The sequence below is a fragment of the Pygocentrus nattereri genome, chromosome 10, assembly GCF_015220715.1.
Source record: "Pygocentrus nattereri isolate fPygNat1 chromosome 10, fPygNat1.pri, whole genome shotgun sequence".
Lineage (NCBI taxonomy): Eukaryota > Metazoa > Chordata > Actinopteri > Characiformes > Serrasalmidae > Pygocentrus > Pygocentrus nattereri.
In genome coordinates, this window is record NC_051220.1 from 25,147,497 (window position 1) to 25,405,505 (window position 258,009).

A 258,009-nucleotide genomic window follows, 5' to 3' on the forward strand; every position below is an offset into this window, starting at 1 on the left:
ATTGCATTCAGAAGTTGCCTGATGACTGCTAATGACTCAAAAGGGTCCACCTGTGTGTAATCTAATCTCAGTACAAATACAGCTGCTCCGTGACGGCCTCAGATGTTGGTTAAGAGAATATTGGGGAGCAAACAGCATCATGAAGTCCAAAGAACACACCAGACAGGTTAGGAATATGGTTTTGGAGAAGTTTAAAGCAGGCTTAGGTTATAAAAAGATTTCCCAAGCTTTGAACATCTCACGGAGCACTGTTCAATCCATCATCCGGAAATGGAAAGAGTATGGCACCACAGTAAACCTGCCAAGACAAGGCCGTCCACCTAAACTTACAGGCCGAACAAGGAGATCACTGATCAGAGAGGCAGCCAAGAGGCCCATGGTGACTCTGGATGAAATGCAGAGAGCCACAGCTCAGGTGGGGGAAACTGTCCACAGGACAACAATTAGTCGTGCACTACACAAATGTGGTCTTTATGGAAAAGTGGCAAGGAGAAAGCCATTGTTAAAAGAAAACCATAAGAAGTCCCGTTTGCAGTTTGCCAGAAGCCATGTTGAGGACACAGCAAACATGTGGAAGAAGGTGCTTTGGTCAGACGAGACCAAAATAGAACTTTTTGGCCACAATGCAAAACGCTATGCGTGGCGGAGAAATAACACTGCACATCACTCTGAAAACACCATCCCCACTGTCAAATATGGTGGTGGCAGCATCATGCTCTGGGGGTGCTTCTCTTCAGCAGGGACCGGGAAGTTGGTCAAAGTTGATGGGAAGATGGATGGAGCCAAATACAGGGCAATCTTGGAAGAAAACCTGTTGGAGTCAGCAAAAGATTTGAGACTGGGGCGGAGGTTCACCTTCCAGCAGGACAACGACCCTAAACATAAAGCCAGAGCTACAATGGAGTGGTTTAAAAAAAAGAATATTCATGTGTTAGAATGGCCCAGTCAGAGTCCAGACCTAAACCCAATTGAGAATTTGTGGCAAGATCTCAAAACTGCTGTTCACAAACGCTCTCCATCCAATCTGACTGAGCTTGAGCTGTTTTGGGCAATGGGCAAGAATTTCAGTCACTAGATGTGCAAAGCTGGTGGAGACATACCCTAAAAGACTTGCAGCTGTAATTGCAGCAAAAGGTGGCTCCACAAAGTATTGACTCAGGGGGGCTGAATACTTTTGCACGTCGCACTTATTAGTTTTTTATTTGTAAAAAATGTTTTGATTCATGTATAATTTTCTTTGCACTTCACAATTGTATACCACTTTGTGTTGGTCTTTCACATTAAATTCCAGTGAAATATATTTATGTTTGTGGTTGTAATGTGACAAAATATGGAAAAGTTCAAGGGGTATGAATACTTTTGCAACCCACTGTATATATATATATACACACACACACACAAACATATTAAGTGACCATCAAAAGTTTGGGGATGCCTAGCTTTTCAAAATCTTTTGTGGTGCAATTGATCAGTTTGCAATAACTTATTAAAATCAGGAATAATCCAACCCCATTTTGCAAAAAGGTTGCTGTGAAATGGAAGGTTTACAAGACAGTGGTGCGTCCTGCTATGATGTATGGTTTGGCTCTGTCTAAAAGACAGGAGGCTGAGCTGGAGGTGGCGGAGATGAAGATGCTGAGATTTTCGTTGGGAGTGACAAGGATGGACAAGATTAGAAATGAGCAGATCAGAGGGACAGTGAAGGTGGAGCAGTTTGGAGATAAAGCCAGAGAGGCCAGGTTGAGATGGTTTGGACATGTGTTGAGGAGGAATAGTGGATATATTGGTCAAAGAATGTTGGAGATGGAGCTGCCGGGTAGAAGGAGAAGAGGTAGACCTCAGAGAAGGTTTATGGATGTAGTGAAGGTGGACATGGAGATGGTTGGTGTGAAAGTAGAGGAGGCAGTAGATAGGGCAAGATGGAGGCAGATGATCCGCTGTGGCGACCCCTAAAGGGAGCAGCCGAAAGAAGAAGAAGTTGCTGTGTAAAATTAAATTAAAACTGAATTAAATAATGTGCAAATCATTTAAACCTATATTTAATTTAAGTTAATAGTAGAAACACAACATATCAAATGTTGAAACTGAGACATTTTATTGTTTTTGAAAAATACATGAATTTGATGTCAGCAACACATTTCAAAAAAGTTGGGACGGGGGCATGTTTACCACTGTGTTGCATCACCTCTTCTTTTAACAACACTCTGTAAGCATTTGGGAACTGAGTAGGCTAACTGCTGTAGTTTTAAAAGTGAAATGTTTTCCTGTTTATGCTTGATATAGTATTTCAGCTGCTCAACAGTTCAGGGTCGCTTCATCATGCGCCAAATGTTTTCAGCAGTGACAGGTCTGGACTGCAGGCAATCTTTTACTACAGAGCCATGCTGTTGTAATAATAAGCAAGACCTTCCCTGAAAAAGACATTGTCTACATGGCAGCATATGATGCCAGAAATCTCATTCAGCATCACTGGTCCTCTCAGAGATGCACAAGTTACCCATCCTATGTAACCCATGTGCACAAATCTACCCCATACCATAATGGATACTGGCTTTTTACCTGTGCGCTGATGACAAGCTGTACGATCTTTAGCCCGGAAGATGCAGCGTCTGTGATTTTCAAACAGAATTTCTAATTTTGATTCTGACCCCTGGAGAGTTTTCCACTTCACCTCAGTTCATTTTAAATGAGCCTCAATCCATCTTAAACTTCGCCTCAGTCCATCTTAAATGATGGACCCAGAGAAGGCAGCGTTGTTTGTGGATCTGTTTATATATGATTTCTTCTTTGCATGGTGGATTTTTAACTTGCATTTATAGATGTAGCGATGAACTGTGTTCAAAATGGTTTTTGGAACTGTTTCTGAACCCATGCAGTGATCAGAATCAGATCTGTTTGTAATGCAGTGCTGCCTGAGGGCCCAAAGATCATGGGCAGCTAATATTGGTTTTTGGCCTTGTCCTCTACATACAGATATTTTTCTGGATTCTCTGAATCTTTTAATTACATTATGTGCTTTTTAATGATTTTAATGTTTTTGCAATTTTATGTTGAGAAATGTTATTCTTGAATTGTTGCACTATCCTTTCACTGAGTGGTGATCCCCTCCTCATCTTCTGAAAGCTTCTCTGGGATGCCCCTTGTATACTCAGTCATGGTACTGACCTGTTGCCAATTAACCAAATGTTTTTGTTTTTTTTTAACATTACACAACTTTACTAGTCTTTTGTTGCCCTGTCCCAATTTTGTTGAAATGTGTTGTTAGCATCAAATTTAAAAGCAGGTTTTGCCTTACAAATGATTTGCCTGTTAAATCTTCCAAATGTTTGTCAAAAGCACATATTTAAAAAAAAATCTGCCTCTGCATTCACTGCATGACTAAAACAGCTCTTCTACACAGTGGTAAAATTGTCACTGCCATGATTTAATACATTGCGCATGTCATACAATTCTCAAACCACCAGGATGCGCTTAGTGAATTGAGCAGTATTTTACAATATTGCATGGCTTTCAAGCACATGAAACGAAACAGAAGTTCAGCTCATCAAACCAGCTGAAAATGAACATGCGTTACGTTTTCCTTCATTTCTGATAGATTATGTTGACATAATGTTTTATTGTCTTAAAATAATTACTTAATAACTATGAAATAATTATGGTTGTGTCTTAATGTATTATTAATTTGACATACTAATTCAAAATCTCAAGAAAATAAGTAATTATTTCAACCTAAGGAGTCACAATTTGAACCTTAAACACAAGGATAAAAGCTTTCAACACTCATATGTTAATGAAGTTGCTCCTGTGTTCATTTGCATGGAAAGTCTTACTAGATAATCTGCTATCGGTAATTAATGTCACTCTTAGTAAATATAACAGGATAGTAACAGAGAGAAAAGTAAGAGGGGTAAAAAAAAAGAGGGGTGTCCCCAAATTTTTGATGGACAGCATATCTCCAAACTGAAGGTGGTCTACCACATTTCAGAGTCAGCTTTCAGTAAGACTGAAATGCTCAACTGACTTTAGCCCAGTTTCCCAAAAGCACCTTAGCATTAAGATCATCTTAACTGGTAGAGGGGGTGCTCACTGTGATGCTCACTATACCATATAAGAATCATCTTACTGCTGAGATGCTGTTACGAAAAAAGGCCTTTAATGATATGAGTGCACCAGTGTTGTTGGGTCTGACAGCAGCATGCTCCTCACCGCATAAACAAACATATTTGATTCTTATACCAGCTGCTTGCTCACTGTCAGCAAACGTCTTCCTCTTTGGTTTTCATGCTCTCTTCCGTTCCCTCCTCGCTTTGCCCGCTGTCTTCCCTGCTTCCTTCCCTGCAACAGTTGCAGTTTATTATACCTTCTATCCATACAATCACTACATCTTAAGTGCACAGGCTTATATTCTCTCAGCATCTCCAAGCATAATATAACACGTCATTCTATATGAAAGTATAGCATATGGCTCGTTCAGTTTCCAATTGAGGAGTCATATTTAACTTTAATGTGTATATTATGGATCATTAAAGAAGGACTAAAATTATACCACCCCCTGAAACCCCAATAAGTATTTAACATGCTGCTTCACTGTTAACCCAGTGTATGATGATGTGGCACTGTTATAATAACATTCCACTTATAGAATAGGTCAGCTTCAAAAAAAAGCACAAATGTAGACCTTTGAAAAGTGAACACAAAGTAAATAGTATTTATGTGTAGTAAGTGCAAGTCACTAGAAGTAACGCTAGGGCAGTTATTTATTTATTTAATTAATTATTTATTTATGTAAATGTACAAATGTGCACTGTCCGTAAAGCAAATATGTGCATACCTTTGCTGAATGTCAGTTTCAGAGCTGTGTTGTTCACCATCGCTGTCAGAGTCTGTATCCTTATTTTTTGATGTCTGGCTTTCATCATTTGCTCCCTTGGATCTTACGAAGTTTTCGTCCAATCCTGCTTGCTCTAGGGTGGTTCTGTATCTGCGCTCTGCATCGCTCTTTGCATTTTTCTATAAGAAAGAATATAAAAATTAAAATTAAACTGGAAAGGAAACACTGAAGAATGGAAGTATGGTTGCAGGCTCTGGCTGGTTGGAAAAGTCAGAGACCAGCCGTTTATATTTATTTATATTAATTTCCAGTCAAAACAGCCATTAATTACAAGTTATTCATTCAAGTTATTTTCAGCACCAGGAAAAGGCTGAAAACATATATTTAGCTATAAATTGCACCAAAGCTTCAACAATATCATATAATATTTCTTTGCTTACATTCATCAGAAAAAAGGGAAAGTATTCAGGGGTCCAAGAATCTGTGTGTTCAGAAACCACAACAGGGGAACATGTATAAATTTCTCCCTCAGTGATTAACATTATTACGGAAAATATTACGGATGCCCATGTTGTTATCGAAGTCAAAACAGACCATAATGAAAGAAAGCTGTAGTGCACTTCAGTGGAACTCGTATTAACAGAGTACATGTTTGCAGATCTAATATTAATAATCAGCTCCACCAGTTCAACAGTTAAATTTGTTGTTGTTGTTAGGTAGGAAGCCAGTAGTTTTTTTTCAGAGGCCCTTTGCATTGACCTGCCTTTATTACAGTCGCTTTCAGTTTTTCAAAGAAATCTGCAAGGAAATCTGCAAGTTCAGTATTAGATGCTGGTTACATTTTCTGTTTCACACAATCTAAGTTATACCAAACACAGTCAGTGACATATTGTCAGTCCACTGTTCTGAGAACACCAGCAGCATCCAGCAGATAAGTATCTCTTGATCTTCTCAGCAGTGTGCTTGGAGTTGCTATCTTGCTGTAGAATGAAGGGCACTATATAATGTATTAAAACTTGTTTGAACTTATCAGCATTCATGATGTCTTCACTCAAAAACAAGTCACTAAATCCAGATATTGTTACACATCCCCTAACATGCACTGATCCTCCACTTGCTCACTGATGGCCTAAAGAGTTTTTCCTTGCTTCAATGGCATACATGCTGCCTTCTCAAAGATCTCAGTAAAAGTTCTTGACACCCACACTTCCTTTCAAACTCATAGTGTTGTCTTCCCACACCTGTGTGTCACGATTGGCTCCTCCCACTCCATGTGCTTTTTGTTTTGGTCTTTTATGTGCTTTGTTTTGGTTCATGCCCCTTGTTTTGTGACTCCGCCCCTGATTGTTTTCACCTGTCCCTCGTCTTCCCGGTGTCATATTTAAGCCCTGTGTTTGCCCTTTGTTTTGACTGGTCTTTGTTTGAATTTCTGTCCGTGTTGTTTGTGTTATATGCTGTGTTGGTTGTACTGGTGTTTGTTTGATTCTGGTTTATGTCATGTCTGCCCCCCGTTCAGTCCATGTTGGCTCCCTGACCCTGGACCGTTTTGACCGTGACCCTGTATTTGCCCATAATAAATCTTGTTTATCTCCGCATATGCGTCCGCCTCCTACACTGTGAATTTTTTTCAAATCTGAAGCACAAATGGTGGAGCTTGATTTTCTCCCATCTTTCAAAGCTTATAAAAGCTTATAAATAATATATATATATATATATATATATATATATATATATATAAGATAAATGTCTATGTGCTGATAACAAATTTGAAATTTCTCAAACTTTTCTTAGAAGTTCCATTTTCTCTGTATGATATAATAATTTTTTGAAATCCAGTTTTGGAAATTTTCTTTTGAATTTTCCCCAAGTTGCAAGTTGATTATTTTGTGTATTTTTTTATTTTATAGACTTTTTGAAGGGAAACAATGTCAGACTCTGTTGGAACATCTTTTTCTTTAAGAGGACACAGCCATAACTCACTGGATTTAAGATCTGAATGATGGAAAAGTTCAAATTGAAGTAGCATGCACAAAAATAAAGAGTGTAAATGAAAAACACATTAAACACTGGTTTAATATTATATTCAGTGTTGGAGACTGTTGTGTAATTTTCTGTTAAATGTATGTTTTCATATATTTTCGAAAGGCTATATTTAAGAATTAAAAGCATATTGTGATGACAATGAAATTACAAAAAGGCTGCACTACCTGTGAGACCTGTTCGAAGAGGTACGGGCGGGCTGTGACTCGAGCTTTCATCTCCCTAAGTTCCCTTTTATAATCTTTCACCCTTTCTTGATCAGCGTGTCTGCAGTGATAAGAAAAAATAATGAATTCAGACGAGATACTGATGTCATAAAACCATGACGTGTCATGGTTGTTCCTTAAGGTCAGAAGAAGAGTGCCTGCCTGTGCTGCTTGAGTTTCTCCTGATAGACTTCTTTCAGACTCTTATGTGGGTCCATGGCCTTGGCCCGTGCTGCCACTGCTCTACTCATGGCTTGAGAATTCATTTGGTGTTGTTTCATCCACTCAGCATTTTCCTGCTCCTTACTGTCCCGCAGCTCCAGAGACTTCCTGCGTAGTGTGGGAAAAAATTGAGAACAAAAAGAAAAAATCAGGAATCATTTTCTCGGAAAGTTCCACTTTCCTTTAAGCCTCAGGTCTTTTAAGACCTAAGCCTAAACGTGTCCGCCAGGCTGGGTATAGCTTTAATATAACTTACAGTAAAATATATCATACTCTTTTATATAACATTTATGCGTCCTTTATTATGCCTTAGTAAGGACTATAAAGTTAGCTGGCAACAAACATAATTAAACCAAGAACTACTAATTAAGCTGATGCTTGTTACTACATTATTACATAGTACCTAGGAGGAGTTAAGCATTTTTCAATGTGTGTACTGGTTTAAAATGCACTTTACTTTAGATGACACTTTGCTGTGTGAGGGAGAAAAAAACTAAGAAATATATAAAGAGTATAATATATATTATATAATATAGTATAATATAGAGTATAATAATAATAATATGTATTGGCTTTCTAGAGCTTCCAGCTCACCTTATTGCCATGGACCTTTTTCTTGCAGCATCCGTTATGTAAGTTGGAAGAGTATCCATGGATAATGATGTCAAGCCACCAAATGAATTGCTTCTCTTCAAACTGCTCTTGCTTGTAGAGCTCTAATGATAGGAAAGTGAAAACTTACAGTACACACGTCTGAGGAATTTTAAAAGACTTCAAAGAAGACCTCAAATAGCAATTTAATTTTATTTTATTTGACCTAAAACCTCAAATAAGAATTTAATGCTAAATTTACAAAACAAAAAAAGCAATGAAAGTGAAACCAACCAGCGGTTGGTCTGTGCTGCTTCTGCTCTGACGTGGCTGCAGAGTAGATGTGCGCAGTTTGAATGGTTGGCAGAGGGTAACTTCTCTCTTTTCTGCCGTTTCCATCAGCTTTCTCTGGAAGGCCTGGTACAGCTTATCAAAGTCTGGGACCTGAGCATTGATCACTGGTTGGAAGGATGACCTCTGCTCTAAAAAGCCAAGTACTCTGCTCTTGGTCCTCTGGGCAGTGCGTGTCTGCTGGCCATCAGCTCTGGGCGCCTGGCTCTGGATGGGGGCTGAAGAGGCCCTGAGGGTCTCCTGAGCCCTCGCTTGAATGCGGATCTTCCTCTTCTGCTCCTCCTCTGTGACATTAATTGAGGATTAGAAGTTCTGAAGGTAAAGCTTTGCAATAAATGAGCTTTATTTTACCTTAAATGCTGTTGATCTGCCAGGACAGGTTAGCAAAATTCAGGCTTTATTATATATGTCATTTAGTGTCAGAAATCATATAAAAATCCAATTTGAGATTACAGCTGTATGCAAAGGTTTGGGCACCACTTTATCTTTATTTTTGAAGTGATGAAGTAAACACAACCACTGCAGCAAACGACTTTATAAATGGCTTACAGATCACAATTTTAATGGTCCAAAATGTCATTATGAAGCATATTAAGAAACTGGAAGTGTGGAGGTTAAGTCAAAACAACAAAAAGGTCAAGGCAAAGCTCTCAGATGGAACTGCTTGTATGCTGGCCAAAAAGACAAAGCAAAAACCCCCAAATGACAGCAAAGAATCTGCAGGAAGGTTTATGTGAGTCAGAAGTGGTAGGAATGGTGGTGCTCTGTTGTACTGTGCCGTGCATTTTGCACAAACATAATTTTGCATGGAAAAGTTTTCATAAGGAAACCTTATATGCAACCTCATCACAAATGTCATTATGTGCACAAAGTGTGCAAAACAACATCTAGATATGCCAGAGATGTTATGGAAGCAAGTGATGTGGACTGGTGAAGCAAAAACAGAATGCTTTGGCTACAATCACTAAAGTTATGTTTAGGGAAAAAGGAAGCAGCATTTGATGAAAAGAACCCAATGTCAAGTGTTAAGTGGGCAGATCTATTGTGCTTTGTGTTGTGTGGCAGCCAGTGGCACAGGAAACACTGCACAAGTAAGGGAAGAATTAATTCCACTAAATATCGGCGTTAGATATCTGTTGGCTGTCCAAACTGTTACACAATACAATTGCTTTTTATTTCTTATGTTGATCAAATTTAAACTAAATCATAAAAAAAATCATTTAAATGGCCAAGGCTACCCAAACATTTGCATACACTTGTACATAACACCTCAACACACAAATGACTGATGATTTATGCAGTTTGCACAGTGCTAATTGGTGGAGTAAAGTTGTGCATTACTTATTAGCTACATTATACTCATGGCTGTGGAAGCTAACGTCAGACACCAAATATGCTATAGCTGATGGTCTACAAGGTAAAGGGAAACTGTGTGAATTTGATCTTCATTGAACTATTCCTTTAAAAAAGGAGGCTGATTACTACTTACAGAAAAATTAATAGGAAGCATAGACTAACAGTTTTACAGCTGACTTACTTCTTACAAATCTTTTGCTTATAAGCTCTGGCTACAAATAATAATAAATAGGCTACAGATGTGGCAAAAGTGCTGACTCTTAATCTGTGGTGATAAAATTGTATGAGGAGGACCTTTTAAATGTTCAGAGATGGCTGGATCTGTTACTGCCTTGGGTATAGCTTTCCTCCTTCCAGCAAACTTGCTGTTTTCACACTGTTTATCAGTGGCTTTCTCCTGCTTTGGCCTCTCTTTCATCCGCTCTCTCTGGTGGAAAGTAAAGGGTCTCTGCATGGATAAGAGGAACTCTTTCCTCTGCTGTCGTCCCTCCTGCCTCATCCGTTTCTGCTCACTGACAATATTATCATAAAGGGACATGAAGACATGCTCAGGAACAGGTGCTACACGGAACTGTTTCTGACACTCGGCCCAGTCTATTTCCTCTTTGTCAAATATGGCTTGCTGGGACTCTTTGACCTGGAGAAGAGCTTGCCACTGGCTCCCACGTGTCTGGGGCATAACTGGATCGAAAGACTTCCCCAGGTTCATCTTGGTACTTAGGTCAGGTGTGGAGGAAGATCTCTTTGGTCTATTAAACCTTTAGGTTCAGAGAGACAACATCATTACCACATAATAAGCACAATCTGAACTTTCAGTGGCATGTTTAAAAGGTACTGTGGGGTCCAGAAGTCTGAAATCACTAGTGAAAGAATGTTTTGCATTTGTTTCTAATTTAGTACAATACTTTCCTTTACAGTGCTGTGTTACCAGCCAAAAGACTGAGTGAAAAATAATGCATTTTGAGAATTTCTTAATATTTGTTATGTCATCCTTTTGCTTTAATGAGTGTGCACTCAAGCTGGCGTACAGTCAAATTTGAGAAAAAGTCTCTGATGAGTAGATTAAATCCACATGAGAGTCATCTGAACTTGTGCTTCAATGAAACGAATAAGACAAAAAAATCGGACCTTTTTCTACAAACGCATAAACACGTCACGGTCAATGTCACAAATTTAATTTGTCGCAACACTTTTTTGTTTTAAATTTTTTCATAGCTTTCTGTTATTTATTGCTATAGCTTTCTGTTATTTATTTCCAGGTTTAAAGAGTACATATCCTAAATTTTGCTTGCTATTATTTTCTTTTCCCAGGGTCCAATGTGGCACTGTGGTTTTATGCACCAAAGATAGTCATAATTCATATTTACATGACCATGTGCCAACCTATCTTTATCCCTTACAAATAAATAGGCTGTTTTTATTAATGTACTTGCAAAGTAATATATGTCAGTGTGCTCTGTTCTGATTGGCTGCCTCACTTTAAAAGTTGGCTGAAACAGTCCTTATAACTTTGGTGTGAGTGGACAGTGCTAAACTGCTGTAGGCTGGACAGATTGGACAGATGTAAATGTTTTTCATGACATTACAGAAACAATGAATTTAAAACAGGCTGATTTTGCAGCTGTTTCAGTTTATGGACTGTATGGACTGAGGAGTAAATGGAATGTTTTTCAACTTTAGCCGTGTTTATGCACTATGTCAAACTCAGATTATTTTTTTAATAAAAAAATCCAGATTTTCAGTGTAGTCTTAGACTTTGGACCTCCCAACTTTTATCCCGCGCTGATTCAGTATTAGTCAAATGTTTAGATGCATAAGGGAGATGCGTCTCCCTTATTAGTTATCAGGATGTTCCATCAGGTGAGTCGAAACTTTTGACTAGTATTGTATCTGTAAGAAGTGTGTCTTATAACAAGTGAACTTACATGTAGGTACCTCCTCTGTTTTTAACACTGTTCCCATCACTACTGGGAGGTTCTTGTGGTCCACTGGTCTTACGTGAAGTGTCTCTGTTTTCAGACAGCAGCGAATTCTGTAGTATTCTACTTTCCAGACCTGCCTGGTGCTGCAGCTCAATCTGCTGGAGCTGCTGCCGGTGTGTAGCTTTCAGGAATTCTAAATGCTGCTCCAGAAATATCTCAGAACTCTCCCTGTTTTCTGAAAGGGAATGTAGCTTCTCTGAAATTCCCATCATCCCTCGCTGAGCAATGCTCTTTTCAGACATTGAATCTTCTACGGGCAGGAAAGCCTGGAAAGAGTAGCAATTTAACTTACATTAGAAAAAGATTAGTAGAGAGTAGCAAATTTAACTTTAGTCACTTATATTTTTGAGAAATACCGTTTGTCATGATATATATATATATATATATATATATATATATATATATACACACACACACACACACACACACACACACACACACCATGAGTTCTATATAAAACAATTTCATGCTTAAATGGGGAAATGGTTCTTCAGATTAAATAAATGTGTTGTATATGAACCTTTCATTCTATATAGAACCACTTCCAAAAAAGTTCATCATAGAACCATATACTACACATTATTCATTGATCTGAAAAATGAAAAGCATAAAATGGTTCTAACCATTCCTTTTACTAAAGAACCCTTGAAGAACCATCTTTTGTAAGATTGTAGCACTGGTGTTTCTTGGGGTATGCTATAAGTGAACAGCGCCTGTTGCATTGGAAAGTGGTGGGTTGTCGTTGCTATGGCAACCGTAACGCCGAACCCACAACACGCCATTATTTTGGTGGAAATCTCGTAAAAGCAAATGTTTCTATCACCCATGAGACATGCAGGTGTACGCTTAAAGTGGCTGTCCGTAAATGTTAACTTACACTGGGCTATTCAGAAATATTAGTCAATTTGCCTCCAAGTTAACGCAGCTTACAATTCTGTCCAGCGATTTACTCAGGCTCCTCATCGGCTCCTCATCTGATTCATAGTGCGGCCAACATGATGCGGTCACGGACGCACACAGACATAATCCGATGATAGCGTTTTACTTTTCATTTCCCCGGAACGGTCGCCAGACGTGGACATGATCTCCAGCGCACGAATCCCCACCCACCAGCGCCCGGGGACGCGCAAATATGATGGGCTTTAACATTCGGAAACTGTGGGAAAACGGTTATTGTTCGGTTATTATTAAAAAATTACCCTGAAACAATGACATGGAACAATTTATCCTTTCATACTCAACATCTTATTTTTAGAAAGGTATCTTTCCTCTTTCAAATGCCTTCCTGTAATTCCCCTCCAGGGCAATAGATGGCGAAATCTAATACGTCAGCACTTTATTGTGTACATCGTAGGAGCTCTAACATGCTAAAGGATCTTAGTAACTTCACCGTTTTCTTATGAAATCCAAATATAGTTACAAGTAAATATCTTAAATATAGAAAGCTGGTAGCTTTAAAACGAAATTGGTTTTGGAAAGTCCTTTAACAAGACAGGAAGTCGATTGATTGTTGAGGACTTACGCAGCAGCAGCTGCATCAACACGGCCAGAGGAGAAAGCGAACTAGTCCTGATGTCGAATAAGAGGACAGACTGAAGGAGAACTGCTCTGAGTTTGTGCTGTAGCGTACTTTTTACGAGCAGAGCGCACTCGCCTCGTCCTCTGCTAAGTAACAATGTTCACTTTAAGGAGAATTAGTCTGGCGGTGGCAGTTGGGCGGCCGTGCGTTAATGTTACTGTTAGGAGCGTGAACGGAGCCAGATTAGGAAACTTCACTAGAGGCTTCTCGTCCACCGAGTCCGAAGAGGAATCGGGCAAAGCCCAAAATGATGTATACGACATAATAATATCCGGCGGAGGCATGGTGGGGACCGCTATGGCATGCTCTCTTGGTGAGTGTCGCCCAGTCTCAACAGTATTGACGAAGCTTGCTTCCTATTCTCCAGCTACTGTTTCGAGTTTTCCCGTTCCACCTTAAATTCTACATTCTGGCGCGTGCGGTGGCGCCTCAAGCATTAAACTGCACCATTTAAGATGGAACGAGAAAATTCGAACAAGAAGCTGGAAGATGGGAAGAAAACTTCAGCTTCGTAGTTACATTCATTCAGCTTACCATCCAGACAGCCGGTTTACGTCCCTTCCCTTCTGTGTTTTGCGTACAAAGCTTCGACTTCGTGCGAGTTAAGAATCTCCCACGATTTGCCTAAGTACAGCGTTGTCAACTCCCTAGCCATAACGTTAATTTCCCCCCTCACTTTTCTCTGACCCCAGCCTTCTCCACATGAAGGCGAAGCGCTTATTTTGTTTGATGGAAGTATTTAGTTAGGCAGCGAATAACTGCCCTCACCAGTTAAGGCTGCAATTGCGGTTTCAGTGAAACACACACTCCCGGGTCTAAGGGTGCAAACGTGCCCAAGGTGCAATTAAAATGCACATCTTATGAAAACGGGAATTTTCATGCAAGAGGGAAAATGCTCTGACTTTGTCAGGCCACTTGAAATAGCCTCCTCGCCAATTTAGCATGTCTGTTTTTGTTTCTACAGGCTTTGATCCAAATTTGCAAAGCAAAAAGATTCTTCTGCTGGAAGCTGGTCCCAAGAAAGAGATGGACAAGGCACCTGAGGTGTACAGCACAAGGGTCAGCTCTATCAGCCCTGGCTCAGCAACACTCCTGAGCGGTACATTGCATCACATTGGAATTCACATGTAATCCTCAATTAATGTAGTGATCATGTTTCACTGACTGTCAAACATTTGATTCATTTGGATACATACAGTCGTAATGCCCAAATGTGCATTAAAACAAATTATGCTTTTGATCTCAGCTGCATAGTGAAGTGCATAACAGGTGTGTTAGACTTTGATAAAGTTCTGTTGCATACATACAGCAAAACCACTATATAAAAAGCCTCCAAACAACAGAAGTAGAACAATGAGCAGGAGTGTTATTAGCGTAAGTGGGGCTGGGTAATATGACAATGTACAGTTATTTTGTGATATATCATAATACAATACAGTGTACTTTTCACTGACCAACTGTGTGTTTGATTACGAAGAGAGCAAAATTAGTCTGGATTTAGCGCAACACTCTTTGACAGATATTGAACAAAATTACTGTATTCACAGTTTTTGATAGCATTTATTAAAAAATGTAGCACAACTGTTTCTTTTTTGTTCCATCTGATCAGATTTCTGAAAAAATAAATATTGTAATGTTGTGTATCATGAAAATTTCTTGAAGAATCACAATATATTTTTGTCATGTAGCCTACCTCTAACCATAAGTGAGTACAATTACTCTGGTAGCCTAAGCTGTGTACTGTTTAAAAAGGTCAGTCCACCCTTTTTTAATTTAATTTAGAAAGATGAGTTTTTACAATCTAAGTTCAAAGTGCATCAAAAGATTTAGAGAAAGTGGAGCTCCTAAAAAAAACGTGCAAGACCTTGTAGAGCACCATCAGATAAACCGCACTTAAAGCTTTCATCTTTGATAGGTGGGAGAAAATCAAGTTCCTCTCTTGAGCAGGAGTTAAGCTGCTGGTGGATTCTGATCAATTAATTGACTTCAACAGAGTTCAAATATAAGCAACACTGAATGTGTTTGGAATTACTCGCATTGTGAGAAGCAGAAAATGCAAATAACATCTAAGCCTGAACTTTGGAAATAGAAAAATATCCTTGCAGATTTCTTTGGAAAACTGAAAGCAGATCTAATGAAAAGAATAGAAGCTGCCATAATGGCAAAGAATGGACACCCTAATATACAATTGTGATAAATTGTACTTTATCTTAAAGTCTGAGAAAGTAGTAACTTGTACATAGTGGCTGTTTTGACAGGATATTAAATAAATTACTTTTGCACAGTACTGTATATAGATTGATATTTTTGTACTTACATTTTGTAAGCTTTGGAAAATGGGAGATACACATTTCCGTGAACAGAGGCAAAAAATAGTCTGTTCTAGTCTAAGATGTGATGTATTCTTTTACAGTGAGTCAGTTAAGTCATTCTAGATTGCATGCAGCTTCCCATGTGTCATGCTGTAAAGGAATGAACGGCTGAGTGTATGATGAACCATACAAGGCTTTATTTAAAACAACATTCTGGTGAATTGAGGGGCATTATCCAATCTGTTTGTACCCGGCGGGGAAAAGTACATCTAGTCCAATGATTGCAAAACTCTTAGAGGGGACACTCCCTGTCATTAAGCCTATTTGCAGCGATGCTTGTGTATAGAAGATCCACCAGGAAGTAGGTCAGTGAATGACCCACTGGCTCTCTCTGGCACACGGGCATAGCAAAAATTTAGAGGCATGACTGTTGTCCCTATTCATTTCCTTCCATCATTGTATTCATTTAACTCGAACTGTTTGGTGCAATTTGAGGGAAATATACATTATGTGGGCAATCTTGATGGTTCAGTTTTGTCTAAACAAAGACTGGTTTATCAGACCTTTGCCATAAAACTGGAGACAAAGTGCACAATACAAATGTTAAAAATGCCTTTGAAAATGTATGTTAAAGTGCATCATAAATATATATTTTAATCACATGTAAATAATTGGCCTCATAATTTCAAATGTCATTTAGCCCTGTTTTATTAGATATCCTATAACATAATCATTAATTAATTTGGCCTTAAGTCCCCTGCTTACCCAGAATCTGATCATTTATGCTGTATTAAAATATTGTTACAACTGCTTAACTTGCAGTTAATGGATATGCCAACTGTGTGTGCATGAGAGTCAGCAGTGGCAAAGCCTGATTAATCTGCTAATCCATTTGAATTCTCTCTCATACAATGACTCGGCTATCTTTTTATATCACAGGTCTTGGCGCTTGGGATCATATCATCAATTTGAGATGCAAATCCTACCAAAAAATGCAGGTTAGTATACAATAACTGACATCTCTGTAAATAAAGTTATCATTAGGGAAGTAGTGCAATTGTGTATATTACTAAAAGCTTATTTTTCATAGATTGAAGGGAAAAAGCCTTTCTTGTCTATCCTGGGTGGGTCAGAAGTGAAGTTTTCTTTCTATTCCAACATTGTAACAAGCCACATGACCATGTAGTTCGCCAGTAATATGGAACTGAGGGGCCAAACATAAAGATGGTCTTCCTGTACCTTTAAAATAGAACAATGTAAGGCTTAATTAAAAGACAGAGAGATACCAATAAAAAAAAAACATGTAATTAGAAAAATAAAGAGGCTAAATAAGTTTCAATGTTTCAAATTTAAACTCCCACATACACAAAAGTATGGCACAGGAAGTTTTCTGTGGTCAGTGAAGCCATCAAGTAAAACAAAAAAAGTCATATTTTGCTCAGTTCATTGTGCTGGTCCTCAAAACATAAATAGCCAGCTAGCAATTAATGCCTTAGACTTCAGCATTCAGAACATGAGCAGTCCATTTGGAAAGCAAAAGCCCCAAACGCAGAGTCAACAGACCTGTTTGTGATTACTGCATTTAGTATTTATATATTAGAATCTGGTTTAATGTGTTGCTATAAATTGCCATAGCAGATTGAAATAAGAGCCTAGTTTCCTGTCTTCTAATTAGGCAGAATTGTGGGGAAAACGGGGGTTGGAGATAAAAGCTTCAGATGTCAGTAGCAAAGGACCCTTAGTTTCTACACTGTGGTAGAAATGTGGGTCCACCTTGTAAGATGTGGCTATTTTTTGGCCAAAAAGCCATCTTGTGGTTTCTGGTCAAGTCAAGGGATGTCATCAGAGCTTGCCGTATGGAGACATCCCTCACCCGCTGTACCTTTTCTGTACCCCTTAACTTCTTTCTTTTTTTGTGTTGTGTATGTTTTTATGTTCAAACAAGGGAAGGAATTGCAATGGATTGAGGTCAGCCTACAAGGTTCCCTCTCATTCTTCCATTAAGACTTGGTGGTTAGAGGCAAAACACCAAAATGGGTTTGGGAAATGCCACGTACCAAAAGAGTATATTTTAAAAGTTTGAAGGTTTCCTATAGAGGTATCGGCTTGCCTTCTCTTTCCAAAGCGGTCTGTACCTTGTCAAGTATCACTGGAGCAAAAGTAGACATGTAAAAAGGCTCATTTTTGGTAATGGCCATTTTAATTTGGGCGTGACTAAAAGTACATAGCAACATGAAACTTATCAACAGTGGTGTTTTTCCTATGTGTAAAATTGTAATTCTGGGTTTGGCCACGTTTTAAATCTTCCACCCAACCATGTATCAGAAAGTGCAAACCCACCACTGTTAGTGGTTTTAGTATGGGCATATCCCAAAGTGCTTTTTGACCAGAAAGATAAAATGCCTTTGCATTGTGTTGCCCAGGGACTAAATTGCTTGTCACCTTAGTAACGAGTCAGTTGATGTCTTAAGAAAAACAGCTGTGTCAACATGTAAGTCATGCTGTCGTGTTAAAGTAAATCTAATATTTTACAGGCTGAAAAGCAGTCCACCCTAAAAAAACTGGCCCTCAAACACTGCAAAACACACTGAGAAGAAAATTTAGCGTGACAGTAATGTTCACATTTATTATTTTACTGACTTTAAATGCAGGCGTAAATCTACATAAAGAATGGTATTTCATATTTCTACGTTGCCTCAGAGAGTTTAAGTCAACCATGCAACCCCAAGGGGTGTTGGTGGCCTTTGCTGAACCCAGATTGATGCTTGGTTGGCCAAACGTTAGGCCTTTGCCGAATATCTTTGATGTGTTCTAGTTCGTATTTTGTGCTCTCTTGGAAGTCCAGAAATAGGAGCTGAGTAGTGCATTTAAGGATAGAGTTGTGAACCACAGCAGTAATTGGCCCTTTCCTTTAGGTTTGGGATGCCTGTTCAGATGCCCTGATTACGTTTGATAAGGAGAATCTGCAGGACGAGATGGCGTATGTCGTAGAGAACGATGTCATCGTGGCCGCTCTGACTAAACAGCTGCAGACGCTCTCTGGTAACTGGCTCTTTTTGAACTTTGATTAATTATCAAGTTATTTATGTGTTTGCTTTTTGGGATCCTAGATTTACATCATACACAGTTCAGATGTGGGTTTTGATTAGAGTGAAAAACCGAACCAAGAGATTAAAACTCATGTTCTCTCAACATCATTTACAAAATAAGTAAACATTGGTTTTCTACAACTTAAATACTGCAGGTTGTGTCTCCTGCTACTGTGCGACCTTCGGTTTTCCATTAACAGCACCCTACTATTCACTATTTATTGCTGTTTTTCTTCTACTCTTGAGAGCTTCCTATGGTGCTTAATGGGCTGCTCCTGCTGGGCCTGTAGACTGGAGCCTGGAGTGGACCCAGTTGGTTCTACAGCTGTCCTGGCACATGATGTCACCACAAGCTGTTTGTTTCTGTCCTGTTGCTTTTGTTTATTTGTACTTTTTCCTTTTGAACCTTTTTTTTTTTTTTTTTTTAAGACCCAGCATCTTTTGATGAGCCCATGTTTTCCCTGCTATTTCAATCATGCAGCACATTTCTGCTGGTGGGAATTAGTGTTTCCATGACTTTCTGGTGCCATGTGTAGACACGTGCAGTGGTCTATTGACCCATTTGAAAACCACACTTTTGCAATGGAGCATCTCACAAACTCTGGACACCAAAGTGCTGACAGCATTTAGCTATAACAAATTGTTGTTATAATTAACTTCTCTCAAGATGCCTCTGCAAACGTAGTCTTGTCTTTTTAAAAACATTTTTTTTTAAACAGCAACAAAAAAAAAGAAATCCTCTTACACTCAGTAGATGTGGCAGCACGTGTGGATTCATGTGCGAGTTTAGCTTTCTTTTTCTCTTGTTTTCCGGTAGTTTTGTCGTTCTGCTTCTGTTGTTGCAGCAGAGCTACACTGACATTTCCAGCTGGGTTTTGGCTTTGGAATCAGAAGTAGCCAGTATTTGTCACTTTGTGTACAAGCAGTAATGTTCAGTTTTGTGGACAGAATGGTCTCCAGATGAGGGCATAATTCTGACTCCTTTCATGTGGTGGATTGCTGACCACTAGTGATTGTAAGAGAAGTGGATTTGTTTCTTAATTTTGTTTTCTCTGTAATATGGGTAATTGTTAGCTGCTTGAGTGTATTTTATGATCTGTTTGTAGATAAACAGTATTAGTCAGTGAAATGTGGCTTTCAAGGCTCATTACAAGGATCGTCAGTGTGACTTTAGCCCTGCCAATGAAAGGGAAGCCAGTAGTGTTTTATGGGGTGGTGTACTGATTCTCTTTATGACTTCCAAACCATGTTTTCCTTTTTCTGCTAGTTTGATCCCCCAGATCTCTTAAGAGGAAAGAAAGAAAATTTTGACAAGTGTCTGTTTAAAGCAACAGTTCCTTGACTAATCAGATTTATTTGATTTATCCTTTACAGCAGATCAGCAGTCACTCAGCTAGTCTGAAATTTGCTTCATTAGCTTTGCACTGGAGCTAAAAGGCTAAGAAATAATGGAAGATTATGACCACTTGCATCATACCTGAATCATCACACACTTGTCTCCAACAATGCCAAATTGTAATCTAGCATAGTGGTTTGTGTCACTGTCGTAGCGGTCATTGTCAAACCTGAATTTTGTCTGAACTTCTGTCCATTTTTGGTACTCATTCTGTTTCATAGCAGCAAAACTCAGAAAATACTAGAGTAGTGAAATCTACCCAGTTTATCTGCTGTGGTGGTTTTTTTCCCCTTGAATTATGGTAATGGGTGGGTAATTTTCAAGCTTTTTAACCATAGTTAAGTAGGCTAGCTGCACAACCCCCCCCACCCCACCCCACAGCATGGACTAAACATTCTGCCCTTCTGAAGTACAATAAAAACATCAGTATGTGCATCTCTACTTTGTATGATGCTTATTGGTGATTATAATCTTCCATTACTTGTTTGCAGTGCTGAAATAGATAAAAGCCTCTATTATTTATTAGGTACAGTATCCTCATAGCTCCAATTTCTATTACAAATTGTGTGAATGTTTTTTTTTTTGTCAAGGTATCACATTTAAACTTGGAGGTTAAGGGTCAGATTTTGTCACTCAATTTATGAATTTCAAGTTCTTAACTTTTTTTAACCCTGGATATTTCCTCCTTTCATGTTTTGTCCAGAACAAGTTGAAGTGCATTACAGAACAAGAGTGGTAAAGTACACCTGGCCCAGGCCTTACCAAGTTTCTGACTCCATTCCTTGGGTGAAAGTGACTTTAGCCAGTGGACAGACTTTGCATACCAAGCTGCTGGTGAGAGGAATGTAGTGGGTGTGTGGTTTACTCAGCTTTGTTCATATAAGAAACTTTTTGAGAGGGCAGTATGCTACTGTATTTACTCCCTGCTCTTATAGATTGGGGCTGATGGACCCAACTCCATGGTGCGGAAGGAGGCAGGGATCCCCACTGTCAAGTGGAATTATGACCAGTCTGCTGTAGTAGCGGTTCTGCATTTATCTGAGGTATGGTGAGAGCTTTACTGGCACAACATGCCACCATTTACTGTGTGTATGGTCATTGGCATGCAATCTGAGAGCTTTTGATAATCTTAAAGTATTTAAGTTAACCCTACTTTCCTCTTTTGACTTGTGTTTCTCGCATGTACAGCCCACTGAGAACAACGTGGCATGGCAGAGGTTCCTCCCAAAAGGACCTATCGCAATGCTCCCGGTAAGCTGCCACTGACTGTACAAGAAGGTGGATTGGTACTTGAGGTCAGGCAGTTGCATTTCAGACTATACCCTGTTGATGAGCATCATACAAACTGGATCATTACAGTTGTACTTTATCATTACAGTTTTCAAGTTGCTAAGTAATCTCAAATATACTTGATTTGTTTCTGACACTGTATAATATACTGACAGTCTATTAAAATGTACAAAAGTGTACAAACATGTGCAACATTCTGAATCATGTCCTTACTATTATACTATTATAGCATTATGCCCTATAAGGCATAATGCTAAACTTGTAGCTGTAATCTTTCTTTACATTAGCATTGTCACTTCTGTGAAAAACTAAATAATTCTTGGCTGACAGAATAATTTTGGAGTTATAGGAGAATTGTTTGACTTTAAAGTACCTGAATAGAAACAGCATGTATTCATAAATTTCATTCGTGTGCATGCGCGTGTGTGTGCGTGCGCGTGTGTGTGTGGTGATTAGTTGTCAGACACAGAGAGCTCCCTGGTCTGGTCCACCAGCCACCAGCATGCAGAAGAACTCCTGCAAATGGATGAGGAGAGCTTTGTGGATGCCATCAACTCTGCGTTTGTAAGTCATTGCAGCAGATCCTTATATCACAGACAACTGTACTCCAGTAGAATGCTATTTTGCATTAGTGTTCAGAGCTCAACTCTCCACCTACACTGCATGTGAAATAAAATCTAGCTTTTCAGAAGGTTTTTAATGTAAGTGGGAATGCTACCTTTGTCAGTTTGAAATAACATATCACAAATAACTTGGTCAGACTTTCTAATCTGTTTAGTCTAATGAAGGAAGCATGAAAGATACGGCAGCCATATTAAGCCCAGGGCGCAACAGAAACTGCTCCTATAGATTGAACTTTGGGCATTATTTAGTGAAATGATCACATTTGGTATCTGCTAACTAACTCTTCACACACAATGTCACTAGGCTAATACTGTTAGCCAAGATGAAAACAGACACACAGCATTTGTCTGTTCTGAGTTCAACAAAGTTTGTGTCATTTCCAACACCAAAACCGAAGTCACACAGTGTTTGATTGACCTTTCCCAGAAAATGTTTAACAATAGTTCTGGCTTGGCCACTCTTCGTCAGGGCTTAACGCCTTTGACCTGGCCCTCACACAGATACACCTCACATGGTTTTATATGTTGAAGTCCAAAAAAACCTTCCCTGTTCTCAAGCTGGCTATTTTTACTGAGGCCTCTGGTCACAGGCCTGCGTATTTGAGTCATGCTGGTCTTCATGACTGGTTTGCTAATTAAACCCATGTCTTGCCAGTGTTGTTCATTATTGCATGGAATATTTTTTCTTCAGACCAAACATAGTCAAATTTGCGGCCTGGTCAGCAACTTAATTAGTTGAACTTGTAGAATAAAGATATCACACTTGTGAATGTGCAGGGTTTAGTCACACGTTTTGTTGCCCCTTGCTGTACAGGATTCCTCAATATTCATGCAATATTCCTGAAAATTACTCATCAGGCAAAAAACACAAACATTCTCCTTTTAACCTAAGATTTTTGAGAGACTGCTCGCTGCTGGAGATGCAGATTGAATAAATGGTTTTCTACTACCAAGTCCAAGCCCGTGCATCACTGCCAAAATGACTTTATTCCTCAAAAGAATTTAGTTATCAAGGGAAAACAACCCCTGTGGTTACATAGATGCTCATAAGTTGCTGGTTGTACTGTCCAAGTATTTGCCCTTGATGACTGTGCTGAAGATTATCCAGTTGGACTTTTGTCTCTTTATTGTAATCTATGCTCCTCCAGTTCGTCAGCCAGTTTAATTTTTCCTGTTTTCGACAGTGGAGTAATGAGAACCAGTCTGATCTGATAGAGGCTGCCGGTTCTCTGTTCCGCACTGCCCTGTCCGTCCTCATGCCCAATGGTACATCCACCCGCCAGCTTCCGCCCAGCGTGGCAGGCATTGGTCCAAAGAGCCGGGTCATGTTCCCTCTGGGCATGGGCCATGCCTCTGAGTACATCCGCCACAGAGTGGCCCTCATTGGGTATGTATATCTGTGGCCTTTGTGGGCAGTAGTTGGTGGTTTTGCAAACTATGTGGATTTTTTTTCTTTTTTTGTGGAAACTTGTTTGTGTAAGCCCTTTGTTGCCTAGCTGGTTAGAGTTATAGCTAAATCATTCAAATTCATAATTTGTGTATTTTTTGATTGTTATTCTTTCTGTATTGAAATGATAGGGTGTAGTTCAATGTGTCACAGTGACTACAAGGTTTATTCCTAACCTTGACTTGTTCCTTCATCTTTCAGAGATGCTGCACATAGAGTGCATCCTTTAGCAGGCCAAGGTGCCAATCTAGGTTTTGGGGATGTGGCCTGTCTGACACAGGTGCTAAGTCAAGCAGCATTTAATGGGAAAGACCTTGGTGAGTGTACCAACATGAACTGCCAGGCCATATAAAAATATCAGACTTTGTACACTTATTTTCTTGTTTGCTTAGATATTCATAGGCTGAAATATAGTGTTTTCATTTAATAAACCTAAGCAAATAGTAGTGTCAGAGCTGTCATTGCCATTAGAAATGCATATGGTGAGCAGTTTCCTAGTGTATTGCTTCAGAGCTTCTACAGCAAAGGTCTTTAGTTCTTGACTTTGAATTCAAATTCCAGTCCTGGATTTTTGTGTTTATTGGAAGTTATGACACTAATCATTTGTAGTTATGAACAGCTCAGTTAACCGCTGTGAAATATTAGGACCGGAGATTAGATTCAAGGTCTGCTACCCTACACTGAACTTTTTTGTTCTATCTCAAAAAAATATAGACTGTGTACTGTCTGGTGGTCACAGAGAACTGGATTGAAAAACATTGACTTGGTGCATTGGGGACAAGCAGAAAAATCATAGTAGGAACTTTCCAATAACTCAGTCACGTTGCATGTGCATGATAAGAAATACTATGGCCTTGGCTGGTCTGTGGTTGGAATTTCCACTCGTCTGTTACTGAATGAGATTTAATATTAGACTTCATACCTGAGGCCACACTTGAAGATCAGAATGTCCCATGATGTAAGGTCTTTTCCATTTCTCAAACCACAAACAATTCTATAGAGCTTTTTAATATACAGAAGCATCTGTAAACGTACTTTATTATTTTATGTTTTTGATTCACATCACTGCCAGGAACACTGTGTGTATTACTTCCCACCACAAATGGAAATCTTGATATCAGCAGTCTTTTGAGGTTAAATGGCATACGATTACCAAGTATGGATGAACAGGCAATTTTTTTGTACAAGAGAAACAAAGACACTCTAAGGTCTTTGTGTTGCTTACCATGCTGTACATTCGATTTAAAAAAGCCTATGCTGTGGCACTTTGACATTTGACTTCCAGGCGCCATGCAGCACCTGCTGGAATATGAGACTGAGCGGCAGCGGCACAATCTGCCCATGATGGCTGCCATCGACCTCATGAAGAGGCTGTACTCCACCAATGCTGCCCCCATGGTGCTGCTGAGAACCTTAGGCCTGCAAGCTACCAATGCACTACCACCCCTCAAAGTAAGACACTTTTGCCATGTCTGTATCTTGTGCAAGTAACCATTTCCTTCTACTTACTCAAAATGTTTTAATATTTTTTATTTTAAATCCAATGCTCATTTCCCTATTGATGGCAGTCCTTGGTTAGGAAGACATTTTGGGATCCTTTCTGTGATCTTTTTTTTACTGCATTAACAAAATTCTGTCTCTTTTCATCATCTTGTTATCCTCTGTCACCTGGGACTTTCTTTTCATCTCTTTCCAATTCCCTTTGAGCCTCCTTTCACTTTACTTACATTTGCTCCCTCTTTTGACTTTGGCTCCTCTGGTGTCTCCTTGCTCTCTAACCCCCCCCCTCTTCTTGTCCTTTGATTACATGCCTTTATATGCAGAGCTGTGTCTGTAATTTACATGGTCAGGAGCTACTACTACAGCTAAGTTTAGCCCCAAATTTACTGTTACTGAAACTGTGTGGGTGGAGTTGCAAGGCTGCACACAAGCAGTGTTGGCTTGTGTTTTCACACTCCTTTTATTACAGGCCGCTGAACCGGTTTCATTCCTTTTACTAAGTGATCTTGACCAACAAGACCATAACTTGTTGTGAGGGATTCTCCTGGGAGGCTATGAGATTATCTCTCATATAATACTAGATGCTAAATCCTGAGTTATGCCAGTTGAATGTAGGTTACGGCAAGGAGAATATGTACTTTTACCTCCTGGATCAAAAGAGAGAATAAGCATTCCTTGCAGTTTTGTGAATCATATGTGTAGTACAGCTTAGGAAAGTGCTGACCGAAGATTAATTATATGTTTTCTCCCTTGTGTCCACAGGAGCAGATCATTGCATATGCCAGCAAGTAAAAAACATTTTGCATACAGGCAGTTGTGTATTGAGTCTACAATATGGCATAGCGATTTTTTTTTTTTTCCCCGTCAATGTAAAAGTGTAAATTAATAAATTATATTTTAATTCCTAATGTGTTTGTGCTTGAGTCATTTAATTCTGCTTTCCATTTCCATTCAAGACTTCCTGTGGTAGAGCACTAGGACCAAGGATATTGCAAGTTGAGTGTTGGAACAACTGGATCCAAATTAACAGGTCGTCTTCTGCCCTTGTGTATTTAAGCAGCTCATTGAGACTTGCAGAGATGTGCAGTTCTAAGAGGACTTGGTTTGTAAACTCATTTTCTAGCTCTAAACAAGCTCAAAATCCTGTGACTTCATCTAACAAACCAATTATCCATAAGTGTGGGATACAGTTATTCCCAACTGCAGTATGCTTTTGTATACAGTTTTTCTTAGCAGTTTGCCTGGGGCCTAGATGTGACAAACACAAAAAGTGGAAGCCCAGTATTTCCAAGATACAGTATCCTAAGCTCTTTCAAGATGATTTTTAGAATCTAAATATCTGTACACTGCTTAACTCTTTTTCAAAAATTGTAACTGTTCATATTAAACTATGGAATATTTTGAAGAAGAAAAGATGAATTAGCAGTGGCCCCAAAACATAGCCTTGATGCACCTCATACCAAACTATTCTTTTACAGATCATGGATAGTTAGCGGGTGAATTAACTCTATAATCTTGCAATTGGTGCTCATATGAAATAACTACTCATCATGAATATTTTCACAATATTCTATTAAAACACAATTCCATGTAACAATTCCATGAGATTTGATCTTATGACTATGTTCACAAGGAATTTGCTGCAATGAGAGTTGACTTTTTTTATTGACATGATGCATGTACATATTTCATAAGCAGCATTGAGACTGAAGCATATTTATAGCATTTGCTGTCTTTTGATCAGTAAAAGACTAAAGCATTACAAAGCTTTTTTCAAAAAGCAACAAAGAAAAGCAGTACATCATGGTATTATACAGTTGTATCAAAAACATCACTACTGATTGTTGATATATACAGTAACTATAGGCAGTTTGTAGAAATGGTCATGATGGATACAAGTAAAAGGACTGAACTATTAGGCATTTGACATATCCATATATAATAAATATTTATACAATAATTCACAAACAGCACTTATAGTAAGAGCAAAATACTTTAAACAAATGTTCCCATGGAGGTGTTTAGGTTATCTGAAGGGGATGTCCTGTAATGTGACTAATGTAATATAAAGCAAACAGTGTAATAATATTGCTGGTCAACTCTGTAGTTATGGTAAAAACCTGAGTAATTATGAATAGGATAAATCAGCAATGCTTTTACAATTTTGTTTTCTCAAAATCTTACTTCTGTGTCCAAAATGCCTGCAGCATTCTAGAATTCCAGTTGTAGCACCATGTTCCAGTCCAACATTCGAACAGCAAAGATTCTCAACATACATACAGACATAAATACACACATACAGAAATACAACAGCATTCATGTACTCAGTTGAGTGATAAGGGAGTGTTTCACACAGCAGGATTTCTCAGTTTAACCTGATAACTTAAACCCAAAGTCAAGTCTGTCCAAAAAGAAAATAGGTGAACGACATTGTAATTGGACAACCCTCAATTTTGGGCTTAAGTTATCTGGCTAACTAAGAAATCCTGCTTAAGGAATATCCCCAAGATGTTTTACTCCTGTATCTATCTTTACCTGTTTCCACCCATTTCATTCCTGCTTGTTGAGAATAAGAACATTTCTAACATGTAAGTTGTATCAACACTAGATTGGCTGTAGAATTACTAGCAAAGTGTTATGTGCTAGACTGAAGCTAAAAAAATGTATATAGTCATTTTCATAACTTGGATCGATTTACTTCTTGGTACTAGTTTCTGTGTAAATACAGAACTACCAAGTACTAACATAGACACAGTATAGTAACTGATAATGCAAAATTTGCAAGGGGCTCCAAATCTTTCCCTTAAATGAAACTTTTTACCCCCCCATTGCAAATATCCCACTGCATAATTCTGCACCACAGCACAAGCCGAAGTCCTTGAAAAGCTGTGAATAGTTGCATTAAACCAAACTACACATCACAAACTCAAAGACTGCCAAAATAGACAGGCAGCGCCTCAGGTGAGACGAAAGCAGAAAAAAATGTAAACGTTCAAGTTACAAAAATAAACTAATCATGGGTTAAACATACAGTAGAAATAGCAGGTTGGCCTGGCCATCTTTACAAAAATATAGTGATTTCTTTGTGGACAGTTCTCCGGGTGTTTGCATGGCAGTGAGGGAGGAAGGCATGGTGTTTGGATGCTGTAGTGCAAGGCTGGTTCAAACTTGGTGAGGAGTGTTTAAGGGGTGTAGGCGAGGCTCCCCACTCTGACCCTGTGTTTTCCCCGCCAGGTGGCACCCGTACGTCTGCAGGCCTTAGTGAATGTTCAGGTTGTGGAAAAAATCGAAAGTGGCCCCTAAGGCCCAACTCGTTTCAACGTTGTTCACCTTTTTAGTAAGCTGTGGGAGAGAAACAGATAGATTATACATAATTATCATCATGGTCCCTAAATTAGCTTATCTTACTGCCATTGAAAGCCACAAATAGATATCCACTGAATGTAATTCTACCAAACAATGTTAATTTGGACAACTCGCTACTCATAACTACATAGAACATCACCCTCTGATTTAATGTAATCCTTCCCAGAAAAAGAAGGCTGTAGTGTCATCACAGAGGAAATACCCACCTGCAGAACAGTGCTGTCCTTGAAACCAAATCCCTCTTTCAGAAGGCAGGTGATGTAGGTCATGTCCATACACAAGAAAGGACTGATGGGACGGTATTTGGTCATCTTATTGCAAACTTGAAAAAAGACACATTGACAAATGAATAAGATTTCATTTCTATTTTAAAACTGTAGGTCAGTTTTTAACTGGAAAGTGAATTACAGGATTCTGGGAAGAATTACGTAAAACACTTGAGAGACCAATGCAGATCAGTCTGTCATGTCATTGTGAAGCGAAGCTCCACACATTGTTTTTGAGATCTTTATTTAGCTGACTGTGTTAAAGAATTGTTTCATACCCTAGCTTACGCATGTTATAACATTGTGTCAAGCCTCAAAATATCAAGCTGTGCCAGGTTGTCAAGTCTTCTCGTATGGGGTGTGCCGTGAAATCTTAGCTCCTCTTGTTAGATATCAGGCAACGAGTGTATCACAGCCAAAGAAAACGGTTTGTTGCCAAGGATGCCCTGAGTGCCAAAAGTGGCTGATCGAGACCATGCGACAGTGTTCACACTACACAAATAAAAGCCTTTCATAAGACACCAACTCATTCCTCCTCATGATAAATCTAGCGCTTCACTGCCATTTATTATTTGACGTGATCTGGCTAATGAGCCAAAGATGATGAATCAATCTCAGGTGTCAGGCTCTGTTTTGGAACACTGCGCTGCATGTAATGGTCAAGTACATGTAATGGCAGCTGCATGTGCACCCAGGTCAACATTATCTCAGAAATTGCATAACTCAGCTATATTCAGAAAGTGCCAAGGTAGCAGACTGAGGAGATGCAGAGGCAGTAGAACACACAGAGTCAGGTATTTGTGTGGGAGAGGAACAGGGTGTGTTTATGTGGTGGCGGAGCTGTCATTTTGTGAAGGCTGTGCGATTGTCGGGAGCCTCGAATGCAAATAAGCACAGAGAGTTTATGTTTGTACAGTGTGTGCGGCAAAGACTTTGACCTGCATGGACGTAAGAGTGACGGAAAACATCCAAAGTCTGGAGTCTTACCTTCCTTGGCTCTCTTCTTGAAATCTCTGACCTCCACAACACCGCCTCGGGAGCCATCTGAAAGAAAGACGGTACATTTTTTAATTATCTTAATAAAATTCCCATCGTCTGCAAATAAACAGTGTGAAGATAGTCTAAATAAATAAATATATATATATATATATATATATTTAGACTTTTTTTTTTTATTTTAATATAACCAGTATTTCCTACCAATAAGGCCGGATTCCACAGCTCTGTCATAGTAGTAGGAGAAGGCATAGAAGACACTGTTTCCCTTCACTTCAAAGGGCTGGTGGATGATTCCTTTCACCACCCGCATCACCTCATGATAGCACAGCTTGTACCCTGCATAACCTGTGGATGCAGGATCTAATGAGATTTGAGGTACTTCTACAGAGTTCTTTTCACAAGACGTGTGATGCAGTGCTTTCAAGTCCTTTTAAGACTTTTTAAATCATTTTGGTGATTTTTGTAAAGTATGTTCTTAAGATGCAGTGCACAAATTACCTCTCATAGGCTGCCACAGGGCATAGTTCCAGGTTCAAAATGGTTTTGTTTACTCTCATTCATTTGTTACTGTGTGATTTATGAATACTTATTATAATATATGCACTGAAATTACTTTGCATGCAATTATTATTTAGGTATCTTGATAGCTAGTATTCTGGTTGTACTTGCAAAGGACTTGAAATATATTTTTTCAAAATATGGATATCCTTTGTTATATATTTAAATATATTCTTGACATAAAAAATGAACACTGTTTCAAATAATATATACATATATTCTCATACACTGATGTGTATGTGCATGTACTGGCATATGTTTAAACGGCACATTTAAGTAAATTTAGCACATTTTAAAACATGTATTGCACACATATTTTGATATATATTTTTCTTCCATGTACAAAAACACATTGTTACCCACAACATTCAAATGAGCTTACAGCGGGTGGCTTATCATCACATGTTCTTTTCCTATCTTATTTTATGCCCCATGGAAGCCTGTGGGAGGTCATTTGGAGGGTTTTCTTGTTTCAGAGGCATGCATTTCAGATGAAAACCACAAAAACCTCTGAAACCTAGAAAAAAGGTTTTGAGGAAAAAAGTTGGACTGTTCCTTTAAGAGTTCACCACAAACACTAAAGGGGAGAGGTTTCCCCTCATGAAGCTCCAAATAGACTGCTTTTGCACATACTGAAATGAGCTGGCTGTATGGTCACATCTAGCAGCAGGAAACCATGTACTGGCCATGACTACACCTTAGCGGAGCACCCGTCTGCTGGCCATTCCCCACTAAGATTAAGCTGCTAACTATGCAAAAAGAGTAATATCCCAAGCCTGTGACTAAACCAGTATCTTTCAGCTACACGACTGCGGTAAGGGAGTGCTATATCATTTGAGGACTCAACTAACAATTTTCCCTTCACTTAAATACAATGTTTACAGTATTATTATTGTTCAAACGCCTGCTGAGAGGTGGACAATTACATGAAACTGGTAAGGCACTGCAAAGCTGCTTGGCTCCACAATTCCACAATGACGCCCTCACTAAAGCACTGTCAAATTAATGTCTTAAAGTCAGTTTAACTCAGCCTTGAGTTGCTCATTTCATGTAACTTTGGAACATCGCTGTGTAATCCCTTTAGTCTTTTAAAATTATTACCACATTAGATGCCTGAGCACCTAAGCTTTGACATTTATTTATATTTTTGTTGTGGAAATTGCAATCCACAATAATCTCTTACCATCTGGGATTCCGCTGACTTTGTAAGTGAGCCCACCAAAGGTCCAATCCTCTCTGAACTTCTTTGGTAAACAGGAACTTGTGAAAACCTTCCAGTCAAGACCTGGAGGAGAAGGGGCAGGGTTTTAACCCACAGAGAACTTTGGAAAGATGACTTGAATGCAAATAGATAAACTATCTAAAAAAAAACAAACAACTGAAGAAGCATTACCATCTGCACCAAGTGCGCCAAGAGTTGCCAGTCGGGCTGCTATGAGTCCATTTCCAAGGTAACTACATAAAGAAAGGAGGTTTAAAAATAGGTATTTCAGAAAAATGAGCTAGCTTAGAATATAAACATGTACAAAAGGGTTTAGAAAGATACCTGTGGGTGTAAAGTTCATAAGTGCTGTTGAACATGTCGATACGAGCGATGTAGCTAGGAGGAGCAGATATCACTGTTTTCTGCAAAGAGAAAAAAGAATAAATTAGGATAAACTATTTTCTTTGTTCTAGTAATTTTTCTCTGCTATAATAAAGTTATTGACTGTAGACCTACTTTAGATTTTGGGAGGAATGTGATTTGAGTTGAACCTCCACCGAGATCCAGGATACCCACGGTTCTTCTGGTTTTAGCATACAAGTGACCTGTAAGACAAAAGTACAGCAAAATTGTATAAAGATTGAAATTGAAATACTTTAAGTTTACCACACCACTGTATGCAGAATTACAGTCTGTTATGACCAACAGATAATGTTCCTGTTTAATTAAAGAAATAGCTCGATCAAACATGCTACCACAGCTTACAAAGAAGTCAGTACCCCATAATTAGCTTGATGTTATTTGCAGAATGTTGGCTGGCAGCTATTTGCTTTCACTGTTAGCAACATTAGCATTATTTTGTTGGACTCCTTATCTAAACATTCAAGAGTTCATTCTGGTCATAAGAAGCAATAATTCAGTTCAGAGTAGCTTTCTTGGCAGGTTTTAAATACAATGTTTGTGATGAATGATAAAGTATATCTCGATCGCGGTGCCCAAACCTGGTCCTGGAGATCTAGCACCCTGGAGGGCTCAGATCCAACACGCCTGGTTATAATATTCAGATATCTCTGAAGGACCTAGAGCAGGTGTGTTAGAATAGCATTGGAGCTAAACTCTGCAGGGTGGTAGATGTCCAGAACCATGATTGGGAACTCCTGATCTAGATCATATTTGTAGAGGTCATCAACCCTCTTTCTGGAGACCTACTTTCCCACAGATTTTAGTTCCAACCTGTGTATAAAATGCTGACCCCACGTTACCAAACACTACTGCTTTTGATCCAGCCAAGCACTTCTGAAGAAGAACTGAATAGAAAAGGAAGAAAGATCTCCAGAACCAGGGTTGGTGACCACTGTTGTAGAGGCTTTCAGCATGTGGTTTTCTGTCAGCCACAGAAGAGGCAAAGCCTTTTGTTTAGGCATTTTGTAAATAAATTACATCTGTTCTGAGGCAGTCTTCTCTAAAGTGAGATTTATAAAAGGCCAGTGGAGCCTGTCAGAGGCAGACGGTGTGGGCTGAGTCATGGGCCGCAAGGCCCCACACTAACCATCAACCGATACCATGACTGACACCACTTTAGCAAATAATGAGCAATACTTAACCTGTCAAGAAGTTCACTGTAACCCAAGCCAGCACCCCTGTTGAGAGAAAGAGGGAAATGGTGAAGTCATAAGACTGAGGAACTATATAAAATTTTGAATTAAGGCAACTGGTGGCAGGAAGACATGTCAAATGAGATAGTTGCACATTTAATTTGTTGATTAGTAGATGACTGACCAAGTTCAACCTCCTCCTCAACTTCTAACATGAGCTTCATAGTAGAATCTAGTCTGTGACGTCTGTAGTTGTCATATTTGTAGACGACTAATGCTGAATCGACCAAACTTATGCCTAGAGAGATATCTGAGTAATCTTCTTGTGATGAGTACTGATTTCAAGATAGCTGTTATCAACAGCAGCTGTTGCTTCCATATTATCAAGATATGAATATTGATGCTGGCAGCCTACACCCTACTTTGGTATATGTGACCACTGCTGAGTCATTTCTATAACTGCCACCTGTTATTAGTGGTTTCAGGCTCTGCCAGAGAGTTCAGACTGTTGTGAGTACATGCACTGCATGTTTCTTCATTAAAGTCAGATCTCATTTCATAATAAAAGTGTCCAGATTTCAGGGCCATCAGGGACCAGCCCAGGTAATCAGACATGTCTGAGATGTGATATTACTCACAGCTCATAAAAGCAGGTAATGACTTGTACATCTGAGCTTGCAATGAAAAAATATGTCAACCCAAATGAGAAAAAGGATGTGGAGGATTGTTTAATAGTACAGAGTCACATGTGGGAGGATGACGAAACTGTTTCATTAAGATTTTCCTGGTTAAACAAAATGGCAGCTTTCAAAGTTCAAGTTACCTTATGGGCATTAAAATACCTTAATTTTAGAGGTTAAACTTACCTTCATTTGTGCCATTCATGAGTGAGACACTGTTGTTTGGTACAAAGAAAGGAGATTCGTCAAATACGTCTTTGACCTGTGGGTTCAAGCATAAATTTAAGACTTGGGTCACAATAACTGCAACAGAATGAAACCTTGAGTCTTTATGATGTATTTCAATATGTTTTGTATATTGGAATATGTAATGGGAAAACATAACCCTCAAGCTAAACCAATCCCTTTTATCTGGAGTCTGAGGGAAGTACACTGAATCAATCTTGGGCAAAGTCGTCTGTAGCTGGGGGAGTTTGAAACCACATCTGTGGTTGCTGTGGTGGCGAAAAATACAATTCATAAGCCAGCCAGGCCCCCTCTTCTCCAGACAGCCTTAAAACAGCTGCTTTTTATGCAATAGCAGCTTCTCTTTTTTCTCTTCTTCTCTCTTTCTTTTCCTCTCATCTTGCACAAAACGTGGTTAACATCTCCCTGTCTTTTGGCGGAACATTCGATTTCTCCGCCAAACTGTCTGAGGTATGGAGGAATGGAGAAAAAGAGCAAGGGAGTGAGAAAGAGAGCTTTGCCTCACCTCATCCAGCAGGGCTTTGGCTTTCTCCTCAGGCAGCAGCCGCAGGCCAGCAGTGGCTTTCAGTACCACGGGAGTCTGTCGCCACTCCTCCTTGGGTACCGTTTTTTTGGCCACCTTCAGAAGCTGCCTAATGGTGTCTCCACCCTGAAGAACATAGCGTTTACCAATATCATCCCACTTGAATACATGCAGAGGTAAAGTCTAAACTGGTGAACAGGACCAGTAATAAACAGGTGAATGTCAACAGTTACAAATAAAGGACTCAATAAAAAGAATTTCTGACTGCATTTACAAACACTGCATTGAGGACACAAAGAACTAATCCAGCAGTTGCACTATTTGTTTACAGCAGGTCAACTCATGTTTTTACGTGGTCAGTGGGAAATTGGAAAAGTACATATGCTACTATGAAAATAAATGTGTGGTCACAGAATGAAATGATGCATTGCTGGACAGTCTGGAATTCAGATTCCATAGCAGGAGCACATGAGTGCTGACAATTTTATCATTAAGTGGAAACAACCAAATAATTACAAGGTTCCTCTTGTCTGCACATTGTGGAAAATATCATAGCTATTAGGATGTAGTAGCAAAAATAGTGTCCCAAAGAATGAGATGAGAACATTACAGGCTTACCACTTCAGGCTTATCGGCATATGCAGATAGTCCAGGCTTCACTGCATGGTACATCTCATTGTCAAGCACTGGCAGTCCAGCTGTGGAGATACACACATAAATTTCAGGTGAAACAACTGGAGACATCTGTCAAAAGAAGGTGCACATTAGTTATGGACTGTGTACAGCTCATCTCCTTTCTCCAGCCCTTATGAGACTATTGTGCCTGTGCTTAGATGCTTGGCCATTGTGGACAGACCACAAACAGCGACCACCAAGATTTTTCCAGACAGGCAAATTAGCAGTTTCTTCGGACTCAGAGTTTACATCATCGGCTGATGCCATGTCTCCACGTGATGGAAGGGTTAAGAAACGATTACTACATTATCAGTCCAAACCCACTAATCTTTGGTTGCACTGGCTGCAACGTCTCAAAAGTGCAAACCACTGCATATCTTTCTCACTTCCTCCTCTCTCTTTCTCTCTCCACATGGAGCTTTCTGTTTGTCTTAGCACCAAAGAGCGAATGAGGCTGCAGTAAACCCAGACGCTGCAAGGAGACAGCACTTGCTTAGAGACAGAGAGTAGGAGAGACAGAGGGAGTGAGAGAGAGAGAGGAGTCAGCTGAGTCTACAAGGCGGGACTCCACAGGATCATTCTGAGTTCATGCTGCAATGCTGTGTCCTGACAATGGATGTTACTTAGGACTGGAAAACAGAGCAGCTGGAGCAAGAAACATTTAAATCCATGGCTAAAGAGACTATTATCTGAGATCTACACCCAATTATGGTCAGTAAAGGACATACTCATTGGAGGCACAATACAGAGAACACAGGATCAGAGAAAGAACTCACCTGGGTCCTTCTGAATGAACTTGTAGATGTGGATGCGAGTGCCCGTGCTGCCAGCATCGAACATGATCCCATAGAAGATGCGGCTGAAATTGTGCAGACGTGGCGGCACAACCTCAACAGGCGGCTCTGTGGGTACCACCTGGGGAAGCTGGTTGTCCATGTTGCTGGCACGGTGGCTGTACGTGCGATGGCGGAGGTTGTACACGTGGTGGCTGTAGTATGTAGCATCTGCTAGGAAGAACCCAGCCAAAAGCCACACTGACACCACCGACAGGAGCAACAACTGCTGTGGCATGGTTTCACAAGCCGGCACAGTCAGCAGCTGGAGTTTCTTTAAAAGTTTGAATGGAGGAAAGTGTGTTGGATGATTTTTGCTTGCTTTTGTGGAGAAGAAGGCTGAGGAGCGTGCAGATGCAGATGAAGTTCAGCAAAAGAGGTGAGAAGCAGGAGAAGAGGATGTGGAGAGAAGCAGCAAAGAGACAGAGAGAAAGAGACAGAGAGAGAGAGTGAAGATAGAGACACACTCAGGACTGGACGGTCATCGGTTAACAGTATATAAAGACATAAGGGCTTGGCAGGGGGCCATGCCAAGCAAGGCCGTCCACCAATCCTGAGCCTCTCCATCTCAGGTCCCCTAGGAGCCATCCCCCAATCATCCCTTCCCCTCCCTAACCAAAGAATGGGTCTGGAATACCTGCTAAACAGCACAATTTCTTTCTACTCAATTATTGGCAATGGGCAATAGCTCCTACCAACCCACAGCACCTTCATCTGAAGTTGCTTAAAAGCTTAGAAAGACTCCTAAAAAAGAAAAAGGAGTGTATATTAAGACTTCAAAACAGAGTGGAGAACCAAAACTAGGAGCATTGCTCTTAAAATACACTTTATGAGTATACTTAATTAAAACTTGCGCTCTTACTTGCTACTTGCAGTCAGTTTTGTTACTTAAACACTGTTTTCTCTCTTGACAACCGTTTCACCATCCAGATGCAAACTCTTAATTCATTTAAGTCAGCTTCCTTCCCCAACAACTGCAGAGATATCATGAATCAGTTACTGAAAACTCTAAATTAAAGTGCTCTGGTGTTGCATTACACATACGCATAGTGACAGCTAATTGAGACATAGCTAATTTGAGTTTATTATTCATCTCATAACTTCTAAATGTGGGCTTTTTCCTTTCTCTTTTGTTTTAGAAAGGAGAGCAAAGAAACATAGACATTATCTAATTTATTGTGTGACTTTGTGGTGAGGGTATAAAACTGCACTACTATCATTAAAACTAGGGCTCTGAAAGTGCTTAAGCAAAAACGACTGGACACAGACATGGCTGTGAGTAATTGTGGGATGTGGGGGTTACTTGTGTTTTCTCATTTACCACCTGACATCTTGCAGACCCTTCTATTGCATGTCTGCGTCAGTGTTACTGCCTGTATTCAAAAAGACCTTCTTCTGATACTGCACTAAGAGAATGTGAGGACAAATTTCAAGAATTGTACTATTGCCTTAGAGTAAATGGCCGAAAAATGCTTAATAAAAACTCAAATGCATAAAGTGCCTTCTACACAGAAGCGAGTGTGTGTGTGGCTTGGAACTGGCAACAGAAAGCATGTGAAAAATCATCTACAGCCCACTCATCTCAATGACCACAAGATTTTCAGCTAGAGGAGAAAATATCCTCAGGCTGACATAAAGAGAAAGCATGAGAACTATGAGCGGTTACGCTCTCCTTCTTAAGTAGGTGTTTGGCCGAGGGGGGAAAAACGGTTTTAACCATCTTTTTGGTTCTCATTGCTGTGTCTTCATTTGCTTTGAGGCATAAGCGTGCCAGGAACTGTGATGTGGTGCTGCAGGCAAGAAGACCTTAAGTGAACCGTACAGTTTAGCGTGGGGTTTTCTCCACCCTGTTAACGTGAAATCCCCCCAACACACATATACGCACTCCTAAATGAATTGTTTTGTGTTACTCTGTAGCATTTAGCTGGGTGACCGCAACTTACATCCTATTTTCTTTTCTTGCAACAAATGAACGTGGTTCACCACACAGTGTGGCTTCAGAGTGGAACCGCTACTGCCCTGTGTGAGAGGGAACTGAGGAGAGGAGAGATGGAATGGGTTGAGGAGGATCTCAGGCTGGAGCTTTAGCGTGGAGGGCAGGAAGGAGGGCCATGGAGAGGGCAGAAGAGGGAGGGAGGGAGAGCTGGAGGGACTCAGGGAGAGGTGGAGTTTAGGGTGGAGTTTGGCACAGTATGTGCTCCCATCATGCCATTCCAGTCCCGGGCCACTCGACTGAGCAAAGCAACTGTTCCAACACTGTAATTTGGACCTAAAAATATTACACTTTCTTTCCTCTTTCACTGCTTTTTCAAATTCTGTGGTACCCCATTATGGTCTTTTCTCCCTTGCCAAGCATGCATGTGCTGGACCTCTTATTGACTTTTGACAATTTAAGAGGACACTCCTGCTCATGCCATGATAAGAAGTTGTCAAGAGTTAAGAGTACAAGTTAATCATTTTTCAGGATTAGATAAGTTTATAAGGGAAAATAAAAGGAAAATAAAAGAAAAAGCAGGAATTTCCAAGACTAAAGTTTAAAAGATTCTTAAAAGATTCTGAAAAACTGGGACTCCTAACGGCCACACAAGACTTGGCAGACCAGCAAACCTGTCTCTATCAGATAAACACTACATAAAGCTTTTATCTTTGAGAGAGAGGAGAAAATCAAGTTCCATTCTTGTTTCATACCTGGAAAAATCCACAGGTGCTCCTGTCCATCCTTCAGGACAACACTATGGGTCTGAAAAGATAAGCAGCTCTTAAGAAGCTGTTACTGAAGAAAGCAAGAGCATTTGCAAAACCAAACAAAGAGACTGCTGGTGTTCTTAGAAAAATAAACTGATCACCCCCAAAGTCCAGATCTCAACATCACTGAATATATTTGGGATTGAGCAGAAAATGCAATCAACTTCTAAAACTGAACTTTGGAGGTGTGGAAAAACATCTCCATAGTAAAACAAAAGAAGCAAATATTATTTTTGGCGAATAATTCCTTTAAAAGTTGGCTGGCTGCCATTTGAGTGTCATGAAAACTTATGACCATCTCCTGTCAGTTCATATGGTTCCCTACAGATTCCCTTGCAGTCTGCATCAAGCTGCTTCACAGTATATGATATAAGACCATGTGCTGATGAGTTTTGGCAGTAGTTGCTTGCCCTGTTTTTCTCATACAGATGAAGCACACACATAATTATGTGTACACATAACTGCAGAAAATTACTGACAAAGCATTCTGTACATCCACAGATGCTCACAATACATCATAAATTGTGTTTACAGCATGAAGCAAAGCAATTACAGTACATTATCTAACTGATGTGATGAAAAACGAGCTGGGATGATGGAATCAAAGCCTGACAAGCTAAAAAGCCATTTAGGCATTCTGAACTGACAGATGTTTTGCCGCAGAGGAACAATGACAATTTGGATGAATTTGTTGCCCCACCATGATGATCAGCATCCTGTAATCCACATTACAGTGAAAATAAGCACTCTGAAAACAATGGAATACGACTTCAGCATATAAAAAATAGGAACAATAAGAAACAAAATAAAGTTTGCCTGGTCATAAAAGGAAAACTGATCTGTTCGTTTGTGCAAAAGCAGTGATTAAGCAATGAATTTGTCATGACTCAGTGTTCAAATTGCTTGAGCTATTTCAACATGCGCCACTAAAGTTAGTAAATTAGGCCCTTTATGTCTTTTTATCCTCTACAAATTATGCATGGTGTATATTACCAAATTACTCCACTAATGGTTGCAAGTTCTTGCAGAATGAGCTTACAAGTATATCACATTTTGTTTGAAGGCATCTGTCTTCTATGTAATCAAGGAATGATTAAAGCTATCTTTTTTGGGCCTTTTTCGTGACAAGTGCATATCATTTTCAAACACCTGTGACAAAGCATTGCAACATCATCGTGCATTGTTACACATTGCATTTACAGCATATAGCAGACGCTCTTATCCAGAGCAACTTACAAGAAGTGCTTTGTCTACCTAGAGAAAGTATTTTTGCTAGTTACCAATAGGTTAGAGAGAAAGCTAATCCTGAGCTCAGATACTGCTAAAAACAGAAAGACACTTTTGATAGTAAGAGAAAAAGGAACAGAGCTGAACACAGAACAGTGAAATACAATACATAAGTGCAATACAATACATTACAATCAATACTTAATTCAGTGCTCATTCAAGTGCTGTGTAAAGAGATGTGTCTTCAGTCTGCGTTTGAAGATAGCGAGAGACTCTGCTGTATGGACAACCAGTGGGAGTTCATTTCACCACCTGGGTGTCAGTATGGAGAACAGTCTTGATGCTTGTCTTCGGTGTGCCTTGAAGGATGGCAGGTCAAGCCGAGCTGTACTCAAAGCTCGAAGGGCTCGTGGTACAGTTTGAGATTTTACCATTGCCATCAAGTAGGTAGGGGCTGGTCCATTTTTGGCTTTGTAGGCATAAGGGTTTTAAATCTGATGCATGCAGCTACAGGAAGTCAGTGAAGGGAGCACAGCAGTGGGGTGACATGGCTGAACGTGGGGAGATCGAAGACGAGCGGCTTTACTGATTCATATTGCACAGGAGTCTTCCAACATAAGGTGTTCTCCCTGTTTTGTAAGCTGATCCCTTCAGAGCCAGAAACCGATTATAAATATACTACACAGTCCACCGCAGGAATGCCATGTTTGTGGGTGTCCTGCCCAACAACTCCCATTGAAGAGGCCAAAACCTTGTAATTACAATTTCAGTGATAATGACAGCTTGAAAATGTTCACGGTTATTTCTATAGTCAGAAAGGGGCTGGGGGATGGGATGCTTTCGCCTGTCTCAGCAATTAGCTTTAAATTTAGTTGCTTTTATGTGCTAGAGCTTCAGCCCCTATACGTTTACAGTAGCTCCACCCTAAAGTTTTCCCATATGCAGCTCTGGTGATTTTTATGCTTGCAGAATGTTCTGTTCTTCCAGTTACATCAGAAATGAGTGCTCGTAGAGAAATTAGTAGTTTGGAGGCCGGGAACTGGCTTGGGAGCAGGCATGCAATGCCAGGGTGGTGCAGCTGGATGGATTCAAAATGATGTTCTGCGCTAAGTTTACATTGTTTTTCAGAGGGCTTGGCTTTCTGAGAATGCTAAGTCAACTGCAATTTTGTTTAACTTCTGCGGCTAGTCCGCAGCTTATGTAATCTTTAGTTATAGTTACATCTTGCACGACGTCTGAATCTGTCAATCATCTAAGCCAAGTTCCCCTCAGGGCAACAATGGGAGAAGTGCCCAGCCTTCCTTCCCTTGGTTCTTTTTCAAATACTCACACTAGCAATGGTAAAATTGTTAAAAAAATCTTCCAGAGGGGATGTGATTCAAATGACTGGGTGGGTTGGGTAAGGGTAAAAGTACTCTTGATATGTCCAAGGCAACTTGGTGGGTAAACCTCAACGATGGATGGAATTAATGTATCACAGACATCTTAGGTGATATTGCATCACATTAATTCACAATGGACAAGGAGATGGACAAGGAGACTGGCAGTCTCACAAGGGGATGATTTTTGGCTTTTTTTTTCTTTCTTTTTTTTACTTGGTGGGATGGTATGTACATGCATGGCCCCTCATATGAAGCCCTGGCCACTGGTGAGCAACTGCCACATGGACCAAGAAAACAAAAGAATAAGACGTGGCTGCTACTAGTTAAGACAATGACTAAACTCAGATGCACTATGATTAGCCAAGATGAGAAAGTTGATCCCTGTTCACTGAAAATTTGTATTGCATGGTTTTATTACTTTGTTTCAGTACATTGTCTGCTGGCACCCAATAGAAATGTAAGCACTACCTAGGAATAAATTCTATTTGCTGAATGAACATGAGTAAATCACCACTGATGAAAAGGGATCAAACTGAAAAAAAAGCGGATCCGTGCAGGAAAGAATGGAGTGCCCGCCTCCTACCGTCTCTATAGTAACAGTGGTACACAACATGTCAGAGAACCTGCGAAAAAGCGCCAGTCCACACTATTCATTGTTTTCTTAATATTTCAACCAAGAAGTATGCCGAAGAAAAAGGGAAAGAAGGGGAAAAAAGCGAAAGGGTAAGCAAGAATGTAGTGTTTATTAATGGTCACATGTGTGTGAGCGAACGATATCAAGGCGCTACAGACATGCAAGCTAACGTTTACTATTACGGAACGCGTTGCTAGGCAGCTGTGTGTTCAGTACACGTCAGTACACAGAAACGTTATCTAACATTAACTGTTAATAAATAAGACCTCTAACGATAGCTATACCGTTTATTAATTATATTGTCATTTATTAATATTTCCATCAAAACCGGTCGCAATCACGCATATTAGTTACTGTGATTAAACATCAAATCCGTGGAAATATTAACCGTATCTACAACGTGATATTGGAGCATAGGGACTGGCGTAGGGATGCTAAGGCGTAGCAGGTCAGGGAACTTTCTGAACAAGTTAGCGAAAGTGTTATTTTGCCACATTTTAACAACATATTTAAATACTCAGGTGAATATCAAACATGAATTTAGCGTTATAAATTGCAACATGTTTAATGTTTAGTCATTAATCTTAGTTTACTACGTTAGCTAGCTAGCTAAGTTACCTTACCGGACGGCGCTGTGTACCCTCAGTAGTGTTTTTCTGAAGCAGCCTCATTCACTGCGCAAATGGGTCAAGTCATTTTAAAGGAGTAGCTACAAAGAAGAAAAATAATTGCGTTTAACAAGGAAAACTGTAGCTTTTTTTGACGTGAATATACGAAATACTAACGGAACATACTTTTTAATATTTCTTTCAAAGTGTTAGCCTAAATATTTCCAAAAAAAGGCATGGTAGATTTCACCAACCAATCAACCAATCGTTACAGCTTGGGTTATTTCTACAATATCCATTTAAAGGTGTAGTGTGGAAGATTTAGGGGGATGTATTAGCAGAAATAGAATATATTATGCAAAACATTAGTGTATATCCATCCATTTTCTAAGCCGCTTCTCCGTCAGGGTCGCAGGGGGATGCTGGAGCCTATCCCAGCAGTCTTCGGGCGGAAGGCAGGATACACCCTGGACAGGTCGCCAGTCCATCGCAGGGCAGACAGACAGACACTCACACCTAGGGGCAATTTAGCATGTCCAATTGGCCTGACTGCATGTCTTTGGACTGTGGGAGGAAACCGGAGAACCTGGAGGAAACCCACGCAGACACAGGGAGAACATGCAAACTCCACACAGAGAGGACCCTGGTCACCCGGCCAGGGAATCGAACCCAGGCCCTCCTCGCTGTGAGGCAACAGCGCTACCCACCACACCACCGTGCCACCCTTCATATCTACATATTGAGCTGTTCTGTCACTACCCAATTTAAACCAGAAACCTGATTTGGACTACACATGTGCAGCAGCAGTATGTCAATTCTACTATCATTCTGGTTGATGTACACTTTCACACATGCGAACTCCAAAAACGGGTTTCCGGTTTAAACTGGGTAGTGACAGGGTTCTCTTCCAACGTAGGCTGCCATGTCATGCTGCCATGTTTCTATGGTTGCTCAGAATGGGCAAACCAACTGCTGGCTTTAGAGAGTCATGAAAAGGCAAGGGATGGTGAATCCTTGTCATCAAAGAAGCTAAAACATGATGGTCACCATAGGTTTTAATGCACACTTGGAAAAGAAAGGGTGAGAGAAGGGTACTCAGTTGGTTGCAGTCTACAACCTCACCGCTAGATGAGGAATCACTCATCTAAATCTTACTCACTGCATTTCTAAGTGTGGAAAGTGACAATTAGTGGAAAAAGTGACAAACAGTAATTTGTTGATTAGTGTAGTTAACTAGTTATGTATCTAGCAATATATCTGACTCTGTTGTCTTTTACATTTGCGTTTCCCAGTTTAGCTACAAACACCTTTTGACAACTAAACATATGTCTCTTCTTTATCTAGAAAGGGACAGAAAGAAGGCAAACATGAGTTGAAATTAGACAAAGAGTCTGATGTGGAGAGGGCTAAAGCCAATGCAGCTCTGTGGGAGGCCAGACTGGAGGTGACGGAAGGTTCACGGGTGGAATATCGTGAAGCTGCTCGCAGACTAGCCAGGGCCAACGAAGAGCTCACAAATCAGCAGTATAGATCTGAGAAGGACACAATTGATATAATTGCTTTCCTGAAGAAGAAAGACCTCGAAAAAGAAGCAAAGGTTGGCCTATATTTGATTTCTTGAATGAACACATACATACACCTTGGTTTGGCAATCCATGATGCAGCTTTTGCTCATCAGATAGCAGATGTGCGCCAACATGTCATAGCAGCATGCCATTCTAATCTGTTTGTGGTGTTTATTGCCTTCTTTGTTTCCACAGATTGTTGCCCTGGAAGAACAGCTAAAAGAGCAGAAGTCAAAAGCCTTACAAGAAAAAGAGCTTGTAGTAAGTGCCCACAGTCCTGAGCGCTGCCAAGCTATTCCCCCAGGGAAACAGTATTTGTGTGCTTAGCCATTGGATATAAACATACAAACCATGTTCCAAGAACAGGGGCTGGCTACACAGATCATTGCAAGCAGATCAAAATTTGGCACAAGACATTTTTACATGACCAAAAGTGCCAGCTCCATGAATTTCTTGTAGATAGCTTCCTGCTAATCATAGTATTTCATATATCACAGCCTATTTATTGTGCTGTCTGTTGGGTGGCTGCCTGGCACCTACAGTAAACCTAGAATCTCCAAGAATGTGTAATATTGCTCCCAACAAACAATATTCACTTCTAATTACACACATGCTTACTTAGTGCATTTATAGTGTAAAAAAACAAAGTAAGCATAAAACTTTATAACAGAGCCCCAACATTTGCAGTCGTGTAATCCCATTCTGTGGTGCCAAAAACTCTGTAATTAAAATCTGTGTTCTCCTGGAATGCTTCAGCCAGTTTCAATATGTGCCAAGTTATTCATCCTCACGTGTCTTATGGTTTCTTGGTAGCAAATTACAAATGTCACTTCAACATTATTATTATGAAAAGCTTTATATAAGCCCAATTCCTGAACATGAATGCATTGCAGGGATTTTTATGTAATTCCAAATGGTAGCTAACCATCAGACCACTTGCAATGGCAGCAGTCTTTCTGAAAAGTTAGAAAATGTGCTGCTTTGGTCAACAGCTGTTTTCCATTTAACATCTCTTACTTCATGCTGGTAAAAATGGGTCCCAATAAGCGTTGGCTAACAACAAAAAAAACCCTTGGTCTGGACAAACTTAAAACATCCCCTTTTTAGACACTCATGGCAATGTCACATTTGCCCATGTAGCATTATTCTGGAAAATACATTGTTGTGGTGAACTCAGATGCAATTTCAAGGCCAACCCCACTTGGACTGTGTAATGTGATAAAACACTTCATCTTGAAAAAGGACTTAGCTAATGGAAACCCTCTAAAGCAGTCACAGAGTTGAAAAAAAGAAAGAAAGAAAAAAACAGTGGGCGCCTGCTTTTGTTGCTTCTTTTGTTAAATAAATGGTCTGACATGTGACTGAGCTGTGGGAGAAAGTCAGTCAGCCAAAGTATTATTTCATCAAGTCTTTTCCAGCTCTAGCCTTGTGCCCTTGCCACTTTCTGACAGCAATTAAAAAAATGCCATTTAAGCAAAGGAAGAAAGAACAAAATGCAGCTGGACCTGCACAGTAAATCTCATTTGAACCAATATTACAAGTCAGACCTTTATAACTCTCTAATTGCAAAAAAGTTGGGATTTAGATTATTAGACCTTAAAACTGTGATACCAAAGTTAATGAATGGTAGTCACGCTTGTCCTGTGACAATTATGGTTTTCAAATTTGTAAGTATGTATATGATTCAGAATTTGTGAAAGAATGCATTAGAATATTGCTAGTAAACTGTCATCATAAAATGCCTAGTTTTATAAATGCCTTTTAGTATTACAAAGAAACATACCATTGCAAATATATCATTTCATTTGTAATCCCTTACAGTAATGCTAGTTTTAAGGAATTTAGCCATCATTCTCTAGACATTTTGTAACTGGATCAAACAGTCAAACACTGAATTATAGCGTTTGTATGGACTGCTCTTTCAGTTGTTTTGACTTGTTTTTACATTGTTGTGTTCAGCTGCATTCTGTTTCAGTGCTCATTCTGCTCTGGAGATTATTTGGAATAATAATGTGTTTGTAAATACAAGTTTATATGTAAGTGTAGAGCTGTCACTGTTGTTTGTATTAGTAATCAAGTAACCTACTGTTTTTTGATGATTAATCCTGTTATCTATGTGTAAAAGTTGGCTAAACTCAACAGTAACATACTATACAGAGTCTTTCCAAGATTCCACAATGCTTTGCTTAAAACAGTCAGTAGGGTCCAAATGTATGAGACCACATTGTAAACCTGTGTTTTCATTTAACGTAGAATTAAACAACAGCAACAAAAATTTAAATAAAGAAAATGTATGAAAATTAAATTAAAATAATAGCCAGCATTCTGCTATTTCTATTTCTATGTTGTGATCCAAATTTAAGTAAATTTGTGATAGTGACCATGTTGAGGCCTTTGTACAGAGATGTAAAAATTTTTTTCTTATTTCTTCTGTTCGTTTTGACACAACTCTCAGGTGGATTTCGAGTTAGTCACCAGGGGCTTCTACAGAAACTTGTGAAGCTTGAGTGCACATTGCCATTAATTCAAATTGTTACAAATTGTTACAAATAGTTACACTGCTAAAATTCTTTTTAAAAATTATATTAAATTAGAAAGGAATGCAAGATAGAAAGATTTACACTTAGGGGTTTAGACCTTTGGACCTCAGTGTATAAAGGAAAAGAAATAATCATAGAAATATGTACACACCAATCAGGTTCTGTTTCCTTCTGTTAGAAAAACCAGTAGGACAATAAAAACTGCATTGTCAGGGTATCTGCTAGTTTGAGAATTTAAGATATTTTGAGAAGTATTTAATGCTGCTGATTATTTAATTTTGCCATGAACTTTCCATGTCCCCAATATCAATATATATACAGCGGTGTTTAGTGTAGAAATCTTCAAATGACATGTAACCTGATTAGCACCCCTGTGATCTAATTCATTTTTGCTTGTGCTTCTAAGGGAATTTTAATGTGATGTTGAGCAGCAGTGATGTACATTTACTTCCAACACAGGGTTTAGAACTACTCAAGCAAACTCTACTTAAACAAGAACATTTGAACCATTTGAAACCTGTAATGGACATTTAAGTGACATATTCTTTGTCAGAGTTGCATGTCTGTGTGACAGGTCAGGGGTGGAAGTGGCAGCTCTTGTGACCATCCACTACACTGTCATCTTACCCAGCAATTTTATTGGCAACTGGCACTTCACTGTCACTGGCAATTCTCTTAGTGACTGGTGCTTCACTGGCAGTTTCATTAGTGACTCGCACTTCACAGCATTTTTATTAACAATTGGCCCTTCACGGGGACTTTCAGTGATGGCCGCTATGGCTCTAGCATCTATATGTGCTGCTGCTACCTAAAGGAGCCATAGCAGATGTCTGTTTCACTACATCTGTTTGTTAAATTTATTTTATGTACATATTCTATAATATATTTTTTAAATTATGATTTGGCTGAAAGTAAAGTTCATCTAACTGACATGCACTGTTGTATTTGTTAGTTGTTACTGCTATTTATATTTGGCACAGTAAGTAGGCTTTTGAGGTTTTATTTCATTTTTAGCAGATTATCAAGCATGATTGTTTATTTGATTGTTTATGAAGTGCTTCTGCTTTAACAGGTGATGAGAAAATTAATTTGTTTCTAGCATGTTCACAGAACTGCCCTATCTGCCAAAAACACCCCAAGACTAGTGTGGTTGTGGTGGCAGCCACTTCACCCAGCACATTTAGAGATAGCATCAACTATATCCAGGATATTAACAGTATCGCTCCAAAGTTTAGAATCATTGTTCAAAAGTTTGGATTAAACGTTTTTAATAGTATAAAATCAGCTGGTGTACAATTATTCTATTATGTTAGTCCTTTGAAACTTCAGAGCTCATAGACAAAAAGCCCAATTTTACCTGAATGGTGAAATGTTATTGGACTTCTGTGCTAGTCATGGATTGACAAGAATGTTCATATGTGTACTTGGTATCAGAGCTCCTTAGGTCAGAGGTAAATGATCGACATTGCCATTTAATCTTACTTGGGACCAAATGTTCTGGACACTTGGGTCAAGAGAACTCCTGAGCTGTCATCCGATCACCACTACTGTGGGTCATTTGGCTTCTATATACCAGGAGTGAGAGCGGTGTCCATATACTCCTCTATGTCTCCACTCCTGTTTGTAATATGCATAGTCAGGATGTCAAGGCATAGCCAAGGCAGGAAGGCATGCCCCAGGTTGAGGAGTTTAAGTTTCTTGGGGTGTTGTTCACAAATGATGGGAAGAGGGATTGTGAGATCAGCCACAGGCTGGGAAAGGTGGCAGCTGTAATGCAGTTACTGTGGACTGTAATTGTGAAGAGGGAGCTGAGAAATAAGGCAAAGCTCTCTGTTTACTGATTGGTCTACATCATGGATACAAGCTGCAAAATGAGCATTCTTCGCAGGGTGGTGAGCTACATCCTACTTGACAGGGTGAGGAGCTCAGTCATCCTTGAGGAGTTCAAAGTGGAGCCGCTAGCCCTCCACATTGAGAGAAACCAGTGCCACTTGGCTCCCTAACACGTTTAGGAAGCTTCAAGTATGTTTTTATTAACTAATGCACTACTTAATGCTACTTAATAAACCCTGATGAGCTGATTTAAACTTAGATCTCCAGGACTGGAATTATTATGGAGTTATTCAGACCTCCAGGACTGGAATTATTGTGACAGATAAAGTACTGTGACAAGTGAAGAAGCAATGAGGCTCGGTGAAAAAGACACAATTATATTACTTGCAAATGACAATAAGCACATTGTAAACAAGCTGGTGTCTGTTGAATAGTCTTGTCCAGTGGCTCTCAGCTCCAGTCCTGGAGACCAACTGTCCTTGCTATGTAGTTTCAATAATCACCTGCTCCAACAAACCTGATTGGGCCATTGGTTAATTATCAAGCTCTTCATTAGCAGGATCACTTGAAAATGTAGGTCCCTAGTAGGCCTGGGTGATAGGGTGATCTAATCAGATATTGTCAATGATGGACAAGTAACCCTATGGTGATGTGTAATCTCAGCAACACAGGTTTGAGTTAATTTATCTCAGAGCAAATTAGTCTATGGCTTGCACTTCTTTATATTACCATAGCAAGAAATATTGCTACCAAGAATATGCCGGGTGAATCGGCCGCTGCTTCTAAATGTGCCAGATGAAGTGGTTGCTACTTCTAAATGTGATAAAGTGGCTACTGCTTTCAAATGCGCTGAATAAAGTGGCTGCTGCTTCTGAAATGTGCTGGGTGAAGTGGCTGCTGCTCTTAAATGTGTTTGGGGTAGTGTCTGCTCTTTCTTCATTACATTTCCATGGCTTGGAATCACATGTGATATTACACTGTTCAATAAGGGTATAAAGTGGCTGGTCCTGCCTCACAAGAGCTGCCATTTCAGTGTCACCTGGCACGCAGAGATCCAAACCCCTCTCCATGTTTTTTGCTTTGTATGTTCCATTTAACAGTGAATTCTTTAGTAAAGCCTAAGTTGAATCTTATTGAAGGAGTCTGTTAGACTCTTAACTGTCTGGCAAGCTGTTCAGCCTTAGTGTAGTTAAATAAAATATTTTAATTCATATACATTTTACTTGGTATACATACTATTTATATCCACAAACATTTAGTTTAACTTTATATAACAGACTTGCATGCATTTGTTAGATCTTCCTAGTGTGGGTTTCTTCTCTTTCAGTGGTGTACACAAAAGCGATTTGAGTGCTAAAAGCTCCCAGAAGAAGAAGGTCCTGATTGCTGAACGTGGCTGTCCTGTTTATCACTAAAATTGCAGACTAATCAGAGTAGATATATTGGGAATGTGTATTTTAAAATGATCCTTTTTTATTCAACTAACTTATTTTAATCATGTAATCGCGGCAGCCTTATAGGCTTATAGGCTTTATATTTCACAAAGAAATGCTGTAACAAATTAGAAAATGTTAGTTTAATGACAAAATAAATAAATGTTGATTGTGAGGTAGACTGAAATGTTTTCAGGGCAGAATAAATACAAAATTGGATTATATGGTCAAGACAGGAAGTCACACTGATGTTTTGTACCACCTGGCCATTTTACTGTTATGATGAACTGTCACTGTCAGCTCTGCTGCAAGTTCTAAATTTGGTATTACATACCTGGCAAGGTCTTTTGTATGTTGAGCAATACTGAAATCGAAGCTCTGTGTGACCAGTATGCAGTCTATACAAGACAAGAGGCACAAGGTCAGACTTCTGTTTCATAACAGTTGGCTTGGAAAGTTATAATGCCTGGATACAGTGGTCTCTATATAGCTCCAGTTGCTGGTATTTTTCTGGTGGCCAGCCATGAGTGCTTTACTTCGGTCTGCATGGAAAGGCCATAGGCCATACAAACTTTGTAATTCTTACCCCAGTGGTTGTAGGCCCTCCCAGAGTGATCCTGCATGTAGAAGTAATTTCTCAGAAATGCCTGCCCTCCCTCTATTCCTAGTCCTTCAACTGCCACTTTTTCAGAAAGGAAAAGGGCAAAAAAAAAAAGAACACGGCCGTCCCTATTATCATGAGTGCTGGGCTGCCGACCATTTATTTTGGTTGCTTGGCTGTTGCAGGTTGCGGAGTATATGCAGAAGATTGATGAGCTGGAGGAGAAGTTTAAGAAGAGGTCCAATGATTTCCGCATGATTCAAGGGGAACTGAAGAACATCAAGGAGTTCCACAAGAAGAAGGCCCAGATGGAACATGAGCTGAGCACTGTACATTAAAACAGATTATACAATTCAAGAGTATAGTTTCAAATAACTTTTTAAACAAATAGATGAAAACATTTTTAAGACTATGTGGCAAATGAGGGACATAACCACCATGATAACAGCATCAACAATAACAACACCTTCTTTTTTCTGTGGTCTGTGGTTGACAAAATAGATCTCTAGAGGAGTGGTTGTCAAACCAGTCCACATTTTTGTTCAGTCCCAACTCCCAACACTTAGAGACAGAGCAAAAATGATGGACCGTCTGCTGCTGTTGTTCTTGTCACCCAGAGACATTAAAAGCATGATATTTTTGTTAAAGAAAAGAAACTTTGAAATGTAAGCTTTTAATGTTTCTATGTTACAATACCAACGTGAATGCTGACCAATCAGGATCAGCTTTCCATGATAAGACATGTAAAATCTTAGTGATGTGGGACATAATGGCAGTAGTAGGAGTAGGGGTGACTTTGATGTGTCCGATAGCAAGTGTTGATTCCCTTTTCCAGATTAAAGAAAGTATGTACATTGCTGACCGTGAACACAAGGACAGTCTTGCAAGAATGGAGCACAAATTCTTCAGTGAGAAGGTATGCATATTTTTGTTACACAATCTTGATAAAATACAGGTATTGGTACATGCTGCTATTGTGATATGCTTTGATCAGTGTATCAGTAGTCGTGGTTAAAAATTTACCTACGTTTTTGACCAAAATCATTTACTTTGTTAATCATGATTCACCAGAACACCCATAGAAAAGAATTTAAGAATTTAATTGGTCAGGATGCTTGTAGAACAAAGTAAAACACTGTGATTATTAAAACTGTGTGACTGTGAGGACTCATTAGCATCTTGCGAACTTCTCTACTATCAGTATTGCAAAGGCCAATGCTGCAGGTTATATTTTGCTGTTCTAATGCATATGAAACAAGTGAAAAAAATTCTCAGTGTCTGCTTTGTGAAATGAAAACTGACTGCAAAGAAAGAAACATGTTTGAAAATAGTAGTACACTGCAACAGTCACTTGTGTATCCTCCTCTGTCCAGGTACGTTTAGAAAAGGAAGCGGAGCAGAGAATTGCTCAGCTAGCAGAGAAAGCCCACAATGAAGCTATTGTGTGAGTGTCTTTTCTGTCCATCTTTCCCTTCTTGCCTCCTTCCAATTACAGGCTAATTTTACTCTTCAAACTGCACCGTCACACAGCAAAGGAAAATAAATAACTTTTGTAGAAAAACAAGGTTATTATCGTGACCACACTACATTTTTCTTTCTGGAGATAGTATACATCACCTAAGCCAATGATTATATCCTCAACAGAGGAGATTACTCTGCAAACAGTGTGTATGAAAGTGTTCATGTCTGAACATGTGTGTGTATATGTACAAGGCCATTTTTCATGGCCACAGCAAAAGCTGTATGTTAGTTTTGCTTGATTACTTTACCAAAGCCAGTGTAGCAAACCTTCTAATATCTCACTTCTTGATGTGGCACTTTGGTGGTAAGTCTCTCTTTGCCAGGGAGTTGCCATTTTAGAGTGTTTCCACAGGACAATCCTCCACCTGCTCCCCAGACCAAGCACTTGTGGTCAGCCTAATTCAATTATATGAGTCACAGCTAAGTGGAATGAAAATGAGGCCAATCCCTCAGAATTGTACTCTGGAATTTTAGGGCAATTAGAGGGAGTTTCAGCCATACTGTACATCAGCTGATTGCTCTTTTGACACCTTTTTGGTATCTTAGTCCCTTTAGGCTGATGGTATTCTGAGTATCTTTATTAGGACTTTATTAATAGAGTATATTTATTAGGGAACTTTTTTTGCTTCTGTTTGTTGTCAGATTCACTGTGTGTGAGGCACATTGATTTAGGACTCATAAATGTGTACATAAAACATACAGCAATGTTTGCTAGCTGCTAAAGAACATAGCAATTTAGCAGTTAGTACTTAGTTAGCACCATGCCTTATATTGTTGCTTAAGTTATCCAGAGGTTTCCTGCTTTCTGTCCTGGTCCATTCCAACAGGCAGATGGATGATGCTTCCCGTTCCGTGTTCAAGGAGAATGTGCGTTTGAATGAGGCACTGGGGTACCATCTGAAAGAGGTGGAGGACCTGAGGAAGACCAATGAGGCCCTAGCAAAAGAGAACACCTCCCTTACCCTGCATAAGGTACCATCATTATGGATATGTGCTTCTCTCACTCTACAACTGTACAAACGACTACACTCTCTTCCCTTTTTCTTAATAAGGCATGCAATATTGACATGCAATAAATATTTAGCCCCCTAACTTAAACATCCTTCCAACAAAGATCAAGAGATGCTATTGGAATAAGACAGTGCTTTGACAAACAAGTAGCCCCATATGTAGGGGTTCCACTAGCATGGCCTCTCAATGACAGCTCTGTGCAAAAGCTCTAATGCCAGACCACCATCTTCTTATTTTTGGATAATTGGGTTATTTGACAGCTTATGAGGACTGGAGACTTTCCCAGTGTCCTAGGAGCATAAATGTCCTCAAAACGTTATTAAGGCAACAACTATATTTAGTGGTGCACAAATGACTGAAGTCATGAATTGAGGAGCTCCAAAAGGCAGTATTACTAACAGTTTGAGCAGACATAGGGAAATCCTCCCTGAGCCAAAAATGACATACAAGAGAGACAAAAAGAAGCCACCTTTAGAAATAATAAGTAAGTAAATGAAATTCATAGCCATTTTGTTATTCTGGTAGTTCCTGATCTCTGGTGGGTGTGCTGGGAATGGTATTTCCCCCCCTCTGGTGTTTATTTGCATTGGCCTGTGTGTGTTTGTGTTCACTTGTGGCAGCTCTTTCTCCTCACCTCCACTCTGGGAGCCAGTCTCCTGTCTCTCTCTCTGTGGCCTGGCATGCTGCATACTTTCCATCACTCCCCCTCCCTTTCTGTCTCTCTCTGTCCTCTCCCGTTGTCCACTGTGGCCTGTTGCTGACATATGCAATTGATGGGACTCCTGCATTGGGCACTGCATGGCACACATGCGCACATGCATGCTTGATTTCACAATTGTATGCCAACCCCAGTCACTAGACGTGTAGAAATACCTTGTGGACATGAGTACACATTACTGTGAATCAAGTCGGTGGGGGAAGAAGTGGAAGTCATAAAAGAATAGGGTATAAATTTTAGTAACTGGAGTGACCCAGACGCTGATATTATGCAATTATGTAATGGCCATCCATTCCAGTGTCCGCTGACTCACTGCCCCCACAGGAGATGAGTGAGCTGATGATGAAAGAGAATGTAGCCCAGCTGGCGGCGCAGCGAAGCGAGATCGCTGAGCTCAGGGCCAAAGTTGCCACACTGGAGCAGGCCCTAAGCATCATGGCAGGCGAGTTTGAGCGGGAGAAGGCAGCTGTGCGGGAACGTGCCGTGGTCAGTACTCAGACCAGCAGCGTGGAGCTGGAGAAGCTCCAGAAGCTGCTGTCCATGCGCGAGCATGAGATGAGCCGAGTGAAGCGGCTGGCGCATAGAATTGTGGAGCAGCGCACCCAGCTTGAACTTTTCTTCCATGAGGCTCTGGCTCAGGTCAAGCAGGAGATCACAGCCAGCCAACTCCAGTACAGGTAGACCCAGCAAATACATGCTATAAAATGGGGACAACTGCATTTCTCAAGCAGGGTTGAAGACCTGAAAATTAACTTAGAGTTAATGACATGAAGCATGATCTGTTGTAGTTAATTATGATTAATCATAGGTACCATTTATTTTATGTAAGGCAGACAGGCAGATATTTAGCAAAATTTAATCAAAGAAATTGTTTTAAAGTATGTAATCAAACCTAATTTGATTTCTAAAAAGGCAAGAGTGAAATAATTATTTAGGCACTTCATATAATTATCATGAGTCATTGCTTGCTTTTAACCCATTTGTAATTGCATTTGCTTACTGAAATAATGCATAAAGACAGAAAGCAATGGAGGCATATCGCAGACGAATGAGCGAAGCACGGACAGGGAGGACAGAGTACCCCCGCATACGCACCTTCAACAAGGCTCCCTACAGCACCAACAATGTTTACACTGACCTGGAAGAGGCTGAGAAGTGGTGAGTCAAAACAGGCCACTACTTGAAGTGTTAGCGTGCCTATGGTCCACACTAATCCCTTATCCACAGCAGGGTTAGTCAGGGCTAGAGTTTGCTCAATATTTGCTCCAATTGGGTTTCCCCAAAAAGCTTTTAATCACAGTATATATATCCTCTATCGCATCAGCTTAGTCATGGAATGGTACTCTGACAGTGAATGAATAGTGCTATCAGAGCCATATACTTAGTACACTATATGGCCAAAAGTATGTGGACACCCCTTCTAATTATTAAGTTCAGGCGTTTTAGCCATGTATAAAAATCAAGAACATAACCAGGCAGTCTTTATAAACAAACATTTGCAGTACAATTGATTGGCTCAGTGATTTTAAACGTGGCACTGTCACAGGATTCCACCTTTCTCATTAGTGACTTTGTAGCCATGGAGCAGAAGACCAGGCAAACACACAGAACAGGATCACTGAGTGCTGAAGCAAGTAGTCCTCAATCGTCAGTCCTCTGTTGCATCATTCACTACAGAGTTGCAAACTGCCTCTGGAAGCAACATGAACACAAGTGCACCGCACTGAACTGCATGTCCGGAATTTCATGAAATGGGTTTTTATTGCTGAGCAGCTGCACACAAGCCTAAAATTGCACCCTATGCGCAAGGCCAAGCGTGGGCTCGAACGGTGTAAAGCACAACACCACCGATCTGTGAAGCAGTGGAAACTAATTGTCTGGAGTAATGGATCGGTACCCTGACAGTCTGATGGCTGAATTTGGATTTGGTGCATGCCAGAGAATGCTACTTAATGGAATGCATAGTGCCAACAGTAAAGTTTATTGGAGGAGGGATAACAGGGTGGGGGCTTTTTCACGGTTTGGGCTTGGCCCCTTAGTTCCAGTGAAGGGAAGTGTTAATGCTACAGCATACACAGACATTTTAGACAAATTATATGCTTCAAACTTTGTCACTACAGCATGACTGAGCTGTAGTGCATAAAAGCGAGGTCCATAAAGACCTGTTTTGATGAGTTTGGTGTGGAGGAACTCCAGTGGCCTGCATAAAAGGTCCTCTTTCATTTAACCTAACTTAAACTTCATTAAACATCTTTGGGATAAGGCTAGAGAAATACCTTACGCAAGGACGCGAATGGAGATGCAGTAAGCTACGTAGACCGGGTTTCGCACATTATTGTGTTCAAAAATGAGTCACAATGCAATTCTTAACACAATACAAGCGCAGGCTACCTTCTAAGCATTATAGCAAGGGGCACTATTGTGGCAGCCCAGCCTGGTTGAGTGGCCTTGCACTGCCAGTGTGCTTTCTCAACTGCCACAGCAGATGAGCAGTTGAGTCTCACGCAAGCCATGCATTTCTCCAATTTTATCACAAGGAAGGGAGTTCCTATCACTGTATATTGCCATCATATCATGAACTTTTTAACTTTTTGTTGTATCACAATGAACATATGATAACATAGCACTGTTTAGCACATATTCTTGTGCTGGAGCTGAATATCACATGGCTCCCTGTTCCCTGCACTACGTAGGAATAAATACTAGATCCTGCACACCAACAGTACATAACATAGCTAAAAAATAATCATTTGGGATTCAGCCACATCCATACTTGACAAATACTGGACTACTTGGCTGTAGAGGCTAGAATTTCTAAACTTCAATAACTAGCTCTCTGTTTAGGCAGTACAAAGTCATTTGGGATTCTGCCTGGGTTTGACACCACTTCTGAAAAAAACACAGACATTTGAAACATGCAAGCCATCAGTTATCATTGTTTAAACTTTTATATTGTTTACAGTTAATCATATCACAAGTAATTTAAGCCTGCAATGGAGTTGTTTAGGTTGTTGGCTCTTGCAGCCTGTCAACTAGCAGACTAGCCTGCTTCAGGTAAAAAAAACTAAACAAAAAAAAGTTGTAAGAAGCCCCTCAGTTAAAAAAACCCCCACAAAAAACAGGTTCTTACTTCATCAATATACTCTGTGCTCCATGCAGGCAGCATTACAGTCAAAGATTAATCCATTAACAGCACAAAGATCATAGCCCAGTAATACAGAGTTCAGTTGCTGTGAGGTGTTCATAGGGGTGCATATGAGGTGTATTTTACAGTGGCTTTGAACATGGCTCAGACAGTCAGATTTCAGGACCGAAATCATCCGTTAAATTAAATACATCATCACTTTTCCATTCCAACAGAACAGCCACTCTCTCTTTTACTGTCCACTTTTAGCTGTTGTGGCTGTTGGAATAGTATATCCTGTTCTTGAGTGCTGAGTGTTTTAACTGTCATAGTAATGTAGGAATGCACAGTGAATTTGTACAGAAATGCTGTGTATTTGAAATGTGCTGGCTAGGCGTTGTCATTTGCATTCGCATACTTGCATCGAGTATATTTCTGGCCTAAATTGCAATGTCGATTGTGAGCCAGGCCTTCTCGTCCACCATCAGTGCCTGACCTCACAAAAGCTCCTTTGACTAAATGGGCACAAATTCCCACAGACATACAGCACTCCAAAATCTTGTGGAAAGCCTTCCCAACAGAGTGGAAACTGTTATACCCGTAAAGTGGGAGGACACTCTGGAGTTAATGCCCATGGTTTTGGAATGGGCTGTCCAACAAGCTATATATGTGACGGTCACATGTCCACATACGTTTGGCCATGTAGTGTACATTAAAGTTGCCCAGTAGAGAGGCCTACATTACTGATATTATACTAATGAAACGACAAGGGATACACTTGTTCAAATCACTACAGTGATCAGCTTTCAATACAATGCATTTTAGGAACAACCTGCAGAGCTCTAAAGTGGACATCTCAGAGCTGACCTGGGAGCAGAAGGAGCGAGTACTGAGACTGCTTTTTGCAAAAATGAATGGCTTAAAAATAAGGTAAGGAGCTATGAGTGTTTGCCATTTTGTTAAACATAAGCTTTCAAGTCAGATGCATTATAATGTTGGATGAATGAACTGCAGTACTGTTTGGGGGATAAAATGATAGTTACAACAAAGATTTTTATAAACCAGCCACTGGAAAGGTATGGGGGCCATACTGTAGATTGAAATGAGTAATTCAGCACATTCTATGTTATCACAGCACTGCTAAAAAGCTTAAATCCTAAAAATGCTGTCCTGTACATATGTTGTGAGTAGAGGACAGTTAAGCTAGCAGTAATTAACCACAATCTTAGTGGCAATCATCATACAACTACTCACAAATGTCTAAGCTGTCTGCACCATGGTGGTAAAATACAGTACATGGTGAACTTTCCATTCACAACCCATTTCCCCACAATATTATACCTTTAAATGCACCCATGTGCATCCAAGTCCTTCTATTCCTCTTCCATTTCAATTTATGACCTAATACCACTAATGTAGAATTACTGTCAACATACTCCTCAGAATAAAAAAAAAATCATCCACATCAAGTCTGTTATTCTCTCATACAATCTGTTATTTCTTATGTTTCACACTAAAGTCTGGGCAAAAAAAATCTGACGTTAGAGTTATATGTTTGGAACAGCGACCCAGCAATGTTGGGGTAGTGGACAGAGGGAGAGCCAAGACTAAAGGTAAAAATAGGGGCGCTGTAGCCACAGGAGCATGACCACGGCGAGGACCAGCTGGCTGCAGAGTTAGAGCCTGCTGCCTGCCTTCACGTGCAACAAGCAGTTTGTTTAAAGCAGTTGTGGTTCTACTGAAGCAGCTGGAAAACATCTCTTTACCAAGAAGAGGAGAGAGAGATGCAAAGCAGGGAGCAGGCAGCAGGGGGATGGGTGAATAAATGGATCGAAAGATGGACGACTTGCTGAAGAGAAGTGATTATTCATGTAGACTGTATTAAGAAGTGTGTGTAATCATGTGCCCCTGACATCAGCACATTAGCTTGGTGGTTTAAGGTTGGATATAGAACAAGAACATCAGAGTATCCTTGCATGGCCAAATATAACTTGGCTGTAATTTAACAGGTGTCTATTAGTTCCTTACATCAAATATAGTTGATGAGCCAAAACATGTTGACTTAAGTTTGCTTTTTTAGTTCCAAGAGCTACAATAATAAAAGCTCCATCAGTTAGCACAGTGCAAACTACCTGGCTAAATTATCACGTGCTTGCATCAATTTGTGGTGAAGGGGAATTCCACTCCTGCTTAATTCAGTCATTGAGAAAGAGCCAAAATCAGTAGTTTGATGTGAAATAGTTAATTGCAGAGAAACATAGGAATGTCCTGCACATTTAAAACCATGTAACCATTTTATGTCAGCTTTCTGTGAGGGATCTTTTAGAGGCGTTAAATACTTCAGAGGCCTGCTTCCTATCACCACCATTATAAGGAATTCTGACTTAGTGTCTCAATCATTTCAAATCAAACTACTCTGAATTCCCTGTTTCTTAAAAATGTGTGGCTGCATCAGTTTTTTTAATGCTTGTCTACAGGAAAGCAGCCGAGCCTTTGGCTCTAACAGCATCCTCTAAGAGGGACCGCAGTGGGAGTGATCCAGGGTGAGACAGCAGCAGGCCAGGAGATGCGCCAATGTCTTTCTTCTGTTTGCAGAATTATGCAGAATTACAAGGCATTTGAGTGATTTAGTCTTTCTGAGGTTGCATGTTTAAAGTTCTCTCTCTGAGACAATGATCTAGAGTGATTTATCATAGAGCATGGTATCTGTTCTGTTGCCTCACCACAGCCATATATATAATTCAATGTCTTGTCTGTTATTCCTTCCACACAGGGTCACAGAGGGAGAATCACATGCTACCTTCATAACCCAGGCAGTGGTGTCCAACATAACCTCCAACCCCAGCAGCCTCCCAGATCTACAGACCACCTGATTCTTGTTCAAACGGCCCTATGAAAGCCACTGATGACATGAAACCATGATCACATAACCAGATGCAAAAAACAAGCACCTTAACCATATACATTTGCTTATATAAAAAGAGGATTGTGCAGGAACTCCACCATGCCAGTTAAAATATAATTTGGTTTGCTGATCAATAAACAATAAAGTAATTACTACCGTTTACTGACAAATTAAGCACCCCCCCACTTTATTTATTCAATTTTGTTCAACCCAAAGAGGTTCAGCATAGTCATAAAACACTGAGTAAGGTAGGCCTGTCCATTCCAACTGGTCTTCGGAAAATCTTTTAAACCCAAAATCTAGTCAAGAAAAATCAGAAGGACAAACTCATCAATCCATTTATTGGGGAAAAACTAAGGACATTCCTTTGTTTAAGGTGGCTGGGCACTTGCGTAGTGCTTTTTGCAGCTGAACAAGCTGCATTAAACCCATCTTCTGGAACTATGTGAAAACCATTGGATGTGATCAAACATGGATTTATAAGAACCACATGACAAAGTGTTAATGCTTTGTTTAGCTACAACTAGGTACAGTCTAAATGACTTAAGATTTTGAACTGTCTGTAGAAAAGTCCCCAGTATATGAAATTGCAGAACAGCTATACTGGTTATACTGTTAAAAAGGTTGGCATGACCACATAATAAACCAAAGCATAGCCAAGAAGAGAAAGTGGAGCATGTTGGAAGAGACAGTGGTATGTCTGTGGTATCAGAAAGCCAAAATAGTCTAGTGGAACAGTAGAGCTACATTAACAGTTCACAGACCTTTAAATCACTTTACAAAGAACTGTTCCACTAAACATTAATGCTTAGCTGTGGATGTCAGTTTTATCTGGGGAAAAAAATCTGTACAGTAGCTTAAACACTTTTGGGGGGCTTTTGGGTAAGTTCAAGATTTGGGAATCATGTTGCAACTCAACGTCCCATGGTTGGCATGGTCACAGCTGGAGATTTCAATGTAGCATCCTCTGCCTTCCACTGCGAAGTGACAGTTTTGATCTGTGTGTAGAACTGGATACCCTGTGAGGGCAAGAGGACCAGAAGGCTCAGAATTATAATGAAAACATTGACTCAGTTTTGTTAGTCACTCATTTCTTGGTAATGCCATTCTGAAAAAACAGAATGAGCTCACATGACAAATGGAGTGGTTAGCAACCCTACGTTTACCAGGACAATAAACTACTCATTCATCAATCATCATCTTTTTCACAACAACTGGCAATGTGAGGCCAAAACAACCTTGCAAGCCAAAATTATTTGAAGACTATACATAAGAGGTCAGAGGCCTACAGGAAAAAAAATTACTTATAACCAAAATGGTAAAATGTCATGCTTGGATTCTTCACTTCTGTATTATTATCCTAAGCTGACAGACCTGAGTGCACCGGTTACACTAAAAGGTACACAAATTTCCCCTTTCCCCCCACCTGTACAGCTAAGATGTGCCAAATCACACACTTTCCTCAATGTAACCAAGTATTTTTGAACAAACTTGTTTGTGTGATCTCCAAAACTAAAATGAGTGTTTTATATAAGAACAACACAGTACAGATCAAATTCTAACTTCAAGAGAGCTGCTATTAATGCTTTAGTGATATGATGTACTTCTATCTACTTCTCCATTTTATAGATAAAGCATACAATGTCAATGATGTCACATTAATTTCACTGGTATTCGCAGCAGTAAGTGATTTGGCGACTTCTGGGGCAAACGCCTGTTCCAACTTTGCAGAACTTTCAAGTGCAAATTCCCTATATTTTCCAATAGTGCTACTGCTTTGGGGCAGCCCTTCGTAGAACTGAACCTCCAAAACGGAAGAAGTGCTAATTTAGCCAGCGTCTAAGCACAAACCATTTACCATTCCTTCCCTACTGGCTATAAATGAACACATGAAAGAGAAACATAATACAGTCATTTGGGAGACTGTATTTTCTGCACTTTCGTGGTTTTACTTTTTGTTTCAGACCAACTAGACAGTTTGCTAACTACAGTGTTAGCTGCATGGCTAAAGGAAGCTGCACACTGAGCACACTGCCACCAACCACATCACTTACCCCCACTGCTTTAGATCAGTGTGCAACACTATCCTGTGGTGAATATATAGTTATCTGATATAATTATATTCACTTTTGTGGTTTTACTGTTTATGGTAGATGAGTTTGCCAGCTTGCTAACTGCTACGTTAGCTACATGGCTAACCGCAGCTGCACACTGCACATTGCCAGTTATCTACATTTTTTTGGTTCAACACAGTGTGCAGCCCAATACTCACACAAGTACATAATTGTCTGATATAAATGTTTACTTTTGTGCCGTTACTGTTTATGGGCTAGCAAGTTAGCTAGCTTGTTAAAAGTACTAACATAGAGGATTATTTTTTCCCCTAACAATCTTCTTGACCACCCTCAATCCCAGGTTTGCATGGCAACACAAACTGCAAATGTCTAGTGTAACTGCAGGTTTATGATACTAAATTGTAGGGTAAAAGACTGCATTATTAGTTAGCTACATTAGCCTCATAGCTCTAATGTAAAACTCAAAACAGCAAACTTAGAATGAAACTGTACTGGAGTCAGGGGAAAATTACAAATGTAATTTTTCACTGAACCGTTTCTTTAGGTGCTGTAGTGCACTGTGAGAGATCTTTTTAGGTTAGTGATCTTAGCACCACCATCACTTACACTTTGCTACAAATGGGCATTCACAACAGACCTGAGAAATATACTTACTTGCTTGCCATAGAAGTTGGTATCCCCTCTAAAAGAGGCTCTGGAGCCAGTGAAGGAGAACATGGGCAGGGGAACGGGTATTGGTACATTCACTCCAATCTGTCATGAAACAGCAATGAGAGGCAGACATCATGTTAAACAAGCTGCCCCCAGGTTGCCCTGGACTGACGAACTGTCTTGCTCCCCCACCGTCTCTCTCACACCAGACACTCACACCCCAATGACAGTTAAGAGAACAACGCAACTGTCAAATACAAACACGTCTTTTTCTCCCACAGCTGTATGTTATGCAGCGCTCTGCCAGTAAAGGAACAGAGAGCGAGACGGACCAGTAAAATCATAGGTTAGCACCTTTCTCAGCATGTTAGCTCAGCCTTGTTGCGACCATAACAATGTGCCAATCTAAAACCAAGACCTGCCTTAGATCTGGGCATTTATCAAGGGCATTAAAATACCAACCACACCCAAATGCATGACACAACTTCTTTAAGTTTCTGTTGTTTTTCTCTTCTCACTCATTTGCTTAAGAACATAGGGCTAGTCATTCTACTTATGGTTAAACCTCACTTTACTTAAGGTTGGATCTTTGTTTTAACGGTCAGGGCATAAAACTATATACTGCTGCCGTGCTTTGACTGCTGTGTATGGAAAGTGCTGAACAACCAGCTCATTCAAGTGACACAATGACACAAGGCTGAAACCCACAATCATTTGTTTGTGTACCCGCTGAGAAAAGCAATGCATGCAGAGGATAACTAAACAAAACATTTTGTTTCTCAGGGCGGGTGAATACTGGAAACTGGCACGGCTCCTTGAAATGTTGGAAAGGGTGGTCAAGCAGTCAGGCCTTTTGGGCTGAAGGTGGGGAGCGATGGGGGGGGGGGGGGGGGGGGGGTGAGAGAAGGAAGAGAAAGCAAAGGAGGTTCTTGTTGTGTGTAGAGGTTTTGGAGGCCAGCTCAGCACATGGTCCACGCTGTCTCCTGAGCCATGTGAATGGCAAACACACGGCATAGCTGCAAGCCGCACGCAAACACAGGCCGCTTTTACACAACCGCCAGATCAACAGGTTGCAAGGGATCCCTTTCGAGTACATTTCAGACTCCAATACCAGCTAAATATTTCTGAGTAGTACTGTGTTTTGATTAAACAGCACATATTTGCTGTGGGCTATTTGGAGATCTGCTTGTTTCGAGGTGACAGTAGTTTTTTTTGGTTTGTTTTTTTACCTTGGGTTTTTAACTCAAGGCAAACAAGGCAATCCTTGCCATAGAAAGCCAATTGTTTTTCATGAGTGTTTGGACAAGGGCTTGCATTACCCTCAGATATGGCAGCTGAGGATGGAACATGGACAGCTCCACACTGTTTCCCTGCTGTGGGTTAAGGGAGAGGCGCCAAAGGGATTTTACACATTACATTTACATCATGTTCTAATATTGACTCTTGAAGAGTGTCTGGAACGCTTCTCCAAGAACAGTCTTGTCAGAGTGTATGCAGCATGCATGGATAGCTCTACTTAATATAACAATATCTCTATATAATTTAAATAAAAGGATGGTTGTGTTTGGAAAAAAATGCTATAAAATACATAATAATTACAGCTTTTAAAGGGCATTATGCTTTTGTCAGATTAATAAGATCCAAGTTCATTAAAACATCATGAGTGTGAACTGTTTTCAGCTATTTGCAGACACTTGCACTGTGACTTTTCTCAGACGAGATGCCGTAGACTAAAGAATTCCTCTGCAGAAGTGTTCCTTTAAAGTTACTAACTCCAAAGCAAACATTGCTCACCTGGCCAACGTCCACTTCATGGGTGTATTTACGGGCTACAGCTCCATTGGTGGTGAAGATGGCCGTTCCATTGCCATATGGATTCTTGTTAATTATTTTGATGGCTTCATCCAGTGTGTCAGCTTCTAAGATCACCAGCACAGGTCCAAAGATCTCTTCCCTGTAGCACTGCATATCAGTCTGGATTCAAACAACAAGGTATAAGTAAGGGGACAAAGCAGTTAAACTTCCAGAGGCATAATTTCATAGGTTTTGAATTGGTACAATAAATAAATAGCCCTCACTGTGACGCTGCTGATGATGGTGGGTCCCACAAAATTCCCGTTTTCATAACCTTTGACCTTTATATTTCTGCCATCAAGCAGTAACGTGGCACCCTCTTCCACTCCACTCTGGATGAGCTGGTTCACTCGATCTCTGGCCTGAGGGGAAATGAGGGGCCCAACATCTGCCCCTGGCTGGTCACCTGGTACCAAAAAGTAGTACAGAAAACAAAGATTTAGTCTATGTATACATTACAAGCTTCATTGACAAATTTGTTCACAGTTCCTGCTGTTGGCTCCTGCTGATCCATGATGATAAACCATGCAGATAACTGAAGACAACTCAAATCTTATGTGACCTTTAGGCAATATCGAAAACGATCTGTTATGATATGGATGAGTATATGTACTGTGATCTGGGATGGAATGTTGCATGTCTTACTTGTTGCCCTTTTCATTGCTTATTGCAACATACTTGTATCCCACATGTACATGACCTGATGCACCATGAGTTTTGGGTTTGTTTTGGGGTTTAAGTAGGGCCACCAATACTGCAGCACAGTGCTCTTGCACATGTAAAATTGAATCTTTTCAATTTTGGTAAACATTTTAACAGCCCGCGCCACTCTATGATCTGCCTATACCACAAACACTGTTTCACATTTGTGGCATGAACAAGACATTGTGCCTTTTCCCTTGGGCTGTGCTGAATCTGGAGCTGGGATGGTTAGAGAGTGGTGCGGTCATCCAGGCTTGGGTGGTCCACTGGAAAGCACTAACAGGGATAAAATCCATAGCATGAAGAAATGATGACATAGGGAAGAGAGCAAGAATGGACTTGGAGCAGATAATGAAAAAGTAGGTCAATGAGAACAGTGGAAACACTGACTATTAGTAAATGCAGAAAGACACCATAAAACATAGGAAAGATTAGAAAGGCATTTGAAATTTTAAAGAAATGGAAGACTGACAAAGTTGTGAATGAAGTGAAGGAAACTGGAATGAAGTCTAATGGTTCCACAAAGAAGAAAAACAGATTCATTTGGGGAAGTGGGACTCTGAGGTTCAAACAATACTGCATAGTCCAACACATAAGAGAGCAAATGTGACAGCGCAATTAAATCCAGTCTGTTTGAACTAACCAAAGGAGCATTAAATCCTAGCATTAACTTAACAAGTTCTTAAAAATTACACTATTACTGCACATTTCCATATTGTGTATACATTTGTACTTTATCAACATTTTAATTTATGTTGATTTATGTCTCTATGTGCTTTTACTTGTACACATATGTTGCTGATTCTGAGGTCTATGCAGAAGCAACAGATTTACCTGCATTGACGCGTAGGTGCTTGGCGCGCTCTACCAAATCAGGCAGCCAGTTGCGAGCCTCTCCAACTAGGATGGCTGTGGAAAGTGCCATGCATCGTTGGCCAGCTGCTCCAAATGCAGCACCCACCAGCTGGTTCAGAGTGTTCTCCTTGTTAGCATCTGGCATTACTACACCATGGTTCTTCGCACCCTGGCCAAACACAAGACAAAGGTCATCAGCTCTGCAGTTACAGCCAGGGCAGCCTCATTTATATGTACGTGTTCATGCATGTTAGAGCCTGAAGATCATGTCCAGTGCATGTGCGTTTTGCATCACATGGCAGTCTACAACACATAAAACACCCAACATAAACTCCCACTATGCTGTTAAATAGCACTTCCCGATCTGCCTTTATACAACTTCTACTTACAAAGTGCTTAAATAACGGCGAGTCATTTTCTTGCAATATAAAATATAAAATAAATAAATAATTTTTTTAAAATGCTGCTTTCCATCATTTTTAAGACGCCATTATTTTTGACTGCTAGTTTTATGTTCCATTTGCAATATCTGAATTGAATTTACTCATTTTAACACTCAGCTCATGCAGTCACACCATGACGTTCAGCTAAAGTCATTACCAATTTCCTCAACAAGTACTGAATCAGACACAGCACAAGCATTCTAAGTGTTGGATATATGAAGGGGAGACAACTTTCATTTCCTAGATGATGCTGCCACCATCTGGTGAAAACCTATAAGAATAGTGACCAGCTGCACAAGCTAAACCTTTATTAAAGTCATGGCTCAGAACAAACAAAGAAATTTTAAAAATATACAGTCCACCAAACATGTAGTGTCCAAACTTCTTCAGTTTTGGTCTGGAGCTAGGAGGCAACAGCAGCCATCCTCAAGTTGAATGTGTGTCCATACTTTAGCACATTTTAGTTTTAATTGGTAGCACATAAGTTTCCTTTACTTACCAGCTTCATAAGCCACATACCTCCTGTGCAAAACTAAGAAATCACATTTCAGACATCTCGTCAGACTACGTTTGATTTAATGAGAAAATTGTGCCAATTGGATTTTCTGTTGTCTGCGTGGCCCTGGACTACATGGACTAAAATGTTGGCACTGTAGAGAGTGTTTCTAGAACACATAGATGAAATAGGGTTCGCAAGCGTTCAATTCAGGTTATTTGACAAGTTATAACAAGTCTAGTATTTTGGGAGTGCTGTGGACTCACTGTGGAGTAAGAAAACAGAACTGATCTAGGAAAGCCAGCTACATTCTAAGATGCTGGAATAAGCCTGGAAGAAGAATTTTAGCACCTACACAACAAGCCAAAAATGTGGAAGCATTACATGGACAAGTAGTTCAACAAGTTCAACAGCTGTATTTACTGTAAGCATCCAGAAACCTCTTAATACTCATTATTTAGAAGAGGAACTGAATACTTTTGGAAAATCAATCAATCAATCAATCCATCCATCTATATATCTAAGTATGATTAACCTACTTTGGTAACTGACTATAGCTGTATGCACTCAAAGGCACATATTTGCAAAGGACATCAAATGAGTGGTGTCATTTACAACAGTTAATTTTACTACATCATAGGTTTTAGTGTGACTCTTTGCCAGAAAAGAATGAGATCATATTTTTGAGGCAAAAACTGACAAAAATCAAACTAAGTACACTGCTCAAAAAAATAAAGGGAACACTTAAACAACACAATATAACTCCAAGTAAATCAAAACCTCTGTGAAATCAAACTGCCCACTTAAGAAGCAACACTGACAATCAATTTCACATGCTGTTGTGCAAATGGAATAGACAACAGGTGGAAATTATTGGCGATTAGCAAGACACACTCAATAAAGGAGTGGTTCTGCAGGTGGGGACCACAGACCACTTCTCAGTACCTTTCTGCTTTCTGGCTGATGTTTTGGTCACTTTTGAATGTTGGTGGTGCTTTCACACTCGGGTAGCATGAGACGGACTCTACAACCCACACAAGTGGCTCAGGTAGTGCAGCTCATCCAGGATGGCACATCAATGCGAGCTGTGGCAAGAAGGTTTGCTGTGTCTGTCAGCGTAGTGTCCAGAGCCTGGAGGCGCTACCAGGAGACAGGCTAGTACACCAGGAGATGTGGAGGAGGCCATAAGAGGGCAACAACCCAGCAGCAGGACCGCTGCCTCCGCCTTTGTGCAAAGAGGAACAGGAGGAGCACTGCCAGAGCCCTGCAAAATGACCTCCAGCAGGCCACAAATGTGCATGTTTCTGCACAAACGGTTAGAAACCGACTCCATGAGGATGGTATGAGGGCCCGACATCCACAGATGGATTGTGAGCACAACCCAACACCGTGCAGGACGCTTGGCATTTGCCAGAGAACACCAGGATTGGCAAATTCGCCACTGGCGCCCTGTGCTCTTCACAGATGAAAGCAGGTTCACACTGAGCACATGTGACAGACGTGACAGAGTCTGGAGACGCCGTGGAGAGCGATCTGCTGCCTGCAACATCCTTCAGCATGACCGGTTTGGCAGTGGGTCAGTAATGGTGTGGGGTGGCATTTCTTTGGAGGGCCGCACAGCCCTCCATGTGCTCGCCAGAGGTAGCCTGACTGCCATTAGGTAACGAGATGAGATCCTCAGACCCCTTGTGAAACCATATGCTGGTGCGGTTGGCCCTGGGTTCCTCCTAATGCAGGACAACGCTAGACCTCATGTGGCTGGAGTGTGTCAGCAGCTCCTGCAAGATGAAGGCATTGAAGCTATGGACTGGCCCGCCCGTTCCCCAGACCTGAATCCGATTGAGCACATCTGGGAAATCATGTCTCGCTCCATCCACCAACGCCACGTTGCACCACAGACTGTCCAGGAGTTGGTGGATGCTTTAGTCCAGGTCTGGGAGGAGATCCCTCAGGAGACCATCCGCCACCTCATCAGGAGCATGCAGAGGCGTTGTAGGGAGGTCATACAGGCACGTGGAGGCCACACACAATACTGAGCCTCATTTTGACTTGTTTTAAGGACATTACATCAAAGTTGGATCAGCCTGTAGTGTTTTTCCACTTTAATTTTGTATGTGACTCAAAATCCAGGCCTCCATTGGTTAATAAATTTCCATTGATGATTTTTGTGTGATTTTGTTGTCAGCACATTCAACTTTGTACAGAATAAAGTATTCAATGAGAATATTTCATTCATTCAGATCCAGGATGTGTTATTTGAGTGTTCCCTTTATTTTTTTGAGCAGTCTATATTAATTGACTTAACGTCATCATGATAGCATTTGTTTCTATTAGTTTTAAATCATACATTTCCATAATTATTCTCATGTTGGGGATGGTCATAGAGAGAGCAGGTCATAGAGAGAGCACACACACATACACACACAAGGCTTCTCCACTTCCAAAGTCCTAATTTAAGATACAATTAACATAAACACACTCATTCACTCACTGATTGCTGCCATACTTCTACTGTATAGTGTATATTTTGGAGAGCTCACAGACATGTGACCACCAGGAGGCACTATGAGACAAGACAAAGCTGGTTCTAACTATGCTTACTGGCTGAAGCCTGTTATTTGGTCAGCCTGAATGCTACAAGCAACAATGAAGACAGTTTTAGGGGAGACCATCACACCCTGCTTACAATATGGTGGAGACGCTGTTAGCCACCAGCTATACTAAGGGAAAACATCCATCATTTGCATCCTGCATACCTTATGCCTAACTTGTGAGCAAATGGTCACTTCATTGTTTGTGTTTAGTTCTTACACTGTATTAATTTTTCTATAATAATGTGTGAGACTAACCATGTTGGACTGCACTCTCTTGCCATTCTTGGAGCCTCTCTCGTAGATGTACTCTCCTGCCTGGTTGGAGCCCACAAAGCTGATGGCCTTTATAGCAGGGTGATCACAGATGAAGTTCACAGCTGCAATGACAAACACAAAAAGAGATTAGAGATAGAGAATCACTTCTCATACTAAATCAAATTGTGAGACTCTTTACTAAATCACAATATTTTTCATTTAAAACTACCTTTGAATGATGTGGTTACCACAAGCTTATACATTTCCTAAAGTCTATGGAGGCAGGTGTACTAAGGCTGCATAATTACTTCTATTATCAACTAATCTACTATAATTTAATGAATTTACTAATCTAACCATCATGCCTTTTTTGTTCCTCTTGATTTGCATCCACTATTATTAAAAGTGTAGTCTGCATGCAATTTCCGTCTTTTATGGTGTAATGAAACGAAGAGAAGCTATATTGCTCCCATCACTTCCTTTTGTGTATTAAAATCTGCAATAATGAAAGTGTATACTCAAATAAACATTACAGAGCACTTAAGTACATGACACACCAAAGGTAAAAGTCCATAAACAGTTTTTATAACTGATGTCACAAAACTACCAATTAACTCTGCTGACCAATTCCAGTCCTAAGACAGCCTTTTTTTCAGTTAGAAAATGCCTTAAGAGATCTTGGCCTGTGATTCACTCTCTGATTAAAAGGTGCTGATTAGAATCTGTTCCCATCAGTAAAATCATCATAAAAAGACATGAATTTGATCCCAAATCAGCACTAATACTTTAAGAAGCTTAAGTCAATAAATATCACAGTATGCCCGGTGTGGTCTGTACCATCATGCTGGCCATGGATGACGTTGAGTGTTCCATCTGGTGCTCCAGCATCCTGCAGCAGCTTGGCAAGCATCATGGCACAGCCAGGCACTCGCTCAGAGGGCTTCATCAGGTAGGTGTTTCCACACACCATGCCCATAGGGAACATCCACAGTGGGATCATGGCAGGGAAGTTGAAGGGGGCAATGCCGGCACACACCCCAAGAGGCAGCCGGAAGGTGTAGGTGTCCATATCTTTGGTGATGGAGGGCAGAGTTTCGCCCATCATGAGTGAGGTGATGCTGCAGGTGTGTTCTACCACCTCTGGAATCACAGAGAAACTGAAGAAAATTAATAACACCATATAAATTGAAGTAATGTTGAATTAATGTAAATATGAGGTTACGCTTCAAGGTGGAGCAGATTTTAAGATCGTCACCAACTTTAAACTGGAATTTCAATTTCTGATTTTTCTAAATTTTGGCATAATCCCACCATTGAGATATAAAGTCATTCAAGGTGGCTGGCTGGTTCGGGTTGATTTACAGAGGTACTGGGCCGGGTATTTCTGTCAAATTCATTTTTGAATTTGAATCAATGGGACAGCAGTTACACCTCAATTCTAATACAGCAGTCAGATCACCCAAACACACTAGCAGAATTTCAACCAATATAAACGCAGAGCTCAGAAATTGATCTTACCAAGAATTAATGAACTTGCTGCAAAGAAAGGATGCCAGGTGTCTAGCTCAAGAATACCTCCTGGTATTCATGTAATACTTTAAGGTCTACTACAGTACTACTATATTTTGCAGTCGACTTATTGACATATTTTGAATAAACAATGGCAAGTTTGGGTTATAGCAAAATGTTATTTAAAATGAAATAAAAACGTGTTCTCTGGCACACAGATTGGTTGAGACTTCTTAAAAGGGCCTTTTAGTGATCGACACCCGTGGTTCACAGCATCAGGTGTGTCAGGATACAGTGACCAGAGACAATGACACGGCTCAGCACCTTACTGTACTATAATAAACCCAAGCTGCAAGTCCACAGTAGGGGACATATGTGAAATTTAACCCAAAAAACCTAGCTGTAAATTTCTAACTAGCCCTGTTTGTGTCCCACAAAACTCAATTCTGTGGCCTGTTTCACTTACAATTTACATTGATTCTTCTGTAACTGGATGTAATGTACATTTTTATGCTGATGATAGTCTTGTACTGCTCTGCAGATACTGTGCATTCTGCTGTTAAATTGATTCCACATTGCTTTTGATGATTTATGAGTTGAACTTATGAGCATAATTAGTTCATAATCAAGCTAAAACTACATTCATGTTATCTTCCAGATCCAGAAACACTGACTATGATCAGCTCAACATCTCTACCAAAAATGGTACAAATAATGAAAAAGTCACAGTACACACATCTTGGAATATGGATTGATGAGAAGAGATACTTTACATATCACATAACTATCTTGTAAGCAAGTTAAGAAAAAATGGCTTCCGTCTGCAATGTAGAAGGATGCTTACTGAGTCAACTGAGATTTCTGTGTTGGACTGAAATATTTATTACCTGCAACAATCATAATACACATTATTGTGAGCTGTATGTTAATGCTGGGCGGCCCTCTGTAAGATGTCACTTTTTTTTTTACTTCTTGCATAACTTCATTGTTGTCTTTTAATGCAGGTCTTTACAGAACACACTAAACTGGCTTAATTTTGCTACAGGCGCCGGCTGGTTTTTACTGAGTTCAGAAGATCCTGTTTTACTTAGCGTGCACCTGTAACCTGGAATAACAAGCAAAACAATCCGAGGTTCTCTCATTTTTATCCTTAGGGCACTTCCATTTTTTAAAATTTTGCATTATGTCACTACCATGTTCATGTTTTAGTTGCTGCAACTGTTTAAAGTTTTATTATTTATAATGCCTAGTTCTCTCTCTCTTTATATGTATGTATGTATAATTTTTTTTTTTGCTCAGCGATACTGTGAAGTAGGACTTTCCCCTCAATACATTACTGAGTTTAACTAGAGGTTTAATGAATAAGTGAAAGAGAGATTTAACTAAGGTAAAAGATATGCACTAGGGTTGCTGTCCTGTACTTCCGGTATTAGTGTGGGGAAAAAGGGACAGCACAGAAACATTCCAGCTATAACTAGCTCTCGTTTTATAGGTGATCTACCACTGTGGCAGTGTTGAGTCTAGGCTGGTTTAGAACAGTTGAAAAACACTTTTATACAACGCCAATTCCAATGAAGTTGGGACTTTGTGTAAAACATAAATAAAAACAGAATGCGATGAATTGCAAGTTCTTTTCAATCTATATTCAATTGAATACACTACAAAGACAAGGTATTTAATGTTCAAACAGATAAACTATTGTTTTTTGCAAATACTCACTCATTTTGAATTTGATGCCTGCAACACGTTCCAAAGAAGTTAGGACAGGCGCAACAAAAGACTGGGAAAGTTGAGGAATGCTCAAAAAACACCTATTTGGAACATTCCACAGGTGAACAGGTTAATTGGAAATAGATGAGTGCCATGATTGGGTATAAAGGGGGCATCCCTGAAAGGCTCAGTCGTTCACAAGCAAGGATGGGGCGAGGTTCACCACTTTGTGAACAACTGCGTGAGCAAATAGTCCAACAGTTTAAGAACAACATTTCTCAACGTGCAATTGCAAGGAATTTAGGGATTTCATCATCTACATAATATCGTCCATAATATCATCAAAAGATTCAGAGAATCTGGAAAAATCTCTGCAAGTAAGCGGCAAGGCAGAAAACCAACATTGAATGCCCATGACCTTCGTTCCCTCAGGCAGCACTGCATTAAAAACCGACATCAATCTGTAACGGATATTACCACATGGGCTCAGGGACACTTCAGAAAACCACTGTCAGTGAACACAGTTTGTCGCTCCATCTACAAGTGCAAGTTAAAACTCTGCCATGCAAAGCGAAAGCCATATGTCAACAACACCCAGAAACACCACCAGCTTCTCTGGGCCCGAGCTCATCTGAGATGGACTGACGGAAAGTGGAAAAGTGTCCCAAACGCTTACTGAGTGTTAAAGGAAAGGTGATGTAACACAGTGGTAAACATGCTCCTGTCCCAACTTCTTTGGAACGTGTTGCAGACATCAAATTCAAAATGAGTGAATATTTGCAAAAAACAATAAAGTTTATCCATTTGAACATTAAATATCTTGTCTTTGTAGTGTGTTCAATTGAATATAGGTTGAAAAGAAATTGCAAATCATTGTATTCTGTTTTTATTTATATTTAACATAATGTCCCAACTTCACTGGAATTGGGGTTGTAGGTGTTTCCTTAATTTTGACTGATTTCAGGCTTATGGTCTCACTAAATGTTTTCAGAGATGACTAGCATGTGGGTGAACACGACTAACCAATCATAGAGCAAAATCAGGGAAGACAAATCAGAAAGGAAGGTTTAATCAGCTATTCAGATGCAGCTCTAGTTAAACAGCACATACGAAGCATTGCAGCGAGACTGCAAATAAACATCAAGCTTGTTTTATACTCTAATTGTATAGAGACAACAGAATAAAACTTTCAGCATTATTCAGTTGATTTGTAACATTTGAAATCTAACTCTTCACAAACACCTCATGGGTGCCAGGATGAAACTGCTGCACCACTTAGGGTGGAACGGAAAACTGGTATAAAAAGTTGGCAAATAAGGAGCAAATGTCAGCATTGTAGTAAGATGTGCAGTTGTACTACCCCACCTGGTCAACAAACCTAACAGTTTACCTTCAAAATGTTTTGTTTTCCAGCTAAGGCACAGAACATGAAGTAAGTGAAGCTGTGACTGGGCTAATGTTAGCTGAGATACCACAGTATTTGTTTCTCTCAAAAACTTAAGATTGACTACCTCTTCATGTAAGACTCGTGTAACCTAATATGGATTTTGTGGGGGTTAATACTGCACAGTACAGCAGTAGTGTCATTAATTTGCTAACAAGTCAGGCATGGCAAGCAGGGTTTGCTAAAAAGTGGAATGAGGAAAATAACTGTTGGTAAACTATATATGGGCTCAAGTGACCTAAAACTTACTTAAAGGAACAGGCACTTAAGCCTCACACCAGCTAGTAAAAGTCTGTGAATGAAAGAGTAGGTAAAGTCCAAATCGTTTAGATCCAAACAAACTCTCAAACAAGTGGAGTCACTTGTTTGAAAGTTTGTGTAGATCTAGACGATCAATGAAGCGTATTGTATTTCTTCATGATCTATTTGTTTGGCATCCCTCTGAAGTTGGTTAAATTACACTTTCACTTCATTTAAATTAATATGACAAGCCTGAAAACCTGCAATAAAACAGCAAACTCCATAAGTACTTGCAGCGCAAGTGAATATTTGCAGCATGTAAACAAAGAATGGTCTCAATGTCAATATGACGGAACAATCCCATAATGCAGTGTGATGCAACATACATTCCCAAGCCCTATTAGGAAGAATAATGTTGGGCAGTTCGCATGCCCACTAAAGCTTTGGGGAAATAGAAACAAACTAACTTCCAGTTTTTTTGCACTTTAGTTTTATGTTTCAGCTGTGCAGAGTCATTGGCTGCTTGGTAACAAACATAATTGATTACTGACTTTGACTGAATGGTTTAGGTTTTCCTAACTTGAGACTAAAGAGTCCCTGATAGTTGACCTAATAATTTGACAAAATGATGCTGAAAATGTTCTTCCATTAAATGTACACTATATTGCCAAAAGTATTCACTCACCTCTACAAATCACTGAATTCAGGTGTTCCAATCACTTCCATGGCCACAGGTGTAAACCAAGCACCTAGGCATGCAGACTGCTTCTACAGACACTTGTGAAAGAATGGGTCGCTCTCATGAGCTCAGTGAATTCCAGTGTGGTACCGTGTTAGGACTCACTACTAAATATTCCACACACAACTGTCAGTGGTATTATAACAAAGTGCAAGCGATTGGGAACGACAGCAACCCAGCCATGAAGTGGTAGGCCACCTAAAATGACATTGCGGGGTCAGCAGACACTGAAGTGCATAGTGTGCAGAGGTTGCCAACTTTCTGCAGAGTCAGTCACTACAGACCTCCAAACCTCATGTGGTCTTCAGATTAGCTCAAGAACAGTGCGTAGAGAGCCGTTACCTTGGCCAAGCAGCTGCATCCAAGCCTTATCTCACCAAGTGCAATGCAAAGCGTCAAACGTAGTGGTGTAAAGCGCCGCCACTGGGCTCTAGAGCAGTGGAGACGTGTTCTCTGGAGTGACAAATCACGATTCTCCGTGTGGCAATACGACGGACGAGTCTGCCTGCATTGTGCCAAGTGTAAAGGGGGGGGGGGTTTGGGGAGTTATAGTGTGGGGCTGTTTTTCAGAAGTTGGGCTCGACCCCTTAGTTCCAGTGAAATGAACTAATGCTTCAGCAGAGATTGTGGACAATTTCATGCTCCCAACTTTGTGGAAACAAAGTTTGAGGGTGGCCCCTTCCTGTTCCAGCATGACTGTGCACCAATGCACAAAGCAAGAACCACAAAGACATGGATGAGCGAGTTTGGTGTGGAAGACTTGACTGGCCTGCTCAGAGTCCTGACCTCAACCCGACAGAACAGAACAGCTTTGGGATGAATTGAAGTGGAGACTGCAAGCCAGGCCTTCTCGTCCAGCATCTGTGTCTGACCTCACAAATGTGCTTTTGGAAGAATGGTCAATAATTCCCATAAACACACTCCTAAACTTTGTGGAAGGCCTTCCCAGAAGAGTTGAAGCCGTTATAGCTGCAAAGGGTGGGCCGACATCATATTAAACCCTATGGATTAAGAATGGGATGCCACTCAAACTCATATGCATGCAAAGGCAGACGACCGAATACTTTTGGCAATATAGTGTATATGAGAAGAGTGTATAATGAGCTTGATGTTTTTGGTGCTTTATTGTGATGCATGCCAAGTACAAAGCACCGCTCTAGCACAATCTGCTACCTGGCACAGCATGGTGCTTCTCATCGGTTGTGTGGCTGCAGAAGGCCTTCTTCTTTAGAGTAAACAAAATAATGGTGCATAGTATAATGGCCGTTAAGCAGCAACTGGAGGAGAGAATGAAGTGGATGTTTGGGAAAGATGTGGAGGATTTTGATCAGCTGTAACACAATGGCAAATTAGTTCCTTTTTTCTGCTGTGTCACTAGTAATCTTCCAAACAGCTGTTTAGATTTTCTTGTAATTGTTCATGGGGGGCCTCTAGTGGCTTGGGCCCCTGAGCACACACCCATAAAACCCACTGGATTATCTCGTCCTACTAATTTATTTACTTTTTTTTTCCTAAATAAATATCATGACTTCTCATATTCAAACATTCCATTATACATCCCCTATTATAAACCAGGTGTCACAATTTCTACAAAAACGCAAAGAACGCTGTCCAAAATAACATGCAAATCCACAAGTGGTCATGGTAAAGTGGTCAATCCGAGATAAATCTGTTTTTTGGTACAGCAGTTTGCCTTACAACATCTTAAATGTACCTCTCTGCCAAGGACATATTTTGAAAAATAAAAATCATAAAGCAACATCCTTTTTTACAATCATTTCATGTAATGACCTTCTGTTAGCTAGCTTTTAGCGGCATTAAATACCAATCATTAAAGTGATGACGCATGATGATTTAGTGATGTTAAATGATGATTCACTAGACTTACGCAATCCTCTGAACACATCACCCTCGGCATCCGCCAGTGTTTTACCTTGCTCCAGCGTGATCAGTTTAGCTAACTCTTTCTGTAAGATGACACATAACAGCAGTGTAAGTAATAAGTAAAATATTCATAGCGAAGGGCAAAATCAAAATAGTTTTGGAATTTATGACCATTTTTAAGGCTTTGCATGCAACTTTGATTTGACCATCTGAAGTTATAATGATGATGCTGAAGACGATAATCCACAGCAACATAGACAAGGACTTACAATGTTGTCTTTAATTAGTTGCTGGTAGCGAAGGAAGACCTGCTGGCGGGTCAGAATGGAGGTCTCAGACCAGGAGTGAAAAGCCCGTGAGCACGAGTCCACAGCAGCAAGCATCTCTTCCTGCGTGGCCTTGGGCACTCGGCCAATCACCTCATTGGTAGCCTGAGCAGAGTCGAGAATATATTTGTGTGAGAAATAAACATGCACTACAAAATTCTATCATCTGTAATGTTTGTATTAAAAGAAAGAATGCATGAATTACTTCGTAGTAGTAGTCAACTTTAGCAAATCAATGATATTAGTGAAGAATATCTGCAAGACTCAGTTTTGGTGTCTCTCAATGGAAGGATGACATAAGTTGGCAACAATAGCCTTTAAATGCAACTTTATCATAATGTCTAAACCCTTGCTAGTGTACTGTCTCAAATACAACATGCTGTACAATTCACCTTTCCTTTGGCTATAAGAGCCACGCTTAGCCAGCATCTAAAAGGTCACACATAGGAGCGGGATTTTGGTGGAGGATATGAACGCACAGTCCTCCACTAACAGCTACACGGTTTAGAAACCTCAGTGTTTGAGATTTCTTCATAAAACATCACAGCTAAATATCCTAAGTATATCACCAAACATCAAACTCAAGGCATTGTCCTGTGCAATAAAGTCCTTTACTATTAGTGATTGTCTTTAAATGAAGACTGGAACATCACAAGGATTGTGATACCCGAGTGTGCTGTGCCCATTCTTTTACTCTGTCCAACGAAAAGCCTTAAATGCCATCACTATCCTAAGAAATATGGGCTTCTTCAAAATGGTAACTTTACAGGAGGAAAAAAAAGAAAAGAAAAAACATGTTCACACAAAGCAAAGAAGAAAAATGTTTTTAACTTCCATTGTAAGTTATAAGAACAAGATTCTTTTCCAAGCAATTTTGGACCATTTCTACTGATCCGCTCACCAATGCATGGTTTTGAAACCACTGTATCAAGCACAAAGAAATAAGCAGGAAAGACTGTCAATGACTTCACAACTGTTTTATTAAAAAAATAAACCCTTGCTTTATCCCGCACCAATTTTTTTTTCCCTGGGCTAAACATGCATCCAAACAACTTGTGATGTAATGTGTAATGTGCAAACAGCTGTGTTTCAGCACAAAAGAAAAATCCTTCAATAGGCAAATAAAGAATATCTGAACCCTGAACTTAACCAAAAAGTAATCACTGGTCTAACAAACATTCCAAAAAATGACCCTGAGAACTTCGTATGACGATACAGTCAGCACAGTGCTTTAGCACAAGTGCATCTGACCTTTTTTAACCTCAGTAACAATGAACAGAACTGATCCTAAGAAGGAAATGCCTGTTAAGTACTTTGTCAAGTCTTATCTAGGAAAGTGGAAATATGTGGTGTTAGCATAATCTACAGCGCCACCGTCTTTAAGTGATGCAGATTACAAAGAACAAAGTAGAAAGTACATTTACAGTCAACGTCACCCACCAACATCATAGTATGATCATGATTCTTATTATGGCTCATCTGCAACATGCCACAATCAAATAATGTAAATGTATCATGAAGCGCTTGGGTACATTGTAGCTCAAAGCACTTCCATTTAATTATTATAAGATGCAGAAACACCAGAGATGCAAAAATAATAAATAAAGTTGCCCATACACACCATTTAATCCACAAATATCCTCTTTGGAAATCATGCTGTGTTTTATTGTGTGTACTTACTGGATTGTGAATGTCCAACCATTCTGAACTCTTGGATTCAACAAACTTGCCATCAATGAACAACTTTGTCGTGGGCTGAGGAAGAAAGAAGAGAACATGAACAAATTTTATAAAATATTACCATAAACAGCAATAGAAATGGTTCACTTCCTCAATTCAAGACCAAATGTAGGTGTACTACATACAGGGCATGCACATGAGTGTACCAGACTTGTCAAGACAATTCAAGTTTCACCAATGACCTCTATACATTATAGATAGTGGGATGACTAGGTGGTCTTGCATCAACAGGGCTTAAAAAAAAAAAAAAAAACCCACAACATATTAAAGCAATTCATATGGCTTGTCAATCATCTGACCCTGTCTGGCAGTGAAACAAACCCCCCCTATGTTCACCAAATACCATCATGAATCAAAACATTACATCTTCAGGAGTGCTTGCCAAATATTGGAGTATTCTGATGAGTGCCAGTGAGAGAAATTACTTTTGCGAAGAAGCATTCAGTTCAAGGCAGTGGTCTGCTACATCGAGCCCAACGGAGGCCAACAAATGACTGGGTGTTGGGTGAGATTTAATTTTTTTTTTTTTTTTAAAAACACACAACATGTCCACAATAATCCATCTCATAGGACATGCAAGAGGGGTTGGGTCAGGCTGGTTTCCGGTTTGGGCTTCAATTTCATGGTCATGCAGATCTCTAGGCTAAGGGTGTGTGCAAATGTCAGACAGCAAGCCTTTGCAATAACAAGGCCATGCATGTCTTCTTACTGTAATTTCAGTTATTTTGAGATATAGTTGGGTCAGGGAAAGGCCTTTCTTTTTTTGACATTGTTAAACAAATGCAAATCTAGTGTTACCATACATTTTTGACAGTGGTGAGAGATGCATGCTTTTTACAATGGGAGAGTTTATCCTCTACTACTCCACCTCCATAATTTGCAAGCACACTGTTCCAAATATGATATTTTCAGCATGGTGAGGGAGTCTGAGTCACAGCGTCCTTTGAACAAGCATGTCCAAAACAGGACATTTATTCACTACACTATATCCAAGACAACTGTAATCACTAACTTACCACAGAGGATGAGTAACACATGCGTCCCACCTGAAGAGGCACCTGCAGAGGAGTATAGGGATTTATTACAAATCACAATAAATTAGTTAATAATCTGAATCAGCACAGTTTGCTCAGTTTCTTACTAAACAGCACACAATATAAGTGTTTATTTATGCAACCAAATGCAGTTATTTTATAAATGCTTTCTGCCAGTGCAATAGCCATAAAGGTGGGAAGAGTTCTGCCTAGCCCTTGCACTGAAAACAACTAATAATACAAGCTAAAATGTTTTGAACAGTCTGAGTGAGGGGTTAGTGGGGAAAACTGGCTTAAGCGATTAGACCAGGTAATGTGGTAAACATAATGCAGACAATGAGCAGCTGCAGGTATTATAGCACCAGAGGTACCGGATGGGCTTAAGAAGGGAAAAAAAACATCTTTAAGAAATTCTGTATAAATTGCTGAGATGTAAAAAAACGTCAATCAGAGTAGGTTGCTGTGAAATGCTCCGTTTTAGAGAAACGTGCGCAGTCAGAGTTGTTCACTGTGGTAGAGATAGAAACCAGACTTCTGAAGAGTACGATGCCTCTGAAAGCTGCCTCACATAAAGTCATTACATGAACTGGTCTTAGACATATGCTGCCTGATGTCTGGCATGTTGTTCTATGATACCTTTGTGATGAAGACTTGGTTTAAAATGCATTTTAATCAATTTATTTCGATCCATCCCTGGCAGAGAGGTACATGTAGGGTGTTGCAGGGCAAAACAGTCCCCAAAGAATAAATATAAATGGCTGCATTTCTGTTGCACACACCGTGACCGTGACCCCTGTATCCTGTCACAACCACTATACAGATACCGGAGTCTATAAGCTTCTCTACAATGAACCACTTCACATCAAGCCAGTGTGAACGCCTCGTTTACACGCCAAGAACTTAACTGTTCAGGCGCTTTGAAAAATCGGTGGAATTCGTTCACTTTGTGTAGAAGTACTGCAGCCGGTGCAGCTCAAGCTCGAGTGCAACTGTCGCCGAGTCTTAATGCTCATTGTTGCAGACATGTGACATTGGGCAGTCAGTCTGAACCAGCCCACCGCTAACAAACTGCACCCTACTGTTACTGCTCGCTGTGTTTCTTACCCTCTTCTTCGCAAGAGAACGCACTAACGTCGCTGCCATGACGGAAGCCGGAGATTAAAGGATGTACTTTCTCTGAAAACGCTGAACCCAAACCACGCCGGGGGAACGTGCAGACTTCAAACTTATCCTTTAACCCTTGACGACTTCAGAAGTGGGCGGGACACGAACGCAACAGACCCAATCAAAAGACACGAAAAGAATACTCCCCCCAGTAGCGGAATTCGATTGGAGAAAGCCCTATGGCAGCCAGACAATTATATCCAGGCTTGTTGCAGAACCCACCCTTTTTTGAGTAAAATAGGTGACGATTGGTGTTACGAAGATGTCCATAGACGTCCATAGACTCCATAGACGTGTCGGTCATTATTTAACGTTATGTAATATAGTTATGCACACATTAAACATATAAAACAAACAGTGGAATTGTGTTAAATTATATTCATTAGACTTAAGTGTACACTGTGTGCTTATACAGTGTCTGGAGTGCCTTTTAGTTTAGTAGGTTGGTCCACCTTCAGTCAGGAGTTTCTTGCACTCTTCTAAACCTTTTTCTAAGCAATGAAGTGAATTTGCGTTACAGTAACGTTAACGTTACTCTGCCTCGCACATCAGCTCTGCAATGCATACATCGTTGGCATGTTTAATGAAGGTAATTTGTATTCATAATTCATATATAGTCCAGCTGTAGCCTAGTTTATGTGCAGCTCCTGTGTGTTCTTGTCACAGAATCGCAAATAGTTTCTAATTTGGCTCTTGCTCTATATTTGGGTGCAGAAACTGTTATTCCCTGGCCTATGTAGTGCACTTAGAAGCAAGTGGGGAGACATTGGGGATTTAACCAGCCTAGTCAGTGTAACCCGTGCAAAAATCTAAACTGCTTAGTCACACAGTCGCTATGGAAAAGAGGAGGAAGTTTAGGGAAGAATCTCATTGGCCAGATTCAGGATTTCCCCCCACATAGCCCGAAAACTTCAGTCCTGCGGTTACATTTGGTGTCAATACTATGGCGGCTCAGACTAAGGTTCAGTCTTGATCATTGTCTTTTTCCTTGAATACTATGACTATAAAAGCTTGCTGCCTTCATAATAACGTCTTTCCCATTTTCTAGCCTGTGCTTTATGGATATTTCAGAAGTTCTTGCTCATGGAGAGTCCGGATAGGTAAGCTGCTTTCTTTGTAGCATCATTACTGTCTGACCCTCTTTAGTCTGTTTAGTCTGCCCTTAAAGGGACTCTCTCCAATTTAACGTGAATGTGTTCCAATCTCACCAGCTTTTGCCCTGAAGTGTATTGAATATGATCAAGTACCAGTAAACCTTATTAAGGATGGAGGCCAACAGGTAAGAGCTCACATTGTTGTGATTTGAGTGAACCTCTTTTAATTCTGTTTAATTGGCTTTTATCATGGAAAATCAAATTGTCCTCATTTTCTCTGAAACAGTCTGCAAAAGTTTGGGCACCCTGTCAAATAGCATGTTTTTTTTCCTAAATGAAAATAACTACTTTAACATTTAACATTTATTTTCTGAATTTAACACATTAGTAAAAAAACATTTTTTAGAAAAAAGTACATTTTTTATTTTATTTTTTCCCCAAGATATTAGCAAATAAAAATAAATTGTGCGCTAATACTTGCAATAAAATTAATTTTTAAATTTGTTTCCTGTATAGGATTTATTAACTTGTTTCAGCTTGAATTGCTTTTTGAATGAGGAACAATACAGGCAATCAGAACAGAGATCATTTATCATTTGCATGTATTAGTCTGAAAGGCACAGTAACTGAACAGTCACTGTAAGTTGGGTGCAGGGGTTGTTTATTGAGCTGATTGTTGTGATGAGTTGTTGCACTGATATTAGATTTGAGGGCTGATGCCACCATCCAATATCTTTTATGTACACATATACCATTACTGATGTGAATACATAAACATTTATAAAATAGAAACTGGGGTTAGATCCATCTGTATATGCATTAAAGAGAAAATATTTATTTGTAGAGGGTCAAGAATACAATAAAATGAAACAAATGCAAGCATGTTATCCATGCTAGTAGTCCAGTGTCACCTAAATGCTCTGCTCTCTTGAAGTAAATGAATAATCAAATATTGATTTGAAATCCAAAAATCTGCCTGATACTGATATTTTTTAAGCAAATTTCTTATGATATCAATATGATTATGATATTGTGCATCCCTAATCTTGGGTAGTATGTACCTTGTATACATAGTCTGTGGATGTAACTCACTATATTCTCTTCAGCTCACAGATCAGTACAAAGCTTTGAACCCAATGCAGCAAGTGCCTGCTGTGAGCATTGATGGCATCACCTTGTCTCAGTCAGTAAGTTCAACTATGGACCACGAATATGACAAACAGTTTACAAAATTCAGCCTCAAGTTTTTAATTGTAAATTAGTAGTGGAACTGGTGTTGTAGTGTGTAAAATCATGGTCCTCCCTGTGCCACCAGATGGCCATCGTCCAATACATTGATGAAACTCGGCCAGGGCTGCGGCTTCTCCCTGCTGACCCAAAGCAGCGGGCTCAGGTGCGCATGATTTGTGACCTCATCGCCTCTGGGATCCAGCCTCTACAGGTATGTTTATTATGTGTGTAAGATACATGGATTTACCCCAGTCCAGTCAAAGAGAGTTTTGAAGTGACTTAGCTCAGTTCAAAGTTAAAACATACGTGTTGTATCCACATAGTTCAGTGTGGTTTCACTAGCTTATACTCAGGACTCCTCTAGAAGGCAGGGATACGGAATCTCTGTTTCTGGAAAATGGAGCATAGTAGAAGCTTATAGAGCAGAGCCAGGAAAATTTAGTGAGCATGTATAATTAGCACAGCTTTACCAAACACAGGGCAAAAGTTTAGTTACAGTGGTTTTAAAGCTTAAAGGGGATCTTAGCTTGTAATCACATAGTCCTATAGCAAACAATAACAAAGTGTACTTGTAATGAGTGTTATGTGTTGTATGCACTCACATGTCATGAAGGTCTGTTAAAGCCCATGTTTTTTTCATCAAAACTACCACTGAAATTATATACACAAATATGGTAGTTTTGCCAACTTGAATATAGCAGGGCATTAGCAATCATGAGAGAGTTGGTGTAAACATCCCTCAGTGAACTTCACATCTACCAGTGTGTGCAAATTTTGTGGGCTGTTATCCAAAAAAGATTCAAAGATGATGTGTATTGGTCTGGCGAACAGATCCATTACGTTGTATTAATATGAGGTGGTAGAATAGCTAAGCAAATTAACTTCAACCTTGCTCTCCCTAGAAAAAGTTGGATCGTGAGGTTTTACATAAGTCAAGTAGATGAGAAATTGAGCACATGCTTTATAATATGGAAAATTTTGAATAATTTCCATGGGTAGTGATACAACGCTTAAAAGCAATCGAGCTAATTCAGCCAAGTGCACTGGCCCAGTATTCAAGATTGTCTTATGCACAGCAGAAACAGGCAGTTTCTGTAACTGTATTAAAACTTTGATATAAACTGTAATAAAAATTTATTCAAATAATTTTTTTGTCTTTGGCTGTATTTCTCAGTTCTTAACAAGATTACAAAACATGATATAGATATGAACAAATATCAGAGATGTAGTTTAGGCTTTATGATGAAATTTCACAGTGCTGTGCAGAGACCACTGTTCATTTACTTTACAGGCAAAATGACCATTAAATACAAGTTTCATCAAGTTCAGTATGAAGAAAAAAGTAACATTCAAAAGAAAATTACACAGAAACCTCAACAATTAAATACATCCTTTTTTAGTATTTATTATATCCACACTTTGTCTTTATCTTTTTTGGAGGTCTTTCAGATCTGAAGCAAGAGTGGAGGTTGAGTGTATTGTCTTTCAAAGATGAAAGCTTTCACTGCTGTTTATCTGATGGTGAGAGTTTTGGAGCTCTACCAGATCTTGCATGATTGTAAGGAGTCCCATTTTCTCTGCCCTTTTTTACCGTTTAATAATGTTTTGAACTCTGGTTTAGTCACTTATTTTCCATCCATCCATTCTCTAAGCCGCTTCTCCGTCAGGGTCGCGGGGGGGGTGCTGGAGCCTATCCCAGCAGTCTTTGGGCGGAAGGCAGGATACACCCTGGACAGGTCGCCAGTCCATCGCAGGGCACACAGACAGACACAGACAGTCACTCACACACTCACACCTAGGGGCAACTTTAGCATGTCCAGTTGGCCTGACTGCATGTCTTTGGACCGTGGGAGGAAACTGGAGACCCCGGAGGAAACCCACGCAGACACGGGGAGAACATGCAAACTCCACACAGAGAGGACCCTGATCACCCGGCCGGGGAATCGAACCCAGGCCCTCCTCGCTGTGAGGCGACAGCGCTACCCACCACGCCACCGTGCTACCTCACTTATTTTCCTTTGACCTTTTTTTTTCCTTTGACCTTTTTTATGGAGTGGATTATCTTGCTTCAAATCTACACAAGAATATCTTCTGAAAAATGAATAACTTGTACATAATAGCTCTTTTGACTAGAAATGAAATAAATGAAGGCTGGTCTCTGACTTCACAGTACTGTATTCGCTGATGCTTCATTTTATTTATATATATGATCACATTGTCCAGTTTGAGCAGTACATCTCATTATTTTTCAGAATCTTTATGTAATACAGAAAATCGGGGCAGAGAAAGTACAGTGGGCTCAACATTTCATCAACCGAGGATTTGAGGGTGAGTTTTTAGTGTTAGATCTGTTATGTGATCGAGATGTATGTAGTTCTTTTTCACCTTTGCTTCACATGAATCATATGCAGTATTCACACAGAATCAGAAGCAATCAAGCATTCATTAGATTCTTAATCAGAGTTGTACGCTCTATTCATCCACTAATCAGGCTTGTTTGTTGCAGCTCTGGAGCCAATTCTGAAGCAGACAGCTGGAACATATTGTGTTGGGAATGAGGTAAAGAACTAATATGAATGCGTGTGGCGAATACACATACACACAAAGGACAGTCTGAGTTATTTTATTTGGTCGTGAGGCAAGACAGTATTTGTTGTTCTAGCTCTGTACTACAGCATAGTGGATTTGAAATTAGATGACTATGAAAATAAACTGCAGGTAGCAGCTTTAAATAAGGACATATTAGATGAACTGTACAGCTTTTTTAAAACAGACTTCCCATTTTTGGACACAAAGTAACTGGACAAGTAGATACTCAGTTGTTTCTTGTATAGGCATGTGCCATAGGATTATTTTATGTGCAAGGATGCTAACAAAACATTGAGTTGTTTCAAGATTTTTAAAATCTTTTGTCATCTCTTAACATGAAGGCAAAAGAAATAAAGCAATCCAACATAAAAAAGAATTCATGGCACATTTTCCTTTCATAGCGTGATATTTCCAAGTGAAAAATGATTGCTGCAGCATCTCTGTATACCTTTTTTAAAAACCGCTGTTATTTACCTTCTTTGCTTTTAGATATCCATGGCAGACATTTGTCTGGTGCCCCAGGTCTACAATGCTGAAAGGTAAAGAGGCAATCTGGCCTAAAACTGGCATTTAACGGGTTATGTCAGGTGATGTAACATTCTGTAGTGCAGTATTTTATTCCTCAGCCTCATTAGTTTGCCAGAATTTTACAATTTCAAATTCTTTTGGTATTAGTGTTCTCTCACTACAAAGCCCAACTTGCATTGTTTCATGAGAATTTCCCCATTATGGAACTGATAAAGGATAATTTTATCTTTGCTTAAATACACCATATAATTGGGAATTCAGATGTAGAGGCTAATTCATACCTGCGAGTTTCTCTCTCTCAGCAACATTAGTTGTTTGGCTTCCTTCAACCTTAGGCAGCTATTAAGCAAAAAAAAATGTCAAAGTACTTACAGTTCTTCACAAGTTCCTCCCACATTCGAGATACATAATCTGGACATTTTCCTAGTCTTTAAAGGGAAAAAAAAAAAACAAAAAAAAACAACACACACACACACACACACACACACACACACACACACACACACACACACACACACACAAACCTCACTCTCAGACCTATTGTGGTACTGCTGTAGGCAACATGTACTGACTATTTAACTAGCATCTTTAATAAAAAGCTTTACATATTTGAATTAAAGCAATATTGGAAAATATTTGCTCACAATCCCTGTCAAATTTTGCAGAATGCACCTTAAAACTATTGTTTCTTTTTTGTTGAAGGTTCAAAGTGGACATTAACCATTTTCCCACTATCAAGCGACTGAATCAGACCTTAATAGAGCTTGAAGCCTTCAAAGTGAGCCATCCATCTTGTCAGCCAGATACTCCTGATGACGTGAGAACATAAATTCCGTTTTTAAGTATCTTTGATGAGTTGTCTACATGGTGTTACTAATGGCAAAATAATACTCAAACTTCACTAAAATGAACTTCATACAGTCATGAGCCAAGTTCCTTTTGTTCATTGTATTTATTGTATTGGTGAAAATGCTGAGGTTTCATTAGCTTCTTTGCAACTTCCACAGAATATATTTGAAAGTGAGATGCACATTAAAATGACACAAACACCTGTGAATGTGATAAGTTAAACAAAGAAGTGAAAAAGAGTTTTAAAATGTTAAACGTGCCTTTTGATAGGTAAAATGGATTGATAATGTTTATTGCACAAAAATGATAACCAGCCTGTTATTAATCTCAGAAGTTGCTAAACAGGTAATGCTGCTCAAAATGGTAAATCCTTAACGTTAGTATGAGAAGTTACAAAGCTATAGCTGCCAAACAGCTGTTTAAATCTCTAAAATCTATAAATCAGCTTTAAAATACTTAAAAAAAAAAAAAAAAAAAAAAAAGTCTCATCTCAAGATGAATAAATTAAAGTGAAATGTATTTTCACTCAGAAGTTTAGAAAAATTCAAGTGTTTTCCAGTTCTTACAAAATAACCCTTGAGGGGAGACCCTCACTGTCAGTTATATATCTTAATTATATGGATGCCTTTTTGTGTCCAATCGCTACCCTTCAGTAAGGATTTCAGTAGCACATTTGATTGAATCATTGTAGAAAATTCCATCACCGTCTGAACCCCCAAATACTAAGACGGTGAACTGCGTGGAGGGACCGGTTCGATGGTGGGCTCCTTGATCTCTTGCATCAATGTCAGAAAAGGCAGTGCCACCCAGGCTGATTAGACTGTGGCCAGCACGGGGTTTTGAGCAGAGCAATGGACACACCACTGACGTCCAAGAGTTAGTATCTGCAAAAATCAAACAACCGGGCCTATTTTTTCTTTAAAGTTTGTGATCAGTTTTACAGTTTAGTCCAAACACATGCTTCTTGGCAACAACCAGTTTTGGTTATGCAAAATACAATTTCAGTACAACTTATCTGTACTAGTGCTTTGCAGAGTGTTGCAGAGATTAGGTTGATAATGGCATAGCTAACCTAGATTAAACAGATGGAGATCCTGTAGAGCTCCTAAAGCACTGCAGCCTCCGCTGATCAGCACCCTGTTGTCAGACACGGGCAGGGCAGCATGAAACCTGACCATACAGAGGGAGAAATACATTCATGAATGATCACTGCATCAGAGTGGGGAAGAAAGGTGATTTAAGTGTCTTTGAACATGGCATGGTCGTTGGTGCCAGACGGGCTGGTCTGAGTATTTCAGAAACTGCTGATCTACTGGGATTTTCACGCACAACCATCTCTAGGGTTTACAGAGGACGGTCAGAAAAAGAGAAAATATCCAGTCAGCGGAAGTTGTGTGGATGAAAATGCCTTGTTGATTTGAGAGGTCAGAGCAGAATGGGCAGACTGGTTCCAGATGATAGAAAGGCAACAGGAAATCAAATAACAACTTGTTACAACCAAAGAATGTAGAATACCACCTCTGAACACACAACACGTCGAACCTTGAAGAAGATGGGCTACAGCAGCAGAAGACCACACCGGGTGCCACTCCTGTCAGCTAAGAACAGGAAGCTGAGACTACAATTCGCACGGCTCACCGAAGTTAGACAATAGAAGATTGGAAAATTGTTGCCTGGTCTGATGAGTCTTGACTTGAGCTGTGACGTTCAGATGGTAGGGTCAGAATGTAGCATAAACAACATGAAAGCATGGATCCATCCTGCATTGTATCAACGGTTCATGCTGGTGGTGGTGGTGGTGTAATGGTGTGGGGGGTATTGTCTTGGCACACTTTGGGCCCCTTAGTACCAATTGAGCATTGTTTAAATGCCGCAGCCTACCTGAGTATTGTTGCTGACTGTGTCCATCCCTTTATGATCACAGTGTACCCATCTTCTGATGGCTACTTCCAGCAGGATAATGCACCATTTCACAAAGCTCATCTCTCAAACTGTTTTTTTTTAACATGACAACGAATTCACTGTACTTCAATGGCCTCCACAGTCACCAGATCTCAATCCAATAGAGCACCTTTGGGATGTGGTGGAACAGGAGATTCACATCATAGATGCGCAGCTGACAAATCTGCAGCAACTGCGTGATGCTATCAGGTCAATATGGACCAAAATCTCTGAGGAATGTTTCCAAAACCTTGTTGAAAGTATGCCATGAAGAATTAAGGCAGTTCTGAAGGCAAAAGGGGGTCCAACCTTGTACTAGCAAGGTGTACTTAATAAAGTGGCTGGTGAGTGTATGTACACAAGGCATACATTGAGGCACTCATTGTTACAGTATAGAAAAATGGCTTTGTATTAAGACAACATCATATTGAAAAGGAATTTTAAATTTTGTATAGAACACCCCTAGAGGACATGCTTACCCTCGGGCCAGTGGTGGCATGTTTTCGTACTTCACTGCTGTGTATTCCATGAAGCCTTTTTAAAAACAGAAGTGATCATTGGAATAATTAGAGACATCATTTATTACTCATGTGTTTAGCCAAATGCATTAAGCAATGAAGAGTCTACTACCAAGATCTAGAATGTGGAGATCATTAAGGTAGGCAGCAGTTTTTCTACCTCCAAATATGACTAGTTTGTTGGGCAGCAGCGTGGTTGAGTGCCTGTTTATGAACATGAATAACAAAATCAACATACTGAGTCACATCAGATTTACAAATCCAAGTTAAATCATGCCCAGAAGCCTGGAAGATATGATGAAGATGATAATATGAAAAAGCACACTGACCCAAACCTGGGAAGAGGACGGTCACCCTCCACGATTGGCTGGTACCACAACTCATGTTCAGGGTTGAAGATGTACAAAGCATTACTGCATGCTTTGCCTCCAGAACTACGACTCGGCTGCAAGCCCCCAAACACATACATCTCACTCTTATAGATGATGGCACTGTGGTATGCCAATGAAGGCACATTTCCTTTTGCCTAGTGGATATTAATATTTTGATTAACCTTGATACATACAGTTCCAAGTTATTGATAACTACTCAGCTAAATATCTGGCTTAAGAAAAAGTCAAGGCAGAATATAGTCAAACTCACATTGATGAGTTTCCACTTCCAGGTTAAGGTGTCCAGCATGTAAATATCATTATATCGCTGACCTTCTCTCAAGCCACCATACACATAGATAACTTTACTCTTGGGGTCAAAGGCTGCAGAGTGGCCTTGAGCACTGGGTGGGAGAGGTCCTGTTGCAGAGGAATCCATGGGCAGCCAAAAGTCACCATCTGTAAACAGAAAAAGGACAAAAAGACATGCGCTTTTGAGACAGCAAATGAATATTTGTCTTTTTAAATTAAGTACTGTAAAAGAATGTTTTTCAGGAATCTTATCAAAATGGCATCTGTATCAACACACACACACACACACACACACACACACACACACACACACACACACACACACACACCTGCCTAAGTGCCATGTAATAAAGCAGGCCAAAAAACCTCAAAGTCAAGTACAAACCATGTCTACCAGTCCACCATACCCAGATGCAAATGTGAAAGAAACGCACCAATCTCCAGCTTCCATATGGAGTCTGTACAGTGGGCTTGGTCTACAGTCTCTCCACCAATAAGAATAGCTGTGTCAGGATCACTTAAACACATGGTGTGGCACCAGCGCTTTGATGGATGCTCTGGGTAAAATGACAGTGATGATTAATGTAGAGATAAATACTTCCGCATGTTCAGTTTCTTCTCCTTCTATAAAACGGAAGCATATTTATGTAAATGAGAGATGAAACATTATAGTACCACATCTTGCTTTAAAATAGTGGTCTCCAACATGTCTCCTGGATAGCCAACTTTGTAAAAGGTGGTATTTCACAAAGCAGTATTTCTCACTTGGCCTGATAACTTACTGTAAATATGCTTACCTCACATCTTGGCTTATTCTTTAACAGAATTATAGTTAAAAAAAAAAAAAAAAAAAAAAAAAACAAAACACACACACACAACACACCACACACCACACACACACACACGACTCGACTAACTGAGGTTAGAGCTATATCACTAAAGCTGGCACCACAGATGTATTTACTAGCCTTTAGATCAGTGGCTAACAGGATAGTCAGGATTTGTTGAGCACTAGGGATTCCCAAAGGCTGATTTATTTGCATAATGAATGTTGAGTATTGTATTGAGAGAACACTCATAGATGAAAATGATACAGAATCATGCATTCTGTTAAACAGATGAGGCTAAAAGGTGCAATGCTGCATTACATAGTACTGCACAAACATGTCAAAAATATATTAAAAGCTAATTTTAAGCTCCATGTCCCTTTCAGCCCAAAGTTAAACGTTCAATAGGACAAAAGCTTCAGGTTACTCAGCTTCAGCTTACTGAAAAATCCTGCTTTGTGAAAAACTTTCCAAAATCAGTCCATCACCAATGCACCTCATCCAGTTAATCATGTACTTACACTAGATTTCCAAGGTTAGTGACCATAGATTAATTGAAAATAAAATAAAATAAAATGAGACTGGGGGAAGCATTTACCTGCTCTGCAGCTCCTTCTTTTGACAACTTCCCTCTCCTGACTTTGTAATGCAGATCCTATGCTCAGTCTGAGCTTCTTGGGGCTTGAAGCTTGGCTTAACTTAAGGGATGTTTCAGGTCCATCATAGCTCCAAATATGTCCTCTCTTTCCTATTATTGTCTGCCTTGGAGTTTTATCCTTCAGACACCAGAGAGACATGTAAGAAGAGGTGAGAAAAACCATGTCTTTGTATGTGCAGCCTCAGATTAAAGTAATATTGCTCTAAAGAGGTTAAGGCACTGGTGTGGCACATGCTTAACTTTTGACACTTTTGCTTCAGCAGTTGGTGGTAAACTTGCTCCACTAAAATATTTACCTTTTTACAGCTACTAATCTTAAACAAATGGTTTTGTTTTCTGCTTATTAAAAATCCAGGCTGTTGAGGATCCCTTACCACAGCCCACACTCCAAGACTTATGTTCTGCATTTCCCCCTTGCTCATTTGGAGCTCAGCATAACTAACTGTGTCTTCAGGTGATGACCTCTGAGATGGGATCTTGAGAAGAGAAAAAAAAAAAAAAAAAAAAAAAAAAAAAGCAAAATGACAGTTGGTCATTTCCCTTCTTATAACCCAGCCTTTTTGATAAAGTGCCATTGGTAATATCAAAACACTTGACCATAATCAAACTGTAGCAGATAATAGGGTGGGATAATAATGAGGCGAAGAAAGTCTGAATGTAACACTGACTTCTGTCCAATTTGCCTGCTACAAAAAAACTAGACTCATAACAGCAATGTTTGTGACCAAGTATATAGTGAATTAACTTAAAGAAAGGCTCACATTGTTATTGTTACTGCCGCCTAGAAGGGTCTGGCAGAAGCTGGAGGACTGGCTTGAAGGTAGTCGTTTTCTTGACACCCGTGGTGTACTGCTAACAAAGCTGGCTCTCACCTACATCATGAGCAACAGAGTAAATTAATCTAGGCCACACCTTGGAGCACATTGTGAACATTAGCAGTTAATAATTCATAGCTCACACAGAGTGTAGACAACAAATGCTTACCACGATTGTTTCGCAGGTCATATATTAACATGGTAGTGATCTAAAGTTCTAACCTCACTTATCAACCACATCAACCAGGCATAACATTATAACCACCTTCTTGTTTCTACGCTCATTGTCCATTTTTTCAGCTCCACTTACTGTATAGGTGCACTTTGTAGTCTACAATTAGACTGTAGTCCATCTGTTTCACTGCATACTTTGTTAGCCCCCTTTTTACCAGTTCTTTAGTGATCAGGACCCCCATGGACCCTCACAGAGCACGTTCTATTTGGGTGGTGGATCATTCAACAGCACAACACACACCAGCATCACATCAGTGTTACTGAAGTGCTGAGAATGATTCACCACCCAAATAGTACCTGCTCTGTGAGGGTCCATGGGAGTCTGACTCCTGACCACTGAAGAACAGGGTAAAAGGGGGTTAACAAAGTATGTAAAGAAACAGATGGACTACAGTCTGTAATTGCAGAACTTCAAATTGCATCTGTGGAGCCGATAAAATGGATAATGAGTGTAGAAACAAGGATGTGGTCATAATGTTATGCCTGATCGGTGTATTTTATGATATTTTATCAAGAAGTAATGCTATAACAAATGATATGTTTCTGCTTCCAGTGCCGGTCACCCAAATCCAAAATGAATTTCACACAGCAGATTCACCAGTTTGGGTTACACAGAGAGTGATCACTACGTAACCCAGCATTAAAGAGGAATTCCTCTGATTTTCCAGATTCCATGTTTATAAATCGGCTACTTAACAACTGTTGAACAAAGTCATTCAGATGTAAAACACACCATTCTAGAGAAATATAAAGTCAGAATTGTTCCCAGTAGTGGTGATAGAAACCAGACATCCAAAGCTTTTAATGCCTCTAAAAGCTACTCGATTTAAAAAAAAAAAAAAAAAAAAAAAAAAAAAAAAAAAAAAAAAAAAAAAAAAAAAATGAAGTGAAACGTTATGAATACTTTGCCTGGTGACCCTGTTTTACAATAGCTTAAAATGATCATTTTATCCATTTAAGGCAGAGAGTTACTTGCAGGGTGTTGTACCCCAAAACTTTTTTTTTCCCCACTGACCACTATTTGATAATTATCAATTATTACATATAAAACTCTGAAGACATGTGCATGTTTGAAGGTCATTTTGGACACCAAATAAACATTGTGTTTGTAGTTTAGTGCTGAAAGACTCAATTTTATATCATGTCACAATTTGAAAGTGTGCAATTTTTTTAAATCACAAGAGCTGCCATTTTAATTCTATCCAAAACTGAATTGGAATTTGCACTTGTAATTGTAAGAATTCATGCAAATTCAACTAATTCTCACAGTAGTGGTGGGCATAAGACAAAAATATTTTATCACAATACTTCAAGACATTTTCACAATACACAATATGCATGTGAATCATCATCATCGTCGTACTGCCCACTCCTACCTCACAGTATTAGACAGTACCTCACAGTATGAGCGTTTTGTTTGTCCAAATCAATCATATCTGCACTGAACATGTAAATCTGAGAAAAGCTTTCAAATTAAAGCAAGCAGCTTCTATGCTACATGCTGGAAATCCTTGTGAGTAATGTTTTAAGTGGGTAATATACTTTAAAAAGCATAGCTTTTTTTTAATAGCTTGTGAAGTGCTATAGTTCTCCATCCATCCATCCATGCACCTGTTGTCAGAACAAAACCTCATATCCCCAAAATGGTAACTTTACAGGAAAAGGAGAGAAAAAAAAAAAAAAAAAAAAAACACATGGTTTTGTGTATAGTGAAAGTTTGTGAACCCTTCAGAGTTTTCAAATATTTCTGCATAATTTAGACCTCAAACTTAATCAGAGTCAAAAATCACAATATTGGAAAAACTGCACCACCAATGCACAACCATTGAACCAGTTTCTCTAGAATGGACCATTTAACATCAAACCACTCTAAATGAGTTGGTGAAATTCCTCTTTAAAGAATACTTCAATGTAAAAAGAACAGAATGATAACCACCAACAGCTACTTAATTGTGTAAAGCCATTTTTATTTCCCCTTGTATGTACTTAATTCAATCCTTGAAGTACAAACAGAGTGGTTGGAAATGGTTACTGTGCAGAGAAATTACAAAATAAGAATTTCTTTACCGTGGTGGTGTTAGGAAGCAAAGGTCAGTCACAATGTCTACAACACAAAACGAACCATTCTATTTACTATATAAAATCACAAGTGAACCTACACGTTTTCTGAGTTTCTATATGTTAATAATGGTAAAAATAATACCAGATTTGAAAAAGTAAGTATCCTTTGGGGACTATTTTGCCTTGCATGTCCTCCTCTGCCAGTGAGGCATTACAATAAATGGACATTTTATACCAAATCTTTGTCCCAAACCCATCAGAGAGCAATGTGTCAGACATCAGGCAGCACATATCTATGTAACGACTTTCTGTGAGGGAGATTTCAGAGCCATTAAATCCTTCAGCAGTCTGGTTCCTGTCACCACCACTCTAAACAACTCTGACTCTGCAAGTTTCTCTAGAACGGAGCATTTAACATCAAACCACTCTGAATGACTTTGTTTACATCTTACGCAGTTAATTGTGTAGAATTTATTTAAAAGAAATCGGTGGAGTTCCCCTTTAAGTGTAGTCGCTGTACTTTTTTCAAATCCTGACCGTGACTTTACATGTGGTTTCAGCTGCTTGCTGCGTCATCTCGCCTAAACCCCGCCCAACGATATTAGGCCTAGTACAAAACAAATGCCATGTAGCATCACTATGGGAAGAACAAACTTGTGGGAGACGGTAAAAAAAAGAAAATGAAATGAAAATACCTCTCCACAAACAGTGAGCACCACTTTTGCATATACACCTCTTCTACCTTTCTCTGCCGATTCGGCTAAAAGGTCGAGAGTCCAGTCACCTTCCCAGACCAGGCACCTTCCAAAACAAATAGGAACAGAAAGGTGAAGCGGAAGGTAAGCAGAACACACCGGGCAGGCATTTTGAATTAGACAGGTTTTTTATCCGTTCCTACGTTGAATGTGGTGAGAGAATCCCAATCTTCTGCGGCTTCACGTCAGGGCTCACTGATACCTCAATTAACACTGTTGTCTTACAAGAAAATGAGGTCCATTCTCCCAGACTGAACACCACCAGCTGCTTCGGCAAAGGCAGCGGCATTTGAACCTGGTAGCTTTTGCGGCTCACGTTGCTAAAGACACATTAGCAAAGAACACAGACATGCTTGTATTACACCTTAAACACGCCTATGACTCTCTAAGCCATAAAAACCCACCTGATAAACTGACGAGGTGCTTCGTGTAACGACCACAGTGCATAGAAGTGTACTTTCCCCATGGCCGTGCTGAGGTTGATCAGCCAAACAGCTTCACCTTCACCCCATGTTAGCACCCTACAGTCTTCCTTTAAATCGGGTTCATTCAGTAGAGAATGAGAGATGTGGCCCCGCCCCCAGCCTGACCATCAAAGACCCGCCGACGCTATCATTCATCATTAGATCATTAGATAAGAGTTGTTTTTAAGATTGTACACATGTTGTGTTGCTGTCATTGGAGTATTTTTATAAGTGAATTTTCAGTAACCAGGATAACTTAAAAGCCAATATTGCCCAGAACGCTCCTGACCTCTCATTCTGCTGGACAGACTTGACTTTTGGCAAACTCAGAAATCCCACTTTTATGAAATAACCCCCAGGAAGGCTTTTCTTTGAAATGGCCACCGAAATTCCATGACCACACATTACTTCTATTTTACGTTGGCAAGAGAAAGTCAAACAAATAAGATGTACACGCTACCAATCAAAAATGAGTCCGTTCTTCTTAATCTTAAAGATCCTTTGATCTCAAGGTTGCTGCTTAAATACATTTCTCAGACAAATAATAATAATAAAAAGAACAGTATGCCTGTGTGTGAAACCTTTCACAAAACCACAAGGTCTTAGTATATGTTCATCCTCTTCAAGCCAGTCAGAAAATCATCTCAGCTGGCTCCTTGTGAAGCTGCTTGACAGAACACCAAGGGTGTTGACAGCATCGAGACAATTGATTTCTATAAGAATCTAAAATAGAAAAAAAGCTTAATTTGTTTACACTTTTTTGGTCTCAACTGGTCTGGTCAATCTGCTGGTGTGTTATTTCACAAAATTTGACATCACTACTTTAAAATGTGGGAAACAGTGAAGGAAGGTATCCCCCTCTTCTAATGGGTATGTCTAAACTTTTGACTGGTTACTGTATGTAAACATTGAATGAGTAGTTTGGCCACAAAAAAAAAAAAAGTTTAGTTTCCCCCTGAGCCTGCTAAAAATGAACATAATTAAAAGGGACATGAACATAATTAAAAACAAGCTGGTTATTGTTTAACAATATTTATTGGACAAAAGGCAGAAAAAGAGCAGATAAAAGCATAAGACAAATTAGCATATCCATATATCACAAAGAAGGACACAAACATGGTTGATAAAGAAAGCACATTGGCAGTTTTGGGTATTTCAGCAGCACAACAGTCCCTTTGGAGACATGCAAAAACTCACAATCTGGTGCGTGTGGAAACACCTTGGATGCAGGTGCGCAAGCAGAGCGCTCCCTGGGGCTGCTGCTTGCTGCCCTCATCATAGCGCTGTCTTACACAGGTCACGTCAACACAATGCGATTTGGTATTCTTGGACGATTAGCATGAACAAAAACATGAAAAATATAGACACAACACTACAACTTTCAACATAAAGCTTTGTCTAACACACTGCACACTGACCTGACCAAAGCTGTGTGTGTAAAACACATAGTAACTTTCTAAAATTGTTTAATGGCACATGTCAACATCTACAAAGACCTGACTATTCAGAGACTAAACAGATGCTGAACCACTGACCACACCATCCCCCTACCCAGAAAAATGGGACTAGGGCTTTGTAAATATTGAATCAACTTATGTAACGCACCAGTTTTTCATGACGGAATGGTCTCCACTTAAGTCATAAAAAGGCAGACTGTGACCAGTTGCTGGAGGTGTTTCCCTGGTGACTGATTTAACAGCTGTTTTGTCTGCAGTCAGTATGATTTGCAATGTATAACTCTTAATGTCTTGATTTGCTGTTTCTCTGTAGGTGCACTGATATGAGAACATGTATTAATATGCAGAAGAGGTACGTAAGGCTACTGAAATAAATGCAAGAATACATCTTTTGCAAGTCAAACCATTCTGCAACCTGAATATAAACATGTAAAAAGGCTTTGTACTTGTCATCGCCTGACTCAACAAACTGGCTTTCTCCATGTGCTTCCTTATTCACCATACAATGGTCAACAATCATTTCACCAGAACGACCACCTTTCCCTGAACCGCTGTACTACCTGATTACTGAGGCCACAATTGAGTTGTGGTGTACGTAACATATACGGGCACTTCACAAATTCTTTGCACAGAGCATCTGAAACACACACTGAACACATTGCACATAGACCAAACTGCAAGAGCCCACTCAAGTTTAAAAACATTTCATAAAGACTAGCAAAAAGTGTTTGATCTGATTGGGCCAGTGATTGCATCTAAATAAAATTAATGTACAAATTAAGAATAGCAGGAATGATATGTATACAGTGTTGTAAATATATAATATATATGATCAAAAATATATATATCATTGAAACATTCAATTGCACAGGTGCACTTGGTTCCTCAGGCACTGTAGTACACTCTGTAGTACAGAGTCTTATTCCGCCATAATGAGTAGGAGTTGTCAAACTTTAGGTGGTATGTGCCTTCTCCAGGGAAGTCGTGACTGCCTCCTTGAACTGCCAGGTGACTGTCCTGACGATACACAGGCAGGATCTCTCCCAAATTAGAGTTGGCCACCGTTTTAGACCCCTTCTCCACATCTCCAGGAACCACAGGCCCTGCTGAAAAACACCACTCTTATAGCCTTATGGTCTAATTCATATGACAGTTTTAATCAGTAACCTCTGCTTATTTAATATTGTACCAAAACATTAACTGAGCAACACATTGGTTGTTTAATACATTACAAGAAATCAAGGCTGCGCAATGTGGACAATACCACTACTGCTACTACTGTTACTCTACTACAATACATTTGCAACACACTGGTAAATTCTTGCTTTAAAAAACCTGCTCACATTATCTCACCCAAAATGATTTATGGTTACAACACAATTAAACAAGTAAAGAGTTGATCCAGTATTCACTACTCATCTGAATCGTGTATGATTCAATATGACTTAGATCAGATAAACTCAACATAATTTTATGTATCCTAGTTTTTAACAATTTCCTTGTAACTTTGTAGCGATTTCAAAACATTGTTTTTATTCGTCTTTATTTTGTTTCAAGTTTCATTTGCACAACATGTCAGGACATTTATGCACTGAAATGCTTGTGGTGAGGCTGAGATAATTACTCTACAGAAAGTAAATAAGTAAAATATATTTTTTTTTTTAAATCATAAAAATTGATATATATTAAATATGCACAAAATTGAGATTATTTTAAAACACTACATTAACTTTCTGTACCATATTAATTAAAAAAAAAAAAAAAACACACACACACACACAATGGTGTGGTTGTCATACATTCTCTAATTCTGTCCTGATAGGCTGTGCATGTTATACAGGTTATCAACCAGGAGAAATGTTGAGCTGTAATTTGAAATAAACTGTATTTGTAATATAAGACTCAACTGAACACAAAATCAATCTACTGGTTGTTAAAGCTGCTTGCTCAATTCCTGACAGGGGCTGTGAATGAAAAGTTTAGTGAATCTTTCTATTCTATCTGCAGTCGTTGGTTTGCCCGATATGCAGCCCATCGTGGTGCATTGAAATCAAAATTTCTGTCTGAAACCGAAATTCAACAAACGCCTGGCTGAAACCTGAAACCCAAAAGTAAGGATTTTGTTGGTAATAAAGAAAGTACAGTTATTATTAATAAAATGTGCATTCAATAGGACAAAACTGCACTGACCAAAAATAAAACTTTGTACTTTTAGTATAGACTACCTAAGACATCTAATGTCCTCAACAACAGAGAACAGTCAGTCATTCAAGACAATGAATTCTGTTTTTTTAGTTATACTTTGTGCTTCACTGTCATTTGTGAATCTTCTTTTTCAAAAAACTGGCTACAGATGGCACTGGCATGCTAGCAGGAACTTTCCTTTTTGCTTCTTCTGTGTTTTATGTCTCAAATGAAATGCTGTGTTTTTTATCTAACTTATGTAGGTGATGTTTCTTCTCTTGATACTGAGGATGCACAGTCATAATAAACTGCTTGTCTAGCATTCCTGACAGAAACTGTGAAAGAGTTCCAAATGGCCAACTTTTTCCCCCACATTGTTTACCTGCTGCAACTCAAACTTTTTAAATGCACTGACCAGCGAAGGAAACCCACAGTGATTTTAATCACTGTTTCTCATTTTCATTATAATTTAAATGATTTGTCAGGTGATAGGTTTTAACACTTAGTTTTTAGTTTTATCTTTTTTTGGCAAAAAAGGTGCCATTTTGACCATTTTTGGCTGAAATGTTTCAATATCTAATATTTTGGTGCATCCCCAATATGTACTGGCAGAGCTAACTAGCATGTGGATCCACAGGACTACAAAAATCAGAAAGGAAAACAGAAAGGAATTTTTATTCACACACAGTGCACATTTCATTAAAATGTTGCTGACTCAATATTGTGTATCTGGATTCCAGGATTCTATTTAAATATTTAAACCCCCTTTGATTTACCTAGATGATCCCATCTTTCTCTCTCATCAGACATTTCTATCATTCTCTCTCACACCCATGCACGACAGGGATGTGCTGATTGTCAAGTACCTTGATTTGCAGTAGCTGTATTGTTTTTAGCTGTTTTTCTTTTAGATTCAAATCAGATCTAGGCTTGTAAATCAATGCAGCCATATCATAGACTGATGTAGTGTTTTTCTGATTTGAATATTTTTTCTTTACACCGCTAATCCCATCTAAAATCAGTCAGGATGCTCAAGGAACACAGCAAAATGAATAATAAATCTGTGATCTTCTGCATTAGCAACATCACAAAATCCAATATCCCGACAACGTGTTGCACGTTATACATCATCTAACCTACAAAAAGTCTATGTTATTGTCAGTGTTCGTGTACAAAATGTTTCCATTTCAATTGTCTGTTAATGGGCTTTGGATAGTTCTCTCTTAATGGGCTTTGGATGATATGACACTATTAGTTTCTACCAACAAATGTAAACAAAGGCAGGAAATCCGACAGGAAGCATTCCCTCACCTTCTAGCTCATCATCTTCATCCTCATCATCGCTAGATTCACTGATGTGCACAGTAATGGCTCGGCTGGTGACCGGAGACCAGTCAAAGTAAACCCCAAAGCCAATGTCATAGCCATCTGTAGCAAATTCCCAGCACACACGCTTGGCATCGGGTACGGTAGGTACGTGGACGGTCATAATGTCACCACGGTACACAGTCACCACGCTGTCCTTCTCCTGACGCAACTTGGCTTTCAGCTCCTTCAGGGATAAAGAGGTCCATGTGGAGGCTGGTGCCAGTGGTGGCAAGGCTGCAATAGGATGAAATAAAAGAAAATGTCATCTGTGGCAATGAATTCCTGAGAGTGCAATGGACCATGTTCTTATTAGGAGAGATAGAACAGCAGGGTCCCTCTCTCCTCAGTCAGTCTGCATTATATAAACTGTCACAGAACTAGCATTCAACTCTGAGGAGGGTGAAGCACTCCCTGATGTTATTTTGTTCATAATTGTAGATTATGAGCAAAATTTGTTGGCAAATTTAATACAAAATCAGGGGACCAACAGTACTACTGGATATGCTTGGCCAAGAACTGCCTACATTGACAGAAAGGGCTGTTTAACTGACATGCAAAATAACATAAACTGCATGTAGAGACAAGTGACACACCCATGTGCAACAAAGCAGTATGTGTTCGCAAACATTAAAGGATATTCTAGTTACTAGTTAAAGATATCTTAAAAGATATGATACCATGAACTTCATATTTTTTTTTTCTCAATCCAACAACTGGGAAAGGCATTTTTTTAGAAGGCAGAAAAACATGAGGCACACTGTCTTTTTTCTTTGAGATTCACACTGCATTTTTCTTGTGAAAGCTGCTTCTGGGTGCGTCTCTCACTGTTGCCAAGCTATAACAGTGTCACAACTGTTAGTCAGCTATACTAGAGGGATATTATTTCAATATGTACAGTTAACTAAGAAATTTGATGCAGGCAGCAAAACAAGCTAAACTGAAAGTAAGCCTTTTTTTAAATGTCATTTTCGACTGTGACCACTAATCTTTTCTTCATTGAAGGCCTGGCTTACCTGTAATCTGCCAGGCGAACATCGAAAAAAGTGTGACTACTCAAGCACTTAGAGTCCAGCTTTTTGTAAAACCTGGGGTGCCTGAAGCATAAAAGTGGAGGACCTCAGCATGCAGGTAGATAGATAGGTAGATAGATAGATAGATAGATGCATGTTGTCCATTCAAAACAGCTAGAAATTTGCATGTTAGCCTGTAAAAAGCTCACCCTCATCCTCCTGCAAAAGTCTATTCCCTGTTAGTGAGATAAAAACTTATGCACACCGAATCAGTGTAACTGACAAAATCCCAAGATCGGCCAGTTTTGCATGCAATAAATATCAGACTGTCCAAGTATATCTGTGAATCTAACACTATGCCTAAATCAACATCTTCACAGGAGAAACTAAGTAAATTTGGTGAGAAAAACAAAAGATTAAAATAAATGAAAATCACTCAAAGCACAATGACAAACAACACTATTGCATCTGCCATAATTCCCCAAGAGGGAACGTGTCTAAGATTGGGATGTCTTTTTAAAAACGGTATGCTCTCAGCGGACCATGATGAAAGATGATGAGAAGGTTTCTAGAACTTAGCAGAGGTCCTTCAGGAGGAGGCGTGCTAACCTTTTCTCTCTCCAGGGAGTGAGCTTTTCTCATTGGTGTTGCTCTCCTGTGTGTCACTCCCTGCAGCTGGCTCAGAGGGGGCCTCTCCATCCTATTGACAATACAGAAATAAAAAAAGATCAAAAAACAGAGAAGAAGGACAGAAGTCATCAAGTAAAGTGCTTCGAGCAAGATGACATTATACCTCAGTGGGTTGCTGTAATCCTTTGGTATTGCTGTTGTCATCCATTTTGGTTTGGTTGTCAGGGTATACTACAGTTCGGGAAAGATCTGTGCTTTGAAGTCTTCAGGAAGGAAAACGGAGGATTAGTTTTACTCAATTCAAGTAAAAAGCCTTTATGCACACTGGAACCGTCTTTTAACACACAACGGAGGCAAACATGCATTAGCATGAACTCAATCTTTAATTTGTATGGTCAAACCTAATTAAGACATTTAAATCTATACGTAATGTTAAAACCCCACGGTGTCTGGTACCTGTCGAGCGGGTTTGAGTTGCAGTTTTTCGAAGCTATACCGGAGAAAGAGGAAACAGAGAGGGACGACAGCCTCGACTGGAGCTCCGACGTGGCCTCTAGTTTCTCCATCTCTAGAATGCCAAGAGCTAAAGTTTGAAACACCAGAACACAGGGACACACCAAACACACGCACAGACATACTAAACTAACATTATCTAACGCTACAGTTAAGAACAAACTTACCGTCATATCAAGCGAAGCTTTACAACCACCGACACTGACAGCCTGCAATAAAGACATCCGCACGAATGAATCATTTCTGTCGTCCTCAGCTAACTCAGCTTTAATACATCGTTACAGAGACATGCGAGCAAGGACTATATTACTGGAATTGTAACGTACGTCGCCGTACTGAAGAGGAAGAGTTAGCTAAGCTAGCGGACACAAAGAGCAGCTCTAAAAACCCTGCTCGACAGAGATTCGTCCCTACGGAACAATCTCAGCTAAACGCGGTTAGCGAAGAGGACTTTTCTACACCGACCGTTAGCTCACTAGCCGGGAGCGAATCTACGTAAAATCCACAAACCGCAGCAAACATCTAATTCGTTAATTGCTTTTACCTACACTGCGCCGAAAGGTACACCGTGGATTCCCGATGATGTGCTAATCACTCCAGCATTGGTCCTGTGATGCTCGGTGGAAAACTCCGAGCTGCTTGCTCCCTGCTGGCTAACTGAACCTGACGTGTGACAGGCTGGAGGAGAAGGGCAGGACTAGCGGCCCCCACAACAGAACCGCAACTACGCAAATGCTTTACATAATACGAGTCCCCGTGAACATGGAAAAGTGTTTTAACTGTGTATTATATGGTTAAAATAATGCTGTGTTTTGTATTATTGTTCTTCCTGTTCAAATTCACGCCATCCTAGTTCACTGGACAAGTATTTCCTTGCAAGTTATTACAGTTACTACAACAACTACACCTACTACTTCTGCTACTGCTACTACAACTAATAAAAATAAAACACTTCTAACATAAAAAATATCATTTATAATTTTTATTAATAGTTATTCACTATTTCTCGATAGTCATACAACTCTTCTGTGAACGTGCCTAAAAGAAACTGTAAATCCAGAAAAGACCCAATGCATACATTTTTAATGGTTACTTTCATATATAGACATCCTGAAATATGTCATTTTCACCTTCCTACCATTTCAGCTCTTGTATCTATATTTAAATTGGGCTAAACAAGAAATATATATATTAAAAATATATATATATATATTGTTACAGTCAGAGTCACAAATGCTAGGAAATCTCTAGAGAGCTTAGTACTATTGTGGTGCTAATTAAGGCGCAGCAGATTTAAAACAGTTGACAGACTCACAGCCTCATTACTCCCCTGAGCTAAATTAGCATTTATTTTAGGCTGCAGTTTACATATGTTTGTTTGAGATCTAGTTAATAAGGCAGCTGTATTAATTCCAATACAACTAAAATATATTCTACATAAAGCAAAAGTATTAAACAAACGTAGAACTGTTTTTCTACTCTCACTTCTATGATTCACTCTTGCATCTCATTCTTAGCAGGTGACATGCTGGAAAATGTTTTGTAATACACTGCAGAAATGCAGTCTTGTAAAACTTTAGATCCCATTAGACAAGAAGACAAGGGGGTCTGCTTTGTCTGCGCATCAATCAAGTTGATCCAGGGAAAAGGCCTGCAGAACAAGACAGAAGCAATAATGATAATGAATGAGGCAACATTTTATTTTTATGTTTAATATAAATACAATCCCGTTTCCAAAAAAACAACACAACGCAAAGTGTAAATAAAAACAGAAGGCAATGATGTGTGAATTATTTAAACCCTATATTTTATTCAAAGTAGTAAAAAGACAACATATTGAATGTTCACACTTAGAAACTATGTTGTTTTTTTTTTAAATATGTGCCCATTTTGAATTTGATGCCAGGAACCTTTCAAAAAAGTTGGGACAGGGCAACAAAAGAAAGGCTGTTGAAGCTGTATAATGTTAAAAAAAAACACCTGGTGGTTAATTTGCAGCAGGTCAGTAACACGATTGGGTATAAAAAGAGCATCCCAGAGAGGCTGAGTGTTTCAGAAGTAAAGATGGGGCAGTTTCAACACTGTGAAGGACTGCATGGGCAAACAGTGCAACAATTCAAGAAAATTTCTTAACATAAAATAGCAAAACACTTGGAGATTTCATCATTTACAGTACAAAATGTCATTACAAGATTCAGATTGAATCAAGAATGGGAAAATATTTAACTTTAAGAACTTGGTCTCCTCAGTTTCCAAATGCTTACAGAGTGTTGTTAAAAGAAAAGGTGTTGCAACACAGTGGCAAACATGCCAATCTTACTATTTTGGAATGTGTTGCTGCCATCAAAGTCAAAATGGACATATATTAAAAAAATAATATATATAATATATATATATATATATATAATTGTCTACTTTTGAAATGATCTATACCTCTTAAAGACAAATTTTATATATATATATATATATATATATATCCATCCATTTTCTAAGCCACTTCTCCGTCAGGGTCGCGGCGGGGTGCTGGAGCCTATCCCAGCAGTCATCGGGCGGAAGGCAGGATACACCCTGGATGGGTCGCCAGTCCATCGCAGGGCAGACAGACACAGACAGTCACTCACACCTAGGGGCAATTTAGCCTGTCCAATCGACCTGACAGCATGTCTTTGGACTGTGGGAGGAAACCGGAGAACCCAGAGGAAACCCACGCAGACACGGGGAGAACATGCAAACTCCACACAGAGAGGACCCCGGTCGCCCGGCCAGGGAATCGAACCCAGGCCCTCCTCGCTGTGAGGCGACAGCACTACCCACCACGCCACTGTGCCGCCCTCCTTAAGAGGTATGGATCATTTCAAAAGTTAGAAACTAGTAAACTATCAACAGACTCTTACTATCTTTTATTTATAGACACTCACTCTCCAGAGTCAGTAAGTGTAGCTGCGCAGGATGAGTTGACAAAGCTTTGACAGGTAAAGGTCTCGGATGAGTGTTTGGTCTGGAACAGCTCATTGAGCAGTTGGACAGCTTGGTTAAACCCCAATCGTTCAGCAGTGCACATGTTGAGGAGACTGTACAGCACAGCAGGCACCCACCTCTGATCCAATGAAAGCCCACCTGACAGACACAATGAAAATTGAAATGCCATTTAATATCAACATTTAATATCATTAGGACTTTTTCTGTGGGATGTTCCTGGGATTTCAACTCACCACTCATTGAAAGTGGGCATGATGCAGTCAGCACTTCTTCATCTTTTAAAGCTGTCATCATCTGACTATGGCGGAGCCACATCAGAGCTGAATCACAGGCTACGAAATCATAATGGGGCTTCAGAACAAAACTGTGGCCAAGGAGTCGTGCAAGCCTAGACAAAAAAGCCAGAAATACAGACAGCAGTTTAAAACAATGTAAAATCTATTTTTTCTATTAAAAATATAATATTAAAATACTCTACAAATGTCAATCAATTTAGTATAGTATGGGAAGAACATGACAGCTAATATGTGAAGTAATACCTGTGTAATGGCACAGCAGTGGTGAAACTGTACACAAGGCAGTGTGCAGGCAGCTGAGAGTGAAGCTCTGCACACACTCGAGGCAGATGAGAGGGGAGCACACAGAGGAAGAGTATGTCTGCCCAAGCGGCCAGTCTGCGGTTGTCGAAGTAACACTCCACCCCGCTCTTTGAGAATTCCTCTACAATAAAATACAAAGAATGCATCCTTTTTCTGCCGGCAACCTAGTGGACTGACTCAGATGTCTTTACTCAGTATAATCAAATAAAACATCTCCTCTGTAACTAGGACACTGTTGGCACTGTATGGGAAATGTTGTGACTCTGACTTAAGCTGCTAGTGAGCTATGAGGATGGAGAACTCCTAACTGTGAAAGCAATTCATACCTCTTCACAAACGGCTGTGCAGAAAAAATAATACTACAGCTTTGTTGATATCAAAAAGTCATATACAAGTGCCACAAAAAAACATTTGAACACAAAAAAATGCCAGCATAAAGTTGACTTGTTCATTTACTCCTCAAAGATGAAAATCTAGTTTCCAGTTTTGTAAAATCACACACATTCCCAATAGAATATATTCCGTTAATGATACTGAAGAAAATGAAAAACAAGGCTCAACTGAGAAGGAGGCAGAAACTGCGCTGTATAAATAGTTCATCTCTCATGCCTTTTTGTGTTAATCAGTCACAATGACTGTATTATAGGGAAAGTGAGGTGAAATTGCTGTGGTACAAAATAACTCAATAACTAAGTCATTAAAAGCGAAATTTCAGGTTCAAAAAGGTGCTTTATATATGCATGTCCTTTCTGACCCGTTTTAAATAAATACAAGACTGTAGGGTCATTTTCTTTTCAAACTTTCAGAGAAAACAGCAAAATGTCTGATGGGTGGAAAAAAACAATACAACTGATTTTAACACTCACGCAGTGTCTCGGGCCTTCTGGTTGAGATGCTGATGTTAGATGGTTTGAATCCGGGCAAACTTAGTAAGACTTTTGTCAATTGTTTGCCAATGTGTCCCCCTCCGGTAATACCTAGATTTAGCCCAGGGTGGCGTGATTTACTAGTCAGGTGCCTTAATTTACCCCTGCAGGAATAAATTAAATTTTGATTATGGTCATACAGACGATGTGACCACGTGAAAAACAACCCGGCAGGTTATTTATAGAGAATTAATTTAAACATTATTATCAGTCCATCTGCGCATGTACCTCACTATAGTGGCAAGTCGACACAGAAACACTGCATGTCCGCATCCACTAACAGTCAAAGCGGCTGACCGACTGCGCAGAAACGTCCATTCTTTTTCACCATCAATGAGCCCAGCCTCAAATCCGAGAGAGTTTAAATTAAACGTTAAGTCCATTGTTTGACCGTCAACACAAAAACTGGTGCTTTGTCTGACATTAGAAATTCCTGCAAATAAACCGCTCCGTCAGATTTTGCCGTAGCATTTTGGTTACCCAGGTAACATAATGGCGGGACCGGCCTCGCCTGTGAAGTTAGAAAATATGGCTTATTTTCAAAATAAAAGTCCTCGACGCGTGCCATGTGTTTCATTTTGAAATATGTAACTGTAATCAGTATGACTGGAGAGGATTTAAGTTTAAGTGACACTTTTTAATCCCACAAACGGGGAAATTTCACCTCCGCATTTAATCCATCCATGAAGTGAAACACCACACTAGAGAGCACGCTTAACCGGAGCAGTGGGCAGCCCTATCCATGGAGCTCGGGGAGCAACTGGGGGTTAGGGGTCTTGCTCAAGGACACCTCAGGGTCGGCACTGGGGACTTCCGGTCACAGGGCCAGTTCCCTAACCTCCAGTCCCAATAGCAACTTTGTTGGGGGAACTGGTCTGACTCTGTTCTATTCCATCTCAAATAAAGGGACGTAGGATATTATTTTCAACAGGGAAATGTATTGAGTGTTTTGTGCAAATTTTACTGCGGCCGCATGTCATTGTGCTTCTTCTAAGCTCTAAGGTTCCACCTTCAAGACTGCACTTTGACGGCATGGTTAAAATGTAGACTGAAATTGTGCAGCTCTCTTGAATTCTAACGTTTTATTGAACTATAGCGAAACTGCTTTAAGCAGTGAAGCAGCTCTAGTAAAATTGTAAATAGGATTCAGCGGTGTCTCCCACACCCATGTAGGAGAGGGCCTTCCAACAGGATTTTGTATTATTATAGTTGTATTCAGTTTCCAAGTCATCGCTCCTTCCATTTCTGGCGTGCTTTAGAAGTCAATGTCACGACTTTTACAACACTTAATTTTTTTCAGATATAAAATCATGCATTAAATCGGGTATGTAACGTATGTAATTATTTATTTGGCAAGTCTTTGTTATTATTCCGTATTTGTTTCTTATTAGCTGCAAAATATGGAAATTATTCACAATCATTTTAAGCTTAAGAGCCATTGGCTCTGATCTTATCAAGCAAGTGGAAACAGCCTTAAACAAACCACAGTGTCTGATCAAATCAGAAAATATAATGTGTGTGAAGGTGCATGCATTAGTACTAGTTTAGTGATCAGATTGCTTTTCTCTTTATATTTCGAGTTAAAGTGGATATAACGGCAATGTGGATGAAATTATAAATTTCTAATCAAACATACAATCTGAAATTTGAATGAAACTATACTTGCATATATGTATATATACACTGCCAGTATATTCATCCTACACAACAAAAGTACTTTTATCGCATAAAGCAGTCGGTCAATGCTGGGCACAGCCTTCCAAAAGCTTAGAAAGTGCACACAGTACCAGCATCACAGGATCAGATCTGTTGGCATGCTGAATGAATATTTTATTCATAACCAGTTTATAAAAATAAAATACAAAACAATTTCAAATGAAAAAAAACAAAAAAAAACAAAAACCAACACTGTACAAGGCATTGATATGATACAAATGAAAAATAACACAAATAATTACAATAATGTACAATGGAGTCTCTCCCTTTTTAACATAACTTTTTTTTTTGAGGCTGTACAGTAATGTTTCAATTCTTGTGACCAAGATTATAAAACAAATAGAACATGAAATAAACTATATTAATATAACCAAAACTATAATCAGCAGAAATTACAATAAATCAGACTGTTAGAGAATTCGATGTGGTCACTTGTCAGTAATAGAGGACTTGGCCCCTTGGAACATTCATTTAGCTCACGTTTCCATTCTCTTCAGGCTCAGTGAGGGGAGACGATATGAAGTCAGATGAAACAGACAGTAGGTGATGCAGTGAGAGCAGAAGCTGTGATATACAGATATACAGGTTTCTTAAGCTTTAAGATTTTATATAAAGATTGAGATTAATATACTAACAAATGCGGACTGTCTGACGGTCAGAGGACAAATAGCATGACTGCCTCGCAGCCAGCAGAAAAAGAGCAAACAGAGCGGTCTCGCTTACAGAAATGTAAAGCACTACAGTATTTTTAACTACAGCAAGTAAAGGGTTTCATTATTCCTACTTCCTCTGTAGATGGGGCACAATACTCTCATGCTGGTCTGAAGGGTAAAATATCTTTTCATTATTTCATAAGCTTAATCTATTAAAAATGAATTTCACATTATAACTGAAGTCAATAAATATAGCTAATTGTGGAAGCTCTAAAATAAATCTGCCCTTATATCATCACTGTCCCAAAAAAAGCATGTATCTCCAAAATGCTTACTTTACAGGAGAAGGGAAAAACATTTCTTACCTTTTAATAGAAGTTAATGCAAAGAGATTTTATTCCAAATCATTTTGGAACATTTCTATTGGTCCATTCATTGTGAAATTCTCACATAGTCTAAAAGGACAGTTGCTGTGCTCAAATGATTAAATTAAAAGTATTAAAAAAAAAACACACATGATTTTACCATGACAGCGACGATACTACTTATATGCAAAAAACCTGTCCCCAAAATAGGCTCTCCACCATAAAGCTTACTGTGTTTCTATGGAGTGCATGTGTGATTTGAGGCTCAACACAGGACTGACTCTCTTCATTAATGTGCTAACTTCTCAGAGCTCTCTGGGCCAGAATATTAAATGGAAATCTCAAGTAATGACTTAAGCGATCTTAAAGTGTCTATATCTACCTCCAGTTGTGCACTTAGGGTAGGATATTAACTTTGAGCACCATGCACTGCAAAAATCTCATTGATTAGAACAAAATAGCAACTTGGTGGTGGTGGTGTTTATATATAATCTCCTCTGGTCCCAGACTGGGTTTCTTATGGAGCTGGTCCCTTTGAAAATATACTGCCCAGTCACTCCCTACCCCCGAGGGGAGACATATACACTTAAGGCGACTATCTGGCTGGACTGAGTCATAATGCAGTGGGGGTTTTAGCTGCGCCAGTGACAGGAAAAATCTGTCCAGCTACCCAAGATGCTCTGAAAAGATCATTTTACCTTTTTACTGTGGATGTTTGGTAGTCTTTAAAGGTATGCTTGCTTAGAGATTCCTCATGTACATTTTAAAACAACTATAACAACCCAACTTATGTAGACACACCCCCAGAAAGTGCACATTCACAATGAAAGTGGTTGGAAAACCATAGGGCAAAGAGGTTGGGGATAAATTTTTCAATAATAGGACATTTAGCAAAACAAACTCAAACCTTAACAACGCTATTTACAGGATGACAATATGCCTCAAGCCTTTGTAAGATACATTAGTGTTTTTTTCTGGAGCACATGCAGAGAGCAGTATATGAAGCAGAAGTACTGAGTATATTATAGTGAGGACAGTGAGGAAACACTAGAAGTTTCAAGTCAGCGCCTGGAATAAATTAACTATTTTTATCAACAGAATTGAGGAAGAACCTAAAAGGGGTCTTAAAAAAAAAAACATCATTCAAAGTGATTGTTGGGCAGAAAATCAAATGTATACAATAGCATGCAATTTTTCTCTGCATAATTTCTGGATACAGAGAGTATATTTCCATTTAGTCTTGCACTGAAGCTATGAGGCTACCGTAGTTCAGATGTAACAACGTCTTAGCGTGTGGCTAGTCTGTTAGCTTGGGGAGAGAGATATATATATATATATATATATATATATATATATATATATATATATATATATATATATATATATATATATATATATATATATATATATATATATATAGAGCGCACTTTTATAACGTTGACTGGCCTAATAAGCTACATTACACAAGCTTTAAAAAACATTTTAATAGTAGTTAAAATGAGACATTTCAAATGCTCTTTGATCTTCTGTGCTATTCAGACATGTTCAACCAGTGTGAGTGGTAGCAGATAAACAGTGAAAATTTCAGCAATTTGGAACTATTTCATGGTTTCTACGAGGGACATTAGACAAGCCATTTTAAATTGTTCCTCACCGAGTATCAAGATGAGGTACATCTCCATTACAGGTGTTTCACCACTTGAAATGTATACCTCACTATACTACACAGAAAAAACAAAAGTCTAAAGAAAAGTGTAGCCACAGTTTTTGAAATGATTGAAAAATGTCAAATGACAGTGCGACAGTGCAAAGTATAACTAAAATAACAGAATTCATTGCCTTGGATAACCAACTGTTGAGCTCTCTGCTGTTGAGGACGTAATGTAATGTAAGGCACATTTCAGACACTCCTTATTTTTGCAGAAGCAACAAATATACCAAATTAAGACACCACTGTATAATACTGAATCTGAAAATTTTACTTTCATTACTTGAGTTTATATCTCTTATACGTTCTGGAATTGTTTGCTTAAATCATCTCTTGCTTCAGACTGCCTTGAGATTTTAAGTAATCTCAAATAAAAAAGGGGATTATAACATGTTATACTGTTATCTATAAAAGAAGTGCATTCGAGTAATTTAATTTTCTGCCTTACAATCACTTTAAATGACTGTAGTGATACGATAGTATCACTGTAGTGTGATCACTGTAGTGATCACATAGTAAAAACCGTCTTTCAGCAAGATCAAGGAACTCATGCTCTGGAATTCTAGGCATTCCACAAAAATAAAAAGACCTGTAGTCCAGAGCACTTGCTTTTGTTTTTAAAATTTGATCAAAGCATTTTAGAATCACATTACCCACAAGTTGAGTGTAAACCAACATGTTCTTTTCTTTTCATCTTGAATAAAAGATGACTTTCCAATTCCAACAGTGCTGTGTGCAAAAAAAGATAAAACATTCCCTTTGAACATTCGGCATATGCGTACAGATGGTGCCTGGTGTGCCCAGAGGGCAGACACACCTCTGGTCATGAACTCAGAGGGTTCACCATGCAAGGAGCTTATGGGTGCAAGGCGGATCAACCAAAAGGTGTTAATGCTTATATGAATACTGCGTGCAGATGTGTGCATGCAGGCGAGTGTTGGTTTGTACCGTTCAACATTAAGTGAAGTGTAGCATGAGAGAGAGAGACAGAGAGAGTGAGGGGGAAAAGAAGTAAATAACAAATTTCTCACCATCACGATGATTGCAAAAGTTTGAACTTTCCTTATCCACCACCCAAATTAACACCTCCTTAGGCACATACAGAAGTGCATCATACACTTGTAATGATTGTATCATTGACTGCTATTTCTTGTTAAACAAATCACAAGGCTGGTCCTCACACTAACACTCCACAAGTTTCACTCAACTATCTACAAAACGCCTCCACTAAGGGCTACAAAGAGCATGGACACAAAAGGAAATAGAAAAGAGAGAACGATGGCATCAACAAATTCTAGAGTTCCACCGATCTGTCAGTGTACCTGCCACTGCAATATGCGTTCAAGCCCAAATAAATATCTTAATAAATACTATATTACAGGTTGTACAGAGCTCAATGCAAATACACAATCCCCATGCACCTCATGAACACACAAACATCTGTTTCAATGCTCTAGTTGCATGAAATGATGAGGTGAAAATAAAAATGACTAAAACTACAACAACTCACCTGAAAAAAAAATGTAAAAACTGGCCATTTCAATAAGAACCTATAGCATCAACAGCAGGCATTTCCTTACTGTTCTAAAAAGGCCAACATCTTGAGAATAGAGTGCTGCCGGTAGAATGGAGGGAAGAAAGCTGAGAGATGTGATTCTTTCTTATTGTCTAACTCAGTGGGTCCCAATCCTGGGTCCTGTTTCAACACTTTTTAAGATGCCCTTCCCAACTTTGACTCAGAAAGTTTGTCACTCCTATGTTACATAAGTGGCCAATCAAACCAAAAAGTGAAGAGAGTACAGCGAGGAGCAGATCTTTTAATCTGGATGTACTGACCATCGGCTAAGTTAGCCTCTGTGTGCTAATCAGCTAGCCATGAAAAATTTGTAATAGAACCCCTTTTTTTTTTTTGAGAAGTCTGAACATAGCAAACATAAATTTGCTGCTTTGCCTGGCTATTAACCAGTGCAGCCTTTAGTGTGCTAACTAGCAAGTTAGCAGAGTAAAGTCATGAAGTTGCATCAGCAATTATGTATAACAGATGGAATAATTTTTAAACTAGAGTTCAGCAACTCAAATGCTATTGTTTGAAATATATAGCATTTTAAAGTAGTTTACTGATATGGCATATAAACAGCTTTATCTGAAAATAAAAATGCATCAGATTTGAATGATTTTTGAGAACGTTCTGTTGCTGAAGCTGAAAATTGTGTTCACTCAATCCCTCATCCCTCAGAGGCCTCATCTAGCATCCTTTGCTTTAGCTAATGAAATAATGAAACAGTCCTTAAGATGCCATCTGGGATTCTTCTGAGGGGAAATGGTAAGGCCAAGTAGACGAGGGCATGTTAAAACTGGTATTGAAACTGGCAGCTGGGCATTTTGGTGTTTTCTCTGCTCTAATACACCTGATCCAACTAATAAGCTAATAAACAAGCCCTGAGTTGAAGTAGATGTGTTGAGACGTTATTCCACTGGGCAGTGCAGTACAACACGGTATGGTTATAAATCTGTGATCTTACATTTTTTGGCATTTTCACTGCCATACTCAAGCTGAATGTACTTACTTTTCTTGCTGGGGTACAAAGACTACAATACGGGTGGTGCTAGAAGTTGTGTAGACCACTGGTTGGTCAAACACAATCTTGGATTGGATGACTGCCATTAAAAAAGAAAAAGAAAAAAAAAAACCACTAGCTAGTCAGAATTGGTGTGACATTTACGTAAAACCCAATGCTGAATTAAAAGGTAAAGCATATCAGAATGTAAAGCTTCTTCACAGTTGCTACTGATGTCTGTATTAACTGTCAACGCTACTTTTGTTTGACAAATTATGTGACCTCCACAGTATCCTGTCTACATTCATGTTTCTGCAAAGCAATGGAACATGGACATACAATAGGTACTCATTCAGAGTATGAATGTTCTGTGTTTGTAGTAATAGTACCATGCCATACCACACTGCCTTTAGAACAGGAAAGACACTAAAACATGTGGGACAGGGGTCCTAAACTGAGAACCACTGCTCTAACTTAAATGGCACACAGGAAGCGGCATCAAAACTAATGAGTCGAACACTGTAGTAAGACAGGGTACTGTATATGGATTACATTACTGTGCAAAAGTCTTAGAATGGCCAAAACTGGGAAATCTGGGAAAAGAGTGTTTTTGTTCATTCAAACCATTATATAACATCAGCATTAATATAAATAAAGATTAATACAACAAAAAGTAACACAAACTTTTCAAAAAGTTATTGGTGTCTTGTAAGTTGGTTACAAGCGTAGCAGTTCTCCTCGATGCACCTCAACCACTGCCTGGATTCATCATAAAGTATTTGTTACATTTAACCAACTAAGTGAAATTACATGCTTTTAATGAAGTATTGACTAGCTGTTTGCACATTGTTATGCTAACACACTGGCAATTTATCATATAAATGTTTGTTTGTTTTATTTATTCTGTTTATTCTTAGCAAACAAAAGCTTTTTTCCCCTGATAAATAATTTTATAAACTATAAATTTAGTTTACTTAGTGGCCTATGATTTTTGCACAGTACTGTATATTGTTTTTAAACTATACTGTTACTGGAGCGAGAGCAAGCACAAGGATCCATTGCTCCAGATCCCACTAGCTTCTATCTCCTGTGCTGGTCCGCTGGTGATTTGAGCGAGTGGAGCTTTGTCAGGGGCGGTGTTTGGAAGGGGATGGCTAACTATCTGCTCAGCTTGCTGGAGCATTTGGGCTCGCGGCCGCAGGCTTTGGCTCGGGGCGAATGCAGGGGGGTGTGGGTGTGCATGCGCCGCATAGGTGGAGAGCCAGAGCAGCTGGGGGGTGAGCGGCTGCGTCCTGTGCAGGCGGGGCGGGGCTCATGGCGGGATGGTGAGGAGCTGCCGGAGCGCTGCAGGGACGAGCAGCTGCGGGGAGAGGCGCTGGAGCTGCGCTGGTGGTGGTGATGGTGGTGGTGATGGTGAGGAGTGGCTGAGTGGCCGACACACACCAGCCTGGGGCCCGTGGGCTGTGAGCCACGTGGGGAGGAGGCACGGCCCGAGCTGCTCTGCATCAGCTGAGCCAGACAGGTCAGCAGGTCTGAGTCACTGGTGCTACCGGCACGAAACCGGTATCGACGTAGCCTGTGGAGAACAGAATAATTAAAACAAAAAGGACTATGATAAAGAGTTTTACATGTACAAACCATAAATTAATTCAGTAATCAGTTTGAAGGAATAGTTCAGTGACTTTTGTCTCTCTTCCCCAAATCTGATGATCGGCCAAGGCCTGTCTGGTGTCTAAAGTCTGTTTTGTTAGTTTTACGCTAGCCTAGGTAGAAAGTAATAGAAACAATAATCAAGCCTAAATAAGAGATTTCTTGACAATGTGCCAGCATCACTCTAGCAACTTAGAATTAAAGTAATACTATCTGATGTAAGAATGTAAGACTCATCATTTGACATAGCTAAGTTGGCTAAACATGTTTAACATGATTCCATGTTAAAACGGATATCTATAGAGCAAAGCCTGGCCTTACCATATCATCCCTTGGACATCCTCGGACAACACGCAGCAAACCAGGTTAATTCAAATCCTATATTGTCTCACTTAAGATATGTCTGGATAAAATTCATAAAGCATTTAAAATATCAGATTTTAAGCATATCCCTCACTTAGGTAAACAAACATTGTACTGAAAACAATGTCAATCTAAAAGGGGTAAATATTGTTAGTGATTTGTATGAAAATAGGTTATTAACATCCTATCCCAATTTTATAAAGAAATATAATTGTGGAGATTTGGAAATACTTACAAATAAGGCATTATATTCAGAGTAAATTTAATGTCAGAGAAAGTAACCTTTCAACTGAATATTTAAATCTGCAGCATGAAGCTAACAAATGGTCTGTATTCTATAGAATAATTAGTTAATGAGGGATACATGTGACAATAAAACAATATGGCAAAAGTAGGTGGGTTGTAATATTGAAGATGTGGGGGTGAGAATCCTGTTAATCATAGGCAGAAATATTAGAGGCGTTAAAGGAAAATTAATTCAGTTTCAGACACTATCCAGACTTAATAGAATGGGCACAGCTGATATGATTTATGCTGAAGGGACAGACACCTTTTTTCATATGTTTTTAGAGTGCTTGGTAACATTTTCAATCTGAAGTAAAATTCTTAAAATGTTGGGGAAATGGTTGGGACCTACAAAGACACAGAATTTCTACATCAGTGCATCCCTGCTTGCATTTTTATAGACATCAGTGTATCATACAGTCTGATACAACATACTGTTATCAGCCTTAGGCAAGAATATTTATGTTTTTTAACAACATGGTTTGAGGTAAATGTGTGATTTTTATTGTGGCACAACATCACGGTAGTTTTAAATTACTATTCAATCAAATGTACCATTTGTTTCTCAAATAGACTTCATTTGTTCACTTTTTATAGAAAAACACAAATGTCATACCATAATATTTTATCATCTGTAAACAAGTATGTTTGAGATTCCTTAACAACTCAATGCAGTTGAAGCAAGTGCATCACCAGACACTTCCATCAAATAACTGTAAAGCATGCAGTCTTTACCTGCCATCCACTACCGGGCGAATGGGTGGTTTGCCAGGTGGGGGGTGGGGCAAGAATTGACTAGCCTGTGCCTCCTGGGATGAAGTGGGGACCACAGGTCGGGGGATCTTACTCTTGCGCGACAGTGGGCTAGAAGAGGAGGAGAGTGAGGGGGCGTCGTCTCCCTGCCGGTCCGAACGTGAGCCTGGGAGGGACTCGTCATCCTGAGAGCGGTCAGAGGCAGAAGAGAGGGGGTCGCGCTGGACAGCTGCTAGGATGGCCCGCCTGTCTGAAGAGAGTGAGGGTGAAGCACAGGGCGAGGTGGGTAAGTGCTGAGCTCTCTTCTGCATAAGCTTCTCTTTAGCAGAGCCTGGAGGCACATCTGGCAGCAGACTAGATGGTTCCAGCACAGGGATGCGGCTGATCCGGCGGCTGGAGGCTGGGCTACCGGTTTGAGCAGGAAGCGAAGATCCGTTCTCTTCCAGTGGGGGGCGCTGGTTGGGTTTTGTAGGACCATCAGGGTAGCTGTAGTCCTTGTCGGGGTCCTTTATCTCACACAGATGATCTTCTTGAGGGGTGTCTGTAGGAGGAGAGTGACCATTCATTAGCACGTGACTTTGGGGTGAGTGGGGTGGGCTTTCCAGGCTTGGCACTGGGCTGGGCACTTGTAAAGGTTTATCCCCATTTGTCAGTGGTGCTGCCCCAGCACTGGAGGGGCTGACGGGATGGGAGCGAGGTTGCTCCTGAGGGGAGCGGATGTCTACTGTAATGTCTTGTGGCAGGGCATTGCCATTGTCATGTCTCTCCAGCAGGGGGCATTGTGGTGCACTGTCAGACGCTGATTGTGAGGATAACACAGAGGGACGCTGAGCTGTCAGCTGAGAGAGACAGAGAGACAGAGAGTGAATGAGAGTAAACATGCATGCTGCTGACTGAACAAAGTGGAAGAAAAGTATTAGTACACTGTTTGTTACTTAAATTATTTCAGCAACATATATGGCCCAGACACTAAACTCAGTCTGGATATGGAGCTTCATGACTGCACAGAAAAACACACTGGACTATGATTCCATAAGCAAAATAAACCATAATATAAATGTAATGATCAAACCAAAAACAGACACCATACACCACAACGTAAAGACCAAAGCAGACAGCTAACTGGACAGTTAAGTGATTTTAAAATTGCGCTAGACTAGACTTAAAAGGAATTTGCAGGCTGGGGGTGCTGAAATTATACTTAAATCTTACAAGCAGCACACAATGGTTTGAATGATCCTTTATAGTACGTACTGTTATACTAGACATGTGCTGCAATTCAATGATAAGATATCCCATGATATTTAACACACACTACGTTGTTATTGTGGACACACTGAAAACCAATCACAGTCAAACAAGGTGCAATTTTCACAATTTACTGCTGATTTTTTCGAGATGCGGAGCAGCACTGGCATTGCTATATAATAATAACAAAGATCAACCAAAATAATAAAATCTACAGCAAACCAAAGACATGATGCTTATTAAGACAATCCAAAAAAAAAAAAAAAATCACTGTGATATTACATTTTTCTATCAACACATGCCTATATAAAATACTATTTTTAATCATATTTGATATGACTTATTATTTTTATCAGTTACAGTTAAAACACTGCAGCACCTCCAGTTCCTCTATCCCTTTTCACATGCCTCATCTGCTCTGATAAGAACACTTGAGCTTGACAAAGTACTACATCTGAACATGCACAGGTATTCTTGGGGATTCACAAGGAAAAAGAGCCCTCCAGAAAACAGGAAAACAAAAGCAACAGTGCACCAGGTCCAAAAACTGATAAAGTTAGAGTTGGATCCAGGACGAGGGGAGAGAACCAAAGTGTGACGTGAGCGTGTGAAGGGGTGGTGGTTGGACAGCGGGAAAGGGGTATTCACCTGCTGCAGTTGGGCACGGGTGATGCGTATGACTGAAGGGAACTTTGTGTGGGCGGCACCTGGTGGGATGGCCGGCAGCTTCCTGTGGCCAGGAGAGCGGGCGGAGCGGGGCTGGGATGCGTGGCACGAGGAAGAGGAGGAGGAAGGGTAGTGATGGTGGTGGTCTGCGGACTGGCTGCGGCGCAGGGCCGGCGGAGAGCGCTGTTGCAGGGGGTCCGACAGCGTGGCAGGGACGGTGTGAGGACTGGGGGAGCGCAGCAGTAGCGGGCTGCTGGTCCGGACTAACACCTCCTCAGGCAGAGACGGGGGGGAGGTGGGGAGCTGGGAGAGGAGGTGAGGAGAGAAGTGAGGCAGGAAGTGGATAAGAAGTGAGAGGAAAAGGGGATAAGTTAGGTATTGGTGGGTAGTGAAAGGTGTATGTAGGACAGGAAGTAGATGAGCAGGGGAGAAACAGGTTAGTGTGTTCTGTGGGAGAAACCTATTTGTAGAAAATAAGTTTTCTCACTACAGATATACAAAAAGAGCTGCAGGGTAGTGTTATCAGGGTTGTCATAATAGACTGATATTCTGATTATACTGATGATCAATAATTGTTGAAAAATGGACTACTGAAAAATGAACCATCCATAGTTTTTCAAATGATAATGCTGGAAACTACTGGAAAATACTGGGTAGCCTTTTAAAAGGGTTCATTAAAAATTTAGTCACGCTTGTGTCCATCAAGCTCTTTTCCTTACAGTAAAAAAGACCAAGAGGAGACTTTAAAATATGCATTATCATTATGGATCGTTCAACCAAAGGCACTGTCCAGTCATGTCATAGAGCTTCATAAAAAAGAGAAAAAAAAACTAAAAAACTGTGCTCCAAGCAGATTTTTAGTTAATAATTTAAAAAATTTAGTTGCTTACAAAATGATTGAACTTTATGTAGTATTCCTACATTTAGAGCATGTGTGCGAAATATTCATTTCTGAATGTAAATAGTTTACACCATGGGTTCACATAGCTTTGGATTGTTGTACAGCTGGAAGAACCAAACTGTAGGTTTTGCTTTTTTAATGGATATCTACAACTTGACCGGACATTCTCTAAGTGAGTTGGTGTGGGATGTCCTTCATCCAAATTCTAAATCTTTACCAATTCACCAAAAAGGTAACTTCTAATCAATAAATAAAGATAAAAATCAAGGATAAAAATACACATCCTAAAAACTGTATGCTATAGTGACTGACTGCTTACATCATCAAGATATATCTTGATGTACTGAATTATTATACATGTAATTACATTTAATGAGTACTGAATCAGGGCCAAACAATGTGGGCAAATTATCTAATTGCAATTTTATAGAGGAATATTATGATTGCAATTTAAATTGTCATTATTAACTATAATAATAAAAGGTCCACGCTGGTTTTTGGGCAAAAAAAAAAAAAAAGAAAAAAAATATCTTCTGCCTTGAACACTGAATGTAGTGCCTCAGACTACCAGTTACTTGTGGTTATCATGTATGCATTATGTGGGTGTTTAATTGATTCTGATGGATCTAACTCATGTACAATGCAGTTTACATACTCCAGGTTATCAGGTTAGAATTACCCACTTTGAACTTGTAGGCTATAGTTTGTGAGTTTGATATAAAAATGATTAATCTAGCCCTTTATTAAATTACAAGCCTTTCGGCAATACCAGCCCTACTATGGAGTGTGTGCCTCTAACAGTTACCAAGCTACTGCACACGTGCAGCTAAAATAAGGCTGCCTAAGGAGCATGAGGGAGCTCCTCTCTCACACTGTGGTTTGACCTGGCCGATGAGGACATTGGCTCAGGTAACACGTTGTGCCTGTGATCAGGTGAGCTCACTACTGCAAGCTTACATCACACAGGCTGAAGATGAGCTCTCATTAGCACAGCTGACGTGTGAGCAGCCCTTTGAGAGCAGCAGCAGCCTGCTGGGCCTGATAATGTGTGTGTAGTGAGACATTTTGTGTTTTAGTACAGTTTAGCACTTCTTGGGAGCAGAAGTAACACAGCTGTTAGGAGTTACTGCATGGAAAACTCTGCTAGAACAGAGAGACAAATAGAATGCTGGCCTAAATACTTCACATAAGAAGGCCATTAAAATCAGAGGGTTCGGTTAGACATTCCAGATGTTCATCAAAACACAGGGGGTTCAGTAACTCAATCTTTTTCCACAAATATCAAAGCTTCTATTAGAGGCACAAACAGGCAAGCAGTCAAGCAAAGCAGCACAGCACACATGCCTGCATAAGTTTCTGATGGTTATGCTCTCAAACCTTTACAGTAAGGAAGCCCATTCCCACCACATAATGACCAGTTAAACATAAATGTTAAGCTTTTATTTTTCTATTTTATTTATTTGGAGATAATACGTTTTTGAGATACTAAGACAATATTTCAAGATACTAAGTCAATGTTTAAAAAATTTGTCTGTATTTTGAGGGTCTACATCAAAATTGTGAGAAACGTCCATATGATTCAAATCCAAAATTTTGACATACTGTTGCCAGACATCACCTTTTCCTCTATCTGGTTGGAATGAGCGTCCATACCACTGTGGATGGCTTGAAGTGAATAAGGAAATTTACCTGTGTGAGAGCCCCCTCGGCCAGTGCTTCAGCAGGGCTGGTGGGGGAGACTAGGGGCAGACCACCTGCAGGCCCCACACTCAGTTCCAGCCTCTCCACTCTGGGAGGGGCCAGTGATGAAGCCCCAAGAGCTAAAAGGTCAGCCTGTGCAGGGCTGAGGTTGGTTCTTTCCTTGTCTGGAGACTCAGCCATTGGCTGCAGCACCTCAGGCTCTTCCTCCGGCTCCTCTGACGGACTGCTGGTCAGTTTAGCTTCAGGTCCAGGGCTGCTGCCAGCCGCCTCACGGAAGTCCTGCAGATCAGAGGCGCGCTCCACCATCACCCAGTCACGAGAGTCCACATCTTGCCGGCCTGAGCTCAGGTTAAGGGCCACAAAGCCACTGCTGGCTGCACCGTCGCCTTGCTCTGGAGAGCCAGGGGAGGCAGGTTTAGGTGAGGAAAGAAGCTCCTCATCGTAGTGCCACACTCGCTCACTTCGAATAGCCTGGACCCCACCCACATCACCCTCCTTCTTCTGTGCCAAACCAGATGCTTGCTTCCCTGCACCACTACAACACATAGAAAGAATATTATATATATATATATATATATATATATATATATATATATATATATATATATATATATATATATATATATATATAAATAAAAATTAAATTAAATAAAATAGGAACTAAGACCAAATAAAACAAAAAAAATTCAAGCTTGTGTCAACACTGCAGATGAAGGCAAATTTTGCCAGTTCAATAAAAACTCTCTGCTCCTGAAGTGTAGTCCAGTCACTAGAGTGAGAATTTTTGTTATTTACAGTAAGCATAGCTACGTGATGACATATGGCCAATGAGTGCTTTGTAAATAAACAAAAGCCAGTTTGTTTCCTGATGTACAGCCAGAGAGGACCAAGCCACTTTTCTTGAAGTAAGCAATAATGAGTACTACAGGAGTCTGATAGATTGTATCTATAGGAGCAGATGCACATACATAAATTTCATCATCATAATAAAGAATAGACATTAATGTCGCTTCAACAATCCTTTTCCTAGTGCGCATAAATAAACACATTTTGTGTTGATACAGGAATCAAAGTTTTTGTCTCAATTTGCCTGTGAGGTTATCAATATGGCATAAAAGTACAACTGTTGAGTAAGCCAAGGTACTTATATTCAGTTACTCTTTGGTGTTGGATCCTTTTAAGGTTCTGATTTTCATAGTACTGAAAACAATGTTAGAAGCTCTGGAAAAACATGATCTCATTTTTTTCCTGCACTTAAAACTAGTATATGGTTATAAAAGGCTGTTTGAAGGCATTAAAAGGGCACTGCAATTTTTCCACTGCTAGAACAATACACAACAGTGTCACTTGCACAATGATGCATTTTGTAGCCTGCAATGGATGTGGCGACATCATTTAGGTATATTTTAAAGAAAATCCATCTAAGGACTAAGCCCCGAGGAACACCTTTAGTTACTTGTAACGGGTCTCATTTATTTTTGCCAGACAGATAATTCTGAACTCATCTAGTAGCACTGTGTGTAAACTCAATATTTTGCAGATTTTTTAAGAGTAGAAAATAATACCATAGACAGAAAAAGTTAAGTATATCATTTAAAACATGTGTAGTAGCAGATATAGCACTAGTTTTTTCTTGGAAACCAGACTGAAAAGTTAGAAAAGACAATTCATTTTGAGTAAAACATGCTAAGCTTGCAATTGCTTTAAAATGCCCAGTAAAATTACACACCACTACATGTGATGTACCAAGCATAACCATGCAAACTTCTAGGTTCATTGAAAATACCACAATCCACTAGTAAGCCACTGACAACATTTGGCACAATAAGAAATGAAAAATATGACAAATGAGCCCCTGAAACTGGTGAGCAGATGAAATCCTGTATCAAACAAGAACAGAAAACATTTCACTTTCAGAACTACCGCAGCACCTCCTCAGTTCCCAAACGCTTACAGAGTGCTGAAGAGGTGATGAAACACAGCGGTGAACAGGCCCCCGTCCCAGCTTTTTTGGTATGTGTTGTTGGCATCAAATTAAAAATGGGCAAATATTTTACAAAAAACAATAAAAGTCTTCAGTTTCAGTTTCTGTACAGCATCCCAACTTTTTTGGCATTGGGGTTGTATGTTTTGACAAAAGCTAAAACACTTTACAACCTGGAAATAAAAGCTGGATTATTTGTTATTCTGAAGCTCTGTAAAAGTATTGCATTGTTGCACTTATCCTCTGTTGTTAGGGCCTCAGTGCATTAAATGGGATTACTGTGTACACAGGGGCACTATAAAGACTCACCATGCCTCCACAAACCTCTCTGTATTGGGCTTGGGCTCTAAAGTTAGTCTCTTCTCCAGCTCAAAGCTGTGGATGTTACGCAGTTTCCTTAGGAGAGGAGCATCTTTATCTGAGGGCATCACCTCAGAACGCACCCGCACAGGAGAGCCCAGGCTGGGGCCGGCGTGAGGGCTCGGACTGCCTCGGTTACTGTGTTCCTCTTCTGTGGGCCCCTACAAGTACACAGTAGAGAAAACACATGAATCCAAAAAAGTCAACAGCAGAAGTAATATGTGCAACCACCTAGACTTAAGTAGTTTTCTGTGGAGCTGGCACCTTCCAACCAGTGATGCGATTGCGGTTCAAATCCTCCCACACCTCAGCTTCCTGGTTTCTCACAGGCAACCTGGGAGAGTCTGGCAGGTGCTCTGGAGCAGGGTTATTGTCTCCATCACTCAGCTGTTCATCCTGCAGGACTTCATCCGTGTTCTCCTTCAGAAGATCTCCAGGCAAAAGAGAGGCATTGGCCATGCTGAAAGAGAGCAAACCATATCACTTACAACAGGCACACCACAAATTGTATTAATTAAAAACGGTATTTTTTTAAGTGATATGGCAAAAAATCTAAATGCATTTCCCCTTATTCTCAATATAGCTGACATGTGTGATGTCTGAGGTTTGCTGCTTTAGTTTTGCACTGGTGCTATGAGGGCTAATCAGGCTAACAAGTAATGGAAGCTTATCACCAAAAAACATTTTAAGAAAAGAAAGCAAATGAGTACTTTGGGACAATAAACCATTATTACAAGATATTAAGTCACTATTTTAAGTATGTCAATATATTGGTCAATATATTGGTAAGTTAAGTCGTTATTTTAGTAACCCAAGTCAATATTTAGCAAAAATAAGCTGCTATTTGAAGACACTAACATTCTGACATATTACTCACAGAAACAGAGAAACAGAAAAAAAGCTTAGGTGATGTTTTCTTCTCCATCTGACATGAAACGGCTTCCACACTTTAACTATCACAAACATTAAAGACAAGCACTGCTAATGAGGCTAAAAAGAAATTAAACATTAGTAAGCATGATCCTAAATGACAACATTGTCATATTATCCATTATTTTCTATTATTAGCATTAAGTTTGCTTGAACTACCAACGCTAAAGGGGTACTACTTACCCCATGTGGGCTGGCGTGAGGCGTGTGTGGTGCTGAGGCGTGTTGGCGGCGGTATTCATGCTCAGAGAGCCATCTGTGCCTGTCCTCTCCCAATCGTATGGGTCATTCTCCACTACATTATAGGTTTTCATACTGTTCTCAAAAACCGCCATCAAAAGCTACAACAGAGACAAAGACACTAGTCACACATTCTGAGAAAAAACAGTATTCCATTCATAAAACAGCACAAAAGAACATCACAAAGCTTCATATGTGTAAATAAATAGAACATACAAGGTTAGAACATACAAGGTTAGAACATACATGTATGACTCAAAAATATGTCACCTGATAGTCTGGTTTGGTAAAGTAATCTAAGCTGCTAATGTGTTCCAGGAAGACATTAAACTCTGGGGGCAAATGCTTCAGCATGAGGCGATGGTCGTAAGTCTCTTTCAGCTTCCCCACTTGTTCCTAATGAGTAAAAATACAAATCATATTCAAATGTAAATGTGCTTTAAAGGGATTCTGGTGCACATTTCTATGCAGCACCCACCTTGTCCTTGATTTTTCTCCAAGGCAGCTGACCAACCAAGAACTCCACCAGCATGTAGAACAGAGACCACAGGTCATCATGTCTGCCCATTTCCTGCAATATCAAAATCACACTTAACCACTACAGTCAATTTATTTGCACAGCTATTAAGTTAGGAGACTACAATGGAGGAGAACAACTGAGAAATCACATATAGCGCAAGTGATAGAAAAGTATTGCCCTTTCAGGGACTTCTCATGCAACAGAACTTTGTATTTTATAGAAGAGAGGCAAAAAGAAGTCAGCCATAATCTTTTCAAGCCAACTGGCATCAAACTAACAATAAAGTGATAAAGAAAATGTACATACCTTGTTCTTATGAGCATTGATGGAAGCATATCGTACTGTACCCCTAAACCCTGCCACAGGACGAGGCTAACAAATAGAAGATGAGAACATTACATTGCAAGCCAAGTACATGGAGAACTTAGGAACTTAGAAAATGAGAAAAAATTGAATTTTTTTTTTTAATAAATGAAAGGGATCTGACAAATGTAAAGAAAAGACTTCAGCATGGCTAGTATGTTCTTTAAAAATGTAATGTATGTAAAAATGTAATGTAGTAGATAACAGCATGTCATATAGTGTAGAGTTGACCAACCTGGCAAAATATCATATTAAAATGTTTTTAAAGATTTGGATAACAGACAATATGTAACGTGGCATTCTGACATATACACAATGCACACAGTGCCACATTTTAAAACAGCCATCAAAAACTCTTGGCACAATGATTTAGATTTTCTGAATTTTATTTTATGTGGCACAATGATTTTTCATATGCTTTACTTCATTCATTTCAAATAAACTCGATTAATTATGTTGTCTTTTTAATAAAACATTTAGTTGTTCAGTGTTCTGTAATTATTGACAATATCCACATTATGCTTAGAGAAGCACAATAATAAAATGTATCATGTTATATTCAGGCCTGGATCATCCCTTGAGTTCTGTGGGCACAAGCCACTAGGGGACCCTTTATAAGCCATCTTTTCATTGTGTTATGGCCAATCATGGTCAACTCCATGTCTTTGCTGTACATCCACTTCATTTTCTCTTCTGATCACTGCTTAGCAACCATTTCACTATCTGCCATTGCCAGGGTCAAGCTTTTAGTTATTTTTTTATTTTTTATTTTTATTTTTTTTTTTTTAAAGCAGCAAGCCAGCATTTCTGTAAAAGTGCCTTGAAGATACACAATACACAAACCGGACAAATGCTTTACCTTCATCTTGGTTATGTACACTTCAGCCGTCCGGTTTTAATTCGGCTTAGTTGTTTTCACTGGTATAAATGTCGCACTTGTGAAGAACGGACGCATGTTTCATAAGGAAGCATTGTGTTGGCCAGTGAGTTTTTGTTAACCGGTGTTCTTGTTAATGTGTGCAAAATCTTGGTATTGTTTTGTTTCGTTTTTACCTCTATATAGAGTGTATGCAGGATGACATCTGGGATTGCTGTCAGCAATGGGCTACAACCTCATTTCATGGCATATTATCTTTATGCAACCAGGACATGTCAACGCAGTGCCTTCTGCACAATAATGAATAAATGTTGAATAATAAACATTAAATTAGGCTAGCACACTTACTTACTTTACGCTAACTGGTATTTACAGTGGTAACATGCACCCAACACCATGGTTGGCATGCTGCCATTGAGGTGCTGCACAGGCCTCATGTAACCCTCTGCGATATTATAGAAAATGCACTGACCAGCAAAAAGGTAGCCAGGCAGGAGTCCTACAGACATTTGTGCCCAAGGGCCTTTAATTTGATGATCTGGTCCTGGTTATATTGCCCACTTCTAGTTATAAACCATTTAGCAAGTTATGCCTGGCATCAACATACTGCCTGGGTGATCAGATCAAAAGTGGACAGCATTAAGTACCAGCAAGAACTAGGCATAAATAACATTTGCAGTGCACTTAAGTATCCTGATGCCTCCCTGACAACATTGAGGGACTATATAAACAACTGTATCCTCACAGAGGAGATGACAGTGGCTGCTTGAAGCAGCTTCTTCAATCGTCTCCTCTCCTGTTTGTTTATAAGTTCTGTTAGCAGTCCGCACAATCTAAAGTTTGTTTAAAAGCAGTGGTGGACAGTAACTAAGTAAATGTAATTTGTTACTGTACTTAAGTAGTTTTTTGTGTATGTGTACTTTACTTAAGTATTTCCATTTTGGGCAACTTTTTACTTTCACTCCAGTACATTTAAAAGTCAAATATCTGACTTTTTCCTCCACTACATTTTGAGAAATCTGTTGTTCCTTTTGGTTTTTGTGTGTATAAAAAACGTAAAATGTCAAAACAAAAGAAGTGCAAAGCAAGAACACCAATCAGGGCACAGCGGTCACTTTATTCTGAGCTTGTTTTGACCTGTTGATCATACCAACCCAGTGCAAGCACACGGTTCAACATTAGTGCAGCAGCGTAAAAATTTGGGAGCACATACGTCCCTAAATGATGAACTAACCTAACTTTGTAAATAGACCACAATATAGAAATATGTACACATATACAGTCGTGACTGGCATGTTTCTTTTTTTCTGAATTCATACAACCACTTTCATTTTATAGTAAATTATTTTTGGTTAGTTTATGTTTATGAACAGAGACCTACAGATCAACACAGTAAAGGAAAACTTCTTTGTGAACCTGAGTTTAAAGCCAGTTTTTATTCAACTTGTAACGAAGTTACAAAGTAATCTTAAACTTGGCTTGTTTGTAAAAAGTGATTTCAGAGCTATTCGGTTCTCCCTGATGGAAACTATTTGCCTTCAGTGTTTTGTGCTTATGATCATTTTAATAGACGTCAGCATCACTAATTAATGACGTTCTATTAAAAGACTGGTTTACCAAGAGAGACACTGGAGGATTTTCACTTAAAATGAGTTCATGAAGCGAGTCTTGTTATAAATATGATAACAGGACATTAGAGTCATAATTAATCTTTTAGTACTTTTACTTTCGATACTTAAGTACATTTTGTACTTTTACTCAAGTTGAGGTCTAGAGTAAGGACTTCTACTTTTACTGCAGTAGTATTTTACCTTGGGTATCTCTACTTTAACTCAAGTACATGATTTGTGTACTTCGTCCACCTCTGTTTAAAAATCTGTACATGTACACGAACAAAAACTTGTGGGACACTGTTTTGTGACAACAAACAGAGCAAGACTGACAAAGAAAATGTGCATGGTATCCCTCCTGGAGTCATGAAATCTGATCTCATGAGGTCACAGTCAAGACACATGGAAATGGCAGTGGTAAAGGGATTTACATTGTGATCAGAACAGACAGATGCTTAAGAAAATATGAGCAGGGTCACACTGTCTGGTTCATATCCACAGCTGACACAAAACGACACACTCACACAGCAGTCACTCACAAACAGTAAAAGAGAGCAGCAGGGGCACTGACCGGTCTGACTTCCTGGCATGAGTTAGTGAACTGGCGTGCCAAACCGAAGTCCAGCATGTAGCAGGTCCGACAAGTGCTAGGGAAACGGCCCATGGCAAAGTTGGACTGAAACGAAAAAAAGAAAGGAAAAAAACCTGCTATGACATGGCAAGGTTTACGGTACTTTTACTGTTAATATCCGAGGACTGTCTGTAGGTAAACAGTTTCATGCTCTCAGTTGAACATCAGGCTGTCAGAGAGCTGTGCTGGCTTACTGGTTTGATGTCTCGATGTAGGAAGCCAACAGAGTGGATGCTCTCAATGGCTTCCAGTATCTGCCGTCCCAATCTGAGTGTGGTGCTGACCGTAAACGTTCCACGGTTCATACTTCTCCTCAGATCCGCCAAATTACGACCCTAGAAACACCCAGGAGCTCGAGATAAGATCACATGTTGCATAACTGAATTCACAGTGTCATGGTTTTCGGATATATTTGTTCACTGAATTCGTTGAAGTCCCTAAAGCTCTAATCAATTTTTGCTGCAAGTGGTAGGTCACTATTTTGTACCACATGGTACAATAATACTACAATAATAGTACAGATCTAAGATCACATTTAGGGCTGACTCCTTGGATATAAATCTTGTCTTGGGCTAATCTGCAGTGCCGCAATGGTGTTTCACCATTAAAAATCCTATTTAATCTAGGTTTTGCTTAATCTGGGTCTGGAGGACAGGGCAACCGTATAAAGAATAAAGATTTAGAAGACCATACCTGAAGCTCCATGACAACATAGTTGAAGCGGTCATTGCGACCACATCCCACAAAGCGGCACACATGGTCCTTACCTGAAGAGGGAAAAAAACAAAAGGATAAAGGAGTGCTCAAACATGATGCTTGTACAATTAAACAAAGTAGTAAAATATTTATTTTCTCTGCATAATTCTGTCACACTTGCAAAGTAATGCCAACTTGTATACATTTCCTTCTCGTGACTGTGGACTTGTTTCCCTCCAGGCTCATAGAGATCTATGGAAATGTTCAGAGTGGTTCTGTTCTCTGGGGATTGCACAGGGAAACCGGTCAGGCCTCATCCCCACAACCAGGACACACACTTCCTTTCCTTTCCTCCCTCGCTCTTGCTCTCTCAATCTCAAACATATTGCTCTAGCTCAGTTCAGCTTAAGCTCTACCTATTTTTCATTCCTCTTCTTTTATGTCTTTTTACACATCTTCTTGAAATGACTGATTCATTGGAAGAAAGACTGCAGGTTTTCTTTGTTTTATCCATCGCCATGAGATGTTTCACTCTCTGTGTTTTGGTAATGTCTCTCTTGCTGAGAAACAGGCTTGTAAAGTGGGTAGAGCTCCAGTTACACTCCTTTTCCCTCAGGAAGCAACAGAACCACACAGCTTCGAAGGCCAGGCCATTACAAAGCAAACATGATCCATACACATTGATTTTCCACTAAGCATAGAGAAGAGAGAGAGAGAAAGGAGAGAGAGAAAGGAGACATAGGAGGGAGAACAGGGGGTGGGGGGGAGGGTTCAGGCGGGGGCAGATGGAGGTGAAGCAGATGAAGGTTCCAAAAAAAAAAAACAAAAGCTCTTTTTCACTAGATCACCTACACTTTGCCCAGTGAGGAATATCAGCAGAGTTAGGTTTCAATACCCCTCACAGACCCAAATGCACACAAAAATACACAAAAGAAAATACACTCTGTAATAATGATAACGAAAATCATGACTGACTGACAAAGATTTAGATAACCTCTCTCACACTCCCTACTATATATATACCAAAGAAGCATACCCACACTTTTTAAATATACAGTGATAATGTAGAACATTACTCACCCTGTAGTTTTTTCAGCACAGCCACCTCCATCTTTAACACTTGCTTTGGTTGCTGAGCTGACTCCACTTTAAGTGCAACACTGACCCGGGTCAGCAGGTCCAGCGCCTCGTAGATCTCTCCAAAGCCCCCGCCACCGATTTTCTTTAGCTAAAGAAAAAAGAGAAAATGACATAAAAAATGGGTCCGATGAGTAAGGCACTGAATCATTTTGCTGCTTTTTGCTGAGGAGTGAAACTGGTTTATACACAGCATTTATAGCAAAATCTCTGCCTTATAAAATTTAACACTTTAACGGTCCTTTAACCTTTATTTGGTGCTCTTATATAACTAGGTTCAGCTTATTTTTGTCATTGCATTTATGTGCCGCTATACGACTAACACACTCAAACAGCCATGCAAACGTATTTCCTGCCAACCCTCCACCCTTCTGGTCCAGGCCCAGTGGGAGCTGTGCTCTGGGGATTAGCACTGACCATATCACTGCAGTGCTTATGCAACATACTACCTCAGGAAACCATGCAGTGCTGACCTCACACCACAACCTGACCACAGTGTGGGGACAGGGTCACTGCTTGTCATTGTGCACTATTCATACAAAGATGTACTGTGGTGTAGAACACAGCCTGTCACCGCGAGCTCTCATACACACACACACACATACATACATACCCACAGCACTGTGAACAGCAATGTGAGTCATTACTAGCTTTCATCAAGCAAAACAATACATTAGAGCTATAATAGAAGAAACTGTTGTGCTGACAACTTAAGCTTTGTGACCTAATTATTTGTATACAGACTGGAAACATATTACATCAGGCAGTTCGTGAGCTATGACTGCTAAAGCTAGGTCTTGGGATCAGGCCATAAAAGAATAAGCAGTCTCTTTAATCAAGCTAAGTTCTGCTAGCACCCCTATGGGTTTCTAGTAGTATGTTAGTACTAAGATAACTGCAATTTACATTAACATTTTTCACCCATTCTAGATTAAACGTGGACATCTCAAGCTTGTAATATGTACATTAAAATATATTTTAACTTGTATGCAACAATGACTCCTTCAGTAAAGAGCCCTGACATAGAGCTGTGACTATTTTCCATTTCTAAAATCAGACTGAAACCTTGTTAGACCACGGCTCATATTGACAGCCAGTGATGAATCTAGGACTTCAAGAAAGCCTAGAATGATTTTTTTTCTTGTTAAATTTGTAAAAATGTGATTGTTTGATTCTGCCATCAATTGCTAATTATGTTAGGTTAATCTGTGATTAATCCACAATGAGCACACTTGGCTGTAGCTACCAAGAAATCAAAGAGAAAAAAATTATTACTGTATAATTTTCTGCTGGCCATTTCAAGAATTTAATCCTTCTGTTTCCAAACAAAATTGAATAATAATAAAATAAATCAGGCTGCTAATGCAATACCTGCAAACACATGATGATTATATTCAATAAATATGATAGAGACAAGTATTATTTTACTTTTTTTTAACAGAAATATTTGGTCTTCCTCTCTGACATTAGGAAAACTAAAGGAAAGGATCTCTAATAAGGATGAATAACATTAAGCCTTACCGTTCAGTTATTACTCATGAGACTTGTTATACAGTTACTGTTATTTCTACAATTATTATAATACAATTTGATATCCTGTTGTAAAACTGATGTACTTACTAAAGATGATTTAAAAATGTAAGTGTACGTTTAAGTTAACTCTGTTAAACTGTGTGCATGCTACATGATTTTTAAAACTAACAGATTTCTCACACAGACAGCAAGACAAAGTTAAAGCCAGAATTTCTTGTCTTTTTTTATGAGGGTGCAGACAGAAAATGACATGGCAAAGACAGAGTATAACATGACAAGTTTCAGCTATGAACAAGAAATCAACCTCCCAGAGGGAGTAGCTCTACAGTTATAACGCAAACTGAAGATGTGGTTGAGAAACACTGATATCACAGTGAGAGCTAGCTCCTCTGTCTTGGTGGTCCACTGCACATGCATCAGTCTTTGCCCTTTTTCCTTCATTCTGCTAGTGCTCTCAATGGCTGCTGCTTGAATCACTCATAGAGTACATCGCTGACCATCTCACACCACATGACTCTTTGCACTCATGAAACTTTACAAAAGCGTTAAAAAAATTAAACATGTTGGAAAATATCAAAGGTCTTCTTACACTACCAAATCATCTAAGCTGTTAATTGCTTCTGATGGAGATCCTGACCTGGAAAATCACTTCAGATTTGTCAGAAGGGGTAAAGTGGGGTTCAAACTGGGCAAAAAATCATCTAGTGTAGGCTGAGCTTAACTCTGGTGTGCTGTGAAAGAAGTTCAACTAAATTATTACATTTACATTCATAGACAGTGAACTACAACAGTGCACAGCCACTCACCACTTTCCATCGTTCCTTGACGAACACGGCTGCAGACAGGATGTCAGCTTGCTCCAGCCCTCCACTCATCCTGACTCTGGACTGCTCCCACTTCTGCCCTTAAGTCCAGCAGCTAGGGCTTGGGCATGGCATTAGGGCCCTCCTAACAAGCACAAATATCAACAGAAACACAGTTAGTCAATCTAAACCCCTAAAGTCTTGGCCTATTATTCAATTATTAATCTTAAGGCTGTCATCATCCAGTAGGGCTGGTCAATATATAATTTCTTAAAGAAACAGTTCACTGAAAAATCAGTCACACAGTTTCCCCTTTACCCCAAATGTAGTTAATTGGCCTGAAGTGATTTGGTGCCCAAAGCTTGATTCTTTAGTTTTGCGGTGTTGATAAAGAAGCAAAAAACACCTCTATGATAATGCTAATTTCTGCTAGTGCTTATAAGGGTCTCTTTTAGTATGTTAGGGTTAACAGCATTGATGCAAGTGTTCCAAATTAAACATGGACATCTGAAGCTTGTAAAAGACATGTTGTTTATATGTTGATAGAAAAGATATGTTGAAAAGATATGTTGTTTATCAAGAATGCTTGTACCTGTTGTACTATGACAGATGAAGAACAAAGAAGTATTTCTGAAGTTGGACAATGAGGTTGTATTCTAGCCTATTCTATATTTGAATCCTGTAACACAGAGATATAACACATATTTTACCTTTTATATAGCAGTTAGAAGTTGGCCTAGAGTATTCACCCCCCCCCAAACACAATTTGGTCTCAACCATTGGAAATCAAAATTTGATCTGTTGTTTTTACTGTTCAGCTTTTTAAACCCTGTGATTCCAAGCAAAACTTTTAAATACAAAGAAATAAGAGTATTACTATAACAGCTGCAGCATTAAAATACAAACATAATGACACTAAATAATAACAATATAAAGTCACAGAAGATCCAGAAAATTACCCATTGCTAATCAGTGAGTCAAGACATCAAACATGTCTTTGCTGAATGATTATATTTAGGATAAAGTGAATGTTGTGTAAATATGATTATTCAGTGAATTACTCCTTTAATTGCGACACCAGTCTCTGCAATATTCAGATAAGCCTCTAACCAAAACGTTTTACTGTGCTGTGAGCAGCCTGAGTAACCACATTGCGTGTATGGATGAATGTAGATGCTAATCAATCTTTAACCACTTCATATTAGGTGTTCAGTAATGTGTTTTCAGTATATTGGAATGTTCATTGCAACTGTAATATGAAGCAATATAAACTGTAATTTTTGATTCTCAGTATTTGGTCATTTTGTTATGATCATATAAACCTATGGGGGCAGTCATGGGCTGGAGGTTAGTGAACCAGCCCTGTGACCGAAAGGTTGCCGGTCCACGACTGAAGTGCCCTTGAGCAAGGCACCTAACCCCCAAATGCTCCCCAGGCGCCGTGGATAGGGCTGCCCACTGCTCCGGGCAAGTGTGCTCACTGCCCCCTAGCGTGTGTGTTCACTAGTGTGCATGTATGTCAGTGTTTCACTGCACGGATGGGTTAAATGCAGAGGTCTAATTTCACAGTGTGCAAACACAGTGACAAATGGTTGTAAATTCTATTCTAAAATATTGCAATGCATCTTTTTATGCAGTATACAGTAACTATGGGAGATTCTAATGATGGAGTTTATGGAAGGAATAGTTTTGCCATTTTGTCAGTTTCCTGAGCCAGAACAGCAAACAACCCAGAGTTCTTCAAAACTATAGCCAACTTTCTATAGCCAGCTAACACTAATGTGAAGAAAGCTAATTTGTTAGCCTTCTTTAATTTAATCTATATTGTTAGAATGTTGATTTTCTTCCATCTTGATGCTCTCTAAATTTAAGTGACAATTTCTTTGGGCTCCAAATGATGAATTTTTACACGAGACTAAGATCTCTGAGATCCTCAATGAACTGAAATCAAATACTGCAGAACCACAGACAAATAACTGACAAAAACACCTGTCAAGTTGCACAGTAAAAGCCGACCTTTTACACAAGCTTCTTAGCAACTTACAAAACAGAGCTAAATAACGTATGAGTTAAATCAGTGGTTCCCAACCTGGTCCTCAGAGCCGCTCAGATGGTCCAACTTGCAACACTTAAGGATGAAGAAAAAATGTGGACCATATTAGCCCTGAGGAGCAGGTTGAGAAACACAGATTTAAACACACACTGATCTGCAGTGGAGAAAACATGGCCGTAGTGGATACAGAAGAAGCCTGAGCCAGCATGCCATCTGAGCAATAAAGTGGAGCTGATGGATGAAAGAGGAGTCTCTGTTGAGTCTGAGCTGCAGCTGCCCTGTCTGCCGCCTGCAGCTGTCCCATACAAGCAGCATGTTCACTCTTTCACTGCTAATAATGTCTCAAATGCAGTACATCTAACAAACACATACTCTCACAAAACATCAACTGCGGCAAGAATCTGCAAATCACTGACCTTTAAAGCTGAAGCACATACAGTCCTGCAAGCCACTCCAAACCAACACGCCTTCTCATACAAATCAATAAAAGAAACACTGACTGTAAAAACACACATCATATTACTGACAATTCAGTACTAGAAAAAGAGACAGACAGACAAGAGAGTGAGTGAGTGAGAGAGAACAGGGCTCAATTGTTCTGAACAGCTTGTTTTGTTTTTCTGTTTGACGTCAAAGCACTGAATCATTTCAAGACATTAGAGCACTTTCTAAGAGTCTTTTTTTTAAACTCTCATTCATGCTCTCTCTCTCTCTCTCTCTCTCTCTCTCTCTCTGGCTCATTTCTTAAAATTGGTAGCAAAGGCCAAGAAATATTAGGATAACAGTGACTTCATACATACGCAGGAGTGTAATGTACTTTGGCACTGCGATGTGTGTGGTAACACAACATTACATCTATAGCTCTGCTACAGAAAAAAAATAGTTAATTGTGCGAACAATTTTACTTTGAGTAAATATTTACAAAATGCACTGTCAGCAAACTGACAGTTTTAGCGCACAAAAAAAAAACATTACAGCAGGCAAACATTCCGCATTACCTCAGACACATTATTTAAATTAGATACACACTATCAGACAGAGTGATTCTTCAGCAATTTTCAATTCACTTTTCCTCTCAAACCTGCATCTCAGGTCCTGTGTCATCTTATCTGGTCATTTTCTTCATTTTGGACAGCATGATATAGATAAATTATACTGTTTTGCTTTTACAGTGGCCCCAAAAATTATTTGGACACTTCACTTTTAAACAATTTAGCCACTGGTAAGCTTTAAATTGCACATATTGCACAAAAACGTTTTTGAACAAAAGAGTCTGATGTAGTACATAAACAGTGTTAAAGTTTCAAAATATACCATTCGCTTCACAGTTCATACAGACCATAAATAGAAATCAAGCTGCAAAAACAGCTTGTTTAAATGCATCACCAAAACCTATCACCTTCAAATATATCTGACTATTCAGTCTACAGCAGTTTAGCCCAGTCCACTAACACTGAAGTTATAAAGAAGGTTTCAACCTGGACTGCTTTTTGAATTGCTGACATTGCTGACAGTGAGAGGTTGGAAACAGGCCAAAAAAGTAATAACATCTGTTTGTGTTACATAAACCTGCTCAAACATCATTAGTGGACCACAGTGGGAAAAAATAAATACAAAATATATGTAGGATATGAGGCCTTAATTAACCTCTTTAGGTGACTTTATGAAATGTTTATCTAATTTTTTTTTCTGATATTACACTTTCAGCATAACAACACTGATGGTGATGGTGGACTCTCTGTGTGGAGAAATGCAGAGTACTGTAAAGCACAGAGGTGGAAATGTTCAATTCCGGGCCTGTTTTTCTTACAATGTTATCAATGAACCTGCATTCATGAATTCAGAAGTGGCCAAAGGCACTGCTGATGCAAACCTGCAGATGTCCATAAAGAAGGTCAAAGGATGACACAAGCTGTCTGTTTGTCTGTTTGAAATAAATGCAACTTGACATTTTGATTCCTAACACAGTGAACCTAATACAGTACAGCATAAATGCCCAAATACTTTTTGGAGCCAATGTAAAAAGCATTACAAATAGATTTTACCACCGAGATGTGCTTTAGTGTTTATAAAACAGCGAACCCTTGATGAGACACGACTGAAGATCTTTTTTATTTCAATTATTTTATTTAATATTACCATTTACAAAAATACTTCCTTTGTTTGTCAGATCACCTGGAGCGTCTGATGATGGTCAGGATGCCCACAGCAAACCGTGATATTTTTAGGGGGCATATTTGCGTATTGAAACCCTGCTGAGACCGTTTGGAAAGGAAGCTCGTCTGTAACTGTGTGTTTGATATTCATATATAAATCAGTATCTTACAATGAAAAGGTTCGTGGTTTCCGCGGGAAGACCTAGATGCACATCGGAAAGTGTCGCTGCTTTTACTGAAGTGGCTGAGGAGCTCGATTTAAATGGCTTAGAGAACTGCTGTCCCCGAGACTGAGCCCGAGCCCTGCGCGGCAGCTAGCCGGTTAGCCACATAGCCAGCCACATATCTCACTACAGTCGGTGGATGCGGCCCTAGACTAAAGAACCAACACCGAAACATAAAGTAAACCGATAAGCAGAGAGCCCATAGACATTCAAGTCGATGCGTAATTGTGTGTGTTTTATTAACGATAGCTGTGAGCGCTTTAGCAGAGGTGGCTAATCTGCTACTCAGAATGCGACCACCAGATAACGTCGTTTTTTACTTGGTTAAATGAAATGCCTAGCTAGTTATGTCGGTATAACGATGATGGACACGCGAACTGGTAAATGTGCGCAATGTTGTCAATAGGTCTGCTAATGTGACATGACTGGGAATGGTTTAAGTTGCCGACGCTTAAGTCAGCGTCTTATTCTAGCTCTCACGTTCCACCTTAAATGGTGCAGCAGTTACTGTGCCGAATGTAACTGCTATAGCATTTAAGGTGGAACGGGAAAATTCGAAAAATAAGCTGGCGAATAGGTAGCCAACTTCAGCCTGGTTAGCTAAAACCTTCTGCCCACTAACCGAAATATGATCTGCAGTACAATAGCAACCCGCTTGTTGCATAGCAAACCTCTCTGCGACGATTTGCTACATGCACACAGCAAATTTAACCTACCAACGTTAGAGCGCTTAAATGCCACCAAAAGCCTCTCAGATAGCTACCAGCACAAAACGACCTTGTAAAAATATCTGGAGAAGGCGTTCATCTGCATGGTAACGGCACAGTACTGTCAGTGACGTTAATATCCTCAGCCATCTGAATCCATGTTGCTTTCCCTGCTAGCCTGCTACCCACCTCGATGAGTCGCGCTAGCTGCAAATCCCTGTAATCCAGAAAGCGCCGAGGCCGGGTGTGGTTAAAGACTGGTGCAAAATACGCTTAAAATCATGTTGACGATCCACAAGCAACCGCAGACAGTTGCTCCATCATGAGCATCATGAGCATCTGTTCGTCCTGGCATGTGGGAGGAAAAGCAGGACGTGAACATTTAGTAAATGCCCCGTTCTTCGAGCCGTCCTCTCAGCATCTCTCGCTGCCTGCGGATTCGTGACGTGCCTGCGCACTAGTGATGGAAAGTTTGAATCAGTTCACCGAACCGATTCCTTTGAACCACCCGTTTCAATGAATCCAACGTCCATTTCAACGATACATTGATTCACATGTAAGGTCAAAGGAAAGTCGTTTTAGCTTTTAATACAGAATTACTCGTGTCAGAAATTCACGTTAAACAAGTGAAATGTATGATCACTAATCACAAAAAAAGTTTACTATAAGTAATACTATTTTAGCACAAAGGATTCCCGCTAGTAAGAATTCATAACTTTTCCTAAACAATTTTAATGAAAAGTACAAATTTACTAGAATGAATTGCATTTAATACGTGCTAATTCAAAATTGAAAATGCTAGCTATTATTACTTACTTAATTATATTATTAATACTTCTTACTTATTCTAATTACTATTTTTAAACATTTATTTCTGGTGAAAACTGAATTCTTATATTTTAAAAGAATTTAACTAGTATGAATATATCGTACGTGTCTACTAAGAGAAAATGTAGACAAATTTTAAGAGATTCTTCTTAAGTAAACTTATATTGTTATATTTTAATATTATCATTTTTATCATCAGGTTTAATTGTATAAATGGGTCTTTGAAGTCATTAGCCTGTAGCAACACGTACTCTGCTTAGATACCGTAAACGATGACTCGTAACTCATGACTCGGTTCATTTAAAAGGACCTATTCAAAAGAATGATTCCTTTAGGAGTCGGACCCGCTTGCTCGTTCACGATCCGATCACCCCTCGCAACAGCACGCAAACGCGAACGTGCATTCCGTTTCGCTGGTGCACGTGGGCTGTCTCTGCTAAGCGCGCGCAGAGACGGAGATGGTCGACGGCCTTACAGTGGCGCCCCCTGCTGGTCAAACACGTGACACTGACATAAAGGTTTTCAACAGACTAAATCTGTCAGAGAAATCTACCGAGGTCTCCTGCTGAGAAGCGGAAGACTATCTGCGGCACTGGAGCATTGCAGGTTGCCACCGCATTTAATGAAGTTCGTCGCAGCTTTGATGCTCTTTCATTTGACCTGTTTACATGTTTAAAATCAGTTAACGTTATCGTTAAATTAGCAGAATGCTGTTTTCTCCCTTTTGAGCTGTTGTAATCGGCTACTCTATTCCTTAATAATGTTCACAAATTAATAGATAGTCTGATACATTAATAATATAAACAATTAAGGCCATTCTTGACTGAATTATGTGCATTTTTTTGCTTTAATCTTTATAAATGACATATACAATGACAAAAAATTATTTGAATATTTGCACAGACTATTGAGTCAGGGCATTGAAAAAAGTTACCTACAAATTGCAGAGCAAAGTATACTAAAATAATTGCTATAAATTTGTAAACAAAGTAAGAAAAAAATCTATGTATTATAGACATTGTTTAATCTGCACATTTCAATACCTGATATAGTGTAATAAGATATAGCATCGTCTAAGTTGTCACAAGGCTGTCCAATCAGAGCTCATATCATCGACTACCCAATCTGTCTACCCAATCCTAGTGACTGAAGTCATAGGGGGCGTGGCCTTTCGCTTCAGGGAGTGTCAACCAGCTGAAGTGCACAAGAAACCAAACACTTTCGGGCAGCTAAGCATGGCGGACATTGTTAAAGAGAAAAGCGTTTCAGGAGGTTCAGTTGAAAGGTATGACAAGTCGTTTTAGGCAAACGCACTTAGTTGCGAGTACTGAATCCACCGATTGTGACTCCTACTTTTCATTAAGCGGTGTGTTAAGTGCTACAAACCGCTTGTTTACTTTTCCTGGTACGTTTCGATGGTCTTCAGTGGTAGCATATCATAACGGCTCTTCCTTTGCCTTTCAGCGTCGTGCCAGGCGACGAGGGTGAAGAAAAGTTTAAGAGCACTCACCACATCTTGTTTTACAAGTAAGCTGACCAAACATCACAAATGGTGTATCGAGCATTAATTGCTTTTGTAAGCTGTATGTACTAGATAATTAATTGATTGATTAAATTGATTAACTGATTAATAAAATGCTTGATTGACGGACGAAATAACTAACGCTGGCCAACAGGCGACAGAGGGCCAAACATGGGTTGCGGTATTGTGCCTCTCTGGATACTTTAGCTCTGACAGAAAGAGGAGCGAGTTTGGAAGTCTTTGAAGCAAAGTCTAAGGTATTTCTCTGGTGGAATATATCTGTTTTAGCTATTAAATACTGGGCAGAAAATTGAGCTCTGAGGCTCTACACTACATTTAATTCATACTTGCAAAAACAGAACAATAGAGTAAAATACTGTATGTGTCCGAACGTTTGACTACACCTGCTCATGTAGTGTTTCTCCTGAAATCAAGGGTATTAATAAGAAGTTAACATCCTTTTTGCTGCAGTAAGAGCCTCTTCGCTGAGAAAGCTTTACGCTAAATGTTGGACGTTACTGTGAAGATTCGATTGCATTCAAAGCAGTAGTGAGCTCTGATATTCAGTGGCATTTGATGGTGCTCCATCACACCAGTCACACTTCTTCACAGCTCAATGCTGTGGGCTTTGTACCCCACTAGCTGACACTTGGCATTGGACACACTGATTTAGGCTCATATATGGCTGCTCCAGAGCATCCAATAGTACTGGAAATGCTTTTTTTTTATATATACAAGGAAAACAGCTGAATTCACTGATTAAAAGGGGTGTCTGGATACTTTCGGACACATAGTACATGCTTGTCTAAAAGTAAAGTTAACAGATTTCTCTGTCGTCTTAATTATCCGTTAATTGCCTAATAATTTGAATATACATAGAAAGTACCTTAACTTTACCTTAGCGTTTGGTTTTTTGCATTTGTAAGTTTTCAGATAACATGTGAGGAAGATATTGGTGCTAAAATCTTTCTGTATCTAACAGGAACGTCTGCTTCTACAAATATGGGCAGTTCAAAATGGAACTGTGAGAGTTGCTATTGATGAGCTGCAGCCTATCAAACCCCGCTATAAGGTTGTTGATGTTTTGGTTGGTGAACCAAGATGTGAGCAGTAAGTCCTGAATTCAAGATGGCAGCGCTTCTTTTTATACATCTTTATTAAAGAACAGATAATAAAAATGGCCTGTAGGCCTTGTTTTGGTGATTTTTTTTTTCCTGTGAGTGTTATGTTCTTGGCAGGTTGAGGATTGAATGGAGGAGAGCAGGCTGTGTATCTCTGACCTGGGGTCCAGGACAGCACCAGGTCCGGGTCTCTGCTTCTCCTTTCTGCCTAGAGGTTGTCTGTGAGGAAGAAGTGATTGTCACACTCAATCCAAAAGGTAGACTTTGCTTTGAGACACTACAGGATCCACCCAGGTAATTGGAAAAAGAATATTGTAAGCGTATTGTATTTTCTATATATTCATTTGAAAATAATACAGAGCTAGATATCATCACTGTCATAAGAAAATGTTGCGTCTCTGAAATAGTGTATACATGGGGAAGGGAGAAAGTTCTTAACATTTGTTAATTTAACTTAATATACATGTTATCATTGCGCAAGGGAGATGCAATAGAAATTTTGAAATGTAATGTTATATTAACAAATGCAGGACAAAAAACAGAAACAGTTCCAAGATTTTATGACAGCAATAAAACAAAGGTTTCCATTTTCTGTACTAACCCTTTCATGACTTTTTCCAGGCCATACTCAAGTTTACATGAGGCAAGATTCTCACTTACTGTTACATAACATAGTGACACATTTGTAATACTGCTTTAATGCTACATGATGAAACATGCCTTTGTGGAGGTGGTTAAAAATCCAGTTCTTTAATTTCACAGGATGAGGAAGATCCCTTAGGGCTGTGGCAAGAGAACTTCAAACAGTTTCGGGACATCAAGGCAAATGGTGAGTTTCCCAAGAATTATGCAGATGAAGATGTATTCTTTCAGCATTACAGCATTATAAAGCTAAAGCCATGTATTACTGTTAACATTTGTGATACAGGTCCTAGTTCAGTGGGTATTGACCTTAGCCTGCATGGTTTCACCAATGTATATGGTCTTCCTGAGCATGCTGATTCTCTCCGGTTGAAGGACACCAGGTAGAGTTGGAGTTTGGTGTTCTTGTCTGTTTGCTACAAAGTTCAATTCCAAAAAAGTTGAGACAGTAGATGAAATGCAACGAAAAAGAGAAAAGATTGATTTTTAAATCTTTAGATATCTATCACTACATGGGCTTGGAAATACTTTGACAACCATTCTCAATAAATACCATTCATTGCTTCATCCACAAATGCAGGTTGAAACTGTCAACGTCATCCAAAAACATTGCCAACTTCTGTGGGCTTGAGCTCATCTGAAACGGACTGATGGAAACTGGAGATGTGTGTTGTGGTCTGACAAGTCAACCTTTCAGGTTATGGAAATAATCAAAATTGTCTTCTCCAGGCCAAAGAAGAAAAGACCTATGCCGATTGTTACCAGCGTAAAGATCATAAGCCAGGGTCTGTCATGGTATGGGGATGTATTGGTGGCCATAGCATTGGTGATCTACACACTTTTGTTCACTATTCACACTGGACGATATTATATCGATATTATATATATATATACAGTACAATAGCGTATGTTCAGGTCAAACTGTATTTACTGATCACTGCTTTCTTTCTTCTTAATATTTCATATACTGCCCCAACTTTTTTGGAATTGAGAATTTTAGAGCAAGTTCACTTCTAAAATTTTAAACTGATGATGCCATTTTCCATAACTACTGGAAGCTGTTTATGTATAGCCAAGAAAATACTGTAGTACAGTATAGTAAACTGAAATATTAACTAACTAACTCCACTTCCTGGTCTATTTTACAGTGGCAGTGAGCCATATCGTTTATACAACCTGGATGTATTTGGGTATAAGATAAACAGGAGGCTGGGGCTTTATGGCTCTGTTCCTCTTCTGGTAGCTCACAAGCCAGACAGAACGCTTGGCGTATTTTGGCTAAACGCCTCTGAGACTCTGGTTGATCTCCAGTATTCAAACCATGAGGAGGTATGATTCCATCAATTTCTACTCCAATGCTTCTCTATAAGTCATTAACTACAAACAGCCAGACCACTTTTTTATTTTTTGGGGAGCTCATTCCATAACTACGAATTGAGTATTGTGTTTTTCAATAACATAATTTGACAGTAATAATATGCCAGTAAGATTTTAAATAAACTTTGCTGGCCAAAATGCAAAGTGCAGGAATGGAGAAGATGCCATTATAAGCCACTAGGGGTACTTCTAAGTATGCCAAATGAACCTCAGTCTTAACAAGTGATAGATTTACAGGTGATTGCATAAAATCTGAAGAACTGGAGACTATAAAGTCAGAAATAGAGATCAGTTTGTTGTGTGATCCCTTTCTCATTATTTATATGTTCCTGATGTTTTTTGCAGGGAGATAATGGTCCAACAGTGAAATGGAGCAGGCTCAGTCCTGAAACTAATGTGAGCTGGGTGTCGGAGAGTGGACAAATTGATTGCTTCTTACTGCTGGGACCCTCACCAGCCCAAGTGTTCTCCCAGTATGCTCAACTTACAGGTATTCACCACTGCTTAAAATGATTAAATGTAATTGTAAATGATGGTTTGGCAAAAAATGAAGTCAGTCAGCTAAAGACATATTCAGTTATGTAGCCAAGTAATGCAAGCTTATTTGTACCGGTGCTTAAAGGCTTAAGTCTTGAATATATAGTTTTCTTTTTTGACACTCTGCTTCATAACTTTAGCTGTATAACTACAATGCAGACTCAGAAACCACATACGCAGATCTCTTTGAGATTACTTAACAACTCAAAACAGTTTGAAGTAAATGAATGACGCATTAGGAATGCAGTTTGCACAGCGCTAATTAGTGGATATGCTTCAGTGCAAAACTAAGCAGACTAGACACTAGACATGTCTTGGCTGATTGATAACATTTGGAGTATGGTAAAAAACAGAATTTCATCAGAAATTTTCTTTTAAAAATGGTTAAATTAGAATGTTTACCAAATGACTGTGTTAAATACTATCAGATATTGACTAGTAATGCCCCATGCTGTATGTTGTCATGCTTGCTGCTCCTTTCAGTGGTATTCTATGTTTGTGTTCTGTGTTTGAGTCAAGCAAGGTGTAGGGAATGTTTTTCCACAGGAAGAATGACACATTTCTCTCGTGGGTGATATAGTCTCACCTGAATCATCTTAATGTCAGTAACGTATGTGTAGGATGTCTATTCAAGCAAACAGTGTAGGTTTATTTTCAGTTTGCTTTCTTTTTCTACTGATAGGATACCAAGCATTGCCCCCTCTTTTTTCTTTGGGCTATCATCAATGTCGCTGGAGCTATGATGATGAGGAGGATGTGAAATCTGTGGATGCTGGCTTCGACCTCCATGCCATCCCTTATGATGTGATCTGGCTAGACATAGATCACACTGAGCGCAAACGCTATTTCACGTGGGACTCCAAGCTCTTCCCCAACCCAATAGACATGCAGCTCCACCTGCAGAGAAAGAAAAGGAAGGTGAGCAGGTGAAAGCTGAGAGCAGTGGCTCTCAGTCAAAGTGTGTTTGTTTCCCAGTTATCATTTCTAGGGCTATTCATCTTGAAGGACATTGATGTATTTTGAGGTTCTTGTATTGTTTCTGCCATAATTTGTTCTGTCTGTATATTAGTTGGTGGTAATCAATGATCCCCATATCAAAGCTGATCCTCATTGGCCTTTCTTCTTTGCGGCCAGAGATGGTCACCATTTTGTGAATGACAGAGATGGCAATGTTTACTATGGAACATGCTGGCCAGGTATAATTTCCTTTAGTATATATTTTAATTATTTCCAATTTAGTCATCCCTGATACTCTTTTCTTTTCTGTATACAGTAACATTTCTTTTATGAACCTTTAAGTGGGAGTTCCACTGATATTTATAAAATTCAGCATAAATTAATTGGTAAAATATGAACAGAGTAATTCAGACTGGTTTGATGTGAGGTTGCATTCTAGAGAAATTTGCTAAGTCTGAATAGTTCACAGTGGTGGTGATAAAAACCACTGAGAAGTACATGCAGTCAAAATAATACCTAAGAATCTTTTTTTTAAAGATTAGATTATTTGACCATTATCAACATTACATGTAAAAACCCAAAAGACACATGTAGATACACTGGTTGTTTCAGATAGTAACCCCTGTTTTTTATCACCATTACTGGAAAGAAATTCGAGGCAGCAGATTTTCTCATCTATGGAAAAATTTTAAAGATTGATGGAATTCCCCTTTAATTACTTTTGCAACACCTTTATTGTTTTGGGGCAACAGTGTAATATTTGACATACTTATAGGATTATCAGCCTCATTGTGTTTATCAGTTTCTTTATGTTTGGGGCACTGAATGCAGTTCCTTAACTGAAGTGTCTGATGTGTATCGTTAGGTAATTCCTGCTACTTGGACTTCAGTAGTTCAAGGACAAGGTCGTGGTATGCCAGCCAGTTTTCATTTGACAAGTACAAAGTGAGTGTGAAAGACAGAGTTCAGACTTTTCAATCATCTGTTTTGAGGTAAACATAACAAAAGGAACTAGTTGTCAAGTTCTGCTCTGTATGTGAACACTGTCTAATGCCTGTCTGTGTTAGGGATCTACAGAGTCGTTGTTTGTGTGGAACGACATGAACGAACCCTCAGTCTTCAATGGTCCTGAGCAGACAATGCCTAAAGACGCTGTACACTGTGGAGGCTGGGAGCACCGAGATCTGCACAACCTCTACGGCTTCTTTCAGGTTAGAGCAGCCCTAAAAACGGTTTACAGTTTGTGTTTGTGAGGATTCAGAGGCACCACATGTAAAGCAACAATACTCCCTCTGCAGCACATGGCTACTGTTGAGGGTTTAATCACTCGCTCTGGTGGACTGGAGAGGCCATTCGTCCTTTCCCGCTCCTTCTTTGCTGGGTCTCAAAGAATGGGTAAGAAAAAGTCTACATGACATAATAAAACTCTACATCTCCCTTATTGTTTGTAAGACTACAGTACACTGTACTGATCTATATCATTCTGTCACAGGTGCAATATGGACAGGAGACAATATTGCCACCTGGGAGTATCTGAAGATCTCAATCCCCATGCTTCTGTCATTGAGTATCACTGGAATACACTTTAGTGGTGGTCAGTAAGTTCCTTTAACTATTTGTTGTAATGGTCATAATATTTATTTATATTGCAGTTTTCATCTGATTGGATGATGTCAAAGCACTTTACACAGGAACATAAGCAAGTGTTGAAATAGAAAACATTATGGGTCAAGTGAAGTACCAGCACAAGTACAAAATATTGAAAAAAACAATGAAACCCAAAATACTAGACGCATACTAGCTGAGGTAAATGTGTTTTTAATTTGCATTTGAAAACAGCTAGCTAGTCTGAATCATGGAAAACTTGAATCTCAGTTTCCAGAGATTAGGAACTATGTAAGAGAAAGGTCCTCCATAAGCTTAGCTGTAAGTGATCCTCAGAGTTTGCATTAATCCTGGTTTAGCTGTGGCAGGATTGGATTGGTTATAGTACTTCAGGAAATTGGCAAGATATGGCATAGTTAAGCCCTTGAACCCTGTAAGTGTCATAAGCAGGACTTTGTAGACTTATTGAACTTAATGAAAAGCCATTGTAAACTGAGGAGGTAATAAGCTCTGACGTTTTTTTTCCTGGTAAACATATGGCCTGCAACATTGGGATCTCACTTGGAGAAACAGCAGGACAGCCAATCAGAAAAGCATTGCCATAGTGTAATCTGTAAGTTCAGATATTCATCTTAAGGCATATTAATTAGTAAGTACTATAAATAATTTGGTAGTTGCCAAGAAACTATTCAGCACAGATATTAATTAATTTTTCATGAGCTATTTTATGAGGAAATTTGTTATAAGATAATCTGCATAAGAAAGGGAAAAGTCAAAGAAAACAGGAGTATCTGATTTTCATCATCAGATGAACAGTACTTAAAGCTTATGTCTTTGAGAAATTAACATCAACATCATGAACATGTTTGTTATTACATGGATCCCTGCAAAAAAAAAAATTATATATATATATATATATATATATATATATATATATATATATATAATTTTTTTTTTCACTGAAGCCAAACCTCTTGAAAATAATGGAAACTAGTAAAGGCAAAGTGTACACCAAATACTGAAACTAGATATTATATATAATATATATTTTGTTGTTGCTTTATTATTATTATTATTATTATTATTTATTATTATTATTATTATTATTATTTTAAATATAAATATACCTAACTATGCGTTATCGAGTTAGTGCCTATTTTTACTGAAAATTAAATAAATGAAGGCTGGTCTCTAAATTGTGCACAGCACTGTGGGTTTTAGAGGACCGCATTCCTGCTTAGTTTACTCAGTTCTTTGCTCAAACCTGATTCCACTCAGCAATGAATTTCCAGATGTAGAGCAGAGTGGAACATAGATAAGTGATATAGTGTACTGTTAGATATTTAAAAAGAGTGTTAAAACATTATAAGTGTGTGTGTGTGTGTGTGTGTGTGTGTGTGTGTGTGTGTATATATGTGTATGTATGTGTATGTATACATGTGTGTGTGTGTGTGTGTGTGTGTGTGTATATATATATATATATATATATATATATATATATATATATATATATATATATATATATATATATATATATATATATATATATATATCTGTTTGTGTTTGTAGCTGATGTAGGGGGCTTTTGGCAGGATCCTGACCCTGAATTATTGGTGCGCTGGTACCAGGCAGGGGCTCTGCAGCCCTTCTTTAGAGGTCACTCAGCTAAACAGACAAAGAGGCGGGAGCCATGGCTGTTTGGGGACACAGTCACTTCAGCAGTGCGATCAGCAATCCAGCAGAGATACTATTTACTGCCCTATTGGTATACTCTCTTTCACCTGGCCCATACCTCAGCCTTACCGCCCACCAGGTACAGGGGTCTAGATCCTTCAATATGGAGTGGATTAGGTTTTTCACTGTAGATTAACTGCCAGTGAAATTCATTATAACTAATGTTTGTTACAGACCTTTGTGGGTGGAATTCCCCAAGGAGACAGAAACCTTCATTATGGACAACCAGTACATGATTGGTAAATAGGAAAATGTCAGAACTGTCTACTTTCAGTAGTATTGTTGTTGTGTGTAATTAATTTACTGCATTTTGTTTAATTTTGGATTTAAATCAATGAGATATTTATCATTTCAGGCAGTGCTCTCCTTGCCTGCCCTGTAACTGACCCAGGTGTCACGGAGGTCAAGGTTTTTCTGCCAGGATCAGATGAGGTCAGCCTCAAGTTCTATGGTGCTCCTTATAAATGATGTCAGATGCCTTGCAATGCACAGAAAGGATGTCTGAGCAAAGCTGTGCGTTTGTGTTGCAGTTGTGGTATAATGTAAGCAGTGGTGAGCAACACAGAGGAGGTGGGACTCTCACTCTTCCTGTGACTTTAGAGACGGTGAGTAACTTATCGTTTGCAAAATTGTGATGAAGTTCTGCTTTAGTTATTCATGAAACTTCAGTCAACCTTTCAGTAAAGACTACCTGGTAGGATCCTGAACACTTGTGCAAACCGATTAGAACATTCAGTAGCACACAGAGCAGTACATTTGAAACATTTTTCAGAAAAAAATACATTTATATGATGTTCAGTGCATACATACATGTAGGCCTATTTAACACTACGCTGTGCACAGTTGGGGGATTTGGAGATCTCTCTGGTGAAAATGTGCAGTTGTGTCATTAATTTGTCTTATAGTTCTTAAAGCGAGTGTCCGGCATAGTTCTTTCCTCAGTAACATGTCTTAGTGCAGTAATTCTGACTAATTTACTGCTAGAATTGTTCTCACTTCAGGTTTGTTTTGAGGACTTCTGTTAAAGTTTTTCCTGCACTTGAAGGAAGAAGGAACATTTAGAAATGATTGCAATTGGCTAAAAGACATGTCAGTCATAATTTTGCAAATTATCAGTTGTTCTGTTGTGGCCACACACAACCCAAAGCATACTCCACAGAAAAAACACCTGACAACAGGTGAAAAATCTCTTTTTCTACCAATGACTGGATTGGCATTTCCTTAGCATTTGTGTTATGTCCTCTCTGCTAGGTGCCTTTGTTCCAGCGGGGAGGAACAGTGGTATCCAGGAGAACTGGCTGTGGCTCTTGCACAGCTGAACTCCAGCTGCATCCCTTTACCCTCACTGTAGCCCTGGCCTCAGAGGTGACCACTCTTCCTGGCCAGATCATGATAAATACAAAGAAGGGATAGGATCGTCACAGTTTTATTCATTATAATGTGGTCTACAACCCAGTGTGAATCATATAATTTAAAATTTCAATAATCCTGATAATATGATACAGTTACCAGCTTTTAAGAAGTGTTTAGTTGAAGTAAATAGTCTGCTGCTTCAGTGCCCCTGCAAATCATGTACTAGGTCAGTGCATAGTTGCATAGAATGCACAGTAAACTGCAGTAGTACATATGATTATTTTATATTTAGGTCAATTTTATATGTTTTGGTGTTATAAAGACATTTAAGAGGTTCAGTTAAAAGTCCAATGTAATGCCAATATTATAATAGTGGTGAAATCCAATATAATAGTGGTGATCTGATCCTGTTGTCACTGATATTATGATATTATAATTTTTTTAATACTGTTCCTTGGTCAAAAGAGTTCAAGCAGCTTCTTCATCTAGTCTGCTTTACTCCTAAACTGATGAGTATCTATCCCTACAGGGCAATGCTGAAGGTATGCTGTACCTAGATGATGGTCACTCCTTCAACTACAGGGACAAAAAGCAATTCAGCCTACGGACTTTCACGCTGTGGTCTGGCAGACTTACTAGCAGGTAAAGTTTCTCCTTTTTTACTTTTTCTCATTATATTTCTTATTGTACTGTATCTATGATGAGTAGCTATGAGTAGTTGATGATTTATCTATGAAAATGTATTATTTACAGTACCCATGTATCATATTTAATGACAACTATAAAAATGATCTGACATGGTTAGATATCCAGACAGCCAGACACACCAACAGTTAGATAGATAAAAAATTGCAGCATTACAGTAGCAGGAACACACACACACACACACACACACACACACACACACACACACACACACACAGTGTCATTATTCCTACAGTTTCTACAAAGAAAAATGGCAAGATCAGAATATCTGTATTATTATTATTATTATTATTATTATTAACAACAACAGTAGTCTATCATTTTAAATTTTAATTATAAAATCTCAAGGTGCACAAGAATATAAGTAAACATTGAAATACCATAGCCATAACAGCACATTTACAAACAATGCAACACACTAGTCCAGGCATAGCCTAAACAAATTTGAATTAAATTCAATCTGAATTTAAAATCACTTGTTATCCACTCTAATGTAGTCCAGAGTTTAGGAACTACATATGAATTACACCTTAGACCAGGTAAGCTGTAAGTGATCGTAAGTATTTGCAGTAAGATGGCTTCAGCTGAGTAAAGTGGTCTGAACAGGCTGTAATGTTTTAACAGACCAGCGAGATAAGCCAGAGTGAAGCCATTAAGCGCTCTAAACTGGGCAAAATGACAAATTTCACTCGTAAGACCAATACAGAATAGCTGTAGTCTGTGTCTAAATATGTAATATGTAAAGTTATTGCAAAGCAACAAAGAAAATATGCTTGTGCCCCCAAACTTTTGTGGTCCTCCTAGTGCTCAGGCCACCGACTTGGAAGTTAAGTGTTGATCACAGAATGCAAAGTATATGTGACCATGGTTTGTGCTGTGGAGGTTCTGAGTAGAATTTCACTTGGTTGCTCTATACTCAGCTGTGCAGCTGAAGAAGGCAATTTCATCTCAGATGGCAAACTGGAGTCTGTGGTCATTCTGGGGCAAAAGAAAGTTAACAAGCAACCTACTGTAAACTCAGGTGAGACTTACCCATATTATTTTAGAAGATTACAGTTTTTTTGTTGTTGTTTTTTGATGTTTTTTTTATCTGGTATTTTTAATGAGAATATGCTGTTTATGGTGCTTGCTTTTTTTTTTCAAGCCAATGTGTAATTATTTTGGATGAAAATATTGAAGGGCCTATATTATTATTATTATAATTTTTTTTATTGAAAAGGAGTTAGAAATAATATGTAAACATTGTTATAGCTTCAAAATGTACCACTACCAAGTCCGTACAGGTCATATATGCAAACTAAGCTGCAGTAAAGCCTGTTTTAAAATATCTTTCTGGAATGTCAAGAGAACCAACTCAATTTACCTATATCTACTTATTCAGGTTTAGCCTCGCCAATTCACACTGAAGTTCTAAACACAGGACAGCCAATCAAAACAAAGGTCATTTATTTTATTTTGGTCTTAAAGGTACATTATAAAATGGATATTTCCAGTCCTAAAATCTGATTGGCTGAGCCATGTTATTGTAAAATAGTAAAATACTGTAAAATAAGGGTTTACATTGATTCCTTACAACATACAAGAATTTCCCCACTGTGGGACTAATAAAGGATTATCTTATCTTATCTTACAGTATTTTCTTAACTAGAACTAGGCTGGTCAGGTAGCTAACAGTCTAAACAACTTCATAATTAATATCACTGGCTTGAATTAAAGTACTTACAATATGATTCACTTTAAAACAGCAATTTAAAAGTCTAAAGAATGTCATTTGAATGGCTTATATGCCTCAAATGTATGTGTTTCAGTTAGAAGTAGCATGAAAGTTAGAAGGCTGAATCCCAAACAGCTCATTACTCCCTAAATAGTGTGCTAACTATGGAAGTTTAGGAATTCCAGCTTCCACAGTGCACTATTTGTTAATGTGTTTTTAGCTATTTTATGCATTTTGGGGTGCAGGATCCAGTATTTATTCCAATGTGGTGCACTATGTAGGGAGCAGGGAGCTATTTGAGATTCAGCCCCAGCGTGAGAAGAGGAGCACCGTTGGATTGGTACTACTTTTGGTGGTAATTTGGTAACCAAAAGTATATATAAACTTTTTTTTTGCATTAAACAGCGCTGTGTTATTATATGTTCGTTGTTAAACAACAAAAACCTAAAAGGTTCATGCAATAACCACAATATAAAGTAATGGGCAACTTTTTTCGGCACTCTGCTTCACATCGTGCTTAAGAACACGCTTCCCCTTGATAAAATCGCAGTAATGCACATCCTCTCGTGGCTTATTGCTTTTGTAATGAAGACAGCTTGTTAATAAAAAAAAAAAGATATAAAGAGAGGTCGGAAAAAATGGTAATGTAAAAATAAGTTATGTCTGTATTTGGTACATAAAACCACCTAAATATAGCCCGCAGAGTTTTGAGACTTTTCGTTTCTTTTTTTTTTCTATCTGTAGTAATCCAGTGTCTTTCTCCCTCTAGCTGCAGGGAAGACCACTGTCAAGTTTCAGTTTGAACCAGAGCAAGCTATGCTGAAGCTAACTGATTTGAACCTGGGTATACACACAGACTGGGAAATCATAATATAGCAGCAGTGCTGTAATAGGTTACAGTGCTGGAAAACAGCTTTTTTTGTAATCTGCCTTGATGTTTTATGACCAAAAAAGCTTTGTTGTGTGTAATGTTTTTACATGATGGGACTGAACTATAATTTCAGACTGACAAATGTGAGATCAGCAATGGCAGTGTAATTTGAAATTAATCAATATTCAAAAGTATCTTGTAAATCTTGTAAAGCTGAAATGCAGCAGTGTATTTCTTTTATTGTTTGTTTCTTTCATGTTTTGTCTTAATGTCTGCCCATAAATTCAAATCCTGTACATTAATTGTGTTTTGATATTGATGACAAAAAGAAAGCTGTAACATCAGGCAATAAAAAAAAAAAATCATTACAATCCACAACCATTTTGTTACATAAGTACATTGAGAGCTGACCCTGGAATCAAAGAGGTGTTTTTGTCACTGACCATTTAGGACTATGTACTAGGTTAACAAAAGACAGTCTTTGTTATCTTTCTGTGTTGTAAGCAGTGGTCAAGACCCCCATGACATGTTGCTCACATGTATTGTGACTTGCTCACATGTGATGCGCAATCAGTTTTGAGATTAATAAAATGCATGACCGCTGTAATCCTAAACCAGTGAAGGAGGGCTTTCTAATATTCATGAGAAACATGAAAAACCTGCCGTGCTGCTTTGCCTTGATGACAAAAAGTAGTCTGAAGGAGCCTACCAAATTAGCAAGAAGGTCAAAGCTTTAATCCCATAGATACTTCTGAGCAATATATATAATGTCTACCCCAGCACACTGTGATAGCATTTCAGTTTTAGTTTTTTTTTTTTGCAATATATTTGATATATAATAAACATTGTGTCCATATTTCTCTGATTAACTTTTCAAAAACTGCAAGGTCTCTGTGGTGTATACGTACCAATCAAAACAAGCCATGTCAGCTTTGTAAGATATTCTGTTTGCATACCGCACCAACACTCAGGAAGCATGAAGTGATTAACTTTATTACTGCAAACTCAATGACTGTCTGATACTGTGGTATATTTGAAAAATATTTTCAAATTATTTTCAGTTTTTTTTCAGTACTGCCTAGCACTAGTCCCGGAGAAGTGCAGTTGTTGTCATTTTGCCAAGCAATTGTTCATATTATATAATTATTTAAATGCATAATTCCTTAAATATATGGTCAGTACATTTAATACATTCAATTCTTTCAATTACATCCAGTAAAGATGTCTTGAGATGTCAGAAAGGTAAAGGATAATTTTTCTTTTAATCAAATTTAAATCATAATAAAATATCTCCTCTTCTACTTATAAACACAAATGTGGAACACACTGAAAGACTGCAGTGTTAACTTTCAACACAATTTCTCTGCATTTTTCAATGAACTACAAAAACAGATAATAATAACTTCAGTTGGTTGCATTCATAATCGCAAGATTGCAGGTTCAGTTCCTTTCATGGTCCGGCAAAGGAAGATCCCTTTACTATAACTTCAGTGAGTAATTGCATCTTGAATAATAAATGTGATGGCATAACATCAAATTTGTAATTTCTTAGAAAAGGTTTCCATCTGCTCTTCTATGATTCTAATCAGCAGAAGCTTCTTTGTTACCAAAATAAGCAAATCACTCAAAAATGGGTCTACCTTGAGGTTTGGCTTGCAAGAATGTGGTCATATGAATATATATTAAACATGTATGATCTTAATCTGTCATTGCACTCTCTTGTAGAAGTCTTAGAATGAGTCTGGTTGAGGTGGCATGGTCCGAGCCATAGCAGATGGGCAGCATTGCAGGCTTAGCCCACTGTGGTAATGCTGAGACTGCTCAATGCTGAGCTCCATTGAGAACAGGTTTAGAGGGCTTGAATGCCTTCTGCTGAGGCAGGCCATCCCACTGACCACTCTTTGTAGCTCCGCTCCCCTTTGTATCTCAACAATGATGGCACGAGAGCACGCTGCTCTTTGTTCTCCAGCCAATGGGAACAGTCCAAAGAGAAGACTTGTAGCTATGTGTGTATGTTTGTGTGTTTGCGCATGTGTGCGCGCATGGTAAAGTGCGCATAGTCACGCGTGTCGCATGAATGTCTTTTGCCTCCAACCCTAGCATCCACTCTATGACCAGGTGAAGGCCGCGTCACTTAGCAGGACAGCCAATCAGAGGTCAGCAGTTTGGATTTATGCCAGGGTTATTAGGCTTCTAAGACTTAAGTGGTGGTGGCAAAAGCCAGTTTTTTCAACACCAAAAAAACGCTCCCACTGTCCTGGTGAGACGAGATGCCCTACACGCCGTCTGGCTTTTTCTGCGACCGGTTGATCCGGGAGAGGGAGAGAAGGGACGGAGAAGGATCTGTGAACAAGCCTCTCCGATTCAGTGGCCAGGACTTTAACATCCTGAAACAGGAGTGCCTCCAGAAAAGGGTCCTGTTTGAGGATGACACCTTCCCAGCCACTGTGGAATCCCTTGGCTACAAGGAGTTGGGCCACAAGTCCAACAAGGTCAAGAACATTGTCTGGAAAAGACCCAAGGTAAGAGGGATGAGGCACAGCACCTGGACAAGGCCACTGATTTCAACATAAAGTATTATATGATTCATATATGATTAAGATTTAACATATAATGAATTAATGGACATTTTGAAAATGTACATGTTTGTAATAGTCTACCTCTTATATGATATTACAGGTTGATTGGGTCAGAGATGATGGTTCCAAAAAGAAATGAATGGTTTAAGAGTGTTGTGAAAATTAGGGTAAATAGTTGGTGGAAAATTATGTAGAAATGTTGAAGATGAACTAAGAACTCAAACAAAGTGAATAGTGTTACATACAGCCCAACACTGCAGGCTTTGTTATGCATTATTTGTTATGCTTTATGTTCTGTTTTTGGTGGAGTTGCTGCTTTTGTCATGTAATCCCTTGGCACAGCTGCCTGCTAGGAATATTCAATATGTTAAGGCACCCCTAAGACCAAGTTACTTACAGTTTAATAACTCAGTTACAGTGCCTCAGTTTTGTAATAGTAATATGTTGTAATGACATTGTAATGAGTGAAACTTGAAGGTTAATTTTTACCATAATACCAGCAACACTATAGACATCATATAGATTGTAGAGACTTCTGCTGTCAATCTGCTGCTACAAATACATGCACAACCACCTGCTTGACTTTGTCTTCTGGCATCTATATCAGTGCTGATAATGTATTTATCTATTTATGTGCTACAGGACATTTGTGATAACCCACAGTTCATCGTTGGAGGAGCCAGCAGAACAGACATCTGCCAGGGAGACCTGGGTAAGACATTACAGGATTAGACAGTAAATTACAGTAAGAAAACATTCAATCCTGTATTGCTCTGTCTGGGCCTTAGTACAACTTTATGGCTACTTTTTGAGGTCCAAAGCTCAGCAGGGGCCCCTCAATATTGTGACTGCTCTAGTGGAAGGGAATCCAGCCAGCAGCACTTCCTATTGTTGTTGTATTGTCCTCTACACAGGCAATAAAAAAGAGACCAAGGACACAAAGGTAGCAGAGCTGATAAAACCCTGGCATGTTCCTTTGAACAATACAAAAGTGCTTAGATCAGCTGTGTGGGCCCCTGTTATTGCTGAAAATAGGTTACAAGCCAACAAATATCTGCATTTTCCATTAATGTAACCTGTGATTTGTTGTGCAGAAGATGAATTCTGGTGTACCTGATAGATTATTTTGAGTTGTGATCAAATCTGGTGCTTTTTTTAATTTACTTTTTAGAAATGTTAAAGAGGTCTAGGGGAAAGTTGTGGAACAGAGCGTTGTTGAAGGTGTTTAATGGTAGAACTATGCTATACATTTTTGAGGTTTACTCATAATTTGGAGTTGTCTGTGGTGACATTTTCCAGACCTATTTGTAGTTTGGAAAGGTCATGTGAAAAGCTACTTAATATAACTAACAATTTTAATTTCCCTGTCAGAAATCTCTGCAGTCTCTCTCAGACTAGCTTTTAGCTCTGAACAGAGATCTACTACAGTTATCTACTAAAACAGTCTACTAAAAGATACACTATACAGGTGATTCTTTAATTGGGAGGAACTTTGTCTACTGGGTAGATTTTCAAAGATAAGTGTTTCTATAAATGTTTGCATGTTTATTAAAACAGTTATTATATGCTTAAAGGTTAGGTAATAGTCACTCTCAACATTTTCCATGTACCTCATTAATGGCAAAGTTTCTTGCTTTTTCACCTGTTGAAAATCCATACCTACAATTTTATATTGTCAAGTGTAAGTCTGTTTAAGATTTATGCCAAATACAGAAATAAGTAGCAGTTGATCAGTATTCTTTATAGAACTTATTCACAAAATGCTCAGGAAAGCATATTGTCACCATAACAAAATTTATCACAATAATGCTAAAATATCATATCGCCCACTTCTAAGGTGACAAGAGTTTAAACTAATTTCTTAAAAGTTATTGTTTTTTCTTGTTGTGATGCTAATGGAAACTTGTTATTACAACCCAGAAAAAGGAGAAAGATACCTAACTGCCCTTGAAGGTTGACCAAAGCTATGGCCAGGATTTGACTCCAGACTATGTAATAGAGTTTACATAAAAAAACAATAGAATAGACACACAACAAACAATAAAATAAACAATAGCATAGACACACAACTCCATGAGGGATTTTTCCTGTTCAGTATGTTTGACTTTATCTCCACACTCTGTAGGAGACTGCTGGCTGCTGGCAGCCATTGCCTCTTTGACTCTGAACGAGAAGCTCTTGTATCGGGTTGTTCCTCAAGAACAGAGCTTTTCTGACAATTATGCTGGAGTCTTCCACTTCCAGGTTGGCGACAAACACCAAAGTTGCTCTAATTTCATATCTTCATGAAGGCTTAATAAGGCAGGATTTTTAACATCTTTTCACAATTTTGTTAAATCAGTTCTGGCGTTATGGAGACTGGGTGGATGTTGTCATTGATGATCGGATTCCTACCTTCAACAACCAACTGGTGTTCACCAAGTCTGCAGAGAGAAATGAGTTCTGGAGCGCTCTTCTTGAGAAGGCCTATGCCAAGTAAAACTACACTCATAAAAAGATGGTTCTTCAAGGGTTCTTTAGTAAAAACAATGGTTTTATATAGAAGTCAAGACACGTCAAGTCAGCTTTACTGTCAATACTACAATACTACAATATACATTACATACAGGTGTAACAATAACATTAAATAGACGGTAAACAGGAAAAGTGTGAATTAAAATAGACACTAAAAAACACTAAACAGTAAAAATAAACATTAATTGTAGAAAAATAGAATAATAAAATAAAAATTATATAATATAAATATAAGAGGTCGTCAGGAGATAGAAAAGCCGCAGCGTGTACAATCACTGCCATCTTGTTTACTCAAGATGATGTAAGATGAACACTCAAACACTGATATATGTTTTCACAAGCTATCAATTCACATAGGACCTCTGAGTGATAACATTTGTTAGACTTTCGCAATTTGATGTCTCACTGTTACAATTGTGTGCTGTGTTACACAGGCTTCATGGTTCCTATGAGGCTCTGAAGGGCGGGAACACTACTGAGGCTATGGAAGACTTCACTGGAGGAGTGACTGAGTTCTATGAGATGAAGGAAGCACCTAAGGAGCTTTACAAGATCATGAAGAAGGCCTTGGAGAGAGGCTCCCTAATGGGCTGCTCCATTGATGTGAGTTACATTGAATATAGAAGCTGTTTTTTCCTGTATATGTTTTCACACATTTATATGGAACCCTGCTGGTGACATCACATCCATCCATCCATTTTCTAAGCCGCTTCTCCGTCAGGGTCGCGGGGGGGAGCTGGAGCCTATCCCAGCAGTCTTCGGGCGGAAGGCAGGATACAACCTGGACAGGTCGCCAGTCCATCGCAGGGCAGACAGACAGACACAGACAGTCACTCACACACTCACACCTAGGGGCAATTTAGCATGTCCAATTGGCCTGACTGCATGTCTTTGGACTGTGGGAGGAAACCGGAGAACCCGGAGGAAACCCACGCAGACACGGGGAGAACATGCAAACTCTACACAGAGAGGACCCAGGCCCTCCTCGCTGTGAGGCGACAGCGCTACCCACCACGCCACCGTGCCTCCCGGGTGACATCACAAATAATTAAAAATAATGCACGGCTTATTAATGCATGGAAATCAGATCCTAATGCGTGGCAATGACTTAGTAAGGTGTGGGAATGAGAAAATTAAGTTGTGACCATGACTTAGTAAGGCGTGAGAACAAGATCATGCCTTACTAAGTCATGACCATGCATTAGGATCTCGTTCCCATGCCTTGGTAAGTTGTGGCTGTGACTTAATTATCTTGTTCCCATGCCTTATTAAGTCATGGCCACACATTATTTTTATTTATACATGTCACCAGCGTGGCTCCATACATTTGCAAATTTAGACCCAGCAAACAATTTAAAATCTACCTACAGACTCATTGTAGCACGGAATGTTGGTTTTTTTTTTCCAGTCTTTGGTCCCAGCTCGCTTTGAGACCCGTACTGCAACAGGGCTGGTGAAGGGTCATGCCTACTCTGTGACCGCTGTTGAAGAGGTTTGTTTTAGGCCCTTTCAAGGGTCATTGATGGTTACTTTCAGTATTTTTACATATTAGTCTATGGATATTGAACATCACTCTAATAGAAGCTATGTGCATTAGCTGCTATAATAATTTATACATGTGGTTATAGTGTAAACAGAACACTCAAAAGGAATCTAAAGTGCGCCTGGTGCGTCTCCGTAACCCTTGGGGCCAAGTGGAGTGGAATGGACCTTGGAGTGATAAGTATGTGGAGTTTAGGGCTGATAATAAAAGACAACAAAATCATCTGAACAGTATATTTAGGCAAACTGTTCTTGGTTATGCTAATTGCTCTCACCTGTACATTAGCAGTATTAATAATATGTCTGCATATTGCAGCTCAAAGGAGTGGGCAACCATCTCGAAGGCAGAGAAAGATAAACTGCAACATCAGAATGCAGAGGATGGAGAGTTCTGGTGAGTAAATATATCAAGCATGATGATGTTATCTAAAACCAAGAGAATATACTGGAAAAAATGGAAGGATGCATGACGTACAATTCACATGTATATTGACTAATATTTGTTTAAAAAAAAGTTGATGTAGGTTCAGAACTGTACGTGTACTTATTCACATATCACTGCTGTTGGAACGAAACCTTGTGTCTCCGTTTTTTGACGTTTTTTCAGTTTTTGACCATTTGAAAAGGCCCTGTTGGCCTTTACATTGTAAGTTTCATTATGAATTTACTAAAAGAAATGGCCCAAAATGACTAGTAGAAATGTCTGGTTTCACTGACTTACATTAAAAGTAAATGTTTTTTCCTTCTTCTGTAAAGTTACCATTTTGGAAATATGAGATTTTGTTCCGACAACAGCGATATGTACATAAAAAATATGGCAAAGTTTTGGCATCTGCCTATTCTTTGAATGCTGCTATAGGACCTCACTATTTACACTACTTCTTGTTCAGTGATTGCAGTAGCCCTACCACTTATTGGTGCCTTGGTGCCCGTATATGATGCTCATCCTTATATATTGTTTTGTTGTCTAATTAGCATTGCATGTATTTATTTGTCTGGAGAATGTATTGTATTTTGCACTCGTTCACACTCTTGTGTATCTGCACTTTATGTAATTCTGTATAATGTGCTGCTATACAAGTTATATTGAGGAATGATTATAAACACCACTTTTGCTTGACTAGAATTTCCATGTCAGTACATCCCTAATTTGTTTAATGCCTTAATTTAATTTGAATTAATTAACGTTTCATTTGTCTGCATAATTTTTACATCAACACAGTATTACCTCATAAATAATATATCTCTATGTATAAAATGTATTTCTGCTTACTGACTTTTGGTAGTAATTATGTTGATTTAATATAATTTTATTCATGTGGAAGTTATGTACAAATATAAAGGCACTTTGTCATGCAAAATTCTTTTCTCACTTTTTTATGTAATGTTGTATATGTAAAACTAAAGTTTCAAAATGTACTGTTTACTCCCCATTTCATATATGGAAGTTAAATGTCAAAACACGCTGTTATTAATTATTTGTGATTTCATGAAAGCCAACATATTTACATATACCCACCTACTGATCCTGCAGCAATTTAGCTCTGCCCATTCATACTGAAGTTATAAGGTGCGTTTCAGCCTGGACTGCTTTTTGGATGAAGCATAATACAGGGCAGCCAATCAGAATAGAGTTTATATATATATATATATATATATATATATATATATATATATATATAAGAGATGTTAGAAAATAGTCATGTAAAATTACTTTTTTGGTACATTACAAATATCAAACACACATGTAATAAGTAGATCTCATGGAGCAAAATAAATTGCGAGAAAAATGTACAACATGGACCTTTTAAATCAAGTAAATTCAGTAAGTTTTTTGTTGGTTTGTTTTTTACAGTGCACTATGTTTCCCAGTAGAAAACTAAAATATAAGCCTTGTTGTTTAGGATGTCCTTTGATGATTTCAAAAAGAATTACACCAAGCTCGAGATCTGTAACCTGACTCCTGATGCACTGGATGACGATAAGCTCCACAAGTGGACTGTGTCTGTGAATGAGGGCCGCTGGGTGAGGGGCTGCTCTGCCGGAGGCTGCAGGAATTATCCAGGTAGGCAGCTTTTGTCCAGGCTGATTTGTGTTGAATGCACTATTATGTAAAGGTAAACATTTATACCTATGGAAAATTACAATAGACTGTTCTTGTATTGTATTCTTGCATCTGTACTCTAGACACCTTCTGGACAAACCCACAGTATCGCCTGCGTCTCCTGGAGGAGGATGATGACCCAGAAGATAATGAAGTAGCCTGCACCTTTGTGGTGGCTCTCATGCAGAAAAACAGAAGGAAAGAACGCAAGTTGGGTGCCAATCTCTTCAATATTGGGTTTTCCATCTATGAGGTACTTGACTTTTGGTACATTATGTTTAGTCAGTGTATATTGTGCAGATGAAACAATGAAATTGCACCTAGAAGAATATTAATCCTCTCTTGTGCAATATGACAAGGGCATTAAAAGGCATGTAGTTCATATTTCTGATTATTAGACCAAAATAGATGGTATAACATATAAAATGTCTATCTATCACTAGTAGTTTTATGGTAAAATGTTACAGGACTGATATGCGACAAGTTTAAAGAGCATACTTTTTTTCTTTTTTTTCCATTGTTCTGTAGGTGCCAAAGGAGGTATGGAAAAGTGTTGGAGAGAAGTGCTTGGGCCCCTTAAAAGTGCTTTCTCTCCAGTAGAGGATGAGTAGTGTGCCTTGTGTACACTGTGTGCATGCTGTTGTCCAGACTCTCCCTTAACCTTTTTTCCGGGATTGGTTTTGTCTCTTTTTACCTTCTTTAGCTTTTACCTATTAGTTTCACCTGCTTGTAACAGTCATATGTCAGTCATATCACAATATATTGACTCATTTCATTTGTTGTTTTTGTGTTATCTTTGTCCATCAGATGCATGGCAACAAGCAACACATGCAGAAGGACTTCTTCCTGCTGAACTCCTCTAAGGCCCGTAGCAAGGCCTACATTAACCTGCGGGAGGTGACCCAGCGTTTCCGGCTTAGTCCCGGGGAATATGTCATCATCCCCTCTACCTATGAGCCCCACCAGGAAGGCGAGTTCATCCTCCGTGTCTTCTCCGAAAAGAGGAACACCTCTGAGTGAGTGGGAGGGATAGCTGTGTGAGGAAGCACTACACTAGTAAAATTCAAAATCTTAAAGGAATGCTCCAGCAGTTTTCATGTCCGTTTGTTTCGATTATAAAACAAGGTTTCTGTTCTTTTACTGAGGTCCGTGGAAACGTCAAAATAGTTTTTTCTCTGTAACTGACCATGCTACAGATTTTGAAAAACCCTGGGATATTCCTTTAAGTTGACTTCTCTTTTTCTTTCTACCTGACTTATGAAGCCATTCATAAGTTACCTGCAACATTATGTAATAAGTGAACACAATGACTGTTCATTTTAGGACCTTAATGATTATTCAACAGTCATTGCACTTTTGGATACAACATTTACAAACGTAGCCTTATGAATGGCTACATAAAACTACTATTACACTTTGTCTCTGACCACAATATATTGCATATCCATAAAATGTTGCATACTAACAGTGGCAAGCTTACACTGTAACTGATTCAGCTCTCTTAAAGGGGTGGGTGGTTGGGACTATGGGACTAGCTGGGAAAGGGCTTGGGGGGACAATCCCATCAAGGACAAACAATTTTAACGGCAATTTGATTTGTAGAGCTGGAAGAAATCGGCCCCAATTCGAAGCTGTAATGGAATCTTTTTTAGGACAAGCAACAGCACAATTTGGGACGCTCCGGTAAACACTTTTTTTCGTTCTAAATGTCCCTGTGATGAACCATTACACATCAGCTCCCTGAAGGACAAGTTGTGCTGAACATTGATGATGCTGAAGCCTGAAGCCAAAGAAGTGACTGCGTTCCCTCAGCGCAATGAGGCTGGCGTTATGCTATAGCAGAGCAAGATCACTTCCTGCTAATCTTTTCCTACAGGTTCAACGTGAATAGCTTGGTGGTTCTAATCTTTTTTTTTTTGGTGGTTCAAAGCACTTCTTTCCAGATTTGTCAGCACCACTATTTATGAAGATTAATCATCTGTATTTTTTTTAATAATGTAGAATAGAAAATGCAGTCTGGGTTTGCAGTTTTGAGCTATAACCACTATATGGCTGCAGTTTTGGTATGGCTGAGGATAGGAATGATTTCATTTTAGTTTCTTTTGGTAAATGTGGGCAACAAATCCATTTACACCATAAACCCACACTTGAAGGTCAACTACAAGGCAGTGAAAAAACTGAAACTGTACTGTACCTCTACTATTTCTTGAGAAATGTTGAGGCTAATTGGAATAACACATCATGCTTTTGGTGTACAGTTTGCAGTACAATGATTACTAAATGCTCTTTATTCTCAGTTCAGTACAGTAAGTACATGATATACTCTTTTATGACCAGGAGAACAGGTAAGGTGAATTGACTGAATGGAGAAAAAGAAAATAACTTTTAGTAACACAGGCAGACACATCCATCAGGTCCAATTGTGTTTGCATGTTTATTTGTTTATTAGTGACCAGTGTTTGTTGATTTTTACTCAGGGAGATAGAGAACAGGATCGAGGCTGACCATCCAGTGGTAAGTATTGCACCTAAAAGTCTTCTTGAATTATTTCCTAACCTAAATGACAATGAACCTACATCTGTCTTCTGAGCTTTTATATATAATGTTGATAATAGTAAAATTGTGGTAAATATGGAAAAAAGATCTTTGGATACTATTTTGCACCCCGCATGGACCTCTCTGCCATAAATGGACTTAAAAAGTAATTTTTTTCTGTGAGGTGGTTTTTAGAAGAATCAAATGATTTGGACGTCTGCTTCCTATCACCACTACCATGAACAATTCTGATTTGGCAAGTTTCTCTAAAATGGCACATTTCACATAATACAAATCTTCCATTGAATTTAGAGAAAATTCTAATTCAAAAACTGGCAGAACCTTTTTGAACTTTCCAGATATATAGAGGGAGAATATTGCAATACCAACTTTTGAACAATCAATCTGTTGCTTCATTTGCTAAAAAAAAAAAGCTGGTGGAAAAAGATGGAGATATATTGCCTCATGCTAATGACTAAGCAAGGCTATGCCTGCCAAGGACCAATCATCAGGAACCTCATGGAACTAATTTCTTTGCTGCTGTTGATCTTTATAAATGTAGTCAATGAAAATGGAAAAAAAAGCCTTTCTGCAAGGAGCTCTTCAGGAGTCAAAATGTATATGCAATAAACAAAATTAAATGATTATTATTAAATTAAATTACAAATATGTGTGTGGCTCTAAAACATCTAGATAAAAACAGCCAATGGAATGCAGTAAATGGGTGCAAGACCCTCTTCTTAGTTCATTCATTTTTATCCCCTGACTTATAAATTACTCATTTGTATTTGTTGAGTATTTGTATATGAATATTACAAACAATTGAAAGACTACACTCTTAGCAAAAAAGTTACTTGACTTGTAACAATAGCAGAGCACTTTTTATATAGAACCATTTTAAAAATATTCTATAAAGAACCGTATACAACAGGTTTTCCATTTTAGGCATATAAAGAAACAACTTCAACAACTTCAGTGGTTCTGTGAGGGTTCATTGTGTGTGTGTGTATATGTATATATATATATATATATATATATATATATATATATATATATATGTACATGTATGTATGTATGTATGTATGTATGTATGTATGTATATATGTATATGTATGTATGTATATGTATGTGTATATTTACCAAATAACACTTGAGGAACCATTTCAAGTGCTTATGTAACCCTCACTGAAATATACAAAACACTGATGAGGAGCAAATTCAATTGAAAAAAACAAAACATGTGCAGCCTATAACTGTCCTTTTCCCTTTGTTGCTTAACCACTATCACAAAATCAGCCGGCTCCAGCCTCAGCAGGGGAGGAGAGTGAGGAGGACCAGCAGTTCCGCACCATTTTTCAGCAAATAGCCGGGGACGTGAGTACTGGGGAGCCAGGGAGCGCTAGGGGGACAGTGAGTATGGTGCTGGGGTGGGAGTGAACTGGTAAAAAGCATCCAGGCTTATGCTCTTTAAATGAATTTTAGTGCAGAAGTATTTTGCATGCTTTAGAAGTACCACAGATTATATTAGAACCAAGGCCACAATAAAATCTACTGAAAGTGAGGTGCTAATAAATGTCCTATTCTTTCTCTGGTTCTATAGGAAATGGAAATCTCAGCCAGTGAACTGCGGAATGTCTTAAACCGGGTGGTGTCTGAACGTGAGTATATTTTTATGATTATGGACTGTCTGGTTTCCTGGAGTTCTCTACAACTCTTTCTGCCCTTTACAGAGAGGGAGATGAATACAGAAGGCTTCAGTCTGGAGAGCTGTCGTAGCATGATTGCCCTCATGGATGTATCTTTTGAAACAACACTGTCTGTAAATGCAGCATATCATCGGTATTGTTATTCATAAGTCACTATTATGGCTAATGAATAATAATTAAACATTATTGAAATCCATATAAATACAGAGTTGCCACTTTACACCTGCCATATATGTGCAGTTTTCAGGTTAATGGGTACTAACTGTAGCCTATCTGTTGCTGCACAGTTAATCACCCTCCATCACTGGACCACTGCTGGCCACATGTTTAGGTCCATTCTCAGCACAGCAGTGACCACACCATGGTAATGTAAGTACAGCTATATGCGAAAGTTTGGGCTCCCTGGTTATTTGCATACTTTGCAGATTTTTGCAGTTGCTTTATATTCGATCAATTTACAAAATAGAAAAAATAAAATAATAACTGTAGCATGTGCAAAAGTGTCGACACTCTTCCAATTGGAAAGTCTTAAGAATTAATTACTTAATTCACCTGTTGGGTCTTAATCAACTCATTAGGTCCTTGTCATTAGGAATTGTGAGCTGACAATTCCAGAGCTTAATAAATTTTCTGACTAATCAAACCTTGTGCTGACACTCAATAACCTGGCTGGGGATGCCAAAATTAATAAAACCTAATTGAAGCATACAAATAAAAAATATTTAAACGATCATTTGTACATCTTTTTTTTTTATTTATAGAAAGATATTAAAATGCTTCAATCTCAATGTGCTGTGTACTGATAGAGTGAAAAACAGAACACTCTGGTCACATACAGCAAAGGTAACTTTAAAGAAAAAAAAACTGATAAAGGGAACACCTTGTCAACTGTTAAGCATGGGCGTGGATCTACCATGCTTTGGGGTTGTGTGGCAGCCAGCTGCGCGAGAAACACTGCATGGGTGTACGGAAGAGTGAATCCCACTAAATAGCAACAAATTTGGAAGCAAAAACTGGAACAAACAGGACAGCGATTCAAAGCATACTTCAAAATCCACTATGAACTACTTCAAGATATGCAGGTGAAGTTTAGGAATAGTGCTCACAGTCCCCTTGAACGTGATTGAAAATCTATGGGTGTATCTCTGCTGTGCTGTGCATGTAATACGGCTCAAATATATTGCAAAAATAGAAGGATGCTGCAAACAAGAATCTATAAAAAATTAATAACTTAGTAGGATGTCGAAACTGCCATAATTACTATTTCAACTTAATCAAATATAACGTTACTGTGATTTACACTTTGTAGAAAAAATAAATATAAAAAATATATATATTTTAAATACTTTTAAAAGTTTCTTTGCTATAGAGGTTGTGTTCACTTCTTCCTGTTCACTTCATAAATAATAAATGTGTCATTTGGCCTGGAGTGCCCAAACTTTTGCATACAACTGTATGTGTTGTGCTATTACAAATGTGTTGCTGGAGTTTTTACACTCCTCAGTGTCATGGCAGGGTTGAGAATAGACCACTAACCAAAAACATCCATTCAAAAGTAGTCCTGTGGTCAGAAACTGACCGTTGATGAGGGCATGACAGGTGCATAAGTCAATATAGAGACAACTACGTCTATAAGACTTAAAATAATATCAACAAGGGACATCTTATATGAATATTTATGATGTAGTACAATGTACCAGAGCCTGTATTTTGACCTTGATAATATTTGTTTAGATGGACGGGACTGGACGACTTAATCTACAAGAGTTTAGACACTTGTGGATTAAGATCAAACAGTGGCAGGTTTGGGGACTTCTAGTTTTTTTCCTTTGTTACAAAGTCGTCACGCATGCAGAGTTACAGATTAGTTTCTTCTGCAGGGAATTTTTAAGCACTATGACACTGAGCAGTCTGGTTGCATCAGCAGCTATGAGATGAGAAATGCTGTCAATGATGCAGGTAAGAGTCATTTAGATCATTTTTGAAAAAAAATTACAATTTTTTTTTTTTTTTTTTTTAACATACGTAAGTCTTAGTGACCCACTGCTTAAGGTTGTTTTCTCAAAAACACGTCAAAGGCCCGATCACCCGAACATGTCATGTCATAGACATTAGTATACACTTTTACCTTTTTTTAAAAATTCACCAATGCCAGTGCTAATAACTCCTGGATGTTGAGCATCTGTACAGCAATGTTGACGTGGCTGTGAATGTGAATTCTATCTAACGGACTTGTCATTGTGCAGTCATGTGTCTTATGTGCCGTTCAGGGTTCCGTCTCAACAACCAGCTGTATGATATCATCACCATGCGCTACGCCAACGAGAACATGAACATCGACTTTGACAGCTTCATCAGCTGCCTTGTGCGGTTGGAGGGCATGTTCAGTAAGTGGAACAGCCAACTTGAGAAATGCGGTTCTTATTGATGACGTGCAAAAAAAATTATGTTTTGCTCTATAAGGCTTGCACCTATGCTGGAAGTTCAGAGTACTACTTAAATCTAACTACACATATTTTAAGAGTGGTTTCTGTCTAAAGCTGAACTTGTTTCTTTGCAGGAGCATTCCAGGCATTCGATCAGGATGGAGATGGCACTATCAGGCTCTCTGTACTGGAGGTGAGAAATAATCTGACAATATGGTTGTCATGAACATGTTATAACACAGGCTACCCTTTAAACCCTAATGGTCTGTATTGGACCCAAACACTCCCCACTCATAACGCATGACTATGTAGCTTGCATATTAGTTCCATAGTGATTACAAATGGGATCAGGGGGGCAGTTGCACTGGGGTTCAGTATCTACAAGTGTAGATACACCCATGACAAGGGTTTGGATGTAACGGAATACAAGTACTGGGTATACATATTCAGAAAGGACTGAAAAGACAGTATTCAGAATACAGTTCATATTTACATTTTTAGGATTATAGTTTTAGAATACACACACATTATCTAAGCCACTTACATTTACAGCATTTAGCAGATGCTCTTATCCAGAGTGACTTACTTTCTCTAGAAAGACAAAGCACTTCTTGTATCTTTGTTAGTTACCAACAGGTTAGAGAGAAAGAGAGTCCTGTGCTCATGTACTGCTAGAAACAGAAAGTCACTGTAGATACTGAGAGAAAAAGGAACAGAGTTGAACACAGAACTCTGCCATTCAATGCACTTGGAGCGAGTGAGTTTAGCATTCACTGGGCAGAAGGCAGGTCACCAGTCTATCACAGGGCAGACACAGAGACAAATAGACTCACAAACAGCAGCAATTTAGCATCTCCAGTTCGCTTGGCTGCATGTCATTGGACTGTGGGAGGAAACCCACTCAGACACGGGGGGGACCTGCAAACTCCACACCGAAAAGATCCTGGTCACTCAGCTGGGAAATCAAGCCCAGGCCCTTCTTGCTGTGAGATGGCAGCTACTCACTGTGCTGACCGATTTTAGAATACTTGGCCCCTAAAAAAAAAAATAAAAAAATCATACAATCTTCAAAAGAAGCAACATCAATCAATGCTTGATCAGTAGACAAACTCTAATGCGGTTTTCTATTAACAGCTTCTGTCCAAATACTGATTGATTTATCAGTCTACTAAAGCCTGAGTAGACTGATAAATCAATATGATGAGCAAGTTATTTACCTCACCATTACTGAGATCTTTGAGGAACGTTCAAACTAACAATCTCCTTAGTGGACAACATGAGTGGTAAGTTAAGTATTAGTGTTGTACTGGTGCTTGGGGGATTATGGGAGTAGCAGTGGACTGAATACGGTGGTGAGAAAAAAGTTTAAAACTTTGTAATTTCATTTAAAATTTAATAAGCATTTTTTCCTGAAACATATTAATGAAATAATTACATTAAAGAAAAGTGCCAACCAGTAAGAGCAAGGTACAATGCTACAAACACCGTAACTGTTGAGCTTACTTGCACACATGAGAAGATCTTACTTACATTTGTAACAAGTCTGAAGACATCTGTGGAGACACTGCCATTGTAGCTGGGCTCAGTAATCCTACTCAGAGAAGCTGTGGATGAATCTTTAAACCAAACAACACAGTACTTTTTGGGTATTCCCTGACTGCTGGGGTACTTGTTGAGGTACATTGTGGGATTTTTTGAGTGGGCTGAATCTTGAATGTTTTTGGACATCACTACAAAATGCCCGAACCACAAAAGAGTGCAGTGCACAGTGAACAGGGCACAATCATCAGAGACCAATGACAGGACAATAAGGACAACAAGTATTAAAAGACATTTTAAGGCTGACACTTTTTAATAGCAGTATTATTACTAATACTATATATTAGATGGGGCGTAGATTACTGAAAAATAAAAAAAATCCTTGAGCCCCGGTGTAATTGATCAAAGCCAAGACATGCCTGGTGTCTGAAGTTTGCTAGCATAGCTAATAAGTAACAGAAACTAATACTATATGACAATGTTATGTACAATGGCCAAATGTGTAGCACATTGCTAAAACAGTAGTAACAGCCATTCTGAAGCTGGAATTTTTAGTAATAACTGGGCAAGTCTGATTTAGGTGTGTCTGTAAGCACAATATTTGTGGAATATAAGTTTCCGTTACTTGTTAGCTGCACTAACTTCATGATGTTAACCTTGTATTTGGGGTAAAGGCAACATTATGTAAATGATTTTTTGCCAAACTATTTAAACAGGGGTTCTGTCAGATTTCAGTACAAGGTTCAAAACTTGCTCTTGACAGCAAAAAATGCATTTCTTTCTTCTAGTGGCTCCAGCTGACTATGTACGCCTAGACCAGCTCAGGATCCCGGTGAGCCTAAGGAGCAGGACCAGAACCACCAGCCTTTACCTCAACACTCAGTGTGCCAGAATGCCGCCACTTCTCCTTCCGTACCTCATCCACCTTAACAGCATCCTTCACAGTCTCCACAAAAAAGGCATCAGCCCTAAACTCCAACATCCCTTCTTCTGTTTAGGAGAGACTGATGTTATGGCACTTGCAAGCAATGATAGGCATAACTTCGCATCTCAGAGGCTGAAGAACGCGAGAAAGAAGTTTTTAGACCGGGTTAAAGTTTTTTTCAGTACAGATGTCTCCTCAACGTCCCAACATTGCTTTTCTCCTTTTAATCACTGGCACCATTCAGCTGTAGTAATTCTGTTTTAACCTCGACTTTTTTCCGTTATCTCCATGCTCAGGTCACCTCTTGCTATTCTTCACACTACTTTCATTTTCTTCTTTAGGCCTACGTTATCTTTTTCTCAGGCAAAAACCACACAGGAAACCTCTTTTTTTCTGTCACAATACAGTACCTCACAGCGATTTCTCATTATACACCTATCCTGTATGTTTTTCATCTCCTTTGCTCTCTTACCTAGAAGTAGGCATGACCCAACTTGCTGGTGATAACCAAACCCATACACGTAAAGAAAGATCATGGTTGTTCACCAATCTTTGACATTAAGGTGCCCGGTCTCAGGCTATTCTGCTTTTGTCAGTGGAAATTCAATCCTTCCTGTTTCCAGAAGCATGTTACAATCTTGTTTGTGTGTTGTTTAATGGAAAGACATGAGTAGCGAGAGGAAAGAAACAGCAAAAGCTACCGCAACGCAGAACTCACTACTGCCGGAAGGCGGTGTTCAGGGTTTTGTTTCCACTGCATACTGTGGACGTGGATATGGGTTGAACTTAGGCTTCTTTTTGTGGTTTCCCAATTTAACCTCTGGTCAAATGAGTGTACCAAAATCTTAATCCTTTTAACCAAATAAATGATTGTGCAGTTCTTGGTTGAAGTGCCTTTCCATGGATCAAAATGTTGGATTTTTAATAAGTATAATTAATTAATTGAGATAAAGACAGCAGAATTAAGACTAAACATGGCAGGTTGACAAAACTTGTTTTTATTGAAACAAGGTAATCACTGGAAATGAACAAACTTCTAAGAAAGTTGGGAATACCATGTAAGAGGTTGACCGAATGCTCCCTCAGCTACACACAACTGTCTTAATGAGACAGAGGTACTGTCAGACAATCACTGGGAGGAAAAACTTGTGGCTAAATGCCAATAGCACAACAAAGAATATGAAGGAAAAGTCATCATATACTGGAATAAAAACCTTCTGAGTTAGTGTGGATTAAATATTACAGGATAGTATAGAGGCTCAAATTTAAAATCAGATCTTGATGAAACTAAGACAACTGCTGTTGACCGCTGGGCATGAATGTGCTTTGTATACTGCATATATTGTGGAGTGCTATGGCATGGGAAGGAGATTCTAGTACTATACTCTCCACTCCCTAAAGAACACCTCCCACATTAACTTCAACAACTTCCAACACTCACACAGTAAAATAAAATCTCTTAGAGCCAGACTGTGTGCCCTTCTGACAACTTCTGTGTATTCCTTTTTTTTTTTTTTAATGCAAAAAGGCAGTCCATTTAAAATACTCTCGATTATGTGAACCTCACTGTAGAACAAGCAAACCAACAGTATTTCACTGCATTATTTAGAAACAAGCACACTCCCACACATGCTCACAACAGGTTATGCACACAGACTGTCAGTCATTTCAGGATCCATCACTATTACAGGAAACACATTTCTTTGAACTGCAATCTCTGCAAATCACAGCAATCACTGCAATCCCTCCACTTTGTCTTAATATCAGTGAGCAACCACACCAAGTAATGAGAACAAAAAAAAAAAAAGTTTTTTTTTTTTTAAATGAAAACAGGAAACAACCCCACATCATATATATGGAATTCACATTAGTGGGGAGGGGAAAATAAAACAACTTAACGGATAAGTTTTGAAGAAATTAAACAAAAAACAAAACCAAAAAAAAAAAAGTTTGACCCCTCCCTCTTCAGAAATGATAAGTTATTGCTAATGGGAGTAACTGTTAAAGAAGTCATTTTAGCCTATTTTGAACATAAAAACTGTCACAAAATGGTATCCCTAACAAAGCTGATGTGTAAATGAATTATGAGGTAGAGAGGGTCCTTGAGAAAATACTTTTTTAGTTAAAAAACAAAAGCTGGTTGCTCAGGAAGACACGAGTACCATGCTTTCAAACCTCAAACCACTAAACAAGACCATCCCTGAACCCATGCCATACAAAGTAGTGAACGAAACATGTTTTTAGCTGGGGAGCATCAGCAACAACTCTTCTGGCTCTGTCCCAAAGTTTGTACAGTGTTTTCGTCTTTATTTGGTCATGGAATCTCAGAGCTCATAATACTGTGCATAATCAGGTGAGAGACAAGCAGGAAGAGGATTCACAGAGAGCTGTGTTATCCATTTACCTGTACATATCTATCTTTTTCTGAAACATGACAGAGCTACACTATGGCAGTACAAAAGATATACTCAGCCAGGCTTCAGGTAAAAAGATAAGATTACAGTGTACATGGAAAAGATAAATGATAAACTGTTTAAACTGGCACAGTCATACCAGCAAAATCAGTGAAAGGGAGGATTAAAAAATAAACTGAAGAATATTTGGATGCCAAAAAGCCTCAAACCTGTACAGCAGGCAAATCAAATGATGTGACATTGATAAAAGCCTACTGTGCTCTTTCAAAAAAATGTCAGACAAACCACTTTCACATACAAACAACTACACAGTGAAAAATTAAAATCTTGCAAATCCTCTGTATTCAAAGGTGGCATGAAGAACTGCCACAGTAGCTTGTCTTCTGCCTCTCAGATAATAGCTGGTAGTATCTCAACACGTAGAAAAAAAAATGCACAAGGAAATAGCTCCTATCCTGAGGCGTACATGAGATCTTCCCAATATGGGATAAGAGGGGGGTTATTTGGGCAGGTAGATGGATGCTCCAAAGGCCCCTCAAGGCTCCATTTTACTGTCCTCCTCTGCATGTTTCTGCATGTGAGCTTGCACTGCCTAGAAAGATAAGAAAAACCCACACTACACTGAAGGAGAACTCCACGCTTATGATACATGCATGACCATAAATGCGGTTTAAAATACAAACACAATTCAAAAAAACTAAAAACAGAAAAATTGTAAACAGGTTTACAGCTATTTAATTGAAAGCAGCATGAAGAAGAGATATTTAATATTTAGCTTGATAAACATTATTGATTTTTGTAAACATACTCCAATTCCAATTGCGATTACCAACACATTTCAAATAATTTGGGACAGGGTCAAAGTGAGATTTTTGCAATCATTATTTACAAAAGGCAATCACAAAATGAGCAAATAGTTCAACAGTTTAAGAACTGTTTTTCAAAGCATGACTGCAAGGAATTTACCATCTACAGACTGTACCACTTTTAAAAGATTCAGAGAACATAGAGAAATCTCTGTGCATAAAGGGCAAAGCCAAAAACCAAATACGAACGCTCGGGATCTTTGTTCTCTCAGATGGGACTGCAATAAAACTAACATGCTTCTGTAATAACTGTAGCCACACAGAAAACACAGTTCATTGCTGCATTTACAAATGCAAGCAAAGGCTATGTAAAGCGGAATCCATATATAAACTTTAAAAACTTAAATAAATGCTACTGACTTCTCTAGACCAAAGCTCATCTGAGATGGAATGGTGCAAATGGAAATGTATGTACACATTCTCTCTCTCTCTCTCACTCACACACACACACACACACACACACACACACACACACACACACACACACACACACACACACACACACACACACACACACAAATGCAGCAACTCAAAACATGGACTGGAAGGCCTAGAGTGAATGGAATGTTTGTAACAATGTTTACCTATTACATCAAACTCCTTTTAAAACAAAAAGCTAATCAAGTTTGGTTTTACATGAAATGCTCATTAGAAAACTTGGAATCAAACTTTAAGCCATTTCAGTACCTGTTTGGAGCCATTGCGAGATGTGAAAAAGGAGTCGCAGTTCCTCCAGCGGCACTTAAGCGTCTGCTGTGTGGGGCTGGTGTGGTTGTTCAGCAGGTGCTGCTGCAGGTGCTCCATTACGCCAAAGATCAGAGAGCAGCCTTGCCACTGTGGGATAATTATAATTATTTTTGGCCCTGCTGGCTACTACTCTATTGTAATTTAATGTAGTGTGCTATATTCTCTTGTTTAATTGCACTAACAAGACATGTAGTCTGTATCTTGGTCACTTATTGCAAGATCCAGTATACACTGGCCACTCTCTTTAACATGACAGTGACTCACCCAGCAGCGGTAGTTCTGGATCAGGTTCAGCCGGACAGCTTGCACACTTCCATTATAACAGCCTGTGTAGATCTACAGCACAGTGAATCAGAAATACAGTAGTATTACAATAAGTATACAGTATAATATTATAATAACTAATATGGGTTTGCAACTCACCATTGTGCATTACAACTCTTTTGACTGATTATAAAATGTGAATATTACAAAAATAAAGATTGCAAAGATATGCAATTCCTTCTGTTTATGCCTCTTTTTCCACCCTGTTTTCGATCACATTGTGTATTACCCCATACTCATTTGAGTTTTAAATCACAGATCACAGGCCAATGCCAAGACATTGGTATTGGTTGGTATGGTGTAGTGGGTAACACCTCTGCCTTCTATACTGTAGACTGGGGTTCAATCCCCACTTCGGTAAGCACCCTACACTATTCCAATAAGAGTCCTTGGACAAGACTACTAACACTGCTTTCCCCTACCTGTGTAAAATCATATAAGTTGCTCTGGATAAGAGTGTCTGCCAAATGCCGTAAATGTAATCAATAACTCAAGCTGCTCAGGATCCAGCAGCAAAGCAGTTCCACATACTAACACTCCCTCCACCATGCTTCAGAGTTGGGAAGTGGTTTTGGTGTTACTAGTAGTGTTTTGTTTTCTCTACATTTACCAGAATGCTAAATTAAATCTGTCTCCATCTATTACAGAACACTGGCATCTTCTAGGGAAAGAAAGATGAGCATAACAGAATTCTGCTGTGAAGAGCAGAATTGTCCAAGGTAATACTGCATTGTGAACGTGCTAGAAAGTGGAGAGGGCTTAGTGATTGCAGCCTCAGAGATACTCACCATACTCTTGTGGATGACCATGCACATGACCATGTCTGAATGTCCACCATACACCTGCAACCTATCGTGAGACTGTGGGCAACACCAAATCTTGGTCATTACCATACAAACAAATTGGTAAACAATTATACATAGCAAACAAATAAACATAGCAAGCTATAGCACTTTCAAATCACTCCAATCTGACTCATACACTTTAAACACTAGACATAACAGTGAGATTCTTACCTGCAGTTCATACACACGGACCAGCTTGTCCAGGCATGCTGTGACCATCACCTTCCCCAATATGGTCACCACCGTGACAGCATGGCTATGGCCTTTATAAATTCTCACCAGCTCACCGGTCTGTAGGTTCCACAAACATAACAGTGATGACCAGAATATCCAAAACTGTGAGGCATCATATTTCCTCATATAAACTTGACTAAAAAGATTAAATTTAAAAAAAAACAAAAAAACAAAAAAACCACCACACACACAGCACTTTCTGAAATAACAGACTCACATGTATATTATGTGCATGGACAGACTGGTCACTGGATCCACTGAACACTAGATCATTCACCACCTATGGATATAAAAAAATCTTTAAGATTATGAAACGTATGTTTGAAATGTATGAAATGTATGGTCTATCATGATGGTCCGACTTTTGGACTGATACAACAGCTACAACTGTACACGAAAAGGATGTTCAAGCACCTTCATGCAGAGCACAGTTTTGGTGTGTCCCTCCAGAGTGCGGAGCAGCAGGCCACTCTTGGCGTCCCTCACACTGATGGTGCTGTCGTAGGACCCGACAAGCAATATACGTCGAGCACCCTCCTGTGCCGTGGCCAGACAACTCACTGCCCGTGGCCCATGGCATTCAAACACATCCAGTTGCTTATTATTCTGCAGGAAGATATCAGACAACACATACCTCACACATTTACACTGTAGCTGATCAAATGGTACTACACATTTATTAAAGCAGATGGTAATATAGTAAAAAAGAAAGACAATATCTGCTTCAGCTGGAGAAAATTAGAAGGGTTTACCTTGAGGCTGAAGGTAACCACGCAGCCATTCGCCAGGCCAGCATAGAGCACTTTCCAGCGATTGTGAAGGCAGAGCACACGATCAGGGAGACTAAGTTGCTGTACACAATCTTGTGTCTGAGAGAGACACAGCAATACAGTCAAGAACACTATTTGTTCTGAAATTTTGAGTACACTGAGTACATGCTTAAACTGAAAAATAAATTACAATCCAAGTCCCTCAAAATTGCAAGTAAGTCAACATCAATGGTTGCAGCATAGAGAAGGAGGAACAAAGGGATGTACCTTAATGTTATAGCAGCGGATGGTCTGGTCACTGGATCCGGAGTAGAGATGCTGCTGCAATCCTGGCCCTGATGAGACCAGCAAGCAGTTCACCTTACTACTGTGCCCCTCAAACACGGCCACACACTTACGGCTCTGCAAGACACAAAACAACACAGTAATGAATCATCTGTAAAACTTGAAGAGCATATGTACTATTAATATATGTACTATTAATGTGAAATTAAATTCAGATTTTTAATTCCTGATGTAGGGTGCACCACTTTTCCACTAGCCCACTTAAGCCCTTAAGACTTTGGTTACTCACTCACATAACTGCATAACTGTATATTTTATACTATTTACTGAAAAATATAAAAATGACTGACCAATGTGTATTTCTTGTGCATATTTAATCGATTTAGCACATTTTATGATTAATGACAATATATAAATCTAAGGCTCAAGGGGTTGTTTTGGTGCAACATACAACACATAGTTGTTCATGTGGTAGACACTGTCCACATACGCATTAAGAATGCTGAGTGTACTGGATCTGTGTGGTGTGTGTCAGTGTTGAGGCTCACCACCAAGTTGAAGGCTCGTATAGTGCGATCTCCTGAGCAGGTGAACAGCAGGCCATTATGGATCTGCATGCCGTTCACTGCCTCCTGATGGCCCTCAAACGAGCCCTCAGTGGGAACGTCATCCTCTCCTGGGTCTGAAGATCCATCTGATAAAACACATAAACAAGCGCATGCAAAATCTGTCGAATGTTCTGTGTAAAGCCTGTTCAAAACACTGCTGATGAACATGGAAAAAGATTTCAGCTCAGTGGATAGCGAGACTATTGGTCCCACAAACAACTTTTAAAATCAGTCTAAAACACACAACAGCCATTCTGGGCAGACATACTGTGTATTTTCCATCGTAACCATCAAGATACAGCAATACTTCAAACATCTGTCTGAACCCAACAAATCCGACTGGTCACATTCCCAAATATGTGCTGAGCTCGGGTTAAAATGCTTTTTAAACGGGAATTAAACAGCGAACTGATTCAGGAATATATACTTTAGGGCAGCCAAAAGGACATTTCATTTGTATGGCCATCTTACATGAAAACAAGGCAGTATGTAAAGTTCAATGCAACAGGTTTGCCACACATAAGGCATTCCACTTTGAGTCAATTAGGTTTCCAACCTAAACTTGAAAACCTCATAAGGAACTGAATGCCTCAACAGAGTATGCTAAATGACTCTGTACATTCATCATAATCTTATCAGTGGGGCTACTCTCAGAAGCAGGGCCAGTGGTGTCAGATCTAGGAAAATATCAGACTCTAAAAATACCTTGCCCTTAAAAAGTAATTCAGGGAGTTGGTGAACTATTTTAGCCTGCTGAAAGTGTTAGCATTCTAATTTTGGCTGCATGATATGGCTTTAGTCGAGTCTGCCTTAAGAGAAACAGGGGATGCTCTCTGAGAACACAAAACACATACAACAGGGGAATACACTGCTTTCACTCATGAGTTAAGTATTTACCATATTCTCACCATATCCTAATTAAACTCATCTACTCATGTTGTTAGAATACACAGCCATGATTTTTTAATGTCAAGTATTATAAAAATATGAATGTCTTACAGTTAAGCCAATGTTCAACTGGAAATGTGACATGCATACCTGAAGACACCTTGGACTCCTTCACAGCCAATTTCTTCTCACTGCAAACACAAAAATGAGACATTTTAGGAACAAGAATCCTTCACATTTCTGGAGGGATCAGGCAGATGCTGATTCATATGACAAAGAAATACTTCAGAGTTTTACCTATAATACTTTTAAATACATCTAGCACAAAACAGTACAACAATACACTACCACCAACCTTCTGCTGCTCTTGACTGCACTGCTGGTGTCTATTTCACTGGTTGAGGTGACCTCATTGCAGGCAAGCTTCTGGGCTCTTGTTTTCAGAGCAGCAGATTCCTTTGAGACTTGAGCAGGGCTCATGTCCTCTTGGACACCCTCGTCTGGGTCAGATGTCTCCAGATTAACCACTTCAGCGGGCACGGTTTGGGGGAGCTCCACCATCTCCAGCTCTGAAGATTCTGTGTCCTGGGCCTCCTTTTCAGTAGGGACTGTTGTTGGCTCCTGTGATTGTGGAGGATCCGGAGCCTCTGCCACCTCCATGCTCTCCTCTTTTACCTCAGCAGCAAGAAGAGATGAACCGCTGGGCCGCCGTCTGGTTCGCAGCTTGCGGAGAGGTCGGATTGGCTGTTCGGCATCCAGCTCTGAGTCACTGATATCTGGCTGCTCGCTGCCCTGAGCCTTCCTGAGGGCCTTCTTCTTCTTCAGCTTCCTTACACGCTTCCCAGCCTTGGCTTCCTGGACAGCAGAAGGTGGGGAAGGCTTAGGAGAGAGGGGGTTAAGGGGGAGGCTGGCATGGGGAGAGGAGGGGTCCAGCATTGGCTCCTGAGAGGCCCGACGAGATTGAGGAAGAGAGGACATCTTGTGGTCTGAAGAGATGGCGCTCAAACACATCTCTGTGCTTTCCTGGGCAGATTCCATATCCTTATGACTCTTTTTTCCCATAAGGCTGCACTGATTTGAGGCACCTGTTTCAAACAGCAGGAGATATAGATTAATTGCCAGTTAACCCCTTAAATGTCACAATGTTACAATACCAGTAATTAGGAGAGTGAGAAACGGAAGTGCAGATGAAAGACAGGCAAAGACATGTCACTGACCACAGCTGCCTGTAGTCATCTCCATAGGCTAGCTATTGTTAATCTGACCGTGTAAACATGTTCCGTATCAGTAAAAATGTATCATATTTTAGCTGCACCAGCAATGAATGAGTACTAATAGTTTACAATTTTGGACATCTTTGAGTCTGCTACAAAAGAAAGCAAGAAAGCAAGATAGAACATGCGTCACCTCAGGTGGAAAACCCCTCACCTGTCTCAGAAGCTGTAGCGGTCACTTGTTCTGGTGTAGTACTGTGGGGGCCAGGTAGAGGGCTATCTGTGTGATCTCGCTCTTGAGTGACGGCCAAAGGTGACTGGCACTCCTGTTTGATGACAACAGCAAGTGGGCTAGAGGTGGGTGATGACGAAAGGAAGGAAGAAGCAGCAGCTTGGTTACCAGGGTTAGCAGTATGTCCAGATATGGCCGAGAAGGATGAAGGCAGGAGTGATGTAGTCAAGTTCTCATCATAGCTCTTCATTCTCTGTGGAGACTCAGATCCATCTGACAATAAAACAGCAAAATAAATGGCTGTAACATAACTTCTAGCAAAACTATTTGAAAAGAACACTGTCCAAATTTTGTACCTTGCAACCCTTGTAGGATCTCTATACGCTTGGACCTCAGGGAACTCATCTCTGTGGTTACCTTTGAAGTAATTAGACATATGTAAATAAAGAGTAAGCGTTAATCAATAATAAAAAAAAAATTACTTAGGAAAAACTTTTGAGGTCTCACCTGCTGTTTAACCATTAACAGGCGCTGCACTTCCACGTAAGCAGACTGCAAGGCAGCTCGAGCCTGGATCAAACTGTTATCGACTGCCTGCAAAGAGCTGTTCAGCTCCTCCTCGCGCAGAGAGACTGCCAACAACTCATCCAACTGTGAGTGTTCTAAACAGCAATACATTATATTACATTATAAAAACACACCTAAGAAAACTATTGCTAGTCCACAAACTCTTGTCACTGAAGTAAGCTCACACATACCTTTCTTAGGCTTGATTTTTAGCCTCTTGTTTTTCCTTTCAGAATTAGGAATTTCTGGAGAACCAACATCCTAATGCAAAGAACCAGAACACATAATGACAATCCATTCCTAATTCTTTACAGTGACTGCACAAATAATTTGCATCACTTACCCCCACAGCTCTGCGTTTCTTCCCTCCATTTTGGCATTCATTCTGTTCAGTTCCTGACATGCAGCTACTGTCCCCATCTACAGGCTCTTGGTCCAGGACAGGACCACTTGCTGCACCCATGTGTACACTGGCCTGGGCTAGCCCCTCGTTATCCCCCTGACCCTTACTATCATCCTCTAAGAGAGCCTGAATAGAATGAGGCCTCAATTTTGAGCTGTGTTGCTGGCCCCCAACAGATGTCTCCCTCAACGGTTCTCCAGCTGTGAGCAGAGAACAGGAGGCAGCACTGTCACCGACGACCATGTTGCTTTCTGACATGCTGCATTCGCGTGAAGGTACAGATTCTGTCCCAATGTCAATCAGAGAGTCCCACTGAAAGCCCTCACAGAGAGGAGCATCGTCCTCCTCCATGAAGCTTGGCCCATCTGGCTCATTTGGCACCATCTCTATGCCGAATCTGAAGAAAGATGTGATTAACATCCGATAATGATTTTCAGAAGTGATCACTCAAAACAATCAAATCAAATAAATAGCCACTGGTTAGCACCTGGCAGAGAGCATGTCAAAATCATCACACACTTGTCTGAAACCATACTAAATTATTAGGTCACATCAGTTGTGGGTTGGAGGTTAGTGAACCAGCCCTGTGGTGAAGGTTGCCGGTTCGATTCCCTTGGCTGACAGTGCATGACTGAAGTGCCCTTGAGCAAGGCACTTAACCCCGAATTGCTCCCCGGGCGCCGTGGATAGGGCTGCCCACTGCTCCAGGTAAGTGTGCTCCCTGCCCCCTAGTGTGTGTGTTCACTAGTGTGCATGTATGTGGGTGTTTCACCGCACAGATAAAAATAAGAAGTATGTAAAATAGCTTAAAACAGCCGTGGAAATCAAGCTGATTTTATTGTGTGCCTTTAGATATCTTCATAAATATCACCTCCAGTACAAAACTATAAAAGCAAAGTGCAGGCACTAAACATACCTTGGTTGACTGACTACATCTGTAATGGGAAAAATGTGGAAGTCTGATTCGTCTGAATCATTGCTCTAAAGGGTCCAAACTCCATATTTTGCTTGTATTTCTTGGGGTGAAATGTGTGGGTTATGTACACGAAAACAATAAAAGAATTTGTACATGACTATGTACAATACGTAAAAGTGTTGGCTTTCGTGACATCACAAAAACAATTTAAAAATAGGCAAGTTTTGCAGCTTAATTGCAATAAGAAGTGAATGATGTGTTTTAAACTAACAGCATTGACAATATCAAACTCTTTTACTATAACACAAGCAAGGAAACTTTGCACGGTTTGGGCCCTTTAAGCTGAGGTCATGATTTTGAAACTTGTAAGCAAAAAAAAATAAATTATGATTTTACCTTGGCATGCCCTTGCCTTGCTCCTGCTTCTTGCGGTGGACCTCCTGGTACACCTGGTCCCAGTTGACATTCCTCCTGGAGGCAGAGGAGCTGATAAGCTGCCGGAGTGTGGGCTTCAGGCCCGTGTCCTTCTCACTCTCACTCTTCCGTGTGCCACTCACATTCCTGATGCGTCGGGCAATGTTCAGGTTGGGCTCATGTGCAACTGCTTTGCCCTTGGTGCTAATGTGCCGATTCAGGTCCCGCTTGAGACAGGCAGGCAAGGCTAGCTTGCTTAGTGGAGGTACTGAGCAGCCAGCCACAGACTGGAGGTGGCTGCTCCGGGAGCCTTCACTGTCGGAGCACAACGCTTCATCCACTGCCTGCATCGCTTGATCTTGTATGCTGTCTTCTCTTTCACCACACTCCTCCTCATCCTCACGGTCCATGGTGGAGGTGCTGACCTGCAGAGACTGCAGGGAGAGGGTGGGTTTATTTGACAGTGCAGCAGCCTCAGTTCTGAGGGACTGCTGTATTTTTCTGTCTGCAAATTCTTTCCCCTTTCGACTGTGTTCCTTTGACTTCCTCTTGCTCTCGAACTGCCCTTTCTCTCTATTCAGCTCTGAACTTTCCAGATCCTTGATATGTAGCTTAGCTTCTTTGAGGCAGCCCTCTGAGGCAGACTTTTCCTCACAGCCCTGTTTGTCCAGAAAGCTCTCCTTGGCATTGCGTAGCATTTCAGAAAGCAGGCGTTCCTGCTCTGCACCAGAGGAGACATCTCGCGGAGTCTGGGAGCCTGAGTGAGAATGCTTTGAAGCTTTAGAGCTGAGAGAGTCTTGACTTGCTGCTCGACTGACATTGGTCACAAACCCAGCGTTAGCAGAGCCCCTTTTATCGGAATGCTTAGTGGGCCTTTCTGTCTTATGTGTGGACAAAGATGAAGAAGAAGAGGATGCAGATGTCTGACTGTGTGAATTAATTTTTCCACTGCTTTTACTGGAGGTTGTACTTTGCTTTCTCTGCTGCTGCTCCTCATGCAGGGCTTCAGAGGTGCCATGCAGACTACTCCCTAGATCTGGCTGGGACTGTGCTGCCTTGCCATTTTCAGAAGATCTAAAATGCATTTTCTCTGCAGGAGGCTGGGTATCAGTTTGAGATGAAGGATCTCCAAGCTTGGCTGGAGGATATGGTGCCCAGCGGTTGCTTTTATCTGGCTTGGGGCCTTTACCTTTATTATGATCGTTCTCTCCACTAGAGCCTTCCTGGCCTTGGTAGCCTTTTTTCTGATTCTCAAAGTTGTTGTGTGGCTTCTGGTGGGGAAGTATCTTGGATGGTACTGCCTTGCTGGAGGACTGCCAGTTTAAGTTTCTTTCATAGTGGCCTTGATTGCCTTCTTTGTTTGGCCATAATTGCTGGTTTTTCTGCTGTTGAGAGAAACCCCCATAGTTGATCTGTCTGCCTCCCCAGAGGTTTCCTTGATTATGTAGGCTGCCTCCTCGGCCACTTAAGGATCCCCATCTTTGCAGGTCAGGGGGTCCTTCGGCATGCCACGTAGCACTTCTGTTCTGCCGGCAGTTCCAGTTTCCACGGTGAGGACTGGGACGTCCCTGTGGTTCCTGCCAGTTCATGGCTCCCCTGTTTCGGGGTGACTGGGGGAAGTTGGAGTTGTGTCGGCCCCAGAAGACACCCTGCTGTTGCATCCACTGTCTTTGATCTGCCCACTGTTCCTTCAAATTCTGCCACTTCCTTATCGTCTCCTGTTCTTCTCTGACTGTCTTTGTTGCAGCTTCCTCTTGCCTATGGGAGTCCAAAATTAAGAAGACAATTGAAAAATTAAATCGACAAATTTATTTTGTTCATACAGAAAAAAGACCTACAGGATTAAAAAATTACACTGTTAGTAGAAGCAAAATATAGACTGTTGTGTGATCTGCACATGGAAATATGAGACACTCCCTTAACCAACCCTCAACCAAGGACTTCAAGGGGTCTTCACCGAAGGATGAAGTTTTGCATGACATAACAGCTGTGAGGCAACTTCTACTTGCCAACTGCACACCACTCCTACAACCCCACACCATTCCTACAACCCCTGCAACTAAGAACAGTTTTGATACCTAATTTGCTTGGCAATAACTGCTTTGAATAGACTCAAACAGATCCAGCCTCCAATATCTTCCAAATGTTCTCCCTCTCTCAATGAACTGAAGCTGATAGGTATGCATCAACCTAACTAAAAACTTATTGCCAACAACTGTCGTCAACAGTATCAATTAATTGACGCTGACATGTCATGATACTGCATCCTTGCTACTGCAAATGCTACAAGATAACTAATTTAATATACATAATCCTTCAAAAACACAAGCATTTTAGAGTCTGCTGATTGCTTTGGCAGCAATCATTTAAAATTCTTATCCACATAAATCAGTTACGAACAGCCTACAGTTTTATCAGAATATACAAGAATATGATCAAAAGCTCCTTAGAGAATTTGTTTCACAAAGTTATTCAGAGACTGTTAGCTCAATCTATTAGAGTTGGCCAGCAGAAAGAGCACAGCGTGAACTAAGGAGAATGTGAGTGAGCACTCATAGCTGCTTTGGGGGTGTGCTTTTTCTTTAACCACAAAAATGGAGCACAGCACAACATTTTCTTCACTGGCTAGTGTTCTGCTGCAATGCAGATATTCACAGCAGTGACACAGCAGAATTGCAAATGCAGACTCCTTGCAATGCTGGAAGAAAGCAACTGAAGTTTAGGTTTAAATTTCATAATGGCCTGATCACACTTATTTACCAACAACAATCTTTGATCATTTCAGTGGTGGCCTGAATGCCAGCCATGCAACCATGTCATTAGCCTACAGTAAATGCAACAAGGAAGAAAAATTACAACAAAATTCTTTATCTCCTTGAGACTGGATCACACCTGGTTATAAAGGGACTTAGCCTGCTAGAGTCAGTGCTAAGTGCATGATGCAGAGAGGGTTAGAGTGTGAGTGAAGAGTCATGGCTGTTTTAGGCTTCCTGATACATGACTCCAGCCTGCAGTTCAGTTTTATATAGAACTGACAGCATGTGGCAAGGTACAGAGACAAGCAGAGAAGAAAAATGCTTACAAAGAGGGAAGTATGATTATTTTGATTATTAAGTTGAATGAGTGTAGTGATATATTTGATACATAATCTGCAGATATCTGTGAATTGTGAGGAAGCTTAGAGAACACTTACAAGGACTACCTGCAAAGCAACCTATGTACTATACATATTTGATAGGTGTCCAAAAGAATAAGTTAATTAAATGTGACTAAAGACACCATACATGCTCAAATTAGAGTTTTAACTGACATTGTGAGGTGGCAGTGAATGGATTAAAAATAATATAAGTGTTATAAAGAAACACGTTGTTTGATCAAAGCCTCGTATTGACAAAATGATGACCTTAAAGGAGAAGGAATAAGGTTAATTTGTAATGGAAGGTAATGTAACAAGATTTGCCATAATTTGACTACTAGATAATTTCTATTTTTGTTTTCCTTTATGAAATTTAAGCATAATGTAAAGTGTAACTGGGCTCTTCAAATTCGACAAAAAAAGTAGAAAAAAACAGAGATACAGGGTTTCTGTGCTACAGCGACAATATGTGAAATACAGTCACAAATACAGAACAGCACATGACAAACATGTACAGTGATATAAACTTACAAACAAAAACCCCTTACCTGATGAACTGCTTGCGTTTCTCAATGAGCTCAACCATCTCCTTATCAAAGTACTCCTCATCTTGGTCTGTCTTGGAGGCCTGCCGTTGGTGGGCCTCCACACGCTGTTTGTGCACAGGGCTGGAAATGTGATTGGCGTACTCGGTCAGGCTCACTACTGTCACCCCGCAAACCCGGCACTCGTGCCCACAGTCCCTGGGGAGAAGAGGGGAGAGCGGGCGCTCAATGCTACCCTCAGGCATAACTTTAAAAATAATGACAAAAAAAAGTCGTCGTCAAGCAGGTCGTTGAACTAGGCCTTTGGCAAAGCCTTGACAAAAAGCACGGCCTCTGTGCTTCCTAAAGCAATATAAAAGAAGTAGATGGAGATTACTCCAACTTCAAAATAAACAAGTAAAACAAAAGACTTTAAACGATCAGGAGGCAAACTGACTTATTTTTATGCAATAGAAATTAGAGGAAAAAAAACTCAAAATAAAAACAGCTGGATCTTCCTGATCTTGTGGAGGGTTTCGGGAGTTCGTTTTAGCCATGGAGCGGTGCGCGACGGGATGGTGGCTCCGGCAGACAGCAGCAGGCCTGTGGCATGGTGTCTCACCACCAGCGCCCCACAACCAGAGCCCGGAGCTCTCTCTGTGGCAGCCCAGCCCTAGCGCGCTGTCACGATGGTGTCTGCTGAGCTCTGCAGTGAACATGAGGCAAGCAGCCTGGTTTGATCTGAAGCACTGCACTCCCCCGCCCTCCCTCACTCCTCACTTCTACAGAACTGCATTAGGGTGGGTCTCTCCAGCATTTGCTGTAATATGAGCTCCAGACAACTGCCTGTAGCAACCCCCTCTTGCCTGAGCTCCACTCCTGAATGCCAGGCTCATGAGCTGATAAAGAGAGATGCCTTACAGGCAGACAAACTATCTCTCCAAAATCTGTGTCATGGCAGAGCGCCAGTTAAAATACAGGGCTTAGGCTTGATAAGCTTTAGGACTGTTTACCTTTTCCTTTTTTGCTTTTCTAGGAAAACTGAAGGCCATAATTTGAGAATTCTTCTTTTGCTTTTTTTATTCATACCACTGCACAAGGAACATTTCACAGATATTTCTGTGTGTTTTGTATGTTTTAGTTGTGTCTTCTATGCTTAATATGCAATATCACGTTCCTTTGAACTGGAGGTTTCTTGCTTTCCCCCCACCTCATTCTCACTTTTCACATTCCAGTGGTCTACATAATTGTCACATGAGAAACACAGTTGCTGTGTGCTGGCCCTGCCTGTTGTTTCCAGTGTACCTATATATATGCCCTTGCCATGGCAGCTGCCTCAGCTCATCCCTCCAAAGATTGGAGAGAGCACGTGCCCAATAACGCACGTGCCCTTTTATCAGCCACCAACAACGACAACATGCACTTAATCAAATGCCATCAAGTGCTGAGAGTTCAAGAATATCACCTGTAAAAGTTCACAATAAGAATAATATTGCACCATTGCGCATTCAACATATGCGGCATTCAACTATGCTGCAAGAAAAGAGCAAAATGTCTTGGCAAACTGCACCATATGATGAAAATTTAATTTAAAAACAGTCCACGTTTTTCTCACAGGAAGACAGCTACATCAGTATATTTGAGAAAAAAAAAAGTTTGTTTGCAGGCATTTGTGCCTATTTTTTAAGCCACTGAATCTTTAGTGTGCCCATCAGGATGCAATAAAATGGTAAATTATGTGTGACCTACTTTCAAAAGACTATAATTTTTTTAGGCACATGGAACACTGAGATAGAAAGACAGAGTTATATCATGATAAACAAAGAATGGCTTGCATTTTATAAGTCTTTGGCCCTGTACTTCTAAAATATCTACTCATGAAAGTACTGATCTAGGATTCGGTCTCATTTATTGCACTTTAATACATATAAATGTTCCAACAACAGCAGTTTTGTCCTGAAGAACATTGATAAATCTTTATTATCATACAGAACTCCTGCGGACTATAACAATACTACTAATACAATACGTTACTAACCGGCCTTTCAGATTCTCCAGCTCACGATGATGCAGCATACTTCTCATATGCTCATCCATCTCCTATGGAAAAACATAGAAGTTACCCTCAAAACAGTTAAGATTGTAATCATGCTGCAGAATGAGCTTCGCAAAAAAAAATTCTCATCTCATTCTCATCAAAATGCAAGAATACATAAAGCATAGCTATGATTTTGAACCACAGTGTACAAAAACTAGCATTTAAATGCTTTAGAAATAAAATACAAGTGGGCTTAAATTGCATTATTTTTCTTATCTTGTTACAGCATGAAAGAGCTATTCATGAGAGTTTAAAAAGAAAACATGTGTTCCAGATTCACCTCTTTGGAATTGTAGATGATATCACATAGTATGCACGTCCGGTTTTTCCCCATGTTGGACGATGGTAGCATTTTTCAGCCCATAGCAGATAAATGTTGCATATCTGTACAGAAAAATAAGTTGTGCATAACATACAACATTAACCGAGAATAAGCAAACAGTTCCATTATACAGAGTACCAAAGTGCAAGCAAGGCTTTAGTGCTGCAATCAAGTATCTGTAAACAACTGCAGTGATTCTTAGGCTGTTTGTGTGTGTTTACTAAATGCCAACACATGCCAACACAGGCCAACACCTGCCAATACCAAGTGTTACTGTAATGAATTGGTAACCCCATTTTATGAACTCAAGCAACAATGCTTGAGTTCAAGCAAACATGAAACTGAACAAATTAAAAAAAATTAGACCATTTTGAATTGTGTACTTGCAAAGCAATTATCGTGGCTAATTCATCTACCTAATAATACATCAGCACATGAACAAGGGGTCTGCCAACTCTTGCATTAGAATTTGTGGCAATGGCAGTGCATGAGACTGGCAAAGATCCACCAGTGTCCATAAGAAGAGAAATAGGTCAGTATCCCGAACTCCAGTGAAGGTCTAAATGTCATGGCAGAGAGTGCACAGTGGTCATTGGCTAAATGCAGCCTGCTCAGCCACCACACTACAGCGGCTAAGCAAGTTCAACGCCCCAGAGAACTGTTCTGGAAAGATTCTCACACTCCAGGTCACACGGTGCCTGTTACAGCTCAAATAAAAATACGCAGACCTTGATATACCACACAGCATCTGATATAACTATTTGCCTTAACCTGCACTTTCAGTTCACACTGAGTGTAAGAACAGGGTTAAAGGTCTTTAATAAATCAAAAACATCCCATATAAATGTTCCAAAATCACAACAGATATTTAAAGCCACCCTTATAGATCTCACCAAAAAAACAGAAACATTATAAATGTCATGTTAGTAGTCCTAGGATATGCTCAGATGGGCAGAGGGGTGTGCAATCACTGGCTTAGATAGACTTCATGAATCTAAGAAAACATCTAGTTGAGGCTGACTGACCGCATAGCAAAGTGCTTTGAAACAAGTCTATCACTCTTTCACAAGAAACAGAGCATGAAGCGGTCACCACTTCACAATGAGAGATGCTTAAAAAGTTGACTCAATCATTGTTTGTTGACATAGGCTGCATTTTTTTTTATTAAATTGTGAATATGTAAAAGAAAGGATCCAGCTTTTAGGGAAAAAGGTGCTAGCACACACTACAAAACACGCTGCTCCACTCAGAATTGATCTCAAAATGTTTACTCTTTTTAAAGCTCTTAATGAAATAGCATGTTCATGCCTGACAGTCTCCACACAAACTGACCAGAATTGTTCATAGTGGTGGTTATAAGAACCAGATGTCCACCTCTAAAAGCTCCCTCACAGAAAGCATTACATGAAATGGTTGGAAACATGCTGCCTGATGTCTAAGATGCTATTTTATTATGTTTGTGATAAAGTTTTGGCCTAAAATCTATTTGAATTCATTCATGGTGGATATACAGTACACTGTAAGGCAAAACAGACCACAAAGAAAACTTATTTTTCCAGATTTATGACCATAGTCAACATTATATATAAAACGCAGAAGGCACCTGAAGGTTCACTGATGGTTTTGGACAGTACATAAAACGGCCATGCTAGTGTTGTAAACATCGTGGCCCCTGGTCCAAAGAAAAGTGAGTCGATAGGTTTCTCCACCATTTCACGTCAGACCACTCTGAATGAGTTTACGGCTACATTACAAGGACCTACTCAGATATTTAGAAAATTCTCCTTTACCGTTAACTCCTTTATTTTTGTCTCTTGGCTGCGGGCAAACGTACACATCCTTCTTATAATGCCGTTTTGCTCCGAGGGCTCACAGCAGAAAAAGTAAATGTTAAGATATGGTAAAACATGTAGCGACAAACACAGCATAAAAGACTGCGTCTTGGTGATCTGACTAAAGACGCATAGAGCGTGCAGGTTCAGGCACTGCCCGTGTGGAGCTAGACAGTGAAATCACTTAAGCTAGCAAGCTGGGTCTGTTGAGCCGAACATGTTATATAACGTTAGCTGAATGTCGACGCTCTACTGAAGCAGACCAGGACATTTTATTTTATGTAAGCTAAACCAGTTCAGTTCCTCACATACCCACGGACTAAAATGCTAAAACTACGAGCCGCTGAAGTTGGCTTCCCCTTCCAGTTTTCCCGGTCCACCTTAATGAGGCACAAGCTACACTATGGGCCATGAGGCGAATGTAACTGCTGCTCCATTTAAGGTGGAGATTAAGTGGCTGACTTCAGCTTACTAGCCGCTAACTGCTGGCTAGCAGTGAGGAAACACGAAACAAGTTAAACAAAACATGCTTGGATAAACTGTTTAAATAGACGTTTCTAAAACAGCACCGTTAGACCAGCGGGACATTACACGCGGACTCTTAATGCTGTAACCCGAGCGTTAAGTATGTTATAACAGGGCGGAACACGTTTCGAAACGTGTGGCTAACAGTAGCTTAAGCTAAGAAGCTAGGTTAGTTAGGCTAATAGCACAGCGCGCTCAGTCGCCAAACTAACTCGGCAACCGACACAGAGCTGCCAACACACACATATTAGAGCTTCTTACGTTTTAAAAGTACCTGTTCATTTATGCCACATACTTCGTCTGATTCCACACTGGTGTTGCACTTTATTTTTAACGGTCTTACTTTTGGTCAACGATATAACCTGCGTCGAGCTGTGAAGTTAAAAATTGCAATCGTTGTCGAAAAATGGCCACCAAGAGAGCGAATTTCAAAATAAAAGTCCGCTAAACGCTTTTATTAACGCGACGACGACGCACCTGAAATCTCGTTTCCGCCTGTTAGACAAGTTCTGAACATACCACGTTCCTCCTGCTTGGTTTCTAGCAGCAGTACGTCAAAATGACTTTCTTACGTCGAAATATTTACTTCTTTATCACATTTCTAATTGATTATGTTGCACTTTAACTTATCTCGAAATGAATAGTTACTTCCTTAGATTACATAAATCATAATTTCGTATGTAAGAATTCAGAACTAATTAGGTCTAATAACAAAGTTGCAAGATAATGGCTTGAGAGTGTGAGAAAATAAGCTGTTGTTTCCATGCAAGTGTAAAATATGAAGGCAACGTTTAACGTTTATTTCAAAACGTCAATCTTGAGTCATTATTTTGACAGAAATCTACATTTTGAGAAAATAAGTAATTATTATGATGTATGCCAAAATTCGACACATTAATGAATTTTTTGAGATACATAAATCAAAATTCAAAATGATACTGCCAGAAGAAAGAGGTGTATTCCCCCTATGTGGTAGAAAGACCCTTCATTATCTCCATTGAATACATAAATTAACACATAAAATAATGATGATAAATAAGCACACAACAAACATTATCATTATTTCAGTCATTTTAATATCAGCTTATGCCCTAAAAAAGATGTCTCAGATGTAACTCTACAAGATGTAAAAGATGTCTCAGATGTAACTCTACAAGATGTAAAAGATGTCTCAGATGTAACTCTACAAGATGTCTCAGATGTAAAAGTATCAGATGTAACTCTACAAAGGGAAAGTCAAATAGGAAAAAAAAAAAGACAGCTGCCATATTAAGATCAGTGTGGCATTTAATTTTCCAGTCATCTGTCTTTATGATTGCACACTGTCCCTTTATTTTTTTATATGCAATGAAGCATATTCTACAATTTCAGTAGTGATTTCACACTGTCAAATAAAACTGATCCAACAAAATGTGAAGCAGAATAATTCAAAATTGTGTTGAAGTTCATAATAAAATTATAAAACAGTTCAGTCCTTCAAAGTTAAAATTCATTCACTTAATATTGAAAAGGTTTGACAATGGATGTCAAGGCTGACATTCTTTTCAGCTGATTTGGTTCATTTCCCGAATTTTCGCCCTCCTGGATCTTTTGCGAATTTTGATCATCCACTTAATACTGAGTTTAGCAAAGTCTGCTGCTTTAAAAAGAGCCATGAAGACACCACACAGAATGGCTATGGTGTTCCAGGGGTTTGCTGTGACTATCTGTTGGCAAAAAGAAAACCAACTAGATTAGTGTATGTCTTTAGTTAGTTTTAGCTGGCATGAAATGAATAGCCTTTTTTTCTACAACACTGAAGAGATGCATCTGTATTACTATACATAATTATACATTATATAAAGTATTAATAATTAACATCTCATATCATGAGGGAGCATTTAGAGCATGGAAGAATAACAGCCTTCACTTACGTCTTTAACTTGCTGTATGAATGGATCTCGCCACTGGAACACGACAAAGAAAAGCTCATTCGTTTTCTCTTGTGGAGGCCTTCTGTCGTTATACTTCACAACATTGGACTGTTAAATAAAGTTACTAATTAGATCACTATACAGAATGGGAGACACTGATTGTTGGTTAAAAAAGGGAAGCATTTGCCTACCTCTTGCCTGAATTCCACAGATTCATTTCCTCTCCCAGATGTCCTGACCAAAGACATTTTGACCCACGTACGAAAGCCACCAGAGAAAGTCCACATTGAATAATTCCTTTCACAATCCCTCATAAATGCAGCCTTGTCTGAGCTGGTAAGGAGAGGACACATGAACAGGTAACAGTGGCTTTTCATGAAAGAGGCAAATTCATATGTTATTGTTATATACCTATATACCTTTCAGTCATATCACTGAACTGAGCAAACAGCATATAACTGATAGCACTGAAGTCCTCCTCAGTTTCATTTTGACTGAACTGGAGGAATAAGAGCTCCCGGTTTCGGACATCTGTCGGACCCTCAACCACCAAGGCATGCTATAACAGCACATCAATAATATTACACATAATTTAGAGCAGCACTTGATAATCTCAGTTCTGGAATGCCAATCACTGCACAGCTTTACTTAGTTCTATTATGAATGCCAAAGTAAACTGATACTTCCAACAGTGCCACAAGATGATTTAAATGCTTTTGAATGTTCAGCTCTGGCTGAAACTTGTTGGTTGTGAAATCAAACAAGACCAGACATGTTTGAGAGGCTGTTATCCAATGAGTCATCTAAAACAAAACACTGTCAAAAAAACAAGTGGTTATATAGGTGTGGTGGATAAAACTGTACAGTGCAAGGATCCGCAACTGGGATTTGAAAACATTGACAGATAAGAATGTTAAAAGGACGATTACTGGCAAATTAAACCAATGTTGAGGAAGACTTACTCTAGTGTGGTTGGCGTATGGGTCACTATAAATGACTTGCTCTATTACACAGTTGTTCTCCTTACTCTGGCCTGTTAAACCAGGTGGAATGTAGTCATGATAGTGGTGCTGACAACTTAATAACTGAGCCTTTCCTGGGTACAGTGCAATTCCTGCAGAAGACAAAAGAAAATTCACATTAACTAAAAACACATTAACTAAACAAGGCACCGAACCACAAACCCACTCTCTGTCACGCTGAACCCACCTGGGGGAGCAAACTCCTCGACCTCTTTGTAGGACACCGACATCACAGGATGATTGAGCTTCTCCAGGAAGTCAGAAATAGTTTGGTAGGCCAAAAATGCAGCCACCGCACTTAGCAGAAGGTAGCTGAAAACAAGGATGACTGTGAAGACGTTCTTCACACAAGCTTTGTTGAAGGCAGTTGATATTTGATTATTGTCCATGACATCATCTGTAATAAGACCAAAACTGACATTAGGGAAGATTCCACAAAGTAAAGAAGAAATACAGTTCCATCTACGACATGTACTCCACGGAGCACCAGTTTTACATTTGCAAGTATGTTAAAGCTTAGTCACTAGAGCTTTCTGTATCATTGAGGTCTATAAAATGTATTCTTTAAGGTGTGAAACAGGGCCAACTGTTTTAATTAACGTTATTACAGCTTTGTGGTGGTTGATGTGCTTCTTTGATTTCAACCGTTCACTAGGCCAAATTTATCTGTTTCCTTTTCTCAGTAAGTGTTGATGGATGGACAGAAACACCTGTGGATTTTTGCAACATCAAGAAGCAAGAGTGGAGCTTGATTTCCTCCTCTCTCTCTCTCTCTCTCTCTCAAAGATGAAAGCTTTAAGTGCTGTTTATCTGATGGTGACAGTTTTAGTGGCCAGCCAGGCCTCAGAGTTCGATTTCCTCTGTATGTTTTAGTCTTTTTTTCATTATTTCTTTAACTTCACCCTTATTTAAGTGTACTTGTGTCTAATCCTCTCAGAAATATCTCCTTTATCCATTCTAGATGCACATGCTAAAGTGTGTTTAGGTAGTTACTTGTGTGAATGTTAGTGTCACCTTGAGGGTGATAATTATGTCTGTGACAGCTTTGGGAACAGCTGTGGGAGGACACACCTGTAAGTCATTGGTTTTAAGAATGGAAGGATGGAGGAGTGCACAAATGTAAAGAGTAGACATTAATTACTGACCGATTTTATATTATATTTAGTGGTGGAGGCTTTTGTGTCTTTGTATGTCTGTTAAATATATGTTTCTTGTTTCTTTCTAACTGGAATGATCATTAACTTGTACTAAAGGGCTATTTTGACTGGAAATTAAATAAATGAAAGAGTCGTCTCTCACTTTTGCGCAGTAGTGTATGTCTTATGAGTCATCTGTCCATGTGAGAAGAAATCATACACTATATTGGCAAAAGGTATTCACTCACCTATCCAAGTCATTGAATTCAGGTGTTCCAATCACATGCAGACTGCTTCTACAAACATTTTTTGAAAGAATGGTTCACTCTTAGGAGCTCAGTGAATTCCAGCATGCTACTGTGATAGGATGCCACCTGTGCAACAAGTCCAGTCATGAAATTTCCTACTAAATATTCCATAGTCAGCTATCAGTGGTATTATAAAGTAGAAGCGATTGGGAATGACAGCAACTCAGCCAGGAAGTAGCTGTAAAGTGACAGAGCGGGGTCACTTTATGCTGAGGCGCATAGTGTGCAGAGGTCACCAACTTTCTGCAGAGTTCATTTCAGACCTCCAAACTTCATGTGGCCTTCAGATTAGGTCAAGAACAGCATGTAGAAAGCTTCATGGAATGGGTTTCCATGGCTGAGCAGCTGCATCCAAGCCTTACATCACCAAGCGCAATGCAAAGCGTCGAATGTAGTGGTGTAAAGTGCCACCACTGGACTCTAGAGCAGTGGAGACGTGGAGGTTCTGGGTTTGGCAGGTGCCAGGAGAACGGTAATTGTCTGACTGCATTGTGCCAAGTGTAAAGTTTGGTGGAGGAGGGATTCTGGTGTGGTGTTGTTTTTCAGGAATTGGGCTCAGCCCCTTAGTTCTAATCAAAGGAACTGTTAATGCTTCAGCAGACCAAGAGATTTTGAACAATTTCAGGCTCCCAACTTTGTGGGAATAGTATGGGGAAGGCCCCTTAGTGTTCCAACATGACTGCACACCAGTGCACAAAACAAGGTCCATAAAGACATGGATGAGCGAATTTGGTGTGGAAGAACTTGACTAGCCTGATTGACTGTCTTGACCTCAACCCGATAGAACACCTTTGGGATGAATTAGAGCGGAGACTGCAAGCCAGGCTTTCTCATCCAACACCAGTGTCTGACCTCACAAATGCGCTTCTGTAAGAAAGGTCGAAAATTCCAATAAACACACTCCTAACCCTTGTGGAAAGTCTTCCCAGAAGAGCTAAAGCTGTTATAGCTGCAAAGGGTGGGCTGACATCAGAATAATCCCTATGGATTAAGAATGGGATGTCACTCAAGTTCATATGCATTTGAAGACAGACGACAGAATACTTTTGGCAATATAGTGTATTATAATTGTGCTGCTACTTCTTCTGGCCAGTACAGTTCAGTTCCTCTAAAAAAAGATTTGAATTTTAGTGAAATACAAGGTGCTACAAACAAACAAACAAAAATAAATAAATAAAAGCATCCACACCTGATGTGGCATCACAGCTGGCTTCATCTTGATCCTGGGCAGCATCTGTATTGTGCTGGTGAGATACAGATGCTCTTCCACAGTCCTCATCACTGAACTATAATAAAACATAACAACACGTTGTTAAGAGTTTTCCTGTGGTGATGAATGAATAGCACTATTCGTAACACCTCTGTTATTATAATGCATGTGCAGCAGAGATGAACGATGAATTGCCGTTTCACTCCTAACGTGTTTTGAACTGCGATGCCATTTTTGACTATGGCACCATCAGAACAATGTCCCTGAGTCAGCAGCTATCACATGACTACAGGACAGCACATGCTGTCTGCATACGTAACTGTTCAAATGAACAGAATTAGCCTCTCTAATAGTGTCAGGGAATTCTATAAGCATGTCGGATCCGCTTCCTCCACATGCATTTCTTTTACATTTTCGCTAACTAATCAAAACTTTCTTGTTCTTTCAGAGCGCAGCTCTATTTCATACCTCCTGGTAGCACCGAGGCGCCTCCTTCCGCAGCATTCTGTCCCAAACAGGTCGCGCTTTCCTCTGCTTTTGTCACCTTGCTTAACTCTGTGAAATGCCTGTCAGCACCACCGTCACGCTCCCGCGAGGATCCATAGGATCTGTGTAACAGATCGATGTGACTTTATGAGAAGCAAGTGACAAACGGTTCGCCTTCGGGAGCAGCAGACACCGCGGTAGCCTCGGCAGGGTGTAGGAGTGACATCACACCGAGTTTGGGATGGACTCTTGAGAATAATTTAGCTACTGCGAGACCTTCTGCCCTTACACACAGCACCGGAAAAAACAAACAGAAAATACAGCTTCAGCACGGTGGTTTCTCTAGGTAAAGCTCTGCTGTAGTGATTTGCGTGTACCTCAAAATGCATTTTCCCTTGTCCGTCCATACACGAGTCTGAAACTGTTAACCAAACTATTAACCAGCTTCTTGTTCGACGAGTCCAGTTCCACATTTAATAGCGCACCAGTTACATCGTGGCACCTTGCAACTGCTGCACCATTTCAGGTGGATCGAGAAAATTCGGACAAGAAGGTGGCGAATTGGGAGCTGACTCCAGCTTCAGTTTATTATCATGCAAAAAAAGTACATTCAGGCAAGAAACGACAACAATAAATAAGCTAGGTTACGACATTAACTTTCGACCGAAAATATGCCAAAAAAAATCTTAGCAACTTTATAAAAAGGCGTATGTTCAAGTTTTACCAAAGATTTTATGTGAAGTAAACTGAGATGGTGCATGTCTAAAGTCAAAGGGGCAAAAAGGGGTTCCGTTCCTGTCTGCTTAAGTCTGGCGTCAGCAGGTTTGCCCCGCCCCCGTCTCCCGGGGCAACGGTAGCAGGCTGTGCTAAAAGACTGGACAGCGGGCTGAAAAACCCCGAAACAAGACTGTTTTTCTTAAATAATCGTCTCGGAAAATGCGAGTTTAGGTTCACAAAAAGACCCTGACAATCACAAAAATGACTACAAGTTTTCTGTAATCTTAAAGGAGGTTGAGGCGAATAATCGTTAAAGTTTTGTGAAAAGGGCAAAAGTTCCCGCTGGTTAAATACAGGCTTAAAGTAGGGGAATGTCGCCGCTTTTAGGACTGCAGGAATAACACCCGGTCACGAGCTTGAACTTCAAAATAAAGCTCCGGCGGGAAGGAGGAAGTTCTGCGTGTTCAGAATTAGAAACATTAGCTGCTACACAAAGTGTGTTTTTAGAGTCTAAGAGTTTTTATTCCGTAGTATCCAAGTGTCTCCGGAACTGACATCATTAGCCATTTAGCTTCAGGCTATTTTACACGTTACAGCAAGTTTGACAGAGCGCTCTCCCCAACATGTTGTTTTTGCAGCTCATTACCTGTTTTTCGTTCATGCAAATTTGTACGGCAGATGAGACGAAATTAAAAGTAAAAGCCGCTTCGAAACCTGTGAGGTTGTTCACAGACGAAGAGCTGAGAAACTACGATGGAACTGAGGTAAGTTAACTAATCCACTCTGAAATTGGAGATGCCTGTTTCTTATACAGCTGAACGCTGAGATATTGCCAGTACTGGAACTTTATTTGTTTGTCCTTTGTTTTCCTCAGGAAGGGCAGCCTATTTACATGGCCATAAAAGGTGTGGTGTTTGACGTCACGTCTGGAAAAAGTTAGGTTTGAACTTCTTCGGCTGCGTCGAATGAAACGGCAAATTCTTTCTGTCTTTTTCTCTCTTACACCGATGTCCTTGTGCTTTTCGGTATTGTTATCTCAATAAAAGAAGAAAAAAAACTATACTTCGATCAAATATTACGTAGAAAACAATTGAATGAAACTTTTTTTGCTGTCAGCGCGCCTCCTGTTTGCCTGATCGTGTAGTCATGTGGATTAACATGCTCTTGAGTTCTGCGAGTACAATTACTGAAGCTGTCGGTTACAGATCAGGCAACATTTCCTCTTCTGCAATACATCAACAGTACCGGTAGTTGTCCTGCACTGTCCTGTCTGGATTATTGTAACTCTTTCTTTTTTGGGGGGCATTCCAGGAAAAAACTTTAAACAAACAAACAAATAAATAAATAATCTTTTGGTGGCCCTTCCCTTTAAACCACTGGTGACCAGCCTTCCTCCTGGAGATCTACCTCCTGTATCTATCATGCCCACCATACCCAGAACTAAAGCATCTGATCCAGCCAATCGAGTTAAAAAGTTAAATAGCTGAAGCAGGTGTGGCAGATTGTGTTTGGAACAAGGCTCTGCAGGAAAGTAGATCTCCAGGTTGATGACCATTGCTTTAAGCATCCCACCTTTTAATGACAGATCCTCTAGTGTCATCCCCCCAAATACAAAAACTCATCCTCTTCTTGTTTCTGCCCTGCCTCGGCTTCCCCCAAAGTCCAGCTTCCCTTAAACTTTACCTTTCTCCCAAAACGTTTTCCCTCTCCTAATGTTTCCTGTCTCACCCATCACCCATGTTCTGTGTCAGTGGTTAGGATTTTGTTTCTCAGTTTCCTTGTTTCTCTTTGTAAGATCACAGCTGTGATTAAACCTGATTTTCCTGTTCACATTTGTAACTGTTATGTAAGTGTATTTGTTTCTGTGTCTTTTGTTTATTTTATATTCTTTTGCTTTTATGAAATAAATTACTACTACTACTAATAATAATAATAGCTGCATTATACTATTTTGAGTCACCATAATTAGGGGTTGTGACAATGCATTGGGTCATAGTGATATTGCAATGCAAAATGTGACTGTACACTTTGGAGAATTAACATTCTATTAAATATATTAATAATTATGTCTTTTCTGCTGCCTCCCAGCTGTAGTAAAGTTGGGTAACAAGATAAATATAGTCATCTTTTTTTCTTCATTCAAATTTTGTTTAAAATATCAGAAGAATACAGTATCGTGAACTAAATTGAATCATTAGACCCTTCATGAAAATTATATTAACTGGCTTATTAATCCCTATTTTCTTCTTTATTAACAGAATTTTATGGGAAAGGTGCAGCTTATAATGCTCTTGTAGGGAAGGACTCAACCAGAGCTGTGGCCAAAATGTCACTTGATCCTAAAGATCTGACACATGATGTAGTGAGTTGATGTTGGTTTTCACTTGTTTCTAAAGCAGAAGTTCAGTACCGCTTTGAGAAATTCATATGTGCACTAACCATCTTCCTTTTTTCACCGTGTCAGGCTGGTCTTACTGAGAAAGAGCTGGAGTCCCTGGAGAGCGTATTTACTGGAACATACAAATCAAAGTACCCTATAGTGGGTTACACGAGCAGACGAATTCTCAATGAAGACGGCAGTCCCAATGAGGACTTCAAACCAGAGGACCAGCCAAATTTCAGTGTCAGAGCTGAGCTTTGATACTTTAGATAAACAGGAACATTTAGCTCTCAGCAGTAGTGATGGTTAGATATCCCAAACTGATTAATCCTTACTGTCTTTGTGTGAGGTAAGATTTCTATCTGACAATGTGACCGCAGATTAATTTTTCATGATGTTTCTCAACACTGGGCTTTTTATTTGTCCTTTCCTGACAGTGTTCCAATGTCAGAATAAAAAAGGTACTTGTTGTAACTTAATGTAATCCAATACAATAATTGGTTGTATTTCTGAACTAGTGCTAAAGCAAACTACAGCTACATGTACATCTAAAGTAGTTTTTTGCAGCAGGACATTATTGTTGTAGCATGATAATAGCAAATATTTTTGTAGGGGATTATTATATGGTGTTAAACAGTTTCACTCTGTCTGGGAAAGTAAAAATGTTCTGTTTTTCCATTTGTTTTCATGATACTATAGGGGAAGTTTGGTATTACTGTGTACTACTTTATACATTGCACCTCTCTTATCACTTTAAAAGGTGGGAAATGAATGTAAATTCTTTACAATTCTGAATATTTATCTTTTTTAACACAGCGATATTTTAGTACACAGCGTCATATTGTTGTACTTTATCTAGACGCGTCACACTTTGCCACTGCGTACTGTACGCAGCCGTCTGGTGGTTTTAACCTGATGCGCTCTGGGTGGTCTGGCTACCCACACTCTAGTAAAGGAATGATGCACACTATGTGGGTCTCCTCTGTGGGTTTTTCCCTGGTGGGCTGCCTTGAAGGTCATTCTAAACAGTTCACCCACCTGTGTGATATTAAAAAAGTCAAAAGCAGCAAGCAGCAAATTAGTCATAACAGAATCTCCAAAATTACAACATTTTATGGGGCGGGCAAACTTTGTTCTCTGTTTAATGTATGTTAATGTAATTAATGAATAGTATTCCAAGTAATTTTTTTTATTGGTTAATTTGTCGTGAAATGTTCGCCCAATGTAAAGCGTAGCTGGCATTTTAAAATACTACTTAAATGAAAACGGAAAAAGGTTTTGATCATGGCCGCAACAAAATGATTGTATGAATTCTGGTACATGTTCAGCACTGAGTCTTTGAAATAGTGCATTACATCCATCCATCCATCCATTTTCTAAGCCGCTTCTCCGTCAGGGTTGTGGGGGGGTGCTGGAGCCTATCCCAGCAGTCTTCAGGCGGAAGGCAGGATACACCCTGGACAGGTCGCCAGTCCATTGCAGGGCAGACAGACACAGACAGTCACTCACACCTAGGGGCAATTTAGCACGTCCAATCGACCTGACTGCATGTCTTTGGACTGTGGGAGGAAACCGGAGAACCCGGAGGAAACCCACGCAGACACGGGGAGAACATGCAAACTCCACACAGAGAGGACCCCGGGCACCCGGCAGGGGAATCGAACCCAGGCCCTCCTTGCTGTGAGTGCTACCCGCCACGCTACCGTGCCGCCCATAGTGCATTACATAACTTTACTAACCGAACACAACCGAACAAACAAGCCTGAGGTCTGTCTTTTTGGTATTTCTATTCATGCCCTACTGAATTGACCTGGTTCACAGTGTATAGTCCAGGCTGTGCTTTTGTTCCGTTTTATTTAACGCACCATAGTTCATAATGATCTGTTGCTGTTTTTTTTGTTGTTGTTGTTTTGTTTTGTTGTTGTTTTTTTTCAATTCTGTTATCACAAAGATTTTATACAACAATAAATGACACTCCACATCATAATTTACATGCTTTGTGTGTGTGTGGTTTTTTTTTTGATCACTGAACTTTCTCCTATAGAACTCCCCCGCATAGTGTACTCCTGAAAACATCAAAGGAGCGCTGATCAGAAACTCATTTACATGTAAACCGTAGATAGTAGGAGGACATACTTACAGACAGTTAGCCACTTCTTTTTTAGTAATCAAACAACTCAGAGACACTCATCTATACATTTGCTATGGCTAAAACTATGGGGGTTGATTGTTTTCATGAAATGACAATGAGTCAGTGAACATATAGCACTGTCAAATGTTGAATCTCACAATGATGTTTCTCTGTTTTCAAAAAAAAAATTCCCACCATAGTAGATGGACCTGGTGTGATGAATCATTGTAAAGGCCTTATTACTGTAAATGCTTGTCAAGCAAATAATTATCCCAAACTGGCATCTTTATTTTACCAGAAATGGACCATGCTTAGAAACTGAAAATTCTTGTTTTTAGAATGCAGTACTGATAACGTACAGTTTGAGGTTTGAAAGTAAGTCAAGCTAATAAGCAACAAAAAGTGCAAGATCCTTATGATTTTTTATGATCACTAAAGATTGAGAAGCCACTCATCTGGTGTCTTTAGATCATTTTGATGTTGACATTTATTGAGGTGTGTTGGCCTTAAAGCAAGACTGATGTTTTGCCAAACATTGACATTTGAAGTGAGCCTACATATTATTATGTCTGAAGTGAACTTGATATATGCCGCCTCTGGATGACGTTACACCTCACTTATGTGTTGCTCTCTCAGTTCAATCTCACGTTCAAGTGATGCATCTATCACTTTCCGCCCACAGCTATTTTGTTGCCCTACATAGGTAATGGGGGGTGTTAGTGGTGGGAGTCCGTGATGCTGCTTCCTGTCTCCATTGCACATCAGAATTTCCCTTCTGCCCACCCACTTTCATTCTGTAGTGTGATGGGTTGTTCTAGTTCAGTGTGCTTCAGTCGTGTGCTAGTGTTGTGAACTCGCATGTCGATGCAGCTGCTTTCACTAGTTCTCCTGAGCTGAAGAGAGAACTGGATGGTTAAGAGGTGAGAAATTACATTTATTTTGGTTGTGTGCAGTTTTTATTGATGTTTACGCTCTGTGTTTGTGGGCGATGGAATAGTTTCAATGGTTTATTTTCTACAATAACTTGTCTTTCAGCTGCATTTGAATGATTGGTACTTTATGATGCCTTATGAATAAATATGTTGCCACATTGTTAGTCGATTTACATATGTTACCATTTCAATGTACTATTGTATGTAATGTACACAGTCGTATGCAAATTTGGAACACATGGTCAAATGAGTTTTTTTTTTTACATTTTTCTAAGTGAAAATATAAATCCTCTACAGAAAATAAAATTTAACATACTGGGAAAAAAGCATACAATATAAAATGTGCCATAACCTTTGCACAATTTTGTGTTTATTATGTTTATGTGTCATAATTTTGCACAGGATTTTAGTTTTATGTATTTTTCCAATATGTGGAATTCAGCAAATAAACAGCAGCTGTGTATTGAAATGTGTGTTAACTTATGTTCAGTAGAAAAGTAACAAAACATGTAACTGGGGGACATTCAAACTTTTGCGTGTGACTGTATATACAAATGAACAAAGTCATATTGTACAAACAGCTGTTTTCGGTTTACCCTAAATAACTGACCCAAACCTATTTTTCATGTTCACTTCGCAGGTAAACTGGCAAAGATCAAGTATTTTGTAGACATCCCACCACAGTGCACTTATGAAGGTGTTGAGTGGCCACGTTGTGGTAAGTTCTCACCTTTAGCCACCTCTTTCAGTATGCCTATTGTCTCCTAATGACATCAGGGGATTTGATTAGTACATCTTTAGCATTGTCTTCCTCTCTGTTAGTTCATAGGCAAGATAAGCAAAAGTACTGTTCTTTTGTTTCAGACAAAATCACAGGCTGAGGACAGCATGGACCTATTCATCATGCCAGCCCCAGCTGTAAGTATTTCTGATTCTCACATCTCACACATATAGCACTTCATACAGAGGCTGCGCAATGTAAATAATAGTTCTGTTGATCTGTTTAACAAGCTTGAAGATTAGGTGCTCTTCACTAGAATAAAGCTTGTGCCATAGAACCTGCAGAATCTGAGGAGGTCACTCTGTAACACTGGCAGTGCTTTTAATAATCCTTCTTGGGAAAACAGAGTGGAATGCTTGGGAAAATTCTTTCTTTGGGAAATCTATTCCTGACCATGCATTTTTGTTGACATCAGAGAGACCATTTTAGAGCAGGTTCAGGGTTGGTGTGAAACCACTGGCACATCGCTTTATATGTCCTTTTTCTCCTTTCAGGTTCATGTGAATTCGGGACCCTCCCCGTTTCAGCAGGCATCTGAAAGCAACTTGATCGACTCCTCCCATGCTGGTGGGTTATAAACCAGTTCAACTCTGTTTTTTGTTTCAAAACCGTACACCACACACATTTGGTGCAGAGGATGATACATTAAACCAAGATTATTTTATTAATCATTCATCATTTGGAATTTAGAAACTATTTGGAAACTAATTGAAAATACTATTAGTCATATTCTCAAGTTGACACTGCAACAGTCAAATTTGAACTTGAAAATATTTATTTATTTATTTTTTGCTAACAGAAAATATCAACAGAAGGCATTGGAGGAGGCTTTTCCGGCGAGTGCAGAGAAAAAGCATGGATTATGATCGTGCTCCTCCACCACAAAAAAAGATGCTCTTTGGACGAGCTCTGTCTGACATATGTGAAAAATGTGACAGTCCTCCCGAACCCATTATGGTACGTCTCCAGTTCACCAACCATACTTTTTTTCTAAATTCTGCAATTCCTATCTCGTCCGCAAAAACCTTTTATCTCCATATGGTAACTTTGCAGGAGAAAGAAAAAATACATTCTTAACGCTAAATGGAGGTCAATTTAAAAATGATTTAGTCCAAGTTACATTTTGGATAATTTCTATTCATCATGAAATTTTCACACAGTATTAATTTTAATTTGTGTCAAAAATGGAGATAGAAGGTTGTGTTTTCACAGCAACAACATACAGTGTGAGATCTTTTTTAATATTTCCATTTACTGACTTTTCCTCACTCTGGATTGTTCTGCAGGACATTCTCTCAGTGTTGTGGAGAAAGGGCCCACACACCCTTGGACTGTTCAGGAAAGCTGGCAATGCCAAGCGTCTGAAAGAGATCAAGGAACAGCTCAACAGTGGAGCAGAAGTGGATCTGAAAGATGAGCCTGTGATTTTACTCGCTGATCTTCTCAAGGTAATATTTCAAGAGTTGTTTCTAATCGTCTGAAATGTGTTACATCCAATCTCCTTTTAAGTACAAATGCATCCGAGTTTCCAAGTGTGTTAATATCTTGCCTTCATTTGAATTGTAGGACTTTCTGAGGCACCTGCCTGGCAGTTTACTGCTGGTGGAGCAGTACAAGGCCTGGATGGCAGCAATGGAAAGACAAGACATACATGAGAGGTGTACTGAGCTTCAAATGTAAGTCTGGTTTTAAGATTTTCGATTGCATTATTGTCCTTTTTCTCAAAAATATTTTTGAGTTTTGGTACAAGTGTAGTAGTTTAATCCTACTCTCTCTGCTTGTTTTGCTCCTAGGGTGATTAATAAGCTTCCAGAGCCCAATATTCAACTCCTGAAACACTTGATTGCTGTGCTGTACCACATAAGTCTCAAGGCTGAAATAAACAAGATGGATTCCAGCAATTTAGCTGTCTGTGTTTCACCCAATTTACTCGAAGCTGACAGGGTAGAAATGGTGAAAAATGTGAGTAGACTGCTGTCAGTGCTGTCAAGGGCCCATATCATGTAGAACCACATTTTTGTCATGATTTTGAGATAGGCCAGTTTGATGTAGTATGTGAACATTGTTAAAATTTCAAAGTAGTTCATTTGCTCACCAGTTCATACAGTTTAAAAACAGCCTTTTTGAATTCACTGTTTTTAATGTTACAATACCAGACATAATTAACAAATATCCAGCTGTTTAGTCTACAGCAGTTTAGCCCCACCCATTAGCACTGAAGTTAAATGAGTGTTTCAACCTGGACTGCTTTTTGAATAAGGCACAATACAGGGCAGCCAATCGTGAAAATATATAAGGTACAGGAACAAAGACAGTCTGAGATAAATAGCATTACATATGATAAATATTAAAAGCTCTGTAATCTCTATGTCTCTGCAGTGGGCTTTAATGTTAGGTCAATATGTCTATTCTGTTATGCAGCTTGGTATTTCCCTAACCACTACTTTTATTTCATAGGTGTCGAACCTGACTCAGTTCCTCATTGACAACTGTTGTGAAATATTCAGTGAAGATATACTGACACTTCTTGGGGACTCAGAAGAGGAAGAGCTCAGTGATAACCAAGGTAGAATACTTTTCTTTTTACTCATTTGAATAAATCAGTAGTATAGTATGGTGATTCAAAGAAAAATACTGTATTTATTGAACACTTTGTTTCCTCTTTTAGATTCAATGTCCTCGCTCCATCATGATTCTGCCTATGACAGCAACGACCCTGATGGGAGCTTCACAGATATGCATGCCATCCATTCTGATGCTGAAGAGAAAACTCTGAATCACTTTGAAGCCTCCTCCTGCCCTGTAGAGAGACACACTCCTAAACCTTTCATTCGCAGGTGCTCGGAGCCAACAATTGGCTTCAACAAGGGTGCTCGAAACCAGGGTGCTTTAACAAGGAGTCAAACAGAGATGGACTTTTATGACCATCATTTGACAAAACAAATATCGGATGAGTGTGTTTTGTTTAGGACAGGCAGCAGGATGTCGAATGAGCAGAGGAGCACCTGCGTTTTGCCTTCTGGTGAACATCATCTCCAGAATAAAGAATCTAAAGACTCTTGCTCTTCCTTGGAGAGCACCTTCTCCAGTGCCTCAGAGAGCTCTATCCACACCAGCTCTCCAATCATCTCCTCAGCCACCCAGCGACGAGCCCTCCTGCGCAAACAGTCCTTCCCCACACGTCTAGCAGCACAGGGAAGCGAGGCCACCAAAAAACGCTCCCAATCGATGAAGGCCTCAAGCTCTCGGAATAAGACAAGCTTTTCCCAAGGTGCCAGCAAACGAGTTGAGAAGGCTTTACGCCACAGTCAGACTCTGCCTGAGGTGCTTCTTCTTGACAGGACTTTTCTCGCACCACAAAAGCCCTGCTGTTTGTCGAGCGAGGAAGTGTTTCATCAGGTGGACAGCAGGATTCCAAGTAAGCCTCCGTCCTATGAGCAGGCCATTCAGGACAACGCCCACATGCCACTTTCACATTGTAGCTCATTGACTGTTGAGGCTGCCAGGTGTCTGTCACAGAACACATGCTGTCAGTCCACATTCCCAACTGAGGAAACGTCAGATTCCTGCTCAGTAAAAGACTGTAACGAAGGCGGAGAGAAAAGTCAGACTTTGGCTGCACCTGCAACTTCAGCACAGTCAGGAAAGGGGTCCATTTCTGTGGCTATGTATGAAGCATGTAACACCACACTGTCACAATGTCGTGGACAGCAAATGCTGGAGACAGTGAATGTGAGAGAGTCGTATGTGTGACTTATGTTAAGTTCTTTGCATCTATGATCTGTGGTTTTGCTACAGATATGTCATATTTTGTCAAAATGCTTTGTGTAATAAAGCAGGCATTAGAGCAACTTTGGCTTCTACACCCTTAAAAAGTGGTTCTTCAGTGGTTCTTTAATGAATGGTTATTATATATAGAACCATGCCAGCTCAAGGAACCATTTGAATGCTTAAATGGTACTTTGCTTGGTAAAACTGTTCTTCTCTATGATTGAAAACCTGTTGCATATGGTTCTTTAAAGAACCTCTCCATGGTACAGTATTGAACCTTTTTTGTACTTTTTACTAAGACTGTAGCAGCTTCTACGAAGTTTATCATTTTGGAAGAGTGTAGAAAGTTGATACGAAATCCAGATATGTTGCAATTTCTGAATTGTAATTGGATTTATGGGTATTTGTTGTATTTTCAACTTTGTCCTGACTATCAGAAAGATTTGTTGAGTGACCTCACATAGCAACAAAATGTCACTGAAAGGCACTTTGAGACAATGTTACCACTACAAAACGTGAAAGGAATGGAAAACTGATGTCATAGTACGCAGTCAGTGAGACTGCATACCATTATGGGACCTGTAATAATTAAAAAGACCTAGGCCTCCACGCCCAACAATGTATAAAGAGTCATATGGGTGGATTTCCGAAACTGCTTGTGGACACACCAAACACATGATGATGTAGTGTCTATTGTTGACGGGAAACACACATAGAGTAGAAAAAATGTGAATATTTTTGGGTACATCTTGTGTAAATTCACTGTAGATAAATACTTTGTGTAAATACACACGGCAATGTAAGCATGATATGCAATAAACCTTTCCTATCCTATCACTCTGTGCCTCTGGTATGTTTACTAGAACACCAATAGCAGGAACTACCTCGCCAGTTTCAGTGCACTTGTTCGTCTCCGCCCATTTGCCATAGACCGCCACAGAAGCCAGTATAGACGCGTTTTTAATGCCGCTTGCTCGGTGGGGGCTGGAGCTTTCTCTGTCAAAGTACTGCACTGCACACTCACCAGGACAGAACAAAGGTCGTTTTCCTCAAGGAGCTGAGCCAGGTGAAGTGCGTGTTAAGTGGAGACCTGGCACTCTTTAACTTGAAAACGCTCCGGCTTTATCGTAGCCATTATCGGGGCGAGGCTCTGACACCGTCTATTGACAATGAGTCAGAAATGAGCCTCGAACCAAGAGATCCTTACATGCGCAGATCACTCACTCTGCTTTCGTGAGCTGGAAGGGTAAAGTGAAGCGAGGAATCGGAAAACTCATTCATTTTTTTTAAGTTTTCAACACTTGAGCAGACACAACAGGACCGACAATGCCCAAGCCAGTAAGTTGCTGTCTCTTTTATAACCGGCTCGCCATGGTTCATTTCTGTCCTTGGTTTTTTTAACAGTGAGGTGTGCAGGTGTCTAGAGAACTCCTCAGAGTTAGCCGCGTTAGCGTGCTGGAAATCAGTCAGGAAGACTTTTATTAGCCAAACACGGGGCTGTTTGTTGGATTAATTATATTACGATTAAGATAAATATAATTTATTAATATAGAATAGTCAGGTGTCCCTTAGTCAACAGACTGTATACCGAGGCTTAGAGTTGTAGTTTCTGTAAACCTGCTCTACCGCCTTAAAGCTGGCAGCAACCCATCTGTGACACTTCATAAAAGAAAAGCTTTAAAAGGAAGTTCAAAGTTTTTTTCTGATTTATCGCACAATGAATAATTGATATACAAATAAAGCCGTTCAGAACAGGTCGATGTGAAATGTCCCGTTGTGGAGAAACTTACTGACTCAAATTTCTTTATAGTGGTAGTGATAGGAACCAGGTGTCACGATGTCTCCAGCGCAAAAATAACCCTTTTATTTACTTTTCCAAAGGAAAAGTGAACGTGCACGTGACATTTGAATTTGATATGTAATGTCGATGATGATAATATAGTGGTAAATGTGAAAATAAGTTTTCTTTGGGGACTATTTTGCCTTACAACATTTATATACGTGTGTGTGTGTGTGTGTGTGTGTGTGTGTGTGTGTGAGTGTGTGTGAGGTCACTTTTAGAGCCATTACTCTTCAAACATCTGGTTCCTGTCACCACTGCTGTGAACAATTCTGCTTATTTTAGAATGGGTCAGGTCACATGACATCACTCTGAAGATCATCTTAGGCATTTAATCTTCCAGAACCAGAAAAATCAGTGAAATTCCCCTTTAATACATTACCTGCCTCGTTGACAGGTGTACAGGTTGCTTAGTGTCATTGATGCATTGTTGATCACAAAATTCAAATCATTGTATATTTGAAAAAGTGCTTTTAGTAATATTATCTTCCATGAGGAGATGTGGTTTTATGTGACATAGTTGGTGATGTCTCCTGGTTGTAAAAATGAGAGAGAGAGTTGCTTCATGACTATTGCCTTGCCAGTATTTCTGCAATGTTAAAGTCACACTACATGTAAAAGTGTCAGGCCTACGCATCATTTTGCATGCTGAGTGGCAGTTTGAAATGACCCTGGCTTGGAGTGCTATGCAGATTTCAACTGTTGGGGTGTATTTTTAACATGCCTTACTAAGATGACTAGATTTACACATTAACTAGACTCAGACAATGATGAGTTAAGGTCATGACTCCATATTCACGAGTGATGAATACAAGAAAGTAAAATATTAGCTAGCCGCTGATTGTCTGAGGCACAGTGGTTGAATATCAGAGCATGATGTCACATCATTGTCCTTAACCTTCAAAAGACGTTATCATATTTCAGTCATGCTGTTTATTGTGAACTTTGTCATGATATTTAGTGTCCTAGATATCAAGTCTATCAAGATATCAAATCTTTAATCTGCTGAAAATCTTGGAAAACAGAGGTGTATATTTTCATTTTTAAATAATGGAAATATACTCCTTCACCTTTAAGTAATGGATGTGCCATTCTCAGTTGTCTACTTTTAAAAAAACCCCCACCAAAGTCAACTTTCTAAAGCTCCTTTAAAAAGCAGCAAATGCTGTTAAAATTCCTTCCTGCCCTGTTTGGAGCCTATACTATTGAGTTGGGTAGGTTTAGGTTTCGGATTCCAAAGATACTCTATCACCCAAAGCACAATCACGAACAAGAACAAAAGTCCCTGTGTTAGGAGCAAACATACTGTGGAAATGATTTGAGTGGAGTAGTGTGTACACAGTGACTTGTGCCTTGTGGGAAAAAAAATCCTCAGCACTCGAGGAGAAGGAGAAAGCCACCTCATAGCGGTCATACTGACTTCTGACGTAGACTAGGCCATTCTTTTGGCCTGATAAAGTTTGCAGCTCTGATAAATAGTTCACGGTTGCTCAGGGAGATGCTGACAACAGTGGCACTCATTGGGGATCATAGTAGAAACAAATCGAGCAGTAGGGAAAAGCTTTGAAGATTATAGATTATATCTGCCATGCTGACATGGAGATTATTAACATGGATGTGGTTTTTGTCCACAGATATAGGTTATATATTTCTTAAACAGCAACATTCCATATTGAATCAACATGAGGAAACATATTTACATTGTGATACTACAAGATTACAACTATATTACTACACGTATGTGTCTCTTGGTATCATGCTGTATGGAGGAATATGCTGTTTGAAACTTTTATAATGGCCCAGTGAACCTTGACAGATCTTCAGAACCATTGTCAAAGTTACACAACCTCTTTATGAACCTCCTGTACTGCTGTAAAGATAAACCCTTGTGCAACACAAGTTAGAGTGTCAGCTTTTTCCAGCCACCTCTACAAGTCCCCTATGTGTTCTACCAAATGAGTGTAGATTTTAAGCTCTTAAGTTAAGAATTTGGTCTTGCTAAGCAATGAACAGTTTCTGTGCTTTTATAGGTACTGGTTTGCAACCTATGAGTGCGCTTTGCTCCCATTACAGTTCGGTTTCAGGCCATTATAATGGTAGTTTGTTTTTTTACATTATCAGACATCCTCATAAGGAATTAAGTTCCCAGGCTAAATGTTGGATTTACATTACATAGAGGTGGATGATATGACAAAAATACAATGTCATGATATCTCAAAGATAATTTCACAATACACATTTATTCAAAGTCCAATTGCTCAGGAGCATTTTTACTCTCTTTTTAATTAAACATGAAATTGGTCAGCATTTTATTGACAATATCCACTTCCACAGTGTTCTCAGAAAAGCATATTGTGGCATAATTATCCCCATTATGAATGGAATATCAGCATGGGTATTGGTGTTGGTCCGGTGTCAATTACTGGATTGGATATTGGAGGGGGAAAAATAATGATTTTGACAAAATCTCATAATGAATCTAGCCTGAAATAACAACTGTGATTCTAGGTTACTTTTAGATTCTGATCTTTGCTTCAAATAAAAACAGCTCATTTTAAAGCTTATTATACAGGATCGGTATTTGTATCAGCCAATACTCAATATCAACATTGCAAAAGAAAAAGTGATTAAAAAGTGACACCTTTAATCGCAATACAGTAGAAACTTGCATGGGTTTGTGCTGTGGTCAAACTGCATGACACAAATTGAACTCTGTTTAGTTAGATATCTGATTATTTTAATATTGTCCATATTGATGAAATGACAATATATCTTTCTAGAAACATACAGGCCTGTGCTGTAATTTTTGAATATTTGTACAATTATTTGTGTAACTGTCTGCAATAACTGGCTCCATACTGTCTCATGTCATTTGTATAAGTCATGTAAATTGCAGAAATGCTTCACTTCCTACAGTATTTGTATGTGCAAGTTGTTGGATTTCCATTTAATAGGTTTACACAGAGAGTGCTGTCTTTGCTTCACTAGTTCAGGCTCTTGTTTCTAACGTGTTTGCTCTCCTCAGGTCAATGTCCGCGTCACTACAATGGACGCCGAGCTGGAATTTGCCATCCAGTCAGTCACTACAGGCAAACAGCTTTTCGAGCAGGTGAGCCTTAGCTGGTCCTACAGCCTGCGTCAGACTTAAAGATGGTGGCAGTTATCTGCAAGCTTAGTGACTTTAGTGGAAAGGCATGTGTGGAATGGCCAACTATCTGATCTGATTTCATAATGTTCAAGCTGTGAATTCCATCATTTTCAGGTAGTCACTATTTAATTACAAGCTGAACAGCCTTCTGAGTGAAGGTGCACCTTTGAGTGCTGTTTCTTCAATAACAATTAAACAAAAGAATATGTGAATAAAAGTGGAAGCCACAGGAGGAACAACATGTACTTAAAAATTGCTAAGCCAGGTGGCGCTTTACATGTGCGTAGGCACAGCCTTTGAGGGTAAATCATTTCACAAATGTTGTCCAGCCCAGCAACTCCTGGCAACAATGTAAAAACAGCTAGTTTATGGCATGATTTGTCACAAGATATACAGCTCTTAGGTAGGAGACTCCAGCCTTGGCCATTCCACCATAGGTGTGACTGATAAGGTGTCGAAGTTTGGAAGGGTGGGGGTAGTTCCGTGCTGTTACCACTGATCTCTTGAACAGTTTTTCTGTTCTATCAATTAGTTTGGAATCAATAGGAGAACACCCTTCTGGCTGTTTCTCAATAGTTAAAACCACTCCCAACTTTATTCTTTCTGATCACTGGTCTTTCCACTTTAAGGTTGCCCCACCCTTTACACTTGTTTCCGGAATAACTAGAGCTGAAGTGACTATTATGGAACATTAATCTCTGGAATAATTGTATACATGTCTGTTATTGTGTCACCAGTAAGAAATTACATGAATCAATGTAAAGTGTTTGTGCCTCAGGTGGTGAAGACAGTGGGTCTGCGTGAGGTGTGGTACTTTGGGCTACAGTATATGGACAACAAAGGATATCTCACCTGGCTGAAATTGGAGAAAAAGGTGCATATTTGCAGTGTTTGTGCCCCAGGCAAAAAGTATATAATGTTACTAGACCTTCATTGCATGTTATATGTAGATGGAAATTATTCTGAAGGTATTGCATTAGACTGAAGAACATGGTCTCTAAAGCTCTCTAAATGGTCTCTGAAGGCTTGAGGCAGCTATCCATTCAGATCTCTGGTCATGTGATTATGTGGGTTGATTAGTGACCAGGCTAGTTTCCCGGACACAGTATTTGTCTAAATTACAATGTCAGAGGTTATACTCCCTGGAAAAACCATTGTCATTTAAAGCATTGCTTAATGTGTACCTAGGAAACCAGCCCTGCAAGTATGAGCACAGGACCAGACATTAATCCTAATCTATCCTAATCTGTTGTACCTGCTATATACTGTGTCCGGTTACAGATACAAATAAAAAAAAAAAGATTAACCATCATCGGCCACATTAATGGTCCTGACCAACCATCTCTTTTGGGTTTTGACCTAGGTTTTATCTCAGGACATGAAGCGAGAGAACCCCCTGCAGTTTATGTTCCGGGCTAAGTACTTCCCCGAGGATGTGGCTGAAGAGTTGATCCAGGACATCACCCGCAAGCTCTTCTTCCTGCAGGTGAAAGATGGCATCTTGAGCGACAATATCTACTGCCCCCCAGAAACAGCTGTACTGCTGGCCTCCTACTCGGTGCAGGCCAAGTTTGGAGACTTCTCCAAGGAGACCCACAAAGCTGGCTACCTCACATCTGAACGGCTGCTACCCCAGAGGTGAGGTATTTCAGAGCTGGGCTGTTTTAGCAGGTTTCATTTTCAGTTTGTTGTCTTAACCTAGTAATCTACTGGCTTATTATTCGGTCACTAAGCATTTTTCAGTTACTACTATAAATTATGTACAAAAAGTCTCATTAAAATGTTTTTAACTTTCAAAGGCTTTTTGTATCTTATTTTTTTCCTTTGAGGACAACTTATAATGTTTGGTGGTTTTATGTACTAATTATGGTAATAATTCATTTTACATTACTTTTTATCCTGTAGAACTGTTTTTTACCATGCCTTTTTGATTGACAAGATAAATTAGCTCTGTTCCAAGCTAAACTGCTGTAAGCTGAATGGTGGATGTATGTAAATAAGTTGGTTCTCATGACATCATAGAAACAAGGACTTCAAAACAAGCTGTTATTTTAGCACCATGGTTCCTTTATTTGAGCTGTGTGGACTGGGTAGTGAATGGTATGTTTTGGAACTTTAATTTGTTTACATGCTACTTGAACCTCCTTTATTTCAAAAAAGCAGTGGAAGTTTGGTTTTCCAGGAAATGGGGCCTTTGATGTAATGTGACTTTATTCACAGTAGTTTTAGATCATTGGCCCATTCACTACAAAATGATCAAACAATGTTAACGGCACCTGGCATTTTCAAACGGGGTGAAAAAAGCAGTGGAAAAAGTTACCAGGTTTTAATGTGACAGTGATGATATGTGAGATATATAGTTATGACACTGAGCAGATGTGGTTTAAGGGGTAATTTTATAGCTGTTTCTGAGGGTGTCTGAGAATTTGATCTGTCATCTTTTCCAATGTATTATTTTTTTTTTTCACCAAAAAGCCCATAATGAAGTAGACATAACAACGTTTTAGATGTGTGGTACTAGTTTGCTAGTTTGTTAGTCTTGTTAGTTCTTTCTCAGCCCTGTTCCTAACTTTCATCTGTTGGTCTATACCTACTGCACTAAGCCGTTTTTACATGTGAAACATTATACTTCATTTACTTTGCTTATATGAGGCACTTCAAGTTGTGCATGGTCAAATTTGATCCTAAAATTGTGCTTAATCAAAACTATTATCAATACCAGCTACAATACCAATAATTACAGTAAAAATAGAAAATAGCAATAGTACTAATGATGTTCATGGCATTCCAGTACAAGAGTGAATGTACTTGTTTTACACACACATTGATAAACAAATGCTGTAACCAACTGTGTTCCATTTAAAGACATATTACACTGCTTTTGTCTTATACTACTGACACCACCCAAAAAAATCCAAACAAAACTAATGAAGTACAGCTTTATTTTAGAAAAATAATCATCATTCTGTATACACACAAACAAAATTTCTTTATTTCGTCTTTTTACAGTTGTTGTAATTTCAGTAGGGCATGCTTCACGTAAAATGATATGTAGATGAGGAACTGGCAGGCTGGCACTTGATTTCCCACACTGAAACTGATTATTATCAGCTTATTCCCACATCATACAAGTTTCATGAATCAAAAGCAGAAGAAGATTGGGTCATATGGCATTAAATCAGTCAAATATCTTTTTTACATGCCTGATGTATAAGAGCCATTGCATGCATTGCGTTCTTGCAGTGCTTGTGGTTATACTACTAAGCACTATTACTATTATCATTGCACTAATAATAATAATAATACAGCCACAACATTCAGTATTGCTGTGGTCTGTTTCTATCCCCAACCTCATTGCACACTGTCTAGTCTCTACTGTCTGTGTGTAATGGTTGAATACTTTATAGTATATTGTACAATATAGTTTATTTTATAGTGTTCTGTATTGCTTCTTGTCAGGGTTTATTGAAATTATTGTCTCTTTGTGCCGTTGTCTGCTGCTGTCCTGTGTTAAATGTAGGATCATGTCCCAGATGATTTGTATTTCTTTCTTCACACAACGCATCAGTAGCGAGAAGGAAAGCTGTACAGTAAAGCTGACTTTGGCTTTGACTTTGACTCTCTCCACAGAGTGCTTGACCAACACAAACTCTCCAAAGAGCAGTGGGAAGAGAGGATCCAGGTTTGGCATGAGGAACACAGGGGCATGCTAAAGTGAGTCACATGCACGCACTTCAAAACACACTCTCAAAGAAAAAAAATGCCACATTTTATCCAAAATAAAAAAGAAAGAGCATTCTTAAATTTTGGCATAAATGAATGTATCAAGATTTTTTGATGGTCCATCGTCATGGAATTGTCACATAACGCAAATCCTGCATTTTCAAAAGGCATAAAAATGACCAAATGTAAATTAAAAGGAAATGCAAAGTTCTGATCTGACAGTAATATTACTTGTTCACTTTTGTCCCCAGGGAAGATGCCATGCTGGAATACTTAAAAATTGCACAAGACCTGGAGATGTATGGAGTCAACTACTTTGACATTAAGAATAAGAAAGGAACAGAACTGTGGCTGGGTGTGGATGCTCTTGGACTGAACATCTATGAGAAAGATGACAAGTAAGCATTTGATTCTCATGTGCCTTTGCTCACCGAGCAAAATCATTGACCCCCTGGTCATCCACAGTAGCTGGCTTTGGGATGTTTAGTGTAGGGCAAGTATTAGGGTCAGTGTGCCAGCAGTCATTGCCTGTTTAGTCAGTGACCCCTGGAGTAGCTCTGTTAACTCCAGCCAGCCAAGCTCTGTAGGTCTGTGGAGCACTCTTGTTATTGAGAGGTCATTGCACCTAAGGCCTGATGTGCCCATTACACCTGTGGTTTACAATGTATTCAGCAAGAGGGACTGAACTGGTAAATTGAGCTGAAGCTTGACATTGATTTCATATAATTTTCTATTGTTCCGTAGACTGACACCGAAGATTGGGTTCCCTTGGAGCGAAATCAGGAACATATCATTCAATGACAAGAAGTTTGTCATCAAACCCATCGATAAAAAGGCTCCCGTAAGTGTTATTTTTTTCATGGTGTATGACAAGATGTGATTCAGTTAGTGTTTTTTCTGTGTATCAATGTCTGGAACACATTTGAGTTGTCAGTTTTGTTGGACTATAAATAGGACTGTGACTCATGTTTTTATCATAAGTGATTTTTTTAGCATGTATAAAGCCACACCTTTACTGGTCACCAATACAAACCTTATTGTTTATATCAGTGCTATTGTATCTCTGATGCTCTGTAACAGTTTTAGATTTTTTTTCATAATGAATGGAAATAATCCAAAATTGTGGCATACTTGTAGAATGTGATGTTTGGTGTCTTATGATCTTAAAGCAGGTCTGGCACCTCTCCCATCCAGTGGCCTGCCACTATCACAATGTTTAGCCTCAAGATACAATCACTGACTGCAATTACTACACACATTCCACAACGATACAGTCCTGCCTACGTTAGCTTGGTGCAATTTTAATTTGCCAACCCAAGTTTAACTCAACAGTGGCTTTTGTCTAGACTGCATTGCTGTTAAGTGAAAAAGACCATACTCATTCACTCATCTTTGGAACACATGTAAATCTCTCTGGGTTTGTGCTTCCTCCTTCTCTCGCTCTCTCAGGACTTTGTGTTCTATGCTCCTCGCCTGCGCATTAACAAGCGTATCCTACAGCTCTGTATGGGTAACCATGAGCTCTACATGCAGCGCAGGAAGCCTGACAGCATCGAGGTGCAGCAGATGAAAGCTCAGGCCAGAGAGGAGAAGCACCAGAGGCAACTGGAGAGGTCTGACAGTGTGCCTTATTGTTTTTCTTCTTTAATGCATTCATTTTGTGTATGACATAATTTGTTGTGAACTTCCCAACTTAAAATAACACAAACTGCAAAATAACATTGCCTGATTGTTTTTGTGATGTTACAAGAACCACAGCATTTACAAAGCTCTGCTCATTCAGCCAGCAGTAGTTTAGCTGGCCCTTTAATGAGTGTGCGTATGTGTGTGTGTGCGTGTATATATATATATATATATATATATATATATATATATATATATATATATACACATACATACATACATACATACATATAAATGTATATATATATATTTATATATATACATATATATATATATATACATATATATATATATATACATATATATATACATATATACATATATATATGTGTACAAAAGAGTTATAAACAGTTTTACAACCATCTTTTTTTATAAATGTATATTATATATATATACACACATTTATATATATATATATATATATATATATATATATATATATATATGTGTGTGTGTGTGTGTGTGTGTGTGTGTGTGTGTGTGTGTGTGTGTGTGTGTATATATATATATATATATATATATATATATATATATATATATATATATATATATATATATATATATATAAAGATGGTTGTAAAACTGTTTATAACTCTTTTGTTCCTACAGCACAGATGAACATTATAACTGCAATTCAATCAATACTGACAACAATTATACACATTTAGACATGCCCCAGTTTACAGTATTAAAACAAGATCATAGCCCTGGCACACTTTGACTGAGACAGTGAGATGTTCTGTTTTGGTTTAACAGCTTTTGTGTATGGAACAATATTGTTGTTGTGCTAAAACCTGTTTGTTTATGTGCCAATGCTTCCAGCTACAGTTTGGCTTGCGTGTGCTTTTTGTGTTATGCAGGTGTTAATTAAACTGTCCATTGCTTTTAGTGCTTGTCACTGCATATACATGATCTTCTTTTAACACCTTTTGATATGCTAATGGTATATTTATGCATTTTTCAGAGCCATGCTGGAAAATGAGAAGAAGAAGAGAGAAAATATTGAGAGAGAAAAGGAAGAGATGGAGAGAGAGAAGCGAGAGATGATGATGAGACTCTCTCAGTTTGAGGAGCAGGCCAGAAAAGCTCAGAGAGGTAAAGTTCTCATTGGGTCACACTACAGAAGGGTAAATTCTTATTCAGCTCTAGTTGAGGAGAACAAAATTAGACCTGTTTGCTGTTCACTTATTACATAAAGCAACTTTAGTGACAATTTAAGCTAACTGCTCTTAATATACATACTAGAGGATGTGTCTTAGAAAGGAGTGGGTCAGAGGCATACACAATTTACTCACACATTCAGTAGGGTGGATGCTTCATTTACACCTTTTGGGGGCAATGTATTAAGAACAAAAATTCAGTAATAGTCTCCCTCCTAAGAAGTCTCCATCCTAAAAAGTACTTTACTCAAGTATTATTGTACTTTTAACCTTTCTCTGTTACATTTCAAAGAGAATACATATTTTAATATAGACCTACAAAATCACTCTGCGTAACCCAGCATTAAAGTTACTTTAATGCTAATTCTCAGATGGTTTCATTTTATGTGTATCATTTTAGGAGTTTTTTCCAAATGCATTTTTATAGATATACATTGTTGGGAGGGTACTTTACACATACAGGAAACATCAATGCCAATGTAATATGATTAATAGCATCTTTATTAGATAACATATCAGCAGTTTTTTCTTGTTGATTTATAGCTTTTTACTCAAGTATATTTTGACAACATAAATAGTAAATAATAGTAAATATAGTATAAAGTTATAGTACAATCTCTCTGTACTTGTTCTACCTCTGCTGAAACCGCCTTCTCTCTGTGGACATGTAATGGCTTCATTACCTGTTGAACTGTTGTAAAGTAACTGCTGCCCCCTGTTGGTGTCGTGTATGTATTATACAGACCTGCAGGAGCAGCTGGAAAGAGCCAGAAGGCTGGAGGAGGAGAGGAGGAAAGTAGAGGATGAGGCCGCTCGTTTGGAGGCTGAGAGACAGGCGGCTCTGCTGGCTAAAGAGGAGCTAGCCAGGCAGGCTGAGGACCAGGCCAAGAGCCAGGAGCAGCTGGTGAGTGCGTGGGGTTCCCCAAACTAAGAGCAGTCAAGCTAATAAAAGGGAGTTTCCTTTTCACTCAGATCTTCACGCTAAACCTCAGAAGAGAAACTACACTCCTAAAAATAAAGGTGTTAAAAAGTTTTTTTTTTGGAGTGGTGCCATAAAAGAACCACTTTGTGTTGCCTAAAGAACCTGTCAAGTAGGGATGCAAATTCTTTTGACCGATAACTGACTGTCGCCAGTTGGGGATTAACCATTAATCAGAACATTGTAGTTGTGCTTGTCCTCTCAAAAGTGGCCTGAAGTGACCATGTTTCTTTCAGTTTTCTTTAAACAGTTGTAATTTTTTTGATTACTGGCTGGTTAGTCATCTATATCCATGCTTTCGATGGATTGTTCTATGACAAAATAGTTTTTTGTAAATGAGATGTCAGTCTGAAGAAGCTTTTTAAAGTTTTTATCACATTTTAAAATCACATATATGTTCTACACTAATGAAAGGATTTTCTATATATACACAAGCTTTTATTTTAAAAGTGTGCAGATTCTGTTTAGGTTGGGCTGTCCAAGGATAAGAAATTGAGTCTGACTTGCTGATATACAAAGTGATGGAAATTGAAGGCTATTTTTGTTCTTTTTGTCCCTGAAGGCTGCAGAACTGGCTGAGTACACTGCAAAAATTGCCCTGCTGGAAGAGGCCAAGAAAGCCAAGGAGGAAGAGGCTAATGAATGGCAGAGCAGGGTGAGTTTAACACTATTGTTATCAGTATGTAAAATCACCATCAGTTTAAACTGAGAAATCTTCATTCCTCTACTGGACCGTGCTAAATTAACTAACATATAATTAAAGAGGCAGTTTCACAGTAATGATTGTTAAAGTTTCAGAACATACCATTTATTCTGCAGTCCATACAGTCCTGACTGCTTTTTAACTGGGGCACAGTACAGAGCACTTGTGAAGGGGCAGCCAATCAGAACAGATGTTATTTACATATATAAATTAGACATAATATTCATAAGTTGTAAAGGTACAGTAATAAAGAGGCAGCCAAGACTCTTGTAAATGGGCAGCCTATCAGATCAGAGGTTATTCACATATAAAAACGACAAATAATGCAAAAGTTTTAAAGACACAGTAACAAAAACACCACATTAACCCTAAGGAATGAAGAGGTTTTAATATGGTTGTATAAAAATGAAATGCAAAAAATGAAAAAAATGACCCAAGTGCTACGAGTGAAAGGGGAAAAAAGATAGAAGCATCCCTCTTTGTTAAGAGGGCCTTTGTTAAATGTCAGAGACAATTTTACACTTAGTACAACACAAGTTTTTACTCTTGTTTTGATTGTTTCTGTAGTTTGTTTGTATCAGCGTAACTCTCATTGTTCTGTGGGTTTTAGGCTATGGAGGTGCAAGAAGACCTGTTGAAGACCCGTGAGGAGCTGCAGCTGGTGATGACTGTTCCTCCACCACCGGCTCCAGCCATGCTCATGATGGAGGATGTCCAGGTGGAGGAGGGAGAGCATGATGATCACGAGGAGAACACGAGGACCTACAGTGCTGAGCTCTTGGTAGAGACCATCAAGGACAACCGCAATGAGGAGGAGCGTCTCACAGAGGCCGAGAAGAACGAGCGCGTTCAGAGACAGCTCATGGTGAGATATACAGACACTCACATATATTTACATTATGAAAGTAAATACAGCATATCTTTTGCAGCATGGATATAGAATATCCATAGCAAACCTGAATATTCCATATTTCAATAGAGAAGCAACAGAAAATTCAACAGCAAGAACAGCATTTTTGCCATCAGCTGCAGCAGTAGAATAATCTCTATGCTGATTGTGAAAACATAGCACTGAATGTTTGTAGTTAAAGCTCAGCTGTAACCTTTCATGTACAACAAAACCAGACTTTTATCAAAACATGCTCTATACCCTATATACATGGCTCCACGACACTGGTCACATACCATCACTGATTACATAAATTCTGCCATAAAGGACTTTCTGTTGGTAATAAGGGATTATTTTCTGAGAAAAATGCTAATATTACAATAAATACATGATTTTACACTATTTATATGGGGTAGATTAAAATACGACAAGCGGGCCACCAGAATATATTTTAAGGTGCTTTATTCAATATTTCACGTGAACACCAAAATATTATTAAATGATAAATGGCATGGTCCAATTACACTGTCAATACCTGAATATGTTTTTTTTTTTGATGTTTTTATTTTATAAGATAGTGCTCCAGTGTAAAACAAAATACAGTAAGCATCAAAAGACATAGCAACAAAATAAGGCACCCAAAATACCTAAATAAGTTGATACCTATATTAATTTTATTAGAGGGTCATTCTCTGTGTTATACATCTCTTTCGGGTATTATTTTCGGGTATTAACTAAACTATATATTAATAAACTATCTTCAGCTCTGTTTATTATTATAGACACACCTGAAATTTCTTTATTTTTTATAGCTTTCTACAAATGATTTGAAACCTATAAACTAGTAAAGTAGTAACATCTTATAACATTTTTTTTACATGTATCTGCAACAAATTTGGTTTATATTATTGAAAACAGTGGTAGTGTATATCTGTCAGTATGTAGCTTAACAAATTCCAAAGTTCATCTTGAGATAGTATTTACACTATTTTCCAGTATTTAGAACTAATACCTGCTTCTGCTTGTCAGTTCTTCAGTACATAAAATCAGATGTGCTGCTGATGGAATTGAACAAATCCATATAAATGCTGGAGTGCCCACAGACATCAGGGACCACATTTTGTTCTTTAGACCATCTCACAAGATACCAAAACTTTTTTGAAGTTACTTTTAACTGTATTAATGTTTTTTTGTAACAATGCCCAGCCCTGATAGTTTTATTGTGTTTCAGATAATTTTTTTCCTAAGCTTAGACTTTTGTACAGTAGTGAATTTGACATAATTTCCCATTTTATCTGGAATTTGAAATGGAACACTTTTGCCATGATCAACAGGAGCGTGTGCATAAGCTTTATGGGGGCGGATTGCCCTCACAATCCCTTGGGCTGTAATATATTTATTTATAGTTACATATTTTTTGAATAAATAACCTTGGTTGACTTTGTGCCACAGGCCCTGAGCTCAGAGCTGGCAGACGCGCGAGATGACACCAAGAAGACCCAGAATGATATCCTGCACATGGAGAACATGCGTGCCGGGAGGGACAAGTATAAGACCCTGCGTCAGATCCGCATGGGCAACACCAAGCAGAGGATAGACGAGTTTGAAGCCTTGTAGAGACTGATAACATCTTTGAATAACCTCAGCCATGGCAAACACCCTGCTAGCTTCCTCCACTGCTGTTCTAGGGTGTATCTGTAAAAAATGGTTATCACAAATGGTTTCACTTTACAATAGGTGTCCAAGTACCTCTTATTTAGCCTTTCTTAATGTTATTTAATCATGGTAGGGCCATTGGACAGGCTTGCATGTTTTTTGAAGATTGCCATGAAAGGAGAAGGGTAAACTGGAGCAGTTTCAGGATAAGAGCCTTGCTCATGGGCACAGTGGTAGCGTTTAGAAGAAGGGCAGAAAGATCACAATCTATCAGACTTTTTACAGTATACATACCATACATACATACATGTTCACCATAAATATAAGTTTTTACTTGAAAAGTAGAAGTGTTCAGCATCCCTTATTATTATTAGTTATATTGTTATTATTATTTGGTGGCGAATTGGACCGGACTTGGATTCGGACTTCAGTCGGGATCACATTCATGGTAATCGTGCCACAGCCTTTTAAAACAAAATAATTTTATATAGTTGCCAATAAGTTCCTTTTTTGCTGTTCTTTTTAGCGCTAATGGCTGCCACCCTGAGTTTGCTTTAGGAAGTGCATCACCCTGACAGAGATTATATAATGCTGGTGAAAGTTTAAGACGCTGAATAGACGAATTCATTTACTTTCACTCGGAATGGAAAAAAAATGAAGGACAGGCGTTTCTTGATTATTTGATCATCCGAGCTTTTTCTTAATGAAGTGCTGCATGTGTGTAAATTGTTTAGCACATCTTTGTGAATTTTGTCTTTGATTTAAAATGCTTCTGTCATAAAATATCACGGAAACAGCTCGTGCCATTCATACAACCCTTCACACACATTTTTGTGCCACATGAACCAAAGAGGTGTTCGCAGAGGATTTTCTGGCCTTTTTTAAAAAAAAATAAAGAACCACAATCCTGGCGCTGTCTGGTAAAAGCACCGTACGTTTGTAAATGCCGTTTTATTCTCAAGTTTGGAGGCAGTTTTCTCTTTTTTCTCGTTTTGTCCTCCAGCTGTAAGATGAAGATCCACTCTGACGCGCGCGCTCGTGTTCAGCGCGTTGTAAAAGGCAAATTGTAATTCAAAAGAAGCGCGTGCGCGCGCGTACAAAGGGACGCTGCTATTGACTGAAGGACTGAAGGACCAGATCACTAATTATGTTGCTAGACAACAACTTAGGACGCCTGGAAACCATATCAGTTGAAATATATGCCCGGTCAACAGTGCGGCGTTCAGTGCATCTGTGCAACGCGCTGAGTTTCTGTGGAAAAAAAAAATAAATAAAAACGTTTCAGAAGCCATCAGGCTATTAGGAACAAGAGCAATTCAATCTGAGTGTGTGTAGTAGACCTACATAGGCAGAGACATATCTCTCTCTCTCTCTCTCTCTCTCTCTCTCTCTCTCTCTATATATATATTTATATATAAGAGAGAGAGAGAGAGAGAGAGAGAGAGAGAGAGAGAGAGAGAGAGAGAGAGAGAGAGAGAGAGAGATGTAGATGAATGGCTCTTCAAGGGGCCGTCAACCAATGAACACTGAAAGAACCATTTACAATTTACATGATTAATTGATTCTTTGCACTGTGAGTTGGTTCTTCACTGATGGAGAATATACTGTATAGCACCAAAAGGGTTCTGTTATTGTCATGAGCTTGACGTCATAGCAACAGCAAAGCCCTTTTGGGTGTATACACACTCCTTTTCAACAAAGAATAATATACATTTTCCCCATGAAAAAAACACTGTTTCAACACACACACAGACACACACACTCATGTTTATATATTTAAGCTGAATGTACGTGAGGACTGCACAGATTTGGCTCAGTGTCCCAGGTGTTCAGCACAGTTCAACTTCAAGAAGAGATCTTCATTTTTAGAAAAAAGGCCCTTACATGTCCAGCTGGGACAGCCCACCCACGCTACTGGCACAAACTGTACCCAAGGCTTCTCATGATTTCATAGACATGGACAGCCTCTTTCCCTCGCGCTCCGTAATGACCGGCGCGCTGAACTCGAAGGAACAAATGACCAAATAAGGGCTGTGCTCTTCACCGCTCGGGGGTGGTGCTGAAAGAACAGCTCCCCGCGCGCGGGCCCTCGTGACCGCGTCTGCGCGGGGACCCTCCGTCCGAGACTTCCGAGGGGTCAGTTAGACTCTGCCGAGACATGAAGCTTCCAAGTTGTCCGCTACACGCGCAGGCTTTCCACGCGGAGGGGCGTTTTTAGGCGGCTTGAGGAAAATGAAGAGACAGAACGTGCGGACGCTCGCCTTAATCATTTGCACCCTGTCCTATTTACTAATTGGAGCGGGAGTGTTTGACGCGTTGGAGTCCAAGCAGGAAAAAATCCAGAGGAAAAAGCTGGATTACCGGAAATTTCAGTTGAGGATTAAATACAACCTGAGCAAATCCGATTTCGACCAAATTGAAGCGGTGGTTTTGCTCCTAAAGCCGCACAAAGCCGGAGTGCAGTGGAAGTTCGCCGGGTCTTTTTACTTCGCCATCACTGTGATCACAACAATAGGTAGGGCTCTCTCTCTCTCTCTCTCACTTTACCTGTGATGGCTCAGTCCAGACACTTTACCTTGATTAGTGTCCAAAAACATCTCCATATAAGTAAATGTTATGGCATTAGGCGCTATACTGTTGACAGCTCTGTTGAAGTTGGTCCAGACTGCATAATTCCATCTGTTTATTTTGTTCTAAATATAGTAAGACGTATAGAAAAGCCATGCTTCTGTGAGACTGACATGCCATTTGAGGAATAAAGCTCAAACTTTATCAGGAACCCAGAACCGTTATGTGCAGTATTTTAAGTATGTAGTAAAGATAATAATATCTAATAATGATAATAAATATCACAAACATGAATGTCTCATACTTTTTTTTCCAGCTGGCAATGGTATTGTGGCAATAAGCCCATTTAAATACATGATGTGGGAAAAGGCAAAAATTGATATTCCAGCTCTCTTCTAACTTAATTATTATGAGCAAGTTAAAAGAAGGTTCCTCTTTGGTTTAAGGCAGTTTAGGGAACCATTCGAATCTATGATGGCACCTTACAACCTTTTAGATGGCTTCTTCTACCTGAGACCAGCACTCTATCCTTTCTGGTTTTTATTTATAGTGTGGTCTCGTGGAGGTACTGGACAGGTATATTTTTCATTCATCAAGATTCAAACGATGTAAATGTACTCAAACGTATAATAACAGTTTTACGGTGTAATTTTGTACCTTCAATACGTTTATGTTTTAAAACATAACAATACAATAAAAGGCTGAAGACAAGACGGTGTGTGTGGAGTCAATACAGCTTAAAAAACATAATTGTAATAAATCATACCATATTTCTTGATCTACTACTAAAAATACTGAAGATAACATGCGGATACCACCCAGTGCCAGTTTAGTACTTTTTTTTCTGAAAGTGTAGGTCTAGGGTGAAAAATAATCTTTTTTTCACTATTACTGATATAAAACTATAAAGTACAGTGGTTAGTAACATGCAAGAAGTTGATGAAAAAAGGAGAAGCAGAAAATATGATTTAGGAGACGAGAATGAAGAAACGAAGCTCAGACTCACACTCTGCGTACTGATGTTGATTACCTGTTCAATTAGTGCTCCATGATGGAAGTGATAATTGTGGTGAGCCTGTGGGTTTCCACGAACTCATCCTGAAATAGCCTGTTTTTAAAGGCGCCATTAAGCCACATGCAGTCACAGGCAGCCAAAACTAACCATAAACATATCAATAAGATAAACATGGCTCAGTGATGATAATAGGGTGGTGATCATGATATTTTTGACTTTTTCATGCTTATATTAATCTGCATTACACTAAATTTAGATGTCAGGATAACACCATGAGTGATACATCTATAACTTCAATTTAAAGCCAAAAGGTGATGTGATTATGAAAATTATGTACTGACCTTTAAGACTGATGTTTAATTGAAGATGCAGTTAAGCATTTCCTCAGTCCTTTGTCCACAGCTCAAGAAAAAGCTGTGGTTAAAACAGAGAAGTGTTTTGTTTGTGTTCCAGCCCTAAGCATTTGGATTTACAGTGCGCATTTCCTTCTAGAATTTAAATACTCGACATACTGAAATACTTCAGCATGTGAATACATTCACAGCTCTGAGTGTGGCAATGCCTTTATTAAATCTGGGATTTAGCACCTTTTACACTTATTGCTGTTCATTTTTATAATTGATGTTAAGGGATTTTACATAAATTTGGATTCTATTCTGCTGATAAGCAGTGTTTGCATTACAGATGTTTGCCCTGAGGTCTTTTAGTCTTTGACTTTCACCATGGAACACTGAAGACAGCACACAAGCTGACCACATATCTCAGATCAAATGCAGCCCCACTTTGGAACATTTACAGCATCACTGAGATAATATTGAGAGAGCTAAGTGTAATGGATGAAAGTCCTAATATTTACTTGGTGTTTAAACAGAGCATGTACAAATAAATGTGGTAGGTTATACACAAGCTTAATGCCACTGGTCATAAAAAACAACATTCAAGACATTAACCAGTCCGTTTACCTTGTTCAGTTCTCATACCAAAGCTGGCAATATGGCCATATGTTCCATTTAACTGCATGCAAACATTCATGAACACGATGCATAAATAACTGTTTGATGCATGTTTCAGATTGCACTGCGTACAGTGTAAAAATATTTTGGCATGCAACCTAAAAAATTTACTGCATGTGCTAACAAGAACTTTGACTTCAAATAAATTTTGACAGCTGTGATTATCAAAAGCACATTTTCCATCACTACAAATCTCAAACACTTCAGCTCCACCTCTGCTCTTCTCAGTGTAGATCTGAGATTATTAAGAGCTTGCTAGGTACCAAACACTCTAATGCGTCATGGCAGCATCCAGCACATAAAACTTCAAACGAGTACAGTGATGATACTGAGAATTTGCGTAATTACGAAACTGGTCTGGCCTGGACTGCAGGAAGAGTATTTTAACACTGTGAAAACCTAATAGTTTGTAAGACCAAGTGAAAATTAGCCTGTCTCAGAATATACATCTTTACACCATGGAGAATGGAGCAATGGAAAAAAATTGAGAACAAAATCTTGCTCAATTTCCATTTAAAGTTAAGAATGTTTTCCTTCTGCTGTAAAGTTACCATTTTGGAAACACAAGGTGTTGTATAAATGGTAATCTATGATAACCTATTTAATCATATGTTTCAAATCATTTTCATACCCTTTTTATGCCCATTCAGTGTAATCTAGTTGAAGTCAACTCAAGCCAAACTTTATAGTGCTTTTTACAACAGGTGTTGTCACAAAGCAGCTTTACATAAAAATCTGTGTCCAAGCCCCCATGAGCAAGCCAGTGGCAACAATTGCAAGGAAAATCTCCCTAAGGGCAGGAGGAAGAAACCTTGAGAGGAACCAAGACTCAAAAAGGGAACCCATCCTCCTCTGGTCGACATTGGATAGCAAACAAAAATATTAGAACACGAGAATAGAAAGTCATGGGTGCTGAAACTAGCTGACCCAATCTAGGTTTGCAAGACTAGCCTAGCTGGCACATAGCAAATAAATATAGCCAGCTGCACACACACTTACTTATTATCATTACATTTATGGTGTAATTTCACTTCATATGTTATCCTCATATTAGAATGCAGAATGCAACATATCACACCAAACCACCTGAATGACTTTGTTTACATCTTAACCACTTAATGATAAAATTTTGGTAAAAGTTGGTATAGGGTATAAAATAAATTGGTTGTTTGCAGTTGCAAAATCCCAATTGGTGAGCCTTCCATACATCATAGCTACATTGACTGGATAGCTCCTGGGCAAAATTAAAACAAACTTTAGACACCAAATATGTTTGGGTTTACTGTCATTAGGGCTAACCCATGTTGAAAACTGTGTAAAATGTATTTTTCACCAGCTTATTACATTAACATTAATTCTAATTAAAGCTGAATTACCGTCAACCATTTCCTTATTTACTGTTTGTCATAGTACTACCATCAGTATTGTCTGCATTTTTGGTAATTGTTTAATTCTTATCCATGGTAAAAGTCCCATGGGTATGACAGTACAGTGGACTTTGTGACACTTTGATACTTTGATGTCATAGGTTATGGCCATGCTGCTCCCAGCACAGATGCAGGGAAAGCGTTCTGCATGGGCTACGCTCTACTGGGCATCCCGCTCACCCTGGTGATGTTCCAGAGCCTGGGCGAACGCATCAACACCTTTGTCCGCTTCCTGCTCCACAAAGCCAAGAAATGTGCTGGCCTGCGGCGGCCGGAAGTCTCCATGGCCAACATGGTGACCATCGGCTTCTTCTCCTGCTTAGGCACTCTTTGTGTAGGGGCAGCAGCCTTCTCCCGCTATGAAGGCTGGACCTACTTCCATGCCTTCTACTACTGCTTCATCACTCTCACCACCATCGGCTTTGGTGACTACGTGGCCCTGCAAAAACACAACGCCCTCCATAATGACCCCCGTTATGTGGCCTTCTGCTTTGTCTACATCTTAATGGGCCTGACGGTGATTGGAGCCTTCCTCAATCTGGTGGTGCTGCGCTTTATGACCATGAATGCTGAGGATGAGAGGCGGGATGCCGAGCAGCGGGCCCTGTTGTCCGGAGACAAACAGAAAGCTCCACCTCCTCGTCGGGCCAAGATCCAGAACCCACCGGTCACTGAACAGGACACCAGGAGGCGGGGTCTAAAGAGCGTCTATGCTGAGGTGCTCCACTTCCAGACCATCTGCTCCTGCCTGTGGTACAAGAGCCGGGAGAAGATGGTGATGCTCCCGCAGGACATGTCCTTCAGCGATGCTCTGATGGAGCAGGGAGAAGTCTCTCCCATGCACTTCTTTGAGCCTGGCTCCACAGGCTGTGTGTGCAGCTCCCAGCGCTGCTCAGCCGTCAGCACTGTGTCCACCGAGCTGAGAAGCATCTCTCCTTTTAAACTGCTCTCCAAGAGACGCAGCTCCGTCTAGATGTCTAGCTCAGGTGTTGATAGGTAGAAGCTGACTGAGTTACTGTATGTTTCTCCTATATGTGCATGCATTCTTGTAGCAAAGCTTAAAGGTATAGTTTGGTGAAAAAGCAAATGTACACAATTTATACTGACCGAAAATATTGTTAATCAGACATGTCTATTGTCCAAAGTTTGCTTCTTTAGTTTTGGACTGGAGCTACAAGACTAATGTACATACATAGCTAACAAGTAATGAAAGCTTTTGTTTTACTGAAGCTCATCTCAAAATTTCCCACCTTTGACTAGGAATTCCTATTTGGAACTTCTACTCTACAAAGCAAAGCATATGACGTCAAACCAACATGGCTCGTTACACCATCAACAGAAATAAACTTCTCTACTTTTAAATACTTGCTTTAGCACAGTCAACACACAAACACAGTAGTTGGTTAAGCTACAACATTCACCATAATGCTGTCTGTTTTGAGAAGGTTATCACTTATATCACTAACATTAGCTGGCTAGCTTTTTAGTAACAAGACTCACTTTTAAGGTTCATCCATTATTTTCCCACTTTGTAGCATTCCTGTGTGAAGGTTGATAATAATGCTTATACTTATACTTATACTTATACTTATACTTCCGACCTCCAAGCCAAGTCACATGCAGCATTATACCCTAACAATTAGCCTCATGCAAATTACAGGCCTAAATCATCACATGCTTGTCTCAAGCTGCATAGATGTGCTTATGTGGTCTGACATACTCCTATGTATATAAATAGACTATGGTATATTACATAACTAAAAAACTGCATGAATCAGCATAGCTGGTCAGTAGCAAAACCAACACACTGTCACTGTGGGACACAATCTTATATCTAGAAAAAAAGTCTTTATAGGAGAAGGAAAAAACCTTTTTTAACTTTGAATGGAAGGTAATAGAACATGATTTTTTTTTGCATCATCTCTATTTGTCTTTTTCATCAATTTTAACACGATGTGAAGAGCAGCTGGTATTTTTGTATGACGTGCTGGTCAGCAGCAATGGAGACTGTAATGCTGATCACCACCAAAACCAGTATATGTTGAGTTTTGTAGCTGGTATGCTGCTCAAGCAGTGTGACCATTCTAGATGACCAGCACAAACTGGAATAAACCAGCTTAGACTATTTTCTCAGAAGGATGTTTAATCCATTTTTAGAGATAACAGTATATCATAAAATGTCAAGGAAGTCTATTTGAATTTATCAATGCGGTTTGAGGCAAGTGTGTGATGAACTCAACATGCAGTTTGTGTAGTGCTAATTGCTATATACATTTATTACTCGTTAGCTACATAAACCTTGTGGCGTTTGGGTAAAACTAGAGCAGCAAGTGCCTTGCCAAATCACCTACATTTTATAAACCAATATGTACATTATTTCATCAAACTATTCCTTTATGTACAAAGAGGTAGGCTGGAGTAGTTTAGGAATTGTTGTGTCTCATGGACACAGTACTGCTTATGTGTGAAGATTGGATGCACACAAAATGTAATAATGGACTTCTTACTACTTGAGAGTTAGGCAATACTCCTTGACATGGTGCAATACACTGTGCAAAAGCATCATTTTATCAGTGCTTTATAACAATGACAATAATAACATACTTCATTTTTCTCCATGATAATTTGCAAATCTGTGCTTTTCATGTATTACACAGTTCTAGCATTTTAAATTGATTTAAAATATCTGTGAATTATATTATGTAAAATTGTCTTCACACATTGATTTCTTTCTGCTGCTTCACGTAATGTGTTGTTTTATGTCTGTATGGAGCCATTCCATCTCCGTTTTCTTTTGTGACCAGTTTCTCCTAAAACTTATATGATTATATTTTGTTTTAAAAGTTTAATTTGTATGATTTCAGGTAAATAAAGAACACCTTCAATGTACTGTATATTTACAGATGCTGTAGATTCCCTTTTTAATATACTGTACAAAGCTGGAATATGACCATGTAAATGAAACACCCACAATGTAATCGCTGATCCAGATGGCATGCCAACATGACTTCTGTTCTTTGCCCAGCTCTGTGCAGCCTCTTACAAGAATAGTGTCCCCTCCTGAAGACAGTTACAGTATATTAACCTGATAAGAGTTGCATGGGGCGAGGTAGGAGAACAAAGATGATGTAAGATGATGGATGTCAGACTGTTCTGTTGTGATGAGGATGGATAGAGTGAGGTTAGATTCTGCAACAGTGACCATACAAATCAGGCAGCACCAACATAATTATCCCATTGACTGTCTACATCTGGAAGTCGTACAAGTATTTCGCTCTCTTCAGAGAACAACTATGTATAATACCTGAAAGCTTAAAGAGTAAATCTGACCTTGCTGTGAACTGCAGATATAAGAAATACAGCCATTGTCCCATAAGGTCCCACCTTTTGCTCTCAGCAGTGATCTGGACACAGCGTCCTGTGTATTCCCCTCTGACTCAGAGTGGGCTTGCTGATCAGGCTATGTTTGGCCCACACGGGCAAGCGTGACACCCTCAGATGCTGCCAAGGAGAAACTGCTTCGTGCCCAAGACTTTGCCTTGAGCTATTAGACCTGCATGACACTGCAACAGAAGGAGAGCCATTGCAACAAATGCCTGTATGGCCTCCCCATGGCGACAGCATCTGCTGCGATCTTTTTTACCCTTGCCATAGATATCTACATCCACGAAGAAGGTAAAAATAGCCCTGACCGGCAGGTCACTGGGGGCAGGACACGATGTACATCTTAGTTTTGGTTTTGCAGCCAAAGAACTAGGACAAATCTGAGATTCTATGTTTGTCAGCAGAGATTTTCAGAAATCAGCCCATCTTGGTCATCACCGAAATTGGTCAATCACAAAACTGCCTTAATTTAAAAAGGTGCATCCATTTTTCCATGGATCCAGAAGCTTTTTATTAATTTTTCAAAATTATTTGACTGCAAAAAATGCATTAAAGTATCCAAAATAATCTAAAGATATACAGTCACAAGCAAAGGTTTTTTAAATTACATTTTGCTAATTTTTAAATGAAGATAAGCAAAAACAGAGACCATACTTTAATTCACATTTTACCACACAATTAAAATAAAACAATGTTCATTTGCTAAACGTAAAATTTTAGGGAAACAAATAAAACATACAATGTGGCCTGTGCAAAAATGATGGCATTTTTAGAATTTCAGTTTTATTTTTTCTAATATGATAAACTTATAAACTTCAATAAATAGACATTGTGCACTAAAATTTGTATGTGTTAACTTCTTTTCACTTAGAAAAACAACAAAAATTGTACATATGACTGTACATATTGAAGGAAATACATCTGTTGTTCAAGTTTAAGTTTAAACAAATTTCTGCAGCCGGTGCTATAGGCTCCCTTTCGGAAAATAAGGAGATGTAAATGTATTAGTGGGTTTTGCTTTCTAATGTACTCATCCTCTACTGTTCAAATTCAAATTCCAAAACTCAAGAATGCAAGGAGGTTACAGGGCATGGTTAAAATCACTGTATATGTTCTTGTCCAAATTGATCAACTGATACCTAATAGGTTAATGACTCGCCAACAAGAAAGAACAGAAAGTTCTATAATTCTTTGCACCATTATGATAATGAACTAGGTGAGTCAGACTCAAAGCTAATGGAATAGATAACTGACTAGGCCAGTGGGGCCAGTGCCCAGGGCCCTCTGACCATAGGTCTCAAAGAATGGGGATAGTCCATTGCAGATGTAAAAAAACAGATGGACAAACAGCACTTCAATATGTAATATCTAATTAAATGAAACAAAAAGCTCTCAGCCCATACCCTGCCACCTCCTGCAAATATGAGTGAACAGCAAGCCTCTCAGCCTACAACAAATACCTGCACAAGCAAGCATGCGTGTACATGTAACTTGTAATCTATTTTGTAATATGGAAGTTAAAAAAAAACCTACCAAAACAAGCAGAAAGGAAATAAAATTCCCTTGTATATTAATTGGGAATTAATATTTTTGTTTGTTTGCATTCTATCTTTACATCACCGTCAAAGGCACACCTAAACAAACACAAGCTGTTTATTAAAGTTATTTTTCAGGCTTATTTTTTCCCCATTATTGTTTGCAGTGTAATCAGAGTGTGGGGGAGCCTTCAAAGACATTTGTGCCCATACGGCCTTATGAGACCATGAACCATCGCTGTTGAAGTTGCTACATGGAAATAACCATTGAGCTAAAATACTTTCAAATGACTTTTGCACTTAGACACCCTCTCTGTGAAATAACTAACATATTCACAATAAGTTCATTTTGGTTTTAATATAGGAATGGAAGACATCATATTTGTAGATATGAAGTCTATACTATATTTAGTCTTTGCGCTTACAGAAAACTGACTTTCTAAAATTTAATGAGGCGTTTAAAACACATACCATGAGTTCACAAGTACATGTGAATATTTGGGATCGGGGTGCCAACATATCATGATCTGAAACTGGTCCCTTGAGGTATTAAGAATACATGTGATAACATGAGGAACCTCTTTTTGCAACACATCCCACTGTGAAAAACATACACAAGAGAAAATGTGAACAGACCATTCATGCTGGTCTGCGCTGTTTTTTCAGTGGGGTAGCTCAATCAATAAACATGTAAACACGTTTTTAGACACATTTGAGTCTTAAATTCATGTGCTATTTCTGTACAGCTCTAAAGTGTTTTTGTGTTTATACATAACCTTAAGCTTTAGTTCTCCTTAATGCTGTAGTTACATTAGCTGGCAGTTTGTTAAATCAGAGCTCTATATAGAGGGTGCATCGTTCCTCAAACTCTCACGGGCTCTTGTGTTATAATTACGGTAAGATAACGACAAGAACTTTCTTACCAGCAGTCTGTTCTTCGTCTTCATGTTAGACCAAACACTCCAGAGAAATAAATTAATAACCACAAAAATGTGTGTGAGAAATGAATGATGTCTCTTTAAAACTAGGCCAGACTCAGAGCACCGCGCTTTTCATTGGTTGATTTCGCCCAGCTCCCTTGCAGCGTCGTGGTGGCGTTACTGGCGTTACGGGTGTGCAGCGTTATCGATTCACCAGAACGCCATTATCTGTTTACGGGGTCACTTAAGAAAGCTAGAGCGTGTTAATCCGAAGATGGAGTTTATGGCTAACTTGTTTGCGCAGAACAGGAAAGCTGCCCTGTGCTTTGCAGGAGCCAGCGCGGCTTTGCTCGGATTCGGACTCGGCTACAGATATCTGCGTAAGCCGAAGAAGTTTACTCAGGTCGGGGTTGTTTCCCAGCTGCTGCTTCATCCTATGAAGTCTGGAAAGGCTGTGCCGGTGGAAGCGGCCGAATGCCTGCGCATGGGGCTGAAGTATGGAGAGCTTGAGGATCGGTGAGTTTTCGCGCAGAGCTGTAAACAGTGGTGCAACATGTCGACGCCAAACATATGTTGCAAATACGAACCTGAAAGTAACAGTTGTTGAGTGCAGTAAGTTTGTATCGATTACAGAGACACTTGCATTAGTCTGGTAACGTTACGGCCGCGTTTGTGAGGCTGTAAATAATAACCGTGAAGGTAGCACTGGGCGGTGTATCGTCTGTGTCGGTATACCGCGATATTGGTATATTCGGTAGACCGCTGTATCCATAATATAATGGCTATAATAAAATAGTGGTGTCTCTGTTGCAAAGCGTTTAGTTTTTTTGTGTTATTCAGACCCTGGGTGTGTATGGTAATTTCTAGGTGTTTCATAATGTTTTCAAACTTTTAAAATGTATAAAAGTAATTTAAAGTTATGCTTGATTTCTGGAAATGTGCTTTCTCTCTGATTAACAATTACGATATAGTGTATAAAGTCCCTTTAATTATACTAGAACAGAATGGAGCAAAAAAGCTATGCCAGGATTGTAAGACGTTTTTTTTTTTAACTTAAAGTGCTTTTATCAGGAGGCATGATTTTATTATGCATGTTCAAATATCATCTGGTACTATGGTACCGATACATATTGCGATACTTAATTTTATCGGTAATGCCCAGCGCTATCTGAACTGAGTAACTAGTGATAACATTCATAAGTCTGCTCAGAATAGCATTATGTTCATTATATTCTTTGTGCATTCATGACAGTTGTGGTCCCAAAAACTGATCATAGACCAGTCTTCCTTCCTGAGGTGGTGTGTGAATAAAGAGTGGGATGTACTTTGCCAGTCTGCAGTGTCTGTTTAGTACTTCTGCTTATTTCTGATTTCTTATTTCAGCCACTGGCTTGTCATTACAGATGATGGTCATATGGTGACAGGAAGACAGCAGCCCCGCCTGGTACTAGTGTCAATGTCCTGTGAGGGTGGTCAGCTCTGTCTTAATGGTCCTGACATGGAGGAATTAAGGGTTCCTCTCCATCAGCCTTCCAACCCCGTCTACAAGTGCAGGTAGCTCCCAGAGTACAGAATGCACTATTTAATGTAGTGTGTAAGTTCCACACTTCATTGTAGAGTAGAAAGACTTTATACCCATGCACAGTAAGGGCTGTGAACTATAGGTATTATGCGAGAGATGATAGTGAATTAAATTTTAGCCATATTTCATGTGTAAAAATTGCTGCAACCAACTCCCTTATTGGAAGCAATCAAAGCAAGAACTGTAAAGTCACTTCAGTGTGACAATGTGTTTTCATTTGCTGTACCAAACATTAATGGAATATTCAATCTCTACTTGTAGAATCTTTAGTTCAGACACCGAAGGCAGAGACTGTGGGGATGAAGTGTCTGACTGGCTCACTCGATATTTCAAAGGAGAAAAGACCTATCGCCTGGTGCACTATGAACCTCACTTGAAGACCAGGAGACCAGCTGAAAAAGAACCCGCCTTTCCTAAGGATGACAAGGTTTGGCATAGGCTTCTGTCCATCAGAGACCACACTATCAGTAGTTCTAGTAACATAATCACAGATACCGCAATATAAGTTAGTCATGTCATTACTTCAGTAATCCCAAAATGCTATTTTACACCATCAATTCAAGCCTAAAAGACTAAGGACACTCAAATTAATAAATGATTTTGAGTAATAAAGTGCTCAGAGGATGAAATCTAAATACTTTGATGTACAAAATGTGATCTATAAAAACCTTGTGAACTCTTTTATATAAAACATTTCCTTGAGTTGACGTCTCTTGTGGTTGTACCTCTTTTTGATAGTCTCCTTCGAAGATATTTCAAAATCATAGGGGAGATGACAAAAGAAGATGACACTTTGCTTGTTTGTCAGTGGTTTTAGCTTTGTACTGTGATAGGTGGCTTACCCTGATGCTGCTCCTATTATGCTGATGTCTGAAGCTTCAGTGAAGGACCTAGGGAGTAAACTAGATCGGGACATCTCAGTTTTACAGTTCCGCCCCAGCATTGTGGTCAGTGATTGTAAGGCTTTCATTGAGGTAAGACAACCATTCCATTAACATGAAGTATTTTTAAAGCACTTGTACTTGTTATTGCATTTTCAGTGTAAGATTATTGTTTTTGTGGCTTATGTGAATAAGCAATCAGCAATTTGTCTCTGCCAGTTTTAAAGTAAAATTGAAACCCAATTTTTTAAACCACTTTTAGATTGATTTAAAGAAATATGTTGTATGGTGAATGTGGGAATTTAGATGCATTATTTGTGTTATTAAATAGGATACATGGGATAATATTCAGATTGGTCAAGTGGAGATGAAGCGAGTCATGGGCTGTGGAAGGTATTCATTAAAGCAGTGGATATCTTGTATCTTTTCTGCTAACTGGTTGTATGTTTTGTGATGACCATGTCTGGTGTGTATTTAACGTGCAGGTGTATTTTCACCACTGTTGATCCTGAAACTGGAGTCATCTCTAGGAAAGAGCCACTGGACACTCTCAGAACGTATGTCAACCAGTCAACCTTTAACACAGGACACGTTTAGCAAACTCTACACAGTACACGCACCAAAAAAAAAATGAATAGCTTGTAGTAATAATAACCAGAGAACTCTTTTTGGTGTCACATTTAAATAACTATGTACAACAGGTTCCACGTTATGGAGTTTATGCATGACGCTGCCTCTACTAAATTGGCTTACATGAAAAGAATGATTTTGTAAACTGCAGAGAACAATTTAAGCATTCAGTTGATTCTTTGAGTTGCCATGATTCTGTTTACAGCAATGTGCAAAAATCAGAGACCACCTTTCATCTCATTTATTTCTAGTCAAAAGTGCAACATATTCATTTTAGGGGATATTTGTGAGGAGATTATGTGAAGAGTTAATAAATATTTAGATACAGAGAAAATGTATCTCTTAACAACTGTACAAGACATGGTAAACTACCAAATAAACAGTACTTAATACTTCATCTAGGGGCAGTCATGGGCTGAACCAGCCCTGTGACCTGTAAATCCTTCATGCTATTTTAAAGCAGTCGTATACACAAAATCATTGTTGTTAATTTTAAATAGTCTGATGACCCGAGATCCTGGGTACAGCTTATAAGGATATGTGGTTTAAGACTGCTTAATGTTTTTTCACCAGCCTTTACTCTGTGATGCTGGCACACTTTTCCTCTGTTAATCAGTGACACATTGTCAGTTACATTGAACGTATGATAATGCTCTTGTGTTGGGTTTAATTGTCCCTTGAAACCATTCAGATAGTTCCAGGTCTAGACTGTACAACTTTTTAAAGGCTTTGTTTGTTCTGTGCACATGTTTTAGTGACATTACAATTTTATATGCTGTGTATGTGTATAAATAGAAGTGCACAGGCCATTTTACTGTTTTGTCTTTGCCTTTTTTCCCCCCCAGCTATCGGCTAACTGACCCTGCACAGAAAACTGCACCAATACTTGGACAGTATTACACTGTTAAGAAGACAGGAATCCTCCATGTTGGCGATCCTGTCTACAGGATTAGTTATTGAGGCTGTACAAGATGGATCTAACAAATGTTCTTTTTCTAAACAATACTGGGTATTGTTTAGAAAAAGTCAAAGCACAAATGTATTCTGTATTCTTATAGTGAGTGATTAACAGAGTTTTCAAAAAGCAACTTAATTGTAAATCTTTGTCTACTTTTGTAATGATCTCACATAATTGACTATGTGCCAATCAGTTTTCTGGATATCTGCAGTTCATTGACAAAGAAAAGCAAATTTTTCCAATTCCAGTTCTGCCTCTACTGCACTGATTTATTATTGGTCTGCTGTAACCTGATTTCAGCTCAAGAAGGACTTGATCATTCAGGACGCACTTAGCTGAAAACTGAAAAAATACTTCTTTAATATATGACATTTTTATGCTTTTGAATTGGCATTGTGTTTTAATGGTGCTGATTGCAGACTGAGAAAGAGAACTGAGAGAATTGTTTGATCTGTAGATGAATTTCACAGTGCCTCTGTGCTGAAGTGACGGAAATCAATGCATTTTTAATACGTTAAGCATATTAGAACTCACCTAGCAGTCACATCTGAAGTTTGACCAACAGGGGCCACTATTAGCATGCAAGTCACTTGTACGTCATTTAGCGAAGAAACACGCCATGAGGAGGATCTGATGAAAGCATATGCTTGCAGTAAATTTCAAAATGAGAGGTTAAAAGGTTATCAGAGAGTGTTTATTTACCCAGTATTGTTTAGAAAAAGAAAATTTGCACCGTTAATCTGCTGCTGATCAGACATTTTGAACGCTTCTGTGCTGGCCAGCCCAGGAGAGCAAAGAAGAAGAGTGTTTTTAATCATGGTTTCTCATTTCCACTACCATTCAGATTATTAGTTCAGTGTTAGATTTAGCCACTTTATTGTAGACCTGTTGAAACCTTTGCTTTTATCATGCAAAAATTCAGTCTTTTCTCTCTTTTTAGGCTGAGGTTTTGGCACATCTCTACTAATAATTTATAATTACAAACAGCACTACTTAGGCAAAAAATTCTACTAATGATCATGAAAATATTTCTTGTGTGCTTTGACTGTACTATCCAGGCTCAGATGTGTTTTTGTTCAGTGCACTGTGAGTGTTCACAGAACCTAACACATCATGACCGGAATCATGTGTGAAAGGAAACATGAAATGAAGACAGCTGATTACGGTTAAGTGCCTTTTTAATAATGGTGATGTTACTGTATTAATTCACAATTCCCATTTTCTTTGGAGAAGCAAAGCACCCTGTAAAATTCATGTGCGTTCATTGATCAAACGGGCATGAAGTTAGGCAAAACATATTATAAAAGCCTTTAGAAAATCATTATGTTAAAGGTTTTTAGACAATCAGCCACTTCTTGACTTTCATTGTCACTGGACTCTACATGCTATAGATGACATAGGACTGGAGTACATTTACATTTACAGCATTTAGCAGACACTCTTATCCAGAGTGACTTACAAGAAGTGTTTTGTCTATCTAGAGAAAGTATCTTTGCTAGTTGCCAATAGGTTAGAGAGAAAAGTACTAGAGTACTGCCAGTACTCCTATACTGGAATACTGCCATAAAAAACATGCTGATAGGAAACTTCACACTTTATAGGTAAACTGCAGACACTAAGTAAAACCATTGCAATAGCTGTTTATGCATGTTTATGTCCTCTGTTTAAGTTTAGAACCTGCTTGCTGTGCACTTTCTCAGTTTAATAAAGTTGTGGTGAATAAAACTGTTGATGCCCTTGTCAGATCATTACTACTATGTGTCAGAAGTTCTTATCCTGAGAGTCATGTGTGGTCTCAGAGGGGGTGACAGAGTGGGGCTAAAACAAAGATGTGAATGTGAATAATAATAATAATAATAATAATGATGATAATGATAGATTCACCTTAAAGTTGCCATTTTCAAACCCGAGGGTGCTATACACAACAGGAAATCAGGATAGAAAAAATACACAGTGATTACCAAGGGAAACAGCAAGTGTCTTTGTAAGATGCTGGATCACAATGAGCAACCAGAACATCCTCCATGTGCCTGTAGATTAGTCTCTGAATCTGTACTGGATGAACAGAACTAGGCGTTGAACAAAATGTTCTTGTAGAGCTGTTGTAGAGCTACAAGGTGCACCTATGGACTAAATAGATCTGCTAAGATGGACAGTTTATATAGAAGGTAGATGTACATGTTAAAGTGGGTTGTCAGTGTATATGTAGTAATTCCAGTGTAATTTCATGATGAATAGACTAAGGGAAACTGTCCAAACTTTGCACAATCTGCAGTCAAGAATGTGAGTAATTGTATTGTTCAGTGACAAGCTAGTTGTGCTGTGTATTCAGTGGGAGGTGCTGCCAGGATGTGGAGCAGCTCCTACGCAGAATTTTGCCCAAAACATGGAAGAGTGCCATGTGAGATTAGGATCATGTCACTGATGATCATTTCACATGACATTATCCTGCTTATGATAAGATTCTCTTCAAATATTTCCAAAAACATTTACAGTAGAGTTCAGTCCACTAGAGCTTGCTGTGTTCCTTGACACTGAAACCAAAACATTCCTCTTATATGAAGGTTTTGGTTGGGTTTTGTCCCTCAAGCATCACCTCCGACATTGCATGGGATCATGGCACACATGAAAATAAGTGTAGTTGAAAGAAAATATCTTGCACTCAGTTTCTCTCTAAGCCTGCACATGATCTTCTGATCCCTCAGTCTGCAGGCAGGTGCTGCACTGCTTTCAGCTAATAGCATAAAAGTTCAGCAAATGTAGCAGTAGGCTGTGAAATCTTAGTCATACAAAATTATGTTATGCACTAAAACATAAAGAAAGAGAAAGGCTTCTATATATTCATAAAACCCAAGAATGCTCCTGTGCAGTCTGGTTTAGATTGCATCATTAATATTTTTTGTGTTGGATTAGAGTTTACAATTATATATAACAAAATGAACATTGCGTTAGTAGGAATGGTTTGTTGTTTTTATGAGAAATGAGGGTTCAAGTGTAAATGAGGGTTCTTATGTATTTTATTGCATTATATTCTTAAATTCCGTCTTTATGACTAGAGAAATCATAAGCTGCTGATTTCTTTTTAGAAAAACGTTGGAATCAGCAGTTCCCAGCTCTGGCTCTGCTATTTTGATTGACAAAACTTTGAATCAGTCACAGCTGTCTCTAGACTTTCCTTCTTCTCTCAAGCAAAGGAAAAACTTCTCAAAACAAAACCTGGAGTTTGCTAGTATATTAGGCAGAATTATTACACAAAGAAATTATTGAAAAGTATGTAATGCTTGACTCTCACTATCCTAATCAACTGTTCATCATGTTTTTATAGCTCTGAGGTAAGCTCAACTTTATTTGAGTTACTGTATTTGCTAACGACCATTTTAATGTGTCTAATGATAAATAACAGTGCAGAAATGTATTACACTTAAGTAGCTAAGAGTAAATAAGAGTAATTAACTTTTCTGAACTTATCCATTAACTGAGCTATAGCTATTGACTGAAAGCTTGATATACCAGCAAGATTAAACAGGACTATAAAGTGTTCACGTTTCTGATTAAATCATTGTGTATAAACATGAATATTAATGCACATGTACACATGCCATTATTTGTATTGTTTCATTAAAATCTGTATAAAGACCTTGTGTAAAAGACCAGAATCCTTCTAAGCATCTAATATTACTCTCAACTAGCTCCAGTGTAGCTTTAGCATTTAGCTCATCCCGAGGGGTAGCTTCCACTGCTAAACGCTCTTTCTTTTTAGACATGAAAAGTTATTAATTGGAGTTGTTAATCAAGGTATTTATTTCTTATTTTATTGCATAGTAAACAGATCCTAGACTATTCAGGTCCAATGTCCCTGTAGACATAAGCCCTCTGTGGTCCTTTTGAGGTTTCAATTTTTGTGAATTGCTGAAATTCAAGAGCTGAAAATTTATCATCAGGTTTTCACAAAAAAACAAAGCATGAAGAATAGAAAGAAGCATGAAGAAGAATAGCACAGCAACTCCATTAAATGCCTAAGCATTCAAAAAGTTGCAGAGACAAAATCACAACACCAAGTTATATATCGCTACTGTTGGAACAAAACTTCGTATCTCCAAAATGGTAACTTTACAGGAGAAGAAAAAACATACATTACTTTCAATGTAAGTCAATGGAACCAGAATTTTTTCCAAGTCTATTTTGGCCGTTTATTTTGGTCCATCCTTCAGGAAATATACACATAGTATAAAGGCCAACATGCCTTTTCAAATATGTTAAAAACTGAAAATCAACAAAAATGGAGATGCAAGGTTATGTTCCGAGAGCAGCAATGTGCATATGAAGAATATGCAGCCTCAACAACAAAAAACAACAGTGTTAACACAGTAACAGCGGTGACCTCCGCAAGGAAGGAAGAGAGACAGCGGCAGGGAGAGCACAAAGTCCGAGCTCCCCTGATGGACGCAAGTGACGGCGGGAGGAGAAGGAGGATGACGGTGCCGGCAACGAGCGAGTCCTGAGCTGCACCATCCGGACCCTGTCCCCGGTTGTGCAGCGAGGCCGCTTCACTACACCTCACGTTCGACCCAGGCGGCTGAGCTGCCAGCTGGGGCGGTGACGAAGAGGCGGAGCCACGAGCTCTCGTTCCCTCTCGGCCTTTTAAAAAGCTGAGAGGGAACAGACCGAGAGAAGAACAAGCTGCAGCAACAAGAGACTGAGTGAAGAGCTGAAAAGCTCCAGTGAAGAAAGGACTGAAAAGTCTAGCTGGCTTCAGCCACTGAAAAGTGTGCAGCAGCAGAGGTTTAGAGGTTTTGTTTTGTTGTTTCAAGTTTGTTTGTCATTACTTACTTATTTTCTGTAGAGTGATTACCTGAGCATAAATGTATGTATATGTGTGTGTCTGTATATATATATATGTGAATAATATACACACACACCTCAAAAAATTAAAGGGAACACTCAAATAACACATCCTAGATCTGAATGAATGAAATATTCTCATTGAATACTTTGTACAAAGTTGAATGTGCTCACAAGAAAAATCACACAAAAATCAATGGAAATCAAATTTATTAACCAATGGAGGCCTGGATTTGGAGTCACACACAAAATTAAAGTGGAAAAACACACTACAGGCTGATCCAACTTTGATGTAATGTCCTTAAAACAAGTCAAAATGAGGCTCAGTATTGTGTGTGGCCTCCACGTGCCTGTATGACCTCCCTACAACACCTGGGCATGCTCCTGATGAGGTGGCAGATGGTCTACTGAGGGATCTCCTCCCAGACCTGGACTAAAGCATCCGCCAACTCCTGGACAGTCTGTGGTGCAACGTGACGTTGGTGGATGGAGCGAGACATGATGACCCAGATGTGCTTAATCGGATTCAGGTCTGGAGAATGGGCAGGCCAGTCCAGAGCTTCAATGCCTCCACACTCCAGCCACATGAGGTCTAGCATTGTCCTGCATTAGGAGGAACCCAGGGCCAACTGCACCATCATATGGTCTCACAAGGGGTCTGAGGATCTCATCTCGGTACCTAATGGCAGTCAGGCTACCTCTGGCGAGCACATGGAGGGCTGTGCGGCCCTCCAAAGAAATGCCACCCCACACCATTACTGACCCACTGCCAAAACAGTCATGCTGAAGGATGTTGTAGGCAGCAGATCGCTCTCCACTGCGTCTCCAGACTCTTTCACATCTGTCACATGTGCTCAGTGTGAACCTGCTTTCATCGGTGAAGAGCACAGGGCGCCAGTGGCGAATTTGCCAGTCCTGGTGTTCTCTGGCAAATGCCAAGTGTCCTGCACGGTGTTGGGCTGTGAGCACAACCCCCATCTGTGGACATCGGGCCCTCATACCATCCTCATGGAGTCGGTTTCTGACCATTTGTGCAGACACATGCACATTTGTGGCCTCACAAATGCACATCTCATTCTCATTGCACAAAGGCGGAGGTAGCGGTCCTGCTGCTGGGTTGTTGCCCTCCTACGGCCTCCTCCACATCTCCTGGTGTACTGACCTGTCTCCTGGTAGTGCCTCTAGCCTCTGGACACTACGCTGACAGACACAGCAAACCTTCTTGCCACAGCTCGCATTGATGTGCCATCCTGGATGAGCCGCACTACCTGAGCCACTTGTGTGGGTTGTAGAGTCCGTCTCATGCTACCACGAGTGTGAAAGCACCACCAACATTCAAAAGTGACCAAAACATCAGCCAGAAAGCAGAAAGGTACTGAGAAGTGGTCTGTGGTCCCCACCTGCAGAACCACTCCTTTATTGAGTGTGTCTTGCTAATTGCCAATAATTTCCACCTGTTTTCTATTCCATTTGCACAACAGCATGTTAAACTGATTGTCAATCAGTGTTGCTTCCCAAGTGGACAGTTTGATTTCACAGAAGTTTGATTTACTTGGAGTTAAAACACCTGTTAAAACAAAGTTCTGCTAATATTTTGTAGGATAAAAAAATATCTGAAAAAAGATCTGATAAGTTGTATGTTTGCTATTTGCTGTGATAGATCTGATAAGTTGTATTCTTGCTATTTAATAGATTTGATAAATTGTATGCATGCTATTTGATAAGATAAATTTATGACCACTGTATGATGGCATTTTACTGAGGTGTTTAGTGAGGTTTAAAGGACTTGTACAGTTGCCATTTGATGGGATCTAAAAGAGTTGATTTTTGTTTATGATTTGCAGTAAGATATTTTTTACAGTCACACGGGAAGGGAGAAAAAGATAAAAAAGGAAAAAATGTAATAAACAGGAGTAATAGTCTAGAGACGGTTGGACGGATAAATTAAATAGTTTTATGATGTGAGAATAAAACATAGTGATTGAACTAAGCCATCAGCTAACCAAAAACAGAAGTAAAAGACCCCACCTGCAGAACCACTCCTTTATTGAGTGTGTCTTGCTAATTGCCAATAATTTCCACCTGTTATCTGTTCCATTTGCACAACAGCATGTGAAATTGATTGTCAATCAGCGTTGATTCCTAAGTGGACAGTTTGATTTCACAGAAGTTTGATTTACTTGGAGTTATATTGTGTTGTTTAAGTGTTATTTTTTTGAGCAGTGTATTTTGTACTGAAGAAGACAATGGCTAAGTAATCATTTAAAAAAAACATTAGGAGCATCCATTGAGAGCCGATTGATCGGACTAGAGAGTTAATTGTGGTTTGCTTATGGAGAGTTCCCTATTAAAAGAGACATAGGGTGTAAGAACACATTTTTGGCTTGAGCGTACATACAGAGATTGTCAGGGGAGAGAATATTGGCAGTCAGCTACAGTGATTAATGAGAAATTGTGGGGATTAACACAGTGGGTTAATTGGGATGAAGTTGCGACAGCCTTTCCTAAACATAGTCTAAAACAAAGTATAAAAAGAGTGTGGAATAAGGATTTCTTAAGCTCAATATTACATTCATTGCTGGCTAGTAACGTGCCATTACAAGCTACAGTGAAGTTGGAACCATTGGCTTGGGGCCAATATGGCCTCCCTTTAGATGACCGGCAGGGCCGAGAGTTGGAAATGTACTTAACGATCGAAAAAGAGAAGTGAGCTGGGAAAGAAGTCTGCTATCCTCTGTAATTATTGATAGGCTTGACGCATTGGGCAAGAGCCTGTTCAGTGAGTTGTTGGTGAGGCCAGCTGATACAGTGTGAAAAATAAATGCATTTGTGAGCTGGGACGAGTCTGCTGCAAATATCTCAGACAAAATGGATGTGGTGTACAGAGAAAACGCTTTAGTTTTTGTTTTCTCAAAAAAAAAAAAAACATCAGCTATGGACCAGAGAAAAGGCAAAAGCACTGGGTTGGTGGACTCCTCATAGATGGATTAAAATACATGAAACTGACCCCATTTACCTCATTTCACAGCCAAACCCAGATTTGGAAGCAGTTGTGTTGCATTGTACAAAAACTGGAAGGATCTCATTTCATGCTTGAATCCAACATGTAATTAGAAATTCCCAAAATCAGTTTTGTTTTCTATTTTCATCCTTAAAGCACTGAAAAAAGAGTTTACTGTAATACCAAGAGTTTGACTGTTCAGGATTAATGTTATTAATTGAAAATACTGAAATAAAACTGAAATAGTCTGCAATAATGTCAAAGATATTGATTATTTAGGAATTGTTGTCTAAGAAATTGTGTGAAATTTCTACTACCAAGAAAAATTAGATTTTATTTCAACAGATTGGATGGAGTGGCTGGCAGTCTGACAGAGATTCTCTTCTCTCCTCATTCTCTCCACACATTCTCTTATAGCACTGCCTGCGGAGCAAAATCAGAGAGGTCATTCCTTCACCTACGCACACACACTTACGCATACAGCCCCACCCACTGAAAAACTCCAGGGAGATCTATGCTCAGATGACAGAAACTGACAATAAAGTAAGCGCACCAGTGCAGAATGAAACAAGACCACCTGCTTATGCCCCAATACCCCATTCTAAACTCAAGCACAAGAGAGTAGCTAGACACTTTCCAGTGATTCAAGCAGAAGAGTGGAAAGAAGCCCTAGTACAAATGACAGGAGCAGTGAAATTTAAAGCCAGTCCCATGGAGACACAAAAGGAAACAATGAGAGGTGACGAAGAACCGCTGATGGATTTTCACAACCAAACATGTCCATCTCCCCAAATGGATATGTTAGAACCAGCATCAGAGACAGAAGCTGAGTTGTTACATCACAGCATGGACATGAGGCCTCAAACTTTTGGAATCCCTCCATGTCCATTGTCACACATTGGATCCAGGCCAGTAGGAGTAAGCACTCCTAATTCAGCTGCAATTTCAGTGCCAAACTTGCAAGCACAAGGCTGGGCGTTAAAGCAACCAGCATTAAGACCCAGAAGCATTGTGTGTGATTAACCAACTCCCCAACTAATTCATGGAGATGTGGTTATTGAACCACTTGAGGATGCCAGGAAAAGGCAACAAGCCATGCAGGAGGAAACGGATTCACTGGTTAAGTGTGCACAGGAACAACAACAAACACTGGAAGAGCTGAGACACCTGACAGAAGGATGCTTGGAACAACAAAAAGCACAAGTAGAACAGCAGAAACAACAGGAAGAAGAATGCATAGAAAGGTAGGAGATTATGAACCATTTAAGACAAACACAGGCTGGAATGGATGACATGAAAGAAAATCAGAGACAAAAACCAGTGCAAGATCAAAACAACAATTGCCTAATGAAGAAGAAGAACAATATGCTTCTGATGCGGAATTCAGTCATGATGAAGAAGATAGATGTAAACATAGGTATAGTTTGCGATCACTAAGACAAGCCCCTACAACTGAGTTTCCCCTACTGTATAAAGGACTCAAATGCACTTATGTACCCTGGTCACTCACTGACTTGAAAGGCCTGATTGAACAAATGCCAAACCTGAATGACGAAGAACAAAAATGGATTACCGCCTTTGAAGAACGCACTGCAGGCCAAAAATGGTGGTGGGGGAGATTAAAGCCATTCTATCCCAAACAATAGGGAAGGTGAAGATGGAAGCTATTCTTGGAGTGGCTTATATGTCATCTTTCATTACATCAGCTGATAATGATGACATGTCCTTTGACATATACAGAAATAGGGTGTGGGATGCAATCAGAAAAGAATATCCATCAGTAATGGATCCCAGCCAATTGGAAACATTGGAATTGAAACCAAGTATGTGCATTAATGAACTCATCAGCACCTTTCAAAGAAAGAAAATGGCTAGAAGAAACTGGATCATCCTGGAACCAAACAGAAACCAATCAAAGACTTTTTCAGATGATGCTGAAAAGAAGTTTGCCACAAGAAGGGCAAAATGAAAAAGGTTGTGGGCCTGCACAACATGAATTGGAAAGGTTTCAAAGATCATGTGATTTATCATGTGGAAAGATACAGGAAGAAAAAAAGAACAGGAAAAAGAAACCAATGAGAAATTGGCAGCACGCCTACAACAAGCACAATTGAATGAGTTGAAGAAAAAGGACAAGAAAAAAATGATCTGTCAATCAAGCTGCAGTTATGACACCACAACAAGGAGGAGCCCCAGTAGTTAAACAACAAACCCCACAAGAAAACATTGTCACACAGACAGCAGTGGTGACTCAACCAAATCAAGTGATTTAAGCAAACACACCACAACCGAATCAAATAATTCAGTCAAACCCAATGCAGCCAAGTCAAAAGGTTCAGCCAAATATGATACAACCAAACCAAACAGTCCAACAGTATCCCATGCCAATAACAGCTTGGTCAAACACATAGCCTGCTCCCGTAACAGCAGGAATACAACCCATCAATGTCTATGTAAATGGAGGGCCTGGAAACAGAGGAAGAGGAAGGGAAGGCCCAATGACATCAATGGGAGTGCCACCAATGGGCATTCCACCACAAGTAGGAATTCAACAAATGCCAAACATGCAAGGTGATCAACAGCTGCAAAGTGGTCAACAGTACCAACGACCCGCAATCACATGCTGGACATGTGGACAAGCAGGACACATAAGTTGTGGCTGCACTAGCGAAAAGCAGCCAATTCAAGATTGATATTGACGGGGCCCAGAGAAACAAGAGAGGGATCTGCAATTGGAGGTTTTCACATCATCAGTGGGGGAATCCAAACTGCAGGTGTCAATAAATGGTCAACAAACACTACCTTTTCTGGTGGATACAGGGGCCACACATTTGGTAATTGGCCCCGGAGGAGCACACCTCCCTCCCCCTGTCCAATAAAAAGATCAGGACACAAGGTTTCTCTGGGAAAATGCAAACATTGAAATTCACAGAACCACTAGAGTTGACCATTGACAAACAAAAAGTAATAATGTCCCTGTTATATTCAGACACTTGCCCAGTTAATCTATTAGGAGGAGATATTCTGAGTAAATTGATTGCAGACATTAAATGCACACCAGACTTTCACATTTGGCAAATGCTTTTAACCAAAGAATATGAGCAACAGATGGTTACACCCACAGTTTATTGGTTACAGTTAATGGAGCCCAATTTATATAACAACTTCATGTTATGGAAAAGTTGGATACAGGCACTTCAGCCTGAATTGGAAGAAGTAATTGATGATTTACATTATACGTTGTTATAGGACCCAAATAATGCACAGGAAGAATATGATTCGGCTTGGAAAGAATATTTGGAAGGATGATCCATTCTCATCACAACAGGAGATATTCATAGGATCGCAAGGAGTGGCAGTGGAAGCAGAATTAGACTCAGAAAAACCACAATGGTATAAAGTGTCAGATTCAGTGCCACATGTTTCATTAATGATTTCCAGAGATAGTCAACCTAAAGACCTTGGACCAATGATAAAAGCCAGCAGGGAGGTCAACTGGATAAAAACTGACAATAAATACATCCATAGGTCAGCAGATGGCTCTTTTCCAGTTAAAAAGCCCAATTCACATAAATGGCATTTAGTGCATGACCTACGCACAATCAATGCTGTGGTTGAAGCTGAAACACCAATTGTGCCAGATCCATATACTTTGCTCTCAAATATACCTGCTGATACCATGTATTATACAGTCATTGACTTGTGTTCAGCTTTCTTCAGCATTCCACTAAATGAACATTCAATGTACTTGTTTGCTTTCAGTTATGGAGGTAAACAATATACCTATTCTTATTTACTGAAGGGTTATTGCGAAAGCCCGTCGGTATTTAACAGAGTAGTGGCAGCAGATTTTAGTGACATCCAAGTTGACAGTACAATTTTGCAGTATGTAGATGATCTGTTAATTTGTAGCCCAACTAAAGAACAATGTGAAAAAGACTCAATTGCAGTCCTGACTGCTTTAGCAAAAAAAGGCCATAAGGTCAGCAAAGAAAAATTGAAATTTTGTGCTAGAGAAGTTCATTATTTAGGCTGACGTTTACATGGAAATTCACGTTCAGTAATGTCATCTCACACAAAGTTAATTCAAAGTGCACCCAAACCTACAACCGTCTCTGAAATGCTGACATTTTTGGGTATGGTAGGGTATAGCAGACAATGGATATGTGATTTCGCATTCAAAACAGCCCCATTGAGAAGGTTAATGTGTAGCGCAGGCCAAAAGAACCTCAAAGGACACTTAGTGTGGGATGAAGAAGCAGAACAGGCATTTGAAGCTGTTAAGATAGACTTATGTACTGCACCAGCACTCGCCAGTCCAGATTTCACTAAGACTAAGTTGTATGTAGCGACTAAAAATGTGTATGTTAATGCTGTTCCGGCACAAGTGCATGATGGTCAAAGTCAACCAATTGCTTATTTTTGCACTCAACTTGAAAAGATTGAACAGGGAATGCCACCATGCAACAAAGGGTTGGCAACAGCAGTATTTGCATACAACAAAGCAACTTCTATTACTATGGGTCATAAGGTTGATCTCTTCACAAATCATGCCTTATACCCTTTATTGACATCTGACTCTTTTGCGTTGACCAATGCTAGGAGAATAGAGTATGACACCATTCTTTCTGCTCCTGAGTTGATAATAAAAAGGTGTTCCAAGGTAAATCCTGCAGAAAGATTAGCAACACCTGATGAGGGAGAGCCACATTATTGTGAGATATTAACTACCAATTTCTTAAAACCCAGACAAGATTTGTACAGTGAGCCATTGTTCAATAATGACTTCATTTTGTTTGTAGATGGATCATGTTTCAGAGGTCTAAAAGGCAATCTAGCAGGGTATGCTGTAGCAAGGTATAGACCTGAAACTGATGATTTTGAAGCTGTATTTAGCTTTGTTAATTATTTGTGAATTGTTAAGGGCAATCCAATTTCCTAAAAAACTTGCTATAGTTAAATGTGCAGGACATAAAACACCCTGAGGGAGAAGCGGCTTAGAAAATGTGTGTGTGTGTGTGTGTGTGTGTGTGTGTGTGTGTGTGTGTGTGTGTGTGTGTGTGTGTGTGTGTGTGTGTGACATAAAACAGACAACTCTGTGGTTGAATGTCTGATGAACAAGAACAAGAATACACTGCCAACTTGACTAGTTTAAAAGAACTACAGAGCCTAGCTGCTATATATGAAAAACATACTTGGAGAAGAAGGGGAGCAGTATGCATTCATGACATCTGGTATGGCCCGAATGGACTCTATGTTGCACGACTCAAAAAACATTCTGATATATGATGCTCATGGGCCAGCCCATGTTAATCGCAAGCAAGTAATTAAGTTAATCAAACAAGATTGGTGGTCTCCTTACATGGTTCCAGCCATAGATTCATTTTTAAGCAGGTGTGTGCCATGTGCACAATATAGTTATAGGAAGTCATTTACTGCCCCATTTAGTTATATTCTTGTACCAGTTGGACCATTTAGACATTTAGTGATGGATTATATGACTAAACCAGTAGGCCAATATCGCTATGTCTTGATGGTAGTCGATGTTTTTTCACGTTGGATTGAAGCCCAAGCGACTACTAAAGAGGATGCAGGTTCAGCCGCTAGGTTTTTACTGAGAGAAGTTATCCCTAGGTTTGGTATACCTGATGAGATTAGTCCTGACAATGGCCAACATTTTGTTAACAAAGTCATTGACATCATCACACAGGCTTTGAGAATAAAACACAGATTTGGATGTGTGTACCACCCACAATCACAAGGCATGGTAGAACGTCAAAACGGGGTTCTAAAAGCTAAAATAGCTAAACTATGTGAGGCAAGCAGACAGAAAATTAACTGGCTTAATGCTTTATCTTTAGCCTTGATGAGTATGCATATGAGTCAACTAATCGCAATACACATCTCACTCTGCATGAGATGCTTACCAGATAGCCAATGCCAGTAACTTATTTGAGGGCACCAACTAGATGCCCCAGGCTCGAACAGTTGCAAAGAGAGCTACATGATTATGTTACGTGTTTGACTAAGATCCATCGGGAAATTTTCCATGATGTAAAAGGTGCTACGGAGGGTCGTCAATCAGAAATTAGAGAAGATGAGCTTGAAAAGGTGCTTCCTGGTGATTTTGTATATGTTAAAACTTTCAAAAGGGTTTAGGATGGGCCCAGATGTGAAGGTCCATTAAAGGTTATTTTAGCCACCCCTACAGCAGTCAAGGTCAAGGGCCGGAAGGTGTGGATCCATCTAAACCATTGTTCTGCTGCACTGCCAGGACCTACACCGCAACAGCCTGCCCAACAAGAGGAACCAGGAAGTGCAGAAGATTCTCCTGGAGAAGGTACTAGTGGTCAAACCAGACCACCTAGACCATGCACCAGAGCACAAACATGTAGACCTTTACCACCTGACTCATCTGATAGTGACGATTCAGACGGTATAGGTTTGCACTTGCTCACCCAAACAGATACTGAGTCAGACAGTGACATAGGAGGGTGTTCCGGAGCCCAGCTGAGATGGAACGAGTGCTGATTGGGCGTGCCTGCACTCCGAGCACCAAAAAGCTTCAAGAAGGGTAAACGGCTGCTGCTACCGGCTGCTGCTACATTTTGTACATAGACTTCTGACTTTAGACATAAAAATGTTTCTCTTATTCTTACTTTTGATTAGTGTGGATTTTAGCTATAAAATAGTGACTTTGACTATTACAGAAGGACAGACGACCACTTTTACTTTTGATTTCTGTAACATAGCTTCCTGCTCTGGCCCATCTCCCGCTAAAGGGTATATTCCTGCCTATAAATGGCATTTCAAACGGTTACTAGACGTAAATAAATATATGTGCATTAGTTCTACTTATCAAAATAACTGAAACTGGGATGAAGTATGGTGGAACACAGGTGTTAACGGTTACACGCACAAACTATCCACACCAAAATGGAAACAACTTCAGAATAGCATTTCTCTCATACAGGGTCAATTTTCTGCACAACTGTGTCGCACAGGTTGCATTCCACTTTACTTGACCTTTAAAGAGGCCACACCATTAATGTAAGGCATTTATGGCTTAGGAGCAGACATTTCTAGGCCCATCTCCTAGCCTAGCTGCTATATATGAAAAACATACTTGGAGAAGAAGGGGAGCAGTATGCATTCATGACATCTGGTATGGTCCGAATGGACTCTATGTTGCACGACTCAAAAAACATTCTGATATATGATGCTCATGGGCCAGCCCATGTTAATCACAAGCAAGTAATTAAGTTAATCAAACAAGATTGGTGGTCTCCTTACATGGTTCCAGCCATAGATTCATTTTTAAGCAGGTGTGTGCTGGTACTGATCCTATAGCTAGATTTAAAATCAGAGTTACACCCAACACATTTTTTTACTTTTACATTATTTGTACTTATCATCCAGTGCCTGGTTTGGCTGATCAGGGCTTTCTTTAGTTAAATCAGGTGTTCTGATATAGTTGAACAAATATACAATGTGAAACCAAACTGTTTCTAACTAGCTCAACTACATTTTGAAAACAAGGTAGTGTCCTTGTAGACACAGAAAAGACTAATTTTACTGTAATACAGTGTACATTTTGTGGTTAGATAAATGTTTTAAACAATTTGATTAGGTGTCTAAGATTTTGCACAGTACTGTACCTGTAAAAGTACTTTTATTGTAAAAAGATTTCTGTAATCTCTTCTGTGCTTACAGGGAAATTTATAGCATCATTTATATGCTCCATTAGTTCATTGTTATAATAAATTGAAATAATATTGTTTTTGTTAGCATTTTTCCTTTTGTTGCCATTTTCCCTCCTGGCACTACAGACACTAAACCTAAGATGCCTACATCCTGTCTTTCATCGCAGTGAATCTATCCTCTACAGTAGAGGTGCGTAATTCCGGTCCTGGAAGGGTGATTTACCTGTTCTAACACACCTGATTCAACTTATCTGTTAATTGCCAGGTTTAGTGGGTGTGTTTCAGTAGGGAAACTACCAAACTGTGCTGGACACCGAGGTGTGCACCCCTGCTTTGCGGGGAAACATGAATGTGAAATATGTTTGTGATGGTTTTTTATTGTTACATAATCACAGAAACTCCTGCAGACTAAACTTGCTTATAATTTTCACAGTTTGTCCAATTGTCCATATTGCTCCCTCTAACCAAAAAATGCCTCCAGAGGGTGGCTTCAGAAAAGCTGGCAACAAGATGAAAGGACTGAAAACACCACACTCTGTCATTAGTAGTAAAAGCTGAACAATGGTTTTACACACACTGCACTCAGCCGTTTTATTGTTAAGCACCTGAAACTGGTAATTGCATAAGGGGCCCACAGGAAATGTTGTGTCAGTGCATTTCTGCATTAGTGGATGCCCTTTATGGAACTAAAACCATCCCCTAAAGTCTTAAACTCAAATATCCTTTAAAGCTAAAAAGAAGACCCAGGGCTAGTTCTGTTTCTTGAAAACCATGCTTGCTTGAGATTTGCACATCTGGCTTTTAAATGCAAATGCATGCAATCATATTTTCACCCTCTGGCTCAATCACTCTGAAGCCCTTTTTTGACAATGATGTATTTTTCTGTCTCATACACATTGTGCCCCCGCTCTGTCATCCTGTAATTAGTCTCTTGCTACTGGCTGAAAGCAGAGAATCAGGTTCCAGCATGTCTGGACAAATGTAAATATCCTTCTTCAGTTTGACTGCCCTGTCTTACAGTAAAGCTCTGAAGGTGAGCACACTGTCCTGCTCCAGTGAAGTACAGTACTGTACCAACATCAGACACCACCATTCATTCACTTATTTTCCAGTGAAAACTGCAAAGAAGTACAAGTTTTCATTCATTTTTCAAGAGATATTTCTGAGGAGATTAGATATAAGATAATTGACTCGAAGGAAGGTGAAGGCCAAAGGGACATAAGTGAAAAATAGGAGTTTTCAAAAACTGGTGTTCCAAAAGTAATCAAAGATCTAGAGAAAATGGGACTTCCAACAATGACGTAAGACCTAGTATGCCTCCAAAACTGTAACCATCAAGTAAACAGTAAGCTTTTGA

At 39.4% G+C, this 258,009-nt stretch overlaps 19 protein-coding genes and 1 long non-coding RNA gene across 35 annotated transcripts; 10 read left to right on the forward strand and 10 right to left on the reverse strand.

Annotated features, from left to right (window-relative positions):
• Positions 1-2,314: 2,314 nt before the first annotated feature.
• On the reverse strand, positions 2,315-13,767 carry fam161b (FAM161 centrosomal protein B). Of its 3 annotated transcripts, none has more exons than XM_037541879.1 (9): positions 13,693-13,767; positions 11,523-11,845; positions 9,892-10,355; positions 8,185-8,525; positions 7,894-8,015; positions 7,240-7,407; positions 7,039-7,138; positions 4,832-5,010; positions 2,315-4,335 (listed from the first exon to the last, which is right to left on the reverse strand). In XM_037541879.1, exons 1-9 carry the CDS (start codon positions 13,693-13,695, stop codon positions 4,254-4,256), a joined length of 1,782 nt encoding a protein of 593 aa, XP_037397776.1. In that variant the 5' UTR covers positions 13,696-13,767; the 3' UTR covers positions 2,315-4,253. The 3 variants fall into 3 exon arrangements, with proteins under 3 accessions (XP_037397776.1, XP_017567319.1, XP_037397777.1); XM_017711830.2 differs by lacking the exon at positions 13,693-13,767 and adding an exon at positions 12,510-12,685; XM_037541880.1 differs by lacking the exon at positions 13,693-13,767 and adding an exon at positions 12,457-12,635.
• On the forward strand, positions 12,913-25,723 carry coq6 (coenzyme Q6 monooxygenase). Its single transcript, XM_017711829.2, has 12 exons — positions 12,913-13,471; positions 14,123-14,257; positions 16,410-16,468; positions 18,386-18,512; positions 20,659-20,789; positions 20,891-20,998; positions 21,144-21,206; positions 21,702-21,809; positions 23,053-23,255; positions 23,517-23,632; positions 24,601-24,767; positions 25,578-25,723. The coding sequence occupies exons 1-12, from the start codon at positions 13,255-13,257 to the stop codon at positions 25,605-25,607; spliced, it is 1,464 nt and encodes a 487-aa protein (XP_017567318.1). The 5' UTR covers positions 12,913-13,254; the 3' UTR covers positions 25,608-25,723.
• A 738-nt stretch (positions 25,724-26,461) lies between these two features.
• On the reverse strand, positions 26,462-36,261 carry entpd5a (ectonucleoside triphosphate diphosphohydrolase 5a). Its single transcript, XM_017711776.2, has 13 exons — positions 35,704-36,261; positions 34,871-34,950; positions 34,235-34,378; positions 33,670-33,745; positions 32,813-32,848; positions 31,725-31,813; positions 31,551-31,630; positions 31,398-31,459; positions 31,188-31,289; positions 29,648-29,791; positions 29,435-29,491; positions 28,388-28,503; positions 26,462-28,157 (listed from the first exon to the last, which is right to left on the reverse strand). The coding sequence occupies exons 1-13, from the start codon at positions 35,996-35,998 to the stop codon at positions 28,074-28,076; spliced, it is 1,365 nt and encodes a 454-aa protein (XP_017567265.1). The 5' UTR covers positions 35,999-36,261; the 3' UTR covers positions 26,462-28,073.
• Positions 36,262-41,713: 5,452 nt separating this feature from the next.
• si:ch211-163l21.10 (basal body-orientation factor 1) lies at positions 41,714-60,315 on the forward strand. The gene is made up of 12 exons (XM_017711833.2): positions 41,714-41,837; positions 43,701-43,953; positions 44,117-44,182; positions 50,514-50,657; positions 51,164-51,244; positions 51,702-51,772; positions 52,677-52,821; positions 53,903-54,255; positions 54,596-54,736; positions 57,528-57,632; positions 59,180-59,245; positions 59,476-60,315. Exons 1-12 carry the CDS (start codon positions 41,797-41,799, stop codon positions 59,573-59,575), a joined length of 1,566 nt encoding a protein of 521 aa, XP_017567322.1. The 5' UTR covers positions 41,714-41,796; the 3' UTR covers positions 59,576-60,315.
• aldh6a1 (aldehyde dehydrogenase 6 family, member A1) lies at positions 59,932-81,415 on the reverse strand. The gene is made up of 12 exons (XM_017711832.2): positions 81,263-81,415; positions 80,141-80,182; positions 79,065-79,139; positions 77,328-77,489; positions 77,063-77,141; positions 70,370-70,672; positions 69,533-69,654; positions 65,724-65,913; positions 64,412-64,593; positions 64,128-64,307; positions 62,337-62,435; positions 59,932-60,626 (listed from the first exon to the last, which is right to left on the reverse strand). The coding sequence occupies exons 1-12, from the start codon at positions 81,299-81,301 to the stop codon at positions 60,522-60,524; spliced, it is 1,578 nt and encodes a 525-aa protein (XP_017567321.1). The 5' UTR covers positions 81,302-81,415; the 3' UTR covers positions 59,932-60,521.
• A 238-nt stretch (positions 81,416-81,653) lies between these two features.
• On the forward strand, positions 81,654-87,695 carry gstz1 (glutathione S-transferase zeta 1). Of its 2 annotated transcripts, none has more exons than XM_017711834.2 (9): positions 81,654-81,911; positions 82,371-82,422; positions 82,534-82,601; positions 83,523-83,603; positions 83,732-83,857; positions 85,899-85,974; positions 86,153-86,205; positions 86,725-86,774; positions 87,466-87,695. In XM_017711834.2, the coding sequence occupies exons 1-9, from the start codon at positions 81,882-81,884 to the stop codon at positions 87,590-87,592; spliced, it is 663 nt and encodes a 220-aa protein (XP_017567323.1). In that variant the 5' UTR covers positions 81,654-81,881; the 3' UTR covers positions 87,593-87,695. The 2 variants fall into 2 exon arrangements, with proteins under 2 accessions (XP_017567323.1, XP_017567324.1); XM_017711835.2 differs by lacking the exon at positions 81,654-81,911 and adding an exon at positions 82,125-82,283.
• Position 87,696: 1 nt separating this feature from the next.
• On the reverse strand, positions 87,697-96,677 carry zgc:163014 (uncharacterized protein LOC100038766 homolog). The gene is made up of 13 exons (XM_017711837.2): positions 96,509-96,677; positions 96,248-96,424; positions 96,045-96,150; positions 93,001-93,111; positions 92,614-92,715; positions 92,180-92,357; positions 91,189-91,311; positions 90,714-90,901; positions 90,401-90,597; positions 90,232-90,275; positions 90,033-90,087; positions 88,685-88,782; positions 87,697-88,496 (listed from the first exon to the last, which is right to left on the reverse strand). The coding sequence occupies exons 1-13, from the start codon at positions 96,568-96,570 to the stop codon at positions 88,255-88,257; spliced, it is 1,683 nt and encodes a 560-aa protein (XP_017567326.1). The 5' UTR covers positions 96,571-96,677; the 3' UTR covers positions 87,697-88,254.
• A 907-nt stretch (positions 96,678-97,584) lies between these two features.
• Positions 97,585-104,438, reverse strand: tmed8 (transmembrane p24 trafficking protein 8). Of its 4 annotated transcripts, none has more exons than XM_037542253.1 (7): positions 104,279-104,438; positions 103,898-103,939; positions 103,674-103,783; positions 103,381-103,480; positions 103,197-103,287; positions 101,521-101,811; positions 97,585-99,131 (listed from the first exon to the last, which is right to left on the reverse strand). In XM_037542253.1, exons 2-7 carry the CDS (start codon positions 103,901-103,903, stop codon positions 98,911-98,913), a joined length of 819 nt encoding a protein of 272 aa, XP_037398150.1. In that variant the 5' UTR covers positions 103,904-103,939; positions 104,279-104,438; the 3' UTR covers positions 97,585-98,910. The 4 variants fall into 4 exon arrangements, with proteins under 4 accessions (XP_037398150.1, XP_037398149.1, XP_037398148.1 ...); XM_037542252.1 differs by having other exon boundaries at positions 104,275-104,436; XM_037542251.1 differs by lacking the exon at positions 104,279-104,438 and having other exon boundaries at positions 97,585-99,128; positions 103,898-104,265.
• A 230-nt stretch (positions 104,439-104,668) lies between these two features.
• Positions 104,669-108,704, reverse strand: noxred1 (NADP-dependent oxidoreductase domain containing 1). The gene is made up of 6 exons (XM_017711777.2): positions 108,463-108,704; positions 108,175-108,338; positions 107,249-107,429; positions 106,943-107,097; positions 106,649-106,847; positions 104,669-105,381 (listed from the first exon to the last, which is right to left on the reverse strand). Exons 1-6 carry the CDS (start codon positions 108,615-108,617, stop codon positions 105,225-105,227), a joined length of 1,011 nt encoding a protein of 336 aa, XP_017567266.1. The 5' UTR covers positions 108,618-108,704; the 3' UTR covers positions 104,669-105,224.
• A 5,625-nt stretch (positions 108,705-114,329) lies between these two features.
• Positions 114,330-140,063, reverse strand: ttbk2a (tau tubulin kinase 2a). 2 transcript variants are annotated; one of them, XM_037542129.1, is made up of 16 exons: positions 139,815-140,063; positions 134,489-134,630; positions 132,093-132,240; positions 131,010-131,083; positions 130,511-130,651; positions 130,257-130,361; positions 127,142-127,207; positions 126,794-126,886; positions 126,586-126,711; positions 126,259-126,416; positions 125,410-125,605; positions 125,095-125,306; positions 122,790-123,336; positions 120,182-120,502; positions 118,268-119,124; positions 114,330-116,810 (listed from the first exon to the last, which is right to left on the reverse strand). In XM_037542129.1, exons 2-16 carry the CDS (start codon positions 134,555-134,557, stop codon positions 116,393-116,395), a joined length of 3,531 nt encoding a protein of 1,176 aa, XP_037398026.1. In that variant the 5' UTR covers positions 134,558-134,630; positions 139,815-140,063; the 3' UTR covers positions 114,330-116,392. The 2 variants fall into 2 exon arrangements, with proteins under 2 accessions (XP_037398026.1, XP_037398027.1); XM_037542130.1 differs by lacking the exon at positions 120,182-120,502.
• Positions 140,064-141,033: 970 nt separating this feature from the next.
• On the forward strand, positions 141,034-155,205 carry ganc (glucosidase, alpha; neutral C). Its single transcript, XM_017711844.2, has 25 exons — positions 141,034-141,059; positions 141,597-141,738; positions 141,918-141,980; positions 142,130-142,232; positions 142,958-143,085; positions 143,214-143,390; positions 143,718-143,739; positions 143,859-143,925; positions 144,025-144,121; positions 144,887-145,067; positions 145,461-145,605; positions 146,335-146,570; positions 146,722-146,848; positions 147,475-147,554; positions 147,677-147,820; positions 147,908-148,004; positions 148,102-148,203; positions 149,784-150,027; positions 150,123-150,187; positions 150,304-150,380; positions 150,479-150,553; positions 151,200-151,313; positions 151,831-151,943; positions 152,927-153,027; positions 154,490-155,205. The coding sequence occupies exons 2-25, from the start codon at positions 141,689-141,691 to the stop codon at positions 154,594-154,596; spliced, it is 2,715 nt and encodes a 904-aa protein (XP_017567333.1). The 5' UTR covers positions 141,034-141,059; positions 141,597-141,688; the 3' UTR covers positions 154,597-155,205.
• A 1,656-nt stretch (positions 155,206-156,861) lies between these two features.
• capn3a (calpain 3a, (p94)) lies at positions 156,862-173,319 on the forward strand. Of its 5 annotated transcripts, none has more exons than XM_017711845.2 (21): positions 156,862-157,113; positions 157,813-157,882; positions 159,296-159,414; positions 159,512-159,645; positions 160,119-160,287; positions 161,093-161,176; positions 161,313-161,407; positions 161,543-161,620; positions 163,131-163,291; positions 163,414-163,583; positions 163,859-163,870; positions 164,138-164,346; positions 165,808-165,844; positions 167,162-167,275; positions 167,466-167,523; positions 167,596-167,660; positions 169,306-169,374; positions 169,452-169,530; positions 169,842-169,958; positions 170,132-170,190; positions 172,325-173,319. In XM_017711845.2, the coding sequence occupies exons 1-21, from the start codon at positions 156,862-156,864 to the stop codon at positions 172,349-172,351; spliced, it is 2,178 nt and encodes a 725-aa protein (XP_017567334.1). In that variant the 3' UTR covers positions 172,352-173,319. The 5 variants fall into 5 exon arrangements, with proteins under 5 accessions (XP_017567334.1, XP_037397885.1, XP_037397887.1 ...); XM_037541988.1 differs by having other exon boundaries at positions 167,162-167,239; XM_037541990.1 differs by having other exon boundaries at positions 161,322-161,407; positions 167,162-167,239; positions 167,466-167,527; positions 167,600-167,660.
• A 119-nt stretch (positions 173,320-173,438) lies between these two features.
• On the reverse strand, positions 173,439-193,032 carry znf106a (zinc finger protein 106a). Of its 3 annotated transcripts, none has more exons than XM_017711846.2 (22): positions 192,900-193,032; positions 190,227-190,330; positions 189,887-189,948; positions 187,873-188,067; positions 184,171-185,946; positions 182,799-183,255; positions 182,647-182,716; positions 182,396-182,550; positions 182,245-182,305; positions 181,871-182,161; positions 180,798-181,527; positions 180,593-180,633; positions 179,495-179,640; positions 178,929-179,063; positions 178,644-178,760; positions 178,306-178,497; positions 178,109-178,171; positions 177,829-177,948; positions 177,601-177,672; positions 176,753-176,824; positions 176,429-176,575; positions 173,439-175,467 (listed from the first exon to the last, which is right to left on the reverse strand). In XM_017711846.2, the coding sequence occupies exons 2-22, from the start codon at positions 190,296-190,298 to the stop codon at positions 175,411-175,413; spliced, it is 5,031 nt and encodes a 1,676-aa protein (XP_017567335.1). In that variant the 5' UTR covers positions 190,299-190,330; positions 192,900-193,032; the 3' UTR covers positions 173,439-175,410. The 3 variants fall into 3 exon arrangements, with proteins under 3 accessions (XP_017567335.1, XP_017567336.1, XP_017567337.1); XM_017711847.1 differs by having other exon boundaries at positions 192,887-193,015; XM_017711848.1 differs by lacking the exon at positions 192,900-193,032 and adding an exon at positions 192,059-192,077.
• Positions 193,033-193,683: 651 nt separating this feature from the next.
• pacc1 (proton activated chloride channel 1) lies at positions 193,684-200,197 on the reverse strand. 3 transcript variants are annotated; one of them, XM_017711851.2, is made up of 9 exons: positions 200,064-200,197; positions 198,683-198,822; positions 198,194-198,290; positions 195,748-195,957; positions 195,501-195,652; positions 194,958-195,097; positions 194,730-194,871; positions 194,539-194,646; positions 193,684-194,331 (listed from the first exon to the last, which is right to left on the reverse strand). In XM_017711851.2, the coding sequence occupies exons 2-9, from the start codon at positions 198,716-198,718 to the stop codon at positions 194,170-194,172; spliced, it is 1,047 nt and encodes a 348-aa protein (XP_017567340.1). In that variant the 5' UTR covers positions 198,719-198,822; positions 200,064-200,197; the 3' UTR covers positions 193,684-194,169. The 3 variants fall into 3 exon arrangements, with proteins under 3 accessions (XP_017567340.1, XP_017567341.1, XP_017567339.1); XM_017711852.2 differs by lacking the exon at positions 200,064-200,197 and adding an exon at positions 199,078-199,548; XM_017711850.2 differs by lacking the exon at positions 200,064-200,197 and adding an exon at positions 199,078-199,548 and having other exon boundaries at positions 198,683-198,979.
• On the forward strand, positions 199,841-202,767 carry nenf (neudesin neurotrophic factor). The gene is made up of 4 exons (XM_017711853.2): positions 199,841-200,181; positions 200,292-200,352; positions 201,676-201,779; positions 201,882-202,767. The coding sequence occupies exons 1-4, from the start codon at positions 200,041-200,043 to the stop codon at positions 202,056-202,058; spliced, it is 483 nt and encodes a 160-aa protein (XP_017567342.1). The 5' UTR covers positions 199,841-200,040; the 3' UTR covers positions 202,059-202,767.
• A 1,968-nt stretch (positions 202,768-204,735) lies between these two features.
• On the forward strand, positions 204,736-210,249 carry tagapa (T cell activation RhoGTPase activating protein a). Its single transcript, XM_017711854.2, has 10 exons — positions 204,736-204,848; positions 205,501-205,578; positions 205,725-205,778; positions 206,136-206,208; positions 206,441-206,598; positions 206,928-207,089; positions 207,208-207,317; positions 207,435-207,603; positions 208,099-208,207; positions 208,310-210,249. Exons 2-10 carry the CDS (start codon positions 205,552-205,554, stop codon positions 209,392-209,394), a joined length of 1,947 nt encoding a protein of 648 aa, XP_017567343.1. The 5' UTR covers positions 204,736-204,848; positions 205,501-205,551; the 3' UTR covers positions 209,395-210,249.
• A 143-nt stretch (positions 210,250-210,392) lies between these two features.
• On the forward strand, positions 210,393-226,513 carry ezra (ezrin a). The gene is made up of 13 exons (XM_017711855.2): positions 210,393-210,750; positions 214,278-214,361; positions 215,179-215,274; positions 215,764-216,038; positions 218,031-218,114; positions 218,375-218,521; positions 218,868-218,964; positions 219,573-219,736; positions 220,771-220,901; positions 221,710-221,870; positions 222,508-222,600; positions 223,259-223,513; positions 224,990-226,513. Exons 1-13 carry the CDS (start codon positions 210,739-210,741, stop codon positions 225,152-225,154), a joined length of 1,764 nt encoding a protein of 587 aa, XP_017567344.1. The 5' UTR covers positions 210,393-210,738; the 3' UTR covers positions 225,155-226,513.
• On the reverse strand, positions 226,368-237,140 carry LOC108435790. Its single transcript, XR_001858466.2, has 4 exons — positions 237,059-237,140; positions 229,118-229,190; positions 228,792-228,869; positions 226,368-226,444 (listed from the first exon to the last, which is right to left on the reverse strand). It is a non-coding gene; the product is annotated as an uncharacterized LOC108435790 (long non-coding RNA).
• On the forward strand, positions 226,628-234,116 carry kcnk3b (potassium channel, subfamily K, member 3b). The gene is made up of 2 exons (XM_017711856.2): positions 226,628-227,708; positions 231,318-234,116. The coding sequence occupies exons 1-2, from the start codon at positions 227,426-227,428 to the stop codon at positions 232,187-232,189; spliced, it is 1,155 nt and encodes a 384-aa protein (XP_017567345.1). The 5' UTR covers positions 226,628-227,425; the 3' UTR covers positions 232,190-234,116.
• A 14-nt stretch (positions 237,141-237,154) lies between the features above and the next one.
• On the forward strand, positions 237,155-242,836 carry marc1 (mitochondrial amidoxime reducing component 1). The gene is made up of 7 exons (XM_017711857.2): positions 237,155-237,571; positions 238,439-238,609; positions 238,899-239,064; positions 239,471-239,611; positions 239,850-239,911; positions 240,004-240,075; positions 240,994-242,836. The coding sequence occupies exons 1-7, from the start codon at positions 237,330-237,332 to the stop codon at positions 241,106-241,108; spliced, it is 969 nt and encodes a 322-aa protein (XP_017567346.1). The 5' UTR covers positions 237,155-237,329; the 3' UTR covers positions 241,109-242,836.
• Positions 242,837-258,009: the final 15,173 nt, after the last annotated feature.

Coding starts and splice junctions, on each gene's coding strand:
- fam161b (XM_017711830.2), bottom strand. CDS start 12,542: ATGAGGAGCCTGAGTAAATCGCTGGACAGAATT. Junction 7,408..7,893: donor AAAAGGTCCATGGCAATAAG/GTGAGCTGGAAG, acceptor CACACTACGCAG/GAAGTCTCTGGAGCTGCGGG. Junction 4,336..4,831: donor GAAACTGACATTCAGCAAAG/GTATGCACATAT, acceptor CAACTGTTGCAG/GGAAGGAAGCAGGGAAGACA.
- coq6 (XM_017711829.2), top strand. CDS start 13,255: ATGTTCACTTTAAGGAGAATTAGTCTGGCGGTGGCAGTTGGGCGGCCG. Junction 20,790..20,890: donor CTTTGCATACCAAGCTGCTG/GTGAGAGGAATG, acceptor CTGCTCTTATAG/ATTGGGGCTGATGGACCCAA. Junction 20,999..21,143: donor CGGTTCTGCATTTATCTGAG/GTATGGTGAGAG, acceptor TCGCATGTACAG/CCCACTGAGAACAACGTGGC.
- entpd5a (XM_017711776.2), bottom strand. CDS start 35,998: ATGCCACAGCAGTTGTTGCTCCTGTCGGTGGTGTCAGTGTGGCTTTTG. Junction 34,379..34,870: donor ATGCCGATAAGCCTGAAGTG/GTAAGCCTGTAA, acceptor TATGTTCTTCAG/GGTGGAGACACCATTAGGCA. Junction 31,460..31,550: donor TATGAACTTTACACCCACAG/GTATCTTTCTAA, acceptor TTCTTTATGTAG/TTACCTTGGAAATGGACTCA.
- si:ch211-163l21.10 (XM_017711833.2), top strand. CDS start 41,797: ATGCCGAAGAAAAAGGGAAAGAAGGGGAAAAAAGCGAAAGG. Junction 44,183..50,513: donor TACAAGAAAAAGAGCTTGTA/GTAAGTGCCCAC, acceptor TGGCTGTTGCAG/GTTGCGGAGTATATGCAGAA. Junction 50,658..51,163: donor TGGAACATGAGCTGAGCACT/GTACATTAAAAC, acceptor TCCCTTTTCCAG/ATTAAAGAAAGTATGTACAT.
- aldh6a1 (XM_017711832.2), bottom strand. CDS start 81,301: ATGGCAGCGACGTTAGTGCGTTCTCTTGCGAAGAAGAGG. Junction 65,914..69,532: donor AGAGAGTGCAGTCCAACATG/GTTAGTCTCACA, acceptor GTGTTTGGCCAG/GGTGCGAAGAACCATGGTGT. Junction 64,594..65,723: donor GCACCTACGCGTCAATGCAG/GTAAATCTGTTG, acceptor TTTTGGTACCAG/GTGACCAGCCAGGGGCAGAT.
- gstz1 (XM_017711834.2), top strand. CDS start 81,882: ATGCATACATCGTTGGCATGTTTAATGAAG. Junction 82,602..83,522: donor TTAAGGATGGAGGCCAACAG/GTAAGAGCTCAC, acceptor TATTCTCTTCAG/CTCACAGATCAGTACAAAGC. Junction 85,975..86,152: donor CATCAACCGAGGATTTGAGG/GTGAGTTTTTAG, acceptor TGTTTGTTGCAG/CTCTGGAGCCAATTCTGAAG.
- zgc:163014 (XM_017711837.2), bottom strand. CDS start 96,570: ATGGGGAAAGTACACTTCTATGCACTGTGGTCGTTACACGAAGCACCT. Junction 96,151..96,247: donor ATTCTCTCACCACATTCAAC/GTAGGAACGGAT, acceptor TTGTTTTGGAAG/GTGCCTGGTCTGGGAAGGTG. Junction 91,312..92,179: donor AAGAAGGAGCTGCAGAGCAG/GTAAATGCTTCC, acceptor CATTTTACCCAG/AGCATCCATCAAAGCGCTGG.
- tmed8 (XM_037542250.1), bottom strand. CDS start 103,954: ATGTCTTTATTGCAGGCTGTCAGTGTCGGTGGTTGTAAAGCTTCGCTT. Junction 103,784..103,897: donor AAGCTTCGCTTGATATGACG/GTAAGTTTGTTC, acceptor GGCATTCTAGAG/ATGGAGAAACTAGAGGCCAC. Junction 99,132..101,520: donor TGAAGATGATGAGCTAGAAG/GTGAGGGAATGC, acceptor GGTGTTTTTCAG/CAGGGCCTGTGGTTCCTGGA.
- noxred1 (XM_017711777.2), bottom strand. CDS start 108,617: ATGGACTTAACGTTTAATTTAAACTCTCTCGGATTTGAGGCTGGGCTC. Junction 108,339..108,462: donor CGACTTGCCACTATAGTGAG/GTACATGCGCAG, acceptor TTATTCCTGCAG/GGGTAAATTAAGGCACCTGA. Junction 107,098..107,248: donor ACTGCTGTGCCATTACACAG/GTATTACTTCAC, acceptor TTTTTTGTCTAG/GCTTGCACGACTCCTTGGCC.
- ttbk2a (XM_037542129.1), bottom strand. CDS start 134,557: ATGAGTGGAGGGCTGGAGCAAGCTGACATCCTGTCTGCAGCCGTGTTC. Junction 130,362..130,510: donor TACATCGAGACATCAAACCA/GTAAGCCAGCAC, acceptor TTTTCGTTTCAG/TCCAACTTTGCCATGGGCCG. Junction 119,125..120,181: donor CCCGTGCCCAACTGCAGCAG/GTGAATACCCCT, acceptor TGTCTCTCTCAG/CTGACAGCTCAGCGTCCCTC.
- ganc (XM_017711844.2), top strand. CDS start 141,689: ATGGCGGACATTGTTAAAGAGAAAAGCGTTTCAGGAGGTTCAGTTGAA. Junction 141,981..142,129: donor CACCACATCTTGTTTTACAA/GTAAGCTGACCA, acceptor GCTGGCCAACAG/GCGACAGAGGGCCAAACATG. Junction 146,849..147,474: donor CTATGGAACATGCTGGCCAG/GTATAATTTCCT, acceptor GTGTATCGTTAG/GTAATTCCTGCTACTTGGAC.
- capn3a (XM_017711845.2), top strand. CDS start 156,862: ATGCCCTACACGCCGTCTGGCTTTTTCTGCGACCGGTTGATCCGGGAG. Junction 157,114..157,812: donor TTGTCTGGAAAAGACCCAAG/GTAAGAGGGATG, acceptor TATGTGCTACAG/GACATTTGTGATAACCCACA. Junction 161,177..161,312: donor CTGTGACCGCTGTTGAAGAG/GTTTGTTTTAGG, acceptor ATGTGGTTATAG/TGTAAACAGAACACTCAAAA.
- znf106a (XM_017711846.2), bottom strand. CDS start 190,298: ATGCTACCATCGTCCAACATGGGGAAAAACCGGACGTGCATACTATGT. Junction 182,717..182,798: donor AGAAACGCAGAGCTGTGGGG/GTAAGTGATGCA, acceptor TCTTTGCATTAG/GATGTTGGTTCTCCAGAAAT. Junction 176,576..176,752: donor TCCAGAACTACCGCTGCTGG/GTGAGTCACTGT, acceptor ATTATCCCACAG/TGGCAAGGCTGCTCTCTGAT.
- pacc1 (XM_017711851.2), bottom strand. CDS start 198,718: ATGCTGCGGAAGGAGGCGCCTCGGTGCTACCAGGAG. Junction 198,291..198,682: donor CGCCTCGGTGCTACCAGGAG/GTATGAAATAGA, acceptor GTTTTATTATAG/TTCAGTGATGAGGACTGTGG. Junction 194,647..194,729: donor CTGTGGAATTCAGGCAAGAG/GTAGGCAAATGC, acceptor TTTATTTAACAG/TCCAATGTTGTGAAGTATAA.
- nenf (XM_017711853.2), top strand. CDS start 200,041: ATGTTGTTTTTGCAGCTCATTACCTGTTTTTCGTTCATGCAAATTTGT. Junction 200,353..201,675: donor TGACGTCACGTCTGGAAAAA/GTTAGGTTTGAA, acceptor CTTTATTAACAG/AATTTTATGGGAAAGGTGCA. Junction 201,780..201,881: donor AAGATCTGACACATGATGTA/GTGAGTTGATGT, acceptor TCACCGTGTCAG/GCTGGTCTTACTGAGAAAGA.
- tagapa (XM_017711854.2), top strand. CDS start 205,552: ATGAAGGTGTTGAGTGGCCACGTTGTG. Junction 205,579..205,724: donor TGTTGAGTGGCCACGTTGTG/GTAAGTTCTCAC, acceptor CTTTTGTTTCAG/ACAAAATCACAGGCTGAGGA. Junction 208,208..208,309: donor AGAGCTCAGTGATAACCAAG/GTAGAATACTTT, acceptor TTCCTCTTTTAG/ATTCAATGTCCTCGCTCCAT.
- ezra (XM_017711855.2), top strand. Junction 218,965..219,572: donor CCATCGATAAAAAGGCTCCC/GTAAGTGTTATT, acceptor TCGCTCTCTCAG/GACTTTGTGTTCTATGCTCC. Junction 220,902..221,709: donor GGCCAGAAAAGCTCAGAGAG/GTAAAGTTCTCA, acceptor TGTATTATACAG/ACCTGCAGGAGCAGCTGGAA.
- kcnk3b (XM_017711856.2), top strand. CDS start 227,426: ATGAAGAGACAGAACGTGCGGACGCTCGCCTTAATCATTTGCACCCTG. Junction 227,709..231,317: donor CACTGTGATCACAACAATAG/GTAGGGCTCTCT, acceptor TTGATGTCATAG/GTTATGGCCATGCTGCTCCC.
- marc1 (XM_017711857.2), top strand. CDS start 237,330: ATGGAGTTTATGGCTAACTTGTTTGCGCAGAACAGGAAAGCTGCCCTG. Junction 239,912..240,003: donor CGAGTCATGGGCTGTGGAAG/GTATTCATTAAA, acceptor TTTAACGTGCAG/GTGTATTTTCACCACTGTTG. Junction 240,076..240,993: donor CCACTGGACACTCTCAGAAC/GTATGTCAACCA, acceptor TTTCCCCCCCAG/CTATCGGCTAACTGACCCTG.